This window comes from Myotis yumanensis, unplaced genomic scaffold (genome assembly GCF_028538775.1).
Source record: "Myotis yumanensis isolate MYYU_CA2020_CCGP unplaced genomic scaffold, mMyoYum1.0.hap1 SCAF_17, whole genome shotgun sequence".
NCBI lineage: Eukaryota > Metazoa > Chordata > Mammalia > Chiroptera > Vespertilionidae > Myotis > Myotis yumanensis.
The window spans coordinates 6,740,846-6,957,317 of NW_027223768.1; the positions used below are offsets into that span (position 1 = coordinate 6,740,846).

Here is a 216,472-nt window from a genome sequence, read left to right on the forward strand (position 1 = left end):
GTGCATGTCCCTGTAATCTGTTTTAGGTGAATTCACTTGAGAATGCTTTGTGTGAAGAGCATTGTGCTACCTACCTTTTTACCTTATGCCAGTCATTTAAACATCTCGGGTTCCAGAGTTCTCATAAATAAAATGAGGAAGCTGGACTAGAAGACTTTCAGGGCCCCTTCCAGTTCTAAGATCTAATTACTATATTACTAATAAGAGAAAATACTTTCTGGCTAGGGAAAAGAATTATTTTGTGACTAGAGAGTCTTTATAAATGCAGGTAATTTGTGTAAATGGGTTAAATGTCTGATGACAGCTTTTCAAGTTGGGCTTAATCTAATTTAAGTTAGGCTGGTGGTGGTAACATAGAGAAATCTTTGGGCAATCTGCTTTGGATAATTCTGACTTAGAATATAAATTATGATTTGGGGTAATTTTAAAGCAATATTTTTTAAAGTAGCTTGAGTAAAATTTACTAATCTTTTAAAAACATGGTTTAAAGGTAAGCTTCAGCCTTCAAATACTAAAGATAATTGAAGGAGGAGTTAGGGTACTTGTGGATCAACTCATATGAGAAAAGGGAGTAGTTTGAAGTTTTAGCGTTTTTTCTTCCTCTAAATGTAAATAAACCTGTTAATCTTAAAAAATGAAATTATATTTGTGATAGTCACAGCTGATACTGGAACTCCATCACAAGGTGATTCTCTTTTTTTAAAGCATGTTTTTGATTTTTTTTAGAGGAAGGGAGAGGGAGAGTCTGAGAAACATGAATTGGCTGTCTCCTGCACACCCCCTATTGGGGACCGAGCCTGCAACTTGGGCATGTGCCCTGGCTGGGAATTGAACCTGTGACCTCTTGGTGCCAGGTTAATGCTCCAACCAACCGAGCCACACCCTCCAGGGCACAGGGTGATTCTCTTGTCTTGGCAAAGTGTTTATTATTTGGTGCCTCTGTGAACAAGTGTGTGTGTCCCAGTTAACACTGCTTTTTAATGAAAAGAGCACATGTAGCCCTAACCGGTTTGGCTCAGTGGATAGAGCGTCGGCCTGTGGACTCAAGGGTCTCAGGTTCGATTCCGGTCAAGGGCATGTACCTTGGTTGCGGGCACATCCCCAGTGGGGAGTGTGCAGGAGGCAGCTGATCGATGTTTCTCTCTCATCAATGTTTCTGACTCTCTATTCCTCTCCCTTCCTCTCTGTAAAAAATCAATAAAATATTTTAAAAAAAAGAAAAAAAAAAAAAGAAAAGAGCACATGTTGCTCAAAGCACATCTGGTTTCCAGTTACTTTGTCTACAGATCATTTGAGTTATGGGTCTGTAGTGACACCTAGTGGGTGATAAGGATATGAGCATCTGTGATTGAAATGAATTTCACAGCCTAGGGCCTTTCGGCATCATGCATTTGCCCTAATGTTCCTTTTCTGTTAGTTTTCTTTGGGATGTGGTTGTTGTGGTGAAATTAAAAGGATTTCCATAGTTGTTGCCACATCATGGTGACATGAAAATGCCTGTTGCTCTCACTACCTGAATCAGAATTATTAAGTTTATAGCAGATCTTCAAGATACTTCATCCAACTCCCCCATGTTTAAGATGAGGAAGCAGACTGAGGCCAAGAGAAAAGTGACTGACATGGAGTCATGTAAGTAAGTGATGGAACCTAAACTCGAGCTCTGTTATCTGGTTCCCAAGCCTTTTTTTAAAATAAAATATATTTTATTGTTTTTTTACAGAGAGGGAAGGAGAGTTAGAAACATCAACGAGAGAGAAACATCGACCAGCTGCCTCCTGCACACCTCCCACTGGGGATGTGCCTGCAACCAAGGTACATGCCCTTGCCTAGAATCGAACCTGGGACCCTTCAGTCCGCAGGCTAATGCTCTATCCACTGAGCCTAACCAGTTTGGCTGGTTCCCAGGCTTTTTGCTGTACTCTATACAGCCCTTAAGTTTGAGCTTTTTTATTTTTATTTTTTAATATAATTTTATTGATTTCAGAGAGGAAGGAAGAGGGAGAAAGAGATAGAAACATCCATGATGAGAGAGAATCATGGACCAGCTGCCTCCTGCAAGTCCCCCACTGGGGATCGAGCCCACAACCCGGGCATGTGCCCTTGACCAGAATCGAACCTGGGACCTTTCAGTTCTCAGGCCGACGCTCTATCCACTGAGCCAAACCGGCCAGGGCAAGTTTGAGCTTTTTTAGTTTGAGCTGTTGGCTTAAATAGATCAGGGGTGGGGAACTTTTTTTCTGCTGAGGGCCATTTGGATATTTATAACATCATTCGTGGGCCATATAAAATTATCAACTTAAAAATTAACCTGCTATATTTGGTCAAACATTTAATTAACTCGTCCCTAATCCCTTGGCAGGGCCAGACCTAATGATTTCACATGCCTTATATGGCCCAGAGGCCGGATGTTCCCCACCTCTGCCTTAGATGAAGGAGTATATACTCAGTGTATTCTTAGAACCAGTAGAATCTCTCTCAATAATACAGGGCTGGGCCTCAAAGCAGAGCTGTTGACAAATCAATCAAATGCTTTTCCTGTTGGCGAACATCCGTGACGAAAGATGCAAGCAGGTGAGAACTGCCGTGAACGTCGGAGGAGGTGCTCGAGTTGAGGGAGGGCGGGGAGGGAAGATTGGACTAGGCTTTTAAGCACCTTTCTGAGACTGACTTAAAATTGTTTCCCCCTGATTACAGTTGTCAGACAATATTATAGTAGTTTCATGTGCTGTGACTTTTCTCTAGCGAGGTTGAAAGTATCCCTTTGTTTAGATTACCCTTTTTTCTAGTGGATAGCAGGAGAATTGGTATTAAAATAAACAATCATTTTAGGGTTTGTGGCACATAGTTTAATCCAGATTGGATACATCCGGTACAGCAGTGGCACGTGACTCAATACTGTAAATGATACACGTTGTAACATACTCACTACAGTTTCAAAAGAAGACGACAGGAAACTCAGTATTTTTTTCTCTTTTTTTCCATAGAAAGTTTTCACATGTTTATCTTCCTGCAGTTTTGTACAGTAGTTTTTCTTTGCCATTGTGATGTTGGTAAGCAAAGCCCATTTATTATACGAAAATAGAAAAGAACACACTTGATATTTTTCACGATAACATTAATGGGGGCGGGGGGAGTGACTGCTAAGGAAAACATTACATTGGAATGTCTGGTTATCAAAAATATACCATCCCTCCCACCTCCCAGGTTTGTAAAATAGTCTGTTGGTCCAAGGAGCCCCAGGACTTGAGTCAGTGCCCTGCCCTGGTTGGAGTGACATCATCCAGTGTAGTTAAGTAACCTGCTAAGACAAATGTCATCCCACACATGATGAGAAGAACATAGAACATTCTAAATAGAAAACAAGACTGGAAAGGAACCCCTTTAGCTGTTTCTTTTGCTGATAACCACTTTCTGTTCATGCGAATGATGCTTTTCATGATGCTGTTTGGGCTCCGAGGGTAACAATTTCTCCTTCATCAGTCGTTTTAAAGCTTCCCCTTAGTAATCTAAGATCCCAGCACTGAGTTTTCTGCCTTGCAGTTAGTTACCTGGTAGTTGCAGTAAGGGTGTCTGGACCACTGGAATTCATTCATAACCCCTAAGTTTAGTTCAATTTCAGTGATTACCTGTGCAGGTTTTTTTTTAAAAAAGGAACAAAATCCAGGTACATGTTTTAATGGACACTTCCCTTGCTTGTATTCTAGTAAGTGACATGATCCTGAACTGTGGGAATCCTAGTTTGAAAACTGGGTAAAGTCCTCACCATGTCCACAAGTTGACTTTTTGTTAGTATAGATGAGCACATACTGTCCACTTTACATTCTGTTCAGGTTCTTTTTCTTAATTTCACTTTCTACTTGCTGGTCTTATACTCCTGTGTGATTGTAGACAGTTGTGTTCAACTGTCATTGAGCATGTCTGGCCTTGTGAACAGGATTCTATGCAATTAGTCCTGAGTTCAACATTAGTTATGAAAATAGGGGATGAAAGAGGACTCGTCCAGAGTTTGCTTTGGGGGGGGCGGGGGTCCTGGCTTAGGGTGGTTCTGAATGGAATGTCTGCTCACGTTTAATCACCACCCTTGACATCCAGGTGCTAAAAATATAAGCAAGCCTCCACGTAATGCAAGGTGACGTGGAGGACAGAGCCCTGGCTTCAGTCACAGTTGTGCGTGTGAACGCGGAGGTCACTCAGCTTCTTCCTGCCCATCCAGGATTTAGTGCCTGACCTACTACACCAGAGGTCGCGGTCGGGACCAGAGGACCCCGCAGGTAGGCGTTGAAACGTCCACGCCCGCTCTGCATTGGGAAGAGAGCATTTGACAAACACCTGGCTGTTCACCTTGTGCACCTGCTTCTCAGAGTTGACTGTCCAGGCCAGCTCTGCCCAGGGAGTGGTGGTGTCCAGGGGCTGGTTTGTGGTAGCAGAGTCCGGTGCTTTCTGAGGGCCGTGTCCATGCAGTGCTGCCATCTGCATAAGATCAGGCCTGTAGTTACAGCATTATTCTCGGATGGCTCTTCTCTGAGGCATCGCTGCTCTGCCAGGCAGTGGGGAAAAGCACTGGACGGACAGCCGAGGGATTTGTGCTCTGGTCCCAGCTCTGACGTTAGATGACTGTATGACCTGGAGCAAGTCATTTAATTCCCTTGGAAAGCTTCAGCTTTCTCTGACCTATAGAAGAGTCTTTAGCCTCCTCTAGTTCTGATAGACTCTCAATACTTTATTTCCTAGGTTTCCATGCATCTGAATGTGGCCTATTCGTTGGTTTCTTTTTAACCTCTTGAATGCTGAGTGGGGCAGGTGGTTCGGGGGACCTTCTACTATGCTGAAGTGGTTGATGAGCTATGAAAGCTCAAGGTCATTGCACCAGAAAGCCATTGCACGGAAGACCCTGGCATCTGGTTCTTCGGTCACGGGCCAGTGAGCGAGACCGACGAGGCTGCTCAGCACACTGGCCTCCTGTTTCTGTCCAGACGCAGCAGTGCGGTCTGGCTGGACTCTGTGTAAACACAGAGTAGATGAGCCACTGTCCTCGGTTGGATGGCGTCTTCCTTTGGACCAGAGGCAAGTGGGTCTTCTCCTGGCTAAGGCCACCCTGCCGGGCAGGGGCGAAGGGAGAGTCTAACTTGCCAGTTCTCCTAGGAACTGGCGGAGTGTGGGGCTTGGAAATGAAACTGGAGGAATACAAACATTGAGTTCATTAGGGTCAAAAAACGGGAAATTATCTGGGATATGATGATTAAAATTGGCTCGTTAATTTTGTGGGGACACTGTGCTCCCGATGCAGGATGGGACATCCTGGGTTGGTGAGTCATTGCTCTGGCCCTGGGAGGACCTTTCTTACACACCAGCAGTGTGACTGTGACTGTGTAAGCAACAGTGTTCTTATTTGCGTCTTGATCCCGTATCCCACTCAGTTCCCAGGATGTAAACTTGGATATCTACACATTCCTAACTCTGTTCCATTGTCCATTCTTTCAAAAGAAAACTTCCTTTTCTGGTCCTCTGCCTGCTCTCTGAACGGAGTCCAGCCAGGTCCTCTGCCTGCCCTCGTGTGTGTGAAGTGATGGGGTTTGCGTACTTATTCGCAGGTGTGTTCCGGTTGGGTGTGTACACGAATTCCTGTTGTAAAGCTTTTCTGCCTACTTGTACCATAAGCTCAGAGGGCCAGGACCACCCATTCTCGTGTTAGGGGAAAATCCGTGGGGCCAGAGAAAGGCCTCAGTCCGTGGTCGAAGAGGTTAGCAAAGGAGATAAAGGTGGAAGGCTCCCTCTCCTCTGCCCACCTTCCAGTTAGGGGCCACCTCCTAGCCCTGCCTTCCCTGCTGTACAGGGTCCCTAGAGCAGGGTTCACAGGGAAGCCCACCCAAGGTGTTCTCAGGCTCCTGGCCGGTGAAACGCACCTACACGGCCATGGCGGGCAGATTCCTGGCCTAGTTACACAGCTAATCACTCAGCTGGAGAATGGCCACGGAGCTCCTGAGAGCGGCTGTATCTCAGCGCGCAGGCTAGAGGGCTGCAGTAGGGCCGCTGGGGGTCGGGGTCTGCTGTAAGCAGTGGAAGCGGAGAGGACTGCAGAGCCACCAGAACAGAAGCGCCCAGGTTCCCAGGAATAATCTTCACCCCCTCACCTGCACGAGGGCACCAGCTCGCCCCCACTCTGGGGTTCTCCAGGGACATTAGGCCTGAAGATTTCAGAACGCAGGACACCTTTCAGACCAGGTAAGGATCATCGAGAATCTCTTGCTTTCGCACGTTGGTGCAGCCTGTGGTCCTTGCACTGCCGCCCTCTGCAGGGAAGTGGCCTCTGGGCGTAGCTGTGGGTGGGCTTGATGGTGGGAGCCACTGGCGGCGGCGAGCCCTGGCTCTTCTGTCCTCTTCACTGTCATGCGCCATGCGCCGGTTGATTCCGTTTTCGATATCCCAGTGTGATAGATCCGGTCATTCTTCTAAGCCAGACCAGGAAACGAACACCCGGGGTTCCCACCTCCAGGGAAGCACTGGGTTCTTGCAGGGGGCTTCCCTCCTCCCTCTTCCCCAGCTGCATCCACATGCACCACTTCCAGGCACTCAGCTGCAGGTGCCTGCGTGGGGAGGCTTCCCTGGCATGTCTCGGGGCCACCAGGGTCCATGTAGACACAGACGCTGGACAACAAACAGCCAGGGGTGAAGCAGAGAGACGGAGACAAAGGGGACGGACAGACAGGGGACATGTTGCTGTGTGGTCATGGCAGCTCTGCAGGTTGGCAGGGCAATGGGGGCTCTGCTGACCTCACCCACCTGGGGGGATGGAGAGACAACTCAGCAGTAACTGGCTGCTTAGCCTAAAAGCTTTTGCTATAAAAGGAAAAAACACACACACACAAAACCAAACCTCACAAAATGCGTTGTTTTGGTTCAAAGGTACTGGGTCCATGGAGAAAAACGGTGCACAAAAATCCGTTGGTGTTTTTGTTTTCCACCTTTTCCCCTGAATAAATATTATCCATTAAGAGCCTTGAAAAGGTGCTTAGATACACAGTGTTATATTTTCTTCCTGTTTTGCATGTGTCAATTGGGCCTCTGTGCTGCTCTCGGTCTCCTGTTTTCCTCACTGGGGTCTCCAGAAGCAATTGCTATTTGGTCTGAGGCTCCCCCTCCAGGCCCTGTCCTGGCATGCAGCAGCCTCTGCCCCCACGTCCCATCCCCTACCCTCCTCCCTTCCTCTGGCCCCTGGGAGGCAGGACCACAGGGCTGTGTCCACGCCAGTGAACCTTGGGGCCCCTCTGCTGCTCTTGTTCCTCCCAGGCATGAGATTCAGTGCTGGGGAGGGGGCAGGGAGAAGGGGACAGGGTGGTCCAGTGGCCATCCACCAACATGCCAGCCGCCTCACTCCCACTGTCCACATGGCCCTGTGTCCAGTGGTTTTACAAGGCGGAGACCTTGACGATGTTGCTGGCTATGGCAGGAATGTTCGTGTTGGGGCCTGGGCTGGCAGGGGGTGGCCGGCTCTCCCCCTCGGGGGTTAGCGCTGGGGGTGTGGGGATGCTGATGATGGCTGTGGTGATCTGGGATGTTTTGCAGTTTGGTCTCAGTCCGTCGTCTGCTTTCAGATTAAGGCTGGAGCGACTGGGATAAAAATAAAAGAGTGCGTTGAGGATGGTGGCTCTTGCTCGTGTCCCAAAGCTTCCTTGGCGCCCCCCCCCACCCCCCCCACCCCCAGCTCATGGAAACTAGGAGCCTTCAGCCTCCCTCCATCTCTGCTTTGGACGTCAGCCCGTAATTCTCATTGTTAGGCCTCAACTACCAACAACTGCAAAGTCCTGGATATTGGGCTTTGGACTCAAAGGACATGTCTTCCTCTGGTGGGTGGTTTGCCTATCGTTCGTGGCATTCGACTATTGCTTTCCCGGAATTCCTTGCAGTTCACTGGAGGGGGTGGGGGTGGACAGATATATGCAGAGAAAGGAGGGAAAGGCAGTCTGAGATTCAAAACCAGCCTGGGATAAGCTGTGTTGGACACAATTGTGAGCATTGTTTTCTTGGTCCATTCTTTGCACTGGGATAGGTCATTTGTGGATTTTGGGGGGGAATTTTTTTTTTTTTCTGGTATCTAACCACACATTGGGCCTACGTCTGCTACAGTATCCCCCAAAGAGCCTTTGGGTTAACTTGTCAGGACAAGGGGGGGCCATCAGATGAGGGGGCAGAGGGCTAGGGGTGCTCCTGAGGCTGAAGGCCCACCTGGTGGTGAGGGAGGGCTGCTCGCTGCCCTGGATGTGGATGGTGCTGAGCTCCTGCATGCTGCGCAGGCGGGTGGCTGGCAGGTTGGAGTTGGGCAGGTGTGTGGTCTTCTTACTGCGACGGGAGCAGCAGGTGGTCGTGAGGCCCTGGTGGCTGGACAGCGAGGGGCTTCTCGTGGACGGGTAGTTCTGCATGGAGCTCTCCAGGCAGTTCTGCTCATACATCTGCTCGTCTATGAACTCGTGGTTCTGTGGGAAGCAGGAGGAGGGGGGAGATGAGCCCCCAGACTTGGGATGGCTGCCTGTCTCTGTTCCAGGCCTGGAGAGAAGGCCTCCCAGCTGCCTGGGGCACAGACAGGCATCAAAGGAAGAGGACAGTTCTATGGGCAGCCCTGGCGTCAGGTTGAAGGGTGGGGACTGTAGTTAAGTCGTGGTGAGGTGTACTCGGTGCTGATGGGTGCAGGGCACGGAGGGCTTTAGTGGCATCGGCAGAGCTGGAAGCAGAGATGGGACTTACTTTACCGGCTCCACACAGGACCCCGGGTGGCAGGGAAGGAGGCGCTGCTGTGGGGAGGGGCGGGGGTGCTAGGTTGTCTTTTTTGGACTGAGTGAGGGAGATCCTCAGGAATCTTGGGTGGGCGTGAGACAGAAGCTGAGAAAGGCACTGATTACTCTCAGAATTGGGAGGGCTTTGCGCTCGAAGGCCAGTGCGCTCAAGCTGTCAGGGTCATTTAATTACTGTTTTCCCGCACCTGATTAGGGGATATGAATAGCTGGGGGCACAGGGTTCCCTAAGTCAAGGGTAAGCATGGGAAGGGATTGCTAACGGCCTCCTGACTAGAGGCCATGAGATGGGGCTCAAGAGAAATGAGAAATGGCTGTTTGCCCAAGGTGACTAGACATCTATGGCACTAACAATCAGGCCAAGGCCGCCAGCGCGGAGGAGTCTGACGGGAGGGAGCACGAGAACAGTTCAGAGACCGACACCAGCAGTCCCCACGGAGCTGGGGAGGCGGCCCGAGGCGGCCCTGGGCACTTCAGGCACCAGCATGGGGCCGTGGTCCTCCACCCTCCCCGCCCCTGGGGGAGGCTGTCAGGGACTCAGGAAGGCAGCTGGGAGTTCACGAAACACTGGAAGCTGAGTGAGTGGATGAGGCCGTGGGAGGAGCGGCCCCGCGGAGCCAGCAGCACATGCAGAGAACCAGACCAGGGAAGAGGAGACTCCACAGACTCAAAGAATCAGAGAGAAAACATCGATTAAGTTTTAAAAAGTTATACCTTGATGGTGGACGTTCGTACAGACAACAGGGGATCATCCACAAGATAGGACAACCCCTACAGGATAACATGCCAACAGAAGATAAAAACACCTTTGATTGTACATTCCGGCATTCCCAAGCTCAGAGATGACACTCAGTCTCTGGTCCCAGCATTCCAGCCCCTGCTCCCAGCATTCCCCTGCTCAAACCCCAGTTCATTCCTTCCATCCCAGCATCTCTCCCCCAAATCCAGCATTCCATCTCTCTCATGGCAATGTCCCACCCCCACAATCCGACATTCGCCCCTCAAATTCAGCATTCTATTCTACTCTGATGCCAGCATTCCATCCCTGGACCCCCCATATCTTTCTTCAATGCCAACATTCCAGCCCTTCAAACCCAAATAATTTCACCCATTCCACCCGGCACATGCACTTGGAAAGGGCAGTCGGGGCCGGGCCCGTCCCTTTGGCAAGCTCTGAGTCTGAGAGAAATTCTAGATACGTGCATATAGGTTGACTAAGGAATATTTGCTAAGTCTGCAAACGGGTTTCCAGGGCACCTCCCCATTCTGGAAGTCCTCATTGGGCTCCACTGCCATCCAGTGTCCACATTGACTCATATGTGCCCTCTGACCTCTTATCCCCTGCCGGGGAGGTGGGACCTTGGGTGTGGGAAGTTCTGCCTGTGTGCTGAGCCCTGCCTGCAGTGCGCTGGGGGCAGGTTCAAGACCAGGAAAGGGTTTCAGTTTGTCTCTGGTGTCTCTCCTGCCTTCTCTCCCTCCCCGCTATTCCTAACACTTCTGTTGCCAAGGGTCCAGGGTGGCCCACTGCCCTTCCTTTCGGTCTGGTGGTGAGGCACAGGCATCATTCCACATTCCGCCTATGTCGCCCGAAACCATGCCTCTATTAGCAATAAACCGATCAGAAGTGAACGCCCTGGAATGGCTGGTGACTAGCGGAAGTGGTCCCGATAAGATCCCTGCTTAGGGAATTACAGGTGCTACCTCCTTGATTCCCTGTCTCCTGTTGCAAGAGGAATGTAGGGGGCAAAGGCCTACGGGGCATCTACCTCGCACCAGGGTAGGCCCACACTGACATTCGTCTCTGCGGTCCATAGCAATTCCGGGACATTCTGCCTTGGCTTTGAAGACGATGCCCATTAGAGCCGGAGACTGACAGGCAGAGCCCTTAGCCTCAGTCACGGAGAATGGGCCGTGGGACGGGTGCAGGGTGGGGAGAGGCCTGGTGAGGCCTCTGCGCTGCAGGGCACAGCTGGCCCTACCTCGGTGACTGCCCACTCCTCGGGAGCCTCCTCCCGAGGGTTGAGAGAGACCTCATCACTGCTTTCGACTCTGAAGGGGACAGACTTTGACTTGGGAAGCTGGGCCAGCTTGAGGATGTGAGTTCTGACCCCGGAAAGGGAAAGGGGGGGGGGGGGCGTGGGCGTGGCAGGGGCGGGACTCACAGTGGTTTTCTCCAGGCAGTGCAGCAGGTGGTGGTGCTGGCTCTCGATGAGCGAGGTGGTCTTGCCCACATGCTCCTCCTCCGGGGTGCCCTGTGAGACGAGAGATGAGGATAGAGCTGCGAGCCTTCCTCTCCACCCTCTTCATTTCCCCACAGGGGGCAGGAGGGCACTAGAAAAATCTGGGCGAACCAAATTTTAGGGTCACCATAGCACATGCCAGCCTGTGGGCTGGGGGTCCTTGGGCTAAAGCTGGTTTAGGGGTCGTGGTGACAATCCCATGGGAGAGGTATGTGCAGGGGGCTGCTACCTGGGGACGGTTTGGAAACATGTCCGTCTCAGGGTTCAAACGGGGGCTTTGGGAGGGAGTGCTGGTGCCCTTGCATGAGAAAACAAGCCCACCTCCCAGCCCGGGCCCCCCAGGCACCGTCCCCGCAGCCCCCCCCCCCCACCTCCCATATCCTCCACCTCCCAGCCGGGGTCCCCCAGGCACCGTCCCCGCAGCCCCCCCCCCCCCCACCTCCCATATCCTCCACCTCCCAGCCGGGGTCCCCCAGGCACCGTCCCCGCAGCCCCCCCCCCCCCCCCCCGCACCTCCCATATCCTCCACCTCCCAGCCCGGGCCCCCCAGGCACCGTCCCCGCAGCCCCCCCCCCCCCCCCCCCCCGCACCTCCCATATCCTCCACCTCCCAGCCAGGGTCCCCCAGGCACCGTCCCCGCCCCCCCCCCCCCCCCCTCCCATATCCTCCACCTCCCAGCCCGGGCCCCCCAGGCACCCTCCCCGCCTCCCAGCCAGGGTCCCCCAGGCACCTCCCAGCCCGGCCCTCCCCCAACCACCCGCCAGGCACCGACCATCAGCTCCAGAGCCTCGTTGAGGAGCCCGTTGCGCTTGCTGTGCAGGTAGGCATTGGAGCTGCCTGTCTTGGCCACACGGATCCGGGCAAGGCGGGCCTTCTGTGATTGGTGGAGACAGAGTGAGGTGTAAGGACAGGGAGCCCAACAGGGCCGGGCAGGGGCTGTCCCAGGGAGGCTGGGTTCCCAGGTGATTTGGAGGCAGGGGAGGAGGCCGCTGCTCCCAGCCTCAGGGGTCTCCGTTCACAGACCCGGGGCCTGGGCCTGACGCTGGGTCAGGATCGGAGTGCCCAGGGGTTTCCACTCGCCTCTGCAGCCGGGGGTCATCCTGGCAGGAGAACACCGCTCAGCCAAGCCCCCCTCCTTCCAGGTGTCCCGACCTTTATCGGCTCAGCTATGGCTACTTCTCATCTCCCGCAGGCTTCGCGCCCTCCAAGGAGCACAGGCCAGGGCGCCCCCTGCAGGCAGCAGGTGCCCACGCACCGTTAATCACGAGAACAGCAGAGTGTGCACACGGGCCTCCACACTGCTTACCTTTGCACTTACTAGGCAGGTGTGTACGTTCTGTATACTGACCTTGTTACTGTCTCCCCCAGAACATAAACTCCGTGAGGGCAGGAGTTTGCTCACTGATGTACAGATGGATGTACACTGCATGTCTGCCCGGGAGTGGACGCATGCGCGGGTGTCAGCATATGCCTTTGGTTGTTTTGCTCTGGCCTGTCGGTGGGAGAAGCGTGGGGCATGTGTGTGTGGTAGAGGGAGGGTGGAGCGCATTTGCAGACAGCAGCCCTGCAGGAGGACGGGGGCATCTCATGCGAGCCCCTTTCCTGTTTGTGAGGCAGTGGGAGGGGCCACAGAGAGGCCAGAGAGGAGAGAGCTTCGGGAGAGGGAGAGGCGCCCCTGCTGGTTTAGAAAAAAGCAGGAGGCGTGCACTCTGGTAGACCCAGCCCTGAGAGCAGGAGCCCACAGGCACCCAGACCCCCCTGGGGCAGAGGGCCCTCCTGCCTCCAGGAAAGTCCAGAGGTAACTTCAGGAAACTGGCCGTTTCCATTGCTGCCCCTCCCCAGCGGGGCCTGCCCACAGGCAGCAGGGCTCCGAGCAGGCTGCCAGCAGGACAACTTCGACCTCGTTTCCTGGGAAGCTGCCCTGTGGCCAGCACGTCCCCGTAGGGGCAGTCCAACGCCCTTTCTTGGCTTCTAGAAGGGAAGAGGCCAGGACTTGAACTTGGGGGGTCTGCCTCTAACTGCTGAGGCAGCTCGCTCCCCTGGATGGGGAGGACGAGTGGGCACCTAGGAGAGAAAGGAGGGCAGGTAACCCCTCTTCTCTTTCTGAGCAAAGACCATTCAAGCCCAGGACGATCCCCGTCCGGGATCCTGCTCCAGCCGTCCCCCCAGCATCTCCATTCAAGCCAGTCCCTTGTCGGGGTTCGGCTGGTACTGCTTTGGGTGAGGACTGGTAGTTGAGAGTTGCATATGGAACCCCGATTGTGTTAAGCTCATCACAGCCTTACATAACTTGATCACACCACTTAGTGCCCGGCTTCCTGGTGTCTGGGGTCTGTCTCCATTACTTTCCAGAGATGAAAGATTCTCCTCTGTGGCACTTCTTTTAATTTTATCTTACCCTGGGCTCCATTAAAGCAGCAGATTGTCACATCAAATGTGCTGTAGCGTTTCATCATTTCCCACCCAGGATAAAGAGGTTTGCACTGTTTACAGAAAAACCCAGCACCTGAAATTGGGTGGGGCCCCGGCTTGCCTCTGGGCTCCTGAGGGCCGGAGTCTGGGGCTCATGTACATTTCTCTCTGGCGTGTAGCAGAGCTTCACACTGAGCGTGCTCAGGAGGGGCTGGTGATGGCCCAGAGGAAGGAAGCCACATCTGGGTCAGAAACCCACGATGAGCCCTAGCCAGCTTGGCTCAGTGGATAGAGCGTCAGCCTGCAGACTGAAGGGTCCCAGGTTCGATTCCGGCCAAGGGCACATGCCTGGGTTTCGGGCTCGATTCCCAGTGGGGGGTGTGCAGGAGGCAGCCGATCAATGATTCTCTCTCATCATTGATGTTTCTCTCTCTCTCCCTTTCCCTTCCTCTCTGAAATCAATAAAGAAATATATTTAAAAAAAACACACCAAACCCATGATGATAAAAGCCACTGCAGGGGGCTCACTCCTCCATGGCCATGAGGACATGAGAGTTAACAGAGTTTGAGGTCATGTAGGCTCTTCTAAAGACACGAAACGGCCCTGGCCGCATGGCTCCACTCTTTGGAACACTGACTGTCCCGTGCACCAAGGTTGCAAGTTCGATTCCGTCAGGGCACATACCTAGGTTGTGAGTTCGATCCCAGGTCGGGGTGAGTACAGGAGGCAGCCGATCGATGTTTCCCTCACGCTGATGTGTGTGTCTGTCTCTCCCCCTCTCAAATCAATAAAAGCATATCCTTGGGTGATAAAAAAGAAGTGGAAGATGCGAGGGGAAGTGACTGACCAGGGTAAGGCAGTGAACTAGCAAGACCAGCTCAGACCTGCAACTCCCAGCACAAATGTGGCCTCCGGAACATCCCTCTTCTCCCCAGAATTTCAGCTCCTGTCAGACAAGTTTCTAAACGTGCTGCCAATCCCAGGAAGCTGCACTTTCAGCAGATGTGGGGTTGCTGGGGTTGGAGGAGGGGCCTGGGCAGAGGGTGCGCCGCCCCCCCCCCCCCCCCCGGAGCCCTCCCGCTGTCTGGCTGCAGCACCCTGTGGCCCTGAGACCGGGTACCTCCTGCCCCAGAAATAGAAAAGCCCAAACAGAACAGGCAGCCACACTCTCAGGCATGAACCCCAGAGAAATGTTCACATGGAACCTACACATGGATGTTCACAGCAGCCTGACCTCTGAGAACCCACAGTGGCCTCGTCCCAGGTGCCCCTCAACAGGCGATGGTTAAACCGGCACATCCACAGCATGGGTGCCGCCCCGCCAGCAAAGGAACAGCTGGATGCACACTCCTGGCTGCGTCTCCAGGACGCACACGAAACCATCAGGTTGCCTACTGGACAGCCCACTCATAACCTTTTGAAATGGAAACATTTGATAAAGGGAGGACACAGGATTTTCGGAGGTTAGGGGTGGGGTGGCTTTAGGGTGGGAGGGTGTGGTTATGAAAGGGGGTGGGGACTAAAGCACAGACCTACAGAGGAGAGAACGTTGTAGAAAACTTCACACGCACCCCAACAACTAAAGTGGAAATCTGAATTGGGTTGATTGATGGATCCCATACGATCAGTTGTATCAACGTCCACACCCTGGTTGTGATAATCTTACAAGTGCTTGTGGGTCTATAATCTCAATAAGCATTTCCAGTAAAAGAGATAGGCAGGACCTGGAGATGGGGACCAACTGCTCCCCCAGACGCGCCCCCTCTGTCCGCTGCTCTGCTGCCTCCCCTGATCTCCAAGTCCCACGGCTCAGAACAGTCTGAGGCAAACATCATGGAGTGATGTCAGTAATCACCCCCAGCACAGCAGCCGACACGCTGAGGCTTGTGGGCTGAGCTCACCATTGTGGCTGTTGAGCCGAGTCTGCGGCCTGGGCTGACCTCCCTGCCCCTCTCCACACCCCACGACGTCCCCTGGACCCCCTTCCTTGCCTCAGATCCTAGGAGCAGCAGCATCCCCCTATCCTTCCCCCGCCCCTCTGCACCCTCTCCCTTCTCTCAGGGAAGCCCAAGGTGAAAAGGTGGAAGACAAACTGAGCAGCTTGAGGCCCAGGGAAGTGAAAACTCTACAAATATTTACTCTGACTTCAAAGGGAGCCTGCTGGGAAGGAAGAGGGGCAGGGGACACGGAGGGACAGAGGGGTAGAAGGCAGAAGGCGGGAGCCTGGGAAGGGAGAGGAGGAGGGGCAGAAGGAGGGGGCCTGGGAAGGGAGAGGAGGAGGAGGAGGAGGAGGAGGGGGGGGGGGGGAGGAGGAGGGGGAGGGGACGGAGGGGCAGAAGGCGGGGGCCTGGGAAGGGAGAGGAGGGGATGGAGGGGCAGAAGGAGGGGGCTGATTGGCTGCAGTGGCAGAGAAGAAGGTGCCAAAGCCGATGCCTCTGGATTAGTCACAGGATGAGCCCCGAGAGTCCACAGGGAAAGGGCCTGTTCCACTCCGTGCGTGGATGGGGTGCTCCAGGAAGTGGGGGGCAGGGGGTGCCAAGGGGAAGGGAGCTGCTGAGCGGGTGGGCACAGCCCTGGCTCTGGGGGAGCCAAGGATTCCGTTGACCCTCTCCTGCTCGGCCATATCCCTGTCAGCCCAGCCCTGGCCCTTGGGGCTCAGGCTCCCGGATGCGGGAAGGAGGGCCCCGTGTTGCCGGCCCCTTGCCTGGGAAGGCGCAGTGAAGTCAGGGCTGGTGCACGTAGGCCTGCTGTGCTGACGGGCACAGGGCAGAGGGGAGACTATGTCTGGGGTGGCTGGCAGGGGAGGGGGAGCCCTGACCTTGGGTGAGGAGGCAGGAAATGGGGCTGGAGGCGGAGGGGACAGCATAGAGCAGCATGGGCCTGGCCACAGGACTCACCCGGGGCAAGAAAAGCTGAGGCTTCTCAGCACAGGCCACACGGAGGCGCCTGCTGGGATGGGTGATGGAGTCTAATCTGTGCTATTGTAAAGGGTAATGACCTGTCAGTCACACCCATTGGAGCTGGCGGCCTAGGCTTTATGCCATTGGGACACAGACCCCTCTGCAAGTCCGGGGCCCTGCCACGGGGGGGTGGGGGGGCCCTGCCCTGTGTGTGCAGGGCCTGCACGCAGTAGGTGCTCAGTACATGTTTGTGGAGTGAAATGAAAGCAAGAATGAAGTCGGGACACAAAACCTCAGCCTCCATGAATGACCCTTTCAGCCAGGGCCCTGGCCACTGTGCCCAGAGTCTGCCTCCAGGTGAGAGGCTCCGACGGGTGGACACCCCCTCGGCCCTCCCCTCTCCTGGTGAAAGTCACCGCCCGGCGCCAGGTGGGCTGTTCAGGATGGAAGGTGGGGCCGGTCAGGACAGGCGGCGCCTCCCCCTGCCCTGCCTGCCTCAGGAGAGAATCAGCCCCTGGGTCATGAGGGCTTGTGGCCTGGGAATGCATGGTGGGGAAAAGGGACTCAGTCACCTCCCTTTCCAAGCCAGCGGGCGTCCACGCCAGCTTCTCCCAGGATCTCTGGCGGCAGCCTGACTGTGAGGCCTCTGGCCCAGCCCCGCCCGCCCGGTCTCGGCTCACCTTCTGCGCCCTGCGCTTGTCCGCTCTCTGGTTCTGGTGGTAGATCCGGCTGAAGTTGGAGACGATCACGGGCACCGGCAGGGCGATGACCAGGACGCCACTCAGGGAGCAGATGGACCCGAAGATCTTCCCGGCGATCGTCTTGGGCACCATGTCCCCATAGCTGAGGGGGGAGAGCAGGTGTGAGGAAGAGGGGCATGTGGGAAACAAGTCGGGCTCCCCGGCCAGTCATTCACTCATTCACTCATTCATTCAACAACTGCTGAGGTGCCTCGTGTGTCAGGTACTGAAGTAAGACCTGAGAATGAACAAAGCAGACAAGATCCTTATGCCCCTTGAGCCAACATCCTACAAGGGCAAGGCCATAAACAGGAAGTGAATTCATAAAGGCACCGCGACCTGTGGTTACTTCTATGAAGGGAAGAGACACAGGTGCCGCCAGGAGGGGACTGTGGGCAGGAACCGCCGCGGGAACATTTAAACTCATCTTAAAGGGGAAGCGTGTGCCGGGCCGAGGGAACAGACAACACGGAGGCCTGAGGTCCAAGGAGCTTAGCTGGTTCTAGGAAAGGTTAAAGAGCCAGTGAGGCTGGAGGGAGGAAGGGAGTTATACAAGGGGGGGGAGGGGAGGCAGGGGCCGGGCCGCACGGAGCCACGGAGAACCACGGATGAGCCTTAACCAGAGAAGCAACATGGTCTCACTTATGTACTAGCATGTGCCAAACCCACCTGCCGACGGAGACTCCTGACTTAGAAAGCACTTCGCACACTGACCTCACACCCCAGGAACCGCGAGCCTGGCGTCCTCGCTCCCATCACAGATGCAGCAGCGAGGCTCCGAGGTGCCCTAGTTTGGGTACAGCTGGGAGGAAACCCACTTGCTTTCATCTTTTCTAAAACCCGCACCGAGCGAGGGCGGACCACCAGCTCTGAAACTCGGCCTGAGGGCCGGGAAGCCACTTTGGGACAGAGCCTCTCTGAAGTGCTTCACGTCATGGCGGCAGCTGCCCCAAGACCGTCAGCCCCCGCGGCCAGAGCCTCTCCTCCAACCAGTGACTCCACAGCCAGAGCCTCTCCTCCAACCAGTGACTCTGCACAGCGGTAAGCGTTTAGCCTCTTTAGTGAGATAATTGAAAGATTATTAAGCGAAGAGCAAACAGGTGCGACCCCTTCGGGACAGCCAGAACAACAAGGCCCGGCTCGGGGCTGGACGAGAATCAGGCTTAGGATGACCAGGAATCGTTGCTGCTGGAACAGTGAGGCTCAAGGTCGCTTGTCCTGAGGGGGGACCACGGAGTCCTGGGCTCCACAGAGATGTGGGGGTCGGGGGGAGAGCGGAGAGCCAGCTGGGAAGAATGAAGTCCTCACCTGCGAGCACTGAGGGCTCTGGGAGGACAGGCCGGTGGTTGGCACGTATTTGCTGAGCGAGCACGTTATCTCGTTTAAGCCTCCCACCCTGTGAGTCGGCTCCTGTCTCGAGAACTGCCTTCCTTCTCCTTCAGTGTCCAGGCCTTTGTCCCGGGCAAGCTGTCAGCCATGTCCCTGATGTTGAGGCTGCGACAGGTCTTCTGGGGACCCGGATCCAGGGCTGCCTTCTCTGCCATGTGCTCAGGGGCGTGGCTGAGGACTTGGCTTTTGGAGCTGGAGACCTGGGCTCAAGACCCGCCCAGCTCCACCAGAACACGAACGCATGACGTTGGACCTGTGTCCCTGTCTATAAAGTGAGTGGCCTAGGTCCTAACCCTGTAGCGACATACACAGCTCTATAAACAAGAGGTGCTGCTACTCTTGCCCAGGCATCCTGGTAACCATGGTCTCTGTTGCTGACCTTGGGACACAGCTGGTTGTCCCAAGTTCAAGTGCTCCCAGTGGCGAGGACGGGGCTGTCCTACGGAGGTGGGCCGTGTTAGCCGGAACTGACCGAAAGACGGACATCGGGCCGGTGACCGTGGACGTAAACGAAGCGCGGCAGGAACGTGTAAGAAAGTGCCCGGGCTCCATCTCAGAGCGATCGAGCCGGGGGGGGGGGGGGGGGGGGGGGGGGGGGCTGGGGCGGGGGATGCTGAGGGCAGCGGGAAGGTTGTCCCCCGCCCCCCCCCCCCCCCCCCGGCAGAGAAGATGGGGAGGGAAGCTACGCCCACCATGGGGCAGATGGTCTGCTGGCAAGAGAAGACAGAAACAGAACAAGTCAGCTCCTAGGCGCGCCTGGCCTTCTCCAGGGAGAGCAGGCTCTGTCTGGGGAAGGCTGGGGTTGGGGCGAATGTGGGTACAGAAGAGCTTGAGGGAGGGGACAGGGGAGCAGGCCAGTGCCACCTGGGTCCCACCTGAGGGAGAAGGAGCGTGCAGATCGGGTCAGGGGACCACCGCCATGCTCGGCAAGCAGTCAGCGCCTCGGAGAAATGCCAGGACCAGAGATGGAAACGGTGGATCGATGTTTGTAAAGAAGGGGAGAGGAGCTAAGAAACCACGGGCCAGCAGGCTTGCCCTCCATCAACTCTGCCATCAGGTTGCTGGCGGGATCTGAGAGCCGATGAAGGGGGCAGCTGGCGGACATGGGAAATGAGTTGTATTGTGCGCCAGGCACGGATCCTCCCAAATGAACCCCTATTCTGGTTTTGAGAGGGTTCACCTGCTGGTGGATCAGAAGACTGCTGCTGTCCTACTGCGTCATGATTTTGGCAAGATGTGTTTGTTCTTGGCCCAGTTCTTTCTGCCCTTGGCAAGCGGGAGGAAGGTGGTGGGGACGGCAGTGGCCGGTGGGGGCTGGACAGCCAACTGCAGGCTCCTGGCCCTTCTCAGAGACCACCACGGCGGGTGCTCGGCCAGCAAAGGAAGCTCAGGTTCCCGTGTTAGAAGGGTCCCCAGAAAGAATGGGCCTGACGTGAGGTCTCCCGTGGCATGTTCCAGGATTTTCCAACAGCGTGTACGGAGCCTGAGGGAGGCAGCCTGGCCTCATGACAGAGACGAGGCTGGCGTCAGATCCGGGCTGGAGCCCAGCCCCGCATTAACTTACTAGTTGAGTGACTTCGGCAAAGTGATATAACCTGAGCCTCTAGCAATAGAAGATGGGTCTTATCTACCTAACTCTGAGGGCTGGGATGATTGTAAGAGAATTTAGGAGCAGGCCTTGGTGGGAACAGTAAATCCTCTATGAACAGCCAGTGTGGTGGCACCTACTGAATCTGGGAACGGCGTGCCTCCCCGATTAGGACGTCAGCTCTGTCCAGAGCTGCTGGTCCTCAGAGGAGCCGCCACGTCTCCCTCTGTCCCTGTCCCTCTGGTCCCAGCAAGTTTGGAACTGGCCACCTGCCTCAGGCGGGGACAGCGCTCCCACCATGGAGAACATGGCAGGGCCCCCTGGATTCATTTTCTAACAGCTTTATGGAGACATAATTTACACACCATAACATCTGTCCATTTAAGTTGCACAATTCAGTGGCTTAGTGTGTTTACAGAGTCTAACTGTAGAACACTTTTATCACCCCAAAAAGGCATCTCACACCACAGCAGTCGGTGACCTTTCCACGCCCACCACAGCCCAGGTGACCACTAATCTACGTCCTGTCTGTGGATTTCCCTCTTCTAGACATTTCTGTCAGTGACCTTTTGCATCAGATTTCACGTAGCGTCACATGCTCAGTGTCAAGCCCATCCATGTGGTAGCGTGTCTGTCTGTATGGACAGACAGCATCCCGCTGAATGGATAGACCACATTTTGGTCATTCACTCATCAGCTGATGGCCATTTGGGTTGTCTCACTTCCTGGCTATTATAAATAAACTCTGCTACGGACAGTTGTGTATGAGCTTTGGTGCGGACTGAGCTTTCATTTCTCCAGGAGTCCGGTGTGACTATGTTTAACAGTTTGCGGGCCGGGCAGACTGCTTTCTAAAGTGCCCGCACCATTTCACAGCCACACCAGCAATCCGTTAGGGCTCCCGTTCTCCGTCTCTTCACCCACACGGTGACTACTGCCTTCTGATCCCAGCCATCCCAGCGGGTGTGAAGGTATCTCACTGCATTTCCCTGGTTGGCTAATGAGGTCGGGCACCTCTTCCCCTTCCCTGGATTTTCGCTCTTGAGACCAGATCAACCTCCTTCGAAGAAGTTGAAGCTGCAACAAACAAGGCTCCGGGCTGCCCACAGCCATGCTTTCTGCATTTGGGAGGGAGCCAGGCTGTCGGTAGAGCGGGAGCCAGCTGACATGCAGAAGGGGGTGATGGGAAGGGAAGTCTGATGACGTTTGGGTTCCTCTGAATTCTCTCTGAGGCCCAGCTTCACTTAGCCTTTCCTGCAGCTCAATCCCTCCTTGACTCTGCAAGTTGTTATGTTTGTTTAACCTTCCATGTGGATCCCATGATGGTGATGATATGATGGTGATGACAAGCTACTGCTGCTTTCCCTAAGCAAGCGCTTCCCATTTCTAAACGACAGCGACTGCGGGTCAAACCTGCCGGGCAGTGTTGACCACTCACTACCCAGCAGCTGACTGCAGTGGCCAGGGCCACGACGGGTAGTGCTCCCCGGGGGCCCCCTGGACAGTCCTAATGGCCTATTTTCTCTGTGGAACGTGAGCAAAGTGAGGCGTGAGAAAAGGAAAAACAAAAAGTGTCTTGGGCTCAGACAGTATTTGAAGCTGTCCCCTTACTCCCCTTTTTGCCTTCCTCCTCTCATGCCAACCAGGGCTCCGTCCTCCCACCTCTTCCTGCTCTGTGCCCGGGGAAGGCAGGGGCAGGAAGGCCCCTCCTGGAGGTGACGCAGGTGCAGGTGGCTATGGTGCTCACCTCAGACTTCCCTGGGGCCAGGTGGAGGCGGCTGCTGTCCCTGGTGGTGGGGGGGGGGGGGGGGCGGCCCTCAGGGGCTCCGGCTCTGCTTCCCACCTCTCCCAGCATCCTCGGATCCGCAGTGACGTCCAGGCCGCAGGCGCAGGGACGCTCACCCTCCTAACATGGAAGGCTAATTAATTTGCATTCGGGCTTAGGGATAATTAAACCTTTTCTCTGAACTGAAGCTGCACAAACCACCCGCCTTGTACAATTAATTGCTGCCTTTACTTCCTCCTCCAGGTGCCGAGAGATAAGCGGGAGCTGAGCTCCCATCCGATCCGGCCTCGCTCAGACGGACAGGGCTGCCGTCCAGTGGCCCGATCTTTCCTGGAGGCCTGGCATGGCCCTGGGGCCCAGAGGCTGGGGCCCAGCCAAGGACAAGTGCCCACTCCTGACAGGCACGCTCTTCTAGAAACCACCTGAGCCCATTCTCCCAGTCTCAGTCCCCAGAGACTTGTCCCATGGACCCCTCCACCCTCTTGGGGGTGGAGGTGACAGAAACAGCCGTGAAACAGCATCTGGTCAGTCCCCACCTTCCCTCGGAGACTTGTCCCCCAGGCCCGCACCACCTTGGCCCCAGGCCCCAGTCCTGCACCACCTTGTCCCCCAGGCCCGCACTGCCTTGTCTGCTTCTCTTTGTCCATATGTTCATCACAACAGCTGTCTGCTGGGGCGGCCTCTCCGCCTTCCACCTCCCTAGCCAGCCAACCCTGCTCAGAACGGGGGCGGGGAGGGGGGGGGCTGCCTCAACTACAAATGGAGCACAGACCACGACGGCCTCTGGTTAGTGCCAGGGTGGCCAGGGTGGGAGGCAGGCACTCCCCAGGGGGCTGGAGCACTGGGTTGAAGTCGAGGAGGGGACAGGGAGGGAGCTGAGACGCAGAAGCTGGGGTGGGTATGTGCCAACAGGCCGATCCCTGGGGACCGTGTGCTGCTGGTGCAGGCCTTGTCTGAAGGTCCAGTCCTGATTCTTCCCGCGCCCCAGGGGATGGCCATGGAGTCGGCGACAGACAGAGGTGGGCAAGAGGCAGAGACAGGGCCAGAGGAGCCAAACCCTGCCGGGCAGAGGTGCCAGCGATTTGGCTGCTTGGCCCCGTGTACAGCCACCAGGTGTCCCCACTCACCACAGCACTGCGCCCTCCGCTGCCCATGGCAGGTCCAATGCCTTGCCAGGTCTCATCGGCCCCCCTGTACCCCGTGTGGGCTAGCACCCGCTCCCTCATGGGGGTGCCTCTTCCCCGCCTCCCCCAGCCCCACCCTCCGAGGCCCAGGAGACTCCCTCCTCTGCCCACCTCATCTGGACAGCACTGAGTCCCGCGTCTGAGTCCCAGACGCTGTCAGGGTCGTGCAGGGCTTCCAGGTGACAAGCGCAGCCCCAGCCGCGCTCGGAGTCCTGTCCACGCTGGCCTTTCACTGTCCACCCCCAGGGGCTCCCTGCACAGGCTGAGGGCCAGCCAGGCTCCGCCCACAGCTGAGAGCCCTCAGGCAGTCACAGCTCCCGGGCCTCAGTTTACCCTCCTGAAAAATGGCATCGCAATGACCTACCTGGCAGGGCTGTCCTGAAAGTCACGCTTGTAAAGGTTCTTTATAAACCGTGGGTGGTTTCATAAAGATGGGAGAGTTTACTATGTGTGTGTAAACTACAGTTATACACACATAATTAGCTGTAGTTATATATAAACCTGGTGTTGTTCTATGACTATATGTAACTAGTTATAACTGAGCCCTCCGCTATTCTGCATGAGACAGCCTGGTCACCTCGGCTGCTCACACTGTCGGGTTACCCATCACCCCCACTCTGGGTCATCTCAGACCCCCAGCTCCAGGACAACCAGACAGAACCGAGACGGGACAGGGCAATGGCCCGCCTCCCCCTGCCAGTCCGCAGTGTGGGGAGGAGGTGGGGAACTGGCCAGGGGGCACAGAGAGGAGAAGCTGGGAGCTAGCCTGTGGAGTCTCGGGGGGCTGGTGAGGGCTGAGCAGGGCTTGTGGTGCGGCAGGGGGGGGGGGGGAGGGCGTGCTGGGAGGGCAGGGAGCCGCTCAGTGTGGGTGACAAGGAGAAACGCTGTGTTTTGATTAGTAAGAGCCTCGGGGGGCTACAGAATCTAACACTCTGGCCTCGCCTGCTTTGTTTCAACAACAGAAAATCATTTTTCTAGACTCAGAAAAAGTTGTGTCACGCTTCCTCTGTGTGTGTGTGTGTGTGTGTGTGTGTGTGTGTGTAGGGCTCCCCAAGAACAGGGGCCTAGGTCTCAATTAAAACTACTGATCGGGCCCTAACCGGTTTGGCTCAGTGGAGAGCGTTGGCCTGCGGACTGAAGGGTCCCAGGTTCGATTCTGGTCAAGGGCATGTACCTTGGTTGCGGGCACATCCCCAGTAGGGAGTGTGCAGGAGGCAGCTGATCAATGCTTCTCTCTCATTGATGTTTCTAACTCTATCCCTCTCCCTTCCTCTCTGTAAAAAATCAATAAAATATATTTAAAAAACAAACAAACTATTGATCAGTTGGTGGCCTTTGCACCAGGCACTGGGGACTCCAAAATGACCAAGACGGGGCCGCCTCCTGCCCTCGGGATGGCCCGGCTCCAGGCAGCCCGGCCTGCGCAGGGCCCTCTCCATCACTGATTGGTATCTGGTCCGGCCACAATGGCTATTCATGGCCCTGCCGGCCTCCAAAGGCAGCACCGGAAATTTCAAGCAAGAATCCGCTTCCTGGCCCAGCGTCGCCTGGGGTGGACAGGATATTACTGAGATGGGGCTGGATGTGCCCAGTGGTCTCTCGTCTGCCCTTTCTGCCCCTGATGTGGGGCGGGGCGGGGGGGGGGGCACAGGGGGGTCTTGCGGATCGGCTCCTGGCTCCTCCTTGAGTAAACTGGGTGAGTCCGGGTCTCTTCCTGCCCCTCTAGCTTTCATCTCCGTCCTCTGATCTGGGGTTTGGTTGGATGCCTGGGCTCAGTGGCCATTCGTCTCTGCCGGGTCTTGGTCCCACAGATGGGCCTTTCCCTCCCTGGAGAGGCAGGTCCCTCCTGCTGAGACCACACCTGGGGAGCAGTGGCTCCTGGTCACCCTGAGATCCGGGAGGGGGCACTGGAAGGAGCTCCACCCACTGTGCCCGAGGCTGTACCGCTCAGGCCCCGGGGCACAGGCTGGCATGCCCTGAACTCTGCCGTCTGGCTGGAGGGACGGCAGGTGTCTGAGAACTGTCCCTCTGTTCCCAGAATGATCTACAGCCAATTAGCTGAGCCCAGGACGGTGGAGAATGCCTGTCTCCAGCCCCGGAGCCAGCAAGTCCGTGTTTCCTGCAGACATTTCTGCGCAGGGAGAGGGTGGCTGACCTCCCAGGACCCGGGAGCTGGCTTGTGGCTGCCAGCCCCAGGCTTTCATAACAGAAAAGGCCAAGGAACCCTGGCGGAATGGCTAAGAGAAGAGGACTTGGCCATAGCTTTTCCCAGCGTGAATGGGAATTTCTGTGCAAGAGCCGGACTTTCCCTGGGGTCTCACAAATCGGGGTCTGTGCTGCGAAGGGCTGTGGCAGCTGGAAAAGGGGGCAAGCTAGGAAGTGGGGGTTAAAATAATCGGTCTCAGTACGTGCACCCCCTCCAGCCTCCGCCTGTCACTCCTCCAGCTGCCAGGGCCGCAGGCAGGCTGACTCACCGGCTGGGCTGACACCTTCCAACACCACAATCCACATCCAATTTAAGCCGATTTTTTCCGTATTAAACTGTTGAGTAAGGGGAGAGGGGATGTGACGGTGACCGCGGGAGGTCCAGTTCCATCACTGGGTGTGAGTGTCAGCCGGGAACTCCCTCCTCTGCTTCCCTGTCCTCTGCTCAGTGGGTTTGGTGACCTCGGAGTTACCTGCTCTAGGGAAGAGGAGACTCATGCTCGCTGAGTGGGGCAGGCGGGCCAGGCCCCGGGTTTTACACACACACAACTCCAGGAGCAAACGGGACAAGAGTGGCCAAAGAGTTGGGACAAAACCAGAAAAGGCTGTACTAATAGGGGAGCGACATACTGTTGCTGTTTGCTGCCCAAGTCCCGGCAACCCTGACAGGGCCTGGCACATAGTAGGTGCTCAAGAAACATGCTGAATGAATGGGCCCTGGGTTACCTGGGAGGTGTCTGTCCTGCAGCTCTGGCTCAGGGAGGGGCGTGGAAGGGGAGGTTAGCCGGTGCTTGGTCCCTGGGTAAACGCCGTCCTTATTCACGAGCCAAACTCACTCCCAGGGCCATCAGTGTAAGGGATGGACAACCTGGGCGGGTCCCTTCTCCCTCGTATCGGCTGCAAGGACTAAGGGGTGACTGTGTTCCCTTACGGTGTGACTGAAGTTCTATTTTTAATTTCCCCTGGAGGGACGTTACTCACCAGGAATAGGTAGCGACACTGGCATTTTTCTTTGAGAAAATTTTCTAGAGAATTTGGACTCAGAATCGCGCCCCCCGCCCCCTCCCTGGGCCCAGCAGGGTGACTCCACAAAGCTGAGAGGCGGAGACGGGCAGCGACTCTGGCCCTGGGACCTGCAGTGTCACGGCCTGTCTCTGAGTGTCAGTCTCCCCAGTGGATGGCAGTGCGGGCGGGCGGGGAATGCTCCTATGGGTGGCACTACCCCCTCCCACCCTCATCGGGTGAGGTGACCCCCGGCCTCTGGGGCTCCGGCTGGAGGAGAGCAGGGAGCTCAGTGGGAGGCCCTCGGGTGGGGCACGGATGGGAAAGAGGGGTCGCAGGGGCCCCAGATCACCCCCTGAACCCCAGCGAGGGTCAGAAGCCAGAAATTCTGGTGCCAGCCCTAGCAGACTACAGTCCTCCCAGCCCACTTAATGCACAACCCAATTTAGTTTCCCTTTAAGAAATTACGTGTTTTTAAAAAATACATGAAGAGCTGGAAAGGAGCCATGGCAACGAGGAGGCTGAGCAGCAGAGCCGAGGCCACGCCTTTTCTCCCTCCGAGGGGCGTCTGCGTGTCCAGGTCAGGTCCTCCCGACCCTCCTCCCACCACCGCGCAGGTGCACACGGTGCTGTCTGTCGGAACACGGGGCCAGCAGGGGTGGCAGCCCTCGCTCGGCGGAGAGGCCCGGGCCCCGCACCCTGGGCCCGGTGAGGGGGCTCTGCTCGGGGTGCCTCCCCGCGGGCGCTGGCTGTCCGTCTGGGTCACGGTGCCTTTATGCCAAAGCACAAGCACCGGAGCAGCGCCAGCCGGTGGCCCGTGAGGTCCGAAAGGTTGGCGACTGCCTCACTGGAGGACTCAGCCGTGCAGCTTCCTCCTGCCTCAGGGGATGTGTCTGACCCTCAGGGCCTGGGTGGCAGCACCTGGACTAGAATCCAAGGGGGGGGGGGGCGGTCCAGGCTGCACTCGCGGAAACTGCGTCCTGCCCTCTGGGAGCCAGCTCAGTTCCCTGGGGCCAAGCTCACTTGTAGGCAGCCCCTTTGGCTCTTGGTAATCTCATTCATCAAAGAGCCAGGGCTGTTCCCTTCCTCCCGCCTCTCCTTTTCCATCAGCCATTTCCCTGCTTGGCATTTCTGGCTCGTAAGCACCACTGCCCCAGAGATCACGAAGGTGGTGGAAGGAATGTCTGGGCTCCTGCATGACCTCACACAGGACAAACTTCCTCCCGCTTTTCATGGCTTATCCCCTTCATCCCACAGCAGTCTATGCGGAGGAGTGACCATCACTCCATTTCTCATTTCTCTGAGGAAACTGAGGCTCAGAGAGTCTAACACCTGCACAGAGCTGGGCGGGCTGGGCAGGATGCGTCCCAGCGCTCCTGCCTGTCCCCTGGGGGACGCTGTCCTGCCCAGGCCTCTCCCTCCTCTGTCTTATTCATGGAAAGAGTGGGACATGTCAGGGTGAGGGTGACCCTCAAGCCCCTGGGGAAGATGTGGATGCTCAGACCCCCGGTTCTCCCAGCAGAACCCCATGTGCACTCAGTGTTTCACTCCTTCCCTCCACCAACATTCACAAGGAGCGGGGACCCCGTCCAGGGAGGAACAACCTGACTCTTCCCAGGGCGGGGTTTCCCCTCTGCTCTCCTCCACCTGATTCATCAACTGTGCAGCCGCCAGGCCTTTCACATGCCCTGGAGACCGGACTGAGCCCAGGGCCAGGTGCAGGGGAGGGACTGTGATGCGCTCCAGGCCTCCTGGGTGCGGTGAGACTGTGCATGGCCGCTGAGTTCACCCTCTGGCTCCAAGCCCTGGGCTGGCTGCTCAAGGGGCGCCCTCACTGTCTCCCCGGGCGCAGCAGGGCAGGTCTGGGCCTGGCTCTCTGCACAGCCCTCCCCGGCTCACGCCCCAGGTACACGAGCCTCGGGCTCTGTCCCCTTTGGGGGAGATCCTGGGCCAGAGAGCCTGCAAAGACCCCTTTCTTTCTTGCTCTTTTTGTTAATCCTCACCTGAGGCTATTTTTCCATTGATTTTTAGAGAGAGTGGAAGGGAGAGGGAGAGACCGAGAGAGAGAAAGAGAGAGAGAGGGAGAGAGGGAGAAACATTGATGTCAGAGACATCAATTGGTTGCCTCTCACATGCGCCCGGGATCGGGCCTGTAACGGAGGTACATGCCCTTGATTGGAATTGAACCCAGGACCCTTCAGTCCTTGGGCCGACGCTCGGCTAGGGCAAGACCCCTTTATTTTGTCTTTCATCTCCGAGGGGCAAACTCAAGACAAGAAGTAGCTTGAACCCAGACAGGCCTTTCCTTTTCAGGAAGGCTCACACGTCCCCCGTGTGGCCACACGGAGCACACACAGCCTTTCACTTGCACACACCCACACGCGTGTGCACTCACGCCCCTCTCTGCCTGTGCTTGGATTCTGCCGGGGTGGAAGCAGTGAACTGCACAGAAGGTCTCACCGCCGAGGAACTGGGAGGAAAGAAAGGCACAGCCTAACTGGAATCCAGATTAGACACATGAAACCAAAAAGACCCAAGACCTACCGGGAAAAGCTCATTAATGCTCTGTTCCCCTCCTCATTAAGCAAGAGCTCGCTCATAAATATTCATAGAATTCTAAAGTAAGAGCGAGGTGAAAGTTAAGTTAATGCACAACAATGAAGGCTGCTCACAGCTCTTGAGCAGCCTGACCCGGCTCTTGTCTCCCCAGAGCAGAGATCTGGGGGCTCCTGGTCCCCCAGAGGGCAGGAGAGGGGAGCAGGTATTGGGACAAAGCGTCCAGGAGCAGACTGACCTGTCCCCACCCTCAGGTGCCTGTGAAAGCACTCAGAGGCCCTGCTGGCCGCTGGGGCTGAGACATGCTGGTTAGGGGAGGGTCTTGGCCTCCCCGTGCCCATCACCGGACACCCCATCTTTCTTTTTAAAAATATATTTTTATTGATTTCAGAGAGGACGGGAGAGGGAGACAGAAACATCAATGATGAGAGAGAATCACTGATCGGCTGCCTCCTGCACACCTCCCACCAGGGATCGAGTCCACAACCTGGGCGTGTGCCCTGACTGGGAATCAAACCACGATCTCCTGGTTCATAGGTCGACACTCAACTACTGAGCTACCCCGGCCGGGCTCTTTTATCTTTTTAATTTCGGCTCTACTGGGGTGTAATTGATAAAACAGTAAAATATTTGGGTGCATCATGATCTGATATCTGTATACACTGTGAGAGGACTGCCCCATCTAGTTAACACTCATCCACTCACACGTTCACATTTTTTCGGTGAGAATGTTTAAGTTCTATTCTCTTAGCAAGTTTCAATGACACGGTGCAGCGTTATCAACCCTAGTCACTCCCCATGTTCCACATGAGGTTCTCAGACCTGACTCATCTTGTACCTGAAGGTTTGTGCCCTTGTTCCACGTCTCCCTTTTGCCCCACCACACCCCGCAGCCCCTGGCGACCACTTTTCTAGTCTGTTTCTGTGACTTTGTCTTTTAAAAATTTTTAGATTTCACATACAAGTGACACCACGCAGTGCTTATCTTTGGCTTCTTCCAGGCGGCCCCCCGTCTTAAAGTGAAGTAGCCGTAACCAGAGAGGAGGTCCTGCCGGCCACGCCACGCCACGCCACGCCACGCCGCGCCGCGCCACGCCACTCCACGCCACGCCACACCACGCCAACCCACACCACACATCCCTGGGCACTTCCCACCACCCGCCAGCCCTTCGCCAGGACCGGGAAGGCTCTCACCGCCCTGGAGCCTCCTCCGGGGTCTGGCCCCACCTCTCCTTGCTCCTGAGCTCCTGGCTCCAATACACTGCAGCCAGATTAATTTTCTTAAATGCGGGTTTAATTGCATCATTCCTTGTAGAAAACATTCATTGGCTCCCCACTGACTATGAATTGAGTGCAAATGCCTCACGTTCCATGGTCCACACGCTCCCTCACAGGCTAATCACCGCGCCTCATTCACTTCCCAGCGCTCCAGCCAAGTGGAACGGAGCCCTTCCCCAGGCGAGCCCTGTCCCTTCCTGCCTCCAGCTTGTCAGGGGTGCCCACTTCCCGGGATTCCATCCCCTGCACCATCTGCCCGTCAAACCCTATCCGTTCCCAGGCCTGTTTCAAATGTCATCCCTGCCCTGAAACGAATCCTGTGTCCCACAATCAGGGAATTTGGCTTGAGCCTCTGCTGTGCTAATACCTGGGCTGCTGTCATTCGCTGAACTGCATGCCTGTTGTTGTTACATAGCACGTGTGCGTGCTGTTGCCATTAGCTGGACTGCGAGACCAGGGGCACACATCTATGCAGTCAGCTAATAGGAATAATGAGAATGACAGTAGGCAGTTAGACAGGAGCAGAGCAGGAGCAAGGGGCCAGGCACAGAAGGTCACCAGGCGGAAAGCCCCGCTGCCTAGCAACGGGCAAAACTGGGAAAACAAGTATTGTAGGGTGGGACCGTGCCCCCAGGGTGACCGTTCCTCCCCTAGCACATCACAGGTCATGAGGCTTAGGAACCCGCCCCCCCCCCCCCCTCCCCGCCCTGCACACACACACACCTTTCACGTCGCTGGTCATATGCTTCGGACCCTCCCTGACCTCTCCTCCCTGGCAGGTCACTCGTCATGCGGTGGAGCCCCTTAGAGGAGGAGCGGGGGCGGGGAAAAGCCTCACAGGGCTCCAGACAAGCCCTTGCACTGCCCTCCCTTAAGCATTAAGCCCTCGGGACAATGGGGTTCTGACCCACATCACGTGATCTTAGGAACCAAGCCTCGGATCTGTTGTCCACAGAGACGGGTTTTGGTCAAACGAGGGAGAACATCTAGGCCTCAGTTGTGTTCCGGCTCCAGGCCCAGAAAAGCAGCAAAACCAGCTGAAGCAGCAAGTCCAGCTGCAATGACCAGTGACCCCACCCTGATGCCGAGCCATCAGCAGAGCTCAGGAGCCTGAAAGGACACCCCCCTGAGACCTCCCCTGCAGTCCCCGCCTTTAGACAACAGATAAAACCCCTTAAGACCAGGACCCAGCGTGCACCCTCTTCTCTCTCTCTCGAGCACCCCCACGCCGTTCCTCCCCCCATTCTTCCCTCAAGAGAGGGGCAGGGGACAGGTTCTCTCTAGCCTCCTGCTTGTTCTGACTTGTAGCCTCCAGAGCTGTGTGAGAATAACTTCCTGTTGTCCTAAGCCACCTCTGTGGTGGTGCTGTTAAGCAGCCCCAGGAAATACCCATAGTCCCCCAGGGCGTGGGAACGCCTGTCTTCCCGCCTGGTGAAGGGCAGTGGTGAACTCCCCTCTGAAATCCTGAGGGGTGTCTGGGGGGCCAGGCGGGGTGGGCGTGGGGCACTGAGGTGTGTCCCACAATTGGTGAGGGCCTTGAAGGACCCGCATTCTAAGCAGGCAGTGTGTGTGCCTCCCCCTGGTCTCTTCTCTGAGCTTCTTTCATCAGTTTCAAACGAGGAACAGTGGCCAAAGCCCCCGTTGTCCTCCACTGGAGCGGCTCTGGTCCCCCCACAATAAGCCTGATACACCCCATCAGAGCCCGCAGATCAGCCTGCCGGTCCTCAGGTGCCTGGGGGCTGAGCTCATTGAAAGAGTGAATGGCCCCTTCTCTCTGCTCCTATTTTCAGCTCCGGTTCTCTTTTTAATGGTGCTGGGGTTACGCTTTCCAACCCGGAGAACATTTTCCTTGATGGGAAAAGCAAAAGAAAAATGGGAAGTGAATAGCCTCTTTCCCGGTGGGTGCGTCACACCCTGCAGGCACGTTGTGACTGCGGCTCCTCCGGCCCTCTCTGAGACCCCAGAGCTAAGTAGGGCAGAGCTATTAGCCGCTCAGCGAGGTTCAATGACTGGCACAAGGTCCCTCAGCTAGTTAGCAGCCCAGGCGAGGCCTGAGGCATGAACCCCGGGCTGGAGACTCTTCTGGGGAATTCTGACCACAGGAGCACAAATAGCCCCAACCCGGAGGCAGCTAAAGACACTCATGTGGCCTTGCTGGGGGCGCTGCCAAGTTCACATCTGAAAGCAAAACCAAAAACAAAAGTCGAAGGCTGCTTTGCCTGTGACTAGACAAAGCCGCACGTGGCCCCCAGAGAAGGGAAGATGCGGGCTTTTTAGGGAAAGTGCCGAGGCAAACAAACATTTTGACTGGAGCTGATAGCCTCACCACAGCCAAGAAAGACAGGAATAAGTCCAGGCAAAGTTAGGAATCTGGTTGTTTGAATTTCATTTTGATTATGAGCAAAATTGAGGAATTGCCATCTTTTGGGAAAGCTGGCTTTATTTCTTCTTTAGTGAAGTGTTTATCACGTCCTTGGCTCACTTTCCATTGTGCCTTAGGGGGTTTTATTATTGATTTGTGTGAGCTCTTTATATGTTAAAGATACTAACCATTTATCGACTATTTGCTACAAATACATTTTTCCCAGTTTGACTTTCAACGGCTCGGCTCATTAGCGATCTCGCCGGTAGCCACATGGATTCCTTTGGATGCCCGTTTTCTTCCTCGCTGGAATTCCATGTTATTTTTATTGCTGTAATTTCTTTTTTTAAGAGTCTCTTATTCTTGTTGAGCTATGTTTTCTTCTAGAGTTTGCAGCCATGGGACTATAATGGCTTCACTTCTAAACTTTATTTTTTAAGATATGTTTTTATTTGTTTTAGAGAGAGAGAGAGAGGAAGAAAGAGGGAAAGAGAGAAGCATCGAGCCCACAATCCGGCATGTGCCCTGGCAGGGAACCTAACAGCAACCTATCGGTGCACAGGACAGACCGCCAGGCCCGGGCCTCAGCTTTTCACTCTTTGTTGTTAATGCTTCTAGGAGTCAAAGGTCCTTCCCAGGTCATCTCTTATGCGAATGAGCTCATAGTTTCTGAAAGGTCGGAGGCTGAAGATTCTCATTCAGGGTTTTCACAGGACAGTGGCACCTCGCAGAACCCCTACTCCTAGGAGAGCGCCTTCCAACAGTGATAACAGAACAGCTGACACTGAATGGCCACTTAAAACAGGCCCCAGTGCTTCACCTGATGACCTGGTTTGATCAACAACCCCAGGAGGCCGGCACTCTGATTCCCAGCTTTCCGATGAGAAAACAAAGGCGCGGAGTGGTTGAGTGATTTGCCAAGTGCAGGGCAGAGCTGGGAGGCACACGAGTAGGGGCTGCTGGGGAATGGATGTGCACGCAGATGACGCAGGGATTCCCGGTGTGAGTGACAACTGAGGCAAGACAGGACCGGGCAGGGAAGAGCGGGAAGGCGGTGGGTATTGCTCCGGAGACCCAGGGAGCACATGCTGGCACCTGGCTGGGTTCCGGACCCTCAGGGGTTTCATAATGCAGAGCCGTCTCGCCCGGGAATCCGGAATCCGAGTTCTTGCGGGGCCCCAGGACATGCAGCAGGCAATTTTCACACCTGCCTACATTGCCAGTTAAGCCCTGGGGTCCGTAAGCCCAGTGAGGGCAGGGACAGATAATCACAGTGGCAACAGTGACGGCGTAGTACCTGTCATGCACCGGGCTGAGAGCCTACGTGCATAATCTTATGCACACCCTGTAACATTCCAATGAGGCTGGTACCGTTATCATACCCATTTTATAGATGAAGAAACTGAGGCTCAGAGAGGTTACACAGCTCTAACTGGCAGAGTCTGTGTGACACCGAAGTCTGTATAATATCATCACCACGTCCCTCTGCTACCCCGACCCTCGGGTGGGTGGCATTGCTAAGGCCAGCCTTCCTCTCCCTCCTGCTCTGGGACACCTGATGACCAGCAGGGCTGAGCAGAGGAGGAGAGACGGGGCTCCGAGGGACCCGGCAGGGGACCTGGCCATTATTTCTCTAGAGCCCTGCGATAAAGAATCAATAAGGAAAAAGATTTGCCGTTTCCAGGCTGTTCTGTTGTATCTTCTTCCCACTAATAAAAACTGGTACTGATGAGGATTGTGGGGGGAGGGGGCGCCTGGAGCAGCTCCCGGGGAAGGGGAGTGGGGGCCGAGGCTGGCTCTCCACCCCAGCAAAGCCCTGACGGAGCCCATTGATCCCAGTTCCTGCCTTGGTCTCCGGGTGTAGGTGGTCCCGGGGCGCCGATGGCAAGACCTCACAGAGGCTTTCTCCTTCTCACAGAGCGTGGGATCCCATCATCCCTGCGGCTGCGAACAAAGGCGGAACCTAGCCTTTGCTCCTGTCTACCCGAGCTGTCTCATAACAGTTGCCTCGCTTTATGGGTTTCTGTCTCGGCTTTTCCCTTGTTACTGCTGGTGTTTGAATAGACAAAGAGAGCACATTTATACACTTCAATTCCATCTCCATTCGGTCCAGTGAGAGCCTCTGCCCTGGCTGGGCAGCTCCCTCACGTCTCCCCCAGCGACAAATGCCACCTGTGGCCTCTGGTGCTGCAAGCTGCTGCCTTGCCAGGCCCTCTGGTCTGAAGGCTCTCAGGCCTTCATTTCAGGTCACTGAGAGGGCCCGGCAAGTCCTGGCTCCCAGGCCCCTCCCAGAGGCCCTGCCTCCCCATTACCTCGGCTGAGCTCTGGGATCCACCCCGTGCACAGCTGGGTATGAGGGGGCCCCCCCACAGTCTCTGCTCAGCTTTCTCTCCTGGTCCGATACTGGGCTCTGCTCTGTGCTCCGGCCGCTCCCCTTTGCCACACCGGCCTCTGCTGGGGCTGCTCTCTGACAACGAGGCGCCTGGAACCAGGGCACTCCCTCCCACCTGACCTTGAACTTCGCGATGCTCACAGCCCTCCGCAGCCTCACTCACACCCCAAACCGATCCACGCTGGCCTTGACGCTGGGCCCTGGCTGGCAGGGCCACTTCCCTACCCCGCTGCTTGGCTCCCTTCCTTCCCCATTAGGCCAAGGTCTCAGCATTTATTCAGAAAACACCCTGAAGCCAGGACTACAAAGACCAATCAACACAGCTCCTGCTGGCATGTGGCTCCTGCTGAAGGGAGAAAGTCCTGTGAGCACACAGCTGACCTGGCGCTGTGAGTGCAGACACAACGAGGAGGTGACCAGCTGCCTGTGGTGTGCGCGCTTGTGTGTGGTTGGAGGCGAGGCTAAAGCAGGTCTTGAAGGAAAAGCAGGGATTCTCCAGGTGGACAAGCCTCTGATGGGTGGTGGTGGTGGCGGGGGGGGGGGGGGGGGGGCGGGGGGGTTAATGCAAATGAACATTCCAGACAGAGGACGGAGTGGAAGAGCAAGAAGCAGTTTAGGGGTGTGGAGGGTAAGGGTGGAGACCTGGGCAGCTCAGGAAGCCCTGGTAGGCGAGGGTTGGACAAGAGGGGCATTCGGGGCGATAACAGGGACATGGCCATGGGTGCCCCTCACTAAGATGGAGAACCGTTCAGTTCTGGGGAGACAGCATTTCTGACTTTGAGACAAGCTGAGTTCGAAGCAGGTGGCAGGAATCGGAGGGCAGGTGTTGGTCCCTCTCCTCACTGGGTGACATTCTGCGCTCCCCACCGGAGCAGATGACACCTCTTACATCTCAATCTCCAGCCAGTCCTCCCTCCCAGACCCGAATGACACTGCTCTTCCACACACCTCAAGCTCAATATGTTGCTAACCAAGCTACTTATCGTTCCCGGCAAACGCGTCTCCTCGTGGTGCGCCATGTACACCCACCTGCCTGAGTTAGCAAGCTGGGCGCCACCCTGGACGCCCCCACGGCCACATAGCCTACCATGACCTGGATGGTGCACCTGGCCTCCTACGTTCTCTCCTACTCATTTCTACGGCCGCTGCCCCGGTCCCCATCACCTCTTCCTTGGACCATCGTCACAACCGTCCACATTCTTCTTGCTCGGACTAACTCCCCGCCAGCCCATCCTCTGTCGCAAACAGGGACGTCTGTACATTCATATTTATTTACTTCCTGCTTCCCCACTAGAATGTAAGCTCCACGAAGGTGGAAACCTTCTCTGGTCACTGTCATCCCACACAAATAAAAGCTCTTCGGGGCCCTCAAGTAATTTTTCTGAGTCCAAAATGATTGAGACATGCTTTGTTAAACTAGAAGAGTGGGGAAACATTGTGTTTTTTTTAACATCAAAATGAGTATGGTTTGCATTAATTTTATAATTAAACTAGAATTCGTGCACGGTGGGGTCCGGCCAGCCAGCCTGATCGGGGGCCAATTGGGCAGGGCCGATCCCGCCCCCTGGTCAAACTCAGGTTGAACTCCTGGTCGAGGGGACAATTTGCATATTACCCTTTTATTCTATAGGCTAGGGCTTCAGAGAAATCACAGTGGATGGATTCAGGCAGCACCCTGTTGACCTCAGAGGTTCGTAAGGCTCCCTTTTCTTTAATGCTGGCTGTGTTCACCCCCATTTCCTACTCAGAGAAGGACAGTGGTGGAGGTAGGTGCACATCTCTTGCCCTAAATGCCAACTCGTTTCTGCAAATGTCTCCGACCTCACTCCCCTCCTTAAAGAGCAGGGCAGCGAGAACTACTTCTAAGATGAGTGAAGGAAAAGGTGACCAAGGAGGGGGTCCCAGGTCCTGCTCCCTCTAAACACTCAGCTTCCATTCCGAGTCGCTCTCTGTGTCCCCACCCCCAGAAGGCAGGGACAGAGGACAGATGTGGTGCTGGAGATAGCCAGGCTGAAGGAGGTGCGGTCCTAATGGGATAAATACATCTTTGGTAAATCTTCCCACCACGATTCTATACCTAAAAACAGCCACTCTGTGCCCATGGTTGCTATGAAGGCTGACAGGCTTCCGTATTTCTGTGGGGCCATCTCTCTTCCCTCCTCCAGCTCATCACAAGCAAACCGCCGTGGTCATCCTGGGTCCAGGCGGTAATTCAAGTTTCAGGGGCCAGTGGGAGGCAGGAGCGCAGTGAGTGAGGGGCGCGAGCCAGGAAAGCAGCAGGACCACGCATCGGCAGCGTTGCCAAACCGGCCTTGCTCCCTGGTCCCTGGTGACACATGCCCTCGTCTGTATGGAGACTGAGAAGAAATGGAGGCTGTGCTCTTTGCCAGTGTTGACACCTCTCTGTTTTGCACATTAACAGGCTCACCGCTTGTCACCACGTGTGAGCCAGCCACTGCTCTGTGGAGGCTTCAAGCAAACTTGCTGGAGATTCTAGGGCCCAATTATAGCGCCCAGTGTACACTTGGGTCTTGACAGATGCTGGCATGATTAGTGCAGATCTTCCCTTGCTTGCAAGCAGCCTGGAACCCTTGCACTTGTTTTGTCGGCATCTGATGTATCCCTAATGAGTGGCCTTTCCCAGGGTGGCCCAGAGGGGCAGTCAAAGGCTCGGTGACAAGGAGCTCGAGGCCCAGGAGGAAAGGTGACTTGCCTGAAAATATACTTCAAGCCTGTAACAAGTTCTCGGTTCTGTAGGAATCATGCTCAAAATAAGAAATTCAAACAGGTCAGGGCAACAGCAGCCAGCCAGCCAGCCAACATTTGTTGGAAGAAGAAAAGAGAACAAATTAAGGGGAGCGCTGTCCAAATGCTGGTGGTGCTGATTCCTGGCACCGCAGCTCTGCCTTCTGCCACCCACACAGGAAGGCCAGGAATCCAAAACAGACTCTACCAGTAACAGTTTGTTTATCAATTTCTTAATTTGGGGGTGGAGGGTGGGGGGCAACTCCCCAAATATATGACTGATAAATGGTGTGGAGGTCGGTGCTCAGGGAAGGTGGTGGTGGGTAGTGGTAGCTGAAAACCTTTGAAGAACAAACTCAGTCTGACTAAAGAGGCCGAGAAAGAAAAAATGAAGAAAACCCAGCAAGAAGCTGCACCAGGCAGGGCTTATTTTGGGGCGACCTGCCCGGGGCAGGGGTGGAAGGCCCTGTACACAGGCAAGGAGCAGGTGAAGATGGTTTGAGCGCATCCTTGACAAGGTGAGAGGCCGGGCTCTGAGCCATCTGTCATGGCCGCTTGGGAAGCCGTACTTCTACTAATCTCCTCTGCCACCTCACACGGGACAGAGCAAGGGTTTGACCTGTAGGGGGTTAGGGTTCTCCCTTCAGCTCTCCCTGTCCCCATGACCACCTTTCTAAGTTGGAAAAGGGGGTGAGGCCTGGGGAATGAAAGTCGCTGCTGATGCCCACTGGAATTTTGGGAGAGTTTTCCTGTGAGGAGCAGCTGTCTTTAAACACCAAACAGAAGGCAGGTCTGGTCCTGGGGCTCAGACGCAGGTTCACTGCTCCTTCTGTTCAAAGGGGTTTGAAAAATAAAACCCAACAGCTTAAAAACCAGGACTCACGATGAACTAAACTTAAGGATGGTCTCCCAGCCACAGCTACTCATCTCCGTTCCCTGTGGCTAAGCAGCGACCCTCCGCCTCTGCCCTTTCCACGTACTGAGAACACACTAACCCGCCGCCTGAAGCCTGGGACGGAATTCAGAGGCCTCCTCATCCGACTTCGTCCCCAGGGGAGCTCTCAACAGCAGCCTTGGCCGCGGCCGTCCCATCGTGGGCCCCTGCCGTCGAGAACAAGCCCTTTCCATGCTCATCCCACAGTCCAGCGAGCTGTGCGTCTTTCTCAGGATGAAGCCGCGTCTGCCGCCCGCGAACTTGCATACCTGGGTCCTTGCCTTCTGAGGACACGCGGAGGAAGTGTGTCCCATCTTCTACAGGACAGCTCCGCAGGGGTCTGAGGACAACCACAGCCCCTCGGAGTCCTCCTCCAAGGTTCCCAGCAGGATAGGGTCCATCCCCCCACCCGCCACACCGCTCAACGGTGGACATGCTTCAGCCTGTCAATGTCTTTCTGAGGATGTGGGGCCCTGTTCTGAGTCCAGGGAAGCCAGCCACCTGCTTCCGGCAGGTAAGCACCCACCTGGAGGGGCAGGCAGCGGCCTGCACCCCGGTGGCTGGGAGGAGGCCCAGTCCGTCGAAGAGGTAAGCTGAGAACTGTTTCTTGGAGAAACTCTAGGCTGATCGTCCTCCAAAGCAACCTGCGGAGACGAGGCTGTGCTGGCAGGAGACCTGGAGGGAACCAGCCAAACCTGACGAGGGTTCAACTCCTGACCTGGGAGCATCTGCACTCACACATTCACCCTGGGCCCTGCGGGAGCTCTGCTGCTTGGGGGAGGGAGGGACTGGGGGAGAGAGGGAGAGAGGAGAGAGAGAGAGCGAGCAAGAATGTGTGTGTGTGTGTGTGAGATCCATTGTTGTTGACTTTATAAAAAAGTATTCAGAAAATCAGTGTCTGTGTCGTTTTATGTAAATCCAGACCCATCTGTCAGTATCTATTGTACCTCCGGGCTCTGTAACAATTTTTGAATACAGTGTTGTTATTTTTCTCCAAAAGCATGTGGTCACATCTTTAGAAGTCTCGGGTGTAAGGGGATTTTGGCCCAGCGCATGGCTTCATGCCCTGAAGGGTGCTGAGACTTGCACGGGTGGGTGACTTCGGTTGTCTGGGAGATGCAACAAGTCGGCAGGAACCCTGAGGGACCACGTCGCTGGCACTCCGTCTGCTGTGTCCCTGTCCCCGGGCTGCCTCTGGGACTGGGCACTGCCCGTTGGGCCACGTGCCTTCTCCCCAGGTTTCCTTCTAAACCGCAGTAACCACTGGGTCCTCTGCAATGAGTTCCCATCTCGCTCCCCAGCCCGCTTCCCCTCCTTCCCGGTAACTGACTCCCTCTGGGCTCTGATTTTACCCAGAACCTCATCGACTGTTAAAAGCTCCATAAAAAGTGTTTTTAAAGTGTCTGGCACGGATTATTATTCTGTCTGTACTCCACGGACTCAGCCTCCGCTTGCTGCCTCTCGGCTCTTTCCCTGCGCCCTCCAGCTTGTCTCCCATGAGGGCCTTGTCCCCACTGACCGTCTGGAGTCTCCAAGGGCAACGATGAGGGCATTTCACTGGCAGGACCTCAGGACGGGGCCTCCGCTCACCACCACGTCCCCACGGCTGCTGAGGGGCCGATCACCACAGCAGCCACCCCTGCCCACGTGCTCGCTGCGTGCGCACAGTGATCTCCATTTACAACGAGGACCTCGAGGGTCAGACAGCTGGCCCGTGCGTCCGCCCCAGCCCAGCCCAGCCCAGCCCTGCTTCTCTCCACCAGCTCATGACACCGGACTCCACGCCTGAAGAAAGCCTCTGTCCCTGACTTGCCCTCGATGGCTTTGCAGTTAAAAAGAAGAGCAAGCATTTCCAATAGTGTCGTCTTGTCCTCTCCCTCAGCTCTTGTGAAGGCGCAGTCGGAAGTACACGTGTGAGGTATTTTAACAGGACAACACGCTGCCTGCAGCTGCTTCTCGTTCAGTGCACCTCCACACTGTACCCTCTCACTCATTCGGCCAAGTTGACCAAAGGTGTCCTCATCTCTATTTTGAGGACAAGGAAGCAAGGACCTGTGGGCTTACGGCCACACCTAGCATTTCAGGAAATGAGTGAGCAAGACTGTCACTTCCACCTGCTGGCCCTCACTCTGCATCGAAGCAGTAGCTCCCCTGGCCCAGTCTTTCGTCCAAGGTAAGTTCCCAGTCACCCCCTCATCTGATGCTGGCCTCGGAGACACTCCACACCCTTTGAAAGAAGGCGTCCTCTAAAGAACAAGGCGCAGGCCCGCCTGCCCCGGGCAGAGACCCACGCACCTTGTAGTTACTACGGGCCAGGGCTTCGCTCTGCCCCCTGGCTCTACCAGGGACTTACCATGATTTGCCCACTTTGCAGATGAGAAAACTGAGTGCTAGGAAGGTCACGTGACTTGATTAGGTTCCTAGCGCTGGCATGTGGAGAGCCTGGGATACACTTACATAAAAAATAAGTCTGGAGCCCTGACCCCCCTTAAGGATGACGGCTATGCTCTTCCCCACACGTCAGATCAAAAACTTGTTCCCGTCAGTGATGAAAACGGAAGCAAAACGAGAGGCAGGCGGCTCCATTTTCTCACCCTCCTGAGCGTGGCTCTCCACACAGGCGTGCGCTTGCTCCTTCCTGCCCTTCAGGGCTACTGAGTCCCGTTCGTTAGATATTTCTTTCAAACAAAGTTAATATTACGTCATATTTCCCAAGGAACAGTCCTTCATCTTATCACTTTCCTGCTGCAGGCATTCCTTAACCATAACAAAAATCACTCAAAGTTAACCTTGATTGAAGGGCCTGGTAGCCAGAACAGGAGCGCCAGGGCGGTACAAGCAGAGAATAATGAGGATGAGGATGGCGACTATGAATTGCACCAACGTGCCAGGCGCCAGGCCAAGCCCTCACCAGGCATTATCGAATTCATTATTTACAACCATTTGCGAATAGACATCACCCCATTTTACAGATAAGGAAACTGAGGCTTGCCGAGGTTAAAGAGCTTGTCCAGGGTCATGAGGCTGAGATTCAGACCAGATGGGTCTGCTTCTCAGATCCTTGCTCTTCGCAATAGTAACTAGAGGAATACCAAGAGTGTTTTGTCATCGTCCGAATTTTTTTTAAAGGTTTATTCCGGGCTTAGACTCCAGACATAGTTCCTGCAGGTGGGGTGCCCTCTGGGACCCCTCCTTGTCACGAGCCACCCGTCTTCCGACGAGCCCCGCACCCTTTCTGAGCGGGAAGTCCTCGGAATGTGGTCCGAACCCTCAGGCGTTCCTTTAGGGCAGATCTTCCCATGAGGTTGCCCACCCTCCTGAAATTCTACCCAAAATGTTGTGCATTTAAAAAAATATATTTTTATTGATTTTAGAGAGGAAAGGAGAAGGAGAGAGAGAGATAGAAACATTAATGATGAGAGAGAATCATTGATCAGCTGCCTCCTGGAGGCCCCCTACTGGGGATCGAGCCTACAACCCGGGCATGTGCCCTTGACTGGAATTGAACCCGGGACCTTTCAGTCCGCAGGCCAGCGCTCTATCCACTGAGCCAAACCGGCTAGGGCATGTTGTGCATTGTTTTCCCCCTGGGAAAAACTATATAGTTTTCATCAGATTCTCAAAGTGATTTATTATGTACCGTCTCGTTCACAAATGTATGTCATTGCTTTTGGTATCTCTCCTTTTCTTCGACAGAGATGGCTGGTGACCGTGATACCGACGTGTCACTTTTATCACCTCCGGGCCCTCCTGAGCTGTATCCCGTTTTGGCCCCTCCCTCCCCCGAGCTGAACTTCGCTCCACTGCACCTTCTCGACTCTTCCTTTACCCACCCCAGGCTCACGTGGGAACTGCCAGCGCCCCTTCCCTGGCCCCAGCCATGCTCCAATGATGTGGCTGCCTCCTCCAGGTGTGCCCACCTGTTCTCCCTGTTCATGTGCCAGGCACCGTGCCAGGCAGAGAGGGTACAACACAGACAAGGTCCGTGCCCCGCGACCAGCACTCATTATAGCGGCCACAGCTCAGTCTAGACTCAGTTCCCCTATTTGCCCGCTCCACCTTATTTTAAGGGAGAAAATTATTAGCAGGCCGAGTAAAAAATTTATCAGCTCCTCTGCTTTGAGCAGAGTGATATTTGCAGTCTCCTAATTAGTCAGAGGCCCCGTCATCACTCCTTTCTGTCCTGCGGGCGGTTTGCACGCTATGCAGCGGAGCTCTGCCCAGGTGAGCGACCCCACCCCCGTCTATAGGACCGTCTGTATGGCAGGTGCCCTCCCAATTCAGAGCGTGGGGCAGGTAGGATACACCAGGGCGTTGCCACAGAAGAGAAAAAGTGGGGAGACACGAGAACCCCAGGGATTCAGCTTGGGAAGAAGAAATACCAGCCCTCCCCACGCTTCGGGTCCTGGGACCCCGAAGTCCCTGTGGTCAGTCACGGGACAGAGAACAGCAGGGGAGCAGCTGGAGGACAACGCTCCTGTGTCCGTTTCTGGCGTCCTCAGCATCCTTACAGGCCCGGGCCCCCTCTGCTGGTGAATGAACCAAGGATGCTCTCTATTATTATTGGGTTGAGCTCAACGGGGAGTCTCTTTATTGCTTTCACTGCCCTTTACCCTCCGAGTTATAGGTCTGTTCCCAGGCCTACAGGAGACTCACGCTGAGTCAGAAAAACACTCCCCGGGTCTGGGCGGGACGGCAGAGTCAGAACGGCCCGGAACTGGGGCTTCCACAGCAAGGCCCTGGGAGGCCCTGCCCGAGCCACAGCCCTGGGCACAGGACGGCCCTGGGGTCCTGCAGACTGCGGTCTCATCGGAGGCCCTGGCACGCGAACCCCTGGCGTGGAAAGTGTGGGCGTGAGAAGGCCCCGTTCCCTGCTCTCCGTCACGAGCGGTCCCTCACTACAGCCAGATGGTGTGGGCCCCAGGCTCTCCATTCTCAGAAAGTGGGGCAGGGCTCAGGGGCCCACCGGGGAGCTAAAAATAAAGCAGCCTGTTTCTGCTCCCGTGGTGGGGGTCTGGGTGGCCCCCGGGGGAGACGAGCTGTGGTCCTCACCGGGGTGACATCTTGCTTGGTATTGTGCCCGGGAGCCAGTGCAAGCACCTGCTGCCTGCATGTCAGGGTCTCTGATCAAGGCTTGGAGCCAGGCTGGGAAGTAAGGAAGCAGGAGGTGACAGGGACAAGAGACGCCTCCAACCTGAACCTGTGCTTCCCTTACCCCCAGTCACCGCAGCTCCCTGGGCTGCCCAGTGTTAGCTGCTGCAGCCCCAGTGCTGGCAACCACACACAACCTTCTGTGGTGGCGTACGTGGGGACGGAGCTGCATGCTCGCTGGGACGCTGGTTCCCTCAGAGCGACAGGGAACCCTCCTCTTCCTTGTCTGTACCATCCTGTCCCCCAGAAGAGCAGTGTCTGCATGCACAGAGGGTCGGCAGACACACGCTGGGACAGGAAGAAGCAAGGCCTAGGGCAAGGGCCCAGGGTGCTGGTCCTGTGGAAGCCAGGACAGGGCCACCGTGAGTCCAGTCCCGCTACAGTGAGACACCAGGAGTGTGTGAGGAGGGTCCCAGGAAGGCAGGGCCAAGGGCCAGAGGGGCTGAGGTGGGAAAGATGCCCCGCCAAGTGTCTGTTTTTGCTGCAGGAGGCTCCTCTTTTGCCTGTCACCCAAGATAAAAATAGACAAAAGAATAGAAACCTCCCCCAACCATTTCTATGTTCTTTTCTGGAGTAAAAGCTACAGGAAGGACAGCCCAGAATGCCATGGGCCTAGATGAGCATTTACAGTAGTTCAATAACAGTGAAGATGCATATGTGTGCATGTATGTGCACACGTGTGCCTGTGCATGTGTGTGTATGTGGAGGGGTGATCTAGGTGGCGGTTGGCATGTCAGTCCCCATTCCTGAGGCTAAGCAGCAGCAAATCAACAACAAAAAATTATTCCTACCAGGCCTCACACGGCTAAAGAGTAAATATAATCATCCTAATCAATGCAGGCCCTTCAGCGCTGCTCACGGCTGTCCTGGGCTTCCTCGTTCGCAGCAGGTGGGGAGGGAGGGCGGAGGGCACGGGCCTCCAGCGTCCTCCCACAGGGCCGGGTGTCCTGAGCTTCCAGCAGGAATCCCTGGGGACCCTCAGAGCTGGCCCCGGGCCTCATGCCCCTTGGAGCATGTCCCCGCTTGGGAAAGGAAGGATGACCCAGGTAGGGACACACATTAGATCGGTCTCATCACAATCGCTCTGGGACCTTACAATGCAGAGATGCGGGTCACCATCTGGGCACAGCGACGGGGCCTCCAGGAGGCTGCTGGGAGCCTCTGCTCACAGGGACTGTGGTGAGTCTGACACGCCTGGCCAGTCACTGGCCGCAGACACCCACTGCAGCAGGCGACTTGCCCATGTTTACCTTCAATATAGGAGGCCTAGGGGCTGGGAAAGTGATTGGTGACATCGCCGGGGGCAGAGGAAGGCCGGCTCCATGTTCAAATGCCTCTGACACACCCATGTAGGGCTCAGGCCTGTCGCTAAGACTGAACCGGCATGTTTGTCTCGTACAGAGAAACCTGCAACGGGTTTGTCCTCCGTGACCATCATTCGGCACCTAGGAGGTTTGCCTCCAATGCTTAGGTCCCCATTATCTCTCATTTGTATTACGGTCGACCTCCTGAATTGCCCAGCTGTTCATGTCCTTACAATCACCCCCACTGACTTTATAACCTTGTACTTTTGACCTGGAAACTCCTAATCATCCTTCAAAACCCTACTTGGACATACCCATCCCTAGGAAGTCTTCCCTGAGCAGCTATTCTCCCCACTCTCCTTCCTCTCTGTACCTTGAAAAGACTTTTCTTGTGAAGGACATAGTCCATGGACTTGCAATGTATTTTGTTTGTCTGTCTGTCTGTCTCCCTCTAGACCAGGGCAGTGATTGTGTCTAATCCTCTTGGTAGCTTCTGAGTCCAGCGCAGCCTCTGGTGTATAGTAGGTGCTCAGTAAATGCTGCTGAGTGAACGAGTGCCACGCGAGTCCCACCTGGAGTGCAGGCGCCTGAGTCTGGGAACCACACGTCTTCACAAGCCCCATAATGCTTAGCACAGACTTGCACACAGACCTCTGGGGAGTAAAGGGAATGCTGTGCTCTGGTCCTGCCCCCAAACTCATCTGTACACAATGAAAATCACAACTCTCACCACCGACTCCTGGCAAGTATCATCACCCCCTTCTCTGTGTTCAAACCTCGCAAGCACGCCTGCATGATGGTATCTATCCCTGTTTTGCAACCACCTGCTCACGTATCTGTCTTCCCCACCAGACACGAGCTCTTCGGGGACCGAGCGTGTTTCTTATTCTTCGTTATATTCCCCATCCAAGTGCTGAGCAGAGCGTCTGGCACAACGGGAGTGCTCAGTGCCTGCATATGAATCACCACCGTGAGGGCGGCTGTAGCTAAGGGACCAGGAGTGGCTCACAGCTCAATGGAGACTGAGCCTCACAGAACAGCCTTGCCACGAGCCACTGCCCACTTTACCGGGGGCAGTAAAAATGGCCGGCTCCTGGGCACGGCTCCCCGCAGCCTCCTCCTGTCCCTGTGCCTATGGCCCAAGAGCACCTGCGCCATCCATCTTTACAGCTGCCACAGCGGGCTAGGGGACTATTTGTGGAGGTCAGGGAACATGCGGGTCCCAGGCTCGGGTTCTGTCCCGGAGGGTTAATGGAGCAGCCCTTCATCTTCCTGTCACCCGGACCAGCGCCTGCTCAATATTAATCAGGTGCCCACTACAGTCCCTGTTCCAGGTGCTGAAAGCACTTATTGGCCAGAGAGCCTCAGTGGTCAGTGGCTGACAAGGTTGGAAGAAAGTCGGCCGAGGGCAGAGGGGTCGGGGCTGGACCAGCAAAGCCAAGGCAGGAAACAGCAACTCACAGATGCCAGGAAAGCAGCTTCCACCCCTGAGGGCGGCCCAGCTCTCTGTGGGCCCTGCTCCCGGGTATGGCTGAGGTGCCCGTCTGAGAGCTGGTAAGGGCGGGCGGGGAGTGAACTCAGCACTGGGCGTCCGTCCGGGTGCTGGCCCAGGTGGCTTCCAGCCCAGTGCGGGGCTCCGTCCCCAGCACCTCGCTGAAGGGTAATCATTTTAATAAATCTGCATTGTGGGGCTCTTGCCTGCGAGTGGAATGGAAACCGAATCCATAATCCAGACAGAGGGGCTGCAGCTGCCGCGGGTTAATTACACGCACGCCAAGCATATGGCGGTGCACCTCCAGACCAGCGGGCGGAGAGCACGCTTTGGGACGCAATTAGTGCCTGTGCTTGCATAAAAACGAGCCAGTGCCTCCACGACAAGAAGAAAACCGCTGAAGTCACACCCTCAGACCCGGGATCACCATCACTGAGTCGCGCCACTTCCGTGTAAGCAACGTTGCCGCCTCCACTGCCGCGCAGGTGGGCCTGCCTGGGGAGGTAGCTTTCCACTGAGACCTGCCCGCACATTCACTTCCGTGCCCTCTGCTCCCCGGGGCATCCCTTCCTTCCCCAGGGCTGGGCACCGCACAGGCACCTGGTCCACCAAGGGGTGTCCATCAGGAGGCCATTATCCTTAGAACAATAGTAACAGCACGAACGCGCGGAATCTGGCATGTTACACGTTGTACCTCCTGAGCCTCGGTGCACGCGAGGAGGCAGGCCATCATATGAACCCCGCTTTTCAGGTGGGGAAATCGAGGCTCAGGGCGTGAAATAAGTTGCTCGAAGCCACCAGAGTCTGACCTGAGGGCTGCCCGTTGCACTGGGTGGACGTGAAAAGGGGAACCAGGCTTGGGTCCCGGTGACGGCACTTCGGGCCAGTCATGTCATTGTTTTGAGTCTTTGCATTTTTCCTCTCTGCACAAGTGTGATGATAAAACTGCCCTTCAGGTCGTTCTGCTGTGGGGGTGAAACGAAACCACGTGGAAGGGGAAGGCAGGGAGCACCCCTCCACCCAGGTGTATGGGCAGCGACGCGCAGTGATGAGCTCACCAAGCATCAGAGGCGTGGGCCGGTCTCCTCTCTTGTCTCCCTAACCATCCCCTCTCCGCACCCTTTGCTTTAACCGCAGCCTGGGGAGGGGCTTCCCTGGCCAGCCTAATCTGAATGACAATCCCTCAGTGGCACACAGGGACTGGAGCAAGGAGGATATGCACTAAGCGTCGCTGAAAGGTTATTGTTGAAGGCCCTTGGAGTCTGACCAGGCGCAGGGGATCTGTTAGAACTCGAGGTCCTCTGATGCTCCCGACACTCAGGGACCAAACAGGTCACAGGTCAGAGTGAGGAGGGGCGTTGCTCGGAGCATGGCCCTCGCCACTGCAGGACTGGCCAGGGTCTCTGTAGGGGTGTGGGCAGGGCCTGCTGCAGCCACGAGGGACAGGCGGCACCTGGAGCGAATAGAGCAGAGCTGCCACCAACCCCAGGGAAAGCGACTCACGTCGACAGGACCCCCTGAGAGGGGCTCAGCTTCAGGTGACTCACGGGGGCAGCCAGGGGGACACCTCCACTTTCCTCTCCCCTCCCACCTAGCTGTTGCCAGGACTCCTGGTCAGCAAACCGGGCCGAAGTAGAGGGACCTGGAGGGAGCCATCAGCCCCCTCTCTGGACACCCCTCCCCCCATGAATAACGACAGGGATGGGTCTTTCACCCTTCTCCACCCCCTCAGGAGAGAACTGAGGCAGGACAGCAGGGTCCTACTCACGTTAGCTTTGGCGAGGGCAAGGACGAGGTGTGGGTAGAGGTTTTTAGGGGTTTCAGGAAAAGGAACACACACTCTAGCCTCAGAAGCCTCGGGGCCCTGACTCTGTGGGTGACCTTGGGGAAGTCACCCTCTTTGAGTCTGAGTTCTCATCTGTGAAGTGCAATACGGACCACCAGGCCCACTGGGGGGGACCGCTAGGATCCTGTGAGTGAGGACTCTGCATGGTGCGGGCGCACAGTAGGTGTGCAATAGGCATGACCCGAATCTGACTGCCAGCTTCCTCCCTAATCCCAGGTCTCTGCCTGCCGTCTCCCCCAGCACCCTCTGGCCAGAGCTGCCACCTCGTGCATGTGGATCTCCAGCCTCTGCCAGGCCTGGGGTCAGCTCCAGGAAGCCAGCTGCCACCCCTACCTGCCAATTTCCATGGCAACACTCTCCAGCACTGAGCCCTGTCCCTGCATCCTCCGCTGGCTGCTAAGAACGAACTCCATGCCCCAGGGTCTGTGCGGAGCTGCTGGAGGGGCAGGAGGGGCTGGGGCCAGAGCAGGCAGAGGAGGGAGGGAGAGACCCCCGGCAAGGTCCGTCCTGGACACCCTATTCGAGCGGCTCCACAGGGCAGGGGGAGGGAGGGCCCTCCTGCTGGGAGAGCCAGCGCTGCCTGTACCTCGTTAACCGTTATCCAGAGGGAGCAGGATGAAGGCAGCTAGGGGTCGGAGGAGGCGGATGTTTATTCATGCGCTTTTCACACAGTCTTTCTGGGCCTGTCACAGTCCCGGGGCTCGGTGGCCACTCCCCCTTCTCTCTGCCCCCCAGTTCCTGGGTGCTCCTTCGCCGTCTCTCATCCTCTCGTTTACAAGGGGAACATGAACATCTGTATAATGTCTTACAGTTTACCAGCCACTTTCCCATCCATTACCTTGCATACGTCTCCCAGCAGCTTGCACGCTTTCCATAATCACCATCACCCCCATTTTACAGATGTTCTGCGCCCCCAGGAGAGGCGAGGCTGGCGCAGCCTGGGGCTTGGCGGCGTGCCCACAGGCAGCTGCGGTCTCCATCACTCACTGGGCGCCGGGGCCCTGTAGTGGGGAGCAGAGACAAAGCGTTCCCAAGGCTGGAGGAGGGACTGTCTCAGGTGAGCTGTGGTCCTCTCCTCTGCCCATGGCACAGCAGGAAAAGTAAATGCCTTCGCTATGGGGGGCGGAGTGTCCCACTGGCAAGAACAGGTGGTAACTGTAGCCGCCTCAGCAACCCTATGCCTGGTCCGGGCTCCAGGGGACTCCAGCTGCCTTAGAGAAGGGGTGCCCAGAGCACGCCAGGTATACCCCTTTCTCAGCAGAAGGGCCGTCCCAGCCAGAGGGGACCTCGCCTGCCCACACAGCCATCTCCAGGAGGCTTCCCCTACCCACCCTATGGAAGGAGCCCCAGACTTCTTACAGGATTTTTCTGAATGGCACACACTCACCCCAACAATTTATGATGCTCATTTCTTTCCCATCAGTCCCTCCCACTGGGAGAGAACTGTCAAAGGGAAGGGTCCTAATTAGATACTTGGTGACTGAATGTATAAATGAATGAATGAAACAGACTTGATCTCTGGGAAGGTTCAATTCATATTCACGAGCACCTACTGTCAGTCCCGGGCAGACTGGGATGGCTGTACCGCAGGCCCCCACCGCCTCTCAGAGCTCAATGTCTACTCCCTCCCCTCGGGCAGTTCCAGCCCAGACACTCAGCTGGGACCTCTGGGGAGACCCTGAAGGACACGGCGCCCGCCTGGCAAGGGAAGTGGTGCCAGGATTTTCCCTGGAAAGACTTGCTTTCCTTGACCCCCGGGCAGTACTGGGGCTGGGCACTGTGGGGGCCGGGCAGTGCTCTCAGAGGCCACGGAGTCGGGGCGTGCAGGCTCCAGGCAGTCCTCCCTCGCGTCTACCCTGCATCCTGCTGTGCAACTTCACTCCGCCTGGAAGTGGGGAGCCAGAGACCCTCCTGCGAGGAAGCCCTTTATTTCTGTGAGAGCCGCTCGCCCCCAAACAGTGCAAATGAACGTTTACCAAGTTTTCGCCATGGCCACGCAGTCCTTAGCCACTCTGCACACAGAGTCCTCCATTCCTCACAACAGCCCTGGGAGGTGGGTCCTACGAGTGAGTTTGAGCTCCTACCTCCCAGGAGGTGTGGGAAAGCCTTCCCCGCCCCGCCCCTTGTGGGAGGAACCCTCTGCCTTCTCCAGGAAAGCAGCTGGACCACTGGGGACAATCCGAGGAGCCCACCTCACGGGTGCTATCCTGCCTCGTACAGCTCCATCCCACAATCCTAGGCCCCCTCCAAGGTGCCTGCAATATGACGGGCACTTAGAAAATACTTGGCGAGTAAATGAACTTACTGAGCACCTGCGTAGTGCCAGGGCTCTGAACGAGAATGTGCACATATCATCTCATTGAAGCGACACAAAAACCCTAGAAGAAGCTGTTGTGCATTATACTTAACAGAAGAGAAAAGAGCAGCTCAGACAAAAGAAGTGGCTTAACCGAGGCCACACAACTAACAAACGCTGAAGCTGGGACGTGTCCCCAGGACCATCTGAATGTGCCTAACAGCGTAGGTGCTCGATTAATACTCGTGAGAGGCTAATAAAAACTGGGTCGCTGACAGCTCTCCCTGGGATAAAACACCAACATCGTGCAGCTGGCCCCTGGGGAAAAGGTGCCCTAGGCATGGGAGGAGAATCTGGGTCTCCCACCCCCACCTCCCTGGCCTGGAATTGAGCCCCATCCATGCTGCTAATGGATGACCCATGGTTCCAAGGTCCCTCCCAGCCTTACCCAGTCTTGAGCGGCAGCTGTGAAATCATAGTGACAGATCCAGTTTAGTTCCCAGGACGAGCCTGTGATTGTGTCTGCCTCGGCAGGGAGGTGACCCTCTCTGTTCTTGCCCTGTGACTAACGAGCTCTCCTCTCTCGCCCAGGTAGCTCCAAAACCCCACCACCACCAGGAAGCCTTCCTGGATTGACAAGATGTCAGCTGTCAGCTGACAGAGTCCTTCCATCCATCCAGAGAAAGCTTGGGGCTCAGGTCTCTGCCAGTGTCTGTCCTTGCCTTTTTGGATTAAGGAGGGGATCTCTCTCTGAAGGTTTAAGTCCCAGCCAGGAAGTCTCCCTCTTGTTCTGGAGGGAAGTCCTCTTTCAAGCAGGAGCTCCCATTTGCAAAGGGCCTCCCTGGGTAAGTACACCTGTGAAAGGCCACGGGACAGAAGGGAGGCGAGGGGTGGGGGTGGAGGAAGTAGATGGCACGGATAATTTGGGGGAGGTGGGGAGGAGGCGCTTCCTTTAAAGAGAGAAAGGAAGCTTTTCGCAGGCAAGGCTGGGCTGAGGGCCCCTGGGAAGGTGTGCGCTAACTCCGGGCTCTGGGATTTCGGCACATGGAGGCACTTCCATTTAGATCCTGGGATTCTTCCAGACTTCCTGCAAACCCCTCCCGTTCCCTCCCTTGGCTCTCGGGAACTTGGAATAATGAGGTTTGTGAGACCCTCTAAAAGCCTTCCTTCGCAGATAAGAAAACGGAGGTCCTGAGACTTGCCAGGCCTGCGGCTCAACTCTCGGCAGGAGGCTCATCCTCTGCGTGTGGATGGAGGGGGGCCAGGGGCAGCAGGGGCACCGGATGGGACAGAACGTTCCTCTCATCCCTCCCCTGCCGCTCCGCCCCACTCCCCGAGGCAGCATTTCCAGGCGGCAGAGCAGGGCTGGGGTGCAGAGAGGGCGCTGCAGGAAAGGGGGGCCTGCAGAGCCGGGGCAGACACCAGTGACAAGAGCAATTTATTTCTCGGGCACAGATTAGACGGCAACTGAGAATTTCTCCCTCTGCCATCCATCAGCGGGCAGCCTCCGGCAGCCTCTGTGGGGTCAGGACATTTGTCTCGACTGCACGGCTCTGCCACTTTATTTGGGCTCCTGTGGCTCGAGTCATGCCAGAGACCCCCACACTAGGAGAAGGAATCAAACCCTAAGACTATCCACAGGGCTGGCACCTCACAGTCTGCATCCGCCTGCTCCACTCTGACTGTACAGACGCGATGCATTTCCTCGGGGCCTCGGGGAACGAGGCTGCGTCTGCCGGGCACTGCCCTGGCTGGGAAGGGCGCAGCCCTGGATGCGCCACCCAGAGGTGGGACCCTGGGATCTTCCCACCCCACAGCCACAAGTCTGCGCTGGCTGAGTGCTCTAAGCTGAAGGGGGTGGCACCCTTTTTGATAAAGGGCCGGACAGGAAGTACTTTAGGTTTGCAGCCGTCAACCACTCAGCTCTGCCCTCTAGAGCAGAGGCGCCACGGGCAACACACACGTGAACAGAACAGCCACGTGCCAACTGGACTTCGTTTACGGAGCACAGGTGCCTGGCCCAGGGGCCAAATGCTACCGGCCCCAAACCCTAGGGAATGTGGAGAGACTCCACCTTCTTAACAAGATTTATCACTTAAAACGATGATTATTTTTACAATGAAAAACTGTAAATCAAGCGATGGGACCACTGGAGTTTAGCCTAAATCTAAAACGGCAAGTCTACACATTGTCCCATGGAATGTCAGCAACCATGAGATCTGCCCTTTCCTGGACAGGGAGCTATGATCTTTAGAAACATCCGTAATCAGCGCTGCACAGAAGTACAGGAGCTCTGAGGACGGGCTCCGGAATCACCAGTCGTCACTCTACTACTTACTAGTTGTATAAGCTTAGCCTAGCTTGTCTCAGTTTCCTCATCTGTGAAGTGGGGACAGGAGCGGTACACGCACAGGGCCACCGTGCAGCTGTGTGGGTTCCTACAGAGAAAGCATCTAGAAGAGTGCCTGGCTCATGGTCCGTCCTCACGTGTAACTGTTGCCAGACCCTGGTTGAGCTTCACAAAACACTGACCACAGGCTGGCTGACCTTGGCTGACCTTGGAGGTGTGAGGACTGCTGGGCTACAGGCGACTGTCCCCATCCAGACGCCGTGGCACTGGGCATTTGGGATTTCTTTGTTGTCTTTGCCTATTTGATTAATAAAATATAAATTCTGATGTTATCCTAGGACCCAGTTACCTGGCTTTTTAAGGGCTAAACAAAGACGAAAGAATGGAGACCTTCTTTGCAGCCAGCCCTCTTTTCATGTACCTTGAAAATAACTGCCTAACCCCTTGTCCACCCCCCCCAACCCAACCATCCCTGCTGCTGCTGCGTTTGCCTCCACTAGGACGTTCCTGGGACCAAGAGGGCACCTCGGGAGGGACTCCTGACTCAGCAAGGTCGGTCGTTTCCCAGACTGTGCCCTTCAGAGTGGCTCACTGTGGGCCTCAGCCCTGACCTCACAGAAGGACACGTCAGAACCATCTCTCCCCCTTGCCTTTTCCTTTACAAAAAGTCCGCTTAACATTCATAACTACAGACCCTTTCAAGTGAGCTCATGACACACAGAAAGGTACAAGCTGTTAGAATACCAGGCAGACACAGGGCTCCTCACGCCCCCACCCGGCCCGCAGGCCCCCCAGGAACGCTAGATGTGGGCTCCTCCAGCCTTCATCCCAAACGGTCCACCAGCCCGAACTCTCCTTCGTCACAGCATCACCTCACCCCCGGCACTACATGCACTAGCCCACATATTCTTCTAGCCCCTGCTTACACACTGAACACAGAGAAAGAGGAGCTGAGACAAAAGGTCAACAAGGGTCACTGAGCGGTCACAAGGCAGAGAAGGGGCCGGAGCTGAGAGATGCTCTCCTCCACCGCTGCATGATGGAACTCGTGAGTGCCTGCTGGACACAACATTGGCCGAGCTGGTCCATGAACTTGAAGCTCATGGCTCCAAGCGGCACATGGCCCTATGCGCTCAGCTGGGATGGGAGAGAGGCATGAACCAACACAGTGAACATCCACCGGGCCCGGGACCCTGGGCCAGGCAGTTTCATGTGGATCACCTCGTGTAAGAACCCTGCAAGCAGGAGGTGCTGGCCTGCTTTCATCGACGAGGAAGGTCGGATTCAGAGAGATGAACATGCAGCCAGCAAGCAATGGATCTAGGTTTGGAATTCACATCTGATCAAGCCTGTACCCCACCCTCTTCACCCCCCCAAAAACAACTACCTCCCAAAAGAACGAAAACACACACACATACAAAGTCAGGTGTGGAAATAAAGTGCCTGCATCCAATCACATCAAGGATCACTATAGTATGTGTGTTACTGGGGCAACTGAGATGGGAAGCAGACTGACTGAGATACCCACTGGCCAAATGACACTAGGTAACACTTCCGGAGCACCTGCTAGTACCAAGCACTGTCCTGCGTGCGTTTTGTGTGTTGGCTCAATTAGACTTCTCAGCCATCCCAGGAAACAGGTGGTTGTTCCTCCCATTTTAAAGATGAGAAACCAGAGGCACAGAAGATCGGGCATCGGCCTGAGGCCACAGACCTAGAAATAGCTGTGCCAATGACTGACCTACTGCTCCAGCTCCAGCCCTTGTCTGGTCCCTGTTCTGAGCTGGACCCCCTGCCGCCCTGATACCTGGCCTTCTATCAGGCATTCGCAGGGGATTGGAAAGTGGGAGCGGGGGGGGGGGGGGCGGCGGGAGGGACTCCTCTCCTAGTTTTTCCTGTGCCTGCGGTAGCTGCTCCGGCAGTGGCTCTTGGCTCCCCTGCTGACTCTTCGGGGCATTTCCGATCCAGCCTCCAGGCTCCTGTGAGGACCACCAGTACCTCAGGGGTCTGAGCACCAGCTCCTCCGAGCCCCAGGCTCTGGTAGGTCCTCCCTCTTGTCCTCCCAGCCCTGGAGATGGCAGCCGTGGTGGCACTTATCATCTCTGGGCTCCCACAATGCTCCTTTGCTCCCCCAGCAGCCCCACACTTTGTCATGAACTCCCTGTATTAAATGCCCTCAGTCTGAAATGCCCAGGGTGGCTTCTCCCTGCCTGACTGGACCCTGCCCAAGCTGGAACCTGTTTCCATAGCTTCTTTCCAGAGCACATTCCCTTGGCCACTGCCTCTTGGTAACTGTGGGAATTCAAACCCCTGCAGGCAGGATCCCAGAAGTCACTTTTATTATTTCACATGCCCTCCCCACCCCCCCGCCAGACACTGCTCCCCAATGAACACATACATTCCCTAGCGCGCCCTGGGCACAGGCTTCACGGGGAAGGTTTCCAGCTGCAGGAAGCCTGGTGGAGGGCCGGGCACGGTGGACACTGAGAGCAGCCTGTCTCCCCTCATCCCCACGCTGGGCACCAAAGTCACTGGGCCATAGACTCAGCCTGAGCCAGATTAAGAGGACAGATGGTCACTTCCACACTGAAGGACATTATGGGGAAAACGAAGGTTTACAGCTTTAATTAGCGGGCCGGCTGGTATCGGCACCATTTTGAAGACACGGGCATCATGAAGCTACGGGCATTCAAAGGCAGGCACTGCTTGAGCCAGAAGCCCTAGACGGTTTGGCTCAGTGGATAGAACGTCAGCCTGCGGACTGAAGGGTCCCAGGTTCGATTCCAGTCAAGGGCACATGCCTGGGTTGTGGGCTCGATCCCCAGTGGGAGGCATGCAGGAGGCAGCCAATCAATGATTCTCTCTCATCATTGATGTTTCTATCTCTCTCTCCCTCTTAATTCCTCTCTGAAATAAATATAAATCTATTTAGAAAAAAAAAGAGCCAGAAATAATGGTCTCAGAGACAACAATAAAAATAACAACACCTCTGTTTGACGCTTACGAAGTGCCAAGCACTTTCTAAACATGGTACATGTACGAATTCATTTAATCTTCACAACAGCTCTATGAGGCGAGTGCGACGATTACCCCCACATGACAGATAAGGGAGCCAGGGCCTGGAAGGCGCGACGAAGGAAGGAGGAGACTATCGACGTCCCGTGTGGTCAGCAGAACCCTTGTCCTGTAAGGCCACACACGAGGGCTCTGGGTGGAATGTGCTGGCATTTGCCCTTGTAGAACGCAGATTAGTTAGTAGGTTGAAGACTGAGGTGCTCTGCAGGGAATAAACTGGCTTCATTTTGTTAAATCCAATGTTTTCTAAATTTATTTGCTCTGCAAACCTTCTGACCATGACCATTCTCTGGACGGCGCACTACGAGGCCCACTTTGGGAAATGCTGGTGTCAAGATTCTTTCATAAAATCATGAACAGAAATATGGGAAAGGGTGCGTGTTCTCCTTTATGACAAAGGAGCAGCACTTGGGGGTGAGCTAAGGGAAGTGAGGGTGAGAGACAACAGGAAACAAGGCATCTCAGTCCCACACGGTAAGTCAACAACACGTTGATGGAGCTCTGAGCTGGGCTTCTTGGAAAAGAGACCACAAACGAGCAAATTCTTACCAAGTGCCCCTTAGGTTGGCCTGCCCACTCCTTTGTACCCACTAAGCATGCTCGCCAAGTTCATCAGGGCAGATGCCCTCCCGGTTTTAGGGAGCAGTCAGATCATTCTGAATCTTCTCTTCCATTCATTTGACAAATGCAACTGGGCTGACCCTGGGCCTGTGTAGTGTTGGGCTCTGGCCTTACTCCGATGCTGCCTCAGCTCTCAGCTCCTGGTCTGCAACCTGGATGCTGCTCCTGCCTGTGGTTCTTGGACCTGAAGCTGTGCTTGGTTTTCCCAGAGTCTCTGCTAGTCTCTGGCTAATGCCTCTTTGGCTCCCAGGGCCCCATGGACGTTTGGGTACTAATGCTGATCCAATCCTGGGCCCTCCGCCCCTGACACTGTGCCCTGGTGCAGGTCCCAGCCTTCGCTAGGAAGTGTGTGCATTGGGGGGAAGTGGGGGGTAGAAGAGGGCACTCAACAAGAACAGAGCCTGCCCTTCAGGGGACACAAATAAAGCCAGGCCAGAGGCGGGGCATGCTCTCCTGGGACTGCCCACCTAGAAGCCTATGAAGTAGGCGTGCAGTGGCATGGCACATGGCACAAGGCACGCATGGTGTGACAGGTGGCGGGAGTTATTGGATGAAGACTCTTGAAGAAAAAAAGGCTTAAGCCAGTAGCCCCCTGGGGGCAGGGGGTTGTGGGCCGAAGGAAGCCTGGCTTGGAAACTCTGCTTTAGGAATAAGAGGAAGCCTGTTTGGGCCAGATCCGTTCCTCAGGACGGGAAAGGCTGCCCACTCCACCGGGGGAGGCAGGGAAGTGTATTCAATGTGCAGCTGCGGCCTCAGCCAGGGCCCTGTCAGGCCCAGGGTCTTGCTTAAGCAGATGCTTATTACAGACTTGCTCTGAGCACTTGACATGCCTCCGCTTTCCCAGCTGCTAAATGCCCATTTCCAAGGTCTCAAAATGCACCGGAAAGGATGGTTAATATGCAAATATAGATTAGCCCCCTTGCCATGGATGCAAAGCTGCCCGCTTGGCAGCCGCTGGTACTCAAGATTCATGAAATATTTGGCACAAGCAGGTAGAACAGAAAATGAACTGGCCGGGGCTGAGGACGGGGCAGGTTTAATTCCTGCACTCCTAATTAGTGCAACTGTGGCCGACACCCGATTATGCTCAGGTGGATTACACATGGGGACAGTTGTCTGTACAAGACGTGAAATCCCTGCCATTTCCCCATGCTCCACATTCCCAGAAAGCTTTGGAGCAGCCTGACCCAGCCACTAAATGGTGCGTGCTCACAGCGGCCAGCTCATTTCCATACCAGTTGAAGCAAACATAATTAGGAAGGCAAACATGCCATGAGATGTGTACAATGTCTATACATCATACCACACATTGGAAGTCAAACAACAGTGAGCTTTTTGGCTCTCTGCCGTTCTGAATGGATCACACCCCCCCCCACCCCCCCCGCCCCGCATGAACCCATTTGAGAAGCTTCGGGCTACGAGGCTGTTTTAACAAACATCCGAGAACATACACATTCGACTGTGTTGTTCTTTCGAAATGGTCACCTTGGGACTAGCTGCGCCTTGTTAACACACTCCTGGAAGCTTAAAAAAATTTTTTTTTTAGGGGAACTGCCTTTCCTACTTGCCCATTTGAAGTGCCTGTCTGCCATGGAGCTGATCTCCACCTGGGAGCACAGAACTGTTTTCGGTGACAGCAGAAAGCATTTGGAGTCCAGTGTAGTGAGTCAAGTGTGATCTTACAGTTCTTACTTATAGAGATTTGTTTACCCAATTTCCTCCTTTTCCCCCTAAGAAAGCAGTCGAAGATGAACTTTGCATTTGTGAGCACTGCCTAAGTGAGGGGTGAGCTCATCATTGCTCCCCCGAGTGAAATGAGCAAGAGAAAGCCAGCCCCCCGACAATGACACACAAACCCTTTCTTCTTCTGAGCCACAGCTCCCAGCCTGGCACCCACTGCCGGCCACGCAGGCACAGCGACACTGAACTAGCCTCCAGGGCCTCCCCTTTGCCCGCTGCTGGAACACTGCCTTTGACACCTCGCTCCGGGCCAGTTTCCCTGGCCAGCCAACCACCTCTTCACCCAGAGCCGCTCACCAGCCGGTGTCAGGAAGGACAGATTCATGCGAACGTCAATGTCCAAGGTAATCAGAGGCTGCAACCATGGCAACAGCCTCCAGGGAATGAACCAAACGTCCCGAGGAGGCATTCTGGTTCAGAGGGGCAATGTGGCTCGCAGTGGTCTGGGGCGGACCCTGGTCCCAAGGAAGGCCTTGCAGCCGTTCCAGGAGACGTGGAGACAGTGTGCAGCCCCAAGGGACCTCTCAGGGGAGATCAACTCCTACTTGGAATCTGATGTATCAGTTAAAAACTAAACCGAATGCTGTCGAGTGTGGTCAGAGGGCGTGCTGGCCTGGGGAGGGGAGCGGGCTGTGTTGGGGTGGCCACATGCTTGGTAAGTCAGGGTTTCATTTATCAAGGGAGAGACACCATAGACCACGACCAGGTCCCTGGGAAGGCAGGGGAGCTGCTCCAAACCCTGCTCACCTAATCATTCCCCCCTCCCCCCTTTTGAAAATATCTAGGCTACAGACGCTTCTTTGGGGACTGGCCATTGTGTGCCAGTGAAAGAATGAGATTTCTAAGAATGAACATTCAGGAAGCCGACTCCAAGGGAGGGTCCTGCCGATCGGGGGATCTCTCCCCGAAGTCACGTCTTGTGCTCTGTTCTCACCAGGGGCCCACGACCTCTGTGGGCATCGTCCCCCGAGGTGCTCGCTGACACTGCGGAGAAGTGCATTCTGGGTTGCCCCTAGCGTCTCCTCCCCTGTGCTCTCCGGCCGCTCCAACAACGTCCCTGCCTTCGTTTCCCTGGACACGGGGCCTCCAGATTCAGAGACACTAGAATCCCATTCTTTCCTCTGAGGAAAACCATTAGACCTGCACTTAGCAACCACGGGAGGGTATTTTTAGCTCTCCGGCAGAAGTGTAATGTATAAAATGTAATCATCTCGGCCTTGAAGTTCCTCACAGCCCCATTCAACATGCAGTTGTGGCTGATGGATGTTCACAGAAGGAGCAGAAAAACAGAGCCTGCATGCCGCCTGCCGCTTGCCTTCTCCACTCAGGTTGTGGGTACCAGGGACGGTGGGAAAGCTCGGGAATACACAGACTGAGAAGTTCACTAGTCCACTGGTAGGGAAACTAGCCCCCTGCGTGTCTGCTTCTGCTCAGGTCAAGCCGAGAGCCCGTGGGCTAATCCACCAACCACTTCTGAGTGCTCCCGTGGCCCCGACTCCCGCTCCTGACGGCACCTGGGCAAGTTCCTTCACCTGTCTGGGCCTCAGTTCCCACACCTATAAGATGACTAAGAACGAACCACAGGACATTCTCGACTTCTAAGGGCCACTGCACGGCATTGATTGCAGACAAACCCCACAAGTGGGCAGAGGCCCCGGGCGATCCAGCCGTGCATTTTCCGAGTGCCTGCACGTGGCTGCTCTGGCCCTGGCCCGAGTGTGCCCCATCCACTTCCTTGTTCCTCGTTAGATGAATGTTAATTCCTAGGATGCAACCCACACCGCCTGTCCCCTCTGCTTCCAGGCTGCCTGCCCCGACTTCAGCAGGTGGGACCCCAGGAACTGTGAGTGTAGTTTAACTCCAGCCCCAGCAAAACAAAACCAGGCCAGTAAAGTCGGCTCCAGAACACTCACAGGACTTATTCTGAGGTCAAAGAAAGGTGACGTTTGGATTGGTGACTATTCAGACAACCTAGGGGTAGGGAAAGAGACCTATTTGGTCCCCCCTCTCCTGACCACACTCTTTCCAAAGCAGATGAGGCAAGAAGAGGGGAGGAAGACGGGCGAAGGGAATTTACCTGGAGAAGAGGGAGAGAGGATCTGGAGCAGTTTGGCCCAGAGGTGGGAGAGGAGCCGGGGTTGGTGGGAGCTGTCCCTGGTACTGAATCCCCACCAAGCCTGGCTCCTGGGATCCTCGCCATTTTTCTGTATCCAGGGAGGATGGCTCACATCTGCACGGACTGTCTGGGATCCTGTCTGAGCTCCATCACTCATTCACTTTCCCACTCGTGCAAATGCATTCAGAGAAGTTCCTACTATGTTGTGAGCACTGGAGTACCACTCACCTCTAGGGGAGCTGGGGTAAGGTTTCTCTGTAACTTAAGTTCACCTACATCCAACAATGCTTGAAACTCCATGCAACTGCCAACTTCCCGACTAGCAGGCAGAGAGGCGTGTACGTGAAACCTCTTCCCGTCTCTTTGCCGAATCACATTTCCCAGAGTGTGAAATGAGCTTCCCTCCCGCCAGCCACAATATGGCCCTATTATGCCTAATAAGACACGGGACTCCTAGTCAGCATGAGCTCAGGTGCTGAGGCAAGGGGAGACACGGGGACTCTGCTTCCACTCCAGCATCCTCCCATCCACTGGTACCCAGTGTGGAGGCCAAGGCTGCAGACCAGGCAGGATCCATAGGTGGACCCTTCTCTCCATCCCTGGTTTCTCTGTCCCATTACACCTGCTAGCGTGAGGTCTGGGGAGGAAAAGAAGGGGGTGAAGGGTGGAGAGAGGTACTCCCATTGTCATGCACTGATGCTTTAACCTGCACAGCTGGCTGCCAAAGATGACAGATGTAGGTGTCCAACGGAAAGGGCAGCCTCATTAGAGGAGCTGATGGGGCGCTCTACTAAACATGCTCCCCTACATTCCTGCCTCTAGAACACCAGTTGGAGGGCAAGCAGTAGAGAATGCACCCAGGCAGGGGCTCTGTGATACTTAATTTTATGTGTCAACTTGCCTGGCCACAGAGTGCCCAGATATTTGGTCAAACATTATTCTGGGTGTGTCTGGGAGGGTGTTTTTTGGATGACACAGATATTTGAATGGTAGAATGAGTAAAGCAGATTGCCCTCCCTAATGTGGGTGGGCCTCGTCTAATCAGTTGAAGGCCCACATAGAACAAAATGATGGCTTGAACTGTTGCATGGATCTTTTCTGGACTTTGGACTTGAACTGAAACATCGGTTCTTCTTGAACTTGCACTCTCAGCTCTCCTGGTTCTTGGGCCTTTGGACTCGGCCTGGAGCTACACATTGACTCTGCTGTATCTCCAGCTTGCTGGCTGCAGACTGGGGACTTTTCAGACTGCATAATTATGTGTGCCAATTCCTTGTAAGAAATATATGCATCTCTCCTACTGACTCTGTTTCTCTGGAGGACCCTGACTAATACAAGCACCATAAATATTCATTGGTGGGGAACTGGCGTGGAGCTTGGTGGGTTGGGTTTCTGCGTGCAAGGGAAGGTTCTGAGTCAATGCATTTACATCCTTGCCTCTCAGCTTCCAGGGATTACTCTAATGGCCCCTGAAATGCAGCCTTGAGCAGGAAACTCAGCATGAAGTCACTTCCCTGGCCAAATATTCCTAGACATGGCCTATTTTTCAAAGTTTGAAATTAAAGTCCATGCACAGAGCTCTTCACTCTTTCCCAGCTCTGTGCTATGGGCTGAAAAGAACCATATGGTGTGAAAGTTGGGACATGCTTTATCTCAGCCTTCGAGCAAGAAGCTTGCTTGGGTGTCCAGATGCAAGTACAAAGTCCAGGGAAGACAGTGCTGACTCCAGGGGGCTGTCTTTACCAGTGTCCTGCCTCCAAGGGGAAGGGCTCTCATCCGGGCATATGTCTCTGTGTTCCTCAAGGTCTCTGAGGGAGGTACCACCACAAGCTTTCCTTGCTTATTCCAGAGTTGGCTCATCCAGAGGATTTAAAATATGTTAATTCTAAGGAAAGTGAATGTTTCTGCAATGCAGCCTTGAGTAGGTGAATCCAGGGTCAGCCTGGGAGCTAAACTGTCTGGGTTGATCCCACCTCTGATATTTACCACCTCTGAGATCTCAGGCAAATTACTTAAGCACCCTGTACCTCAGTTTTCTCATCTGAAAAATGGGGTGATTAGAGTGGTAACCACTCTTCAGGTTGTTGTGAGGATTAAACGAATAAATATGTATGTACGTATGTGTATATATATGTATATATATATATATATATATATATACATATATATATATATATATTTATAACTTAGCAAATGGCTGGCATAGAAGCACTACTATTTTAACTATGATTAGATATTTATCATTGGCAGAATGGTTTACCCTTCTTTGCATTCCCCTCTGAGCCTAGAACTTGCCTGCTATTCAAAGAATTATACCTAGGACAATAACATAGGGAGATGTGAAACATCTGAGTGCAGATTCCAGACATCACCCACTGCCAGGATCCCCGCCCAAGCTAGACTCAGCAAGGGGAGACTTGAGACTTGGTCTTGACCGTCAAAGGATTGATCAATTGAGTTATAGCAGCTTAGCTACATTCACCAGGTTATAAATTGGCAACTACCAGTGTAGAAGGTACAACTGAGCAATGAGCAGAGGTTAGCCAGCCTGGGGGGAAGGGAACTGGGCATCTCTGGGACCTGAGGGGTGAGCCATGGCCTCAGGATACCCCAGCGGATGTCCCGGGAGGATGGAGGGGGCCTGGCTCCTCCAGGGCCTGGGTTAGGAGAGAGGCACAAAGGTAGCACGTACAGTTTTGAAGTTTCCTGCTGGGACTTCTTTGCTGGTGCCAGATAAACTTAGTGCAGGAGCACAGTGTCTTAGTAATAAAGGAGGAGGAGGAAAAATAATCCAGGGAGAAATCAACTTATGGTTTATTTAAACCTTATTGGAATTTCGACCGTGGAAACATTTAAATATCATAGTTACTGCCGTGTGTCCTCGCTCCTGCTATTCCCCAGTGGCTGTTTTCCTGCACATTTGGTTGGGGAGCAGCACAATTAAGCTGCTTGAAAATTGCCTTCCTACTGCTAGGTAATTACAACAGGTTTTTATCCCCAATGTAAAGAATGAACCGTTATATTTTTAATAAAGGGGGTGCTCGGTGGGTCCTGGCCCCCTTTGCCCCCAGCCTCTCTGCTCCACCTCCTCTGCTCTGTTCCCTGTCTCCTCCCTGTTCCTCCAGGACTCCTCTTGTCCCCTGTTCCCTCCCTATCCTCCCTGTCCTCTCCCAGGCAGTTGGAAAGCAGCACTGCGGGCTGGGCCGGGCCGAGCTCCTGGCCCCGCTGTCCCCCAGCCAGGGAGCCCTGTGTCACTGTTTAGAGAAAGGAATGGCCCCTCCAAGTCTCTGTCAAGATCATTAACTATTTAGCCTGACTCCATCCAGGCCATCAGACACACTCCCGCCTCCCTTTCTTACCCAAAGGGACATCTTTCCCATCTCTCTATATATTTTTTAAATCCCAAACCAGTGCGTTTGTGGGATTAATGCAAATTCGGCTCTGAGCACAGGCGTGAGCTCATTGGCTCCTCCCACCAGATTGAGCAGAGAAAGTGCCTTTTGTTCTGGGACGTGGAGGTCAGCCTGGCAGCCACGTGAGCACCTGCCCCAGGCCACACAGTGGCTCAAGTCGCCACCAGCTGCCCACAGGCAGCTTCTCGTGGTTCCTCTGGGCTGCTTACCGCCTCCTGACACCTTTCTCTCCTAACCCCTGACTCCGGCCACTATGTGCTGGAAAGAGAAACAAATTCTCTTTATGTGATGTCACCAGGAGGGAGAAACCATGGCAACAGCATCTGTGCTTCATGTGACAAAGTGGGAGTCCAGGGTGGCCTCTGGGGCAGGTAGACAGCAGGGCCCCGGAGGTCACCCCACTGTTCTGCAGCTGTGTGGCTCTGAGTGGCTCCTCCCGCTGTCTGGGCCTCAGTTTCCCGCTCTGTAAAACAAGGGAGGTAGACCAGATATCTTTGCATCCCTTTGACCTATGATACCCAGGATGTGACATTTCAGCTTTTAGTATCCATCTCGATCCACTGTCTGCTGCTTTGCCTTATCCGGGCCCAGGAGTCCTTCTGAGTCTAAACGGAAGGCTGGAGCCAGGCGAAAGCACGTGCTAGGCTCAGTCACATGGCAACTCTCTCCTAACTTCCAGGCTTATTCCCGGGAGAGGAGGGTGAGCAGTGTCACCTGCCCTGGTGAGTGGAAGAAACATCAATGGAGACCCTGCAGCCTCAGAGGGAGGAGGTGCGGCCTCCTCTGGACAGACGAGGGGCTCGCCTTGGGGGCTGGCTCCCTACTCCCTACTCCCTTTCTCCCTCCAACCTTTGGGGAAGCCACTTACGCTCTCTGAGTTTTGGTTTTCTTCACTGATTTAATGGGAGGACATTATCCATGCCCCCGACTTAGGAACATCAATGAGGGAACGAAACAATGTTCTTTGGGAAAGAAAAGAAGCCAGAGGACCAAGGGGGAAACCGAGGCACAGGGTATTCCACAGAAGTCTAGAACTGACGGACACGCCACACTGGAGCGAGGCAGGGCCTCCGGCGTCCGGGTGTGCATTCGTCAGGTGGGGCCTATGTTTCTGGGGTCAGTGTTAGTGAGGAGAGAGGTTGCCCACGGCGTCTCCAGGCCCTGGCCCAGGCCCCTGGGGAAGAGAAGGGCCTGGAAGAGAAGGTGTGTTGTCTGCTCTGAGGTGTATGTATGTGTGTGGGGGTGGGGGGTGGGATGGGGGGGGTGACAGTACAGGAAGGTGCCTCAGTGTGTGAGCCCAGGCGGTGCCCATGCCCAAGGTGCCCGAGGCTGGTTTCGGAGGCGTGGCCAGGAGGGTGGGGGATGAGAGGAGAGCAGGCTGTGCTGGGGGCGGACAAAGGGAGAAGACAAAGATTATTTTAAACCTGGATTAATCACTGCTCCAAACGGGGACTGGGGGTGGGAGCCGCAGCTGTCGCCGGGAAGTGGTGGAAGAGAGGCCAGCAGGGAGGGGCCGGAACCTCCACTGCCCACCAGGACCTCGGACCTTGCTGAATCTTGGTGGCTTGCTCCAGAGGCCAAAGTAAGTCGATGGTAAAAACTATACTGCGGCCCGGTTTTCTGGGCCAACTGGTCTCCCTGGCGCTAGGCACCTGCCTTCCCTGTCACCAAGAGTTAGCCTGCGACAGTTTAGATCATGTCACTTTTCTCTCAAAAGCTGGTAATGACTTCCTGTTGCCCAAACAACTGGCCTCCTCCTTGACTTGGCTTACTAAGCCCTTGACAACAAACCCATCTGCACCTTCCAGCCCAACATCAAGCCTAGAGGCACGGGTCCAACAGCGATTGTCCACTCACGGAGCCAGGCACCGAGCTAACTGCTTTCCTATGTGACCTCACTGAATACTCATATCCACCTTGCAGGTTACTTTTTCAGATGGAGAAATGGAGGCTTAGAGAGGTTAGATAACCTGACCAAGGCCTGTCTGATACCCAAAGCTTCTGTCCCTAACTTCCTGGAGAGCGCCACACACATCCCTGATTTTCTGTTTGCTCAGCCCTTACATCCCCCTGGGACATCTTCTTGGTCCTCTCTGCCCATATGAACTTTCCCCTTGTTCCTCAGGGCTCAGCTCAAATGCCACCTAGTTCCAGAAGTCTCCCTGGTTGAAGCTCAATCGAGGACACAACAAGCATTTATTTAATATTTACGGCTGCTTAGGTAGATCCTATTATCTCCATTTCATAGATAAAAAAGCAAAACCAGAAAACAGAGGCTCAGGGAAATGAAGCCAAGCGTCCATGTTTGCACCGCTAATGAGCCATGGGAGAGGATTCAAAGGCAGGTCTTCCAAGGACGCCAAGTTCAGTGTCTTCCAAACACTCCCAGCTGCTTCAGCAAGCAACCCCTCCTTTCTGTGTCCACAGTCCTTTGTGCCTTTATGTAGAGCTTGTCAGATTCTGCAGGTCCAATGTCTGTGCTTGGAGGTCAGTGTCCTCGGTAATGGCTGGACATGGACTTCCAACCATGTGCACGAGGCATTGTCTTCACGACCATGAAGCCGCTATTGGTGTCGCCATTCCTGCTGAGGAGAAAACGACCCTGGGAGGCAGGAAGCGCTGAGTCCAGTGAACACAGTCTCGCTGTCCCTGTTGGATTTGGACACAGATCTGTCCCAAGTTCATGGTTCCCGCTATATAGGTTGGGGCTTGTAGGCTCTGGGAGAGCTGGATGCAGGCTTATTTATCCCCCAATGACGAGGGCCCTGGCAGCATTTTGGATTCAGTGGGAGCTCAGTGAATATGGACATGGACCAGTCCTGGCTGGGAGCCCTGGGCCTGTGGTCTCCATGGGGAATCTGGGCTCTGGGGACACCAACAGCTCCTTTAAAGCTTCCACTCAACTCTCTTCGGACGTAGTCTTCTCAAGAGGCGTGGGAAGTGCTTTTTCTACCCATTTGTCAAGGTTTTGGAGATGCTCATTTGGGGACACTGACACCTCCCTAAGTGGGAATGGGCACATTTAAAGGTGGAAAAAGGGCCGCTCTCCTGAGCCTGTCCCCCATTTCTGTACGACTTCCTAACCTTCCACAGGGTCCCTGCCACTCCTGCTGGGTGGAGGTCACTGGAGGAGAGAAGCCAGAACTGAAGTGTCCCCAGGAATGTGAGCGATCCTGGGAAATAGGAGAGGACCGCCAGAGCGGAAACACACCTGACATGTCTCCATGGAGCAGGGCACCGCTGTCGGTACCTGGAGAAGGGAGGGGACTCTACACGAGGCGGGGGAGTCCGGATGAATGTCCATTCAACCAGAGGATTCTCTCTTGCCAAAAATAATGTATGTTAATATAACCTTTAAAAAGTGGTGATTAAGAACCAACAAGGATTCACGAAGACCAGGTAACACCAGGTTAATCTCTAAAATTCGTCTGTTTTGCTAAGGTCTAGATCCGGGTTTCTCAGCCTTGGCACTGCTAACATCCAGACCTGGTAACTCGTTCTGTGGGGGTGGGGGCAAGAGGGCTGCCCTGTGCATTGTAGGATGTTGAGTTGCACCCTGGCCTCTACCCACTAGATGCCAGTAGGAGCGCTCCCCCAGCACCACCCCCCCCACCCCTACACACATACTCAGTTGTAACAACCAAGATACTGTCTCCACACACTGCAATGTTCCCAGGGGAAAGAACTTCCCTGGCTGAGAACACTGTTCTGGACGATAGACCAGGAAGCTGCACAGCCAGCTCTGTAGTGAGGTGTCTGGCACACCTGCGCACTCTCCTGGAGAGGAAGAAGGAGAAAGATGGGCTTGACTTATGGGTAGTCATCAGCCTGGGGCTTGGCCGTGGTGACAGGCTCTGGGCTGCACACATGTCTGCCAACAACCTGGATAAAGACACTGATGAAATGCTCAGTTCATGTACAAACGACTCGAGTCTGGTGGATATGAAAGTATGTCCGAGGAAAGACTGAGGACTCAGAAGGATCTCCGCCATCGTCAGGGGAGAAAAGCCAGCTTCTGAGCTGTGTGGGCCACACGCTACCGTGTGCAGAAAAGCAGGTGACGCACAAGAAACACTGTCAGTGCTCACTTGTAGCTGCACCAAGAAACTCCAGGAGGAGACAGAGAAACCACGAGTGCGGTCACCACCTGTGTGGGGAGGGAAGGCTGGGCAGCAGGGGGTGGGGGAGCTTTTCACAGTTTACCCTGTTACAATTCTTGGTTTATGAAGATGGAAATATAGTCTCCTGGTAATGAAATTAAGAACAGATCTTCAACCTACAGTAGGGGTCAGAATAAATACAATGCAATTGAACAGACAACAACATCCGTCCTGCATTAATTAAAAACCCTAATTCGGCCAGCACCATGAGGTCGGCTGGAGAGAAGTCAGGAGGTTTCGGATGGCTGCAGGTTGCCAAGTCAACCAATCAACAAACACACACCAACAAAGGCGTTGACTGTTTACAGTGTCTACATCAAGGGCAGCCCCATCTGTGCTCTGGGCAAGTCAGACCACATTCACCGTCACCCCTCCACTTCCCTCTGCTGCAGCTTTTGGAATTGACAAGTGTGTACGAAGGACAGTGACCTAGATGGCGCAGGGCCCGGGAACCATGAGAAATATGAAGACTAGGTGGTGAAACGAGGGATACTTAAACTGGAGAAGAGAAGACTCGGAGGGGACGCGGAAGCTGTTGTAGAGCATTTGAAGGGCTGTTCTTTGCAGGAGGGAGTAGGCCCCTTTTGTGTGTCTCCAGACTGCCGAACCGGGCCCTCTTCAGTTCATTGGGAGGCCAATTTTAGTTCAGAGCCAGGTAAAGGCTGCCTTGTGAGATAATAATAAAATAGCCGCACTACTGAACACTTACAAAGCATCCGGCGCTGTGATAAGCCCTTCTCCCTGCATTATCTCCCTGATGCTTCACAACACCCTGACAGAAGTATATTCCTCATTGTCATGTTCACAAAGGGGAAAATTGAGACTACAGAGGCTACGGAAAGGTGCCGGAGGTGACTCAACCAGGAGACGGAGGCTCAGTGTGACCCCAGCAGGTATATTCTTGACCACTAAGCCTGCTGCCCGAAGGTAGTGAGCTGTCCATTACAGCCAGCATTCAACAGAGACGTCAACACGGCCTGGCCGCCCTGCTATAAGAACGCTCTTACAGGGGGTAGGGAGTGGCCTGTTTCATGCCTAATGCACCATGGCCTTCTAAGAAGGTAAGTTCTGTGTGTGTGAGAATTGCAGGGACTGGAGTGACCGGCATGCAGGGTTCCTACTCACATCTGTCTGGGGTAAATTTGGAGGTTTTGGTGGAGGTGGTGTCTGAAGTCAAAAAGGTGAGATACAATGGGAAACACTGCCCCCAGCTGGAGCTGCCCTGCCCCTGGGGGCTGGGACGCCACTTACAGACCAGGCATTATTATGCTTTCCAATTCGCCACACCCCTTCATGGACATGATCTCATTTAAATATGCAACAGCCTCGTGAGAAAATATCCCTCTGGCAGGTGGGGTTGAGGAGGGATGGGAAGAATGTCTCCAGACCGAAGGGGAGAATGACAGAAACAGAGAACAACTTAGCTGCGGTCATACTAGGGATGGGAGAAGAGGGGAAGGAGAGAGGACAGAAAAATACGTCACTGTTCCCCACTTCGTCTGGGGGCCGGCCAGACCCCCTCTGCAGTCCTCAAGTACTTAACAATGTTTTCAAGTCAAACAAACCACCGAAGGAAAGAACTGTCCCCCCTCCCCCCACACACAGTGTCCCATGAACCCTCTGTCACCGAGGAGCAGGGCGAACCTCTACCAGATGGAAGAGCCAGCGCGTAAGCCAGGGGATGGGAAGTACAGCCCAAGGAATACAGTCAATACTGTTGTAATAACGGTGTGTGGTGCCAGCTGGGTACCAGGTTTATCGGGATGATCACTTAGGTTATATAAATGTCTAATCACCGGGTGGTACACCTGAAAGTAATACAACATTGTACGTCAACTGTACTTGAAAAGTAAATTATTTTACTAAAAAAAAAAACCCTGGCAGAATGGAAGTAAATCAACCGGAGGCTGGCGCTACGTTTTATAAAGTTACCTGACGTGCTGACTGGACAAGAGGAAGATGGGCAGAACTTACTACGACAAGCAGTCACTTTGGAGTGTCCGGGCGTGGAAACCCGTGCTCTGGGGAAGAAGCCGCACGGAGGATCTGTAATTGCTGGGAGTGGGTGTGTGGGGGTGGGGGTGGGAGAGGCATTTCCAGGGAATCCATTTACACAGGAGACTCAGAAAATTAGCACGAAGTCTCGAAGAACCACCTGTGCCTTCGATCCGACAGCGTCAGCCCTGGCGAGAGGGGTGAGGTCCCAGGTCCTGGCAATGGCCGTGGGCCCCCAGAGAAGCTGACAGGTGGTGCTGGGACAGGTCACCCTGGGTGGGAGGACAGAGCCTTGGCCAGGAGCACTAACTAGGCTCTGCTCAGAGCACAGGCCAATATCCTGGGTGGCAACCCTAACGGGTCAGAGGGAGGAGCCGCAGGACTTCCTGGGGGCACCTGGGAGGGGAGGCAGAGCACCGCCCCTCAAAGGCCAGAGGCAGAGAGGAGGAGGCTGCAAAGATTAGAGACAGAGGCAAATGGACACACGAATGGACGGAGCCAGAGAACAGCATGGAAGCCCTGAGACAGAGAAACTCCAAGCCAGAGAGACAGAACCCCTGCAGGGGCCGCAGAGAAAAGGGATGATGGAGGAGCAGCAACAGGAAGAGACACACACACACACACACACACACACACACAAACACACACACACACATCTAGAGGAAAACTGAGAAGAAACCGGCAGATGGACGGAAGAACCCTGGGGTTTGGCAGGCGGGGCTGCTGGCGAGAGGATTGAGCTGTCTCTAACTGTCTGAAGTCCCATAGCAACCCACCTTCCTGTCACTCACTGGTGACAGTTTTGCTGACACAGGGCTTTCCTCTGGGTGGGGGGGGCGGGGGGGGGGGGAGAGCAGGAGGCTGCAGAGGTCAGCTGATCACTCTTTAGACCAGACTGCATGGTTATCTCCGTGGGTCTGTCTGGGTAAATGGGGGGTGGGGGGGAGGAGGAGGAGGAGAGGAGGAATAGGAGGAAGAGGAGCAGGGGGGGGAGGAAGAGGAGGAGAAGGAGCAAGGGGGAGAAGGAGGAGGAGAGGAGGAAAAGGAGGAGAAGAGGAGCAGGGGAGGAGGAGGGGAAGGAAAGAGAGGAAGAGGAGGAAAGGAGAGGAGGAGGAGCAGGAGGAGGAGAAAGAAGAGGAGAGGGGGGAAGGGAGAGGAGGAGCAGGGGAGGAGGAGGAGGAGGAGGAGGAAAGGGAGGAGGGGGAGGAGGAAGAGAAGGGGGGGGAGGAGGGGGAGGAGGAAGAGAAGGAGGGGGAGGAGGAGGAGAAGGAGAGAGAAGAGGAGGAGGAGGAGAGGAGAAGCGGGGGGCCCCCGTTCTGCCTCAGCTGTGGGACCGATTGTGGACCAGATTGCCTGGGCTTCCCTGCCTTTACTCTGAGGTCAGGCAGGTCCTGGGAAGGAGCATAAGCGATCACTTACCCTTGTCCTCTCAGAGCAAAGTGCACGCCCAGTGGGGAGGTGGAGGAAGGGGTAATAAAAATGAAATTTGAAAATTTTTTTAAAGTTGGAGGAACACACTATTTGAAGACAGAGCAAAAATATCTGACATGCGGAGCGCTGTCTTAATGACAGTGCGTGTGGGAGGACAGTTTAGTCATATTTTTCATTTTCTCTTCCCCGGGGAGCTGCGTTCCCGCGATCAGGCCCTGATAGCAAATTGGCGTGCTCCCTAATCAGTCCCCTTCCAGGATTATTCAGCCGCGCGATGAGTCAGGGGCCTGCGAGTCAGCCCTGGCCACACACTCAGGATGCTTTCCCTGCCCCCGGGGAGGCGGGCTGTGGGTGGGCTGTGGGTGCGCAGGAAGCTGAGGAGGAGGAGCTGCCAGCGCCCAGCAGGGTGCCGAGGGAGGCCCTGGGGTGTCCACACTCCTGAGAACTTCGGGGGTAAGCATGTGACTGGTCCCCCGGCGGGGGCCATGCGAGCGTGGAAAAGGATATCTTCCAAGAACGCCTGGCTCAGGGCCAGGAGGAGGAAGTTAGGAAGCACCTCGCTGTCCCTCGGGCACAAACACCCCCAGGACCAATGATGGAAACAGTGATGATGGTTAGTGACTACAGGAGCAGGCACTCGCTGTGTCCTCCCCTCAGCAGGGGTGCTACCCACGGCACCCACTGATATGGGGGGGGGGGGGGGCGGTGACAGAGGCTCAGGGAGGTGAAGTGACCGCCCCGAGGATGCAGCTGCTGTTGGTGTCTGACGCCCACCCTGCGCACCAGCTACAAACTTCAGTTTGCCACCTTCCTGACGCCGTGGAGAGACCTGGAAGCATGGAACAGAATGGAACAGACTGGAACCTCACAGGGAAGGCAGGGGAGGGTGGGGGTGGGTGGGAAAAGATCAACCAAAGAACTTATTTGCATAACCTATGGACACAGGCATAGTGTGGTGAAGGCCGGGGGCGGCAGGCGGGGGCGGGCTGGAAAGGGTCCATGGGGGATAGAAGGGGACGGCTGTAATACTTTCAACAATAAAGATACATTTTAAAAAAAGATGATTTCAATGTAGTTTTGCCATTTAGGAGCTCTGTGGTCACAGCCAGGTTACTGAGAATCCCAAACGAAACGGTGTTTATCTGTACAACGCGCTGTGCCCAGTGCCGGGCAAACGGTGACGGCTGAATGGATGAAGAGATGAATAGAGAAGGGTTGCTCCTGGGATGAAACGAGGTGGGAGAAATAAAGCATTTATTGCAGCGACGTCATACATTAAGCATTCAATGCAAGGTAGTTACTATTGTGAGCGATTATCCAGGAGCAAAATCTTATCCTTCAGTCACACTGGCTCCCAGAGCTCATATAAAGCCAGGCAATTAAGGCTAAATAGTGACTTGTCCCCAAGAATCTAAGCAGTTGCCCCTGGGGTCCGAAAGGCAATATGTTGAATGCCATCCCATTGGTTTTAACAAGTTTAGACTGAGCTCGCCTGTGTGCCCGGAGCGGGTGGGGCCCTGGGCAAGAGGCAGAAGAAGGAAGTCAGGCTGCCCCCCTAACGGAGCTACTCTCCAGTGGCAGAGGCAAGATCAACACTCATTAGCATGAAGCCTTCCATGTGAGCCAGAGACGCAGCCCGCATTCTCCAGGCTAGTGCAAAACCATCATTTATTCCTTCAACAAACATCCGCAGCTCGCTTGCTGCACAGCACACGCCCCTAGCTAGACACTGGAGACACTGAGACGTCTGGGCTGAATGAGAGGAGGGGCTCCCAGACCGAGGAGACCTCTTAGAAGTGGGTCAGGACAATAATGCCAACTCAGAGCTCGAACACAGAGCACGGCCTCTGTGTGGAGCAGGCTCCTTCCCAATACTTCCGGGGACGGGGCAGGAAGGACGCTTTCTCTTCACAGGAAGACGTGCTTACACAGACCCAGGCCAAACCTCCCCACTGGGGCCCCAGCCTGGCCTCACTCCGGCTGGAGGCTGGAGAGCCAGGCTGCCCCTCCAGATGCCTCATGCTGACCCTGAGCGCAGTACCTCTCACAGTGGCCCCTACCCCCCTGGTTCCCAGGGACCCTGAGAACCCCGGAGTATCAGGGCTGGAATGAAGGTGGAACCCCACAGAAGCTGAGGACCTAATCGCTCCATCAGGCAGTGACACAGCCAAGGAAGAGCCCATCTGTCTGGATGCCTGGCCAGGGCTGAAGCTCCTAAGGCACTAAGACGCTCCAAGACTCAGACCCTCCCAGAGCACCACCCCTCTGGGCCTCACGTGGGAGCCTAAGGTATTGGAGGGCACCTGTCAGACACGGCAGAGGAATGGGCTAGACAGCAGGGGCACAAAGAGCGGTGGGGGGGAGGGGATGTTCCAGGAAGCCAGGCTGCCGGGACCCTGCCCACCCAGGGCATCCCAGGCCAGCTGTGGTCCAGGCTCTCGCAGGCCCAGGAAAGACGCCACAGATTTCTCATCTGTCTTTTAACCTGCTCCTTAAGCAGCAGGGTCATTTGTATCTACTGCCATATTCGAGCAAACTTTCAGCAATGCTAATGAACTTGGCACCGGACTCCTCCCCTGGCATGGCGGACATCCTGAAGAATGCCAGGCCAGCTACATACCCTCCCCCTTCCCCATAGACTGGCTGGGGAGGGGCTGCAACGTCTGAGCCAGGTGGGTCCCCTGTCTTTAGTCCCAGTCCCAGACCCTCTGACCGTTCTCCCGTGGCCCCTGTACTAGTCACGCACTCATTTGCACAAGCACCTGTCCACCTATCCTGCAGTCTCTTTTTTTTAACATTTAAATATAACGTTTAGTAGTACTATCTGAGCTTTTCTATTGAGGTAACATTGGTTAGTAACATTATGTAAGTTTCAGGTGTGCAACATTACGATTCCATATCCATATACACGACAGCGTGCTCCCCACCCCAAGCCTAGCCTGTGTTCCTGGGAGCTCAGAGCCTCCCTCTTTCAGGAGCTTCTCTCTCGAGGCCTGGGGCTGAGGGAGCTCAGGGCAGCCCACTGCTGGGTCACCGCTGGGGCAGCAGTGGCAGGCAAGGGAATACCTGGTGCAATCAGGCAGCGAAACCCTCTGTGGGCCCTGGCGCGCTGCATCCCTTCCGCTCATCTTTGGAAGGATTTGGGGGAGGAGGGGAGAGGCTCACAGCAAGTCTCCAGGCTGCCAGGCCATTGACCTGGATTTCCAGTGAGCCTGGTCCCTCCTGCGCCCCCTCCCTCTGAACACAGAGCCCTGGAAGGGTCAGTATCTAGGGCTCTGCTCTGCGCAGCGTCTCAGGAACCAAACTCCTCAACGCAGGTCCCATTCTCTGCAGCTCCTGCTCCGACGCCTGCCCTGGCCGGCCCCAGCCACGGTCCAGGTCTAGGGATGGGGTTGGGGGCAGTGGATGGAGGACTGTTTCAGGGCAGTTCACCGCGTTGCTATAAATCAGTTTTGTTTTGCTTCTTCCCTCTTGCTTCCCTGTTTACCTATTTTTTTAGCCCTCCTAATGGGTAAACAGGGCGAGCCTGCCTGAGAGGTGTTAAACCTCCATGGGCCCCAGGTCAGTCTCGTTCCCAGCCAGCCACCGGGATGCACAGTGCAGGAGCTAAATATAGAAAGGGCTCCCTCCTCCCCCCGCCTCGCTGGCCTCTGTGGGCATGGCACGGAGAGGATCGATGCCGTGCTTGGCGGCAGGCTGCCTGACAGCTGCCCCTGCCCAGAGACCCTTACCTGCCCCTGCCGCCCATTGGCTGGGACGGGAGCCCTGACACACTGGGGACGGGAAGTCACCATGGTGACCTGCACAGCCCGGCGGGAGGGGGCAGGGGCTGGGCTGTGGGCTTGACCGGCTGCCCTGGCCACTCCAGGCTGGCGGCTTTGTGTCCAGGCCCCCTGCAAAGGGGGCAGCCCCGCGGGTGATGCAGGGCGGGCGGCTGCGTTGTTCTTGCCGGAAGTCCATGGCCTGCTCCGGGCCTGCTCCGAGTGCCTCCCCAGAACGCCGAGGACGGATGAATCAGTCCCAGCTCATCAGAGCCTTTCATGCTCAACCAGCCCAGATGACAGATTTAGAAACTGCGTGGTCTTGTTCTTTTGGTGGATTTCTGAGGAGCACTCCGCAGCAGGCCCAGGTCTTCATTATCTCCATCCACACCCTCTGATTAAACATCTGCGACCGCACGGCTCTGGTGCTGGGTGCTGGGTGCTGCACCCACAGAGACACGGAGCAGGGGCACTAGTGCAGGAAGGGCCCCAGGACACCCAAGCCACAGCAAACAGCACGATGCTGCCATTGGTACCAGCACCTCGCTCGATCGTCCCAGCCCTGTGAGGGATTGCTAAACTTCTACTTTGGTTCAAGAATGGAGGGTTCGGTGCCTTTCAAAGTGCCCCCCTCCCCTCCCCTCCCCTTAAGTGACAGAAAGTACACACTCAAGCTTTCTAGCTCCAATGCAGGTGTTTCCCAAACTCTGGGCCGTGAACCTGAGGCATCAGAAACACCTGGGAGGCTCGTCAGTGCAGACCCCGGCCCGGGACACACGCAGGCTGGCTCAGCACGCCCGCCCAGGCTGCAGGCCCGTCGGAAGGACCACCTTGCCCAGGCCACTCTAGGAGGAGATCCTTAGAGCAAGCATCAGGTATTTGCAGTTGGTCCTCTACACGTGGCTCACGACACCTGGCATATCGCTGTATTATTTAAGAAACAAGCAATTGTAACTCTCTCCGGTCTCACCAAACCAAACCAGTAACTTGATTTTTGAATGCTGCCCCCGCCTTGACCTGCTTCTCTCGGGACACTGCGTCTGGCACCTGGCTTCCCTGCCCACTCTGGGCTCAGACACCCCCCTCCTCTCAGTCCTAGCTCTTGGGGGCTGGGGGTCAGGCGACGGCTCATTCCTTCCTGATTCCAGGGGCACTGTGCTCAGGGAACTGCTCCTGAATCTAGTCTGATCAAGGCCAGCAACACGGATCTAAAGGGAGCTGGAGAATCAGCTGTCGGCTTGCCGCTGGGCAGCCGTGCTCCCACAGCCTTCCATGCACCCCGACTTGGCTCTCCGGGACCCCAACAGCCCTGAGGGTGTCATCCCCACACACGATGCCTTTCTTCCCTAGGAACCTGCTTTCGCTGCCCCCCAACTGAAGCACCCACTCCCCACTCGGGCTAACGTCTGTCCCTCAGGATCGGCTCCGGATTCACTGTGGGACCATGTCCCCGCCCTCACGCCCCTCCGCTCTCCACCTCCCCCACCCGAGCTCCAGTTCCCAGCGTTTGGCCACCTATTGTGGCATCTGCCACATTTCACAGGGAACCGTGCTCAATGGAGACTGAGGGGCTGACTGATCTCCACAAGGGAGCAGACTTGTCGCTGGGCTGTCGTCCTCAGACTCAGAGGCCTGGAGGACAATGCCTGCTCTGTGCCTGTGCAAAATAACACCGGGAAAGGCCCTCAGCCCGGCGTCCTCGGTTCTCCTTTCCGCCGTCCTATGGGGGCATCCTAGGCCCCCTCCTTGGTTCCCCATGACTCCTGCCTCCTGGTAGTCACCCCTTTGGTACTGCCCTTGCGTGAAGACTAGACTCATTGACTTGCTTCTAACTAACAGAACACGCAGAGGGGATGGGATCTCATTCCAAGATTATAAAAAGACTGTGGTGTCCACCTCAGGGTCTCTCTCTGATGTACTGCCCTGGATGGTGGTGGGGCGGGGGGTAGTTGCCATGTCTAGCGTCAGGCCACATGGTGAGGGGCTGAGATGGACCAACAACCTTGTGGGTCAGGCCTTCAGGTGACTAAGGCTCTGGCTGCCATCTTTCTTTCTTTCTTTTTTTTTTTTTAAGAAAAAGTGTTTTTATTAATCTCAGAGAAAGGAAGGGAGAGGGACAGAGAGAGAAACATCAATGACGAGAGAGAATCACTGATAGGCTGCTTCCTTACACACCCCACACTGGGGATCAAGCCCAAAACCTGGGCAGGTGCCCTGGCTGGGAATCAAACCATGACCTCCTGGTTCATAGGTCGATGCTCAACCACTGAGCCATGCTGGCCGGGCCCTGACATCTTGACTCTAACCACACGAGAGTCCTTGAGCCAGAGGCACCCAACTAGGCCAGACCTGGATTCTTGACCCACAGAGTCTGTGAGATAATAAATGTCTGCTGTTGTAAGTAGCTAAGTTTTGGGGTATTTTGTTACGTGGCAACAGATTAAACTAATGCATGGCCTTTGCATTCCTCCTTTGTGTACATACACGGTGGGCATGGCGAGGGTAAGTGGCACCTAATGGCACTCAGGGAAGGCCAGTGGCTGGGAGGGAGGCTTCAGATCCCAGAGCCCCCGGGAGGACAAACGGGTGCGACTCAACCCTCCCAAAGCCTGCTCACACCCTCACTCCTCTCCCCACCTTCCAGACACGTGAGCGCTCACTCGATGCTGCCTCAGTAACGTCTCCAGCACACACCGGCTCTCTTAGTATTTCTACTTAATTTGTCTTTCTACTTACATTCATTCATGGAACCAATATTTGCGGAATATGTACTGCAGGCCTCGCACTGTTCACGGTGCGGGGGGTTCTGCAGCTCACAAGGCAGCCACCATTGTTTCCCCTGCCTTTTTCTTTTCCCCTCGGCTCCCCTGAACCAGGATGCTCTCCGCACCTCTGGACTCCCCAGGGCACCCAGCCCAGCTCAGCACTCTGCCCACATTTCCTGTCTGAGGAGGAGAAAACCAAGAGTTGCCTGTCAGGGGCTTTTTAAAGGCATATGTTTGTGTGGGAAGGGACAGAAGAAGGGGCGGCTGAGAGCTCTGAGAGCCTCTCGCCTGCCTTCTCCCTTCAAATAGCAGATGGACTGACGTTCCTTTGGCACCTAGTGTATGTCTGGAAAGCAGCAGCCGGGCACCGTCCCGCACATGAGTTTGTTTCGTCCTCACAAATGGCTGCTTGGGAAGCAAATGTTGTTCCCATTTGACTGGTGAGTAAGTCAAGGCTCAGAGAGTTTGCACAGTAAAAATAACAGTGAACACGTTTGGAGTGTTCTGAGTTAGCTCACGTGATCCTCCTCCAGCGCAAATAAATATGAGATGACTTGTCCAAGTTTATCCTTGTAATTTAGTAAGTGCCAGGGCCAGCCACGGGCCTGGAGTCCGCCTGCAGGAGTTCACACGCTGATGGACGGACGCAGCAGAACTGAAGGTCAATGTTGGGCCTTCGGGCTCTGAGCCTGGCACTCTCTCCCCACCCAGAGCTGCTCTTTCCTGCCTCCCACCCAGCTCCCAGCATCCATCCAACTGCAGCTCACTCTGCATTCCAGCGACTTCTGATCTGACAGTGGATTTGTCTATCTTGAGTTCCCCTTTGATTGAATTCAACATTTTTTTTTTTTTTGGTTTCAAAAATAAAGAAATCAGAGCCCTTCTTGTTTGTGTGGAAATGTCACCCATTTCCTCACCTTGGAGGTTGTGTGTGAGGACAAGGAGAGAGAGGAGGAAAGACAGGAAAAAAACAAAACACAAGCCCAGAGCGACAAGGAGATCCTTGTCTGTGAAGTTTCAGGTCACAGTGAAGCTAAAGCCTCGCTCCTGTGCCTCTTTTTGGCAAGACCGTGTCAGTGGGAGGATGACGTGCCCTGGCAGGCAATGACGCGGGGACTTAACATTCAGAAGGCAGCTCCCCAGCTCTGAATCCACATCCCCTCTTCCCGCCTCGAGAAGGTCTGTTTCTCTCATTGTCTCTCCAGCCCCACATGCTCATTCATGCAAGTCAACATTCTGCCCCACAATAGGTGTGATTGCTTCCCATTATGTTGTCATGGCAACACCCAGTGCCATCCAGGGGGTGGGGAGGTGGCAGGGGAAACAAATGAGTGGCCAATCAGGCTTTCTAGGAAAGTCTCACGATGACACACTGCTCACTGCCAAATGCCGGAGCCACGCAGAATGAAGGTTAGCGCACGAGGACCCTGTTAGCGGCACGGAGACGGCCTCCCTCGGCCTCGACCGAGGCACACTGAGTCTGTGTGAATGTGCTGGATGAGTGATGGATTACTGGCTGGAGTGAGAAGGGAGATACAACTAGCAAACAGGATCGAGAAAAGCAAAAGGCCCTTCGATGCTGTAACTGTCATCCCTCTGAAGATACAGGCCTGACTCTTTCCTGTGCCAAGGCCTGTGGAAGATGTCAGAACTGTGGGCACTGCCAGCCCTCTCGCCCAAACTCAGAAACAAACGGGAAAGTCCTGCTGTCGAGACCCCCACAGACAAAGTGGGTGAAGCTCTAGCTCTTGTAACAGGCACCTGAAGGGCCTGCCAGTTTGCACCTGTGTCTCTGCTATTCTCATCTCCCCCTGGTGAGACTCGGATCCTAATGCCACAGCTCGTAGGGTTGCTGTGAGGGCTAAGGAGGCAATGCGTAGGCTCACGGTAAGAACTCGGTAGATGTCAGCATTATTATTACAGGTAATCGCAGACGCTCAGGGGGCCAAGGACGGCGTCACCGTAGCGTCTCCCGTCTCTACCCTGGGCTCTGTGTTCTGGGAACACGCACAGCAGGGGTGAATTTTCAGGGGCCTGTGAGCCACAGCCATAGCCTTTTACTCTAGGACAGTGGTCAGCAAACTCAGTCAACAGAGCCAAATATCAACAGTACAACGATTGAAATTTCTTTTGAGAGCCAAATTTTTTAAACTGAAACTATATAGGTAGGTACACTGCTATTAATTAGGGTACTCCTAAGGCTTAGGAAGAGCCACACTCAAGGGGCCAAAGAGCCACATGTGGCTCACGAGCCAGTTTGCTGACCACGGCTCTAGGAGAAACGTGCTGGGTGGGAGACTTTTCCAGGAGGCTGACAGCTAGGCATTATTCTTCAGGATGGTTGTTGACGTCACACTGCCACCGACTGAGGAGTTCCTTTAGACCCACCTGGGAAGGTCCATGAATGGAATGGGCTTTGCCTTGAAGGTGAAGCACATCGTCAGCCAAGGGTGCCTCTGCCCACGTTTGTGGGAAATCTCTCAAGGCTCAGACCAAGAAGTCTCTGCCTCGCATCGCTGTCCCAAGGGCCACTGCCTGGCTCTGAGCCCCTGGGGCTTTCTGATCAAGCCTGGGAAGACAGCCAGCCCGAGGAGGCAGCTGAGGTCGACTGGAGCAATTAATCCTAAAGGTTACTGGAGCCTGTCCTGCTGGGGAGCAAGAATCCAATTACCCATAGTGACAGCAGCTCGGTCCCCGGGAGACACACGTCTGCAGGGCGGCCCAACAACCTGTCTGCTTGAAACCTTCCTGACAAGCAGTCCTCCCCTCCATTCCTCCACTCGCCACCACCGGGCACACACCTCAGCTGACCAGGACATCACCTGGGCTGCAGTGCCCAGTTTGTGGAGCAAAGCACTGAGTTCTGGGAGGCTGGGCCAGGACCAGCCCTGAGGTCTCCTGAGAAGAACCCATTTCTCCTATAGAAACAAAGACCAGAAGAACTGGTCAATTTTCCAGGCTGAGCCAGACCTTCATGATACATCAAAAGCGGGAAGGAAAGAGAATGAGTGAGAGAATCCAAATGAGTTTATTTGGGCATCAGATGAGTATGCAAAATTATGCAGATATGGAAATGGGCATATCATTTTCAATCAATCGCTCTGCCATCATCAGAAACAGATTTATAGGTCTGGATAAGGGGACCACTGAGAGAGAATTCTGGCTCCCTGGCCTCCACCATTCCCCAAAATGTAGGGGAGGGAGCAGGGAGGTTGGAGGGAGCTGTGCTATGCCAGATGACCTTTTCCCCCTTGAATGACTCAGACCAAGACGGGCTCCTACTTGCCCAGGACTTCCAGGCTGGACAACAGTGAAAAAGAGGTCAAATCTTTTGCGAGGCTGCCACTGGGGAAAGGAATTTGACTTTTGTAATGCAAATTGGCTTCCTGGCTGGCAAGTGCATGATTAAAATGATATGTTTCAATGCGGGAGCCAGACAGCAGATTTGGCATTAGAGAGCAGCTGCTGGTGCCACATAAACCAGTGTGCAAGGTGCATGCGGGGGTAGCTAGAGGAGAATTTGTGGGGCACAGAGATCCCAGGACTTGCTAATCAGCGTGGACCATTCAGGGGGATTATATAAACACATCCTGGGTGTATTGTAAGAAAGGCTGAGTGCCTTCTCTCTCCTTCCTGGGAAGAGCTCCATCCAGTCCCAGATCGCTCAATCAATTATTCATTCATTTATTCAGTGTGGACTGAGTCCCAACTGTGTACCAGGTGCTGTGCTCGGCGCCCAGCATACAGCAGTGAACAAGACAGGCAAGGCCCATGACCTCAAGGAGCTGACAGTTTAGTGGAAACTGCTCACCAGAACTCAAATCTGGACTCTGCCACTTAAGAATAACCTTGGGCAGGTTGCTTAATCTCGCTGTGCCTTGGTTTATCTTTAAAATAAGGATAATGGGAGTGCATACTGCCACTGCTGCTTCCAGTCATGACGGGGACTTGTGCCTTCCTGTCTTCAACAACTAGGAAATCATATAAAATATATGAAACAAATGATTCCAGACACTGGACAACATGCAGCACAGGATTGTGATCCCCGAGAGAAAGAAATTAAATAAGGAGGAGGGGCTACAATTCTGCCATCTTACACTCTGGACCCAGTCTCCAGGCTGCAGCACGGAGAAGGGGAACCCAAACAGAAGCCAGCCTTTTAGACTTCAAGGAGACCGAGGCAGCTAGAATGTTCAGGACAGAATATCAGAAAGATTCTGGATAGCTGAAAGGGATCCCCTTAAATCTTTGGCTAAATACTGATTTGCACATACAAAAAAAAAAAAATAAATAAAACTCCATACGGCTGGGAAAAGAATCACAAAGAATCAGGCCAAACAATTTTCAGAGCTTAAGTGGGGCTGGGGAGAGTTGGCGTTCCCATGAGTAGAGAGTAGACAGACCTTATAATAAATCATGTAGAGTCCTCAGAAGGCACTACCTCAGTAGTAGAGCTAAAAGGCAGTGCCAACTCACCCTAAGAGAGCTTAAAAACAAGCCTTTGAAAGGATCAAACTGATCCCAAATATACTTTATATTTACAGTAAAGTATATCGTGGACCATAGATTAATCACTAAAAAACAAAACTAAGAGCTATGACTAATAAGTTAGCAATGGAGATAAAATGGAATCATAAACATGATCAGTTAATACATAATAAGGCAGAAGAAGAAGAAAACAGGAACACAGTACAGATGGGACAATTAGAAAATAAATAGCAGGATAGTAGACTTAAACTAAGCCATATTACATTAAATATAAATGGTCTAAAAATTTCAACTAAAACATTATCATATTAGATAATGAAGACCTACTGTATGCTGTTGATAAGAAAAATACTTTAAATATAAAGACACAGGCAGGTTAAAAGTAAAAGAATGGAAAAAGACATTCCAAGAAAACACCGATCAAAAGAGAACTGGGGTGACTATATCAGACAAAGTAGACTCTAGAACAAGGGCTATTAGCAGGGCTGTATATGTGAGGTGAGAGGCACACGGAGACTTTGCATAGATCATAGTAAGTATTGGAGTGTTAGCAAGTCTGTGTGCTTGGAAGGTGCAGAGGAATTCTGGGAAGAGCAGAAGATACCTGTTACTGAGATCAGCAAAGATTGGTAGTAGACAAAGTAGTTTTAATATGAAACTTTGGGGCTGAATAGGGCCCAGACAAAACAAAACAAAATAAAAACAAACCCAAAACTGAATCCCCTCGTTGTACAAAAGGAACTAACAGAAAGTAGTCTTCCAGGCTGGAGGCAGCGAATGACGAACCGGGAAGCACAATTAGAGATGATGGAACAAGATTATTGGAGCCATGAGATTATTTTTCTGTGTGTGGGTTACACCCACAAAACTTTGCCACTTAACGTTAAAGTGATGCCTGCATTTTCAGTGTCTGTGTGTGTAGAAGACACTGTGGGCGGGGTGGGGGGGCACTGAGGAGGGGTGAAGAGGGGAGCTGTCCTGGGGATGGTAGGCTTAGAGCACCTTGTGTTGAGCTGTGCTAGCCCAGAGCCTGAGATCAGGGAATCATCTGACCACAAGGCCCCCTTCATTCCTTAATTTATTTAGCAGAAATTTCTCAAGCACCTACCACATGCCAGGCGCTATTCTAGATGCAGGGGACATAGCTGTAAACAAGACATTCCTTGCCCTCAATATGCGTACATTCTAGATGGCAGACACAGGTAGTCAACAAGTATAAAATAATAAGATAAATATAGGTAATGATATGTGCTATGAAGGAAGTAAATGAGAGTAATGGGACCAAATAGAGGCGGATGGTGGGCACATGGCTGGGCGGTGTGGCACTTTAGATCCAGTCGGTGTTCAGGGAAGGTGTCTCTGAAGAGGTGGCATTTGCTGAGACATGAATGATGAGAAGAGGCAGCTCAGTGAAGATCAGGGGATGTGAGGCAACAGCCAGTGCAAAGGTCCTGAGGCAGGCATGGGACTGGCATGCACAAGGACTGAAAAGAAGGCCACAGGGGTTAAAGCCCTGAGGGCAAGGAGAGGAGGCAGAAGTCGCAGCAGACAAGGTCTAGAAGGCCAGGTAAGGGGTCTGAATTTTAAGTGCCTCATTTTGTCTCTTATGAAAGTAGCCCTAATCTTGATTGGACAATGTCCCTGAAGCAGGCTGGACAAAATTACACATTAACAAACACAGAATCTCAATTCAAGGTTCTCCTAGTCAAACCCATGCTGTGCCCAGCTCCCGAGAGGGCATCTTTGGAGCATTCTGGAATTAATTGGAAACAAGTGCCACTCTCCTCTGAATGAATGACACTGTCCCAGAGGAGCCGGCCTGGATGCAGGGAGATGGGCTCCAGTTAAGAGCTCAGGTTGTTGCCATACCATCCCCACTCCTCTCCACCTCCTTCGTCTTGGGAAGAGAGCAAAGGACAGCTTTGCCCCTGGGCCACTGGACACATGCCCGATCTGATGCCATGGGCAGCACAGGGGAGGGGGAGACCCCAGCCGGCCCCTCCAGCTGGTAGCTGAAACGGAGGCCTCCACTCCCTGCCGATGCTCCATCTGGGAAAGGTCACCCAGACCCTGGTCTCCCAACCAACGGGGCGGAAACAGCGCTGGGGCGGGCAGTGCACGCAGCCACACAGGCACTGTCTGCACGTGAGTCCTGACCCAGGGGACGAGGGGACGGCAGGTCGTCTGCCCACAGTGCGGCCTCATACATTCCTCCCGCATCTCTGGGAAATAATCACACTCCCCACACCCAAGAAACACAGTCAACAGATCCTGGTTTCCTAGATACGCCGGTGGCTTCTAAAATTAGCCAGGCAATGACAAAGCAAATTGGCATATGGACTGCAAATAATTCCAGTACCAGCTAGCTTGGCAGTGCTGTAGCCTCCCCGAACTGGGTGCTTCCTCCTCGTCCTTCTCTTGTTTCTGAAACAGTCTCTTGTTGCTGAACACCCCAGACCAAGTGTAAGCTGGAGGGGCCCTGCTCGGGGCTGGTGCGTTCGGCTGGGCGGGAGCTGCCCCGGGCTCCTCCTACTTCACTCATATCCACCCCCAGGCCCTCTGCCACAACCCACACCTCCCATGCCACCCAGTAGCTGTGTGAGCCATGCTAAGCAGCAGGCCCCTTCCCTTTTAGTGACCATGTGGAGCTCCTCCCCTGACATTCCCACCTCTGGGCTCCTCTTCCTTTGACCCAATCGCTCTCCTGGCTCCAGGAGGAAAACTTTGCAAAGTATCGCCCTTACCTAAGCGTCTTCATCCCCCAAACCGTGATATTGGGGATGCTGACTCCAGGCTGGGCCCCGTGTGGGCAAACCCAGAAGTGGTCCCAAGAGGAAAAAGAGGGAGGCCATGCCCCAGAGAGCAAGGAAAGCCAACGCTATCAAGCTCCCCGTCCCTGCCACTCTGCAGAGAGCCCTGCACAGCTGTCTCAGTGACTTCTCCAGCCTTCTTCTCCCACAACGCAGGGATTGCTACCTCTTAGCATCTCCTCCGCTCTACTCTTCCTCCTAACACTGTGCACCAACTGAGGAAAGACACTCAAGTGAGTTGAGTAACTGCCAAGGCGATAGGTGAAGAAAGTTCTGCTGGAATTCCTTTAACAGCCCCATGGCATAATGGCCCTCATACCTGACTGGGTCAGGGCCAGGCAGTTAGCAGACCCTGTCTCAGAGGGTCCGAGAGGCTCTGAGGAAAGGGCCATTTACAGAGTGGGGGCAGGATTAGTGGGACCAGCAAGCGGTGCCAGGTACTTGGGGACCAGCAATGACCAGGGGCTGTCACCATCCCCAGGCCAAAGGGGTGGGGGCGGGAGCACGGAGCACCAAGGGCTACCTGGCAGGTGTGCTTAGCAAGGAATGGTGCCCAGAGCAGTGAGGACATGGTTTTCCCACCCTCAGGCCTCTTGCGTCACCCAGCTGGACGCCAGATGGCCAGGGAATGCAGGGTGAGTCCAGGGCCTGAAGCAGGCCCCAAAGGGCGGAAATGAAGCCGGGAGGAACAAATAGAATGGCCTGTACATGCAGGAACCGCACAGGCCCACATCATCCTTGATGCTCAGAGCCCATTAAGCCGGGGTTGAGATAAGGCAGGGACATGAAGGGCTGTGTGGACAGAAAGGAGAGGAAGGAAGAGGAGGATTGGAAGGTGAGCCAGGAAACGTGAGCTCTGGTCTGAGTCCCTTTGGACAAAACGCTCCACCTTACATATTAATTCAAATCCTAAAATAATTTTTAAAAGCATTTGACTGCAAAATAGACTACTTAATCTGCAGTCTATGCCTGGATCAATTTTTTTTTTGCCTCGCTCTGTCCCTTGGGCTGAGTACAGAATCGGTGGTTTTAGTGGTGTTCACTGTTGAATGAATGACAGATCTTTTTCCTTGTCTTCCCTTCTCACTTGGTTCTTTTCTCAAGGACAGAACAACCTCTACCCAAGGAAGTGCAGCACTTCACACACACACACACTCCTAGTCACTGACAAAGGACAGAATCAGAGGATCTCAGTACTTCAGGCTTCTCATTAAGCGGATGCTCACATATATCATCCAGGATGTTGCATGCATTATCTCAGAATCCTCCCAACCACACCTTGGACAGGCTGTGTCGTCATTCCGACTTACAGGTGAAGGAGCTCAGGCAAGGGCAGCGGGCCTGGCCGGCGCCTCTCAGCCCTCAGATGCATGCCCTGCACATCCCTCACCTGCTACCTTTCCTGCGGTCCTGTACCACCTGGTTCCAGCTGGACCCAGCCAATGGGGGGCACTAGCAGAAGATGGGAGGGCAGAGGAGGCGAGAAGCCGGGGCCTCTCTCTCTTCCTTCTCTGCTGTGTGTGAGGGAAGCCGAGGGAGGGCTCTTGTAATGTAGCCTCCCCTAAGGACTAGACTCAGACCAGAGCTGCTAATCTGCCTGCATCTCCACCCCAATCTGGCTCCTCACTCTTCGTCACCTGCTCACAGTTCCCTGCATTGCATTCCCTGTTGCCCTGGTTTGAACTTGGACTTTGATAAACAAGGTATAGAATGCGGTTCAAGGTCACAGGTAAGAGAGGGTAGGTACGGTAGGAATTTGAGCCCTGGTTTCTGAATAAAGTGCTCCTAACTACTCTCATTGACAGCATCTTAACTCAGAAATCAATTTGAGAAAGAGAGAGAGAGAGAGAGAGAGAGAATGAATCAGCTTAGTCCGAACTTCTCAATGTACTGAGGCCCAGAGAGGGTGAGTGACTTGCCCAAGGTAACACAGCTAGTTAACAGCAGAGTAAAGGTTCAGAGTAACAAGTCTCCCAACTGTTGCCAGTGATGTTTTCCCCCTACATCATCAATCCCCTATTTCCTCCAAGGTCTTGGATAGGTGGAGTTGCTGCTTATTTTCAGAATGGACTTCCTTTTTGCGTTAGAGCTGAAAGAGCATTCCGTCCTCCCTCTCCCAGAGCTGTTAGGGAGATCGGCACGATAAGCCAGGGCTCTGAGCTCCGGGAGAGAGAATGCGGATGCCTAAATAAAAGGCATTACGGTGGTGATGATAGCAGGGAAGCGCTTGTGGGTAAGCAATGATTTAAAAAAAAATTAAAGTTACTGCCACAGCCACGGTGCTCTGTTCTCAAGGCAGCTGGAAACTCACTCTGTAGACATTTCTGTCTCCAAGTATTGGTTGCCTTGAAGCTCGAGAGTGCCTCCAGGCAGCCCTAATTTGTCCGAGATGAACACAAAGGAGGCGATGCCATTAGGAACCCGAACCTGTGGCCACAGGCGGCATCTTTAATTCATGAGCCCGAGAGGCAGGGAGCAAAGGCAGGGAGGTATTGTGAGGAACTGCCTGGAGCCTCTGCCTTGAAGGCCAGGTGAGGCTGAGACTGCAGTCTGCTCCAGCACAGGCGAGCGGGTCCCATGCGTAGGAGAGGTGACACGGTCCTGGTGGAGAGAGGAACTCAGGCAGCGCAGCTGCCGTGTGCAGGGGCACAGAGAAGACCTGCCAGCCATTACTCCCGTCCTTCTGTTCATTCACCCGGCAGACGTTACCGCGTGTGTGTGACACAGTGTGAGTAGGGAGCTCTTCGGAGTCAGGAAGTCGGCCTTCACATCCTGGCTCTGCTCCCTGGCTGTGTGACTTGGGGAAAGATGCTATCCTCTCTGTGCCTTTATTTTTGTTAATCTTCACCCGAGGATGTTTTTCTCATTGATTTTTAGAGAGAGTGGAAGGGAAGTGCTATAATAAAGCAATAAACACGATGCCCAGGCAGCATCGAAGATCTGGGCAGCATCAGGCCTTGCAGAACACACTCAGTTAAGAGAGGAGGAGACCGGGCTCCACCGGGCCTGCACAGATCGGCCAAAAGCATGTCTAGTTCGCACTTCTGGCCCTGGAGCCTCTCTGTTCTGGCTGTTAACGTGTGCATAGACCAAGCCACAGGTGGCAGCTCAGCCCGAGCCTCTAAGCTGCCCAGCCATCCCAGCAGAGCAGCCAAGGGCCCCTGGTGCTGAGAAAATGCCTCCCTGTGAGGTCTTTGCCAGGCTGCCCTCAGCGCGGGCTCAGTTTATTTAGGAGGCGAGAGGCCGGGCTGCCACCGCCCTGGGCTATTCAGGACACAGGCTCTTGAGAAACAGCAGCCTGACCTGTCTTCTTTCCGACTGGGCTCCCTGCACCCGATGCTAATTTCCCTGGAGGGGGAAGGGTATTGCTTCTGGCTCTGACCCTGAGAGGGACAAGAACACACTCCCAATCTCACCTCCTGCCTGACACAGAAGCCAGACTGGCACACGCTCAGTAAGTGAATGCGGGGCAGGGATCCGCAAAACCGAGGCCTTCGCTGCTCTTGTCCCTACATCCTGAGCCTCCCTACGGGTGCAGGGACCAGCATGAAGGGTTGAGGGGATGCTTCAGACCTTACATCAAGTGCCCCTTGACCTCTGTGGTCAGCTGACTGGGAAACGCGCAGAGCAAGGAAGGACCGCCGGCCTGGCTCCCCACTCCCAGGGCTGTGCGGGCCCCTTGCCACCAGCGTAGGCGGCGATCCTTTCCTCTCGGCGCTGGCATTCTGCAGCCCCAGACTGTGTGCCTACAGCCTGCCAGTTGCCGAGAGGCCGGCAGGAGCAGCTGCACACAGGGTCTCTGCCCAGTCACCGTGCTGATGGCTCTTTGGGGGATGAGGTCATCCCTGCCTTCACAGGGGCACACTCACAGCTGGGGTCTGAGTCACGTTCTCGTGCTGAGAAGGAGGCGACAGGGCCCGACTGACCCAGAGTGGTGCTGTTGGCCACAGTCTGAGACCAGGTCGCAATCCTGGGTTCTGCCCGTGTTAGGGGTCCCCATCAGACAAAAGCCAGCCGGCCACAACCCCTGCCGGGGGTCACCCCATGCTCCTCTGACAGGTCGGCTGGCTCTGCCACCAGGAGGGGCTGGCCCCGGATCATGACTGCACTTCCCGATGACAACAGCTGACACACACAGGCGGACTCGGTGTCAGGCTTCGTGCGCAGCACCTGACAGGGTCACCTCATCAGTGCTCCCAGCAGCACTGCCTCAGCTCCTACTGCTCCCCAACCCTGCAGGTGGGCAGGAGAGGAGGCCTGCAAGGTCACAGCTGGTAATGGCTGGGCAAGGACTGAAGCCCAGAATGTGAATTCAGAGCCTGCAGGCTTTCCCGGACCACGACTCACTCCAAGTCCTTGTTTAACTTGGCCCTTTTCGACCAGCAGTTGTTGTGTTTTTTTTTTTAAATAGGGATATTCTCTGTCTTTTTTTTTTTAAATATATATTTTATTGATTTTTTACAGAGAGGAAGGGAGAGGGATAGAGAGTTAGAAACATCGATGAGAGAGAAACATCGATCAGCTGTCTCCTGCATACCCCCTACTGGGGATGTGCCCGCAACCAAGGTACATGCCCCTGACTGGAATCGAACCTGGGACCCTTCAGTCCGCAGGCTGATGCTCTATCCACTGAGCCAAACCGGTTCTGGCAGTTTTTTGTTTTTTAATAAATAAAAATACATATATTAACATGAACTGGGTTAGGCAATGGGGATAGTTTTTTATTTTGGTTTTTTTTAAAAAATATTTTTATTGATTGCAGAGGGGAAGGGAGAGGGAGAGACAGATAGAAACATTAATGATGAGAGGGAATCATTGATTGGCTGCCTCCTGCACGCCCCCCACCCCCCCAACCTCCCCCTCCCCGCCACTGGGGATTGAGCCCACAACCTGGACATGTGCCCTTGACTGGAATTGAACCCGGGACCCTTCAGTCCACAGGCCGATGCTCTATCCACTGAGCCAAACCGGCTAAGGCTAACCAGCAGTTTTAATGATGAACAGGGCAGGCTCGGAATCAGACCTGGGCTCTACCCGGGTGACCTTGGGAAGAACGCTTACTCTCTCTGGACCTCAGTGTCTTCATCTGCAAAATGGGTTGAGAACACTTGCTTAGAAGGATGTAGAAATGTCATCATGTACTGAGCACAGTGGCGTTCACTGGACAACACTCAGAAAATGGTAGCAGTTATCTTGTATGAGTGTTTTTTCTTGGCTTAACACAGGTGAGCTGCCCAAGACTGAACTGATTACTAGCTGGGTGACGTGGGTGGATCATTTCACACCACCCGCCTTCCAGGTGTAAACCCCAGGCTGGGCAGTGGGGAGAAGGCAGTTTCTGGATGGCCTGTGATTTCACACTTCATCACAGAAAAGCCACCAAGTATACACCACACACACACACACACACACACACACACACGGATGCACAAAGACCAAGACCTCTTTACTCTCATTGGGGCCAGTTTGGTCCCCACCCTACCCCAAGCTCTCTTTACTCCTCCTCCTGACTTAAGTGCTCTCCATAGTACTTAGCACTAAGGGATACACTGAATATTTTATTGACGTTTATTAACCTCTTCCTTGCTAGGCTCCAAGCTCCAAGGGGCGCTTGTTCCGTTCCCTCTTGTTCCGGCCATACCACGAGCTCCTGGAACAGGTTGCACCGGGTGCTCCCTGAATGTAAATGTGCACCCAGTGAATGGAAGAATGGGCCTGGGGCACCCAGCTCCATGTCCTGGCTCCACCGAGGGCCCTGTGTCAGGACTGCCCCCCGCCGCTCCCTCCATCTGCCCATCTCTCTGCTACTAAGAGAAGCGAGTGACTCAGCTTCATGAGACGCCAATGTTTAGCGACAGGCCATAAAAATGGCTAATGAATGTCTTCATTTGGCACCGATGACGGACTCTGCCCTGGGCTGAGGACTTTATGCGTATTCACTAGATTAACTCATTTACTCCTCCTCTCAGTCTAACTGTCTCCAACTCACAGGGCACAAAACTGAGGCGCAGAGCAGCCGATTGCACAGGGAACCAGGCCAAGCAGTCCCGTTTCAGAACCTACACTCCTCACCCCTCTGTCCTAGGGCCTCCCAAAGGGTCACGGCACCCCTGCTCCCTTCCTCTCTTATCCCCCCCAGATTTTCCTATCTTTCCAGTGCTTCTCAGTTACCAACATCTCTCCCACAGGCATTGCTATTCCTTCTTTCCTCCCTCCCTCTCTTCTTCCCTCCCTCCCTCCCTCCTTTCCTTCCTTCTTTCCACAGATATGGGTTGAGGCTTCCCACATGCCAGTCACTGTCTTAGGCACTGACTATCCTGGTAGAGAAAGGAGTCCCTTCCCCGTGGGCACCCGGAGACCCTCCCAGGGACAGTTAGTTGTCTCCTTTCTTTTCTTGGAACAAGTCCGGTGTTTGGCGAGCGCCTGGATACGTGGTTTGTCAGACCCTCGTGTTGGAGCCTCAGGCAGGATGGCTAACGGGGTCTGGCCTTGATGGGAGCTGGGAATGGGACCAGCACCTCCGAGGGATAATAGGATGGAGCCCAGGCATCCCTTGCCCGTCCTGTCCTCTTCCCCAGCCTAGCATCCTCCCTCCTCTCAGCTGATCACAAAAATGCCTTCTTTGCCTAATTATTACATATACTAATTATTTTCATTTACATGCCTAGCTTACCATTTATGTCTAATTATTGTGCATCTCCAAGACAATTATGTGTACCATTAAGAATGTATCAGGGTAACTTTGCGGTGAATTTTATTTAACATCAATAGCAAATGGTTGTGTGTGACTAATCTCCAAGGGTTGTGGTTCCCATAGCACGAGATTCCCTCCACTGGATTGAGGGGACCGTAGGGTGGGCCATGTTACTCTGTGATGGTGCATAAGAACTGTACAAGAGCAGCAGTTATGTAGTAGCCGTGATGGTGACAATTTATTGAGCAAGTATGTACCAGACACCAGACGGCAGTAAGCATTTTATATACATTATATCACTTAACTGCCCAGACCTTCCTATTATGAAAGTTAAAGGCAAGTAACACATCTCATGTCACACAGCTGGGAACTGGCAGATCTGGGGTTTGAATTCAGATGTGTCTTGTCTGATTCTGACCGTTTTTCTGCCTCCCATGTGCCTGTCCCATGGAAAGGCACAGTGAGTCCTGCGGAGCCCTGGAGGCCACCCAGTCCACTCTCCTCGTTCCCCCGAAAAGAAAACGGAGGCCAGAGCGGGAAAGTGGCTTGCCCAGTCAGACCAGGCCAGAGCCGGACAAGCCCAGTGCAACCCTGACTGTGGCTTTCCCACTGCTTCTCTAGGAGGCAGCTGCCCGGGAACACAAGCAGCCTCCGAACTTCCCTTCATCACTCGGGTGGACACAGGCAAGGATGTGCCTGCCCCACATTGCTGGGTTACCCCCCTGGTCAACCATGGTGCTTGCTACAGAGGCCCAATGGCCACATGAAAAGATGCTCAACGTCACTAATCCTCTGAGAGATGCAAATTAAAACCACAATGAGATATCACCTCACACCTGTCACAATGGCTACCATCCATAAATCAACAAACAAGTGTTGGAGGGGACGTGGAAAAAAGGGAACCCTCCTGCATTGTTGGTGGGAATGAAGATTGGTATGGCCACTATGGAAAACAGTATGGATTTACCTCAAAAAATTAAAAATGGAACTGCCTTATGACCCTGTGATTCCACTTCTGGGTGTACATTCAAAGAAACCCAAAACACTAATTCGAAAGAATACATGCACCCCTATGCTCATTGCAGCATTATTTACAATAGCCAAGCTATGGAAGCAGCCCAAGTGCCCATCAATAGACGAGTGGATAGAAGCTGTGGTTCATACATACAGTGGAATATTACTCAGCCATGAAAAAGAATGAAAGCTTAGCAGTTGTGACAGCATGGATGGACCTAGAGATATTATGCTAAGTGAAATAAGTCCAGGAAAGACAAATATTTCACTTGGTATCTAAAGAGCAAAATAAACTAACAAGGAAAACTGAAACAGATTCGTAGACACAGAGAACAGACTGATGGTTGCCAGAGGGAGAGGAGTGGGGGGACTAGGTGAAAAGGTGAGGGGCATGAGAAGTACAGATTGCCTGGCTGGTGTGGCTCAGGATTCAAAGAAGTCAATGGCCCTGGGGAGAGGTTCCCCTGCTCCCCACTGAGGTTCAGCAGGTGGGATCCCCTGCCCTTCAAGATCTCCCAGAGGGCTCTTCCCCAAGGGCTTCTCCCTGTGTCCTGGCCCCAGGGCCTCAGGGCAGCCCCACACAGACCTCATACACTCCCTATACAGCTCTTCCTGGGAGCAAAGTCACTGTGGGCTGTGGGCTGTGGCAGCCCTCACTCCCTGCACCTCCCATCCTGCCTGCCAGTGTTGGGGAGAAGGCCACCCAGCCTGGGACCAGGGGAGGAAATCTGTGCGCAGACAGGACTGTTCAGAGGAGAGATAACAGCCTGTGACGGCATCAGGGTTAATAGCGCCTCCTGCAAACGCGGAATCCGACAGCTCCGGCAGCTGCATTAAAATCCAAACAGTCCTTCCTGTGGATTTTTCCGATTAATGCAAATGTGTTTTGCCTTGCAAATTGAAAATCAGTTGCAAGCACCTGGTGTAAGAATTCCAGCAGGGAGTGGAGAACCCTGAGGGGAGGCCGGGCATGCTCACTCCAGCCAGCCAGCCCGACCTTGTCCATCTCTGGTCCCTGGGAAGCCAGGCAGGGTAACACCCCACCCCCTTCTCAGCACCCACGTGGTTCCCAGATGCTGGGACTCCCAGCCCCCTTCTTTCCCCAGTGATGGAGGGCAGGGCAAGGGCCTGAGGTACAATCAGGGAACCCCTCCACGCCCCTTGTCAGAAGCCCACCCTGAGGCATCGTCATAATTATCATCATCACTGCTTATTTTTCAGCAAAGAAACCGACAGAGCCTAGGGGCTACACCTCCAGGTAGGAAGTGTTCCTTTCCGGTCTGTGATTGTCCCAGGTCTGAGCCTGAGCGATGCCTTCTCCTACCAGTGCTGGAAGCAGTGGGGAATATTGGGGGCTCCCCAGGAAAGCTGGGTGGCGAGGAAGATGCTGTGGGGACCCCACGACTACCTCTCCCACAGAGCCTGGCCCATCCTGCTTGTGCCTCGCTACCTGTCGAAGCCTTGCTCGGTGCGGAGCTGAGCGGAGGGAACACCTCTCGCCTGTCCCCTCCTCCACTGGCTGTTGTTCATTCAGCTCAGAGATAAAGTCGGGAGGCAGGGCAGTTATGAACGGGGCCCATCAAGCTCCCCCTTCCTCTGCTACGCAATTTAAAAGCAGGAGACAGAGAGAAGCGCTCTGGAAATCCAAATTAAACTGTATTCCTGCAGCAATCACGCACCCAATTAAAGTAACCCAGAGCCTATTGTCCTTTGCTAAATTTAGAAAATGCTCAGGTGTGTCTGATCCTACTCTGCACGGCTATTTTTAATACAGATTTAATCATATTTTGGGTTAAGAGAAGCTAATTAGGTAGGCAGATTTAGAAAGGCTGCCGGAATGCGGGACAAAGCGAGGCGGTTTGATGCAATTCACTGTGTTTGATTTTTGGTTTGTTTGGTGCGTTTTTTAAACAGCACATTGTGTTGGAACTGGGTTTTGGATTCACAGTAAAATGGCTTGAGAACTGAGGGGCAGTGGACAGGAAAAGCCCTGTTAGAAGTCAGTGAATCCCGGGGCTGGAGGGGAACCCCAAAGGGAGTCTAGTCTCCTCCACTCTCTGCCTCCAGTGACGGCTGAACCCAGACACACTCGGGGCAGAGACCTTGTCTGTCCCATGTGACACCTACAAGCCTCTTCCTCCAAGGACAGGAAGGCTGGCATTCAGTTCTCCCTGCGGGAAGGCACATGCTGGGGGCTGGATGGCCCAATCAGTGGCTGAGCAGCGAACCAAGGAACTGCCCCCCTGGCCTGGGCCAGGGGCCTCTGGCTCCTGCCCATCTGTCCCCGGGCAGTGCCTGCCTCCGGTGCTTGGCCCTGGGCTGGGCTCTACCCCCTCAGAAAATCCATCTCCATAAAGCACCACGGACTGCACCCGAGTGTGACAAAGACAACAGGCCTTTTGGCTGGCCTCTGTGCTGCATCATTCTGTGATCCGGTCAGTGACTGAAAAAACACCCCGGGGCCTCAGTTTCTCCTCCAGCAACCTGGGAGTTCCGGTCTCTCTCTTTCCTTTTCCAGTTCACAAAGGGAGTCCAGCTACGGACAGCAACAGCGTTGAGAGGACAACTCCCCCCTGGGACTCCACGTGAGCTTCCTGTTGGGAGCTCTGAATTCTGATGGAAGAGCATCCGCAGGATTCAAGCAGCGTTTCATAAGACGGCGAGGGAGGCTGCTCTGGGGACGAGCCTCTTCAGGTAGAAGCCAGAGAGGCCTCCAGAGAGCAGCACCCAGTCAAGAGTGGTGTGACTGTGGGAAGGAGGCAGGGAGGCCCAGGCTAGCCTCTCAGAGCTGACAGACTTTCCCGAGCCCTGTTTTTTGTTTTGTTTTTTTTTTTAAAAAAAAATATATTTTATTGATTTTTTACAGAGAGGAAGGGAGAGAGATAGAGAGTTAGAAACATCGATGAGAGAGAAACATCGATCAGCTGCCTCCTGCACACCTCCCACTGGGGATGTGCCTGCAACCCAGGTACATGCCCTTGACCGGAATCGAACCTGGGACCTTTCAGTCCGCAGACTGACGCTCTATCCACTGAGCCAAACCGGTTTCGGCCCGAGCCCTGTTTTTAATTTCCTCCCCCAGGAAGCCCGTCCTGAAAAACACAGCCACCTCTCACAAATCATGTCCCCGGAGGGGCGCGAGTCACCCCAACCCCTTTCTGTCTGGCTCTGATGTTGACGATGTGAGCTACGATGTTTTAGAGGCAGATGTACCCTCTTGATTATATTCTTCTGAAGGCAGCTCCTGAGATGAATTTGCATCTGGAGCCCATGAGCCCTGGGTGTGTGGGGAGGTGGCAGGGACCAAGCAGGCTGGGCTCCTCCCATAGCAGCTGAGGGTCGGCAGCACAGCTTCAAAGGGAGGGACAGCGGGTCCGAGGTCCAGGCTGCCTTGGCCCCAAACATGCCACCTTCCCCAGGTGGCCGGTGTCTGTTGTCCTGGTGAAAATGCCATCGTCCTTCCCACGAACCAGTACTTTCCAGCCTGCAACTGGGCCAGTGCTGGTGTGAGGACGGCCTGGAAGTGATGTGAGGGGCACAGGAGGGAGGTGATTTTCCTGGTCCTACAAGGCCTGCCTGAGAAAGCCCACTCCCACCCAGCCCATGGCTCCCGGCCCCCATGCCCATTCACCTCTGGCCTGATGGGAGGCATCCTAGTCAAAGGCACGGCCTGGTCAGGGGAGGCTCTGACCACACCAATGTTTTATGTTCCTTAAAAGCGAAGGCCTCCAAGGGGTCAGGACAGCTGATCACCGGCAGGCTCAGGGACACCAGAGCAAGGAGAGGCTGGCCACAGCCAGGAGCCTCAGCTCCAGGCGTGGGAGGTCTAGACGGACCCAGCAAGTGCCATCCTCTGCCCATGGGAATCTGCCCACGGTCAATCTCAGACCACTACCCTGCCAGGCTGGTGTGCATTCTGGAAATGCCAATGCCATTCTTAGTAAAAGAGCAAAAGGGATTGCAAATCTGCCAGAAAATGTGTGTGTGTGTGTGTGTGTGTGTGTGTGTGTGTGTGTGTAAGTATGTGTGGTTTGAGTATGAACGTGTGGATATGCAGGTATGTGTGCATGAGTGTGAGTGCACATGTGTGCATGAGTGTGTGTGGTATGTGCTTTTTTAAAATTTAAATATATTTTTATTGATTTCAGAGAAGAAGGGAGAGGGAGAGAGAGAGAGAAACAGCAATGATGAGAATCATTGGCTGCCTCCTGCACATCCCCTATTGGGGATCAAGCCCACAACCCAGGCATGTGTCCTTGACCAGAATTGAATCTGGGACCCTTCAGTCCGCAGGTTGATGCTCTATCCACTGAGCCAAACTGGCTAGGGCTGTGTGAGAACATGGGTGTGAGCAGGCATGAGCATCCATGAGCATGCGTGCCTGTAGTGTGTGCGTGTGTGTACGTGCCTGTGTGGGTGCATCTGCCCCTCGTCTGCATGTGCACAGTGTAGGCAGAAGTGCAGCTGCACACACAGGCTCTGGACTCCATGTCCTCATTTGCTCACCTACCAGTAGATGAACTGGGCAAGTGCTTCAACTTGCTATGCCTCAGTTTCTCTATCCATAGAATGCAGATATGGTCCCTAATTCACGGGACTGCTGTGGTTATGTGATTATTATGTGAGCTAATGCGCAGGGAGAGCACTTAGTGCTTGGTATAGGATTCATGCCCAGCAACGGTTAGCTATTCTGCTAATTTTTGTTTATTGACCCAGGTCAATTGGCTGATAAATATCACCTCTTCTTCAAACGAAGGCAAGAGGGGATCCCTGAGGTCACCACATGTAAAGCCACATCCATCCATCCATTCAGCACCTCCATAAACACAGACCTATGCTTCTAAGTTGAGGTTCAAATTCACAAGAAGGACCTTCCCTGAAACGCCATCCCTCGAGTCCATGCCAGCGGGACCTTTTATACGTTCAACTACCTTAGAACAAGGTCTTTCGGATCCTCACAGCCAAAACCTTTAAAACTGGTCCAAGTGGACCCACCGGTGCTCTGACTATCTGACTACAGAGAGAATTTCGAGTCAGCTGTAGCACCCACACCCTGAGCTGTTTGGCTCATTCGTGCATCCGCCTGCTTGCCGCACTCCCAGATAACTGACTTTCCCGTTTCACGCATTTATGTAGAGAGCTATCTACATGAATGGAGTCATTTTGATATCTTGTCTTTAGTTGGTAATTGCTCAGAGAGAAAAACATGTCCTTTCCCCCTGGGAGATGCAAATCTTTAGTCTAATGGGCACAATGAGCAGAGGATTTGGGTGATACAATTGGTGATAGTAATAATGAAATGCTGCATAATAATTACAGTGGCAACAACACTAACGGGGATGGTGAGGAAGCTGAGTGCATACAGGGGCCAGGTGCCGTGCTCAGCTCTCACGCACTCTGACTCACCTCATGCTGGCGCAGGAGCAGAACCTGTGCTCTTCGCTGCAAATGGATGGGCCCACTTTACCTGTTCGGGTGTGTGGAGAGGGGCGAGGGGCCAGCAGCCCCGGCTGCCGGTCCAGAGAGTGCGAGCGTGTTCACGGGGAGAACAGTGCGCCTGGCCTCAGCACAGAGCACCCCAATGCCCTTTTCACTCATCCACACACAGGCCCCCTATGTAGTTATCCCAGCAAATGAGCTACAGGGAAATACACGCCACAGACTGCCTTACAAAAATAGCAAAATGCACAGCGCAGGCCCGCTCTGTATAATTCATGCAGAAAACATGGAAACATCTTATCCCGATAAATTGTGCTTTCTGTGAATTTGCTGATCACACGCGCACACACACGCTCGCGCCCATGCACAGAACGCCTCTGTGTGTCTTGTCTCTCCATAAAGAGATGGAGAGAGCCCAGGTCTAAAGGCTGGCTGTGCCCTGGAGCGGGGGCGGGGGGGGGGGGGGGGGGCGGAGGCTGTCAGCTTAGGGCTGGAGCCTGAGTGGCCGGGTTGGTGACCACTTCCTGGCAGCCCAGGCAAGTTTTCCAGTTCAGGCTGTGGAGCCTAAGAATCTGCAGCAAGTCTCTGTCACATGCCAGCAGCAGGTGAGCAAGGGGTCAGGGAGGAGGAGTTAGGGCCCTGTGGAAGAAGCAAACCCTGAACAGAAAAACATGACAAAGTAGGCATGATTACAATGCTCAACCGAGAACCTGGGGGGGGGGGGGGTTTCCTGGAGGAGGGGTCTGGGTCTTGAAAGCGAGTATGGTGGCCAGGGGAGGAGAGTGGGGTGGTATTCTAGGAGGAAGAAATAGCAAGAGCAAAGGTGCTGGGCACCAGGAAGCAGAGGGTGGACAGTCAGGACTGCAGCACCAAGGCTGCAGCGGACAGACAAGAGCTGGGGCTGGCCGGGTAGGGGGCACCAGACCTGAAGGGAAGGCCCCAGCCACCTCACCAAGTGACCTCCCCACTTGGCTGCCACTTAAGGCCTGTCCACTCTTCAGGGCCTGCTTCAGTGTTACTCACTCAAGGAGACCTCGACTAGATTAGAGCCCTGCCAACACTCTCAGCCCGCCCTCCCTCCCTCTCCGTGGCGCTTCTAACTCCCAATGGAATTGGAGAATTATCCGTGGGATTTGGGGTCACTGTCTCCCCCTGTCCCCCCGGAGAGCGAGCTTTCTCATTCACCCAGTGCCTAGCACAGTTCCTGGTACATATGAGTCACGCAATAGGTGCTTGCTGAAGGAATGAATGGCTAATGAATGTCCTTGCAAGGCATCATGGGGTGGCTGGATGGGGCAAGACTGGAGGCCGGAAGGCGAGTGGAATAGCGGGCCTGGAAGATGACAAGGCTCTGAAGTAGAGGGCAGGGCATGAACACGTCAACCTCGTTAGAAGGTGCACAGCAGGCTGGCGCGATGGATCTGGGTGTGAGGAAGGGAGAAGCTGGGGCCACCTCCGGGACAGGCCACGTGCCATCTGCAGAGATGAGGACAAGGACTAGGAGCAGGTCTGGGGGAAGGAAGGCCAGGGGTGGGATGAGTAGTGTGGACACAGTGAGCCCGAGTTCCCAGAGGCTTAGGACAGTCCCTTCCTGGAAATAGACACAGTGACCCTGTGGTCACCCAGCATCCTCTCCACAGGCAGCATCACCATTCACGCTGACCCTGCGGAAGCCTGGCCAGTCCCTGAGCCTTCCGATCCCACCCGCCCTGCCTGGGGCACTGGCTCCCGGGAGCAGAGGGGGTGCAGCCTGCACGACAGACTGCTGTGTGACCAGGAGGATAAAAGGGTGTCCGCATGGAAATGGACTGAGGCCGACTCAGGGACTGGTGTTGGGCTGGTCCACACCAAGCTCATCCCTTTCAGAACCTGCTTCCTCATTAGACAAGTCCATGCCTGCAGGCGCGTGACAGGCTGCCAGCCCAGCCCGGAGGGACAGAACCAGAGGCAACCGGAGGCGGGGCTTCCTCACCTCTCGGCCTGATTCCCAGGAACATTCCAAGAGACCCATCTGGGGTCAGCCCGTTTCTGCCCCTGTGTGGCGTCCGCTTGTGGTCCTGAAGGCATTCGAGGCGCATAGGTAAATGAGATCTTGTCTCCAGGGCCCTGGTGACGTCAGGCACACAGGTGACCGAGCCTCTCTGCCCTCCGAGAACATGGTATTGACACTGTGCACTGCGTTTCTGTCAAGCCAGATTTCAATTAAGATTTTCTCTCCATGTTACTAGCTTATAAATGAATAAACAGACATTTTAATTACTCTGGACACACACCTCAGCAAAGGAGCCTGATGAAGGGCTGGGCAGGTCAAGAGTAGCTGCCCTGCCCCCGCCCAGCCTGCTCACCTGCCCAGTCAGTCCTGCGGAAGTGCCACCTTGACCCAGCCTCTCCCCAGCTCAGCAACCTTCAGTAACTGCTCATGGCCTTTGGGACGAAGTTGAAGCCCAAAGCCCAGTGCTCAAAACCCCCTGTAGCCTGACCCCAACCTACCTTCCCAGCATTTCAGCTCACTTCCCCCAGCAGGCCACACCCCCCAGCCAGACGGGACTCCTCACTGCCTTGAGCCCTCACAGAAAGACAGAATCATGTACTGTTGGGGATGGAAGGGACTCTCCATTTTCCAGACAAGGATGCCCAGGACCAGAGAAGGTCAGTGACTTGAGGCCACGGTCTGGGCCGAGTCTAAGGAGATTCATTCATTCATTTGACATGTATTAAGTGCCTATTTCCTGCCAGACACTCCTTGTTTGTGTAAGAGCATGAAACGTACATTTAACAAACATGGGGGCAGGCACAATAGTAAACAAACAGAGAAGTCCCTGCCTTCTTAGAGAGCTGGGAGCTACATACTCAACAAAGACACACATCAGACGGTGACAGTGATGAGTGCTGTGAAGAAGGACAGCACAGGGGACGGGGTACAGAGCGATGGTGGAGGCACATTTCATCGAGGTGCCAACGGGAGACCTCAGGCTAAGCGGTGTTTGAGCAGAAACCTGAAAGAGGTGAAGGTTCCCTCCCAGGCCCCTCCTGCCCTCTCCGCCCCTGCACACAGTGGGGCTACACAGGTCCTCTGTGCAAGAGGACCTGCTCCCGGGAGTGGGGGCCTGTCTCCAGACCCACTCAGGTTTTCACCACGGAAATCACTCAGGGTCTTGTTTCACCCCAGAGTACGCATTACTTTTCCTCTCCTGCTAAAGCAAACTTCTCTCCGTCCCTTCCGGAGAGGTTCATTTAATAGTGTGTGAAATGACATGTCAACAAGAATCAGAATAAATGGCATCCTAATCCCCAGCAGGTGACAGGCGGCCCAGGGCAGGCGGCTCCCACAGCCCGCAGGGAGCTGGCCTGGGACCCAGCCTGGCTCTGGGCAGGGGGATCTCTACACTCAGCCTTGCAACTGGACCTGGGTCTTGGAGCTTCTAAAAGCGGAACAGGAGCTGCCTTTGATGGAGAAACCAGCTATCCTCTGACACGCAATTAGCAAGGACAAGTGTTCCCTCGGGCAGACGCAAGCCCGTCAGTCACCCATCAGGGATCATGTGGATGAAGGGCCTTGACCGGCTGCCAATAATCATCAGCTCACCTTGCCGAGCATGGCCGCGTGCTTTTCACAGCCCGAGTCTGTCAGCTCACTGCCCTGGGGACTTGGAGGTGTGAGAATGCACCTCTGACCTTTGCCCACCTGTTCCAGGAGGCCCAGGCCACGTGGACTTAATTTGATAATGGAAACAGCGCGTGTTTTCAGATGCTTCCTATGAACTGGGACCTGTGCTAAGAATTTTATGTGCTTTATTCTGTCTAATCTGCTCATTCATTCAAATACATGTTTATTGAGCATCTGCTATGTCCCAGGGACAGTTCTAGATAAGTAAGAACAGTACCTAGCAGTTAATCAAATGGTACATTGACTGTGGGGCACTCGGGCCACCCCGCCTCCCGCCTCACTTCGGTGCATGGGGGTGAGATGCCGGGGTCCTCGCTGGGTGGTGCCTCGGGGTCCTGCTGTTCTGCTGCCTCGGGGCTTTCTTGGAAGCCTGCGGAAGCCCTGGCACCCACAGGGCACAGCCCATGGCAGACAGGCGCCAAGCGCTCCAACTCTGGGTGTGCCCGTGTGGTGACAATTCTGAGGCGTTGCCTACACAGTCCCTCAGAAGTCCCCCCCCCCGACAACCAGCTCACTCACCTGATGTTGGCCTTCCCGTCTCACTCACCCTGCCACCTGGACTCTGCACCCACAATGGTGGCCCCCAAACTAGGTCTCAGACTCTGTTTCCAGGGAACCAAACCAAAACCCGAGAAGATACATATTAGGGAGAAAATAAAGTAGAAAAGGGAATAGAGATTTCAAGTCAGGAAAATAAACGACAGCATTCCCGTTTTCTAGATGAAAACGGGGCTCTGGTTCCGACTCTCAAGGTCACCGACTAAGTGGCAGAGCTGGGACTTCCCGGCTCCTTTCTGGTGTGGCGGTGGGTGCTCTTAGGCACTCTGTTCCTCGCCCTCCCTGTGGCTGCAGAACCAGGGCTGAAATCGTGAGGTCTAGGGTGGACCATGCCGGAGGGGAAGGAGAACTCAGAGGCAGCAGCAGACTCTGGGGGAATCCCGGGCAATAAGAAGCGGCAGCGACCAGGGCAGAGGTGCCCTGGCCTCCACCTGTCTCTGCGCAGCTCTCTCTCTATGGAGCACCATGCTCAGCCTCACCCCACAGACAGGTGCGGCCCTGACACCTCCCCAGGCACAGGGCACTGTTTTACTCTCCTCTGCCCATCGCCCTGAGGCTGTTAGAGCTGGAGGAAACCTGGACGCTGGCTCCTGGAATGCCTTCAGTTTTCAGGGGAGGAGGCTGAGCCCAGAGACAGCGAGTGTCTTGTTGAAAGTCACACAGTGAGACAGGAGCTGAGTTTGGCTGGAGCTCAGGAGTCCTGCCGTTCGCTCTGTGGGACACCTGGACAGGTGAGAGCCTGGAGGAAGGAGGCTGGGAGAGCAGGGGGCCACCCAGAGGCCTTCGTGACAGTGTGATCACTCTGCCCTGTGAGGTGGCGGGGCGGGTGTCATTCACCCTTGTTACAGGGGAAAGACACCGAGGCTAGGGGAGCCACGCAGCACAGGGGTGGCATGGCCATGACCCAAATCCACAAGTTCTGACTCCACGTTTCCTGCTTTTCCAATGACTCCAAGCTATACCCAGCCGGGCCTCCCAGTGATTACCTTTCATTAGCTTCGGAAAGCCTCGGCTTTGCTGAATTCCATCAAGGACTAAATCTGTCAGGAAATCGTAAAGACAGGGCCTCATCCATCTTCTGGACAACTCTTTATTAGACTTATTATTATGTAAATACAGAGGAGGAGGGCACTGCATTAAAATCCAATCTGGGGCTGCCTCTGAGGCAGGGGTTAGATGGCAGAGGGGTAGAGAAAGGCGGTCCCTCTTCCTTATGAGGCCCACAGGGAGGACGGCCGAGGGGGAGCGTGGGGATGGGACGGGTGGGACACAGGCCCCTGGGTGCCCCAACGCCCACACCTGCTGCGCGCTCAGATATGCCACTGCCAGGCCCAATTAATGAAAGGTTGGGATGATATAAAGGCCAAGCAGTGCCCTTGGCTGGGGCAGCTCAGTCGGGCCCCAGACTCCCTCGCTCTGTTCCTGTAATAGGCTGACTGGCGCACACGGGGACTCAGTACATGTTCCTCTCGATGCCAGAATACACTCCCTGGGGCCACTACACTCCGAGGGGAGGAAGTGAAACAAATCTGGGCATTTCAGCCATTACCATTGCAGGAGGCCCGGGTGAGACCACAGCGCGGGCAGCAGCCAGCTCCTCGCCGCAGCGTCCTCCCTGCCCGCCTCGGCCTCTGCCCATAGCACACCGTGGTCCTGCCGCTGCCACGTGACCATGAGCACTGTGACAATGGGGTTGGGTCTCCCCCCTCCCCCCCACAGTAGGTCCTGCAGGGAGAAGTTGGCTCAGGATGAGTGAAGGGCAGCACAGGGCACAGCGGGCAGCACACTACATGCGCAGGGTCTGTGCTGGCCTCTCTGTGCCCATCAGAACAGGGCACTGGCAGCGGGATGGACACTCGCTCCCATAGCCCTGTCCTGGTGCCCTTGTGCAAGGCAGGCCAGCTCAGCCCTGCATGGCAGCTTGTATGGTGGCACAGGAGAGCTTTCTGGGGGAATTCACAGAAGACAGGTTCGCACTGGATTACCAGAGCAGCCTAGGACACGCGGTTCAGCCTTCAGTGTCAAGCGCGGATGCCAGTCCTTCTATGGTCACCTCCCACTGATGAAGCACTGCCGCTCTAGGCGCTCTACTGAGACCGACCTCTATGATCCACCCATTTAATCTTCACCACAATCCCGCCAAGCAGGGCCGCTACTTCCCATTTCACAGATGAGCTAACTGTGCTCACAAGGCTACAGTATGCCAACATCCTGGCTGGGAAATCCTAAATTGGAATTCAAGCCCAGGGGAAGGGGGGGCGTGGCAGCTGTGTAGGCCTTTGTATGAAAGTCATTCAGGCCTGGGCCCAGGTCTCAGCCTGTCACATCCTCACCCTCTCAGAACACTGCCCGATGCCTGCACCAATAAGGGGCCTCCCACTCTCAGTGCGCTGGCCCCACGCCTCTCTCCACGCCTACAGGTGGCGCAAGGAGCATGGATTTGGGTGTTCGATGGACTAGGCTTGAGTCCTGGCTCCTCACAGACTCTGGCTTTTCTTACAGACCCCGGGATCTTAAACAAGCCTCAGTTTCCTCCTCGGGGAGAATACAACCCACCTAATGGGTGTTATGCGGACTCAGTGTGCTAATGTGTATAGCAGAGGGCCCAGTACATGGCACACAGTAGGTGCTCAATATATGGTAGCTGTTCTTCCACATAAATTGTCAGCTCAGCTGCCCCATGGCAGCATGCAAGTACAGAAAAGCATCATGGAGACCATGCTCAGAGTAGGGACACAATGGAGGAAGAGGCTGGTGACATCCAGTGTGTGTGTGTGTGTGTGTGTGTGTGTGTGTGTGTATCTGTGTGTGTGAGAGAGAGTGGGGGCTCCACAGCCCTGATCTGAGCTGGTGACCAAGTGGTGGGGCAGGGGGAAGGTGTCCGGCAGAGCCTGGACAGAGCAGCAAGCCACTGCTCCACACATCCTGGTGCTGAGCTCAGGGCGGGAGCAGACACAGTGCGCAGTGCTCCCTGTGGTACTTGTTCAGTAAACGAGACGGAAGAGGCCTTGTCTGAGTCCTCCTGGCCTCCAATGGAAGGAGGCAGCTAGACTTTTCTTGATGATGTTCAGAGCCCCAGCCCGGAGCCTGCGGGGGCCCACTCCCGTCCCCGGGTCCCTCTGGCTTAGCAATGCCTATTTCCTCCTCATCCAGCCTTGTGGACTGAGAGTGCCATGTCCTCCTGTAATGTTCCCACAGAAACGGGCAGATTATCATTAAACACCGAGACGTGAGACTCAAGGTTCTATGGCTCTTCGTGTTTGCGAAGGGCTTGTGTGTGGGAAGTAAGTCCTGGGGGCCCCACTGGGCAGGCAAGGCCAAGGAGACAGCTGTGCACTGGCTGATTCATATTCAGTCAACCAACCGATAACAAACACGTAGGGTGGAGCCGTGAGCTGGGAGCTCTGTTAAGCAGATTGAGGACGAGCCCTTTTCTCTCACAGGGCCATCGGCTGTTTTGGAGATGAGTGACTTGCCCAATTGCTGTGTCAGTCAGTCATTCATTCACCGTGTGAGAGGCTACTATGGGTCATCACCTGATCTAGGGGTGGGGATACAGCAGTGACAAAACAAGGTTCTCGCCCTCGTGGAGCCAAGCAGTACTGCACTAAAGCACTGGCCCAGGACTTTAAAGTTTATAATATTCTTGAACCTCATCTCAATTCTCACTGAGTCCTGGGACAATTCTATTTTTGTTATTCTCATTTAATAGATGAAGAAATTAAGACTCGGAGAGGTTAAGTGACTTGTCCTAAATCACACAGCAGATACTCAGTGAGACTGGGACTCAAACCCCAGTTTTCAGACACACCAGAGCCTGTGTTGTTGAGGCAATACTCTGCCAGGACAATGGCGTTATCAGAAGAGCAAACGGAAGAAGGGGGTACCCATTGTGGGGGCTTTCCTTCCTCTATCTGGGGCTTTCGAGGGGAATGCAAGTTTGGAGGAACTCTACATATTCTTATAATGGTTGATAAACGACCCCTGGTAGACCAGTTGTCTAAGAATTGCCACAGGGACCTATGAAATCCTGGGCTGGGATAATACTTACTTGATTCTTTTTTGTGTTTGTGTATTTGCTTGCATTAATTTTGTTTTGCTTTGTAAACCTTGTCTTGGGTAGGATGACATTTCTCCAATGGGGACCATGTTTGCATAGACACGAGGGGGGCCAGAGAAGCAGACAGGGAGAAGTGAAGAAGGACAGGAGGCAAAGCCCGACCCCCAAGAAGGCTTGTTTTTGGCCACCGCTCATTCCTTCCAAAAGCTAGAGTTCCTAGTGTGCCCTGGGATAGAGAAGGGCCGAGGCAAGCCCCATCTGCCTGGCTGATGCCCTCACCTGCTCGGCCTCTACAGAAAGATCTATTTCCAGGAGCTGGGCGGCTGGGCAGGGGCTCCCCTGCCGGAGACGAGGTAGTCTCTATCTGTAAATGGCTCCAACTCCTGGAAAAACAGCCACACACGAGGCATGAGTGCTGAGCAGCAAACAGCTCGCTCCCCACCAAGCCCTGTGTGACTCACCAGGGTAGAGAGCCAGCCTCCCCTGGGGCCAGGCAGGCAGCTGCCCAGGGGGAAGCCAGTGAGTACAGGGACTCTGGCCCACACTTAAAGACAGGATTTATTTCTTCCCTTCCCCACAGCCTGTTGAGCTATTCTGCTAGTTCTTCCACTTCTGTTTATTTTTGTCCCCAAGGTGGAAGAGAAATTCCATCTCAGCGGGGCAGGCCATTTCCCCAGAGAGGCTTGCAAACCCTCAGACCAATTAGCTGAGTGTCCGTGGCCAGGGCCCTTGCTCTCCCCCAGCAAGCAGACCTCTCCACAGGCTTTGGCCTAAGGCCATCCAGGGTTCACTGTGCACTGCAGGGGAGGGAGGAGGGACGAAGGGAGGGGAGATGAGGGAGGGGCGTGAGCAGGGAAAGGGTTTCTGGGAGGCCAGAGAAGGAGGAGGGGAGCAAGCAGAGAAAAGGGTCAAGTAGAACTGGAGAAGAAGAAAAAAGTAGATGGTTCATCACTGTAGATATTATAACAATCTTTTCCTTGGGGCCTAATGTCATACTCCGATGTGGGCAAAAAATCACAGGCAGCATGTCTGGGCCTCATTCCGAGCGTCCGGCATTGTGGGAGACTTGGTCTTGGGTCCCCAAGGGACTTAGGGCTGGGCAGAAGGGTGAGTATGAGTAACCTGTGTTCAAGGTCCAGTGGGACATAGATAAAGGTGCTTTTGTCCGGGAGTAGAAAACCCAGTGGCAGTTCCGACTCCGTCACTCCCAGCTGGGGAGGGAGCCTGGGGAGCCTGGGCCTGCACTGGCCTCCCTGTGCCTCCGTTTCCCTTCTGTAAAGTGAGGATGACACATGTCCCGCCGACCTTCCATGGTCATGGGGACCCTTGAAGGAGACACAGTGGGTGAAAATGAACTGTAAACTCAAACTGGACAGAAGTGCAGGAAACAGAGCACCGAGGGCTGGATGCTGAGATGGGAGGCCAGGCTGGGTGGTCAGAGTTCTGGAGGCCAGGGCAGCGGGCTGGGCTGGGAGAGATACACAACCTGTCTTAGAAGAAACAAGGAAACAAGGTAGGGAGAGGAGGGAAGAGGACACCAAAACAAAGGCATGGAAGCAGGAATCTAGTCCTATTTGTGGGACAATTAAAAATAACTCTGTTTTTGTTTTTTCGCTTGCTCCCTCCCCCCTCCGTCTCCCACCCCTGGCATTTTAGGTGGTTCCTTCTGCCTAGAACAGGAGCCATCTCCCGACCCTCCTGTCTGATGAACTTTATTAACATGTCAGATCTTTTTTAGATGTCATTCCCTCCAGGAAGCTCCTCCTGGTCCCCAAGGATGGGTGCTCCTATATCCTTATGTTAGTGCTTTCTAAACATTTTTATCACAACTCAAACTAAGCAACATATTTTAGACCACACACACATCAATATATAAAATGGAAACAAATGTAGAGAAACATTTTCCCCTTAATATAATTTATCCTATAATATCATCTGGGATATTTCTATTCTGCTCTATTTAATTTTTTTAAATGCTGGTCGTGACCCACTAAGTTAATTTCATGACCCACTAATGGGATGGTCACAACACGGCCTCTGCTTGCCCGTCATGGTAGCTACTCCCTGCACTGGCCTCCCACACGGGTCCACAGCTCTACTGACTGCAGACTCCCCGGGACAGGCACCTCATCAACCCTCCCCCGGACTCACCCCCAGCCCAACAGGTGCTCAGACATGTTGATTGGATCCGTTATTGAGTGCAGGGCTGTCTGGCTGGAGCAGCGTAGTGCTAACTTAGAGTGGGACAGGACGAATTAGCCTTGAAAAGCCAGCAAAGGAAGGTGAGGTTTTTTGCTTGTTTGTTTTTTAAGCATTTAAAATTGATTTTTAGAGTGAGAGGGAGAGAAACATCAACATGAGAGTGAAGTATTGGCCAGCTGCCTCTTGCATGCCCCCGACCATAGATTGAGCCTGCAACCTGGGCATGTGCTCTGGTCGGGAATTGAACCAGCAACCCTTCAGACCACCGGACGGTGCCCAACCAACTGAGCCACACCAGAGAGGGCTAAAGGTGAGTTTTAAGAGAGCAGCAGGACAGAAATCTTGGCAGGCAAGGAGGCGGGCCTGGCCCAGGCACTGGCTGTAGGAGCCACAAGAAAGGATCCCCCTGAGGCTGTTTGAAAGGAGAGGTGACTAAATGTGGTTACACCAGAGAGCTGGAGGGCTGGCAGAGACCAAGTGGAAAAGTGGACCCTGAGTCTCTGACCTGCAGGAAGGACACCTTGTGGCAGCTGTTCTTCCCAATCACTACAGCTCAGTAAAGACCCCCCAGTCACAACAGCTTGCATTTACTGACCACCTACTATGTGCAGGTACTATACCAGATCCTTTGCATACATCCTCTGTTTATAACCACAGGCCTAAGGAGGTTGTGCAAGGTCACATAGCTGGTGAGTGGCCCAGGCAGAACTCAGGTCGGATCAGCCCGAGTCCATGGTCCAGCTTTCCCCTGCACCATCTTTCCCACACCCCACTTCTCACCTTCACCTCCTGTCCTGCAGTTTCTATGGCTGACAGTCTATAAGCCCCTGGTTTCTCTAGAATTGGGAGTCATGGTCAGGTTATGGTGAGGGGTGGGAAGGATGGGGTAAAGATGGAATCTGTGTTGACCACCCTGAGTGTACAAACATTGAAGAGATGAAGAGCAGCATTCAACAAACATTAAAAGGGAACCTTATGTGACAGGCACTGTCCAAGGTGCTGAAAATACAATGAAGAACAAAACCAAGTTTCCAGCCCTTGTGGCGTTCAGAAAGGAGGGAGCCAGACAACAACCAAATACACATATAAAATGGTGCAATGCCGGTCGAACTGATAACCAAGATGGCTATGTGACTAACAGGAAGGTAGTATGTACAGTACATATACAGTGGGTACATGGGACAAAGGGATGGTTCACCTCTGGCTGGATGGAGAAAGACGGACTGAGATTTCATCATGCTACTCAGAACAGTGTGCAATTTAAAACTTATGGTTTATTTCTGGAATTTTCCATTTAATATTTTCAGACCGTAGTTGACGGAAAATGCAGAAAGTGAAACTGTGGATAAGTGGGGAAACTGTACCAACTTTCTTTGCACACATTCTTCCCTCTACCCAGACTCTGCCCTCCGTCATGTTCTGTGCGATCCCTCAAGTCCTGAACACCCCTGGAACTGCCAGAGGACCGGCCAGCCCTCGTCCATGCCTCTGCGGACCTTGGCCACACTTCCAGTGCTGCTCCCACGCAGCAGCCACCAGGCAGCGAGACAGAAAGCTCATCTTTGTCTAATCATTTTCATATCTTCAATATCCTACATGAGGCCTGACACATGGGGGCTCAAGAAAGATTTTTAGAATAAATGAATAAGTGACTCCATGAGAGAATGGATCCCTTTAGCTTTTGAATCAAATGGGCTGACATTTATTTAACACCTTCTGTGTGGCAAGCACTGTGCTAGGCGCCGAGGGATGTCACCTCCAGTCTAAAGGTGCCATTTCTGCCCTCAAGAAACACAGTCTGGCCGGAAGATTAAGGTGATTAACACACCGGTAGTAACAATGGTAGGAATAGCACCGAGCACTTACTGGGCGCTTGCCGCATGCCAGGCTCAGTTCTCAGAGAGTTGCCAGGTGGGAACTCATTCTAACTCTCTAACCACCCTACGAAGAAGGTGCTATTATTATCTCTAATACACAGATGAGGAAAAGAAAGCTTAAAGCCACCCAGCCAGGAGGTGGCATACTGAGTTCCAACCAGAGTATAAAATGAGAAGGAAGAACTCTAAATGTTGCAAGAGGAAAAAAGAGAGAGAAAAACGCCTGTGGGCTGGAGGACCAGGGGGACACTTCCAGGGAGAGGCTGGACTTGGGCTGAGTCATGAATTCCTTTCCCCTAACCTTTCCTCCACCCTGCTGGCATCCAAGACCCTTGCCCCCCCTGCACCTGGAGCCCTGGGGAGACCAGTGCACATGAGGTGACTTTGCAAGGCCGCTGATGTCACCAGAGCTCCTAGGGCAGCTGGCACCCCAGCTCCCACCAGGCGCCTCCCCAGATCTGGAGCCCCAGGGGGCAGGAGCCCACAGCAGCCGCTGATTAATTTCCACTGACAAGAGGTTGCGTCTTTGGCAAGCACGGTATTAAATAGCTCCTTTTGATCATAATTAAGTTTCTCTCCGGCTGATGCTATAAATAGCCATGCCCTATTGATTGGAGGGTCTGGGCTGTGAGCTCAGCGTCCTCCGGGAGCCTTTCCAGACCTGGCCTGGGCTCTCGCGGCCCATGCTTCTCTTCTTGACACGCATCATTCCTAATTTCAAGGGCAGGTGCAGCCAAACACCAGACTGGGGTTTGGCTCGTTTTCCCAACTCTCCCCACCCCCACTGCCGGGCCAGCCAAAATCGGAGTTGACTTGGCTTCCCAAGGGAGGAGCAGGTGGAGACCAGGACACCTGGCCTCTCCTCCTGGGCCCCTCAGGACCTGAGCCTCCCCTTTTCTCTGCAATGGGGACAATATCCTCGCCTGGACACCTCCCTAATCTACCGACAGGAAAACTGAGGTGCAGACACATGACAATCCTATGAACAGTTTCTGAAGAAGAAACAAACTCACAACTAGGGTGGCCCTTCCTCTTTCTCTTCTTAAAGAGAGTAGAAGCAATCTTGTTCTGCTGCGATGTCCAAGAGAGGACGGGGTGGGGGCTGGGCCCTCCAAATCCCAGGGTCACAGTGCGGGGAGGGCACTCGGGACAGAGCACATTAATTACGATGCTCCCTCTGCCCAACACAGTGTTATACGGACAGGAAAAGCACCAGGTAGAACTCCCTCCTTCTCCTCCACTTGAAACCCACCCAAGTCACTTCCCAGAAAGCAACCAGGTTCTTTCTCCAGGACTCCAGCCCAGCTCCCTGGGGGCCCCATCATCACCAAACACACACAGTGCTGCTGCTTAGCAGAGTCTGGGGTTCTTTGGTGCTTGGCTCTATTTTGTTCCCACTCTAGGGACGGGGTGGGCTGGAAACAGGAGTCAGGACAGAGAGGAAGATATGCTCTGAAGTTACCAGGCTTGGCATGATCCCACCTCTGCCACCAACAAGTGCTACGGCCCTGGGCAAGTAGCCTACTCTATGCCTTCGTGGCTTTTTTCCATCTGTAAAATAAGTAGATGGAATCAAATGACCTTTTCCGTTCCGAGTTCTACAATAGTTTGATTCTAGGTAAAAAGGGTACGCACATGCCTTTGCCAGCAAGGAAGCCTGGAAGAGCTGATGTAAAGTTTTCTTTGTAAAGCCAGACGTTGCTTGGGCCCCCAAAGGAGGAGGGTGTTTGCAGAGGGCAAGCCCTGGTGTCAGGCTCCTGCCCTCTGCTCTTTACAAAACCACGGCTCTTAGACCAAATCTGCCCCAGCCCCATAAAACTGGCCCAGAGCCATCCCCATTCATTTACCTAATGCCTGTGGCTGCTTTTGTGCTACAAGAGTAGAGGTGAGTAGTTGAGACAGCGACTGTATGGCCCACAAAGCCTAAACTATTTACTCTCTGGCCTTTACAAAATTAATCTGCTATTCTCTGCTGAGGCATGTGAGCAGGTGGGGAAGAGGAGAAAAGGACTTCCCACTGAGCTCAGGAGTATGTGCCACCCCCCACTGTCCGGCAAACCAGGGCCCAGTAGGAGTCGTTGGTGCTTTTCCCAGGACTTGGATTGGGATCCTGGAGTCCTGGGGGTTCTGGCCAGTGACCTGGCAGCCTGGAGATAGCATGTCCCCAAACCACCAGACATACACAGAGACACACATATGTGCAGGCAGGCGCGCGCGCGCACACACACACACACACACCCAGAGCTGGGTTGGGGCAGGGAGGCATTTTCCTCCTGTGTATGAGAAGCTCCTAATCCAACTCGTATAAACACATCCCACCTAACCAGGCTGTGCTCTTCCCTGCTGGGGTTCATGCTTTAGAAACCCTCCTCAATCCCTGGCAGAGCCCCGAGCTGAGACCAGAGTAGGAGAGAACCTCGGGCCCGGTCGCCGGTGCCCAGAGCAGAGCCGCCTCCGGGAAGAGGAGGACGAGTTGGTCACTGACAAACAGTCCAGACTGGAGGCCTGGGAACTTCACTTAGCAACCTGACTGATGGAGGAACACAGCACAGCTGCCAGGGAACTGGGGAGCAGGCTGCGCTGGTGGAGGGAGGGAGCAGAGCAGAAGCAGCACGGGGGAAATAAAACCTCCACACTTTGTGCTCCCCAAAGCCCCCTAAAGCTCTGTAGCCTTGGACTGCTCAGATTGGGGTTTCTGGGGGAGCTGCTGTTGCTCCCATTCTTCTCCACCCTCTGGAGCCGGCAGGCCCCTCCATCTGGCCCTGTCCTGATGGTCAGTATGGCAGGAGAGCCCCTGATCTCCAGCGTCCACCGGCAGGCTGTGGGGTCTGTGATGGCCTTTCTCCCTTTACACGAAGCCGGATCTGGTTTTCCAGGGCAGAGGGGAGGGGGGTGCTGACAAAATCTCCAGATCAGTTCTCACAGGGCGCTGCCCGAGGCCATATGCCATCGTCTCCAGCGCTGCCATTATGCATCTTGCTTGTAATTGCTTTAGAACGACACTCATCATGTTCTATTTTATCACCCGACGACAGATCCATACAGGGGAAGGGAAACGCACACACACTCACAGAGGAAGCCAGACTGCATGACGGTCGGCGAGAGCAATTGTTCAAAACTCCGAGAGCTGGACTCTGTCCACTCGCCTAGTGAAGGCTCACGGTTCTGCGTGGGGAGGGAGGCAGCAGGGAGGACCCCACGCTCCTCCACTCCCTCTAAACGCTCCACAAACCCTCAGTCTTCCTCGCTGTAACTACTCAGGGATGAGGCTTTCTTTCCGGGAGAAAAGGCAACGAGAAGCAGAGAAGTAGGGAAGGCCCCTAAGGTAAATAGCCCCCGAGACCCCCCCCCCCCCATCAAGGGTCAAAAGGCAGGGTCTCCCTCGTTCATAAAGGTCACAGGGGCTGGAAGCTTCCGGGCCAAGAATGGAGCCACAGACTTAACTAGCAGGTGGGAACATTGAACACCCTCCCTGCCCACCGCTGGGAAGGGTGACAACGCAAGAGGTTGGCAGCTCCAACCAACAAAGGGAAGCGCCTGTGTCATCACTGTCCCTGCCGTGTGCTTTGTGGTATACAGTCGGCGCCACGGAGAACACCAAGAGAGCTCCTTCCTCGGAGCCCTGAGTGCAGAGGCGGGCGGGTGTGAGAGCCCCACAGCTGGTGGGTCCCACAGTCCCAGCAACTTCTCCCTTCCCCATCTTGGACCAAACCCCAACGTGCCCCACCACTGGGACCTGTCTCCCCTGCCCACCACTGGCCTCACAGCAGACCCCAAACCAGCCCTCCAGGGGCCTGCCATTCATAGCCATTTAGGGCTTGAAATCTGGGCCCAGAGAAAATGCCCCCAAATCCAAGATCCCCTCTGGCTAAGGACACTGATCCTCAGAGCATCTGTTGAAGCCCAGCTTAGCAACCCTGAGGAGGACAGCCCCAAATGCAGAAAAGGGGTCTGCCATGGAGTGGGGTCCAGAGACCAGCCCAAGCCCAGTTCCGTACCTGCCTCCCACAGTGCTGGTCAGGCCCAGAGGGTTCCAAGAGCAGGGGCCTCTGCAGACCCTCCCCCAGTCCAGAACGTGTTCAGGTACAGAACACTGGAGACCCCTGGGGAAATAGGGGCCAGGTTTGGAGTGAGGGGACGTCCCCTGTCGACCCCCCAGGCTCAGACAGGGAGAGAGGTCTGATGGACACTAGGCAGTGACATACGCCAAACTACCTCCACCGGGGAGACACTTTCTCTCAAACCCTTTCTCACATCAAGACGGGAATGAGGGAATGAGCTTACGTCCCCAGGGACGGGACGGAACAGAACACACTGTTTCCAGAACACTTTCCCATCAGCGCTCATCTCTCTCTTTCTTAATGAGGAGCCCGAAGGGAGCCTTGGAGACGGGGCAGGTGAGCGAGTGACTGGGGAACCCGATCCAAACACCTGCTTTCCTCTGGGGAAGCCCCCAGCCATGCTTGCCCCCTGCCCCTCCCTGGAGAACAGGGGCCACTTGCCAGGAGCCTGGGTGGGGGCACAGACAAGGCAGCTTGGATTCTGCTCTTTTCTTGGGGGTGAGTGGGGGGAGGGAGGTGCCAGGGAGGACAAAGCTCTCTGCCCACGGACAGGGCTACAGCTTGGCCTGCTTGGCTCCTCCCTGGCTGACCCACCAGGGCCGGCAGCCGGGATGCTGGCTGGGCACAGAGGGTCTGTCCACCTGTGCTCATTGCACACGCAGTGGCCGTCCTCAGCTGTCTCTCAGAGAGCAAACACTGACGCCAGGCCATTGTGCTCCCAGCAGCCCCGTCACCCCCATCAGACCCGCTTGGCGTGATGTTTCCTGGTCTTTGTGGAATGTGTCCAATTTCCTGACCAACGTCCTGATAAATAATTGTTTCCTCGTTCACTCCCAGCAGCTCTAAGCGAGGGACGGGAGGAGGCTGGTTGGATGGGGACGTCCCTTTCTTTTGTTGCCGTGGCGTCTGAAAGCCAGGGCTGACCTCTGCCTAGTGCAGAGGGCACAGGCTGCTCTGCAGAGGGCTGTCTGCCTCCGCCTCGGCAGCTGCTGGCAGTTACCAGCTCCCTCCTCGCAGCCACCCTCTGCACCCTGTGTCTCCGGCCCCCTCCCCTGCTGAAGCTCTGCCTCGCGGCATGAGGAGCCCTGGGTGATGGTCCAGGGAACCAGGGGGGACCTCAGATCTCACGAAGGGAAGAGCATCATCTGGGGAATAAGTGCTCCGAGTTCCAGTCTGATGGGGGTGCTGCCTGGCTGACACTGGCTGTCATCTCAGCTTTCCTGTGGCTGTGAGAGTGGCGCCCGCAGAGCCGAGTCCTTGGGCAGCCACAGTCCCACTCCTGTTCTCCCCACAGATTCTGCCCTGAGCTTCCCTGGCACACCATCTGGTATTTCTGGGCGAGCCAAGAGTTATTTACCAGTGGCAGCTCTGTCATCTGGCCGTGCCCGCCCACGGGCAAGGGCAGAGGAGCCCCTTCGAGCCCCAGCACTGGCTAAGACCGATCACCGACAGGACAGGCACTAACCTAGGCACTCTGTAACGTCATTACTTTTAAACCTCACAGTGTCCTCTTTTGCCAAAAGGAGAAACCGAGGTCCACAGGAGGACTTCCGTTGGTCAGAGCTGGGGATGGACCCGTCTCTCTGTGTTCAGAGCCCAGGTCCTGACTCACTCTCAGAGGGCCTCCCTGCAGAAGCCAGGCCTGGCTGCCAGCAGCGACCCCAGTTCTCAGGAGCAAACCAGCCGGTGGGCCCTCCCCTTTGGTTTCGGGCAGGAGGAAGTCAGTGCTGCCAGAGAGGAAATCCATTCTCCTCCCCGACCCTGAACCGGACAGCCACCTCGGGCCACTGCCTCCCATAGTCGGGGACTTGAGGCACTGTGTTGCGCTGGCACCATGGAAACCAGGGGGGATTTGACCAAGCGAAGGTCCGTGCCCCACTCTCGCCCGCTGTGAAACTGAGTCCACGTCGCTCACGGTAAGAACGCTGGGACGGGTCGCATAGACAGCCTCTGAGTCGTCCTGTCCCTTTGTGTTCACACCCCTGCTCAGCGTGACATTGTGGCTCCTCCCATCAGAGACAGGGCCAAGCCTGTTCTCTAACCCTTGAATCCGCGCTTGGCCATGTGACTCGCTTTGACTATTGGGACATTAGCAAATGTAACACATGCAGGGGCTTGAAAGGGGCTTGTTCATTGGGGATTGACCTCCCTTGCAGCTCTGGGGACTCTGTGGCTGCCACCATTTGGAGGATAGGGGCTAGCGAGCTGGACGATAAGACAAGAGCCATGTCATCCATCCTTGTTGCCCCAACTGATCTGGAGCCGGATACCAGACAGGTGACACCATTCTAGACCATCCATCCCCAGTTGAGCCACTGCTTGCCAAAGAGACCAGCTGACCCAGCCAGGCCAAGAGAACCGCCCAGACAACCCGCAGAAGCACGAGAAATAAGCTACCAGATTTCCAGGGTGGTTTGTTACGTAGTAGAAGCTAACTGATACAGGGTCCCTCAAAGGCACTGATGAAAAATATGACCATGAGAGCGAGAATCCAGGGTAGTGGAAAGGGGGCTGTCCGAGACCCTACTTTGTCATTGAGTAAGTGACTCTGATGAGTTTCTTAATGTCTCTGTGACTCAGTTTTCTCATCTGTAAAGCGTGGATAACAATAACGCCTACTGGATAGGGCTCTTGTGAAAACTGGATTAGTAGCCGAAACCGGTGTGGCTCAGTGGATGGAGCGTCGACCTGCGGACTGAAGGGTCCCAGGTTCGGTTCCGGTCAAGGGCATGTACCTGGGTTGCGGGCACATCCCCAGTAGGAGATGTGCAGGAGGCAGCTGATCAATGTTTCTCTCTCATCGATGTTTCTAACTCTCTATCTCTCTCCCTTCCTCTCTGTAAAAAATCAATAAAATATATTTTAAAAAAAAGAAAAGAAAACTGAATTAGTAAATGTTGGGCACTTAGGACAGTGCCTGGCCCACTATTAAGGGTTTTCCTATCGTTTTTATTAGAAAACCCCTGCCAAGATCCCAGAGGTTAATGAGTTGTTCCTGGAGGGAGGGGCTGATGAAGACCTCCAGCTCCAGGGATGGCTGACCAGAAGCAGTGACCTCAGGAAAGACTTCCTGAGATGCTGAGAAGGTTACAGGGGGCCCTCCAGCCAGCCAGCCTTCAGGGCCGAGAGGGACCCAGGCAGGCTGTACCGGCTCACCCACCGCTGGCCAACACACACAGGATTTCTCCTCCTGTGCAAGGACTTCTATCTAAGCAAGTCCTTGGCTTCTCTGAGATCATCTTACTGCCTCCTCCAGGCAGTCTCGGGGTTGGGAGTGAATTGGTCTTCACAGAAAAGAGTGGAGGACGCATGCTTACCCCACTTCTTAATCCCAGCCACCCATCAGTGCTCCTGAATCACCTTTGGTTATAACTCTATTGCAATTCAGCAGAAAAGGGAAACAGGCCCTTAGGCACTGGCATGGCTGCCTGGGCTCCCATCCAGGGCGGGAGGGGGCAAGGGGAGGCCACCTAGACTCCACCTGTGCCCAAGTACTGGACTCGAGGGTGTCACTATCTTCCTGGCTTGGCCCACGGTGCTGGGCCAAAGCAGACCGCTACCAAGGTTGGCCCAGCTGGGACCCTGAGACCACCAGGTGGGTAGAAGTGAAACCATAGGCACTAGAGCCTCCCTACTTGTGGGCTGCGGCACACAGGTGGGCAGGAATGGGCTACAGGCAGGTGGAGGTATGTACAGGTCTCAGCCCCCAGGGTGGCTGGGTGGGGTCCGGCAGTAACCTCCTGCCTCAAGCAGCCTGGCCAGCCCCAGGGGCGAAAGGTTGAAGGCGTGGCCAGGTGACCACACTGGGAAGCACAGATCCAAAGTAAAAAGACTGTCAAACTTGGAACAAGGAAGGAAGCACAAATTCAGAGGGGCTCCTCTGGGCCAGACCGAAGTTTCTCTTGCTGATGCCCTAGCTGATACGAGGATGTAGACACAGAACAGGCCGGAGAACAGAACCCACTCCTGTTCTCGCAATGTCAGGAAAGGGAGAGGCCGCAGTTCCCACCCCACCCGGTGGGACCCCCTGAGACAGGAATCCTCGGTGCTCGGGCACTGCAGAGAGAGGGCTGTCCCTGCACCTGTCTCCCATCCCCCCAACTCTACCAAGGAGCAGAGTTACAGGTGCGCTGCCGTTCACCAGACTCGTCACCGCAGGAGCGGGCCCACGTGGCCAGCACAACAGGACGTTTGCTGAATGAATGAAGGGAGTGGGCAACAGAGGATTCCAACCTGCATCCAGAGGCATGTGCTCCCCCCACCCCACCCTGACACACCTGGGATCAGGACTATAAATCCAAGGACTGTCGAATCTTTCTAATTTTAAACAAACGGGTCTCTGGTTTAATTTTAAACAATTAACGCGAAGAAAAAAGATGTTTAACTTGCTCTTTTACAATGAAAATATACATACCTTGGTGTAAACACAGCCCCCATTAAAATAAAGTCACCCCATGAGAGGCACTCATGCCTGTGGGCAGAAGGGGGTTTTACAGATGCTGCTTGAAAGACAAGATTTTTTTCCTTGTCTGTTTGATATAGTTCAAAAGTAAAGCATTGAGCATTCAAGTCATAGAGGCGAGATCCCCACCAATTCTCTCTGGGTTCCTCAGTTACAGAGTCGCTTTCTGGGGCCGTGGGGTGAAGGGTGGGGGGCAGAGGGGGGCTCATCTAAGGGTCACAAGCCCCAGGCCTGGCCCAGGATGATGCCTCTGGGGGGAGGGAGGGTTAACCCTCAGCAGGTCATCCTTCAGGATGGAGGGGCTTGGGCTGACACAAAGAGAACAAGGCTCTAGGTTCCCCGTGTCCGCAATGTTCCAGGGTTACCCCAGGACACCTCCTCCCTCCCCACACCTCCCTGCTAGCAGGCCTTCACACACACACACACACACACACACACACACACCATGAGCACCGTGCCCCCTCCGACTCTCTCCTCCAACTTTCCCTTCTGCTGGACCGCTCTCCCTCCCAGCTCTGCGGGCCAACTTTCCCGCATGATTTACACACTCCTAGAGGTTCCGTCTCTTCCGGGACAGCTCCAGGCTGGACAGATCCGATGATTGCCTTGGCTGTGCCCCATCTGGACAGGAAACATCCCAGAGCTACATACTCCACCCCAAATTTGGGCATGTCCTGTCTCACTTCAGGCCGACAAACGCACAGACCTGGCCCTGCCTCACCGCCTGATTTAGAGATTTTTCCTCGGGTTGTTTGACCCACACGTGTGGGGCTCCTCACTCTGCCCGAGGTGAGCCGGCAGGCACAGACCAGCAGGCACAGACGGGTGGCAGCGGGCCAGGACCTGGCAACTGAGGCCCTCCTGTGTGCCAGGCCCTCCGCTGGGAGCTGGGGTCCGGGACCACAGTGCCCAACTGTGAGGAGCTGCCATGCAAACAGGAGCTGTTTCCCCAGGTCTCGGGTGGCGGTGCCAGAGGGAGACGCCCTGACCCGTTTCCACCGCCCCCTCCCTGCCATCCCGCTGCCCGCTCTGCAAGCCTCGTCTTCTCTGCGCTCCGGAAAGAAAGCCCCCGAGAGGCTCACGTGCTCACCCTCTCCCAAGTCCTCTGTGATCATTTAGTGATTGATTTCATTCAAGTCATTCAAGGTAACGTCCGCCAAGCTGCCCACAGATACTAATAACGATATACGGGTTCCCTAGCATTCCTGTGGGAAACTCACGCAATATGATGATGGGAGTGGTGAAGGGAAGGGCCACTTACAGACCAACAGGGTAAGAGGGGAGAGAAATAAGCCGCAGGAGGTGGAGGGGAGGGAAGAAACCAGCCCCTGGCGAGGAGGCGCGGACTCGCTGGGCCCAGACCCCACTCCTCTGTGCCGCGAGGGCCTGTGATGCTCATCCCAGAGGGCCTGGGGAGGGGCCGGCTCACCCCACAGGGCTTGGACCTGCCTGGACACATGTCCCAGGGCCTTCTTGCCACTGAGACGCCCTGACCACAGTTGGACTTGCCTTCCAGAGCTATTTCCCAACAGCCCCTAGCCTGCCGGCTTCCAGAGGCAGTGATGTGGGTTTAATACACAGAGAAGGGTGGTGGTCACTGACCCACCTTCAGGTGGAATGCACTGCCACCCACAGGGTACCTGGCCAACGTCCAGGCAGACCCGCTGCCATCTGCTGGGGCGGCTGCTGCAGGGAGCCCCCCTCCCCAAGGGGAGAATGAATGAGGCTCTTCCTAAATCTAGGATTCGTGGGGCTTACAGCTGTCTGCCGGTCTCAGGGCTAACATCTGATGCCTTCCCTCAGGGGCTCATCCAAAGGTGCCCAGGGGGCTAAATTCTCAGTCCCCTGCGCTCTCCAATGTAGTGCTGTGTGGTCCAGGCTGCTGACCTTGATCTTGTCATTCGGGCTCACCATCGGGTGTCACCACCAGGTCCCTGGGGCCTCTGGAGCAGCGGTCGCCAACCTTTCAGACCTCACAGACCACCGGTTGGCGACCGCTGCTCTGGAGAGTCCCCGTCAGGACCGCCCAGACCCCTCCGCAGACCTGCATCTCTCACGGCCACTGGGCACAAGGACTGTTTTGACTTCTGCCTCCTTGGGGGTGAAGAACGGGAATTGGAAGGTCCCAGTGCCCTACCACCTCAGGGCTGGCTCCCCAGGCTGCAGATCATCCAGGCTACTGGGCTGATGATCAACTTCCCTTTGAGGAGGGAGAGACTTAAGCTTGTGAAACAGGCAGGAAGGTGAGAACTCCCTAAATCCAACCCCTCCTCATTCAGAAGGGGGCACGGAGGACCAGAGGGAGGAAGTGACTTGCCGAAGGCCACACACCTGCCCACTCAGCCTGGCCCCACACCCACATCTCCTACTCCCCATCCAGTGGTCTCCCCATTGTCCCTCAGGCCCCACCGGGATGAAGGATGTGGTCACCCACGTGAGGCAGCTCCGGCAGAAAGCACCTCACTCGGAGCGCGAGCGCAGCAGCCTCTGCCCCTCAGAGGGAAGCTGGCCTTACATGGAAATACTAAGAAAGTCACACACGGTGTGTGGGGGCGGGGGGTGGGCACAGCGCTTCATCATCTCTCTAGGCCCTGCCCAAACTCTGAGCACACCATCAGCCTGCAGGAAAATGTTTTTAATCAGCTCAACGCCCTTTTGCCAGCCCAGGGAGAGGAAGAGGGAGAGGGAGCAAGGGCAGAGGAAGGTGGGGGCAGGGGCTCCACTCAGAAGATGGGGATCCAGGCCTCAGGTACTCAAGTCTCAGGAGAACGGGCAGCTTCTGGAGGCAGAAAAGAGACAGGCCAGGGAAGACGGGAAGAAGAACAGACGTGGGCTCACATATGGCACACTGCTCTCCGTCTCTGGTGCAGAAGCGGTGGGAAAAGGCAAAATGAGCCCAACATCAAAGTGTCACAAGAAAAAAAGAAAAGAAAAAACAAACGAACAACAAACAAAAATGTCATAAGACCCAGCAAAGGGGGAGAGGGGTCAGGACACATGAAGAAAGAGCCGCACCTGGTACTGGGAGTCCTACAGAGGCCTCAGTGCCTGCGACCCCCTAGGGGTGACCTTCCCCAGGGCTGTCCTCTCTCCATCTCCTGGAACTAAAGGCCGGCAGACCCGTGAGGGCCTAGGGCTGAGGGGCGTGGGGCAGCCTCTGCTCTGGCAGGTGCCCCATCAGAGCTGCTTCCCTCCACTCCAAACACCCGAGGACTGGCCTCCCGCTCTGTGCCAGGCTGAGCCTCCGCTCTCCAGTGGGTCGGGAGGGCAGCTGAAAGGCTGAGTTATCCCCAAAGGTCCGCTGTGGGGTGGGTAAGGCTGTCAAGGCCCAGGTGTAGCACCTGGGCAACAAAGCCACCAGCGATCCGAGTCTCTCCAGAGAGGGTGGTGGCATGAGATTTTAAGCAGTTATTCCAAAAGATATTTACAGAGGATATTTACATACTATGTATATTTACCATTTTTCCTCTCCCTAAAATTTTTTTTAAAGCATAAATGCTACTTCTACTCAAAAATTTCCCATCTTCTTTTTTTTGCCTTCCTTCCTTCACCGGTATGCCTTCACCTGGGGTCGGGCGCGTGCTTGTCCCTGTTGGCCCAGACAAGCCTGGGCCCCAGCCACTCCGACCTCTCTTTAGTCACCATCCCACCATCCTGTGTCCATTCTACTCTCCTGACCTTTGCCAACAGGCCCACGAGTCTTCGGCCCTGGGACGGGGTATCTTCCTTCCTCTGCCCAAGACAGAGGCTGCGGAAGGAGATTTCCCCCAAGGGCCTCTCCAGTGGAAATCTGGGTGGTTGGCGAGAGGTTAAGAGCCAACGCTGGTCAGACCCATGCGAGTCTGACCCCAGCTTGTCTGTTCACCAGCGGCAGGAGGCCTCCGCTTCCTCAGCTGAGAACACAGGTGATAGCAACATCGGAGGTTACTGGGCGGGTGACATGCAGACATGCATGGACATACTGATACGTAGCACAGGCCCTGCACCGAGGACAAGCACGGCAACATGAGCTGTGACTGTGGTTGTTGATGTTGTTGAAGGCCCCTCACGTGTCAGGGGGAGCTATTTCTACTCATGCAGTCCTCAGTGGGAGTTAGCAAACAGCTGCTTCCCTGCCTTCTGGATAACAACCCTAAAGAGACTCCACACGGCTATTAAATCGCCATTTCCGTCCCGGGGCCAACCTCCAACGCCTAAGCGACTGTGCACGGCGCTTCCCTTGGGGACAGGCAGCAGCGGCTGTCTCTCTGGTGCTGTGACTCCTCCTCCCGCCCCCCGCCCCCCCCCGCCCCCCGCCGGCTGATGGCCTCCCTTACCAGCCTGGGCTCTCTCTCTCTCATAGCTTTTCCTTCAACCTTTCTTTCTCATTTTATACATTCACTTGTTTATTGTCTGCCAGCCCCAGAGAACTCATTCAGTTTATGCCCCAACCTCCGCCTCCAGCATGCTGCCTGGCACACGCAAACCCACAACGTGCGTTAACTAAATGATCGAATAGATGCATTCACATTTAACTTGTTCCCATGATCTTTCCAGGGCCAGCTACAATCCCACCTCCTCCACGAAGCCTTCCCTGATTCCTGCCTCCTCCACCTTCCCCCTCATACCCTCCTGCCCTTTACTCAGACCGCGTACCATGTTGCACCCAGAAACGTAGCTCTGTGTGCACAGGGAACCTCTGTCACTGGACCAAGACTCCTGATGGAGCAGTGAAGCCTAAAGGAGCCACAAAAGCTTGGTCTGAATCCAGCAATGCAGTGACAGCAACAGCGTGGGAGCTTGGGCAAGTTACCTCCATGCTCAACGCCTCGGCTTCTCGCGTGTACAATAGAAACTAACGCCTACCTCCTGGGGTTTAGTCCGCACCCCCTTTCTCTCCTTCTAGGGACACATGTCACTATGACTGTGTCTTGCTCACAGCGAGAGCTCAACCTATGTTTGCTGATTGACTGAACCATCACTATCCCTGTTGCTTATCAAGGGCCCAAGATGGCATCTCCCTCCAAGAGGGACAGGCCAGAGGCGGTTCCCAGGGTGCCGGAGTGCATCTGCCATTTCTCTCTAAGGAGAGGGAGGGAATGAGTGGGACTAGCAGTCTCTTAAGTCCCCAAAGACTCTGGAGCTGCAGTGACCAGGCCAGTGCCACCCATAAAGGCTGTGCCCCTCGGAGTCAGCATCACCCTGGGGCAGGCACAGACCTCATCTCCTAGCCACACGCCAATGGAAGGATCCTGTTACTACTATTATTTTTCAGCAGGGCCATCAATGAATTCTGCTTTCCTGGGTCAGTGCTGTTTACTTAATTATCATTGTAGGAGACTAAATAGAAAACCCTGTTCTACTTGGAAAACCAGGGTGACCTTTTAGCTCCAGCAGAAACACAGCATGCAAGGAACTTCCCCAGGCCAAGGGGAGAGGGGGAACGGAAGCGTCCCCAAAGCTGTTCATAGTGGCACCAACATTCCCAGTGGGCGTGGGGGGGGTGCAGGAAGTGTCCCCGTGGTCCCCCCTCTCCTTCCCTTCATGTTGTCCTTGGCAACCTCAGCTGTTTCCCCCGCTTCAGCTGATGATTTTGGAAACTGCCTATTTAGCCCCCTTCTCCTCGCGAAGCTCCTTTCCACCTGCCATCCAGCCAGCCACCTCCAGGATGCCAGAGCTCCCTGCAAACGTAGCAGGTGCAAAGCCAAGTTCACTGTCTCTTCCTTCCCCCTGACCTCCTGCCGAGCTGGTCCTCCCCAGTGTCTGCCAATTCCACATCTCGAATCGGCCTGTCTTACTAATATAATCCCAGAGTTACTTCGACTTTTCCTTCTCCTGGGTGTCTTTCCATTCTAGTCCCTCCTCTCTTTTCCACAGTGACTGTCCGAGGACCCTCCTTCACCTCTCCCCTGGATCAATCTGCTGAGGGCACCGTGTCCCGGGTCTTCCTTCTAACGTGTCCCGGAGACAGCTGCCACGTAAATCTTCCTAGTCAGTGCGTCCCTGCAACACCTCCAGTGGCTCCCTAGTGCCTCCCAAATACATTCCTTAGCCTAATATTTTAGGCCCTCCAAGTCTCTAGCAAACTTTTCATTCCCACTTATCCCTAGCCATAGCCACATATCCCTAAACACTAGCCAACAGCATATCCGTTAAGCTCCCCAAGCACCATGCCCTTTTGTAATGTACTTACAGTTCCCATCTCCACATACCCAAATCCTACCCACTACTGTTGGCATAACTGAAATGTCACCTTTTCCGTGAAGCCGATCATTCATCGGCAAATATTTACTAAGCATTTATTCTGTGCCGACACTTCCTGCCCCGTTCTCTCCTGTGCGCTTATAAACATATTCAAATCCCCCGCTATATTGCAGATTTCTCAGGGACGGGTCCGAGGTCTCATTTATTTCTAGATCCCCAACACGTACTAGGTGCTCAATAATCTCGGTTGAATTGCATCAAGATTTATGCTGTCCATGGTTCTGATATTGTTTCATTGTTGTTTTTTTTCCTGCTTACGTATGTGTGATCAGGAAGAAGTAAAAATAAACTAATGATACTTCTCAGCAGCCATAGCCTGTGATTATGGTTAACTCTCTGTCATCCATGCCCCTGGAAAATGGTGGCAAGAACTCACCAGAAGCATAAACACATTACTTCCCCTCCGCCTGACATGCATAGTTTTTAGGGAGCCAACTGGCCTTTTGAATTCTGTTTGGCTGATCGGGTTGTCACTTGTGATTAGTCTCTCAATCACTGGTCGGGTTAGAGGGATGGAAGGGGAGGTGAAGTTCTGTGCTGGGGGGAGGAATCCGGTCCTAATGAAACGCCGCTCTGTGCGACCTCCAAGGCAAGACGGGGCAACATGAACATCACGGGCACTCGGGCTGTGTCAGCACAGCCCCAGGACTGGCTGGCTTCCCTCGGGCGCCTCAAGGATAGAGCGGTCGCAGCCCCCACCAGCCACCACCAGCCCGCTGTGATGTCCAGAATTTGTTTTCTGTTTAAGGATGACAGCAACGACAAGTGCCACTGGGACTGAGTAAGGTTCCGGGATGGAGCAGCCTTGTTGGCATCAGGATGGTACCTTGCCGGGCCACTGGGAACCACTGGATGCAAATCCAAGAAAATGAGATTTGCAATTCTGCATCGATAGCCAGATAGAACTGGGGGGGTGGGCATCCCCCTCTTCCCTTCTGAAGCAAACAAATAGTGCACGGGGTGACTCGGCAGCTGCATTCATTGGGAAAATTGATGCGCATTTCATGTGTCAGGGAGCTGAATCCCGGAGAAGGAAGCCAGCCTCCCAGAAAATGGTTTCTTTATATAGTTCCATTCATTTATTGTTTGATTGGACTTTCTGTATATTAAATTCAAGCTGTTCTGCTGCTCATGGGTATTATGATGCGTTGGCTCAGTGGGAAATAATGAAGGTGATGGGATTTTACAGCAACACATTACAAAGGAGGCGTCCCCAGCCTCATCCATCTCTCCATCAACTAGCTAGTGTGTGAGGTGGCACTTATATTAAAACGATTTTTCTGATTCAGTTTAATGACACTCATTTGAGTCCTGACACCCGGAATATGATTACATGAGCTCGATGCAATCTCCCTCCATCCAGTCCTGGTCAGCACAGGCTGAGTTATCTTCCCTCCCCCGCCCCCACCTTCCCACCCACCCATCATTTGCATTGAGCTCCGAGGAGAAAGGTGGGGGCTGGGAAGAAAGGGCCTATGGATGCTCTGCCCTCAGCAAAGCAGGCTGGACAGAGGCAGGACTCAACCTGGAGGCCACCTCTCAGCCTTTGGCTAAGAACCTTGGGTGCCCAGAGGCACTGTGGTAACCTCTTCCTGCTCATCACAACAAGACCCATTGGATGTTGGTCTGGGGTCACTACGGCACACACCTTCTGAAAGAGATGGGGCCTGGGTTCCCACAAGAGAAAAACTGACGTGGAGATCACCAGAGGATGAACGCAGATATGAGTAGACAGTCAGCTTCTTGGGAGTGGCTGGTTGTGTTCAAGGCCACCTGCCTGGGAACAGGGGTTGGGGGACTCACAGTTGAGGGTCCCTGCTCCTCTCGCTGCCCAGGGAGAGCATGCAGCCCAATGGCGAAGGGTTAAGGGCTTTGCCTGGCCTGGGACAGGCGGCCCCTCATGTGCGAGAGAAATGAAAATACTGAGGAGAGGGAGGGCCAGGCTGCCTTCTGTTTACACAATTTTCAGGCAGAATAATTGCTGCTTCTCGGGAAGAATCACGTGTGTTTCTATTGGTGTGTCTAAAGGGGGAAACCCAAACAGAACCAAACACAGAGAGATTGAGAGACTGAGGTTGATTCTGATGATTCTGGAAGAGACCTGTGAAATGGGCCGCAGCCTGACATCCAGGTCCAAAAACTGCAACGCTCTGAATGGCTGGATCGGAAGATGGATCTAACATGATGCCCCTGGCGTGAAGCACCCAAAAGGCCCACATCCCAGCTGTTGGAATGACTCTCTCCCTCCTCTGTAGCCCCGAAGCCCTTCACCTGCCCCTCTGTTTAAGCAGCCACCACAGCCACCAGCTCTGAGCTGGGAATCTGTTTCTGTGTCTGAGCCAAGACTTCCCCCGGGGCGGTGAGCACTGTGCCCAGCCCTCGGCAGGTGCTTGGGAAGTGCTGCCTGGGTTGGAAGGAAAGCTCAATCCAGGCACCGAGGCGCCTGCTTGCTGCCTGTCCTACATGCACGTCCATGTTCTAACCCAGGCTCTTGGCTTGTGCGTCTGTGCTGGGGTCTCGTCGGTCCTGGGCCTTGGAGCCATCCTGCAACCATCGGGGCCTCTTCCTGTGACATGTGTCCCCCAGGAGTGGAGAAGGAATGAAGGACTTTCTTCTGGGCCAGTTTCTTGCTCTGGGAGCTGGTGAAGCTTCCAGCAGGCATGGGGGGGAGGACGACAGCAGGTGCTGCCTGTCCCCTCTACCTTCAATATCACAGAATCTCTCACTTGCCCCATTGCCATGCTATCCATCACCCTCAGTCCCAGCCACCATCGTCTCTTTTTAAAAAAATATATATTTTATTGATTTTTTACAGAGAGGAAGGGAGAGGGATAGAGAGTTAGAAACATCAATGAGAGAGAAGCATCGATCAGCTGCCTCCTGCACACCCCCCACCGGGGATGTGCCTGCAACCAAGGCACATGCCCTTGACCGGAATCGAACCTGGGACCCTTCAGTCCCCAGGCCGACGCTCCATTCAGTGAGCCAAACCGGTCAGGGCAGCCACCATCCTCTCTTGCTGAGATTACTGTGATAGTGTCTCTTCTATAATGTATTCACTACCCAGGACCTGGAGTGATCCTTTAAAAATCTAAGTGACATCTATTCAAAACTTTCCAGTAGCTGCCCATCCTAAGAAGATGAGTAAAAGACCCAGGGCGACGTCCTTGCGTGGACCATGAGTGCCCTTCATGAGCTGCTTTCCCCGTTACTCCCGTTACCTGCCCCTGCTCTTGGGGCTCCACCATGAGAACCTTCTTGCTATTCCGAGAAGAGCACTCCAAGGCCCCTCCTGCCCAATGGCCTTTACATTCTCGGTTCCCCAAGATACCCACCCACAGTCCTTCAGGTCTCTGCTCACATATCACCTTATCTGAGGGACGCATCTTGACCCAACACAAAATAGCAACTGTCCCTGCTCTACACCCTCCCACGCTCAGCACTGCCATTCAGCACATCACACTCTATTTTTCTCTGCAGCACAACTTGCTGCCCCGTGGGAAGTATTTACTTATCAATTATAGAATGTAAGCTCCACAAGATCAGGGACTCTCTGTTTCCTTTGCTGCTGTATATCCAGTGCCTAGTAGCTACTCAATAAATATCTGCTCACTAAGGAAGTAGATGGAGGGAAACTTCATGTGTCGGGGGCGGGGCTTGTCTATGGGTCCCTTTCTGTTCCTTCCAGGCCCCCAAGTCTACAGTGGGGAACATGGCCAAGGAGCCCAAATAGTGAAAGACAAAATTTAAACGTCCCTTGCAAGAAAGTGCCAACCCTGCTAAGGCTGACCTCAGAACTAGAGAATGCCCTGTGTGGCCTCCCACCTCTGTCCTGCCCACGAATGTCCTGTCTAGCTAACATATGGATAGAACTTTCACTGGTTCTTACAATGGCCAGGAGTTGGTTAGCAAATGTGTAAGCTGGGGCACAAACTGGTTTGGTTGAAGAGATGTTTACTGAGGCCTACTGCCCTGTGCTATGTATGCATCATACATGGATCATACTAGGCCCTGTGCTATGTTATTGATCATACATGATCTTTGGAACAGAGGTCTACCTCTATCACATCGTGGGGAAAGACAGATAAACAGATAAAGTTAATAAAATGTGGCAACTGATAAGACAGAGATATTCAAGGGCTATCGTGGGGGGCAAGGGAAGGGGTACCCGTCTCTGGAAGGCAGGGAAGGCCTCCTAGAGGGCTGAGTTTTGAAGGAGGATGGGAGTTAGGCAGACACAGGGCAGGAAGAGCATGAGCAGAGGCCTCTGAACCTTGGTCTGTTGCTTGTCCCACCCTCCCTTGTTTTGGTTCAAAGGAAGAGAACTGAGTCTCATTCCATTAATTTTGTCTGTACCTTACATTGGGCTGACGTGCAACCCAAGGGCCTGTGTATTCTTAGAGCTACCATGCTGACTGGCACACAGTAGGCACTCAATACATTTCAAATAAATGAATGACTCCTTTTTTGGGATGCAGGTCTGCACCCGCTCTTAGGAGCTTTAGCACCAGAGAACTTAAGAAACGTCGAACCAAGAGAAGACATTGAGGCCAATCATTCCCAGTAAGTGCGCTCGATCAGATGCCCTGGGCTGATACCCTCCACCATCCAGGCGGGAACTACTGACCAGTGTCCCAGGCCCAGGCACTTGGGAGCTGGGACGAGAGTTGGGGGCACCCAGAGACTGGATGAAGGTGCAGCCGGAATTTTAGGGATTGAAGGGTTAACACAAACAGATCTCAGAGCTCGATCAAGTACCCTGTTCTGTGCTGTGCCTGCATTGATCTCCCAGGCTCGGCTCCCGTCTCCCAAAACCTCAGGCAAGCCCCCTCCAGGATTACGTTTTAAAGGGAAATGCAAATCACCCAGAGGCTGCTTCATGCTTGGAAGAAGTAAAAATTGATTCTGCTGTCGTTAAAGTGATTTTTGGACACTGTCGAAGCTCTCTCATCATGGGGCATGTGGTGGCAGAGGCTGCTGGTCACATTTACATAACCAAGCCAACCAGCAGCACTGGGCATCTCACCAGGAGCGACACTGCCCCTTGCCCTTCCCAAACCGCCTTTTCCTCCCAAAGATAGCCAAGAGGACCGCATCCCATCAGGGCCTGGAGCTGGGCCCGGAGCTGGCCCTCGATGGCCCTGGTGGATGCCCGCTCACAAGGCTTCCCCCGCCCCGGATGCACCCTTCTTCCCCACGGCCGCCCCCAGGGCTTCACCCACAGACGGACTCAGGCACCAGGCCAATTGTCATCCCAAGCAAAGTCAAACAAAGTTAAGAAGGAAAATCGGCTTTGAAAAAGCCTGCGACATATAATACATTCCCAAACTAATTCCCCAAATAAGATGAGTTGGTCTTATTTAATATTGGGAGTTCTGCATTATCCCTTCCCTCTGTTAACGGAGATAAATGAGGATTTACTCTATTTATAACATCAATTATGAGCACAGAAATTAATCCTTTAATAGGGCATTTGGGAGCTCAACTGTCAAGGGGGCAGAAGGGAAGCGTGGGCTGGGTGCCTGCGTCTCCCCCCAGTACCGGAGGCTTCAGAGGAAGGCCACCCTGGGGCCTGGGTGGTGGTGGAGCTGTTGTTCTGTATGTTTAAGATATTTTGAGATATTAAATAACGGGAATAATCGGCTCCCGGAGATCCCTCCCCGGAAGACACCTGAGTCACTCATCAGCGAGTCCTGGGAAAGCAGGCAGAGAGGCAGCCCGAGCCAGGAAGAGCCACCTCCTCCATGGGCACATGGCCCTCGGCCTGCCGGTCAGGCCTGCTCTGAGGAGCTGAAGATGGTCTCTCCAGACGGGAAACAGGAGCCCAGGGAGGGATTAGGGTGAGGAGGGTTGGGAGACAAGTGTCTGCTAGGAGCTCTTAGAAGCAACCAGAGAGAATGTGGCATGTGGCAGAATATTGGCCCTTGATATTCCATAGCCACCAGTGACAGCAGAGAGTAAAAAACAGACAAGCTTTCTGGAATGGTCCACAGGCCTACAGCTAGCCAGTGGATGTGCTCGGGACAGAAACCAGCCAGGGCAGATAAAGGCTTCCAGGGTCGAGTCAGTAAGATCTCCGATAAGGGCCAGAAGACCTCCTCGATGCCGCAGAGCATCTCGGGGGATGGGCCAGACTCCAGGTGAAGGCTGCTCTCCTCTCTCCCAGGGGGCCAGGCCTGGGGCAGAGCACAGATCTAGGGTCCACCCTAGAGAGAGGACAGGCAGGTCTGGAAGGCACTGAGAAGAGTAGACCAAGCAAATGGAAAAGGCGCCCCATTCACATCGACTTATCCCTTAAAAAGCATCTTGCCAAGCACCTGCTATGTCTAGCCAAGCAGTGAGCCTGGTGATGGTTCCAACTGCAACTCAGGTCACAGTCAAAGCAGCCCGATCCAGCACTGGACGACGGCGGCCAGGGTGGAGGGGAAGGAGAACACTGCTTACGAGGTTAAGGAAGATGCTACTTTCTTGCCCACTAGCTTCTCCTCCTAGATATATATTTTTAAATATTTTTATTGATTTCAGAGAGGAAGGGAGAGGGATAGAGGGATAGAAACATCAATGATGAGAGAATCATTGATTGGCTGCCTCCTGCACACACACACTGGGGATCGAGCCTGCAACCAGGGCATGTGCCCTGACCAGGAATCAAACCATGACCTCCTGGTTCATAGGCCTATGCTCAACCACTGAGCCACACCAGCCAGGCCCTCCTAGACATTTGGATGCATGAGGGAAGGAAGGGTGTGGAGCCCACAGTCAGGGGAAGCATGCTTCTCCGGTGGCGGTACCCTTCCCTTCCTCTTTGCCTTCACTCTCTGGCACAGGCTTCTTGCTCTCCCCCAAGACAGTAAATGAGGCCAACACTATCCATCCCTGACAATGGACTTGCCCCTTGACCTACAGGGTGAAGGCTACAGGAAATCCATGGTCTGCCCGGCAGCAATAGAACGCTGGGATTTTCTATGAAAGCAGCATTCATTGGAAGGCAATATTTTGACTGGCCAGAAAGAACTGTTTAATTTATAAAATCCCTGTGTGCCTAGAGCAGTGCACTGCACTGATGCTTTCACGAATCGCGATACAACCAGAATAACAAAAAAGGTAATAACTCTGAAGGTCTGATTCCCACCCACGGGCCCTGATGGCATGGAAACAAGTGGTGGTGAGTGAAAGGAGAAAGGGCACTGGATGGAGGCAGCCGGACTGGTATCTGAAAATAAGCTCCGGCCCTTATCAGCTATGTGACTCGAGAAACATACTTAACCTCTCTGAGCCTCATCTTCTGCATCTTCAAATAATCTTTCCTACCTTGCAAGGCTGTTGTGAAGACTTAAAGAGATGATATATGCAAAGTGCTCAGCACTCAGCTGACAGACAGTAGACACATACAAGCTGCTACTCTAATAATAAAAAGTAATAGGCAGGTGGCCACTGAAGCAGCCACTGGTGTCCCCTGAAACAATCCCATTTTAGCTCTCACTGCCCTCCATCTGCCCTGTCTTCTCCCCACGGCAGTCTGAGATATCACTCTGGTGTCATGAGGCCCCTCAAAGGGCACGTGAGGGCACTAGGCAGTCAGAGCCACATCAGAAGCACAGCCAGGCAGCTCCTGGCCACGGGTGAGGTCTCCCATGTGACGGGATGGCCAGGGTCAGCCTGGAAGGACAAAGATGCCTTCTTCTTCTGACACAGGGGCACGCATGCTCTCTGGCCCATTTGATCTCTAATATCCCATCAGACCCGAGCGCCCACATCTGCTACCGGAGCCAAGAAACACAAGGTCAAATGAGCAGACATTCTTACCCATTCTGGGTGGGAACAGTGTTGGCAGAGTGGGAGGAGGGGCAGGACGACCTCTGTCAGACAGACAAGAGGTAAAGGGAATGCCCCACCCAAAGTGGCCTTCACAGATGGACAATGACACCCCTTGCTTGCCCCCTTGCTACTCCCTCCAATGTGGCGGAGTGACAAATGTAATCACTTTAAAAGGTCCCGTCAACTGTTCAGTCATTCCCAAAAAGCACGCCCAGCACTACAGAAAAACCCACACCAGCGGCCACAGGGTTTCAGCCACGAAAAAATAGAATCACCAGGACGCCACCAAACGAATTGTCAAAGACCAAATAAAAAGCTTCATGAATTCTCCACCAGCAATATAATGCTTCCTGGCCTAAACAAATATAGACCCAGCACATGAATTGTGAAAGGGGTTTGCATTAGCCTCAGTGACTTGCAACGGCTGAAGCAGAAACCCTAAGAAATACAGGTCTCCCTAAAGCTGCCTTCATTGACCCTAATCCTGTTAGGGGGGAAATGGTACTCTCCTTCCTGAGCCCCTTTTTCTTCTTCTTCACATCCCAGGACCATAAATACATTTCTGTGACCTCGGTTGGAGAGGGGACCTCTGGGAGGTGGAGGAGACAGAGTCACCGGCAACCGCGCTGAGCGTCCTCGCCCCTCCCTTTGACAATATTGCCGCTTCTGTGTCCGACCACATGATTCCTTCAGACTACCTCACAATCGCCCAGGTAGCCAGGCCATTCCATCACAGGGGCGGGCTGAGAAAGCAAGGCTGCTCCTCCTTCAGCGAGGAAGAAACAAACTGGGGCCCTGTTTTTCAGAAAACCCAAGTTCACAGTCGCTTAGAGAAAATCTACTCGGGGCTACGGAACCCTTGGGCATCCGGGATAGCAGAAAGGACAAGTACGGCAAAAGGGAAGTCAGCCTGCAAATATGCTACAAACAAATGCCGGAAGGGTCCGAAAAGAGTGTTGCCGGTGTCTTCCGTTAATGCAAGTATGTCCCCTCCTTGCGATACTCACCAAACCCTCACAGCCTTTTCCTCCCCACCGGCTGCCCTGTTTCTCTTCTTTATATGCACAGATGTAAATAAAATGCAGCCATCGCCTCCCCACCCCCCAACACACACAAACGCACAGAAAGCATGGCCGAAAAAAGAAACGGTGACTTAACTTTCTAAGTTTTATAAAATACACCTAAAAAACGCTCAATTTGGAGCAAGCCACTGCCCCCAAACGAATCAGTCACGTGCTTTCCCCTTGTGATCAGGCAACTTTCCTTGTCACACTTGTTGGATACACCTCTCCATCCTCTCTGCCAACCCTGACACCATCCAGGGCTGTGCCGCCCCATCGCCATGGCCCTGCTCCAGGCCACCAGCACCCACTTACCCCAGTGTCGTCATGGTGACAATGGTGTACCAAAAAGAGGCAGGGATGCTTGTGAACTTGCTGGCAGAGGAGCCCTTCTCGGCGTAGAACATCACAGTGGCGAAGATGATGATGGCCATGGTGAGGGAGAAGAGGAGAAAGCCGAGTTCGGAGGCACAGCTCTTGAGCGTGTAGCCCAGGATCCGCAGGCCCTGCGAGTGTCTGGAGAACTTGAAGATCCGGAAGACGCGGAAGACCCGCAGCGTGACGAAGGCGCCCGACACGTCCTCGTTGTTGGTCATGACCAGGCCGATGTAGTAGGGCATGATGGCCACCACGTCGATGATGCTCATCACGCTGCGGATGAAGCGGTAGCGGCTGGGTGCGGCAAAGAGCCGGAGGAGGTACTCCACAGTGAAGATCATGACACACGCTGTGTCCAGGCAAAAGAAGGCCACCGAGTAGCGCTCGCCACATGGCAGCTCCTTGCTCCCGGGCACCGTGCCGCATGGCACCGTCTCCACCACGTTGGTGATGACCGAGACGGCGATGAAGAAGCCAGTCACGTAGTAGAAGACCAAGGCCATTGTGCTGGTGTGCGGGTTCTCGAAGGCGCGCCACATGGTCTGGCGGAAGCTGAGCGAGGGCATGGACTCCTGGTTGTTCTCCGAGTCGAGGTCGTCCTGCAGCCGCTCGGCGTTCTCCCGCTTGCGGTCCTTGTACTCCTCGTAGCAGCAGTCGCCAATGATCTCGGGGAGGATGCCGTAGAAGGCCAGCTCGTCGTCGTAGGCCGAGATGCACTCGTAGCGTGGGTAGTGCAGCTTCCCGGTGCGGTAGAAGTTGAGCACGCAGCGGAACACCTCGGGGTCCCGATCAAAGAAGTACTCCTTGGTGTCCTCGTTGAAGAAGAACTCCTTCTCCGTGCTGCCCAGGAGCGTGTCTGGGTAGCGCTCCAGCGTGGTCCGCCAGGTCTCGAACCTTCGCCCGCTCACGTTGAGCACGATCAGCTCATCCTGACGCTTGTTCTTGTCGGTTGGGGCCAGGGGCATGGGGCAGTTGGCCACTGGCATCCACCCGATGGCCGCAGCCCTCGCAAAAGGCAGCCAGGCTGCCACTCCCGCCGCCATGGTGACTCCAGCGCCGGGGCGGCCACCGCGCAGACTATGCACACCAGCTTGGACTCAGTGCAGTGACCCCTGGGAGACAGGAGGAGAGAGCAGAGAGCCAGGTCAGTCCTGATGGGCATGTGGGATGTGGGACTCTGGGAAGGGTCACTGGTGAGGGAAACAGCAAACGTCTTAAAAGCAAATGAATTAAACAGAAATGACCACCCGAGAGAGGACAGTTCTCTCTGTCCTCCCGTGGGGAGTGCACCTAGCACGGGGGTGCGGTGTGTGGATCACCAGATGTTGCCGCCTGCCTGACGAATTGTCAAGTTCCGAGAGGGCTCAGAGCATGTGGAGGGAATGCCTCTTTCGCAGGAAGATGGGGGAAGACCCGGGAAATAATCAGCTCTGAAAGGTTATGGCCTTCTTTCGAATTCAAATCGGGAGAGGGTAAATGAGTTCTCATTAAATGAATTTCAAAGTAGAATAAACATGCTAATTTTTATTTCTCTCTTCATCCACCAGGGCAATCAGGAATGGGGTGTGGATGAAGGAACTCAGGGGAACACTTTCTTTCCACTCCTCGCTGGTGAGGAGGCTGGGGTTGCCCAGCCTGGAATGTTCTGTGAGATGGCCGGTGACTACAGCAGGCTCAGGGCTCGGTGGAGCTCTGTCCCCAAGTCCAATGGAGAAGGCTGTCCCCACGGGAGTGTTACTCTCTGGGACAGCCAGCCACCTAGTGTCTAATCGTGACCCTCAGAACCATGACAGGAAGATGGGACAGGCTCTGAGGCTGGGCAGGGGCCCCTCCCCACCTGTGAAGGACTCTGGGATTCTTCATTCACCTGCCTCCCATGCACTGCCCCTCTCCCTCCCAGAGGAAGCTGATCCACGCTCACTGCCATCTCCAGATTCCTCGCCTCCCGTCTCCATCTGCCCACCATCCTTAGCTCCCGTGGGTTATATAACAATACTCTTCCCCATGCCAGCCTCTGTCACCTGGCCCCACCCGGCCCTAGGCAGTTCCTGGTCTCCTCCCCTACCGCTCTCTGACCACACTGTGCACGCCCCTCCCCACCCCCTGCCTGCACGGAGGGAACAATGGCCGGGAGAATTATATTTGGCTTTAGGAAACAGTTTTACCTTCCCAGATCTGGTTTTTTAAAGACAACAGTGAGATGGCTCTGCAATCCCCAAACGTACACCATCTGTGGATAGCCATGTGGTGACACAGAAACACACGTAACATGACAGGAAACTGGGGTTAACACACTCTTGTTCACGAATCCTAAATCGATCACTCAGAACCAATCCTGACTCAGAATTATTGGGGGCCTCTGGAATGCAGTTGGTTCGATTCTGTGTTTAAAGAAATGAGGATGCCCTAGCCAGTTTGGCTCAATGGATAGAGCATCGGCCTGTGGACTGAAGGGTCCCAGGTTTGAGTCCGGTCAAGGGCACATGCCCTGTTGTGGGCTCAGTCCCCAGTGGGGGGTGTGCAGGAGGCAGCCGATCAAGGATTCTCTCTCATCATTGATGTTCCTATCTCTCTCTCCCTCTCCCTTCCTCTCTGAAATCAATAGAAAAGTATTAATAAATAAAGTGGGGTTTTTTTTTTAAAAAAGAAAGAAATGAGGCAGAGGTGAGCCTTATCATGGGATCTGAGCTCTATCTCTCCTTGTCAAACCAGCTTCCTTCTCCCGACTCCCAGCTCTAGGCTTTTCATGTCTGTACCTCCTCTCACTCCTGGGCTGCCACTGGCCTTTCCCACCGGATGCCCTGGAACAGGACAGGCTTAGCTGGGTCTCCCTACTTGCAAGAAGCTGCTCTTCTCCCTTTACTCTCAGCATCCCTGACCCCAGGCCTGTCACCTTGGCCTCCTTCCTCATTGCTCCACCCAAAGAGTCGCCAAATAATGAGACCATGGCTCTGACTGCCCTCATGAAGGTCCCAGACCCTTCAGGCCTCCTTCCCCCTGGCCTGCTTGTTTTCACCACCACCCCCACCCCCGTTTCTCCTGTTCGCCAGAAATCCATACTGCTCAGTCATCTCCCTAAGCCTTGCTCTGATGGCCGTACCCCACAGCTTCCAAAATCAAATCCAAACCGGGCCCAGCACTGCAGCATTCCCACAGCCGGCTCCTGGCTTACCATTCCTGCCCCGGGTAACACGCGCCCATTTCCCTCCAGCAGCGAGATCACAGACGGCTCACACAGACCTGTGGGGGTCTGTCTCTGGGCATGCTCCCTTCCTCCTCTTGGCAACATCCTCCCCCTCCAGCCCTTTTAGATTCCCACCTGGCCCTCACCCTCGCTGTGGTGCCCCACCTCTCCCACCATGAAATTCTCTCCTCCTGTGGGCTCTAGCCCCCGTCTCCTCTGGCCTGGATTACAGATGCTTCTTGTGTCTTCTTAGCAATCACGGCTCACAGTAATTGGGCAGTTACTGCAGGCCAGGCATGGCCCTGTCTCCTCTGGACTCTTTCATGCCTTCCCCACAGCAGCATGGGAAGAATCTAATATGCAGTGGTCGGGAAGGGGGGACAGGGACCCCACCTTAGCAGTCTGAGCCTGCAATGGTGCTAACTGCTTCTCTGGGTCCCCCTGTGAGAAGAACAGCAGCGGAGGTTCCCTGAGGCCTGTTGGTGCCGGGCACAGTGGCACATGCCTGCATGGACCATCCCAACTGGCCCCGCCAACAACCTGAGGGGCAGACACCACTGCTGCCCCCATTTTGCAGATGAGGAAGACGGAGCATGAGGAGCTGTACGAGGTGATGTAATAAGTGGGCAGAGAGCTTTAAACCCAGGCAGTCTCAACACGGAGTCAAGGGCTCGGCCAGGCCACTGCCCTGCTTCCCCATGCCCCTTCTCCCCCACCACAGGGCAAAGGCCATGATGCCTCCAGTGTTACTTGACAACCAGGAGGGGGCACATGCCCTGACCCCTAGTAAAAGGTATCAAAAAAAGGAGCAATTACCCCACTGCTACGTTCTGCGTGTGTGTGTGTGTGTGTGTGTGTGTGTGTGTGTGTGTGTTGTGGGGGGGAACATGCAGGTTTTGGAAGGGGAGGAAAAGTCCCACCGGATACCATGCCCGCAGCCACCCCAGCCATGCCTCCACACAACCCTGCAGGCATGGCCGGCTGAAGCAGGGCTTCCGGTGGCTCTCACTGCAGCGTGGGCCCCCTGATGGGCACCAACACCTCCTAGGGCCGACCTGGGTATGAATTCCTGCAACAGGCACAACAGTGCGGCCCCATTTCCAGCCAATGGCACTGCGCATGCCTAAATGCCGGGGTTTTACTAGGACGTGGACGCCTTACAGATGAAAACTCTGAAGCTATTTTTGTTTTTGGCAGAGGAGTTTGACAGTGGGAAAGATGGGGGTGGGGGCAGCCAGGAAAAAGACATTTAAACAGGTGAGTGCTGAAATGACAAAGGCAGAAAATCCTGCAAAAGGGAAACATCCCCCCTCTCCCCCCCATAAAAAGTCCTCTCTGTTAGACAGCTCCTGCTTGGGAGGGAGAGGGCCCAAAGTGGGCAAAGTGGCCAGACGGCCTGTCCTGGGTATTGGCGCCTAACCTGAGCACAGGCTCAAGGCAGCGCGGAAAGGTCGCATCGCCAAGGCCTGCCCTTCAGTGACCTCAGCAGAGTGCGGAGGTGCAGAGCCCCTGTAAACTTTTACTTTTCACAAATTGATATCATATCGCTGAGCCCAGAATGAGGCCAGTCTGGGGGAGGGGAGGGTCCTGACAATCCAGGGGGCTTTCTCCTGTGCCCACAGAGTTTGGGCAGGCAGGGTGCCAACTGACCGGGTGCCAAGCTGGGGACCCTTGGGGTACAGGCCTGGGATACCCACCCAGGTCCTCTTCTCCCACAAGGCCACTCCTAGGCTGACGGCAGCACTTTCCTGAACTCGCTCCTTTTTTTCCAGCCTCAACAGCAAAAGGGAACAAGCTACTAATCTTTCGTCCTCTGGGGGTCTCTTGTGCGCTTGCATTTTGCTCATTCAAGTAGTGACAAGGGAAAATAAACATATCCATTCCTGACCATGTGCCAGCATTTCCACATGGGGAAATGCACAGATGCTTTGCATGGAGTTCCTGCACGCCCAGGCCCCCTTTCTGCAGAACTAAAACACCCAAGTACCCTTGAAGTGACAGTAAATACGGCGTACATTTAACCATCATGTACATTCACGCAAAATGCCAACACGCACCGTACAGCAACCCTTGCCGGATCTCATAAACAGATCGCTTTGTGCCCCGGATCCTGAGGAAGTTCAGACACCCTCTCTCAAGAAATACAGCGGAGCCTTTGCTATAAGATTCCAGGTCCGGAACCTCCGCCTGTTGCTGACATGTCACGGCTGCCCGGGATAAAAAAAAAAAAAGCAGGACATCTTGGACTTGATTCAAATGTCAACACTAAGCAAGTGCAGGAATTCAGTTGATTCCAGGTAACTTCTCTACCCAGTCCCTTCCGCACCCAGTCCGTCCCCAGTGTAAACACCACACAAAGTGAGTCTTTGGACCCCCTCCCTGGGGCGCTGGCCTCCTGCGGTTCCTTGGCGGCCTTTCCCCCCAGAGCTCGCAAGGTAGAAGCGGCGGAGCGGGACCAGAGGTGCGGGCCCCAGCCTCCGGTAGGCACCCGCCGGCTGGAGAACTTTGAGAAGCGCCCCAAACTGCTCCCTGCTTCCGACCTCGGCCATTTCTCTGCTCTTCTCACAAAGAAGGGGTACCGAGCAAGCCGTCGCCACCTGCCGCTGGATCCCAGGGCGCTGCCTCTGGCACCCCCGAGGGGAAGGCAGGCCAATGGAAAGAGGGCAGAGGTTCACACCCCCACCCCCAATCGCCCATCGCCTCGCTGCGCTGCCCGGAGGTGGATCCGCAGCCCGAGGGAACAGAAGCCTCGGGGCCGGCTGCCTGCTCCCCCGCGGCGCCGGCCCCACCCCCCATCCTTCCGGCGCCCCAGCGCCCACCCACCCGGGCTCGAGTGGGAGGGTGCCGCGTGGGCAGCAGGAGCAACAGGCGTGGGAGCCGCGCTCCGTACACTTCCAGGCTCCGGGAGGCTCGGTCGCGTCCCTCTTACCTTCGACGAAGCCAGCCCGGCCCCGGCCCCGCGCCCCACGAGCGCGAGGAAGCTCCGGCTGGGGGGCCGCGGAGGCGCCGAGCGCCCAGCAGCCGGGGAGCGCCCAGCAGCTGCCTCCTCGCCAGTGAAGTCTCGCTCCCTCCCTCGCTCAGTCCGTTCGCGTCCGTCAGTCCGCGGGCCCCTCCCTCCCCCGCCGCCCCAGCCCCGGCTCAGCAGCGCGTCCCCTCCTGCCTTGCCAGTCGGCTCGGCTCGCTCGCGGGCTCGCGGGCTCGCTCCCTGCCCCCGCCGCTGCCGGCGCCGCGCGGAGCGGAGCGGCGGGCCACGGGCTGCCTGGCGAGGTCCCTCTCCCAAAGGGAGAGGCGGTGAGGGCGCGGCGCGGGCGGGGCGGAGAGGACAGTCGGGGGAGGCTGCGAGACTGCGCCCTGGGCTCCCTACCGATCCCCGCCGGCGAGCGGCTGGGGAGCGCGGGCCCCCAGGCAGCGGAGGGAGAGGCGCGGAGCGCCCAGGCTCGCAGCGAAGGGTGCCCGGGGCGAGGGCGTGAGGGGGAGTGACTCCCCCTGCGCAAGGGTGTGAGTGTGTGCGCGTGTGCGTGAGTGTGTGTGTGTGTGTGTGTGTGTGTAGAGGGGCGCGCGCGTGAGCGGGGTTGGGGGGCGGGGAGACGAGGCAGAGCCTGATGCGTCTCCCCCGCGAGTGGAGGAATCCTAGGGTGTGCCTGGAGGTGGCGGAGTGTGCCCGCAGGGTGGGCACGGGGGTGAGCGTGGCGAGGTGAGCGCGGCTTGGGTGGGGGTTGAACAGGGAGCGGGCGCTGGAGGCGTGTTTGTAGGGAGAGGTGGCCGGGAGAGCCTGTGTGCGCGCACGGGGTGTGTGGGGACCGAGCTGCCTGTCTATTTCTCGCCGACTGTCCACCCGACACCAGCCCCTGCTTTTGGCGAGCCCGGCCACCTGGTGAAGTGAAACCTGCCACCGCGCAAGCTCTCCGGCTGGCTGCGCCTCAGCTCCAGGTGCTGGCTCAGGGCAGGTCCCAGGGGTGGGGTGGGGGGAGGACACACGTACTGCCCTGACCCCGCATAAGAGCTGCTCTCCTCCCGGAGCGCCAGGGGCACCACCTGAAGGTAGGGATTCGACCTCCTACCCCGCCAAAATGAACCCAGTACCCAGATCCGAGTCTGGACTTGGGAGTGTGAACTCTCAATCTGGGTCCGTCCAGTCCGTCGGTCCATCCCTGAAGCCCGTGGATTTCCCACTGCCTGGTGCGTCGGCCCAGGATGGGGAACGGACGGTCGGCACGTGCCAAAGGGCAGCGGTTCCCCCTCACCTCCCCCCAGCATCCCTGGAGTAATATGCGACCCAGACTCCCACAGTTGCGGCGGCGCGGAGAATTCGGTCCCCTCCGACTGTGCGGACCACCCGGCTCTAAATTTCCCCGTGTCTGCGGCCCGATGCCAGGAACCCAGGACCTCGGCCTGGCGCTGGGTAGCAGCACCGGAACGCAGGACTTGAGCGATCACAGCTCTGGGTGCGGAGAGGTGCCTGCCCCAAGAGAGAGACCGAGCAAAAAGAGAAGTGAGCAGCGAATGGGGAGGGTGTCCTGGAAAGGCTGTCCTAGCCGGGCGGGGGCTGGGAAAGGACCTCTCTGATCCAGAATGGGGCTTCTCGCTTGTGAGAACCCCCATCCTGTTCCAGATTAAGGGGGGAGGGCGGGTCATTGTGATGTAGGCCCCAGTGGCCCCTGGGAACTTGGAGCCCCCCTTTCACTCACTCCTCCCATTCTCCCCAAAGCCCCCTCCAGAGTATCAGTCTGAAAGGCGCATAATTGGCCCTTCAAGAGGTGGGCGTGGGCTGCATTAGCATTTGCCTGGAGTCCCCAAGCCCTGTGGGATTTGCATACTGATTTGCATATAGTAATAATGATTAACAACACTGCCACTCCCTGGCAGACAGGGGAAGAATTCAGGGAAGGCCCTGGCACTGCTGCCACTTCCATCCTCCCTTCCCTCTGGGGGAGAGTGAATTTTCTCCCCACTGCTGGCCTCAACTTCTGTGCCCCCTGGGAGTGCCTCAGAACGGGTGGGCAGGGCCAGGAGGGGCCCTCAGTCCCCACCCCCAAGTCCACCTCCGGACAGTTAAAACCCAGTATTTTATTTCTGCCCAGGTTTGAACTCTTGTACATCCCCATCTTTGTTTTGCATCTTGGAGGTACTCAGCAGCTGGGTCTGCCCCAAGGCCGAGCTTTGGGGAGCAGTTAGCTGAGAGCATCCTTCCTCCTCAGAGAGGTCAAATGATGGGCCACCTCCTGTCCTGACCTTGTTGCCCTGCTTGAAGGCAGGACACTGATTCAGACAACCCCCCTCTCCCCGCCCCCCCCCCCCCCCTACACACACACCTGGCCCCCATTCCTCCCAGGCTCACATCTCATCGTTTAAGTGAACTATCTGTAGATTATATTCTCCTTTCTGTTGAAAAAAATCTACAGGAAAATATGAAAGATTTGAATTCCTACTCTAGGCCAGCTTGGGTTTTATTTACGGCCCTTCTCACAACCAGGTGACCTGGAAAATGAGAGAGAGCAAGTGAGGGGCAGAAGGGAGGCCCTTGACTGGGACAGCGGGAGGCCCTGCCCAGGTGATGGGTCCTCCTCCCTCCCTGGCTCCTGCCTCCCCTGCCTCCTTCCAGGGGCCTCGCCCTCCCCCCTCTCTGCCTCTGGCCTGGCCTGGCCGGGATTTTCACTTGCTTTTCCCCCATGACACGGCCGCTTTTCCTTTAACTCTCAGCTTCTATTTAAAAAGCTAATTTGGGAGCTTGTCGATGCTCCCAATTCAGACAGTTTAAATAGGAACAGAAAGTCAGGAGCTGCCAGGGCACTAGGTTTCCTACCCTCGCCACCGGCTCAGCTAAGGCATTTGTTCAGTCACTTAGCTGGCCCTGGGTGGAGTGTGTGTGTGTGTGTGGGGGGGGTGGGGAGCACTCAGGGTGTATTTCAGGCTCTTTTCTATTTAAAGACGGTGCTCCTATGGACAACTGTTGTCTCTCTATGTCCTTTCCAAACTGTGCGCACATGAGATTCTTCTTTAGTCCCGTGGTTCTGGCTGCTATTTGCAGAGCTTGTCACCGTGTGGACTGTGAGGCAACCCAGCTCCGAGTCTGCAGCCTCTTCGCTGACATGCCTGTGTGGCTATTTCCTGGGCTGTTCTGCTCAGGCTGGCTCTTTGAAGCTGTGCCTCAGTGTGTCTAGAAGGGTGGCCCCCACCCTCACTGCTTGTGGCTGTCCTACTTCAGCAACCTGCCCCGTGATGGGGTGGGAGTTGGGAGGGTGGGACCGCACCTCTGGGGGCTGCAGGCCTTCTACATTCAGGGTGCTGTGTACCTTGGAGGTAAAAAGCACAGACTTTGAGGTCCGACTGCCTGCATGTGAACCTGCCTCTGCTATTTACTAGCTGTGTGATCTTGAGGAAGCTACTTAACTTCTCCGTGCCTTGATTTCCTCATCTGCTATAAAATGGCAATACATAGTACTGTCTACCACAGTGATGGCGAACCTATGACATGGGTGTCAGAGGTGACAGGCGAACTCATTTTTTTGGTTGATTTTTCTTTGTTAAATGGCATTTAAATATATAAATATCAAAAATATAAATCTTTGTTTTACTATGGTTGCAAATATCAAAAAATTTCTATATGTGACATGGCACCAGAGTTAAGTTAGGGTTTTTCAAAATGCTGACACGCTGAGCTCAAAAGGTTCGCCATCACTGGTCTACCATATGGGATCGTACTATCACAGATAAAGCACTTAGAACAGTGCCTGGGGCATGGGAAGTGTGATATAATTGTTTGGTTGTCATTTTGGTTCAAAGCAGGAGAGGTGGGAGCAGGAAGTATGAAGAAATCGCCTGGGGCAGACGCAGACTGCTGGATTGTACACACAGACACAAGCAGACACACATGCCCAGGCATATGACTATAAGAACGCCACAGCCCACAATGGGTCAAGTTCACCTGTGGAGATAGTTGATTCTCTAAGCTCCAGGAGAGAGAGAGAGAGACTCCTGATGAAGGAATAGAGAGAGAGCCACAGGGATGGGGATACGGAAGAGGCTGGGCCCTGTCAGAAGCCCCTGGGGCCTTTCCTAGGGGCCTATTTGCCATATGGACCGCCTTCCCTTATTTACCTCAACACGGAGAGCAAGGGGAGTGGAGATCCATGAGGGACTCAGTAGGGTGGCCTCCCAGTCTCCCCGAGCCTCCCCTGGGCCTTGGTGCCCTCTCCAGTGGACCCTGCCATTGCCTCCCATCCCTCTGCCCACACCTGACCACATGAACATTTACTCAGTCCCTGAGCATCTAATGAAGGTACAGAGAGGTTAAGTGGCTTCTCCAAGGTCACACAGCTAGGGATCCAGGAAGCCACTAGCAGGAGGGGGCTCTAAATGCCCACGCATCGGAAGGCTCTCCAAGGAATCCAGAGCGACAGTGTGAATGCCTGGATTGTACTGGTCTTGGCATTGCTCTTGTGAGTGGAGGAGCCACCACATTCTGAACTCCTTGCTGGGTCTCCAATAACCCTGCACCAGAGATATTACCACCACTTTATGGCTGGGAAACCTGAAAGGGGAGGCTGCATGGGGAGGCATCCCAGGCCATACACCCAGCCTGAAGCTCTGAACCCTCCCTCTTGCCTCTCCCCTGGGCTATTGGTATTTTCTGAGAACAGAATGGTCTCTCAGTCAGATGAGGGTCAGATGTCACAGAGAAGGTCTGCCCTAAGAGAACGCTCTTGACCTGGCTCTGCGGGGCTCTCCTGTGTTTGGCCTAAGGAGGTTGGACAGGGTGGGGCCCAGTGTGTCCAGGCTGGCGCTGGACCCTCTGAGTTTTCTTCAAGGTGAGGTCTTCCTGAGGAATCCCAAAGCTGAGGGGTGCCTTGGCTTTCTCTTGTTTTCCAAGGTGAGGTGGGTGGCAGGATTGGCAACACTGAAAAGCTTTGCCCTGGTCTCAGAAGATCAGGGGTTGCCTGTTGGGTATAGCCCAGATTGTCCAGCTTGGCCAGGCCAGGAGGTACTTGTCCAATATTGGTGCCCCTGATGGCTGGACTCTCAAAACCATCAGAAGCACCTGGTCCTTGCTGAGGAAGTGCAGGAGCCCTCACTTCTTGCCACTTTCACCCCATCTGGGAGTTCTAGGTGGTCACTGCATTAGTCAAAATGCTTGGACCAGTTATAGCAAATGAGTGGTGGTCAAGATCGGTGGCCCCCGGGGAGCTTCCGAAAGTCAGTCTTTGCAGGAAACCTTTGCCATCCGGACACATGCTCCAACCCAGGCAGGTCCTGGGGAGGCAGAGTCCCAGTGGGGGCTTTCTGCTCATCGAGACGTCCCTCGGAGGGAGAGGCGAGGGGAAGGAAGAGGAGGGAGGGGAGGAAGGAAAGCGAGACTGAGAAGGGGACACAGGCACCGGGAGGAAGAGAAACACCCCCACCATTTCTTCAGGCTTTGCCAGTGACCATCTGCAGGAGGGTGGCTAGAGGCCGCACGCACTTTGCTCTCCTCTGGTGGCTCCTGCCTTGTGCACTGATGCTTCCCAGGGCTATCCTTGTCCTCCGTTTCTTCATCTGTCCTTTTCCCAGGAGAGCTAATGGAATCCACTAGTTTCAAGTTCATTCTCATGCTGACAATCCCTTCCTGAGCTCTCCCTAACTATCCAGGTGCACCTTCACCTTTGCACACAGCCACCTCTTGGTTTCATCTCGCGACCCTCCTGCAACCTTCTGCAATGTAGATTGTTCACTCTAAAATACCCTGTTCCAATCATGTCATCTCCCTCGCTTCCTTTCTGGCCTTAACCTTCTTCCACCCATGCACACACCTTTCTTCCCAGCACATAGACCTTTTCTCTGTTACCTGACCAGAGCACATGCATCACACCTTCGTGCCTTCATACATGCTGTACCATCTTCCAGAAATACCCTCCACCACTTCCTATTTGCTTCTGTCTTCCTAGTGAACTTCCACTCGGCCGGAAACCTTTAATACCCAGCCCAGAGGTCACATGAGACGTATTGGTAAAGTCCACCCCTATTCTCCACTTGGGCTTCCACAGTCCCTCCTCATACCTCAAACATAGTTCTTATTACCTTAGTTGTTTGCGTCGTGGTCTCGCTCTCTGGCTTTACAATGGGTAAGGCAAGGCCATTGCTTAGCCATCTCTGAAAGTGCTAGCTCAGTGCGTGGCACATCGCGGACACGCAATAAACTTGTGTTAGGAATTATTTCAGCTTTCATTCACATAGCTCCCTTGACTGTGTGTAATTGAGAAAGTGCAATACATTTGTCAACTGGTCAACCTCCAGGTCCTAGATGATTGATCTTGAGGGCTGGCATGAGGACAGAGAGAAATGATGAGGGTGTCCGATTTGGGGCTGATCCTGGATGTAAAGAGCCCCAAAGACACCTGCCTCCTTCAGCCTTTTTCAGCTCTACAATATGAGCCTCAGTTGATGCTGCTTGCAGAGACCTAGCCAGTGATCTGCTCTTGAACTAGATTAGTTTTCAGGGAACTCTTTCCTTTCTGGCAGAATGTCAATCACATCCCCAGAATCTCACCTTCTTGGAAACAGCCAGGATGTGGTCAGTGGGCAATGCACCTGGATCGCCTGCAGCTGTGACTGTGCCTGTCAGAGCCCATTAGCCAGAACCCTGGCTTGGCTCAAGGAGATGCTCAAACTAAAGCTTACTGGACCGGAAGTTTAAAATTGTGTCAAACCCACATGACTAACCTGGGACAGTGGAGGCTTAGTGGCCAGAACATGGGCTTGGGATAGACCTGGCTTTAAATCTTAACTTTAATTTATAAGTCATGTGACCTTGGGTGAGCCTCTTTACTTCTCTGATCTTCAACTTCCTGTGAAATGGGTTCTAACAATGGCACCGACTCATAGGGTTTGTGAGGACTGACTTAGAGAAAGTATATAGGACGTTTCATATGCAATTATAAATAAAAATATTGGCTGCACCCTAGCCAGGTTGGCTCAGTGGATAGAGCATTGGCCTGTAGACTCAAGGGTCCCAGGTTCGATTCTGGATCAAGGACACAGGCCTGGGTTGCGGGCTCGATCCCCAGTTGGGGGCGTGTAGGAGGCAGCCGATCAAGGATTCTCTCTCAACATTGATGTTTCTATCTCTCTCTCCCGCTCCCTTCCTCTCTGAAATCAATAAAAACATATTTTAAAAAATATTGCTGCTATAATATTGTAAATGAGTTTACATGTGTTCAAAACTAGCTCTTTTAAGTCTTGGGCACAGCTCTCTATGTTGCTTGTTTGTGAGGAAGTTTAGGATGGTCACTCAAGTGTTTCCATGTGGTTATTGCTCATACTGATACCTCAGAAATGTGTAAAATCAGAGAAGTTTGTCGGTATATACATTTTTTTTAGCAGTGGTCTGCCTTTATCTAATGGGCAGTAATGTGTTCCAGGCATTTCCTGTTAGTAAGTACAAATAAAATCATGAAATTATTAAGCCTTCAAAACATGACTCCCCAAGCCAATACATTTTTCTATTAGCTCCTCTCTCCATCCTGTGGCACCCCACTTCTGCAGCCTTAAGCTTCAAGTGCCTATCTCTCCCCAGTCCCTCCTCCTCAGCAAGAACTGTTAAAATCATTTAAACTAAAGTGAAAGTGACTATCCTGTCCAGAGATACAGTATTCACCTCTTAACAGACCACAGCCTTAAGCCACAGCAATAAAACAGAGTAGGGTTTTAGGTACCCATCAAAGTAATGGAGGCTCTTCCCAACTCCACAGTCACTGTCCACTCAGAAAACCGGCTCCATTAATGCACCCATAAACACCTACATGGGCTGTTTCTGAATTCTGCAGCTAGAAAATCAAGTCTCCAACCTTTGCAAAAGCATTGTAATAAGGGGATTTGTGCACCATTTTTTGGTACCACCGTCCTCTTGGTAAACAGACACAGCTCATGAGTGCCAAGGCCCCTCCCAGCTCTGCACACCTATGATGCTTATATTCAAGTGGATTTTCGCTTCAGAGCTCAAGGCTGGGGTTGGGTGTTTCTGCCTCAATGGGCTTGAGGGACACCCAGCTGCAAAACTGCTCATTGCTTTGGTGAGTCAACAAGTGACAAAGATTGTCCATCTTCTGTCCCCATACTGCAAGGTCATAAGAGGTTTCTGGATTTCTCTGCAAAGCCTCGTTAAAAAGGATCCTCATGGCCCTTTAAAAATTATTCATTATGGAAAATTTCAGACATACAAAAGAAGAGAGAACGGTGTGATACACCCCCGTAAGCCCATCCTTTAGCTTTGATAATTACCAACTCAGGCCAACCATGTTTTATCTGTATCCCTATTCACCAACCCCCCTTCCCTCCCCCAATAATTTTGGAGCAAATTTCAGATGTCATATAATTTCATCTGTAAATATTTCAGTAATTGTACCCTCCTTAAGGCCAACAAAACCTGTCTCTCCAGGGAAAAGTTCCTTTCTATCTTCCCAGAGGTAGTCCTGGGCTAGGCAAGTTCAAGGGTTTGCTGAAATCTGCCCCAAGTCAGTTCTGCTCCTTGGGGAGAAAGGGACAAGCATAAAATGCCATGCAGTGGTGCCTACATGTGCAAGTTTTTTGAAGTTAGTAGGGCTGCTGCCCAGTAATTGAAATGAGACCCAAACAGAGAGGCAAGAACCATATTCATGAATCTCAATGGGATTCAGCATTTTTCACATTTAACCTTCACCAATTCTTATTTTCCTCCCATCTGACAAATAAGAAATTTAAGGCCTAAGATCACACAGCTAGTAGGTCCAAATTTAAGGCCTAAGATTACACATCTAGTCAGTCCCCCAGAGACTGACTAGATGCTAACCAAACTTAATTCCTCTTTTTCATGAGCACAGCAAGAGCACATTTCCCAGGATCCCTTGCAGCTAGGTTTGGCCATGTGACTAAATTCTGGTCAAGGTAATTTAAGCCAGTTCCCTAAAAACATCCAGGGCAATCCTGCATGCTCTTTCTCCATCCACTGGCTGAATGGAGAGAATTTCAAGGACAAGAAGGAAGAAGCCTGCTTCCTTGGGTGACTGTGTAGAGCAGTGACCCCTCCTAACCTTTATTGGTCTGTGAAATGAATAAAAAGGTAAGCTTTTATTTTGTTCTCATTTATTATGCGAAGCCACTGAAAATTGCATGATGTGTGTTAATGCAGTAATCCTACCCTGACCAATACAGTGGCACAGATGGGATTTAAACTGTAAGTTTGACTACACCAACATTCAAAGTCTTGCCCTGCACCACACTGCCTTCAGGCACAAGACATGAGAACCGACTATAAGACTCTCCTACCTGTTCAGCATTTGATAGAACTGACTGTGAGGATCTCACATTTTTGATTTGTACATCTCATAAAGTAGCCACTAGCCATGTAAGGCTATTTTAATCCAAACTAAAATTATAGTAATTAAAATTTTAAAATATGTTTCTTAATTGCACATTCAAGTGCTCAATAGCCACTTGTGGCTAATGACTATCACAGTGGACAGTACAGATGGAGAACATGTCCATCATCATAGAAATTTCCACCGAACCATGCCACCTTCGGTAGACCTGGCATTCACAATGCACCTCTTCCGAAAAGCTGGGGTGGTGCTAGCAATCAGGATGCCTCTGGCCTCACAGGCCTGTCCCCTTACCCAGACCTTGGGTCCATACTCCTCCTTCTCCAGGTAATCCCCCAGCTGTAATCTCGAGGTCCCCCTGTCCTCACTGGCAGCAGGCTCTGCCATGACCTCCCCACACAGAATGAGCCCCGCCTGCCTCACTGGGCCGCGTCTGCAGGTGCCAAACATCGGAAACCAAGACACTGGCAGGGGTCCTGGGGCCATGCTTCCTGGCCTGGGCTAGGGGATTTTCCAGAAATGGAAGCCCAGCCAAGGAGGCCAGTACTTCAGTCCATCTTTGCAAAACACAAACCCCACCATGTCGCCCCTTGGCTGAAATCCTCCTATAAATCCCCTCCAAATTAAGCAGACATCCCTTGTACGTCTCCTGTTTCGAACGCTTGTTTACTTCTGCTGCCTCCCACTTTTTCCTCCTGGGCCCCTGGCACCTTGTGCTCTGGCCACATGGAAAGTGCTGCCGATCTGAAAACTGCCGGCTGTTCTTTTATCCCCGAGTGTTTGCTCAGGCTGTTCCTTCTGCAGGAACTCCTGGCCCTCACCTCTGCTCAGCCAAGCCTTAGGCTAAGCTTGGAAGCACATCTCCCTGGAGGCCTTCCCCGCCCTGCAGCAGCGTGGGACAGTCTCCTCCTCACAGCCCTTGGCCACCTGCCCCACCCGCTACAGAACTTTCCACACTTCCCAGGCTTCCCCAGGGAGCAGGAGGAGATGCTTGCAGTTGCTTTAGGAATCAAAGCAAAGCCATCTTGAGGAGGTTTTTCTGAAGAGACTAATCCTTCTTAATCCCTCAAAACTATAAGTCTAGGTTTCTCTCTCCCCTCAAAACACGCACACGTGTGCACCCACATACGCATACACACATGCACACACCCACATGCACACACATGTGCATACAGGCTTCCCATCCATTTAACTCCTCTGCAGTCACCAGGGAGAAAAGTGGTCCCTGTAAATCACAAGCCTTGATGCCCAGAGACCTCTGCTCCTTGATCCCAAGCACCTGCTCAGAACAAATGCCACTAAATCCACGAAACAAGCCCTCTCCCCCCTTCCTACCTGCCACGGTCTCGTCATCCTGCTCTCAGGCTAGGGTGTGGCAACTACAACCCCAGCCGGTGCCCCCACGCACCGTGGGCCTTCCCTCCATGGGTGGTTGTTACGGGGTCAGGGCAGGCAGAGGGGGTGGACGCCAACTCCTGAGACAACATCACGATAAATCGCCATGGCGGCTCTTCCAGGGCTCCTACCTAGTAAATCAAATCTATTGAACAATACATTCACTGCGAATTTAAGAAGTTGTTCTTCCATTTTTTCCAGTGTATGTGTTAAATCATGCCCAGCGTCATAAAAAATGGAGACAGCCAGGCTCCGTGTGAAAAACACAATCCCCAAACAACCACATGCTTAAAGAAGTTAGAAGATGTCTCGTCCTCTCTGAGGCTCCATGGGCGCTCTTCCCACCCAGACAGACGGGAGCCCCCAAAGTGGTAAGCGCGTGACATTTTAACTAATGCCTGAGTTATTTTGCAAATACAGGTTCACTGTTAGAGGCTGGCTCTTTGCTACAGATTCCTGAAATGGACAAAAAAGGAAACACACAGCCTTCTCAGCCAAGCCCAGTGCTGCTCGGAGGGGTGGGACGGTGGCGAGGGAAGCGTGAGGGGGAGCAACTTACAGACTGTCTTCCCAGGGAGATTTCTTTTGCTTCCCACTTCTCCCTATTCACATGCTATGGAGTTGAAGTCCCAACTTAAGGTGCCGTTTTGCCCAGGAGATGTGAGTATGCTTTTTCTTATCTGCAACACCCCCATCCCACCTAAATATTAGCAGGGAAACCCTGGGGCAGAGTCTGGCACTTAATAAACATTTGAATTGAATGAACAGGTCTTCATCCAATAGAATTAGCTCAACACACCGCCCATGAATTTAACACACACTTACTGAGCATGCATGAGTTTCTGTGCTGGACATCTGGTGGTGGACAAGGTGGGCACAGGCTCTGCCTCCTCAGACCCCTGCACTAGTGTCAGGCTACTAAACCTCATTGTAAGTCACTGAAGCCTGAGGGGTGAGGAGAAGCTAGATTTACAAATTCTCAGAACGATCTCAGGTAGATGTATTATCATTTCTCAGAGGAAGAGTTAGTTGGAGGCGAGTGTCCCACAGCTGGGGCAGTGACAAAGCTAGCGTGTGTGATGGGATGTGGCTGACAGCCAGGAGATCATGGGCAGGAGGTACCTGGGCCAGTCCGAGGGGCCAGGGAAGATTTGCTGGAGGAGATGACATCTAAGCTGAGCGTGGAAAGAGGACAAGGAAGCAGCCAAATGACCGAGGGGGTGAAGTGGATACCAGACAGCCAAAACAGCAGGGTGTAGTGAGCTCAGGGGGTGCCCAGAGTGCGAGGCCAGAGGCAGGCACGCTAAGGGCTGGGAAACATGCCGAGGAGCTGGGCTCCAGCCTGCAGGCCGCAGGGGCCTCCCGAGGGCCCAGACACACGCAGATGCAGTCAGATCGGTGCTTGAAAACCTCTCCAGCCAGCAGTGTGGAGGATGGATTTGAGGAGGACCAGATGGGAAGCACGGGGACCAATTAACAGGAAAGAGAGGATGAGGGGCTCAGCTAGGGCCGTGGAGCTGGGCATAGAGAGAGGGGCGTGAGAGGAATATGCTGGAGACGAACGTGATCAGGACTCTGACTGGTTGGATGGAGCAGCCCGGAGGGTTTCAGGTCAGGCTGTGCTGCCCAGCCGGGTGACCATGCCCGACTGCGGGAAGGCAAGCAGAGCAGCTGGGGTGCAAGTGCAGCCTTCCTGGAGAGAGGGGTGGGCACAGTTCCCTCTCAGGCCCCTTTCCAGACAGAGCTGTGTATGCTGGGCTGGAGGAAGCTATCTGTGGGGACATCTGAGACCTTCAAGCAATGCTGACCCTAGGACATAGACAGGGCATCCTAAGACAGGCTCCACACTTCCTGTGGTTGGAGGGGAGTAAGTTTCCAAAATAAGGCTGAACAGTATAGAGGCGGATAGAACTGCTGATCGCCTGCGAGATAAGAGGAGAGGAAACTCCTGGTCTCATCCCCTGCCATCTCCTCTCCACCCCCTTATCGCCCCCTACCAAGCATGTGTGTGTACACACACACACACACACACACACACACACACACGCTTTATCATCCCTCAACTTCCCACCTCCCCCAGCGCACCAGCCCTTTCGCACTCCCTCTTTGTGCCGGCTGTTCTCTCTGCCTGCAGTCGGTCCTCCTCCTCCACTGGGCAGATGTCCTCCTCCTTCCAGCCCAGCCCAGATGCCAGTCCTCTCTGACACCCAGCCCACTGCCCCAGGCGTCCTCAATGCGCCTCCCCCTCATGGTGACTTCCTCCGAGGTCTTGCTTCATCACCAGCCTGAGCTCCTGAGTCTCATCTGTCTTGGCTTCTGTGGCAGCTGCACAAGGTCTGACCATCGCTGGTGCTCAGAAATGCTTGTGGGATGAATGAGCACGTCCCTGGAGGGGGGCCGGGCACACCTTCCCCAGCCCCTCCCAAGGCCTTCGCATCGTGAAGGAGGATCATCTCTGCCCTCCGGATGCTCCTGTGTCGCATGGGAAATAAGCCCACACACGAGAGAGAGAGCCGTAAAAGCAGTGCCTGCGTCATCCTCAGTCCTGCATGAACAGGTCTATTATTTCTCTGCAATCGGCCTTAATTTTATCCCCATTTTACAGATGAGGGCTCCACCTTTGGGGAAAGCAACAGCTCTTTTGGGCTGAAGATCATTTTGGGGCAAAATGAATAGACGAAGGAGACCATTTGGGGTTCTGCCCTTAACTGAGATTCCCCAAGCTGAGCACAGCTGGCTGAGCACAGCTGGCTGGCTCAGGTGAAGGCCCCAGAGAGCAGGGCGTTGGTCATTTGCCAGGTGGCCTGCGCAGTCCCTCTGGGTTTCTGACTGGCTTCTGGGGCAGGAGGGGACTGACCATTGTGGCCAGCTAGTCAGCCTCCTGGGCACCTTTCCTGCCTCCCTCAGGCTGGGCGCCTCCATCTGGCAAAGGTGGTGCTCACAGCAGGGAAAAGACGAGGGCCAGGTGGGACTGGAGCCATTGTTGTCATCTCGTCATCGTTGTCATTACCATGAATTAATGACCCCACCAGTGACACCGTGACAACAAGCCCTGGCGTTATGTGCCACGCACTGCGCTGACGCCTTACACGCATCCCTATTTTTCAGTCCTTACGGCACTTCTGTGAAACAGATACTGTCTCCATGTGTCAGTTGAAAAGCCCAAGACACAGAGAAATCCAGCCATTGGCTCAGGATGGTTAGCAGAGCTGGGCCTTGAAACCAGCCTGAGTCCAGAGCCCCTACTCTTAGGTATTGCTCTGCGGGGAGGGGCCAAGGCTGACGCACTCTGCCAGCCACGGAGGACACAAGCGGCGAGGAGACAGGAGGCCAGGCCTGCTTGTAGCTCAAAGGCCCACACCCCTTCCAGGCCTCTCCAGCTCCCAGCAGGGATGGGCGTCTGCTCCTTGGCAGGTGAGAGCTCTGAGGAGCCCCCAAAAGTGCAGGTGAATGGGGGTGCTGGGTAGCTGAGGGCAGTGTCCTCCCAGTCCCCCAGTCCCGGTCACCATTCCCCCAGCCACGGCCTGTGGATTGCTGCCTCTCTTGGATGCCTGGCTCGCTGCTGTCTGGAGCCTAATCCCCATTCTGGTGGTTTTGGTTGCTATGGTAATTGAATTCACTTAAAGTTGTCTCCAAGTGAGTCTGTCTCCCTTTCTGCCCGCAGCCTGGGAGGGCCGGAGCCCAGGGCTGAGGGCAGGAAGGAGGAGGCTTGGTGGCCGGGGGTCCTGTGTGTTTCTCCTCATTCAGATGTCCTCCTCAGGGGCCAGCAGAGGAGGACCATGGAGAAGTGCTCCCTTCCATCTCTCTCCATCTTCCTCTTTGCCACCTTGCCCTCCTGCAGAGCGTGGAACTGTCAGGCCAGGACTGGTGGACACAGGGCTGGGTGGGCTGGGTGGGCTGGGTGGGTGGGAGGGCGGGGCGGGAGGCACTCTGAGAGCCTCTTTCCTTCCTCAGCGTTTCGTTTCTCATTCAACAAACACCACAGCTGACTGTGTTCTGGGCACTGCTGGTTGTGAGGTGGTCTCTCTGGAGGCAGCTCGGGATCCAGGGCCCCCAGAAAAGCCCCTAATAGCACGTTTCCAAGTGGCCAAAAGGCTGGGATTTCAGGGGAATGGCCAGCCAGGGTCAGGCGCTGACAGGGAGACTAGGAATTGTGGGAAACTCCCATTCCTCCTTTCTCTGTTGGAGGGAGGTTCAGCGGACTGAGCTGGAAGCAGAACGGACCGTCGCTGAGTGGGACGTGAGGGGCAAACCTTAGGCGTTCCCTCTACCCGTTTTAATGCAGGAGGGTTTCTGATGTGATGTCAGAGCTGCCTGAGGGTGTGTAGGTGTGAGGAGCCCTCCCTGGATGAGAAGGGTGGGGCAGAGGGGCGACAGTAGATTGCGGCGGCTGTGTGTGTGCAGGTGTCAGCCTGTGAGGGAACTGCTAGCTGAAGCAGACAAGGAGAATGTTGATGGAGCTTCAACTGTGTGCCAGGCACTGGGCTCTGGGCTCCGAAGACCTTGAGGAGCTCACGATCTGAAAGGATGACAACTGAGCAGAGCCCAGGGTGCAAAGCACTGGGGGCAGGAGCGATGCACCCTGGGAGCCCAGAGCTAGGAGAAGAGGGTGGGGTGCCCAGGAAGAGTGCACATGGGCGGGTGGGCTGAGTAGCGTTTTCAAGGGTGAGAAGTTCTGGAGGCAGAAAGTTACTCGTGCAAAGACAACAGCGTGAGCAGGACCACAGAGCAGTGGAAATGAGCAGCAGGTGGGAGTGTGGGCTGAGCCAGGGGAGCGCGGGAGCCAGCAGGCCAGGCCAGGCCGGGCCGGGCCAGATGACGGAAAGCCACGCTGGGTTGTACCCGCAGGCCACGAGGGGTTACTGAGGCTGGACCTGTGTTTTAGCAGAACGTCTCTGGCAGAGCTAGAAGGGAGGGTGGAAGTGGGAGATGGGGGCTGGGCTGGGCTGTTGAATCAGCGATGAAGGCACAGCCAGCCGAGAAGGGGAGCAGCAGCGTCTGTGAACCCCGGTGACAGGATTGGTTGTGGGGTGTGTGCGGGAGGGAGGGAAAGCCAGAGAAGCTTCTTTCTGTGCGTAGTGTCTGGGCAGGGAATGGACGTCAGTTCGCGGGAGCTCTGGGTGGGATGGGTGGGGTAAGGAGGCTGGAAGAGTCTAGGTCACATGCCCTACAGGCAGGAGGAGGAATATTTCTAGCCCTGGGGAGAGGGCTGCTTGTTAGAAATGTGCACATGGGAAGCATCGGCCTAGAGGTGACCGCCAAGCTCAAGAGAGAAGACCCTGCCCTGGAGAAGGCGCAGAGCGGGGGTGAGAGGAGGCGAGAGGAGGGGGTGAGAGGAGGCGCCCTGAGAGTGGGCAGGCAGGGCAGGCAGTGTCTATCCTACTGGAAGGTGGAGTGGCCTGGAGCGGCTGGTGGGAGAAGCAAGCGTGTGCGTGGTGGGGCTTCAGGAAGACGCTGCTGAGAGGAGGCTTGGAACATGGGTGGGGAGCCGTGGCTCTCAAACCCGAGTGCCTCAGGGATCCTGTAAATACAGATCACCACGCTCCACCCTGGACTTTCTACCACATTAGGTCCAAGGTGGGGCCCAGGCGTTTGTATTTCTAACAAGATCCGAAATGCAATGTGATGCTGCTAGTCTGAGGACCACTTTTTGAGAACCACTGAATATCAACAGTCTAGATGAGAAGGCTCAAGTGCAAGTTCATCCAAGTTGGAGAGGAGAGGAGAAAGCCGGGCTCTGGTCACAGAGCAGAGGTGGGGGAAGGTGGGGAATGTAAGGCCGCTCCTTGGAAACAGAACAGATGCCACTGAGGACCCAGGGATGGGATGGGGAGGAGGGAAGCCAGAGGGCAGGCAAAGGAGGGGCAGGCCAAGGAGGGCTCAGGATGCGATGGCACAGAGGAGGGAGCCTGAGAGACTGCAGCCCCGGCCATGAACATGAGATGGAGAGGATGGCGGTGAGTTAGGCAAAGAGGAGTGTGGGGACTAGAACCAGCCTCAGGGTCCTGTTCGGCGTCCTGGCCCAAAGTCTAGAGTCCGTCCTCGAGAGCCACATCCCCGTCCCCATCCCTTCCTTCTAAGCTGCTGGAGTCACCACCAGCCGCTGCTGTGAGATCCTGGACAAGTTACTTAACATTTCTGTGCTTCCCTTTCCTCATCCAACAAATGGAGATAATACTACCTACCGCAGATTTGTTGCAAGAATTCAATGCAAACTCAATGCATACAAAGAGCTTAGAAGCGTGCCTGCCACAGAATAAACCCCCAGAACGTGTTAAATATCATCACCAGCATCATCATCACCGTCATCACCATCTTCATCATCATCACCATCTTCATCATCATCACCATCCTCACCATCATCACCATCTTCACCACTATGATACTTATTAAGGTCAATGACCATCTTGTTCACCTTCCCAAGCGGAACAGAGGCAGCACCTAATACCCTGGGTCGTCTCTCTGGGGGCTGTGCTGAGCACAGAAGACTGGGTGCCTTTTCATTTTCCTTCCAAGATCTCAGATCAGAGACCTGCGACTCACTGAGGAGGCCCCTGACGCCCTTGCTGGACCCCCTCGTGGGTGACCGCCCTGCCAGGGGAGGCACAGGACTTGTTTTCTGCCAACGGAGCGAGGCCATAAAGAAATTCCAATCCATCGGTGCCCAGGAGAACATTACCAAGATAGACGAGACACCATGGGCAGTATTTAATTATGACCAGGCAGAGCAAATAGGAGGGACGCAATAAAAATGCTAATCAGGGAAGAAAAAGAAAGCAGGCTTCATTTTCTTCCAGAATAGACTAGAGCCCATTTCCCTCCTACCACCCTCCCCCAGACTCCACTCCCAGACCCCAAATGAGTGTCACAGGCCTGGTTCTGATGGTGACTTGGTGACAGGTGAGTCCATTTAGCCCTAGTCCCTGCTTCCTTCCTCCTGCCTCCCGGTTCCTAGAAGAGCCCGCAGAGGGAGGGCGGCTGGCTTTCCTCGCAGGCACTTCAGCCAGAGAGAACTTGGAAAGTGAATGAAGCTATTATTCAGGACTCAATTCCATGCTCCAATGGGCACTGTAGGAAGGGACCAGCCAGCCCCCCTTCCCCATCCAAATCTGCAGGAGGTGGGGGTGCGGCTGGAGAAGGGCCCCTTGACTGGTCGGAACTCATCATCTCTGGCCTGGAAGCCAATCCAACTCAGACCCTCTTAGGAAGAGACGGGGGACACTGGCCAGGCCCAATGCCTTGTATTCCCAATTCCATCCGACTTGGCTGAACTCAACTTTGGGGCATGATTCAGGGTTTTGCAGGCTGTTCCTGTCTCCCTCCCAAGCTGGCTGACTCCTTGGGTAGCCGATCCTTCCTTGCTCGCTTGCTCAATGTCCACGTTGCTGCCAAAGACAGATTGATGTCTCTCATTTCCCTCGGTCTCCGGGAGGCCTGGGCCAGCCTTCCGGCTGGTTTTAGGTAAAACTTGCTTCTTTGCTGCCTCGAGGATCTGACTCAGCCCAGGCCTTTTCCCCAGGCTGCCCTCCTCTGTTTGCTGGGCTCACCCTGGCTGGTGTCCATGTGATTTACTGCTCTCTTGAGTCTCTCTCTTGCCTCCTTAAAACTTGTGCAGCCACGAGCCCTTTCCGACATCAGCAGGGCAGGAATCAGCCTGAGGACTGTCTGGTGTCGTCCTGGACCCTCTCTGCACGCTCTAGGGAGGCAGCCGCAGACCCTCCCCTTCCGGCTACTGTCTCTCCCTAGAAAACAGCTGTTGGATAAACCGTGTACACACTGCCCATTTACCTGCTGTGGGGTCTTGGACAAGTTTCTTAACATTTCTGTGCTCTGGTTTCCTCACCCAACAAATGGAGAGAACAACATGACCTCCCGCAGATTTGTTACAAGAATTCAATGCAAATGCATACAAAGAGCTTAGAAGCGTGCCTGCCACACAACAAACCCTCAGAAAGTGTTAAATATCATCGCCGTCGTCATCGTCATCTATATGATATTTATCATCAAGGTCAATGACTGTCTATTTGCCTGCATGTCCAGGTACTTGACAGAGTGTCTGGCGTGAATAAACACTCAATCATCACTGAACCAATGAATAAATGTACTCTTAAGCTAATTCTTCCAACGACATTCCACTTTTCAGAAAACTTTAGATTTAGATTTACAGAGAGGACCCGCACACCGATGCCAATGCTGAGGGATAAACGGCTGAAGGTGGGTTCCCCGCGTCTTGGGGGAGGGTTCAGGGTGAGTGCTGGCTTTCATGTCCAGACAGTCAGCTACGCAGAGTACAGCTCGCCTGGCCAGCAGCTCCTAGGGACTGTCCCTAAGGTGGAAGTTCCCTTCTAACTTTAATGCAATAGAGCCTTAGAAGCCAGCCAGGAGGAAGGAGACAAAGAAACGCTCCTCGCGGCCGGAACAATATTCCTGGGTCCACCCTGGGCTCCAAGGCATCACAACCTGCAGCGGGTCAACCGGACGAGCAAGTGGGCCAGGGCCTTTCTTCCCTCTCCCTTCTGTTGGTATTCTTTTTAAAATGGATTATTTTCACATGGTTCAAAATGCAAAAGGTCCTAAAGTCTACATGTGGGAAGACCCTCTTTGTCCGCAGCCATCTGCACGTCCCTTGGCACAGCCCGTCTCCAGTGACCCGAGATACCTCCAGAGGCATTTCATGCCCCTTCAAGCCAGCACGCCTAGTCTCCCTCCTTTACACAGATGCCAAGCCTGCCTTACACAGCTATGCGCCTTGAACTTTCTTCACTTAATATATTTTGGAGATTATTCGATATCAGTATTCTTTTTGTGGCGACACAGTGTTCTATTCTAATAAATTCATTTGCTTTACCAGCCCATTTCAGTCTTTCTACTCTTTACCTTTCTACTCTTTAACTTTTCATTGAGCAATGCTGTAATGAATCTACCTGCTGTGGGCAGGTGGATCCGTAGGAGGCACGTGACTATATCTAAAGATGAATTTCTATTCGAGGAATTGTTTGGTCGAAGGCTTTGCCCATTTGTAAATTTCACGGTCATTGACAAATTGCCTTCCATCGATGGCCTATTTTTTTTAGAGATGACAAAACTGGAATTTAAAGAGGGTAAGTGACTTGACTAAAGTCATATAGGTTGCAAATAAAGGAACGGGTGAGAACTAAGGTTTTTAGGATTTCAGCCCAAGACTCTGGGCTCAAAGAGATCAGGAACATGTAAGAAAGAGCAGATTCCTGAACTGTAACAAAACCTGCAGTTTTGCAGAGTCAACATTATATACTGTGGACGCAACTTTGAGCTGCCCTGTGGGAACCCACAGTCTAGAAGGAGAGAGACAAGAAGCACTTTGGGTTTAGCATCTGCAATAAGGACAAGAGACAAGGATACACGTTGAGAATATGGGAAAGGCCCCCAATCAGCTTTGGCTTCCTGGAAGAGGAGGCAGTTAAGATGACATTAGACCATTGAGCAATGTCCTCCGCAACGTTGCTTATGATTTTCCTCTTCAGCACTCACTAAGTCCCATCCCAAACCCTTCATCAATATTATTAGTAAGCAGCAAAATAGATCGCCTTGTGAAAGCATGGTGTAGATGGAATAATAATAAAGGCTACCACGAGCTGAATTCCCACCGTGTGCCAGCCAGTGCCCTGGAGCAGGTGACACTCCCAGGTGTGCATTGGTGCCTGCATCTCTCAAATAAAATGGCTAATCTGCTGACCTCCCACTCCTCTCCCGTCCTCACATCAGCCTTGGGAAGTTCCACTTTGAGAGAAGATGTCACAGAAATAATAATACTGATTGTCGTTCACTGTTACAGTTTTCCAAGGTGGTTTTACATGTTATTTTATGTGCTCTTCATAACAAGGATGTGAGGGAGGGAGCTGGGGGGGTACTAGTCTCTTCTGGAGGTGGGGAAACTGAGGCTGGGCCAAGGTAGGTTGCTTAGCTCAAGTGCCACTGGGCAGTGGTGCAGCCTGGGCTGGCACAGCCTTCGGTCCTGACACCTGACTCTTCCATCTGTGATTCCACATTCACCCGAAGGCATTTCAGTTGGGAGCAATCCGAAGTCCTGTGTCCTCCAGGAGTCTGAACTTAACTGGCCTTCGAGGCACTGCCCACCTCCCCCAGCACCTCCCAGAGCACACGACGTCTTCCCCTGGCTGCTGGGGGTCCAGTCTGCCCTTGCCCAGCCTGAGACTCCAGGACCTGCCCGGACCATCGTATATGGCCTGTTTCTGGGTCCCCTCTGCTGTCCTCTGTTCAACAACCAGATGCCACCTGCTGGCCTCCCTGATGCCAACCACATGTTAGAATGGCTGTCTAGCTTCCATAACATCATTTCCAGATACTTCTCTGTCTGCTGGGTGGCCCCTCTCCCACAGCCTACGGCAGGTTTGCCCCTAAGCTGCTCACCCACAGTGGGATGTCCCACTCCAGGCCCAGACTGGTGACTTGGGATGTGATTGATGCTCTAAATGCTGTTTCAACAGCCCCCCCCCCCCCCCCCCCCCACCGCCGCCGCCCTGCTCTAACCCTCCATTCAAGGCTGGAACTGATGCGCTGGGTAAGCGGTGATGTGGTTTCTGGGGGCCTGTTGGTCCATCTAGAAAGCGCCCGAGGTTCCCAGTTTTGCAGGTATGAGTAAGAACACAGCCATTTGAGGGACGGCTCTGTCTGAAAACAGACATGATTACTATTTCCATCACCTTTTTAATCCTTTAATCACACATTTGCAGCAGGGAGCCCGGTCGGGGTGAGTCCATTTATATAAACAGCAGGCTATATGCCAGCCAGGCTTAGAGGAAAAGTAAGAATCATTTCGTGACCAGAAAAATGAATAATCCAGCGACTTATCCCCAAACAGTTCACATCAAGCTGCTGGGACTTGTGCTCACACCATGAGGGCTTTGGCGGAGACCCAGCACCCCTCCAAGGCCCCGGGTGCTGGCCTGAGCCCTCAGCTCTGTTGCTGGGCTGGGCGGCATGGAAGGACCGGGCCCCTGGGCAGCTGGCTGCCCCTGAACAAGGAACCTCCCAGGTCTCTAGCCCTTGGGTCCTGGTATTAATCTGGAAGCCCACCCTGTCATGGATGGAAAAGGAGGTTCCGAGATCATTGTCTGGAATGGGTGGGTCCCTAAACAGATAGAGGGGTCTCCCTTCCTTTTGAGATAATGGGAGGATGGGACAGATGGGACTAGGGCCCCACAAGGAGACGGGGAACATCCAACCAGGGCTTCTCCATGTGAAACCGAGGCTTTAACCAGTGGCCCAGTTGGCAGAGGCAGAGCGGGGCCTTGGCGACCCTCTATTCTGAGAAGGCCATCAGCCTGGGAAATACACCCTAACTCTTTTTTTTTTTAAATATATTTTATTGATTTTTTACAGAGAGGAAGGGAGAGAGATAGAGAGTTAGAAACATCGATGAGAGAGAAACATCGATCAGCTGCCTCCTGCACATCTCCCACTGGGGATGTGCCCGCAACCCAGGTACATGCCCTTGACCGGAATCGAACCTGGGACCTTTCAGTCTGCAGGCCGACGCTCTATCCACTGAGCCAAACCGGTTTCGGCAACTCTCTTAATTTTAGATAATTCCTCAAGCTGAGGCCAGTCTCCCCTCCCAGGATTGGCTTACTTGTATGTTAGAATCTCTTTCCTGATCTGAATGGGCCTTATCGCTCGCTATCGCTGCCTAACAGACCACCCCACAACGAAGCGGTGCGCAGCAGTGAGCAAATATTTAGCTCACAGTGTGTGGGCCACCTGCGGCCAGCTGGTCTTGGACAGACGTGGCTGCACAGTCGGAACACAGCTCTGCACCCTTCTCCTCCTTCTCCTGGGACTCATGGAGATAGCAGAGGTACTGAAAGGTGAGTAGAAACGTGCAATGCCTCTTAGAACCTAGGCTCAGAGCTGTCCCACTGTCCTAGGGCGAACGGCAAAGCTGAGAGTGGGGAAATGGACTCTCCTCCTTTATGGGAAGAACGGCAAAGTCCCAGTCAAGGGGCTAATGACACAGCCCACATGCACCCAGCCAGGTGGCAAGTTGTGCTCCATCCCAAGAAGCCCCTCCCCTAATTTGCTCAGGCCTGGGAGATGCGGGATGGACAGATGACAGGGACCCTCAGAAGAACTCAGCCCAGTGTCACTTGGACTCTGACTCCCTGTCCATCTGTCTCTGGGTGGAATGTGGGCCCATAAGATTAGGAAGACAAAGTTTGCACTCAACCAAATGATACTTCAATCTCAGGAACTGTAGTTTTCATGTCTCATATTTTCCTGGGAAAATAAAGTGGCCAAAGGAACACACAGCAGGAGTGGAAAATGGAAACCTCTGCAAATTCAGGGCACGAGCCCCAGGTGACTGCCGGATGGGAAGCGTGAACCGGAGAGATGAGCAATGCTGAGCCCAACCTCAGCCCGGACCACGCCTGGAGCCAGGACCTTGTAAATGACCGGAACGATGATCACACAGAATCTCGATAGAGGAGCCTGGCCTTCCCAAGAGCCTGAGCTCCTCAAGCCGGCGAGTTCAAGACACAGATGGTTAAGTTACCCGGGGCAGAGCGGCCGTGAGCTTGGCTACGGCAACATCGGCTCTCACGATTTTCCAAAAGTCTGCACGTGAAACGTTCCCTTCCCAGCCTTCTAGCCCTCGGCGCCCCCCAATTAAACAAACTCTTGTTTCCTTTCCTGCCATAGAGTCTATTATTTCACCGTGCCTCGTTTATGAGAGGTTCTGGAATTGGGGTTGTGTGCAGTGGCTGATGACTCTTCGCTATTACCCTCGCTCATTCTCTGTGGCATTTCAACACTTCAGTAATGAATTACCTCTACCATTTCTGGCACAAAGAAAAGAGGGCTTAAATTAATTTTCAGCAAGGGATACGATTGGTCCCGGCAACTTCCTCCCACTGTGTTAACATCAATGTCATGTCTCGTTAAATGCCGATAAACAAGTGCATCACTGTAACAAGCCACAAATTGGCTTATTGACACCCCCGTCAGCTGTTCTCTGCTTCCCAGCCCCCCAGCTTTACAGACACATGGTGGTCAGGCACAGTGGGGGCCCCGGGTTTGCTGCTACTCGTTTTTGCTGGGTCTGACTCTCATGTTACAATAGATTGTATTAGTTTGGGTTCTCCACCCTCTGGGGTTCAGGTGGCTGCTCCACGGAGGGGGTGGGCTCCCTCCTCTTCCCCATCCTCCCCAGCTTTCTCAAGCAATGGCCTGTTGGCTGTTACTAGGGCAATCCTCACCAGCAAAATCAGCCAATCACACCACCAAGGCCAAAACTGCCACTAGCCCTATCACCTGCCCACTTAGTGTGCTGTTGGGACCCAGGAGATCAGGCAATGTCTTAGGTCAGCAGTCGCCAACCTTTCCGACATCACAGACCACCAGTGGTCCGCAGACCACCAGTTGGCGACCGCTGTCTTAGATGATGCCCACCATGGACAGCCAGCCCTCACTCCACAGGTGACCTCATCTAGTCTTTTGTCTCCATCCAGACCTCTTCCCGAACTCCCGCTTCTCACCTCCACTGGACGTCGAATGGAGATCTCACACTTAATCTGTCCCCAGTCAGGCTTCTCCCTCTGACCTGCTCCTCCACGGTCCTTCCCGTCTCAGTCAGTGGCAGCTCCTTTTTGTCAGATATTCAAGCCAAAAACCTGGTGTCCTCCTTGCTTCCTCTTTCTTTCATCCCCACATTCAGCCATCAGCAAATCTTACTGGCTCTCCCTTCAAAATACACCCAGAATCTAACCCTGCTTGGGACCTCGCTCCCTCTCTAGTCCAAGCCGCCAGACTCCTACGTGGCCTTACTGGGTCCGCCCGCCTGCAGCACCCTGTCGTCCCCCCCCCCCCCCGCCCCCCCCCCCCCCACCTTCTAGTCTCAACAGCAGTCAGAGTGGTCCTTTCCAAATGTGTGTCAGATCACGTCACATTCTTGCCAAAATCCTCACTCGGCGAAAAGCCCATGTCCTCACATTGGCCTTCAAGGCCATAGGAAGCCTGGCCTCTCGGCTCTCTGGACTCACCTATCCCCTTGTTGCTCACTTTGTTCTGGCTGTTCCAGTCTCCTTGCTTTTCCTCAAGTCTGCTAGGCACACTCCTACCTCAAGGCCTTTGCAATTGCCATTCCCTCTGCAAGCAATGCTTTCCCCTTCCACTCTATTAGGCCTTTTCACCAAGGCCTTCCCTGACATTGCTCCCTCCACCCCCAGCACTGACACTCCCTGCGTCTTCTTTGCCACATTTATCACCATCATACTTTACTTTTGCAGGTGTCTGTCTTCTTCACTACCATGTTAAGTTCCATCAGAGAAGATCTTTTTTCGAGGGGATCTGTTTGTTCATTGCTAGTTCAGCATATAGCAGGAACATGAGAGCTATGAATGAATGAATGAATGAATGAACGAACGAACGAACGAATAAACGAGTTCCATTACCCTTCTCAATCCCAGCTGGAACCTCAGGCAACCATGGTGGCCTGATGGCAGGCAAGCCCAAGAGAGGGGTCCAATTCCCTTCTCCTGACAGCTGTTCCCTTAGGGCAGAATATTCTTCTCTCGCTTCATCAAACTCCAGCTCATCCCTGAGGGGTCAACTTAAATATCGCTTCTTCAGCCGAGGGGACTAAATTAGGCTCCTTGCTAAATGCTGCTATCGTTCTGGTATTTCCTTTTGCGGCACTTTGCATGTTCAGCATTGTGTGATAAATTATTCATAGCTGTTGTTTAATGTCCACTTTCCCTATTAGGCTGTGAGTATCACCGGGCGGGTCTGCGTTAGTCTCTGCTCGCTGTCAGGTCCTGGCCCACAGCACGTGGCTTGGCACTTGTGTGTGCTCAGTTAGTGACAGTTGACAGTTGAGAGAAATGGGGTGGAAGGTGTGCAGTTAAAGCTAGAAGACACAGGGAGGCCTTGCTATGGTGACACAGGGCAGACCCTCACAAACAGCTACTGACTATTCCAATCAGAGAAGGACACCATTCCAAGCAGGGACCAAGGCCAAGTTCACCTGAGCTGTGAACTCTGACTGGGCTGCTTGTTGTTGCCTTATGGGTTCAGTTTGCTAACCCAGCTCTCAGGAGGCCCCCTGCCCACAGTCAGGATGGAGGACCTATGGGTAAGGAATGCATTTTCCACTCATTAAAACCCCACACAACTTTAGAGCCAGAGGAGACCATTCAATCCTGTGCGCTCATCTTACAGAAGAGAAAACTGAGGCTCAGCGAGATGAAATGACCTGCCTGAGGTCACACAAATAATTAATGACAGAATGGAGCTGAAGACCCAGAAATCTGGTGTGAACACGTCATCTTTTCACTACGTCACAGTGGTGCTTCTCCCCGTGCACGCCCCCCCGCCCCCCAAATACAACTCCTTCTTTTAAAAAAAACTCAACACTGACATTAAGAAATGAAAGAGTGTTTTAAAAAGTGAACTGGACAAGAGGTGGAGAAAAGGAAACCCTGCACACTGCTGGGAGTGTAAATTGGTGCAGCTACTGTAACTGTATTTTCTTGTCATTACAATTTTTAATAACATTTTCTTTTCTCTAGCTTACTTGCTTGTAAGACTACAGCATTTAATACATATAACATACAAAATGTGTGTTAATTGGCTGTTTATGTTATTGGTAAGAATTTTGGTCAGCAGAGTAGGCTATCATATTAAGTTGTCGGGGAGTCAAAAGTTATACTGGATTTCTGGCTGTGCAGGATTGGGTGCCCCTAACCCCCACGTTGTTCAAGGGTGGTCGATTTGGGGGGAGTAGTAACAAGTCGGGGTGCTGCATGACCGAGCCTCTGCAGGCATCTTCAGTCTAAGCTCACACTGTTGTCCCCTCCCCACTGCACTCTAGACACGATCTTCGTCCAGCTCCTCGCCACGCCAAGAGCGCTGCCTCCTCAGGGCCTCTGCACAAGCCGCTCCCACTGGCTGGGAAGCTCTTTGCCCCCATCTGCATTCCTAAACCAGCGAAGAGGGGCAGCCTGCCTGCTGTAGTCGTGGCACAAACTGGGGAAGGAGGCACAGAAAGGTGCTGGCTGGGAAGAAGCAGTAGTGACCTGAGTTTCTGGGAGCCCCGCCTACTGGTTGGTCAGTTTCCCTGGAGGTCATGTAGATGTTGCCATTTTTTGCCAAGGAGGTGATGAGTGATCTAGGCAAAAGATCTCTCTCTCTCTCTCTCTCTCTCTCTCTCTCTGTCTCTGTCTGTCTCTGTCTCTGTCTCTCTCGGCTCTGCTGTGGGCAGGAGGGGATGCTCTGTGCAGAGTACAGTCTCGTTGCATCCTGGCTGCAGGTCCAGGTCTTAGTGGGGCTTCAGCTTTGCACTCGAGAAACTGAAATAGAGCGGCTGCAGGTGGAAAAACACCACCGCTTCATACATTTTGAAGGACAGTGAAAAAAGACCTTGGCCCCAAATCAGATTGTTCCTGATCTAAAATTAAAAGTGACTTAAGCCCGAACATTCTGGAAGAAGGGCGCATGGTGGTGGGGAGGTTGGGATAGCTTTCCCACCTCGTGGCTGGGAGCAGACGTTTCCAAGATTTCCCTGGACAGGATTTATTTACCGTCTTTAAGAAAAAGTTGCACTTTGCATGAAGATTTGCAAATGCCAGGCACACGGCATGCCGGGTGCCCAGCCAAACCTCTTGTGGTTAGCCTAGAAATGAGATCATTTCACAGTAAGAAGGAGGTCAGGTTGCAAAGAGGGGAATTCATTTGGCTGCCTCGATATGTAGGCTGCTGTAAAACCACAGGACGAAGTTTTGTTGGCCTGTAATAGCAGCAGGCCCTGGACACGAACGAGAACGCCTAACGTATCTACTCCCATCTCCCCACCTATGTCTCTCCTATGTGCTTCCGCGTCCAGCTTCTTAGAGATGATTGGAATTCCCTTTTGCAAGACAGGTGGACCATAAGAAACTTCCCAAAGTTGCTAATGCACTCTCCCGAACTCAAAATGTGCACATAGGAGAGGGTCACGCCTACCTCTCCTACATCACCCTCTTTGCAGAGCCAGTGTGAAAAAGGAGGGCTTCTCCTTTGCCAGCCAAACTCTCAGAGGAGGAGCCTTGCCCACCCCTCCCTATCTGACCCAACCAGGAGTTAGGGAGCACCTACTATGTGCCTAGGGCAGAGCCCAGCGTCCCAGAAGCATGGAGAGCCCACGTGGCCAGTTCCCTGACCTGAATGCATTTGGATCCTTTTTGGAGAGACAGGTGGATATGACATGATTAGTGAGCAAGGCAAGGTGTTGGTTCATGAAAATGAGTGGGGATCTAACCGAGCCAGAGCCCCAGTGGGGCACGCAGCAGCTGAGGTGGCGAAAGGGCTCCGTGGGCCAGGCGTGCTGAGGAGACTCAGTGAAGAGGCAGGACTGAGGGTGGGGTCATTTCCTTTGCATCTCCATCTACACTGATTTCTGTTTTGTCTCTGATAAAATTCTACCCAGCTTCATGCCAACGGAAGCACACTCAATTCAAACGTTGGGCTTCCCGAGGTATACCAGAAGGCTTTGCTGATGCTGCTAAAAATGGCTGGGCTCTTGGTCCTCCATAAAGCAAAGTTAGTGAGGGCTGCCCTGCAGGCCAGAGGACTAGCATAGCACCACACTATATGAAGGGGCTGTGCTAGGCACCCGACAGACCAGGGATTAAGTGTCAGCTGTTACTTCAGCTTGTATAACAAATTCAAGTCCTCAGAGCCTGACTTTCTCAACTGTGAAATGGGAATAACAGCGCCTGTTTCCTAGGTCTGTTGTGAGGATTAAACACAGTGAGTACTTCATGTGCATGTGGAAAATGAGCATCTGACACACAGTAGGTGCTCGGTATCTATTTACTGCTGTTATTCTTCTTCCTTTTGGAATTCTAAAATGCAAATCCTTTAGCAACAGGGTGTCCTAGCAACCAAAATATAAACAAACAAATAAACAAATAGGATATCAAGAGCTCATAGACTGTACTCACATGTTGATGGTCACCCCAAACCATGTGGCTTCCCTATTCATGTGGGTCCTACTGGGGGAATCACTGTCCGGCTCTTCCCTGGAAAGGACAGAGATACAAGACCCCCCTCCGGTCGTTACCCCTGTTTGTCAATTCTGGCCTCTTAGTGGAAAGGGTATTGAAATGAACCACAAAGTATATTCTCCCGTCTCTTCTGTTTGTTTGTTTGTTTGAAAGCAAAAAGGAAGCGACAGGCTTAGAGCACATTTCAGATCCATAAAAGACAAATTAATCATTCCCAAGCAGAAGCTGACCTTTAGCTGGCCCCAGCCTCTGTGCCCGAGCCACAGCTGCACCTGCTTTGAAGATGACAATATCCACTTGCTAAATACTAATAATTAGTCACCAAAGCGGGATAAAGAATGCAGAGCAAAGTGAACCTGCAATTACTGTACTTGTGTGCATCCCCTGCGCCCTTGGAGAGCCAATTACCCCGGCGCATTACCATAATTGGACTGACATGCTAACGGCGTCCTCCGTTCTTTGAAAGTGTCACCGTCCCCCTTTCCTGCCCTCACACCCCGAGCCTGGCCCGTTGGCACAGTGACTTATGGCTAGGGCTGGCTTAAGATGCCAAAGCTATGTGTCCTCTGAGGGTGCAGGGGGCTTACCAGATGGCCCATGTGCAGGCCAAGCATAGGCACAGAGGATTCTGGGATGAAGGTCATTGCTGCCCCACCCCCCACTTCTCCCTTCCGCAGCTTCATTTTTAAGGGAAGAAGACACAATATGCAAGTGGCTGCATTGACCAACAGTCAAGTGTCCCATGTGTCCCAATGGGGGGGCCACCTGTGCCACTTTGACTCTACTCAGCAGAGGCCTGAGCCATGAGAGACAGGTGTGTGGCCTGATTAACGGGGCTGCTCAAAGAAGGATGCTCCCAAACTTATAATCATAAGCAAGGACAGCTATCCCTGACAATGAGGAATGGGTGGCCCTGGATCCCAGGGGACTGTGACAGAGCTTGGACAGGAGCAGGTGAGGCAGCAGGGGGACTCAGGCTGCCGCCTGCACCAGCCAGGGGAGCTCAGCACTGGTGGCAGGCCCTCCTCCCTCAGCGGCCTTCACCCTGGCCCTGCTGCCTCAGGACCATTTTTCATGAGGTGATCAGTGTCCCATCGATCGCGAGAAGACTGCTGAGTACCAGCACCAGCTTTGCGTTGGCCAGGAAGCAGGTTTCCAAAGCAAAAGTCAGCTTTTAAATGTTTGTTTGCTTCCCCTCCCCCATTCTTTCCATCTGATTTCTTTCTTCATTGAGCAGCAAGAGACTTTTTTTACAAGTCACTGCAAACTTCTCAGGGAAGAGGCTGAGGTGCGAGAACTGGGTGCAGGGATGTGGTGGAAGGGACCCTGTGTCTAGCATCCTGCCAGGGTCTCTGTGTTGTTCAAGTCCAGGGCACCACTTACACTGAGTTTGCTGTAGACAGTGCCTCCTGCAACTCCACAGAGGACACAGCAAATGGGGCCCCTGCAGGTGGGCACAGTGGTGACCCTGATGATTCACACACACACACACACCCTGTGCTCTGGACCTTATGGGCATTTCTGCAGTTCATGCATGAAATGGTCCACAGGGACAACTTCTGCTCTAATAAGCACCACAGTGTACCTGCCGAACCCCATCATAAGCACACACAGATGTGCTCCCTGGTTACCGCTGCATCACAGTATTACTCCCCGTGTGTACCAGGACTCCAGAATTATAGCACTATGGAGTCTTAGTGGAGGCTCCATTGTGGCTGTTATTATATTATGTTAGCGGATGTTATGTTGTGTTAGTGCAGTGGTTCTCAACCTTCCTAATGCCGCAACCCTTTAATACAGTTCCTCATGTTGTGGTGACCCCCAACCATAAAATTATTTTTGTTGCTACTTCATAACTGTAATTTTGCTACTGTTATGAATCATCATGTAAATATCTGATAGGCATGATGTATTTTCATTGTTATACATTGAACATAATTAAAGCATAGTGATTAATCACAAAAACAATATGTAATTATATATGTGTTTTCCGATGGTCTTAGGCGACCCCTGTGAAAGGGTCGGTTGACCCCAAAGGGGTCGCGACCCACAGGTTGAGAACTGCTGTGTTAGCGGATGTTACTGTTATGTTAGTGGATGTTACTATGTTGTTAGCAGATGTTACTATGTTGCATTAGTGGACGTTACTGTGTTGTGTTAATGGATGTTACTATGTTATGTTAGCAGATGTTACTCAATTAGTGGATGTTACTGTGTTATGTGAGTAGATGTTACGATGTTGTGTTAATGGATGTTACTGTGTTGTGTTAGTGGATGTTACTATATTAGTGGATGTTACTATGTTACCACAGCATGTTACTACACTCCATAGTGAATGTTGCTATGTTGCTATCATATGCTACTTAATACTCTATAGTGGATGATACTCCCTTAGTGGATGAATTGAGTCAGTGTTCAAGCTCCTGAACTCCAAAACCCAGTGAAAGGAAAAGAGGGAATTTATTCTTGACTCATCAGATGTCTTGTCCTCACTATCTGTATTAGTCACAGAGACTTAGACAGAAAGCTACACACATACAACAAGACAAATACTGTCACCGGCACAGAAAGACATGCAACCCCACAGGCACACGCATCCCAGGGACAGCCAGCCACTGTCCACAGGTGCACCCATGGCATAGACAGACCCAGGCAACACCAGAAGGCAAACACTTATGTCACACAAATCACATCCATCCATACATCAGCATACTCACTCCAAAGGTAGCTACAGAGAACCATGCATATGTACAATGTTCTTGGGCTGTAAATGTGACCTGGAACATGCCAGAATGAAGTCTATGCCATTACTTTACTGAGCTCTGGGGTAGGCATTCCTTTCTGGGTGGCCAACCCTTTATTGCTGGAAATATGCAGGCCAGTTGGATGTTTTTGTAGTGTGATTTACAGGACTCTGCCTGACTCCCCACAGGGCCACCTCCATTCCTTGCTCCTATCTGCCCATCACATTCCCTTGAAGAGGTCAAGCATCTCAGCACCTCCCCCGAAAGGCTGTGTACAGCTGCTAGCACCAGGGGCTGAGGGATTTCAGACACACTTCCTTCGCCCAGAATGTGTATTCTGGGGTTTCAGGAAGGAGGTAGGTCCAGGTGCTCTGACTCTGCTCCCAGAGAAGGAAGGTAGAATTCACTTCTGGTGGCAGAAGGTAATTCATTACAGCCCCAAAGGAGAAGTGCTGGGAACAGAGGCATCCGTGCTGGAGGGGAGCATCTCTAAGTGAGATCTGACGTCACTGAGCCTAATTGCTTTGTCTCCAGCTTGTCCCTAAGTCAGCCTTAGCAGCCAGAGACGAGGCTCTGAAGGCGGGTCCCTAGGAGCTGCGGGAGGGCTGTATGGCTTGACCAGCCCAGGTTGAAGAGAGGCTGGTGTGGCCTGAGCCATGGGTTACGGGGGAGAAAGGAGCGGTTCAGGGAAGAGAGGGAGGTCCCACCGCTATGATTTAAAAATCCCTGCACATATCTGTGCTTCGATATCGACTGTTTAGCCTGAAGTGGCTCCTAGGCAGGGGGCTGCTGAGGGGAGAAACGGAAACGTCTAAGAGCAGGCAGATCCGGGGAAAGGCTCAGGAACATCCCCAGGGCAGACAACATGTGTTATCTCCCATCTCCCCGCAGCCTCCGCCTCACGAGAGGCTGCTGTAGGGAGACAAATGATCCCCATTAATTCCATCAGGTAATGAGCCAGTTGGTGCCATCATTAATTATACTAATTAAAACACACTGGCCTTTGAGGTTGGCACACACTTCCGAGCCACCTCCATTTCACTTCACGCCATCTCTGCCTGGGGTGACTGGTTGGCCAACACAGGCCCCGAGATCCTGCAGAAAGAAAGCCAGGCCCCACCAGCTAACCTGAAGCATTTGTCCTCTACCTCGCTCATTCATTCATTCATTCATTCAACGAAGAAGCGATGAGCACCTACTGCCCTGGGTGCTGGGCACATGGAAATAAGACAGACGAAGAGACAGACGAAAAACCCAACTAGCACAAAGTACCAAGCAGGCTGCTATGGTGACTGGTACTTAACAATTTCTAAAGAACGTTCACAAATCTCATGGCATTCAGTCTTCAAACCCTGCGAGGGAGGCGCTCTCATCCCATTTTGCAGATAAGAAAATTGAGGCTGAGGGCCATTCCAAGGCTTGCTGCCCAAGGAGCATAGGGCTGGGACTTGAGCCCACACTCTGATTCCTGGCTCTTCCCTTTCCAGCCAGGGGAGCAGGAGAAGCTGTCTGAGCCAGTTCTGACCGGTCTCAGGGAAGCTTGTCCAAGGGGGTTACATGGGACTTAAGCTTTGGTTGATGAGCCAGTGGAATCGGTGCAGTAAAAGGGCGTCTCAGGTGAGGGTGGCATGAACAAGGCTGGGCTGGGGAGGGACACCGCCCGCAATCGGCCTCATCCTGGTGGCTATGGTGCAGGTTACACAGAGATATGCATTCGTGAGGCAGAATGGAGGCCAATCTAAAACATCCTCAAATTCCAAAAGGCAAAAGAAGTGATTCTGGACTATTTCTTTGAGGCCAAATGGAAAAATCTAGATGGCTTAGCCAAGATGAAGGCCAGATGAAGTTTATCCTCCGCATCTGTCTCGCTGTCAGAGCTGCAAGCGGCAGGAGGGTTTCATTGTTCAGACCTCTTTTTCCATCGTCCACTTCATCATCCTGCACTCTGCTCTTCCGTAAACCAAACACGCCTTCCCTGTCTAAACACTTGGTTCCAGGCCCCTCTCTCGGCCGAGCGACCTGTCTCCTCCGTCGCCTGCGCTGCAGCCTGTGTGGGGTTCTGGCCCAGCTCCAAGCCTGCCTGGTCCTGCCTCCTGGGTGTGTGCAGCCTGGCCCTTGGCCCCTTGGTACAAAAAGGCCTCTTGCCTTGCTCAGCCAAAGGGGTAGGGAGGGAGGGAGGGAGACAGAGAGGGAGACAGAGAGGGAATGAATGTGTGTGTGTTACAGGGTGAGATTCACAGCTTCGAGAAGCAGCCCTTTCATGTAATTGTCCCTACCCTGAGCGTCCACATGACCTCCTTGCTTCTGGGGAGAGCTGGACACCTGGCCCGTTCTGCCCTGTGCCCTGGCCCACAATGGTGTCTCATTTGGGCCCAGCATGTTTACTGACTACGTCAGGACCTCGGCCAGCAGGGCCGCAGTTTAACAGGCAGCCTGTGTGACGCAGGCACACGGACCGGGTCCGAGCTATTCATATTTAATGGTGCCTCCCAGCCTCCCGGAATCATGTCCTCCCGCCCTCAGCCACCACTGCCACCAGATGCACGTCCACTTAATTACAATTCATCAAGTGCTCGCCTATTAATAAAGCCTAATTAATCCAGTCACGCCACCCTGCGATGCCAGCAGAGACGCAGGGCCCGTTGGCCATCTCGGCAGCAGCCCTGAGCAGAAAGGGGTAGAAAGAGGCCTCACCCTGATGTTGCCCCTCCCCCCCCCCACAGGGCTTTGAGGGCAGCTCCTCCTCAGAGCCCAGCTGGTGCCTGGCACTGTCCCATCCCCTGCACACACAGCCTGGGTGACTGTGCCCTAGCTGCCTCCCTAAAGGATTGGAAGCTTCTTTGAGGACAGGGTGTGTTTATTCATTTTTGTCACCATCCGGCCCTCCCTCCCCGGCCCACCCCGCCGGCTTAGGCTCAGGATGGCAGCGTGTGCACCTGCATGTGCATGGCGGGGCTGGGGGCTGAGGCTGAGGGGTTGACACCCTCTGTGCACAGCCCGGGAGCAGGGCTGGGTGGCGGAGGGAGCACCAGCTTGAAGCCACCAGACCTGGACTGCAGGCCCAGCACTGCCATTTCCTAGCTGTGTGGCTTCGGACAAGTTCCTTCACCTTCTGTGCCGGGTGTCATCACCGGTGAATGAGGACAGCCCTGCCTGCATTGTATGCGGCTGTGAGGACGACAAAGTAACTTTTTCCCGCCGAAACCGGTTTGGCTCAGTGGATAGAGCGTCGGCCTGCGGACTGAAAGGTCCCAGGTTCGATTCCGGTCAAGGGCATGTACCTGGGTTGCGGGCACATCCCCAGTGGGGAGTGTGCAGGAAGCAGCTGATCGATGTTTCTCTCTCATCGATGTTTCTAACTCTCTATCTCTCCCCCTTCCTCTCTGTAAAAAATCAATAAAATATATTAAAAAAAAAGTAACTTTTTCCCAGAAAATAAATTATTGTCTATGTATAGGGAAAAGTCTCACGCCGGAAGTATTCACTTGAACACATGTTCATAAATTGAACACATTTCCGCAAGCAGCATCCGGAATAAGAAACAAACAAGGACCGCGTCAAGGACTTGCCTGGGCTCTCTGGCCACGAAGGAACTCCGTGCAGGGTCAGCACAGTGCCCGGCCCTCAGGTCGCAGACGCTCAGTGATTATTGCTCCTCCTCTCTCTCCTTGGTTCCCACACAGCCCGGCTCTGCCACCACCACAGGGCCCCCAACCAACACAACCAGCAGCACCCAACCTGTGGCGAGAGCCTCAGGAGCACCCACGCTGTCACGTCCACCTGCCCTCCATCAGCGTCGGCTCCGGAACAGGACCCAGCGTCTGGTGGCTCCTCGGAGCTCTGGGAAGGGGGGGAAGCGGGGGAGTCAGACTCCCAGAGCCGAAGGAGCCTGCAGGCCATCACTCTGAGCTCCTGACACCCTGGCTCTGCAGCACAGCCTCCAGCTTCGGCCCCATCTACACACAATCCGAGGACACGCCTGGAACCATGAAATGTCACAGTGTGGGAAGCATCTTAGGGGTCATTTAATAATTTGGTCCCTCACTATTTTTATTTTTAAAATACATTTTTATTAATTTCAGAGAAGAAAGGAGAGGGAGAGAGAGGTAGAAACATCAATGATAAAAGAGAATCATTGATAGGCTGCCTCCTGCATATTCCACACTGGGGCTCAAGCTCACAAACTGGGCATATGCCCTGACCGGGAATTGAACCCTGACCTCCTGGTTCATAGGTTGACACTCAACCACTGAGCCATGCCGGCTGGGCTCAGTCCCTCACTTTAAAGAGGAAAGACCTGAGACTAAGAGAGGGCCATACCTGCCCCAAATCACCCAGCAGGGAGTGAGGCAGACACAGGAGCCAGATCTCGGCTGCCCTTCCCTCCTCATCCCTCTCGCCCGCTGGGCCTTGGAGGAGGTCACATCTGCAAGGTGGCTCGCTGCTGGGACTGGTGGTCCCCGGGCTCTGTGAGAGGGGACAGCTCCTCGATCCCATGCAGCAGGACAGCGATGTCTCCATGGGTGAGGCGAGTGGTCCCGGGATTGTCTTTGAATTGCAGAATAGTAACCAGGGAAGGGACTGCTTAGGTCTGAAATCACTCCCAAAGTCCAGACACCCTTTGGGATCCAGAAGGCTTTGGAGTTTGAAACTCTATGGAAAGGGGGCCATGGGGAAGAGCACCCAGCATGCCAGGCCTGTGCCAGGGTGGAAGACTGGTCTGATGTAAGCAAGGACTTTCCACTGGTGGGCGCTGCCCAGAGACAGACGGCATCGGGGGAGTGAGTCCCGTCACCCAAGGAGCCACTCGCAAGCTGCCTCATCGTTTCACAAGGGCCTGGCACAGGGATATGACTTGGATCAGCGATTGACCTTCTGAACCTTCAAAGCCCCTCGCACTGGGATCCCAGGCACGTGGCTGCCATGCTGACCCAGGCTCACACGTGTAGAGGACCTCAGGGCCGGGAACAGCACCGGCCACACAGCCTGCACCCACCCAGCAGGGAACCCCTCTTCACACCCTCTTGTTCCATCTCCCTCCCCCCACCCAACCTGCCTCCAGCCTCCAGCCAGCTCCACCCCAGGGAGTGCCTTACAGAGCTGGCCTTCAAATCTGTGTGCTAACCAGACGGCTTCGGATAACCCGCTCGACCTCCCTGAATCTCGGTTTCCTCATCTGTAAAAACGGAGGGACGTCACGCCTGCCTTCAGGGTCCCGAGGATGGAATGAGCCATCCAGGCGCCTCTGGCAGCAGATTCTCCGGACCAAGGTCCCTCCTGCTTTCCTCCCTTCCTTTCCACGGGCTCCTCTTTCCCTTCCTCAGTAGCCTGTGTCACAACCTGTCACAGCGTGTTTGGTCGTTGCTACTTGTTCACTGCCTGGCGTCCCCACCTGACTGTGAGCGGTGCCCCCACCGCCTGTATGGCATGGGTGCCAGGTGAGCGTGAGCTGAACAGACTAGCAAACCAGGCTCCCGGCCTTCAGGAAGCCCGATGCCACTGCGGCTGCCCTGTCGGCTGCCGGACAGGTCTCCCCACCAGCATGTCGTGCCTTGGCACAGGTGAAATCTGCCTCTGCGTCTCTTCCCCTAGGATCCCAGCCTCTGCGCCCACCACCCCACTGCCCCCGTTCCTGAGCACAGAGAACGAACGTTTCCACCCACAGAAACAGCCCTTTGGATAGTTGGTGGTTATCTCGGTTCTCCCAGCCTTCTTCCCTCTGAGCAAATTACAGGCTTTCCCTCTGCCTCTGCCCCTCCTGTGCCACTCATTTTTACAGTCCTACCCAGCAGGCACCCCCAGACAGGCTCCCCAACTGCATGTGGCCATTGCCAAGGGCTTAGTCACTCCTTTAGAAAGGTCCGGGTTTTGGCATGACATCAATTTGCCACCCCTCCCCCCACCCCCCAAAATGCCACAAAGGGCAAAGTTATTAATGGCCACGAGGCCCACATACTAGTATCTCTATTTTCAACAGAGTTTGCTGCTTGACCTTTTAGCCAAAAGGTCATCTGTGCTCACATTTGGAAAACTATAAAGCCCTGTGCAAACGGAAAAGGTGTATCTCAACGCTTGGGCTGACATTCACGCCCTCTGAGACAGGCTAGGAGAGTGCGGGTGTTAGCTCTACTAGGAAGAGCGAAGTTCTAAACACAACCCTCTCAATCAAGGCAGGCTGCCTGGAGGAGGAGAAAATAATTGGGGCAGACGGCCTGGTCCATGTGAAGCGAGCTGTTTGTGTTTCACTACGGTAAGAGAGTTCTGTGTTGGGGAAAGACTTCTGTGTCGTGCCAACTGGCTGGAATTCACTTATTGCTCAATAAATCCCATTGAAGGGCCTCACGAATTAATACAGTGATGATCCTCCTGCCTTTCCCATGTACATGAATTCAGTAATAACTGTAATTATTATAAAGTTATAATAAAACACGATGTGCTCTGCTGCTAACTCAATGGCAATAAGGATGAAGTATGGGGACTTCCCATCTCTGCATTCATCATTTCCCCCTTAATTATAAAACCATTCCCCAGGCCGAAAAGCAGGAGGAAGAGGCCTCATTCTGCCCCATGGGGCTTCCTTCAATGTCATTGCTTGGATTATGGTCCCAGCCTTCTAGCCTGGTGAGGCAGGGAGGGGGCCATCTCAGCCAAGGACCACCCACCACCCTCCCACCCTCCGGAATTGAGTCAGAGGTCAAGTGGGAAGAAGGATTCCAACCCCTCCCACCCCTTCCACTCCATCTGCCCTTATGAACTACAGTCCTTCTCCTCCCAGGCCGTAGCTGATTGGACGAGGGTGGACATCTGTGCCCTGGGGGCCAAATATTAGGACAGAGGCTGAGGGGTTGGGTTCTGGAACGGAGGATCCTGCAGGGCAGGGCTGGGCAGTGGCTTCCTGCCAAGTGTGCAGGTCAGTAGGGAGCATAGACGCAGCCTCTCCCTCCCCCCCACCAGCCTCGTGACAACCCTGGGCTCCGATCCTGCAGGTCCCAGCCCCACTCCGTTCCCCGCGGTCACTCTACCACATGGCCTTAGCTCCTTTCTTGCACTTATTACAAATCAGATTCTCTTGCGTGGCTGGCTAGGCTCTCTGGGAGGTGGCCTCCGTGATGGCGTTGAACTTGAGGGATGTGCAATGAGGGCCCTTGGGTCCACACTGGCGGGAGGAGGGGCAGCAAGCAGGAGCAGGCAGAGGGAGGTGCAGCTGTCACGCAGGAAGCTCGGGAGCTAAGAGGTGCTACGTGGGCTGACGTGGCGGGCTTTTCTATTGGCTGGGACCACCCTCCGAAGAGCACGACCTTGGGCTCGGCAGCCCTCTGCATCTACATGTGAGAGCCCCTAGTTCCTACAGAGCCCTAGCTCACTTCTGCATTTAGTCCAAAACTTTTTTAAATTTCAGGAGCTAAGTATAGACCTAAAAGTACAAAGAAACCCCCAAATTAGGGGGATTAATTAAAACTGTGGCTTCCTTTTTCAGCAATTGTTTGAAGCTCTTCGCTCTGGGCTCTCTTTCAAGTGCCCCGTCTCCAGGAGCCTCCTTTCTGGCCTCCGGCCAAGGCCAAGCTGAGAGAAGACAAACAGGATGGGGGCCCCTCCAACTCGCTGCCCCTCAGCCTGGCCCTGGGGCCTCACTCCCACTCCTTCCTCCATCTTGGAGCCCCTGCAGTGTGGAACCTACAGTCTAGGGGGAGTTCAGGCCAGGGCTGGGAATATTCATTCTCTCCGCCCCCCTCCCCTGCTCCTCCCTCCTCCCCTGGCAGTTGGAGTCAATAAGGATTATACTCAAACTCTGAGTGTTCCCAGTGCTTATTGGAAAAAGGAGGTGGAGAAAATCCTCTTTTCTTCCTCCCACCTTCAAAGCTGATGAGAAATCGGCAAAGCCGAGTCCAGGAGCTCCCAGCCACCTTCCTCCTTCCTGTTCTCGGTGGCACTGCTGCCTCTTGGTTTCAATCTGAAATCGTAGGTGCCTCTGCACATCTTTGTGGCTACTTCCCAGCCCTGTCTAACCTTGAGACTGAAAGAGTCTGTCAGATGCTGACCCAAGGGGAGTGTCCACAGGCAGGTGGCCTCTTGAATGCTGGGCAGGCGAGAATAGAGATGGAGCCTGGGCAGGACTATGCAAGGCCAGACTGGGCTGCAGCCTCACAGGAGAAACGGCCACGCCCCTGCTCATCCACAGCCCCCAGGGAGGCCAGGCTCAGCAGGTCTTACGGCTCACATGCGTGCATGCGTGCACACACCATGTACACAACTCCAAAAACACTGGTGAGCGGTAGCTCTTCCCCGAAGGTTTGATGGAGACAGAGGGGATGACATTGTGCGCCAGGTGCCCAAATTTCCGGACCATCACCTTTGACCATCCCTCTGCTCCTTCCCCAAATTTCCTCCCCTGTAGCAGCTCCTTCCTCTTTTTGGCTCGTTTTAATCCTTCCTCAAACCCCTCCTCACAGCTCCCTCAGGTCCATAGGTCTCTAGTCCCCTTCCCACACAAGCCTCTCAAAACCAGCTCAGACAGCAAGGCCAAAGGGAGCCAAAGAGGAAGCCACACAGAGCCCGATACTTGACCTTGAGGAGCTAAACCCAATCCTCCCCACCAGGAGGCAGTGTCCTGACTGCTCCCCGAGGCCCTGCCTCTTTGTCCAGGAAAGGTCTCTCGACTTAGATCCAGAAACGGAACATTGAGTTCCACCACCGATTTGTCCTGGGATCTGGGGTCACAAAGGCACTTGGGTGTTTCACCTTATAGCACCCTGACTTTGCCTCAGGAGCCAGTGAGGAACACGGGGCCACTCAGCAGGTACCTGCAGAGGCGGGAGCAGACAGAGCTGGTGCCGAGGATTCCACCGCAGGAGGAGCTGGATGGAGAAGGTGGGGTGGTGTGGGGCCAGCCAGGCGCTGGAGAGACGAGAGAGTCGGGTCACACCATCTCTGCCCACGCTGCCACAGTGGGGACCAGAGACCGGGCTTCTCCCAGCGGCTCTGCCTGTGAGAGGGAGATAGCTGGATTAGCCTCGGGCCTGTCAGCCCAGCCCCTGACTTGAATGCCAATGAAGGCAGGATACAATCTCTCCTTCAGGCCTCTGCTCCCTGTGGCTCCCGTGCAGGCTTGGGCCCACGTGAGCCAGTGGCTGGACCGCTTCAGGCTGTGCTGCTCTGTGCTCGCACCTGCACGTGACACACATTTCCACAGGCCGAGCTGCTCACTCTCCCGTGAGCACGCTCACTCAGCTGTGGATGGAGCCCTTGGTGGAAAGGCCGTCTTCCCCATCAGACCAGGTGGTCCCAGGAGGCAGAGGGGAGGAGAGGACCAAGGGCAGGGCGGCTCTGTGCTGGGTGCCTCTCCCCCAGCCCCTGGCCCCAAGCCCCCCATCTGCATTGCTGGGTCTGCAGGTCTCCAGGACAACAACACTGCTCACCTGGGCTGCAGGGGGCTGAGGAAAAGGGCAGAATTGAGGGCTTTGGAGCTGCTTGTGACCCATTTCCCTTCCATGGAGTCACCTCTACTTTCCCAGGCCCAGGGCCATCTGGCTCATCCCTCCCTTCTCTTCAACCCTAAAGAGTCAGTGTCAACAGCTAGTAAGTCTCTTTGGGGGGAAATTACTAAAAGGCCACTGTTTGCAACCAGTGGGCACTGAGTTTCCCATCCCTGGGTGCTTGAGGCTGAGCCTGCTCTCACTGGGGGCTCAGGGCGGTGCCAATGGACAATGCCAGCCTGCAGGGACAGGAAGCAAAGGAAGCTCCTGGTAGGGTGTCTACCATTCCCGGTGACCTCAGCATAGGTCCCTACAGCAGGTGCAGGGTGGGATATGCCCTCTAAGGAGCCAGGGGATAGGAAGGGGTGTGAGCAGAGTTGCCTAAGCATCTAGGTGACCAAGCCAGGAGGCCAAATGCTGTGGTAGGATCGAGTCAGTAGGCCTGCCTTCTCGTCCCAGCTGAGCCCCTATGGGTCTTCATTTCTCCTTTAGAAAAAGAGGCAGGGAGGCCTATAGATGGCTAGCCCGGTGGGGACACAGAGGGAGGCTGAGGCCATGAGGAAGAGCAGGGATCTCTGGGGTTTTGTCAAGGATGTGACAGGACCTCTCCTAGGGCAGGACCCAGCCCCCAGAGCACCAGGGATGGGCATCTGAAGACTCGGGAGCCCAGCTCCCGCTCCCGGGAACAGCCCGTGCCAGGCCTGCGTGGCCAGGCACTGCAAACAGTCCCTCTGCACCGAGGACCTCCAGGAAGGGGGCCAGGCAGGGTGACTCACGTCCCTACGGGCCTCCCTCCACACACTCCCTCCTTCCAGCTATGCCACGGCAGAGGAGCCAGACATGACATGCTGTGTGAGTCCATTCAGAGGAAATTCCAGGTGACAGAAATCTGGACAGCGGATACCCATTCAGTGAGGAAAGAGCCCTGGGAGCCTCCTGGGAGCGGCGGGGATTCTGTATCCTGACCTGGGTGGCGGTTACATAGGTGTGGGCGTATATCAAAATGCACCAGCTGTCCACTAAGAGTGTGTACCTCACTGTGAGTGAAATATACCTCAACAACAAAATCAGTGACAAGAGAAATGGTTCCAGGCCAGGGAGCGCAGCGCCAGGGACAGAGGGCAAAGCACGGCAGAGAGGGACGTGAGTGGCCACAAGGAGCGAGCTAGATGGATGGGGGGTAGACCTGAGACAGCAGCCCTGGAAAGACAGAGAGCGACAGGGAGAGCAGGAGAGGGGGACAAGGCAGGAGGAAGTCACAGCCACCGTGATGTCAGTTGACCTTGGGATTCTTGAAAGCTCCTCCATCCTTCTACAGACTGCGAGTGGGGACATTGGCACATCTGGGGGATGAGCTGAGATGCCAAGCTGCAGGGCTAATGCTGGTGGCCACACAGAGTGACTGAGTGGTGACAGGTCCCCGACACTCATCTGCTTGCAGGAACTCAGCACTGAAGAGGGAAGGACTTCTCTTCTTGTGGAATTCCCCGCCTTCTGCTGCTCATCTAACATTTAGAGTTTGCAGACGGCTGGGATGTGACACGCGCCACTTACAGCGGGGCCGACAGTGATGTACAGTGTTAATATTAAGCTCTAAGTGGCTTCTGTGTGTTATCCAAAAATGAGGAATAAAAATGAGCAAATTCATTTCTTCCTTTAAAAAATGGGTGGTTTGTAAAAATGATGATTCCGAGCTCAAAGTCAGAGAAGGGATCTGACACTGGCGGCTTGAGCAGTCTTCTCACGTGGGGTGAGCATGAGTGTTTGTCCTCATTCATCTCAGATGAGCCAGGAAATCCCTGGAGGCCCTGCGCAGCCTCCTCTGCCCTCCCACCTTGCGCACCCCAGCAGAGCCAGACTTGGGGCTCCCACCAGGCGCCCTCCATTTTCCTGACTAAGAGGGAGGGCAATGGAGTAGGCTGCCTGGATTTGAATTTTCTCTCCATTACTTACTGGCTGTGGGACCATATACCTCAGTTTTCCCATCTGTAAAATGGAATAATAGTATCTACCTCTTAATGTTGTTATGAGAATTAAGTGGCTTAATATATGTAAATTACCTAGTCATACATATGCCTGGGACATTATACATACTCAATAAATGTTGTTATGATTTTTACCATTATCCCTCAGCAGGCCTATTTCCCAGACTAATACATGGGTGTAGATAAACAGATAAACAAATCAGCATGCACACACATAGAAAGGGGAGGATGTAATGAGACAAATTATTTTTTAATGCAGGAAAAAAAAATCCTCTATCTTCCCAAGGCATTTCAGCTCCCTGAACAAGGCTCTGGCTTCTATCCGGTTGTCTCCTGGGCACAGCGCAAGGCCCACAGGGAGACCCCAGCATTGACCAGGGGGCGGCAGGCTGTGGAGTGCACTCAGAGCTGACCCTTGCAGAGTTCACGCTCTCCCACTTTGCAAGTTTTTGTGAACTGAATCGAGTGTACCAGATTGATCAATGAGGGATTCCAACTGCCTTCACAAACCATTACTGGTTTCACCTCAGCTGCCACTAGGAGGGTCCTCTTGAGTGAAGGGAGGGTCCGTGGTGAGCAGGACGGGGCTGCACAGATGTCCCATGGGAGTGGGAGGGGGGTTGGCAGTCCCTCGGCCGTGCACACAAGTGCTGACCCCTGTGGTTGGGAACAGGTTGTGGTTCACTGCGACGGTCTAGATAGAATCTTGTCGACCTGGGTCTGATTACACGTGTTATTCAGGAATCCGTGACATTTAAGTTTGGTGTTGCCAGTTGTGATCCACCAGAGTATTATTTTTGGTTCTTCAGTTAACAAAAAGTACACATCGGAGCTATAACAGCACCTTATTACTGAACTTCTGCAGAAATAATTCTGTTATACAAGTCTGAAAGTCTCTGGCTTATCATCCCTTTTGTTCCTTTGAAATAATTGTTTATGCAACACAATATTTTTTGTTTCTTTTCTAAAGAATATAGTGCTAAGCTGGAACATTCTGGAACACAGACTCTCAGATGGAAGGGGACTTAGAGGTTGTCTAGTGCACAGTGTCCAATCCAGACTACAGACCGACTACGCCATGGACCCGAGGGTGCAGCTAGGGAGCGAGGGGGCAGGAGGAGGACTCAGCCCCGGCCGCCTCTCTCAGAGGGAATGGGCATGAGCCAGCAAAGACTTGGCTGCTCAGCCAGGACCCGAGTTAGAGAGCACAGGGACCTCGGTGGCTCCCAAAAGCTCCTACAGAAGCTCTTAATCTAAATCTCACCTGAGGCCCCAGCATTGCTCCTGCTCGGCCCTCCTCGCCCCGCACCCAGCCTGTCTTCTACGTCTCTGCAGACCCAGCGCCAGGGCCAGCTCAAGAGAACATTTCTGGGTGAGCTCCATGGACTGGGACCAGTCCCAGCTGCCCCCCAAGGGGTGCTGTGGCTGTCGCTTGCCTGTAGTCTTTGACGGCTTTGTGCTCCGCGCTATAAATAAATTATTTCGGATGCTTATCTGCTTCCCTCTGTCTGCTTTTCAAGTTATTTTTGGGTGACAGGCCTCTTCTGTGTTAGGTGGGGCCTGCATTATTGAAGACCGTGCCCGCCTGTAGAAGGGAAAGAAGGTCAGCGAGCGCCTGCTGGAGGCTGGGGTGGGCGGCCGTGGGTGCAGGGCGGTCTTCAGATGCAGAGAGTGCTTGCGTTCTCCTGGTGAATTGTCCAAGCAGATCGCCAGGTCCCCAGTGCAGGCCCAGCTACTCCCCACACATCACCTTCAGCCTGAGCTCCTCTCCTCTCATTTAACTCTGCATCCCAGGCACTGCTCTTCACACAAAGGGAATGTGCAAAGGACCGAGAGCAGGAGTTGGGACCCTGGGACTCCTATGCAGGCCTGAACTTCCTGGTGACCTTGAGTGAGTCACTGCATCTCTGTGTCTCAGTTGTTGTTTTTTAATGCTTTTTATAAAATTGATTTTAGAGGGAGGAAGGGAGAGAGAGAGAGAAACGTCAATGTGAGAAACATCACACATGCACACACACTGACTGGGGACTGAACCTGCAACCTGGCATGACCAGGAATGGAACCGGCAACCTTTTGGAGTATAGGACAATGCTCAACTAACTGAGCCACACCAGTAAGGGCTGTATCTTAGCTTTTGTAGCCTTAAAATGAGACTGCTGATGGCTGCCCTGCCGGGTTAGAGGGCTGCACAGTCGGGTCACCGTCCCCTCCTGTGGGCAGCTCTAGCTGCTGGGGTCCCAGAGACATAGCTGAGCTCAGACAATCCCCCCAGCCCCTCCCTGAGAGGTCTTGGGGCTGGCAGCCAGGGCCTCGGACATTTCCGCTTGGCAAGCCAAGCTGTATTCTCGTGACATCAAGTGTCCATGCAAGAAACTCAAAAAGGGCTGAGTAAAGATCAAACCGGAGAGGAGGCTGAGATAATGCAGCTCCTAACAGAGACGTCCTCCTCCACCCCTGCCCCTCCCTCCAGAGCCCCCAGCCTCGCCTCTTTCTCCAGAGGACCCTCTGCAGGCCCCTCCCCTTCACAAAGGCTCCTGCTGCCGCACCTCCCACCTCCAGCAGAGGGTCCCTCCCTCAAGTTTCTGTGTCTCTTCCTCCCAGGTTTTCTCGCCTCCAGAGCTTAACCCTGAAGATAGTCAGCCCTTCAGTCCAGGAATCATCTGCGTTTATGGGGGATTTCTGAGTCTCATTAGAGAAATGATTCGCCTACTCAAGTAGAGTTTGTGCTCCAGGGAGCTGGGGCTTCAGGAATCACCCCTCCTATTTTCAGGACCCCTGTCCCCACCAGGTCATGTCTCCCATGGAACTTTGAAACCTGGGCGCCCATGTCCCCTTGAGGTCCTGAGCTGCTGCTCCCACAGTACAGCCACCCAGTCGGGACCCTGGAGGACTCCCTATTTCCACCCGCCTGGCTCTCGGCTCCGCGTCAGCCTGTCACGAGCTATGACCCACCCTCCCAGGCCCGTCCCATCACTCAGCTCTGTTCATTATCCGACCGTTACAGCTTTTCACCCTCCACTGATTTGCAGCGGGTTCCAATTAATAATTGTAAGCGGTCACCAATTTTCCTCAAGCCTCAGGCAATAATGGAGATTTAGGTCTAAATGAAAGTTTGCTAATTTAGAAACATTTGCCCACGACTGGCTGAGAAGCGCTATCATGGGCAGGCCTGGCCTCTCTTTCTGTCTCTGCGGGGGGCAGGCCTGCACTGCTGCACCCAGGCGACCTGGCCCCTGAGGGGACGTTGGGTGATGTCTGGACACACTCTGGTACACTTGGTGGGGGTGCTATGGAAACAGTGGGCAGAAGCCAGGGATGCTGCCCAACATCCCACAATGCACAGGAAGCTCCTCCCAGGGCAGAGAGGATCTGGCCTCAAATGTCAACACTGCGGAGGCTGAGAAACTGGGTGTAGAGCAACCCCAGGCTTGTCCCCAGACTCCTCTCCTCACTCAGCCCTGTCGCCTCCAGAGCAGGCCTCGGAGCTTCGGTTGCTGGAGATCTAGAAACTTGGAAGAACAAAACAGTCTCCCCCAATGTTCTAGATCTATTTTCTTTGGCCCATAGTGTATGTTTGAATGGATCCAATATTCAAAATTGGTAGATTTTACTTTTAAAAATCAGGGTTTATGGCTTGTCCTGGAACATGAAAGGTATGTTAAAGGTCTTCCCACCCCCTTTCCCCAATGGCAACGTTCAGTGGGAGCTGAGGGGTGGCTCCCCACAGCCCTGTACATGGGGTATGCCTCTCTGACATGCTGTTTATTGTCATCCTTGTTCACTGAGAAACACTTCTGTACTGTCCCTCAACCAAACGTGGAAACAGAAGGCAGACTCGTTGCACCCACAGCCTTTACTCATTTTCATCACCCACGATGCTCGTGGGCATCTGACCCTGCAACCTCTCCTCCCAAGGGCTCCTGCCAGGGCAAGCGACTGAGCCTTGGGCCCTCGGGAATCCCCCAGGCCCGGCCCGCACACTCACAAGATGCCGGGAGGTGGGTGGACAGTAACTCTGTTCTCTTTTCCCGGGTCCGAGTTTCCTGCTGGGCGGCAGGGCTCCTGAAGACTGGGGTCCCTGAAGGATCCATGTCAAACATTCCACTGGAGCTGCAAGAGAGGTGAGAGCAGGCCTCAGTCCCCCCATCTTCTAACACAGAGCGGTAAACGGTGGCCCACGCGCTAGCACGGCTGGCTGCCTGCTCTGTAAACACGTTTCCTTGTGCTTGATCAGCACCTTTGCCTGTTGTCCGTGGCTGCTTTGCTGCTCGGCTGGCAGAGTTCAGTGGTTGCGACAGAGACAGACATGGCCCAGGAAGCGTGAAATACTTACTGTCTGCTTCGTGCTTCCTCACAGCAGCGGACCCCATGCTAACCAGGCAGCGCACACACCTTGCATTTACAAGGCACCTCGTTGATCCCCCCAACAATCCCATGCTGTAGGCAGACCAGGCCAGGAAGATGCAGACATTAGGAGCATCGGCTGGGTGCCCTGGTCTGTCACACTCATTTGCTCACCTCGGCCTTCTGAGGTCACTACTTTAACTTATCAGATGATGCAACCGAAGCTCAGTGAGGTTCGGGGACAGGCCCGCAGTCACCGGGGATGACCAAAGCCAGGTGAGAAAAAAGCCTCCTTGCTTCCTAAGACCAAGCCTCTCCTCTCCGCCTCCACATCTGTGTCTGTCTCTCTCCCCATCTCTGGCGAGATGCCAGCCCTTTACTCACTGGGCCTGGGGAGCCGACATGATGGAAACAAAATAAAATGTAGCAGCTTCATTATCTGCCGGACAAGGATGATCAGAGGGGTCTACTGTGTCCTGATGGGCTGCCTCTGAAATGTGTGTCTAATATCGCTTTTGTCTGGGTTAGGGCGACAGGATGAACTGTCTGCGGGTTAATTAGTTTCTTAGAAAGTTTATTCATGGCTCCCTCTCCCCTCTGCAGGGCACAGAACATCTCACGCTGACTCAGATGCTCGGCTTCTACTCTATATGGCCAGAACATAACACGCACCCGCCTGACACCCCGTCACAGCCACTGAGCTGCGAGGTCCCTTCCCCTCCTCTGTGGACTTGTCACCAACACTGCCAACAGATTTGTCCACACACAGCAGGCGTGGAGGATGGACCCCCAGGGGGCCTGGTCCATAGCTGCTCCCTGTGGCTCCTGGGAGGGGTGAGAGGGAGCTGACGGTGACCTTGCCCTTCTCTTTCCTACTATCATCCACATTCATCCATGTTTTCTGGGCTTGACAAGACGGCCACCACATCCAGGAAGCCACCCTGGATTAGCCACCCATCCATTCTGATCGCAAAGTGAGGGCAAACACCCTGTCGCTGGCCCACTTTCCCCCACAGGCCCCCAGGTGGAGAGGAACACCCTGTTTTGCCTCCTGAGGTCAGATCACTCACATAGGTCTACAGTTTCCCGTTTTGGTTTGTTTGCTTGACTATTAAGGTTGATCTTTTTATTGTTTTTGAGTCATTTTGCAGGTGTGTTTTTCCTGCTGCCACCATATTGCCAATTCCTTTGAGGCAAGAACCACATCCAATTATCTCCAGTTTCCAGCACCCAGTCACACACTCAGCACCCAGCCCCCGCGGTCCAGCAGCAGATGCTCAGAGGGCTGGCCGCCCCCAGAAGCTCTCAGCATCACATGGAGTTCAGGGTGTGGCGAGGAGCAGGCGCAGGCACATGTGGGCTCTGCCCCTGCTTAGCTGTGTGCACTGCCCAACCCATTCCCTCTCTCTGTCGCCTGCCTTTGCACATTTGTAAATGGAGATAACGCTGACCTCATTGGATCCATGTAACGATTACGTGCTTATGACACACGAAGTACCTAGAAGAGGGCCTGGTGACCAGTAAACACATACCCCTGCATGCAGAGGTCCTGAGGCCTGTGAGTGCACAGCACCTGCTCCCTCACTCTGGGCCTCTGGCTTCCTTCGGGACACCCCACATCTGGCTCAGCCAGGGAAGGGGCGAGGCTGGAGAGGACCCAGGGTGAGCCGAGCAGGGCCCCAATGGCTCGTATCTTTCTTCCCTCCCAGTGTGGAGAAGGACCCTCACTCACAGACCCGGAATACAGCCTGGAGGGACCGTGGCCCGGATTTGCTCCCCGACTCCCAGCTCAGCCAGGAGCGCTCCCTCCGCACTCCTGGTGTTGACATTTCTATTCCTCCCTCCTCCCTGTGCCCCTAAAACCGGTCTGCCCTTCTCCTCAAAGTCTCCTCCTCCCAGGCCACTGAAAGCTTCAGTCATTGGAAAGAAAAGAAGCAGGCTCAGCAACGGGGACCTTGGAACTGGACTGAAATTCCTGACAGATATTTACTGCAAAAAAACACTTCTCTTTACAGAACATTTCAATCTGGCCGCACAGGGCAGGGCGGCAGCCATTAGCCAGGCTGTTGATGTGGCAGAATCTCTCCTGCGGATGGAGGTGGCAGTGTAGGCCTGGCCCTTCCTTTGGAATTAAAGCAGAACCGAAACCTGCCTGCTGCCGAGTGGCCCGGAGCATGAGGCCGACTGCAAGCAGCCTCCCGCCCCTGCGCCAGCCGCAACCCAGACACGCAGCCCTTTCACCTGCTCTCTCTGCAGCCGAGGACAACTGACCTTCGGACCAGAGGTTGGAGGTGGCAGGGAGAAGGGGAGAGCTGGTGGGGACGGGGCAGGTGAGGAGACCAGACAGGCCTCTTCTGCAGACGAAAGACAAGAAAAGAAGCAGGCTCTTCCCACCTGCAGGCATCTGCGACTCGTACTCCACTGTGTCCTGAACACGTTCCCCGACTCAGAAAAACACAGCAAGTGGCTTATTTGTCTTTGTAGCTGGAATAGTGCCAAGCACACAGTTGGTGCCCAACCTAGGTTTATTTCGTGATGAAATGAACGAAAAACTGAACCAAGCAGGATGTTCGGGCTGGTAATTCTCTCTCCTGAAGACTCCTCTGTCTTCTAGGCATCACCCTAGGGTTCTCTCAAACACCCGAAGCCTCTACATTTAAAATCCAATTGGACCGAATCTGCCCATCTCTTCCCCGGAACACAATCAGATTTCTACGTAGCTTTTAAAAGCAGTACAATTTCATAAAGTAATAGGTTCTTGCACTTAAGTTCTTGATGGAATCTCAACACGCAGAAGCACGGGCAGTGCATCCGTCTGCGTCTCGGGCTGCTGCAGGAGAGAGAGGGTGTCCTCCGGCCCAGTGCCGGGAAGCGACTGGAGGGCAGGCAGACTTGCGCTGAGCTTCCTGAGCCTGGGAACAGGGCCCAGAGCCGCCAGAAGCAAAGCGGGGACAGAGGGGCAGCAGTGAGCACCACTCTCCCGGCGGGAGGAGCAAACGCCCATCTGGGAAGTCTACTGGGACCGGGGTCCACTCATTAAAGCAGACGCAACTGTCTCATCTGCAAACAACAATTCATTAGTCTAAATGGGCCTGCAGTCAGGCCATCCGAGCATTCACCAGACAGTTAATTACGCACAAAGCTGGAAGGAAAGACACAGCGCGGAGACCGCGTCACGTTCTCTTTCATGATGTTTCCAACGCCCTGGTTTCTGACATGCAGAGCCCAGCTTCGTGGCAGTGGCACGAATCCAGAGAGAATCTGCGGGGGAATTTTGGGCAGATGGCCCCTCGGGCCCCTCCAGCTCCCCAGTGTCCGTCCCAACAGGGGCCTTCAGAACCCACACTAGCATCTTTACTCACACAGTTCCCTCTATGGAATGGGAGTGCCTGGGGGGCGGGGGGTGCAGATGAAACCTTTCCCATCAGTTAGTCCTCAAGTTAAATAACGATCTGGATCACTTCCTGGTCCCAAGAGGAGAACAAACACCTGAACAGGGAACCAGAGGCACAGTGTTCCCCACGGCCATGTCACCCTGACACTCCTCGCGCGGCAACTCGGGCTCTGTGCGCAGGCCTCCTGTTTCCTGCCTTTTCTGAGAGCTCACAGTCCCTTGTCCCCCCTGACGTCAGGTCTGAAAGTGAAGGGAGGTTTAGACAGCAGGTGCATAGACGCAGCCCAGGAGGATGGGAACCCCGAGGAAGGCGAGGAAGCGGCATGGGCTGAGCACCTATTCCCCACCATGATCCCACTGTGCGTATCACTGGACATTCAGCATGAGCCTGTGCAGTGGTATTCTTATCTCTGTCTCCAATGAGGCGGCTGAAGCTCAAAGAGGTTGCTCAAGACCACCCATGGCAAAGCCAGGGTGCGAACGCAGGTCATGAGTCCCAAATCTGCTGCCATCCCAAATGTGGCTGCACTGGAGAGGCAGTCCTCTAGAGGGTGAGAAATCCAGGCTTCCTCCCGGTGGACGGGGGTGGACGGGGCCCGGTGAAGCTGGAGAGCACACGGGGAAGGGGGATCCCTTTCTCCACGGCCTGCAGGGAAGCAGTGCTCGGGTGGGGCTTGCCCCGTGGGCTCCTTGGCTCCCTCCTTCCACGTGGGGGTGGGCAGGGTGGGCTGTAGGAATCAGCTGCTTTCGCAGTGCATTACCTCCAAGCCACGCTGATGCTTGCCGACTTGGAAGAGAGTGAATGAGTCCTAAAGCAGTTGTCTCTGGTTGCATCATCAATAGCCAGTCCCTCTGCAGGAAAAGGGGCTCTGGAGGGACAGGCTCAGGCCGCAGAGTGAGCTCCTCACACCTTGGCCTGCTGCTGCATGACCCCCTGGCAGGGTCCCAGGTACCTCGATCTGCACGCTGACTCCCCACTTCCCACCTCCAAACTGCTGCTCTGGCTGGAGACCTGCTGCACCAGATGGCCCCCAGGCCTGCTCAGTTTAAAGCCAGATCCTCCATAAAGCCTTCCCTGAACCCGACATCTCTCTCCTTCCCTTGCTCAAATTTGGAAGCAACAGGCGTGTAGGAACTTTATTTATCCATTGTGCTCTTGGCCTGGCACCTGTCACACTGCCAGCATCATTGCTGTCATCATCGTAGGCTCAGAGTGTGGCTATGTGCTAAGAAACATTCTAAGCTCCTTACATGTATTAATTCACTTAACCCTCACATTCATTCCAAGGGATCAATACTATTATCTTCAATTTCCAAATTGGGAAGACTGAGGCTCAGGGACATTGCCTGTTGTCACTCAGCTGGAGGTGGTAGAAGGAGTAGGAATACATCGCAGGCAGTCTAGCCTGGGTGCACACATTTGTGCTCAGTAATGCCCAAGAAATACTTGAACAAAAGAAGGAAGGGAGAGAGAGGGGGTCTGCCATTTCTTAAACTTCGGACAGCTATAACTTACATATAGACAAAAATAGCATATGAGCTGGCAAGGGGTGATAAGAGCTAAAGCATTCTAAGACTCTTAAATTGGGGGGGAGGAAGATAAAGATACTGATTAATTTTAGAACAGTTAAGTCTGCGTATCAAAATATCTAGGGTAACTATTAAAGGGATAAGCACATAAAATATAACTTCCAATCTCATAGAGGAAAATGGAAGAAGATAAAGAGCACATCAATCAACCCCAGGCTGCCAGAGAAGAGTAAACATGAGAAACAGAAAAAGTGGGGCAAATAAAAAGCACAAAATAAAATGGTAGAAATAAATCTAAATGTACCAGCAATGGAATAAATATAAATTGATAACCTCTCCAGCTAAAAGACAAAAATTGCCAGACTAGATATTTTTTTAATCCAAGTAAATGTTGTTTATAAGAACACACTGAAAGTAAAATCATGAGAACAAATACGCCAAGCAAGTACTAACTAGAAGAAAGATGGTGTGTTCATACAAATCCAAGCTAAATAAATGGCGAAGCAGAGCATTAACTGGACAGAAAAAGGATTAATTACTATGCAATGATAGCTTCAAATCACTGGACGGATACAAGACTCATAGCTTTAACCTCTAAATACAATCCAGGGCAACCACTGAAAGAATAAACATATACAACAATTTTCAAATGAGTAAAGGAGAAAATGAAAGAGTAAACATATTTAAAAAGTACTTCAATCTAATGATGGGTACATGTCATTATGCATTTGACCAATCCCATGAAATGTACAACACTGAGAGTGAAGCGTAATGTAAACCATGGACTATGGGTGCTTACGATGTGTCAGGGGAGGTTTGTCCATTGTAACAAATGTCCTGCCCTGGTGAGGATGAGCATAGTGGGGGAGGCAATGCCTGTGGGGGTGGCAGGAGGTATGTGAGAAACCTCTATTCCTCCCCCTCAATTTTGCTGTGAACTTTAAAATGGCTCTAAAAATGTAAAGGTTGCCCTGACCGGTTTGGCTCAGTGGATAGAGCGTCGCCCTGCGTGCTGAAGGGTCCCGGGTTCAATTCCGGCCAAGGGCATGTACCTTGGTTGCAGGCACATCCCCAGGTGGGGGTTATGCAAGAGGCAGCTGATCGATGTTTCTCTCTCATCGATGTTTCTAACTCTCTATCCTTCTCCCTTCTTCTCTGTGAAAAATCAATAAAATATATTTTTTAAACAAAAAAAAAAGTAAAGGTTTAATCTAAGTAAATAATACACAGGGGATAAAAGATTAAAAAAATAGCATATGTACTTAAATAAGCAGTGTAAAAAAACAAAACCCACAAGAATAGAATAGCGGGGGTGGGGGGGGGGGCGGAATAGCATTAAAGTCAATCCAAAAGATGGCAAGAAAGGAGAAATGAATGAGAAACAGAAAAATAGAAAGTACAAAATAAAATACAACGCATTTAGAAATAAATCTAACTACACTGGCAATCAAAATAAATATAAAACCTGAAGGAATTGCTGGAAGATATTGATAAATCCATCATCAGGTGTGCGATTCTGACATACTTGTCTATGTTATTGATATATCTAGCAAACAAAATGATTAGCAAGGCTTGGAAAACACAATTAAAAGATTGAGCTAATGAATACATACAGAATATTGCATCCTCTAAATGGGGAATACGTTCTTTTAAGACACCCATGGAATATTTACAAAACAATTGATTAGCTGCTAGGCTGTAAAGCAAGTCTCAAGAAATATTAGTTTTATATGATCACTTTATCTGACAATTATGCAAGTTAGAAATTAGTAGCAAAAATGGAACCAGTAAAAAAGCACATCTTTGGACAATGAAAACACATTTCTAAACAAGTCATGGATCAAATAAAAATCATAACCAAAAAATTTAGAAATGATGGGAAACAAAAACACACTGCATATCCAAACATGTGGGATGCAGCTAACACAGTAGTTAGAATGAAGTTTCTAATTTTGAATTAGCTGTGTCTCCAACTTAAGAAATGAGAAAAGAATATTAGATCTCTCTCTCTCTCTCTCTCTCTCTCTCTCTCTCTCTCTCTCACAAACACACACACACACACACACACAGTAGAAGGAAAGCATGACTTTCGTGGCAACCCTATACTAGAGAAGTGACATCTGATGAGTATCTTAAAGTCACCTATTTCCTCTCCTAGAGCACATCTTGGGAGTCCACTCTCCCACACAGATGCACTCAGGGTTGTGTGGCCCTTGCACGTTGCAGAGTGGACATCAGAGGTATTGACCCCGCAGGGGGCAGATTTAAGGGCTTGGAAAGGAAGGTGTCTGGTGCCTCACCCCACCCCACCCCACCCCAGCTCTCTCTGACCCTGGCAGGTGTGAGAGCTGCACAAGCTGGGTTGATCCTCTGGCTGGTCCAGGAGTATCTAATGTACCCTCTGCAAATTGGGCCAAAGCAAGAAAAGAATGCCATTTCTGAGTGTCTTCACCCTCTGCTTTTTTCTTTTCTTTTCTTTTTTCTTTAAACTCCCTATCAGGAAAGGTAAGGAAAATAAGGAGAAAGTCACCAACAAAGTGAGTGAGTGTGCACATCAAACAGAGAGCCTCTTTGGGGGCCCAAGGTCAATGATGACTCATTTGAACTCTGTGGAGACCACTTGTCAGGGAAAGGGAAGTAATTCCCCCCAAAACAAAAAGAAAATGGAACCAGATTCCCAGGCCAAAAGCTCTGCAGTCTCTATGGACCCGAGAGAAGAGAACTGTTCTCGCAGAGGCGGGCCCAGCAGGAACCAAGGGTAATGTCCCCTCCGTCTGCAGGGGAGTGGTACCCCCTCTTGCACTCATTCCAGTAACAAGCCTCTGCAGAATTCATTAAAGTATTTTAAAACCAGTGGAGAAAATTAGTCCCTGTGCTTAGACTAACCATGCGCACACAACCAAAAAATAAATACAGTAAAGGAGGGGGGAGTAGAGCACAAAACAACAAAATTAACTAAACTTTGAGTGAGTGTCTAATAAACTTGACATTTTTAACAGGCACGTTGAATTTCCACCCTGTGCTCGTGACAATGATAATAATTGAATGCTTAAGAGATAAAAGTCTATTAAAAATAGTGACAGCAACTAAAGCTGTTGAGAGCTTTAAAATTCAAATTTTTGTTTTAAATTCAAGGTCTGTGGCCCCTCCTCACTGAGCTCACTACAGCCCTGCGTCTGGTGAGGCTGTGGAGGGGCCCAGCTGGGAAGCCCACCAACCCCCCCACAGGGGCCTGGGCCACTGGGCCCACAGGTGTCAAGACCCCTAGGGGCAGGCCCTCTTGGTTTTAGGGTGCTCTTCTGTAGGAAAGCCCCCCTGTTTGTGAAGTCCAGAAGCAGTCACATAGAGCTCCCTTCTCCAGTCCAGGGCCCGAAGGAAATAGAAAGTCCTTTTCTTTTGTCAGAGGTTAAATTTACATAACATAAAATTTACCATTTTAAAGCAAACATTTCATTTGCATTCACAATGCTGCGCAACTACCTGAAATACCAAGTTCCAAACTGTGTTTTATCACCCGCCAAAGAACACCCGGTGCCCATTCAACAACCACTCTCACTCTCCCCACCCCTCAGCCCCTGGCAACCGCCATTCTGCATCCTATTTCTATAGATTGACCTATTCTGGATATTTCATATACATGGAATCATGTAATATGTGACCTTTCACGTTTGGCTTTTTTTCACTTAACATGTTTTCAAGGTTAATCCACGCTATCACATGTATCAGTACTTGGTTCTTTTTTATGCCTGAGTAGTATTACATTGTAGTGTATACGACATTTTGTTTATTCATTCATCCTTTGATGGGTGAAAGGTCCTTTGGGGAGGTGCCCTGGGCTCAGATTCTATCAGTGGCTAGGAGATTATGAACACAATTTAGTGCCAGCTACATAATAACAACCATCCAATCAGAAATCCTGGTTCAGAATACTTTAGAACTCTAGTTTTTTAAGTTTAGGAAAGGATTGTTGGGTGGATGAATAGATGGGTGGATGGGTGGGTTCATGGCTCAGTAGATGGGAAAGGTGAGTGGATGTATTTATTAAGTGGTAGAGCACTAAACTATAGTTCAGAAACCCAGACTCCAGCTACATGGTTGCCACAGAATAGCTCTATCACATACAATCACTTCATCTCTGTGGGCCTTCATTTTCTCACATGAAAAGCTAGGCCCTTAGACCAGATGGTTTTTTGTGATCCCAGGAGACCCCCCTCCAAATTACCCTCCCAGGATGGAGGGGAATTCTGGCTGGCTGTGCTGAAGTACAGGTAACATTACCCAAAAACAGAAAAGTAGACAAGCTGATTTTGAGACAGATTCACCTGACCTGGGTATTCCATTATTGCTTCCCAGTTTGAATTGGTTCATCAAAGACGTTCTTCTTGGCCTCACTGAGCCCCTTACCCTCCCATACCTACTTCCTACCATACCCTGGACCTGCCTCACTCATTGTCAGACGATGTCCTATAGATATTCTGCTCCAGTTGTCCCTAGAAAAGCTGTATTTCCCCAAATTTATTATTTTCTTTCTCTGGTAAAGCAATTGGATCCCCAAGGCCAGACTCTGGAGCTGGGAGGCTGATGTGCTCACAGCCCGCGTTCTCTGCAGGCTAGTGCAGGTCCCAGAGCTGACTGTTAGTGGAGACCATTTCCCCACCCAATTACCACCAACTTGTGGGTTATTTTCCCCACAAACATGTATGCGGCAAGTTGCCATGGAAATTAAAATGATTTGTTGGCATTGCTATCCTGAAAATAAAATGTGAGCCAAGCTGAAAAATACAAGAGGTAAGAGAGGGGTAGGGCTATCAAGAGACATGCCAAATATATTTTTCAGGAAAGTGGGGAGAAAGTATCCTGCATTATCCGACAATGGAGAGGGCACTGGAGAGAGGAGACAAGCCTCTAGATACTGGACTTGATTCCACTGAGGCTGGCATTCATTGTCTGCTATGGGGACAAGAAACTCTTGAGGCTCTCTGTCCACTACTTCCTCCCCACTAATGAAGATTAAGAACAACAATGAAGTTAGGCTCTGTAATCTGACCCATTAGTATGCATCTTCCCCATATCAGAGGGGAGTTATGTCGGGCTATGAGCTGGCCTCATAGATCACCATGATAGTAATAAGCTAGGGATAGTAATTGCTTTGGTTTCAAAGAATTTTCTTTCTTTTCTTTTTCTTTTTGCACCTAAACTAGTCACTAAGGACTGACCCTATTTTCTAAGAGCCCAGCCTAATCTCAAAGGGCCCAGCCAAGTCCCCCATGGCAGAGCCTAGCCCCAAAGAGCCAGACCAGATCTGAAGGGTGGAACCTATCTCCAAACAGCTGAAGCCAGTCCCAAAGGGCGGAGCATAACCCCAAAGGGCATAGCTAGTCCCAAACTCCAGACTCAGTCCAGAAAGGTGGAACCTAGCCCCCAAGAGCCAAGCTCAGACCCGAACAGGTGAAGCTAGTCCTGAAGAGCGGAGCCTAGAAGAGCCGAACCAAGACCCTAACAACTGAAGCCAGTCCCAATGGGCGGAGCCTAGGTGTGCCAAGTCTTGTGCTCTGGTAAGGAAAGTCTTACTTCATTTGATTAGTTACAGGTGTAGAGAGATAGGCTCAAGTCTTCCGGGCTAGGCTCAGCTCTCTTCAGAGCATAGCTCCAAAGAGCCGAGCTAACCTGAGACAGGCTAACCCCAAAGAGCCAAGCCTTGCCCATAGGGCCCAGCCTAGGTCAGCAGAGCTGAGCCTAACCCCTGAGCAATACCTATTCTTCCAGCAAGCCCAAGGGAGCCAGCCTCAATAATTGCAAATCCAGACATCTCTTCCCAGGAGGCAGCCAGGTGTCTCCTGGATCACCACCCCGTCCTGGGACATAGACTACCTGGAACACAGAGCAGGTATGTGGTGAGAACAAAGGGTCTATCTGCCCTTACACCACCAACATGCTTACCCATCACCTGTTAGAGAATCAGTATGTGATTGTCTACTAGTTTCTTATCCCTTTGAATGACTTCAAGTCTGTGTGTCCCTCCTTCTCCCAGAACACATGCCTCTCTCATCATGGCTGTGGCAGGCTTCGTATCCTATTAGAGGACTTTCAGGCTTTGTGGAAAAGCTGATACGGAGTATGGGGTCCTCCCCAGGGCATCAGAAGTCACACCAAGAAAGCAGCTTCCTATCGCACCTGTGGTCACAGCCGGCCAGGTGCGGGGGCCATTAGGGCGTGTTAGCAAGCAGACGTGAGGAAGGGGCACACAGCCACACTGCCTGACTCAGCCAGGGTCTCGGCCCCCTCACCTCTCCTAACCTCACCACCTAATCTTGATGTAAACTGGCCCAGGCTTCCCACAAAGACTGGATGAAAATGCCTCAGGTGCCATCAGAGATTAGGGTCCCGACCCCAGTGGCAGCTTGTCTGCTCTGTGAAAAGAGAATCAGCTTAGGCTAAGGAGACCTGAGTTGACAAGCTGTGTGGCTTTGGGCACATCACTTTACCCCTCTGGGCTGCTTACTTATCTCTAAAACGAGAAGACTGTTTGCCTAATCTTTGAGGCACCTTATGGATCCAGGGAATCTATGATTCTACTTTGAGGGTATTTGTCCTTGGAAATATCAACTTCCTGTAGAGTCTTCTCAAGTTGGTAGTTCAGGTACTGCTGCCCCCAAACTGCTGCTAGTTCATGGTAGTGAGTGAGCTGGATCCCAGAGTTAGGAAGTTCATTTATTTAGTCAACAATTATTTACTGAGCACCTACTATGTCAGATACTCTCCTAGACATGACAGAAGAGATGTGATCCTTGCCCACACAGAGCTTAGAGACTAGCGAGGGAGACTAAAACAAGCCAATAAAAGGTAAATGTGATAGGTCTGGTGTGAAAAGTGCTCTGAAGAGAACTAAAGCAGGCTGCGGGGGCAGGGTCCTTGGTGGCAGTGGGAGGACTCTGTCACTGGGTGGTCAGGGAAGACACTTCCTATAAGGAGACATTTGAGCAGGGACCTGGAGGGAAGAGGGGCAGGTTTACAGGAAGAAACTAGAGAGGGAAGAAAGATAGAAAAGTTCAAATCACCTTGCTGGGCTGTACCTCAGGCAGGTAGCTTTCCTATCTTCCTCAGGAGGCAAAGCATGTTTGAGATCTGGCTCCAAAGTCACTGTAGGGCCAGGGGGTGGACAGGATCCTCCTATGGCATCGTGTGACCCCTCCCCCCGCCCTCCCCATAGCCTGGCTCAGGAGTCAGCCTTACCTGAGTGAGAAGGTGAATCCTGTCACTTACTGTCACAGTCTGAGCTTGAGCAAGTGACTTGGCCATTTAAACCATATTCTCTCATCTGTACGATAAGAACACGAATACCTACTTCCTAGCACCACTGAGAGGAGTGGATGAGCTAATGCATTCCAGGTCTGGGGGGTTCATGCCCCTCTTCCTTACTTCTCATCCCGGGGGCTCTCCTGGGCCTCCAAAGTCCTCAGGGAAGGTGAGCCCCTTCCGCAGAGGTCCCGCATCCCAGGGTCTCACTTTCTTCCTATACCCACGCATTTTCTGAGGGACTACACCACATGCTCTACCTCCAGCCTGAAATCCTTCCCTCCCCTCTCCGGCAGCAGCCCCGCAGTGCTGGATGGCTTGCCAGCCAGGAGAAACTGGGCAGGGCTCCTGCAAAGAGCTGAGTTGGGCCGAGCCGCCTGGAAGCACAGAGCAGGAGGGCGCTTGGAGGCCAGCTCCCTGTGACCACCTCGCAGCTCGCCAGAGCTCCGCAGCTAAGGACCGGCTCGGGAGCTGCCTACAGATTTGATGGTACAAAGAGCAGTTTAAAGTTTTATTTTACAAAACAGAATAAATTAAAAATGCATTAGAAACGAGGCCCTTACTTAACTACAGGGTGTGCTAATGGGCTTGGAGCCTGCGCTCCCTCCTCCTTTAAGCTCTTAATGACTGAGCTTTAATGTATTTTATTTCTTGAAAAACAATCCCACAAGCGCTCAGTACAGTCGGAAAAACATTTCTAAAATCATTAGACTGCTGCACGGTAAATATTTATCACAAGCGCAGCTCCCACCTGCTTGCCATGAGGCATTGATTTCCCCCCTGCCTTGTTTTGCTCCCTCTTGCTTTTCATTTCTCTTCTGCTCCCCCCTCTCAGTGCCTCCTCCCCGCGGGTCCTCACTGGAGGCTGAAGCAAGGCTTGGTCAGGCCTTCTCAAAAGAGAGATTTTCAAAGGGGGAAGAGTCTCTATCTATACTCAGTCCAGTAGGAACTCCACCTCCCACCTGCTACAGGGCTTCTTGGTCTTATTTCAGGTGGGTAAAGGCCCTGCTGCCCTAGGACTCCAGACTCCATCCTCATCCATCAGCTGTCACTTGAAACTCTACCCTCATACCATTGTGTGACCTTGGGCAAGTCACCTCACTGTTCTAACCTTTCAAATTGCCATCCCTAAAATGACAACACTGGGCAGGTTGTCCCCAGCTGATGCTCTATGACCTCTAGCTGAGGAGCTGGCTTGCAATCCCACTCACTGGCTGTGTCACATGGGCAAGCTGCTTAACCTCTCTGAGCCTCACTTGTCTCACTTTTAAAGTTATACACTCATATGTATAAAATATATCCAGAAAAGAGGGTACTGACATTTTAAATATGGAAAATATGTAGAGCACTCAGCATCGTGTCCAGCAATTGTTAGGGCTGAACAAGATTCATTTCCTCTTGCCTGCACCTCTTGCTGTTCTTGGAGGCTGACATGCTGGAGAGACTTGTCCTGGGGGCAGGAGAGGTGGTCACAGAATGGGAGGGGGGTGGTGAAGACAAACTGTCCATTTGACACCTTAGCCTCATCTGGGCTCATGTCCCAAGATCTAGAGGAGACAGTTGGGCCTCTTCAGATGAGAGTATAGCAGGGACAAAGGGGTCTTCTCACAGGTGAGTCACCACGCCCCCACCTTCTTCGACACTCACTCCTGCTGCTTCCATGCTTTAAAGCTGTTTTTTATCTAAATGCCTATACTTCACAAAGGGCTTTGGCATATGTAACCTGATTTGATCTCCAAAATCTTCTGAGGTGGGTAAGAATTATATGACCTTATTTACAGGTAACTGAAGTCCACACAGGTTTACCCTGAGGCCACATTGATAGGATGGGGCAGGGCCAGGACAAACCCCAGAACACACCGATTCCATGCCTGAAAAGACTGACGAAGGTTTTCTTTACTCACATCCCTTAGAGGCCCATTATGACAGTGAGGTGAGTCATCACAAACACCGGACCAAACAGGACGCATTCTTAAATGTTTTGTGTGCAATAACCATCACCATGGTGTCGATCGAGATTGCCGATAGTCTCCTGATCCCTGCCAGCTGCCATCAATAGAGATTATCAATATAACTTCTCAGAATTCATGGAAGTGCCCAGCTAAATGAGAAATCCTAGGGCGACAGGCTATGACCCCTTTTTGAACTGCATATTTCTTTCATTCCATGGTATGAGAATAGGTCTCACACACTGTTTCTTTTTTCTTAAGTTTGTAGAGAATGTATGCCAGGACCTATGATAAGGATTTGTCATACATTATCTCAAGCCTACAAGGTAGGCAACATCAAACACCTGCTGAAGGTAGGCATGTCATCCCCACTGTAGAGAGCCATGAACGGAAGTGATGGCATAGATCACACAGATAATGAGGCATTAACAACTGGCCCCCTCCCTAGCCTTTCTCTACTATAGAGATGAGAATGCTAAAATATTATCTTTTATAGTTTCTCTTTTAATAAAAGAGTCTGGACAATAAGATGTAAGTCAAAGTTCTGGGTGAACCTATGGAATCGTCCTTAAGAGCTGACTCATCTACCATGACCCTCACACACTCTTCCTGTCTGGAACAGAAACATGGAACCTGGAGCTGTGGCATCTATTTTGCACCCTGAAGAGGAAAACCACGTTCTAAGAAGCGGTGTTAGTAGGTAAAAAGGAGCCTGGCCCGTAGGTGACATTCTTGAGAAGGCTCATCAGCCCTGCACTACCTACCTCTAGACTTACACGGGGAAGAATTAACCTATCTCAGCCCAAGATCCACAGTGATACAGGGATTACGAAATTAAAACTTGAGACTATATGACAATGTACCCAAGTGTATAACTGCTGTGATATTTCCTCTTGTCCAAATCCTACCGTTTTTCTAGTAGAAGACAAAGCACAGGTGTTGGGTAAAAAAAAAAGGGAAGATGACCCAGAGCAGCTAGGACATGGTCCATCCCTCCCACTCTCACTGCCTTGCCACACTATGACCAGCACGACACTAGCCAGGGCTTCCAAGGATTCAGATACCTTAAGGGCCCTTTCCCACTCCCCTTTCTCCGGGAAGTATGAGTCAGTCCACAGATGACATGAATGGTACTTCCACAGCATAAGACTATCTTGCCCTGGGGACAGGAGGAAGGAGGAAAGGTCACGACCCCAGTTCCATTTTTACTTAAAAAGTGATGGGAAGACAAATATCTATCCTGCTGATCGTTCAGAAAATTGAGTGATGACCAAACACCAGATCGCTAATCCTTTTTTTGTACATAATAGAGACTGCTGCTGCTTTCAGCACCTTGGAGAGTACTTATGCTTTTCAGACTCTTCAAGGGCCTTGCCACCATGCAAGGAGCTCCTAGACGTTTTCCTGATGACTTTTGGCATTCTCTGCACTTTTTACTCTATCCCTGGAGAAAGGGGAACACCTGGGGCCTAAGCCTAGTGATTGGTATCCTATGGATTTGCTGAGCCTGTGTGGGGAGGCCCAGCCACTACTGTCCGTGGCAGATTTCAAGGCTGGTGCAGTGTACCACCGTCAGGGCAGGGAGAGATCAAGACAACACTGAGAGCAGTGCCCAGTGGATGTAGGAGATTAATATTATTGTTGAATAAATGAATAAACGCCGAATATCTACCAATCTAGTAATAGTATTTACAGCTTCTGAGGACTAAATATGATAATTCTTGTAAAGGACTAAAGTTTTAAAATGCCAACATATAAGATGTGCATAATAATTGTCAGTTATAATCCCAAGAAAATTATATAAGGATGTTCCTCACTGCATTGTTTATAATATAAAAATAGAAGCAACGTAAATGTTTAATGACATAGGAATCCACATGACAAAACAAAACACACCCACAGAAATATGTTTACCGAATACGATGGTACTGGTTGAGACCTTTTCCCTTGGTAATAGTGCAGTTCGAGCAGAGATAGGAGAGATGGAACACAAAATAATTAAATATTATAGGGGCTAAGTTTGAAGGAGACCTGATTCTTAATACTGAGGGATTGCCTCAACATAGCACCGTAGTAACAATTCTTGGGAAAGTAAAAGTATTCCATGCTTATACCCTGGTGAGTTTGAGACTTTATAATCAAACTCATTATATTCATGATATAATGTAAAATGCAAAACTTGGGCTATAAAGCTGTACATTTGATAGGGTTCTGTTTTCTAAAATATAGAAAAGGCTTAAAGGAAATACACCATAACATTATTATGGGTAGATGAAATGATGAGTAATTTTAATTTTCTTCTTTATGCCTTCCTTTTATTTCCAAAACTTCCTCAGTAGGCATATATCATTTATGTTGCTTATATAATCAGGAAAATTTATCTTAAAAACTTTGCTGTGTGTCTTCCCCCGAGCTCCCCCTTTTGGTGCAGGCTCCCAGTCATTCTTGGTGGCCCTAATGCTCGCATCCCCTTCAAGGACAGAGAGACAAGTAACGTGTTGGGGGTGAAGTAAAGTTTCAGTCTAACCAAGACTCAGTTTCAGGTGCTGATTTCAGCGTTTGGTGAAATCTTTATCCTTGGTATGCTGAGTCACCACATCCCAGAAGCTGAACCGGAGCTCAAAGCTCCCTGGTCTTTCCACCGGGGTCTCTGAACATTTAAAGAAACATGTTCTCAGGGGCAACTGATTGTTGTGTCAAGTGCAACTGCTTTTCCCAGGGCCAGCGTTGCAGAATAGCGAGTGCTTGTAGTTCGTCACAAGCGCTCTGATGAGACTTTATCCATATAAATAATCTACATGGTGTCAGCTCTTGTTTTTCATCCTTTGGTATAGAAGCATGTAGGGAATAGGGTTGGAGATACAGCATTTTTCCAAGGAACGGTTGCCTGAAGATGAGACTGGAGTGAAGTGGTTCACACAAAGCCACTACCCCAATCCCGAGGTACTCAGTGCAGCTGAAGGGCAAGGGCCATCCAACTGCCACTGACTTCAGTAAGGGGATAGAAGAAAAGGGTGCTCATCAAACATGAGACTGTGTTTCTGCTAACAGGTTACTGTGTTGATCTTTACTGCCTGCGATATTGCATTCACCTTTTATCAACCAAGAACTATGAAGAAGGAAAACTAGCAGATGCCCGAGAGAAGATTCTTTAAAGCTTTGGCCATTACTGGGCTATCATCCCAGCCAGGTGCCTGGGTGCTCTGCTCTGGCTCTGGAAGATGTGGGAGGTTAGAACAAGGGCAGCATGAAGGAAGGACCAGCTGTCACAGAGGCTGAGTCCTCATGGTTCACACTTGGGGTGGGACTGATCCCAGTGACCTCCATTTGCCCATGCACAGGCAGGAGCCATAGTTCCAGACAAAATCTGTGATAAACATAAAGAAGACGCTCATGCACTAAGAAAGGTTTCATTTCCCAAAGCCATCTCTCCTGTTTCTGAATGTCCAACTCTTCTACCAGAGATCAAAGCCTTCATTACAGTGAAAGGGGAGGTCTTTGTTTGTCCATGACCCCAGAGAGAAAACACAGTTCCCTAGATTTACATGAAGTTCTGAATGGCCAGTGAAATTTCAGATTCTACACTGAGTGAGTTTCCGTGGCCGGTTAAGAGTAGAGGTCGGGAGGTGACATGCCTGAAGGAGAGAACAGGACCGAGCTGCCAGGAAAAGAAAAAGGATGAAGGAGGCTCAGGTAGAGAAGTCAAACTAACTCCACCCCCTGGCTTGGAATTGGTGCAGTTTTCAGGAGGACACAGAACCCTCCTGTGGACAGGAGACCACATAAATGGAGACATCCTCTAGTTGTGCCTAGTTCATTTCTCAGTGTTCGGTTCCAGACTTGCTCTCTAGAGAGAGGTTCCCCTGGAATTGGGGGACCTGTTAAAGCCAGGGTATGGCTACAATGTGTGTGTGTGTGTGTGTGTGTGTGTGTGTGTGTGTATGAGTGTGTGTGAGCGTGTGTGAGTGTGTGAGTCTATGTGAGTGCGTGTGAGCGTGTTTGTGTGAGCATGTCTGTGAGCATGTGTTTGTGAACGTGTATGTGAGCGAGTGTGTGAGTGAGCGTGTGTGTATGTATGTGAGTGTGTGTGAGTGATTGTGTGTGTATGTCTGAGAATGTGTGTGAGTATGTGTGTGACTATGCCCATTGGCTTTTGGGGTAATATGTTTAACCACGGTTCATTTTAACTGAGCAATATTCATGATGTTGGGGAAGAGTCAGAAGAAGCAGAGTTAGGGGCATCTGCCTGCACAATTATTGCCAACCCAGCTTCCATTCGGAAATCACTGCACTTTCCTTCAAAAGCACTTTTCCATTATTGGCAACATCTTGACATCACCTCCGAGAATTATCCATATTTTTTGACCAAAGGATTGGGCTTTGTCATGTCCATGGGATACCAGCCAGAACTTGAGAACCTTTTCTTGTACAGAGATTTCCATCCTGATGATACCGAGTCAAAAGTTATAATGCATATGCATGACCCATGGCCAGACAATAGTGCAGCGAAGGCCTGGGGAGGGAAGGGAGCAGCGTGAAGGAGGTCAGTGGGGGGAAGAAAAAGGGGATCTGTAATACGTTCAACAATAAAGATAAATTTAAAATTTTTTTTTAAGTTATAATGTGACTGCCCAAATAGCTCATGTTAACCTCAAAACAATCGATTTCCGTTCCGTTCCTGTCTCCTCCCCCAACTTCCATAACTACTGTCTGGTCAGTAGCCCCTCTCCCACCGCCCCTGGAGGAACAGCTGCCCTGCTGGCTCTGTGCTCTGGGTCTTACCCAACCACACTCCCTGCCTCCTCACAGACTAACTTCAGTTAGCTCCTTTCTGGTATCGTCATCTTCTCTTTTGAGACTGGCTCCTTCCTACAATCACACAAACATGCTCAAGTCTCTCAGATCTTAAGCAAATAAACATCACCCCTTAATTCAATGTTTCCCATCTCCACTTCTCTTTATGGTTTAGTTTTTCAGAAGAGTAGACTCCAATTGCTACCTCCCTTTCCTCATCCCTTATTCAAGCTCCCCCCGACCAGTTCTCCTCGGTGATCTTGCCCATCTCAGGAGCCTCACACACTTGATGCCTGTAGAGACACAGTTGTCTTGCTTCCTTGCACTGTATTATTTATGTACATGTACTATCGACTTGATACTGGCTTGCAAGTGTGTCTGGGGCCCTTGTTATATTAGCATCTCCCACCGTCTCCATACAGGGCCGTGCTCACAGAAGAATGAAGCAGGGGGTAAGGTGACAGAGGAATAGACTCCTGGGGTTTGAGGAGGATGTCCCACCATGGATAAAGATTCTCTCTGGTGTCACTCACCTAGAAAATACTCTCAACTGGCTTTTTCCAACCCCCACCCCACAAGGAGAGTAACAAATGGATTTGAAGCAGGAGATGGGAAGGATTGGATAAGACAAGGACATCTTCCTGGGATAGAAAAGATTTAGAAATGATCTGGAAGGAAGCAAGGTGGGATTTCAGTTGAGGTAGAGGAAGAAGACACTGGAGGAAAGAGGTGGCAGATGTGCACATACAGGATGCAGAGGGTGTGGGGTGGTTTGGTGGCGGACAGGGAGCAGTTTTGGCTGAAGTGAGGAGGAATGGGAGTGAGGAGAAATGAAGATACTGAGATGGGAGTGGAGGGGGTTTGTGCATGGACCCTGAAGGCCAGGCAAAGCAAGACTTCCTTCTCCAGGGCCCACTTTTCACCTTGACCCCAGGGACCCACTTGCTCAGAGAAGTTTAATGTCCTGGTTAATTAAGGGTGTGACAGAGACCAGATTACAAGCCTACTCTATCACTTCCATGTCTATGTGACATTGGGAAAGGGATTTAAACTCTGTGCCTCAGTTCCCTCATCTCTAAAAGAGGGAGAATAAACAGTACCTGCTTAATAGGGTAATTATGGGATTAAATGAAGAAAGCACTCAGGACACTGCCTGAGTTAACGTAAATTATATGTTAATTTTTTTATTATTCCGAGGGGATCTTAAAACCATAGTCCAATACTTGGTATCATAAAATTCATCTAAACAGATCAATCTCAGAAGACAGGCGACCTACACAAAAAAGACTTCTTTACATTCCTAACAAAGACATACAGAGCAGAGCCAGACCTAGGGGAATGGCAGGGCCAGAGAGAACACCCTGAGGTTGGGACAAGCTCATGAGATCCCAAAGTCAAGTTCGGAGAGCCACACTGGGTCCTGACTGGGCAAAAGACTCAAGAGGCATCCAGGCAAGGGACTGGGCAGATGCCACCAGCTGCAGTGGGGACAGGACACAGGAGGCCAGAGTGTGAGGGTGGGTGCAGGGCCCAGGAAGTGGGATGCAGATGCCCCCTAAACTCCCCCTCCCCGCTAGTGCTGGGGAAGGTGCTCAGCCTGAGTCAAGAGGAAGCCGACTTCAGGGAGGCCACATGCTTGAGCCATCTCAGACGCGCTCTGAGAAAGTCAGTAAACAGGCATTTAGGGAGGCGTTTCTGAAATCCCCGTGAACACATTCTCAGCCAAGAATATAAGTTTTGAGAAAGCAGCTGCCAATTTGTGAGAGGGGTGAGCATTAGGAGGAGGAGTACGTCCCCCTCTGGGAAAGATGACTGACACAGCAAAGGAGCTTAATGAGACTCCGTCGTGTCCTTCCAGCCTCTCTCCTGCTCCCTCCCAGGGAGTGGACGCAGATCTCTGGAGTGGGGGAGGCTATTTGCTGAGGGGTAAAAGCAGGGTGGTTTACAGCAAGTGATTGCTAAGTTTTCCTTGGGCTTAAGAGGCCAACGGGGGCCTTTCCTTGCAAAACAAGAAAGAAGAGAAAACAAAGCCTGTATGGAGATCCTGCAAAGTTTTCCTTTTCATTAAATTTCCAGAAACTAGCAGAAAGGAGCCCAGTGCTGACAGGATGCCTCAGCTCTTCTAAGTGTCCTTGAAAGGGTTGGGCCATCTGCAAGGCACAGCTCTCCAAGCAGAGGAAGCACCAGCGTAGTTGGAGAGACAGAACCTCTACCCCCTGCATAGCTGGAAAAAGCTATCTCTTTTCTACTAAACAGGAAGTGGACAGGAAGTCGTGATCAAATGTCTCTAGGTGATTTGAGGGTGTGATGGGCAGGGATTAACATAATTCAAGTGCCTGCCATGTGCCAAATACTGATCTAGGCACAATGCAAAAATTATCTATATATATAAAAGCCCAGCAACGGACCGGCGGAATGACCAGAATGATTGGTCAACCAGCTGCTATGATGTGCACTGACCACCAGGGGGCAGACACTCAACACAGGAGCTGCCCCCGGTGGTCAGTGTGCTCCCACAGTGGGAGGCACCGCTCAGCTGACCGGGATGAGTGGCTGCTCCCCGCAGGCCACGCCCACCCCCCCACTAGTGCACAAATCTGTGCACCAGGCCTCTAGTCTCTAAAGAATGCTAAGGTAAGATTCTAACCTTAGCCAAATTTATATATGATTAATTGGGAGGAAATGGAAGGAAGGAAGGGAGAGAGGGAGGGAAGAACAAAGGGAGGGAGGGAAAGAAAGTTCTTATAGTCAAACAGGATTCAAATCTTACTTCTGTTCATTGCTAACAAGCCAGGACTTCATTTTCCTCCCTTATAAAACAAGACTGTCTTCAGGGAGAAAAGAACACAATGTGGAAATTCCTAGCTCAGAGCCTGGTACATAGTAGGTGCCCAGTTAATAATTGTTCATTTATTAATTTGCTGAAAGGTACAGTTGCCATCGTGGGAAGAGAATGGGATGTAGACTCTGCAGAATTCAAATTTGATTTGGCCACTTACTGACTGAATGACATGGAACAAATCATTCAGCCTCCTAGGCTTCAAATGCTGTCTTCTTGTGACTGATCAAAACAACCTACCAAATAGGATTATGGTGAAGGTGAAATGAAAGACTGTCTGCCCAACGCTTAGCGCAGTGCCCTACCCTTTGAAGACTCTATAAACAGCAGTCATGGTGCCAGCTCCCTGGTGACAGGGCTTTTGTATTGAGGACAGAAAGGTGTGCAGAAAGGTTAGCAGCCTGGGCATTTAAATAGTCACATGTCCAGATTGCAAATACGTTAACCTGATCTTGCATATTGAACCTGCATGCAAATATTTAACCTGTAACTGGCATGGCAGTTATAAAAGTGAACGCTCCATCACCTGATTGCGCTTTCGGTTTGAGTGGGGAGGGACAGGGAGCCGGCTAGGCAGCTACTTGATCTCCCCAGCTCAGGACAAAGTGTCTGGGGGCTCTGGGAAAACTGTTTCTCCTGTAATATCAACATGGAAAGCACTGTTCACCCACCACTGCCTGCAAATGTGCCACACCATAGACCTCACACCGAGCGTCTCGCTGGAGAAAGACAGCTGAACCGTCTCCCTCTACTGTGGTCACGGCAATGTCACTGCGGGGTGGTGATGTCACTGCGGGGTGGTGAGGTCATTGCGGGGCATTTAGGGGAATGAGGAGGGAGGGAGGGAGGAGAAAGCAGCTACTCCCCTGCTCCATCTGCAGGGACCTGGCCCGGAGGGTATTTTCCCCCTGATTCCTCGCCTGCTTCCTTCCCCACACTCGCTGCACTGGGGAGTTGGGATGCTCCAGGCTTTTCCAGGTCCTCCTTCATCCCCAATGACAGTTCGAGTTTATTAAGAAGTTGGTGCTGCCTCTCTTTTGCCAGGTCCTGGGGAAAGTTGAAGTTGATTAATGATCCTGAGACCAGGAAGAGGAGAAAAGGGCCGATGTTCCAGTCACCTCAAAGAGAGGAAAGTGAGGTCAACCAGGCACCTGAAGGACAGCAAGGAGCACAGAGCTAGCCCTGCAGGAACCCCCTGTAGACCACCCCGTTTGGAGGCCACGTGAACACAGCCCAGGGTTTTCATAGTTTGTAGGGATGGAGCTCAAGTTCATTAAGTTTGCTCTCAGGCCTTTTGACTGGGACATTCTTGTGTTTGGGAAAACGTGAGACAATGGGAAGTATCAATGGGACAGATGTACTTAGCAGCTAGCAGTTCCCTGACCTATGAAGTAAGGGTCATTATGCTAACAATGGCCAAGGGGAAGCCCCTGAAATTAACCAAATCCCCACCTTCTTCACTGACCAAAAGTGTAAGCAGAAGCACAGTCCAGGAGAAAGTGAAGAGGTTGGCACCATCATCAAAGGTTTGAAAGACATAAGAGTGATGGTCTCATCACATCTTCATTTAATTTATCTGGGTGATCCCTGAAAAAAACAGATAAATATAGGCACTTGATGGTGCACTACCATAAGTGGTCATCCCAGGCATAGCTGCGGTGCTGGATGGGAGATCTTTACTGAGGAGGACTAACACAGCCTTCGGCACTTGGGATGTGGCCATTGAGCTGGCAAATACATAGTTCTCAGTCCCCATCAATAAGAGGATAAAGGTAGTTATCTGCATATGATGAAGACAGCAGCATGAGTAGTCATTGTCTTTCTCCAGGGCTATGTTTACTCTCCACCACAATTTAGTCCACAGAGGTCTTGCTCATCTCAAAATTCCACAGAACATTATCATGGTCCACCATGAATGATATCCCACTCCCTGGACTCGGCGAGCAGGAAGAGGCAACTACTCTAGATGCCATAGTAAAGTGTGCTACTAAAGGGTGAAAGATAAACCACAGGAAGAGTCAAGGGGCTGGTATATTAGTAAAGTTTTACAAATCTAGTGGTTTGGGGCATTCCAAGACATTCCCTCTAAAGTCAAGGTCAAATTGCTGGACTCTGTACCTGTAACCATTAAGTAAAAGGCGCAGTGCTGGTAGATCTTTGGATTTTAGCATAGACTATATCACACTAGAGAATAATGCTCTGATCAAATTTTTGGATGACTCAGAAGGCTGCTGGTTTCAAAGAGGGCCAAGAACAAGAGAGCTCTGTAGCAGCCCCAGTAACTAAATAATCCACCTGCCACTGGGGATGTGACTCAGCAGATCTGATGGTGTTTAAGATATCTGTGTTGGATGAGGTTGCTCCTATTGGCAAGCGTCAATAAGAGAATTAATGTGCAGAACCCAAGGTTCTTAAAAAAGGCCACAGCTTCTGCAGAAAACTGCTTTCTGTTTGCAAAATAGCTCTGGGTATGCGACTGGTCCCTAGCAGAAACTAAATGCCTGATCATGGAACACTGAGTGATTATGTGACCTAAGCTGCCTGTCATAAGCTAAAATGATCATGTCCACCAAGTCATAAGGTCAGGTGAACACAGCAACAATCAATCGTCTAATAGAAATTATATTTTTGGAATCAGGCCCAAGTAAGCTCAAAAGGCCTAAGTAAATCACATCGATATGTGGCCCAGTGTTCCACATCATCTACCTCCAGTGCACTAATGTCTACTCCTCATCTCAACCTATGGCTTTGTGGGGGTTTCTCTATGACAGCTGACGGAGAAGGAACAGGCTCAGCCAGGTTCACAGATAATTCAACACAGCGTATTGATGCTAACTGAAAATGAACTGCACATATGGGAGGCAAACAATTGATGTTTCTCTCTCTCCCTCTCCCTCAAGTCAATAAAAACATATCCTCAGGTGAGGATTAAAGAGGGAGGGGGGGAGGGGGGGAGGGGGGAGGGGGGGAGGGAGGGAGGGAGGGAGGGAGGAGAGAGATTAGCCAAGCATTTGGTGGTGGGTCAATTACAGTCAACCCTTCCTATCTTGGAAGGAACAGGAATTCATTATTAGTGGTCAATTCCTTCTGAATATCAGCACTGAGAGCTTATACATGTCTAACTTACCTCCATATGACAGTGCATAAAACCAAAAGACTTATTTTACAACAAAAGGAGACGTGACAATGGGCACATGACCATGAGTTCATTGTTTCTACCATGTGCCCCATCAATGGAAACTGCTGGCCTAGTAGGTTGAAAGAAAATAATCTGTTAAAGGCTCATCTAAAGTCCCAGTTTAGGGATAATACTTGTAAATTTGGAGCACTCTCCTTCAGCGTGTGGTCTGTGTTGAACCAAAGGCCACTACATGGTGCTGTGATCCAATAGCTGCAATACATGGACCCAGGAACCAGGAGATGGGAGCACGCTTGGTCCTCTCCCTCTCTGTGACTCCATCCTGCAGCCTTAGCTTCTGCTCGGTTAGAGTCCTATTTACCAGAGACAGTGGAGTATGTTTCTATCTGGGGAAACAGGAAGGACCACACTGAACTTGAAACTCTGGCTGCCACCTGTGCACTTTGGGGTCCTCATGCCAATAGAGCAGCAGCCAAATAAGAGAATTCCTGAATTTGTGAGGGTAATCAAACTTGTTTACCATGAGGAGCCAGAGTTGCTTCTACATATTGAGGGTAGGAGGTGGGGTGGCATGGAGAATATGTCGGGGTCCCAGCAGACTTTACCAAGAAACCTCTGGTGCTTCTGTGACAGGCGATAATGGTGAGTTGTGACAATTACAACGCTATAAGAGCTCAGATTTCTCGTGGATGAAAGTGTGGGTCACCCCACCAGGCAAGCAATCCAGACCAACTGAAGTGTTGGCCAAATCTGAGAGAAATCTAGAGAGAAGAGATGCTAGAGGAGGGAGGTCAAGAGTACCAGCCGTGGTCTGGAACCAGAGCTAGCATGGGGAACTCGAGCTTATTTCACTAACCCTCTTGCTTTCATCCTCCCAAGGTTGCTCCTAGCCATCACCTTGAAAAGGACCCTCTGGTTAATTGGACTTGTACCTCATTTCTCAGGGAAGAATCAAAGTAAATTTGTTCTCACAAAAGTGGAGGCTCCATATTGTATAATGGGATCCAGATATAATCAGAAGCGCAAGAAGGTCTGACTTGTTCCGTCATCACTGTGCTAACCAGCACTGCATCTCATTTACTGACTTCAAGTAGATATGGTCTTACAGTATCCTAACTTACGTCTGCACCTAGAGCAGCTTGCCATCTCTCACAGGTCTTTCTTGTTGTCCCCAAAGCTTAACATGCTACAGGGTCCTGCATGGCGCTCACACATTTGAATCCCCAAGCGTGGGGAAGTCAATGCTCAAAGGCAAACCTTTGACTAGTAAGAGAAAGGAGTCAGTAAATTTTTTCCCCCGTTTCCTCCCAGATTGACTATTCGGAAATGTTGTTTCTGAGCTTCTCAGAGAGCTACACCATGAAATCAGTAACATGCAGCAGCTGCCAGTCACATGTAGCATCAATAATGCATCCATGCATGGGTGCTCTCTCCTCCCTGGTGAGCAGCCATTCTCTCTCGCTCTTGCTCCCTGGGTGTGCATGTCCTAATGAATTAGTATTGCATAAGCCTTCATCTCAGGCTCTGCTTTCTGGGAAACCCAGATGAAGAGATGACTTGAGAAAATCACTGTGAAGATTAAATTTTGAAAAATAACAAAAATCAAAAGGCTTTGTAAGCACATTATGTACTAGCACTTTATGTGAATATTAGCTTCTAGTTATTGGGTCTACTTCAACTTTATATCACGGGTATAGTGGAACAGAAAAATCCATAGGCTGTAGAGCAAGTAAAAATATAGTCTCTTATCTCTACCCCAGTTCATTTCTTTGAATTCTAATCCTGGTCATCTGAGTTACAGAGTATTTGTCACTCCACTGATTCTCCTTAAATGTCAAGGGCCACCTCTTCCAGGAAGGCTCCTGGATTGATCCAGCTCCTTTTCCAACCCAGTGATGATCATCTCCACCACCAGCAAACACAATCTGAGACCATAGTTTCATGAAGACCCTTGTTGACTAGAACTTACTCTTGTATATTACAGGTGAGTTCCCTTAGTGCAGAATCTGTCCTTACCCTTTTACGTGACCCTTGGGTGGCTAAAACATTAACCACCGGCATCTGCAGCTGATTCTCCCACAGGATGGCAGGTTTTCCTATCATGGGGGGCTGATTTGTGCAAACCCTCTGTACTCTTACCTGAGTCCCTTCAGACCTACAACCTAAGTGCAATCACATGGAGTCTGTGTACTGTGGGGACAGTAATGGGAAGACTGGACTTGTGGGAAGAAGACCTGTGTTCTGGTCCAGGATCTACCACTTAAATGCTGCATGATTCTGCGTCCAAGATCTGTGTTTATAAAATGGGCATGCATCCCTACAAAACCACCCCCAAGCATTGCTGTGAGTCACACAGAGGAAGTATACTGAGAACAGATTGTTAAACTGCAAAGGCCCTCTGCACCTATAAACTGGGGTTATCACTGCTGTCTATGCAGGCCCTGGAGGAAAAATAATGCGCCTCTTTTACTTGAAGCAGAATTTGTTTTGCAACTCACAGAGCACAACGGGAACCTTTTCTGACATTTGACTTGAGAGCCAAGAGATTTGCCCTAAGCAGCTGGATTCAGGAGAAGCAGAGGAACGTAGCAAACAAAGCTTTGGTCTAATATTTCATTTTAACCAGAAATAACTTATATTTGTAAAGCATGTTAGCATTTACAAAGTACATTTCACAAAGTGCATCTCATTTTTTTCTCACATCTCTGTGAGGCAAGTATATTTCCCCCCATTTTACAGATAAAGTAACTGAGGCTAAAAGAGCTTAGGAATCTGGTCTGAGGTCTCCAGTGTGAGAATAGTGGGTTTGGAACTCACTCAGCACCTCGAGTTCTGAGTGAATGCTTCTCCCCTTAATACCTACTAAGCTAAACTTGGCGAGATCCATCCTGTGGCTTTTGGTGGGGTGAGGGGGCATTGGATCCAGCTGCCAATCTGATATACTCCTGACGAAACTAGTTGGGTTGAAAGAAAAAAGAAATTCTCAGGGGTTTCCTAAGATCTTAGTGCATAGCTTGAGTGCTGCCCAACACCTTTGCAAAATAACAACACACAAACAACACATTTAATGTGTGTCTCATTGCCTATTGAAGCTAAAATTAGGGCTCTAACCACCAACCCAAGGAAATCAGGCAAAGTTCACATAGTCCAGGTACTTAACAGACTGCTCATCGATCAGGGAGTGAGGT

General features: G+C 53.4%; 1 protein-coding gene across 2 annotated transcripts; it reads right to left on the minus strand.

Moving 5' to 3' along the window:
- Positions 1–2,823: 2,823 nt before the first annotated feature.
- KCND3 (potassium voltage-gated channel subfamily D member 3) lies at positions 2,824–141,114 on the minus strand. 2 transcript variants are annotated; one of them, XM_070395908.1, is made up of 8 exons: positions 140,962–141,114; positions 134,786–135,960; positions 17,020–17,182; positions 11,799–11,900; positions 10,949–11,038; positions 9,501–9,557; positions 8,224–8,471; positions 2,824–7,608 (listed from the first exon to the last, which is right to left on the minus strand). In XM_070395908.1, exons 2-8 carry the CDS (start codon positions 135,889–135,891, stop codon positions 7,407–7,409), a joined length of 1,968 nt encoding a protein of 655 aa, XP_070252009.1. In that variant the 5' UTR covers positions 135,892–135,960; positions 140,962–141,114; the 3' UTR covers positions 2,824–7,406. The 2 variants fall into 2 exon arrangements, with proteins under 2 accessions (XP_070252009.1, XP_070252011.1); XM_070395910.1 differs by lacking the exon at positions 9,501–9,557.
- Positions 141,115–216,472: the final 75,358 nt, after the last annotated feature.

What these genes read in the sequence shown, in the direction of transcription:
- KCND3 (XM_070395908.1), bottom strand. Translation starts at nt 135,891, where the DNA reads ATGGCGGCGGGAGTGGCAGCCTGGCTGCCTTTTGCGAGGGCTGCGGCC. An exon ending in ACTGCCTGGAGAAAACCACT is followed by an intron (nt 9,558 to 10,948) that starts GTGAGTCCCGCC and finishes GTTATCCTGTAG; the next exon opens with GGGTTGTCCTATCTTGTGGA. An exon ending in CAGCCCTCCCTCACCACCAG is followed by an intron (nt 7,609 to 8,223) that starts GTGGGCCTTCAG and finishes TTTTTATCCCAG; the next exon opens with TCGCTCCAGCCTTAATCTGA.